Consider the following 288,358-nt stretch of genomic DNA (forward strand, 5'->3'; position numbering starts at 1 on the left):
TCTCGTGCAGGCCCGACGGCTCCGGGAAGAACTTGTAGGGCACTACGGGTGTGCATGGGAGGGGGAGCAACGAGGGTGGGGTCGTGAGGGATCGCGCTCAGCCCGCTGTGTCCTGCCCCTGAGGGGGTCGCTCAGCGTCCCCCGCCCCTGGCCTAGACCCTCAGCTCCGTCCTCTCAGTCTCGCATTCAGCGTTCTCTTTTTCGTTCGCTAGAGCCGGCGGGGGTGAAGGTGGACAGGGCGCAGGAAGACCCAAAAGCAGCAGCGAAGGAACCAAAATCTGATCTTCTTGTCAAGGCCGCTGACCGGTTGTTGGCTCTCTCGGTGTCCCCTCCGCCTCCCGCAGTCCACCCGCCCCTCCGGCCCTCATCAGCGTGTCTCTCCCTCAGTCAGTCTGCTCGCTTGACTTCAGGTCCTGCAGAGTCCACCCTAGCCTTGCCTGGCTGTCATGTCTCATCAGCAAGCAGCCCAGCACCTCTGCTAAACGATTGAGACCTCCTAGACCCCTTTCTCCCGACCTCGCTCTGATTCATTAATCTCCGCCACGGGCTTCAGGGGTACTGATCTGCCCCACCCCATCTCGCTGATTCTTTTCTTCCTCTCAGGCCTCGTTTCCTCAGCCCCATCTCACATCCCATTCTCCTCCAGGTGTCCCCTTCTCTTCATCATCTCTCTTTATCCCTGTCTCGCTTCAACTTTCTCCTTATTTGTGCCCATTGGGAAGGGTCCTTATTTCTCCCGACCCAGGTTCCTCTGTCTTATCTTTCCCCTTCTTTCTCCCAGGCACCCCTCTGGGTGTTTCAACTCCCCTGAACCTGGCTCCACCCCTTCCTGTCATTCTCTTCCCTTCCATCTTCATCTACCCCTTCCCAGTTCCCACTGCCCCACAGAGAGTGTTTCTGACACTAACTCCCCATCCCTCTCTCCAAACCCTATTTAGGTCTCCATATTTTCCAGGGGTCCCCAATATCCTTCATCTTTGTTCTATCTCTCTAGTTCTCTATCTCTCCCAATCTTTGTCGCCAACACCCCATTCTTATCCCCATCTTCCTCACTGTTTTCAATCTTCCTTGGTCCCCATCTCCCATACTTCTGTTTCCATCACCTGATTCTTATCTCCATCTCCCCAAACCTGAGTCCCCATTTCTCCCAGAGTCCCCAATAGTCCTATCTCTGCTCACCTCTCTCTGTACCTGTCCCTATTTCCCCATCTCATAACTCCATCTCTCTGGGGCCCATCTCCCTATTTCCTTTCTCCAGCTCCCCAATCCCCATTCGCATCGGGTCCAATGTCTCCATCCCTGTTCCAGTTTCTGGCTCCACCTCTCTGGTTCTCATGTCTCCAGATCCAGGTCTTTAACTCACCATCCCTCCCCACCCCCGGCCCCAGGCCCCAATCTTCTACTTGGGTTCCCCTGGTCTTCCCAGGAAGGAACAAGATAAGGAGATTGGGTGGGGCAGCCTGGACTCCAGTCAGAATGACAGGGATGGCTGAGAGGCTCCATGAGGCTGAGAGTTTAGCCGGGGACTTGGATCAAGGGGCTTGGGTGTCCTAGGGGCTGCTTCTGGGTTCTGCAGGACTCCAGCTGGTAGAGTCTCCAGGGGGCTAGGGAAATGAAAATGGCTTAATGACCTTGGCACCTTTTTCTTCGGGTCATTGAACAGGTTTCAGTGGTGCAAGGGGGTTTGGGCACAGGTGGGACGGGCAAAACTGGGCACAGGGGAACCTGATATTTCTGGGGCTCTAAGAAGGTTTCCATATGGGAAGCTCAGCTGCTGTAGGGGTCTTTGCTGGGGGTTGAGCATGAAGTGGGTGGGGATGATAAGGATGAGGGTCTGTTTAAACTGAGCCGGAAGCGGCTTCCAAGGGGATGGATGATCAGTCTTTCAGGTGAGGAGGAGAGGGCCTGGCGAGGGGCCTGGGCTTGGAGCGGCGATCTGTTTCCTTGACCCGAAGAGCGTGGGATAAGAATGTGGCAGCAAAAGAGGAACGGGAAGAATGAGAGGGTGGGACTCAACTCTACCTAGGGTCACCCCGTCTTACAAAGGGAACTGGGGGTCCTGCGGGACACTGGGGGGTCTGGCCAGGCTAGGGATGGTGGCAGCTGTTGGGGACAGTCGCGGTCACTTGCCGACTAGGGAAGCGGATGGAGGTTCCTCAGGATTTGGAGAGAGGATTGGGACGGGGCTGGGCTCACCTGCCGAGTAGGGCGCGGGCTGGTGGTCGCGTAGAGCGCCAAGCGCGCAGTTGGAGGAGCCGAGCGCCGGGCAGGGCGGCCCGGCCGCGGGGAAGGCGGGCCGCAGGGGGCTGTATTGGAAGCCGCCGGGCTGGCTGCAGGCGCCGAAGTCGCCGTAGGCGGACGCCTCCATGGCCGCCACGCACGAGTCGTACGAATTGAGGTAGGAGTAGTCCATCGGCCCGGGAGGCGAGGGCGGGGGCCTGGCCGGGCCGGGTCGGGGTTGAGGTGCCGGGCTGGGTGCGGGTCGGAATGGGGGTTCGAGCGCCAGGCACCGAGGACCCAAGGCTGGCTCTGAGCGCCCGCAAGTCCGCCCGCCCCGTCGTGGCCGCGCTCCGCCCGGGTGCGACGCAAGAGCAGCTTGGCTCGGCCCGCGCGCCTTTTAACGCGCAGGACCCCGTGGAGGGGGTGGGGCGGGGCGAGCTCCTCGAGGCGGGGCCTGAGCAGCCCCAGACCCCGCCTCCATCTATCCCCGACCCCTCCACCCCAAAGGGTCCCCGCGACCTTCTGAGGGCTCCGGAGGTGCAGGGCGGGGCTGCGCGAGACCCTATTCTTAGAGTCCCCATCCCGCCTCAATCCAGACCAGACCTTTGGTCTCTACGCATCGTGCCAGGCCTGAGGGTCCCGACCCCTTTCCCTGGCTTCCCCACCTGCGGCCCGACAGAAGGGAGGGGAGACGGGCCTGAGAGCGCTCGTGTGAAGTTAATTCAATTCGTCCTGATAACCGAGTTATTCCGATCCAGCCCCTAGGCCCCGCCCCCAGAGAGGTCCCATCCCGGCGGACCACGGAGGCGGCCCAGGAGGGGGGATGGAGACACGAACGAGGAAGAGACGGAGCCTGGGGTAGGGGCTTGGATGAAGAGAAGAGACAGAGACACATGCAGAGAGAGCAAGAGACAAGAGAGATACAGGTACACAGATGGAGACAGGAGTCGACATGGACGAGAGAGGGAAATTGGAGACGGGAGCAAGAGGAGGCCAGGGACAGAGATGGAAACAAAGGTAAAACCTGGACTAGAGGAATGCAGAGGTGGAGATGAGGACGAGGCAGAGACAGGAGACGGGAGACAGGATAAGAGACAGAGAGGGGAACGGAGAAAGGGAGGCGGCATCGAGACAGAGAAGGCAAAGAGATGAGACATGGACGGAAAAAGGATTGCGATGGAGATCAGGAGAGAGATGAGACAAAACAGCGCAGTGATAGACAGACACACACGGAGGGACAGTCTCAGAAAGACAAGGCCAGGGACAGACAGCGGAGGAACCGAAGCTGAGAGGCGGAGAGAAAGAGCCTTTGGAGAGCTGAGACCCAAGACGCAGCGCTAAGGGCGCGGGAAGATTGTGGTGCAGGCGCTGAGCGCTGCTACAGAGGAGGAGGGTCGCAGAAACCGAGACCCCTCTATCCTCCTGACTTGTCCTGAAGGCCACACTACCTTGCCTTGCACCTTCAGGGCCCGGCCTGCTTCTCCCCTCTCCCGGTTCCCCCAGCTCAGTCCTCTTGCCCGCGGCCACCGGTGTGACTCTCTGGTTCCCAGCACCCTAGGCACAGTGTGATGAGTGTCAGGACAGGGAGTAATGGAGTGATCCCTTCTCTTTCCCTCAGCCTCTCATCCCCCTTCTCTAGAGAATCTTTTCTTCTCCAGGAAAATCATCTAGAGTCAGTCTGGACCTGACCACAGACATGGCCCTTGGTGGATTCAGCCACTGGCATCCACACTGTGGGAGGACCAGGACACAGAATTCCTTCCAGGAGAACAGAACAGAGAACTCTTCTGCCCCAGCAGCTCACCTGAGGTGAATTGGGCAGCTTTCCCACCCAGCCCCCAGCCTCCTCTACTCAAATCTCAGCAGGTCCAGCAGGTAGGGGAGTGGAGACCCAGCAAGAAGCCAGGGAAGGGGGCGCCCTTATTAACAGTCAAAGTCCTTGGGGGATGAGAGAAGGGCTTCCGGAATATCCATCTCCCCAGTTTACTAGCACAGTGGGGAGCATGCATACCCCTCAGGTCGTACACTTCCCAGGCCAAATTCTTTTTGTTTACAAAGGTTCACTCATCCCCCCACCCCTCTAACTCCTTCATGCAGGTGGTAGGGTAGGGGGGTGGGGGAGTTTTTTGAGGTGTTTAATAACTTTTTAAGGTCTAAACTTCTAAAACTTACAGTAAAACTGCTTCAAAAATTTCTCCCCACTGATGTGTGAGGTGTACCTCTCTCCCTGGTCACATCCTCTACAGGGAGGCCAAGGGATCTCAGAATTGAGACGTCAGACAGTGCCATGGCTCTCTATTGCCCCCAGGATCAAATCCAAGCCCTCACTCTGAATAGTGCCTGGCATATAGCAAACATTAAATAAATTAGCTACCACCATCACCACTACTACCCCTTCTTTCTCTTACCAAGCGATTTAATCCTCTGTGACTAGACCCAGACCACATTCTGGTCAGGCTCCACTGATCTATTACACCTGATACCTGGATATATAATCTGGACATGGACCCCTATCTTTGCACCACAGCATCACATCTGCCCTCAGGATTTCAGATGATATTAAGCCCTACAGAGTTACCCGGTCTGACCCCTTAGTTTTTGCAGATGAAGAGATCGAGGCCCCGAGAGGAGTCCCTTGGGTACAGTGGGGACTGTCCTTTTTCTTCTGCTCTGATTCCAGCTCGGACACTAACTTACGCTGTGATCCTGGACAGTACAAGCGCCATGAGAATGGATGAGGAAAGATCATGCCCTGGAGAACTCTTTCTGCCTGTGGTCTTTGGAGAATGGTAGCCTGGGAATTCCCAGATACCACCACCTTATCCCTACTTCTATGAGCAGCCACTGATCTTAGCCTCCCTTAAGAACTCTGAGCAAGGATCTCCTGGTTTCAGGGCGTGGCTACCATGTTGATTTATCAATTCAGTACACTCCTCGTCAGTCCTTCTTTTCTATGGGGCAGAGCATGGAGCAGCTCCTCCCTACCACTGAAATGCATCCTCTCACACTCTGAAGCAGTGTCCTCAGTGTCATCATTGTACAACTATGATTGGAAGCCGAGCTGATCAGACAGCTGATTCATGTTTAACTTCTAAATAAGGGATGGAGCTTATCTATCAGTGAGAAGTTAACATATTGTCTGGTTCTACTTAAGGACACTAGTAGTTCTCTCACCCCCATTTATCTACCAGCTCCATAGCGGCCTTTCCCCAAATCCCCATTCTCTCCTATTAGGATTCTCTGGTTCAGGGAAGGCTGGAGGCAAACACATGAACTTTATGTTCTCCCAACTTGTCTATCAGAACTTATAATCTTTTGTTCTTCTTTTTTATGGGAACAACACTTGTTGACCCTTTTCTTCTTCCCGCTAGTAACTTAGGCTATCCAGTCTGCCACTAATTCCTATTTTTGTTTTTAGTTTCTAGCTTTAGGCCTCCCCAGGGCCCCAAATGTTCAGCCCTCGGGGATCCCTGAAGAATGAGGAAAGATCTTAATCCAGTTCTACAAATATTTTTGAATGTCTGATCTATGATGGAACTTCATGGGGCTCTAGATACCTAGGGTAAATTAATCCTGGACGCTTTCTTTAAGGATCTCCTAGTCTGTTTGGCACATGGGCACTTATCTATGGGGAGGTTCTGCCAAGAATGTTTTAGTTGTCTGGGCAAGAGAATGGCACATAGGAGGTGAGGTGAGTTGACTTGTTAGGTGATAATGAAGAAGCTGGGAAACTATTGTATGTTGTCTCATAGAACTTGACCTCAACTTTCCTCCTGCCCTGCGGTTGCAACTTCAGAGGATTAAATAGAGAAATGGTAAAATATTGTACTATACTGCCTACATTTGGTGACCTCAGGAAGGTGCTTCAAGAGGGGATGAGCAGATGAAGAGCAGCATGATAATTTGTAACTCCAGTAAGGAAGTCTCTGCCTGTGGCCGGCAATCTGAGGCTGCAGCAAGAGGATAATCATGTGCTTTGCAGATTGTCAAGCTCTCTGTCACACCCAAAAGTGAATGCATTGATTAGGAAATAGTGAATGTCTGAAAGGTGAAATGAAATTTGGGAAGACCTAGAGGAATTCGGGAAATGTGATTCTCCTAGTATTTCTTGGCACTCTGGCTCAACAGCAGGAAAGAGTTGACATTCATTATTCTTTTGCTGGAATCTGGCGTGTGAAACCACTTTGTAAGTTAGAAGAATTCCCCACCTGATATATGCCAGATACTTGCTTTAGAACTTTCCTCACAACCAGGGTACAGATGCCTGACCTAGCGCCAGCCAATCAGGTACACTGATCACAGACTAAGCTAAGGAATCTTTAGCCAAGGAAGCGAAGACTCAGGGACCATAAGAATTCTCTCCAGGGCAATGGGATTGTAGCAATATCTAGTTCCAGGTGCCGCAGAGCTTGCTCTTGGCAGTGTTGGGGATTCAGTGCCAAACACATCAGCTGGGCAAGGGGTAGGGCTGTCCTCATGGAGACAACAATGCAGGTTAACTTAGGGCATTATTTCTAGTTGTGTGGCTCTGTATCTGGTCTTCCAGTTGTTCCAGCAATTCTCTGAGATATCTAATATCTTTTATAAATGTAATATATTTAATAAAAACTTTTTTTTTTTGCTTTTTTTAAACTAAGAGTTAGTATCTGTTCCTTATACCTCATGACTCTAATTAGAAATTGGTACTAGACTGGCTGAGTGCATCAGACTCTCAGAGAATTGGTTGGAATGTGGGAATAATTGTATAGCTTGGTTGGGACTAAAGACAGTGAAAATGCAGAGATGGAGTGGCATTCAGTGCGAAAAGAAGTTTATCTACTTATTACCAGTGGTCACCTGGAATGAAGCATCCATTGGAAGCATAGTCTTAGGGCACTGTCAGAGATCAGTGCAAAGGGAATGAGGGACGCAAGGATTGTGAGGAGGTATAGAAAGCTTAGAGAAAAAGTGAAAGGGTTAAACATCTAAATCAAAGTTTGCTCCCACGTGGGTTATACTGTTTGGAAGAGGGACATGTTGGGATGGTGATAAATGAGGATTTGGATGTCTAAGAGAGCCCTGGGCCCTCTACGAGTTAGCGTCAGGTTGGGTGCACAGATGGAAAAATCCAAAATAACAATAGTAAACAATAAATCTCATGATTTCTGTGGGTCAGGAATCTGGGCATGGCTTACCTGAATCTTCTGCTTCAGAGCCTCTCACAAGACTGCAGTCAAGGTGCTGGATCTAAAGTCTCAGGTGAAGCCTTGACTAAGAAAAGATGGATTCCAAGATCACTCACATGGTTATTGCCAGGACTCAGTTTCTCCAGGGCTGTTGGACTAAAGGTTTCAGTCCCTACCAGATGTTGGTCATAGGTTGCCCTCAGTTCCTTGCCAAATGGGCCTCTCCATCAGGGCAAGAACATAAGAGCAAGAGAGAATGCCAACAAGACAGAAGGCAGTCTTTTATAACCTGATCTTGGAAATGACATTCTATCACTTTTGCCATATTCTGTTGCTTAGAAATAAGTTTCTAGGTCCTGCCCACACTCAAGGAGAGGGGATTACACAAGGGTATGAACATCAGGAGGCAGGTAATCACTGAGAGTTATGTCAAGAGCTATCTACTACAGCTGGCAACTAATGATCATTGTCACACCTCAACCACCTACTGAAAATAGCCAGGGACTATACCACCCTCTTCCCTGTCTAATGGGATCACTTTTCTCTTTGTTTGAAGACCATGTAAAGCCTACTCCATGGGGGTTTATCAAGTAAGAGGAAGCCAAGTCTCCTCATTCTCCATCCCATTGACTTCATTGTCTCCACATTCATAACCAGAATCAGACCCCAATTTTCTTCAGGGTCAAATAGTAGGTCAAACTCCAAGAAGCCTTTCCTACTAAAATAATTAAAAGATTTTTTCAAACTTATATCAATGAAATCTAGTAAATACATGTGGGAATGGATTCTGAGGGTGTTGGACCAGGGAAGAGGAACATAATTTAAAATTAGGCTGAATTGATCAGTATGACTGCACTTACAAGAGAGCCTGGATTCCATGTGCCAGTTCTAATAGCTGGGAGTTATAATTTTTTTTCTAAGATAAATTTATTTTTTCCTAGAGTCTATAACATCTTATTATATTCACTTTATCACATATTTATTGATCTATTCATTCTTCTATCCATCTGTCAATCTATTGTATTTTCCGATGCATTCACATTAAGTTGCAGACATCCATACATTTGGCCCCTACCACTTCAGTGTGCATATCATTAAGTAGAGAATAATATTATTTGTTAATTTTTTAAGTAAAAATTTTATATGAAATGCATAAATCTTAAGTGTACCATTCAGTGAGTTTGACACATGCATACACTTGTGTAACTCAATCCCGTCTCATCATTCCAGAAAGTTATTTCATACCTTTTCCCAATTCCTACTCCCTCAGAGGTAACCACTTTTTCGATTTTTTTCCACTATAATGTAGCCTGTTCTTGAGATCCTTTGAGCACTCTTTTTGTGAGCCTTCTTTTACTCAGCATAATGTTTCTGCCTCCATGCCACAATTTAGTCCACAGGAACTTTTGATCATTTTAGCATTCCATAAAACATCACACTGGTCCACTATGATTATGATAAAACTTAAATAGCAGGAAGTATCAAGTATCCTGGATGTCTTAGTGAGTTGGTGTTGTGTTTGAGACTTTAGTCATTCTAGTACGTGTGCAGTGGTATCTCATTGTTTTAGTTCACAATTCCCTGATTACATATGATGTGGAGCATCTTTTCATATGCTTATTTGCCATCTGTATATCTTTTTTGGTAAGGGGTCTGTTCAGATCTTTTGCCTATTTTGTTGTATTTTATTATGTTTTTTAGGTGAGGTGATCCTTGGTTGACCTCACAGATTGCAAAGACCTTGTCATCTTATAATCAGAAGCTAAGCAGGGGTGGGCCTGGTTAGTACTTGGATTGGAGACCACCTAGGAAGACCAGGTGCTGTAGGCATAAAAAATAAAAAACTGACAAGGTCCTTGCAATCTGTGAGGTCAACCAAGGGTTGCCTTGCTTAAAAAAAAAAAGAAAAAGAAAAATTTTAGCTAACATTTATTGAGTGCTTACAATGTGTCAGGCTCTGTCCTAAGTGCTGTGTATGTATTGTTTAATCCTTATAATTACCTTATATTGCAGGTACTATTTCTAGTCCCATTTTAGAGATGAGAAAAATTGAGTCACGGGGCAGGGCTAGGTAATTACGTAAGGTCACATGGTTAGTAAATGGCAGAGCTGAGATTTAATTCTAGGCAGCATGTTTTTTCTGTGTAATGTTTACTCTGTGATTTCTTGATTTATCGATTTAGACTACTGACTTTCTAGTATAAATATTTATCTCACTCCATGCAAGGCCCTAGTATGTCTCCCTATATAATGCATATGTGCCATATTTCACTGAATCTAAGACATCACTGATTGTAAGACACTTTATATACCACTAAAAAGAAAAAAAATATCAAAATGACCACAATACTTTCTTATCATTTAGAATTTTTATATTCATTAAGAGATTCTTTTAACTTTATACATATACTTTACTACATACTTCTGTGTAAGCATGCAATAAAAAGAAAAATATAAGCAAATAAATTGGTTAAAGTATTTTTAAAACTTCTTTGCATTTAGAGTCCCATTCTTTTGAATCATTTTTTTGCTTCAAACATGTCAAGGCCTGTTGACACTGGCATTTTCATTATTTTTTCTAGAAGGCATATATAAATGAAAAACTTCTTAGAAAAAATCTGGACTTATATATTCTTTCCTCAAATGGTCCTTAAATGGTTTGTGGACTGAAATGTCTGGGAGTGACAGTTATTCAATCATGCCACTAGGACAAATAATCATGTTCGCACATGGCAATGGCTGGGAGAATATTGCTATCAGAAGAGGAGTGCTGAGCAGAGTGTCACCTAGGGGTCTGTCATTACTAAATCTTCTAATACTTTAACAGAGACTTCCTTGAAGGGGTAACATTTCAGGTGCCATCATCGAAAGAAATTCCAAGCCCTTAGTGAAGGTTTTATAATAAACATGTCAAAGTTTCCTTGGGTCACATAGAAGAGACCCAACCCAAAGATGTCTTTACTAGTATGGAGCCCGCCAGCACACTCTTCTCTGGGCCTCCAAAGCTGTGTGATCCTTCCAAGCAAAAGTGGATAGAAGTAGGCATTATTGTTAATACAAAAACAGGACTTGCCTAAAGGAAGTGGTAGCTCTGAGTCTTCATTTTGACCATTTATGGAGATCTACATGTCTTTATGTAGATCCAAGTGTCTCTCTGATACATACTCCATCTTCCTGAAGAGCTTCCTTTAACATTTCTTGTAATGAAGTTCTGATGATAACAAATTCTCTCAGCTTGTATTCATTTGAAAAAGTATTTCACTTTCATTTTTGAAATATTTTCACTGGGTATAGAATGCTGAGTTGACAATTTCTTCCTTCAGTACTTTAGATGTCACTGTTGTCTTGCAGTTTCTGGTGAAAAGTGTCCTTTGTTCCTCTGTATAATGTCTTTTTACTCTGGCTGCTTTCAAGATTTTCTCTTTAGCTTTGGTTTTTGGAATTCTGAATATGATGTGTCCAGGCATATGTAATAGTTTAAAAATATGTATACAAATTCTTTGACACTTTAAAAGGTGGAGCTTAATTCTTCTCAAGTTAAGGATGGACTTAGAGACTTAATTCTTACCCCGCCTTGTCCAGGTACAAGGTAGTGTTTTCATTTTTACTTAAAAGTTTTTGCAGAGATGTAATTGACATATTAACATTAGTTTCAGGTGTGCAAAATAATTCGATATTTGTGTATATTGCAAAATTATCACAAGTCTAACATCCATCACCATCCATACATTTTTTTTTTTTTACATTACATCCAGTTTATTATATCCATTTATTTATAACTGGAAGTTTATACCCTTTTGACTCCCTTTACTCATTTCATTCACCACCCCCAACCCTCATCTCTAGCAACCACCAAACTGTTCTTTGTATCTATAAGCTTGGTTTTGTTTGTTAATTTTAGATTCCACATATGAGATCATACAGTATTTGTCTTCCCCTTACTTCACTTAAAATAATGCCCTCAAGGTCTATCCATGTTGTTACAAATGGTGAGATTTCATCCTTTTTGATGGAATATTATTGTTTTATATATATGTATCACATTTTCTTTACCCACTCATCCATCAATGAACACTTGTTTCCATATCTTGGCTATTGTAAATAATGCCACAGTAAACATGGGGGTGCATATATCTTTTTGAGTTAGTGTTCTCATTTTCTTTGGATAAGTACCCAAAAGAGGAATTGGTGGATATAGTAGTTCTATTTTAATTTTCTGAGGAAACTCTATGTATACTGTTTTCCATAGGAGACTCGCTTCTAATGAACAGCGTATGGTGGGGATAATGGTCTGCTACTTCCGAGATCTAGATCATACATGACAGTGTTGCTCTGATGAACTCTTAGATTGCTCTGGGGATGGGATGTGTTAGCTACGTTGTGAGGACTTTAAGCTGGTATGCTCTACCCTTCGGGAAATTATAATTATTTTACATATTTAATTGCCAGAAAAAGTCAGCTGGAGGAAAAGTTACTGTAATGGGGAAGAAACTATCAAAGATAAAAGCCCAAATCATAAAATGATGCCACAGGAAGCTTACTGAGTGATTTTGCTCTTCCAGCAAGCACTTGATAAGCATCTATTCTAGAGTATATCTAGATAAGCCAGTTTTATAATTTTAACCCGTTAAAATATGAATCTTGACTTCTTTGATACAGCTCTATTAGAATGTAGTTTAACTTTGTTAAATTAATAGACCTTATTTTCTAGAGCAGCTTTAGGTTCACAGCAAAATCGAATGGAAAGCAGAGTTCCCATATACTGTCCCACATCCCCTGAAAGCCCCCCCGCTATCAACGTCGGCATTTGCTGATGAACCAATATTGACCATCATTATCAACCAAAGTCCATGGTTTACATTAGGGTTCTCTCTTTGTGTTGTAATTCCATGGATTTCAACAAATGTATGACATGTACCCACCATTACTTATTATACAGAATAGTTTCACTGCCCAAGAAATCCTCTGCGTTCTATTCATCCGCACCGCCCTCCCCCACCCAAGATCCTGGCAACCACTGACATTTACTGTCTTCATAGTTTTGCCTTTCCCAGAATCACATAGTTGGAATCATGTAGTATGTAGCCTTTTCAGATTGGCTTCTTGCACTTAGTAACACAAACTTATGGTTTCTCCATGTATTTTCATGGTTTAATAGCCCATTTCTTTTTAGCACTGAATAATATTCTATTGTCTGGATGTATCACAGATTGCTTATCCATTTGCCCATTGAAGAATATCTTGGTTGTTTCCGAGTTTTGGCTATTATGAATAAAGCTGTTATAAATATTCGTGTGCAGGTTTTGTGTAGACATGTTTTTAGCACATTTGGGTAAATACCAAGGAGCATGATTACAGGAACATATGGGAAAAGTATGGTTAGTTTTCTAAGAAACTGTTGAACTGTCTTCCAAAATGGCTGTATCATTCTGCATTCCTAACAGCAATGAGTTTTTTTTTTTGTTTCACATCCTTATCAGCATTTGTGTTGTCAGTGTTTTGGGTTTTGGCCTAATAGGTGCGTAGCGGTATCTCGTTTTAAGTTGCAATTCCCTAATGACATATAATGTTGAACATCTTTTCATACGCTTACTTACCAGCTATATCTCTTCTTTGGAGAGGTGTCTGTTCAGATCTTTTTCTCATTTTGTAATCTGGCTGTTCATTTTCTTATCATTGACTTTTAAGAGTTCTTTGTATATTTTGGATACTGATCCTTTATCAGACCTGTGTTTTGCAAATATTTTCTCCCAGTCTGTGGCTTGTCTCCTCATTCTCTTGACATTTAAGTTTGATACATTAAAAATCTACTTTCTAAAGATTTTTTTTCTTTGAGGTATAATTTTTTGATATAAAAATTGAGACAATTCATGTCACAAAATTCATCCTTTAATGTGTACAATTTTTCAACCTCCATCTTTCTCTGTCCAGTCTAGTATCCAGAGTAAATAAAGAAATTTTAAAACTCAACAAGAAAAAGACAACCTAATTTAAAAATGGGAAAAGAGTCTGAACAGACACTTCTCCAAAGAAGATATATAAAATGCCAATAAGCCATCAATTAGTCACCAGGGAAATACAAATAGAAATCACAATATCACTACACACCCACTAGAATGGCTGTAATCAAAGAGATAATAACAAGTGTTGGTGAAGATGTGGAGAAATTGGGAATTCTCACATTTTAGTTTCAAGCCTAGTTGTGTGTGTTGAGTTTTTTTTTGTTGCTGTTGTTACATATTCAGTATTTCTATATTTGAGGTAAGAAGGGAGTGTACCTGGAACTACTCCATTGTTGCACATTGGTCAGAAGTCACCCTAAACCATTCTGCATAATGCAACCAAGGGTCTTTTTAAAACACAAATATGGTCATTTCACTCCCTTATTATACCATTTAAGGCACTATGAAATCAGAAAACTTGCCTCTTTCGCTTAATTTTCCACTTTCTCTTCTTCTCTACACCCAGAGTCATAGTCTCTATACACCAGACAATAACTTTTTTCTTTCCTTTCTCTCATAATTGTATGTAGGGTGTATATTGATGGGAGCTGAATTTACTTATTTTCTAGTTTGCATACTATTAAGATCGGATTGTAGTAACCGTATCTCCTGAGAGCCTAGATCCAGAAAACAATAGCTCCATATAGCTTCACCTCTGGATGCTCTAGTATAATATGACTTCAATTTTATTAAATTAGAAATGCTGTTGAGTCTAAGTAAGCTTGCATTGAATTATATATAAATTTAAGACTTGACATTTTAATGATGTTATGAAGTCATCCTATCCAAGAACCTGGTATGTCTTTTTGCTAGATCTTGTTTTATGTTCTTTGATATCATTTTTTTCTTGTTAAGTGTATTAAGTATTAAATAATTTTGAATAGGTAACATTAATTCAAGATTTAATTTAAAAGTGTAAAAAATACAGTGAATTTTCCCTTCCATTGCTATCCCTTTACCCAATTCCCCTCATCCAGAGGTATTTTATGTATAGATTAACAAATATATACACCTATTTGTTGCAATTATGAATGAAATACATTCCCTTTGTTTCTAGTTGATTATTGTTAGAATAGAAAAAAAGGTACTGATTTTTGTACATTTGTCTTTTATTTAGATACTTACCAGATTTCTTTATTAGTGCTAATAGGTGTTATTACAGCCTCTTGGATTTCCTAAATACAGTCTCATATATCAGCAAAACGAGATAATTTATTTTCCAATATTTATATCATTTACTTTTCTTGCCTAATTGCTTTCACCTGAATTTTCAAAGCAATGTTGAATTTTGTCATTTCAGACTTTACTAGAAATAGCTTTAGTATCTACAATTAAAAATGATGTTTGCTATTGGTTTGCTATTGGTTTTTGATGCATAATTTCTTTTCCATTTACTTAAATGTGATTTTATCAAATCACATTTAAAGCTGTAACATTTTACCAAATGCTTTTTCAGCATATACTGATAAAATGTTTTATCTCCTTTCATTTAAAGAAGTTTATTTTGAAATAAATTTACTTGCAGAAAAGTTGCAAAAACGATACAAAGAGTTATTGTACACCCTTTCCTGAGATTTCCCAAATGTTACTATTTTACTTTTACCATTCTGTGTGTATATATGTATGTGAATGCATACATATATGTATGTGTATATATATACACTTAGTTTCCTGAGACATTTGCAAATTGTCTTTACCTTTAACTTCTAAATATGTCAATGTATATTTCTGAAAAACGAGAAATTGTCTTTACCTTTAACTTCTAAATACGTCAATGTATATTTCTGAAAAACGAGAACATTCTTACATAAGAATTAGCAAAATAAGAAAATTAACATGAATAATAATCCAGAAACATTTAAATAATCTTCAAATTCTTGACATAGTGGATTATATTAATTTCCTGACACTAAGGCTTGTATTGCTGAAATAAATCTTATGTGATCACATTGTACAATTCAACTTTATTTATTTGGAGTTTTTGCATCTATAGTCATAGGTGAGGTTAGGGTATGGCATTCTTTTTGGTACTTTATCAGGTCTGAGTATTAATCTTACACTGGCCTTTAAAATCAGTGGAGCATCTCCTCATGGTCTGAAGCAGTTTATATAATTAAAAATTACAACTCATTTATTTTTTGGGCTGAGTGATAGCTATAGTGGTGTTCACTTTGTGATAATTTATTGAACTGTGTACATGTGATTTGTGTACTTTTCCATACATAGATCAATAAAAAATTTAAATAAAAGAACAGAATCTTACAAAAAAATAAATTTTTAATCACCTTTCCAATTTCTTCTTTGGTAATTTATTTTTCTATTCAAATTATATCTTGGGTAAGTGTTTGCTAGGAAATAATCTATTTGCTGTTTTCAAATTTATTTATTTTAAATTCTTCCATATATATATGGTATGTCTGATTTCTTATTCCTAATATGGTTTTATTTTTTTGCCCTTTTTCTCTTTATCAGGCTGAGAAGATTTTATCTATTTTATTGGTGTTTTCAAAGAATCATTTTTTAATATATTCTCCTTCCCCTTTTTTTTGGTTTCCTACTTTAACTTCAGGTTTTATCTTTATTAGTCCACTTCCTATTTTCTTATGATTTAAATGTTTTTTTTAAAGTTTCTAAAATAATCACTATGCATCTTTGAGTTTTTCTTTTTGAACAATAAAGGTGTTACATTTGCATTTCTAAGTCCAGTCTTATATATCCCAGGATACTTAACAAAGTATCTAGGTCTTACTTTGCCCCATTTGCTCAAGTTCTACAACCTAGTTATAACCATGTGACAAATAAATATGTGCTCAGCAAACAAATAGTACTGCTTTGTCCTGGGACCTATTGTGAAGACCTGTGCTTGCTGCAGAGCCCAGCATTCATCCAAATATCTGGAGCATCCATCATGTGCTTGCACTGTGCCAGATTCTATGAATAAGATAGTGAGCTGAACAATTGGGTATGTACCCTCTTGGAGCTTACAGTCTAGTGACAAAGTAAGACATATAACAAGTAATACAAGTGAGCTGAGTATTGCCTAGGATGCTAAGGAGATATGATAGGGGTTTAACATCATCTAGGAGGTCTAGCTAAGGATCCCTACAAGAAGTGATACTTAAGTTCCTTAGAATCTTAGGGTCTGCTCTGTTCATACCCTCCTTTTCTTGTATAGAAGTTATCTGGTTTTGAGTTATATGCCTGATGCTTTTGGCCACATTTAATTGAACCAAGGTATTGGCAGCCAGGAAAACTTTATCCAATAGGCATGTTCCATATGGGATGGTTACTGACTGACTTAATTAGAGCCTCTAAGAGAAATCTGAACACCAGAGTCAAAGGAGAAGAAACAGAGATAGAAGGAGAGAAAAAACAGAATAGTAAAGTCATGATAGTGGTAGTCACAAACCCAGTGGTATTAGATTAGAACTGTAGGTATCGATATGAACTCAAGGTTTTTAATAACGTATAGATGGAGAGACACAATAATAAATTCAGATGTGTGTGTGTTAACATATATACATATATTTCCTAGCGCTGTGTGCTGAAAGGGCCTAGAAGCAATGACAGTCCAGTAGCAATGGACACCCTAGTGCTCAGATCTTGTTTTCTAAGTACTATTCTCGAATAAAAGGAACCACACGCTGTTTGGACAAATGGCTGATGTCAGGGCTGGGACAGGAAAAACATAAGTGAGCTTGGAACATCTTGTGGTGCCAGAAAGTAAGGCAGTGTTAAAAAAATGATGGGGGCAATGGTGAAACAAAAAAGGAGCCAATTTGAGAGTTCCGAATGGCCAAATCTAGGCCAAAAAGAACAACAAAATAAACTACTAGTAGTATTAGATTATAACCCATAGAAGAAAACAAATACCCATTAGTTTATATTCATATAAATTATTGAATAAATAAATGGAGGAAAAGAGACAGCTCTTCCTTACAGAATACCAATTAATAAATATAAATAGAATAAGGAAACAAAGTCATCATTAGGCAAAAAGAACATTAATACTTGCTTAAGCAAGAACTATTGATGAATGCTAAAATCAATGGGCAAAATTCTAAGGGTAAAAAAAACCCATCTGCACAGCTTCAAAGTATCTTCTCACAAGATTCTTATTAATTTCAAAGGAGAAATTTGTAAGTTGATAGCAGAGAAACTTGGCACACAGTACCTTATCCATGTGATCAAAGTTAACCTGATCCCCTGCTATGAGGCCCTGAGAAGGGCACAACATCACTTCTGGGGTACCCTCAATCTAATCCTGTGAAAACATAGAGAAACCCGATTGAGGGACAATGCAAAAAATAACCAGTTGGACATTTCGGGAGTGTCAAGGTCATGAAAGGCAAAGAAAGACAGAGGAACGAACTGTCAGAGGCTGAAGGAGATGAAGGAAACATGACAACAAATGCAATGTGGGATCCTAGGTTGGATCCCAGACCAGAGAAAAAACATCAGTGGGACAAGTGGCACAATTTGAATGTCTACCTATTAGTCAGTAGGACTGTACCAATGTTAATTTCATGATTTGAATAATTATGGTTTTATAAGATGTAAATATTAGAAGCTAGGAGAATGGGTATATAGGAACTCTACTATTTTTGCAACTTTCTTTAAGTCTAAAATTACCTCAAGACAAGATGAGAAAAAAAACAAGAGCAGTCACTGAGGCAGGGAGCAGCAGACACAGCAATTTGAGAGCTGGATGGTGATTGCTGGAGCCCAGGCCCCTGGCCTTATACCCACCATATTGTTATGACTTTCTCCTATCACCCAAGGGACTTGGATTCCTGCCCCCATTTTCTGCTTCCTCAAAGAGAGGAGCTGACACCAAAGGAGGGTTCCAAAATGGCCCTGCAGAGGGAGAATGATGAGGTGATCACCAATGGGGGCTACTGCAGATGATGCCCAAGGATGCACTGAGCCTTGCTGTGCCTTACTAAGCTGAGGTTAAAACGTGGCTGATCTGTGAATGTCTTTGGGGGATGGTGTATGTCTAGATCTTCTGCTTAGTAACTAACATGGAGACAGCATGGGGGAGCTGTTTATTCCAGGCTAACTTAGCTGTGACAGCAGTATAGACAGGGCTGAGGCAGGGTCCATGGCCATCTAGGCAGAGCCTGACCCCATGACCTCTATCTCTCCCCCTATAATTCCCCAATATCTATAGCATTAGTCTCCTGAAGGAGGCCCCAAAGAGCTGAGCTTGCTTGGTCATTTGGTACTATTGTCCAGTACTGGAGTAGGCGAGGGTAGTGACCCAGTCAGCCTTCCTCCCATGTTGGCCCAGTTCCAAGGCCGGAGAAACCTGGTCTGGCCTGACCCCAGAACATGCGGAGGAGGAACAGTAGCTATGATATGGCAGAGGATGGGGGAAGAGTTGTATAGGTCCCTTCTTCTTGAGATTTTAGGGCATGGGAAAGAAGTAGCTACAGCCTAAACTGCTAAACCTCTGTGCCTGGGCCTATGCACTTTCTTTACTTTCTGTGGAGACATTCGAGGTCTCAGTTACATGAGGGCAGGTCACAGTCTGTCCCTGTCTTCTTCTGGCCAGATCTGTTCTTAGTTGCCATACTTCTGAGCTTCCAGGCAACATGATAAAGTTCCAGAGGCTATGGGGCATGGGGATCACTCTGAAAGACAATGGTAAGAGACCTCCCTCTCCTGGAGACTTTTTAGCAAGTTTTGGGCCCACAATGGAAAGGCCAGGGAAGGGCAAAATTCCTGCTTCGGACTTTGGGGCTGGGGAGGGGTCTTGAAGGAGCTGTAAGGAGGTAAGTGGCCTTAGGCTGGGTGGAAAGGAGCGAGAGGTAGGAGGGGAAGGCAGGTCAGTTGCCATGCCACAGCCGAGGGGCCTTTATTGGACGTTGAGGGCACGTATAGCAGGTAGATAGATGTTAGAGGGTGTGGCACACCTTCTCAGGGTGTAGTGGTGCCCGGATGTCCAGTTTGTGGGTTTTGCTGTCCTTATCAATGATCTCCAGTCGCAGCTTGGGTGGACGCTTCTCAGCCTGGGGTGAGGGCAGCTCAGGGCTCTTGAGTAGCTGTTTGTCTGAGTCCTCCACAGTGATGCGCAGAGTACAGCCCCCTGGCAGTAGGTCCTGCTCGTAGGCAGCCGCTAGCTGGTTAACCACACGGCGCTCGACCTGAAGGTGGCAAGTGAAGAGGTCATCACTGCCGAGGCCTAAGCCAGCCTGTGCCCTGAGCCTGGAGGCCAGGTTCTATCTCGTACTGCTAGGACAAGTACATACTTTAGGCTTCAGTTTTCTCATCTGCAAATGGCTAATAACACACAGCTTACAGGACTGTGCTAAAGACTTGATGATGTTAGTATCTGAGGTTCCTAAGTGAATTCCTCATTTGGTAGGGGTTCACACTTGGTTACGCTCCAGGACAGGGGTTTGACTTGATCATTTTGTGTTTTTGGTTCTGAAGGGGAATCTACTCTGGGTATGAAAAATTCCAGGCTGGGAGCCCAGGAGTTGGATGTGGGGGCGCTGGGGAGGGAGGTGTAGGGGCACCTTTCTTCTCTCAGGCTCTATGCTCACCTCATGCTTGATGGAGCGGGCACCATAGTGCACATTGTAGCCATCAACCAACACGTCTGCCACTTCGCGGTCCCAGAGCAGTGTGATGTTGTGCCTTTGCTTGGCCTGAGAAAGGTCAGATAGGAGTGTGCCTGCATGTGGCCGAGAGCTTTCCATCTCTCACCACGATGCCTGAGGCCTTGGCCTATGAGAGACTGTGCCCCAAGGCCACTGGCCCCATACCACTGAGCTCCACCTTTTGGGAACTAGTGCTCCCACCCATGGCCAGTCCCCACTCTTACTCTCTTGGCCCAGAAGTTCAGTTCCTTGTTGACTAGCTGGATAAGCTCCGAGTGGCAGAAGGGGAGGAAGTAGACGATCTCATTGATTCGCCCCAGAAACTCATCCCTCCGGAAGTGAGCCTGCAGGGCCAAGTAAGGGGTGGGGTAAGCTCAGTGACCCAGATGAGGGTAAAGGCAATTACTGGACTCCAATGGGGAAGATATGGGGGATCCTGCAGTTTTAGGATGGCTAAGGGGATCACCTACACCTGAGGCTCTAGCAGGAAGGACAAAGACTTCTTACTTTCAGGATGGGGCGGATCACATTCTCCCTGAAGTTCTTTGAGATGGTGATCTTGTCACTAATCTGGACATCACCTGTGGAGACAGAATCATAAACTGAATATTCCTCACACCCAGGGGACTTTGGGAAATGTGCCTGCCCCTTGGCTCATCCATGAAAAGAGCTCCCCTGATGGGTCTGTGTGACCCTGGTCAACACCTCAGGCTCTCTGGGCCTTGGCCTGGTCTTACCTGAACAGAGAGGACTGGACTGGGTACTTTCTGAGGCTCTTTTAGCAATCATATGCTACAAAGCCTAGGGTTCCTTAAGGTGGAAACTGTACGAGGGAGGGGAGAGGAAAGTCAGGACCAAGAATTGAGTTCTGAAGGGAGCTGGAGGGTTCCATTCCAAATAGAAAGATAACAGATGTGGCCTTCTGCGTGATGTGCTCTCCTTTCCAGCACTCTCCAGCCCACCTACAGAAGAAGGCTCATTGGCTACAAAAGGCTGTATCCATTTCTCTATAGTTTCTGATCTGCTGTCCCCTCATTGCACCAAAGCATCTCTATCTGTTGAGTATGCATCTCTTCAGTTCCCTAAGACTCTGGCCTCTTCCTGGCCCCTCACCCTGGGGTAGCTCTGTCCACTCCTCCGTCTGGAATCTTCTTGTCACCCAAGAGACTGGGGGCTTTCTTGAGGAAGAGGGGGCACTGTCGCTATCAAGCACTATTTGGTCTGGTGCTTGGTGTCTGATCATTGCCAGCTATGGACAAAACTGCCTACCAGGACCCTCACCAAAGCCTGGGACCTCAATGCCATCCTTAACCCCAGGAGATGTGCTAGTGGCCTGGGCACTTGCCCAGTTGCCCAGACAGCTCAGGCCACGTGCCATACCAAGGTTCTCAGCGATACGGTTATGGTTCATCTCCAAAGCTTCTTGCCTCAGCTGCAGTGCATGCTGTGCGATCTCATCACTGGCCACATTGGAGGTCATGATGAAGATGGCATCCTTGCAGTCGATGGTCTTCCCTTTTCCGTCTGTCAGCCGGCCCTGGGAAAGAACAGTGACTGCACAGTCAGGGAGGTATAAGGCTAAGCACCTCTTCCAGGAGGTCTCTTCAGAACCCCTGTGCCTCTACCTCTGCCACCCCTGGCAGAGTTAGCTGCTTGCTTCTCTGAGCACTGTAATTACACCTCGATGGCAGTTCACGTTGCCCTAAGCTGCAGCTACTCCACCTATTAAGAGTGCCTGTGGGCAAGACTGCATCTGCTGTGTGTCATCAATCAGGGCACCCAAATCACCCCTGGCGCTCAGCAGTCAGCCTGATTTCATATGCATCCATCCAACACACTTTCTTGGAAGCCCACTTTGGTCCAGGCTTTGTGTTGGGGTTCTGGAGACTCAGAGCCTTTAACTTGCTCTGAGTGACACTCAGGAAACCAGCAATGACAATTCAGTGGGTTAAGTGTTATGGTAAGGGGAAGCCCAAGTTGCTGTAGGAGTTAAGAGGAGGGTATTTTACCGGGCCATTGTGAAGACTAGATATGGTCATGCTGAAGAAAAACCCTTAGTAAACCAAGCTGTGTAAATGTTCTGAACTGTTATTACAGTAGCAAACACATATATTTGTGAGATTAAAAAGAATGAAATGAATTGAAACAGGTATAATCTCTGCATCTTTGGAGCCATCCTCTGGCTTGACGGAAAGGGATAGAAAATACGGCTCCTCCTTTAACCAACTTGGGAAATTTCCTTGAAATCTTTAGCTCTCTCTAGAAATGACACAGAAGAAAGTATAACTGAGACAGATGCACTAAGGAAAGAGAAAAGGAGCAACAGCAGAAGGAAGAGACAGAAGAATGGGAAAAGTATAGGTATTAAAGGGCAAGGAGCTCAGCAAACCTCAAGGCTATAACTGTATGACAGCACTTTGCAGTCATTTAGAACAGTGGTCTCCAGCTTTTCTGACACCAGCAACCGGTGCTCCTATGAGAATCTAATGCCTGATGATCTGAGGTGGAGCTGAGGCGGTGATGCTAGAGCTGGAGAGCAGCTGCAAACACAGATGAAGCTTCGCTTGCTCGCCTACTGTTCACCTCCTGCTGTGCAGCCTGGTTCCTAACAAGCCATGGACTGGTACCGGTCTGCGACCTGGGGGTTGGGACCCCTGATTCAGAAAAAAGCCATGATCAGAGCCTCACTGAAAGGAACTGAAGGAGTAACAACAGTGGACACTAATGAGCACTTCCACTGTAGTGTCTTGCTTAGTGCTTTCCTATGTACTATTGTACTCTGCCCACTAGAAGCTCCAAAAAGGCAGAGGCTGGATCTTGTTCTCAGTGGGTCCTAGAACAGTGTCTGGCACATAGTAGATGTTCAGTACTTGCTTGCTGAATGCCTGAATCCTTGCAACCCCTACAGAGAAACTGAGTCCCAGAATGGTTAAGTAACTCATTCAAGGTCTCATAGCTAGCAAATAGTGGAGCTGAGGCTCAAACTGTTTACCCTTCTCTCTATACCAGGCTATCGAGGTTATACCAGTGGTACTGGGTAAATGAGGCTCCATGCAATTTTCTTTCTCTAAATAAAATTTTCTCAGAATCCTGCCAAATTTAGTTTTCATTCTTTGATCCTTGATGAAGAGAAGCAACTGGGACAGGTGTGGGAGGGGGGAGACCTGCCTGGGATTTCCTCCGGGTTGCAGACTAAGCATAGTTCTTAACAGGCCAGAGAACATGGCTCTGAGGGGATAGGTCATTGGCCTCAGCCAGTTGGCTCCTGCCTGCCCCAGACTCAGCCAGTAACCAGCCCTCCTCAAAAGTTTCCCTTTCTGTTGGCATGGCCTGACTCAAGTTGGTCCTTATTTCCAAAGCCAATGCAATGGCAGACCAGCCCTGGCTCTCAGAGGCAACAGGAGAAGGAATGTACATTACTTGAGCACCTACTCTGTGTTAGGCATGGTACCGGGTGCTTTTCAGCCTTACTTTATACTGGACCTTGGCAGAGGCCTCTCAGAAAGTGTTATCTCCAAGGGAGTCTATTCAAAAGGGTGATCTAGGTGTTGGTCACTCTCCTGTCCCTGCCTTGGGGTGGGACAAGGGGAAGGCAAGGGCACAAATGGATGTTCTTGAGCTTTTGCCATTAGCTTTCTTGCTTATGGGTTACAACAGAATCCACTCCTTAGTGGGGACCAGGTCTGCATGAGTGTGTGACATGCCCAAGCATGTGCATATGACACTGTTTGCAGAGCTCATCCCTGAAGGATGAGCACACACGCTGCTATACTAGCCAGAGCAATAACCAGTGGCAATTTCATTCCAAGAGATCAAAGCTCTGCTTATAACTGGGCCTGAGGATGGGTCCCAGTGGGTGAAGGGAGCAGGTGCACTGTATGACTGACCCAAGGGTGACTTCATGTCTCCTTGTCCTCAGGGTCTTTGGCAATAAAGACGTGTCCCAAAGAGGGAGCTGTCAGTGTCTCACCTCCCAGCAATGACGAGTGCAGAAATCCTGAGTGGGATGTGAATGCTCACTCCAGGGCTCCAGGGGCTGCTTTTCCACTGTTCTTACCCTTGAAAGGAGGAGTGGAGGGTGGGCTCCCTGGGGTCTCGTCTATTCCTGGGACTTCGACCCTGTGCTATAGGCTGAGATCACCCAGGAAGTGACCAGCATTAGTCCTGCTTGGTGATTTGGTGAGCGCATTAGGGCTCTTGCTTTTCTGGGCCCAGGCTTGGGAGAACTGGCTAGGTAGGAATGGCGGGGCTTCTCTCATGCCCCTAGGCTAGATTAGGTGCCCTTACAATTCCTGGCCCTTGCTGCTTCTCCAAGCGCAGCACTCACCACAGTGGGCTGAACTGCTTTTTGCTGTCTCCCTCCCTCATTCATTCCTGAACACTAAGGCAGGAACTGTGTTCTGTCCGTGCCCGCTCTGCCCCACACTGGACCACAATCTCCTGCTTTCCCTCCTACCTCTCTGCCAAGTCCCCCTTTAACTCTTTCTGGATAGGTCACAAGGCTCTGTTTTAGCGCTCTCTTCTTCTCTGCACACTATACTCTCCCTTGTTGAGAGACATCATCCCTTTCCATGGCTTTCGTTACCCTCTTTGTGCTGGAGCATTGCTGAATCTCTACTTTCAGTCCAGACTTTCCTATGCTCCAGACCTCTCCAACTGATGAATGGCCTCTTGGATATGGCCATCTGACTGTCCCTTAGGCATCTTCTTTCAACAATTCTAAACCTCAGCTCCTCATCTTCTTTGCCAATCTGTTGTTCATCCTCCTGAGTACTCTGCCTCAGCTGATAGCAGCAGCAGCCATCCAGTCGCCCAGGCCAGAAATCCTGCTGCTTGTCATCCTTGGCCTCTCCCTTTCTCTTTCCATCCAATCACTGAGCCCTGCACAGCCAACGTCCTGGTAGTTCTCATTCCACTGCCCTACTTTAGAGCAGCCTTCTCCGGCTCTAGTCTGGACTTTTCAATAGTCTCCTCACTGCCCTCTTTTTCCTTCCATTCTCACGGTTGCCTACAGGACCTTTATAAAGAAAAAACCTGACCATGTTTTTCTCTTGCTTAAAGTCTTTAAAGGCTCCTTGCAATCCACCAAATACATCTATGCTCCTTTGCCTGGCATTTTAACTGGCCCCAGTCTACCTTACCCACCTCATCTCCACCATTCTGTTCTCACTTCCCTGTGCAGCTGAGCAGTACTGAACAGCTATAGTTCCCTTAATACACCAGGCTGCATCATGCCCCTGTGCTTCTGCACATGAGGTGTCTGCTGTCGGCCCTTCTCTGCTCTGTTTATTTGGCAAATACTTATTCATCTTTGGAAGATTTGCTGAATTACCACTGAATTAAGTCAAAAAAGCATTTCCCCTGATGTTGTGGGCTCTGGGAGTGGTTGGAGTAGGCATGATCCGTCCTCAAGGAGCATATATGCATAAATCTGGCTAAGTAAACTAGGATGGCAGCTTTGGTCAAGGGAACCCAGGGCATAAGCATCAGAAACTATAGTAGGCTTGTGGAGGCTACAGGAAGGAATTATTATCAACTCCCAAAAGGTAGTCATGGAGTGACGGCAGCAGGAGAGAAGTGAACAGGGTCTCCCCGTGGGGTGGAAGCATCTTCCAGGTGGGCCCGGTTGTATGTCAGTCATCAGTTGTCTTCCCTCCTTCTGGGCCAAGGAGGCCATCGGTGGTACCTCTCTAGGGAGTCAGAGGCCAAACAGGCTGTTGGACTCTTCCTTCTTGTGAATGTTTTACTGAAGATCTACCTCTCTCTTTTGGCTCTAGCTGCATGGTAGTTATTTAATGCTGCAGGATCTGGAACTGGATGCCTGGGTTCGAACCTGGACTCCCTCTTTCCAGTTGTGTGACCATGGGTGAATAAGTTACCTCACTTTACTTCTGTGTCCATATCTATTCATGGACGCAATAATAATAACTATCTTCATAGGTTGTTGGGAGACTTAAAGGAGTTGGTCCATGTTAAGTTTTTCAGAACAGTGCCTGACACATGAAGTACAAAAATGTCAACTATTATCACATCTCCTTTTTGCCTGTTTACTAGGCAGGCAGCTTCCCAAGGGCAGGTTTCAGTCTGGTGCATAGCTGTGTATCTGAATTCCATCAAGAGGCTGGAATGGAGCAGGAGGTCTCAGAGCACAGATGTGAGTAACTGAATATGTGACTTTAGAAGAACTGGCTTTCATTCCTCAGTGGGGGGCCCAGGAACAGGGAGTAGCTGAAGGGCTAAGAAGAGAGCAACAAAACTGGGGCAGGGGCAAGGATGCTGGGCTAGGTGGGGAAGGCGGTGGGAAGCTATGGGGACATTTGGTTCTGGGTCTTCCTGGCTTGGTAACTGGTGTGCTATTTGGTCCAGGGGGAGTCCCTTCCTGCACCTCGTTTAGTGTACTTGTGACATGGGAAGCAAAACCCCTTCCTATTTTCCCAGGGCTGGAGGGGCTAAGTGAAAAGGTGGGCAGGACTCCATCTGGCCACATGCTGGCTAACATATACCCTGCCTAGGAGCAGAAGAGAAGCCTCATTCTGGTTCTGCAGACTCCTGTCAAGGGTGGAGGTCGACTCCTCCATGATCATAAGCTTTCCCTCTCAGCTCAAGGGAAGGAGTGGTACAGAGGGGAGAACTGGGGCTCTGGGATCAGATTTATTTTGTAGCCCAATCCTGGTTCCTCCACAGAGTAGCTCCGTGGCCTTGGGCAAGTCATTTATAACCTCTCTGAACCTCAGTTTCTTCATTTGTGAAAAATGAGATCATTTCTACCTTGCCAGGCTATTGTGATGATTAGTGATAACATCTGTAAAGTCTTTAGCATAAGCCTAGTACACAGAATGTGTTGCATAAAAGAGGGTTCTTCTTATTTAGAACTCACTCCACCAGTAGGGGGGACTGTCTCGTTTGTGACAAGCCTGGAGTTCCTCAGAAGAAAAGGGCTCCACGAGCCAGAAAGATTCTTCGAGCTTATCTTGGATCTAGACACCTTGTTTGTCACATGAGATCCCCGATGCCTAGAAATGAAGCAGAGCTAGAACTAAAAGTTCAGGTCTCCCTCGCTCTCTTGGCATCTTTGTCCCACTCCGTCTCTCTGGAAGGTAGCCTGGGCAGTGACGAAATTTCAACACTTGGACAGTACTGGTCTTCCCTCAAATGCCCAGACTGAGCTGTGGTCCAGAGAGGAGGTAAAATCACATGGACTAAGGGCCCGAATGTACACACAGAGCAAGCTGAGGAATGATCAGACCTCTGGGTCCTTGGTTCCTATTATCCAAAGCTCCCCACACCTCCAGGTGTCCCCATCTCTGTTCTGGCCCAGGCTGACTTTCACCTCATCAAACAACTGCAGCATGATAGTAAGCACGTCTGGATGAGCCTTGTCCACTTCATCAAAGAGCACCACAGCGTTGGGACACTGCTTTAGCTTCTTGGTCAGCTGGCCACCTTCCTCATGGCCAATATAACCTGGTGGGGACCCGATAAACTTGGCCACCTGGGGGAAGGAAGGTAACATGTCAGGAAGGCCTTTCCATGCTTTAAACTTCCAATATGGGGAATGTACAGGGAGATGACTTTGTAAACACTGTCAAGACTGCCTGTCTCAACAAGGAGTGTCAGGCTGTCTCCCAGGGTGGCAGGAACGCTACCATAATGGGACAGCAGATAGATCTTCTCTATGTTTATTCTTCAGAGCAAACCCTATGCAAAACGGATCAGTGACCCTGCTGCACACATATACCCACAAAGGACAAATCCAGGCTGCTGGAATTATCTCAGGCCCAAATCACAAGCCACATCAAAATACCCAGGCCATGTTGATAAGCCCTCCAAATCACGCTTCGCCTAGGACTCTTACCTCATGACGCTCCTGGAACTCAGACATGTCGAGCCTGATGAAGCCCTGTGTGGAAACAAGCAAGAGTCCAATTGGAAACATGAAAGCAGAGGGAAGGGGTTAAGAAGGAGAGCGTCTCAAATATCCCCTAGGCTTTCAGACCACACCAACCCAAGATCTGGCTACTTGCCATCTTTTCTATCCACTCATTCCCTATATGATTCTATTCCCTACCTTAACAAACCCAAGTCAAGTCCCTGCCCTTCTAAATCTGGCTCAGAATGTTTCTTTTTTCAAGCAGGCTTCTACTAGTTTGATTACCATATCATCTACCCATCCTCCCACCCTCTCGTTTATTCCATATTTTCTGAGAATATCTGTGTGTGCTGGGCACTGGAGCTACAATGGTGAACAAGGCTTGGTCTCTGCCCTCGAGGAGCACCCATTGAGTGGGGCGGGCAGCCATGGACATAGTCATAATCAGCGTGGATCGGGATGACATAGAGGGGAGCAACAAACCTTTGCAAGTCTGTGTGGGCACATACCCCTTGGTTTTAGTTTACTTTTCTTTTAAATTAATAAACCTTTTTATTTAGATTTCTTCATCTCATCAAAAATCCACCCATAATGTAGCTTGCAGCCTTTTTCTCCCCACTGGTGGGCCTAGTGGTGGCTTCCAAAGAAGTGGTTCCCTGGTGTTAGGTCTGACCACGATTAGCCCCAAGGGAAGAGAACAGTGGGTAGTATGGGATTTGTGAGTCAACACAGGTAGAGTACCCACTTTTTGTGAAAAATTTAGGGATTTAGGCAGTTATAAGGGCATTCACAAGTGCCCTGTCGCTCCACCCAGACCAGGGCTCCCTAGGCTCCTCTCCTGCTGGTACGTGCTTCCATCTGAGAGAGCACACTCACTGACTACACTTTTCCTGAGAGCTGGGGGTGACAGGGAGCCAAGACCCCGAGGGAGGTAGCTATGTCTGAAATGTAGGCCTATTCTAGCTGATCCGAAATTCACTCAGTGATATACTTTTAGTTTATTCTCTGTTCTGTTGTTCTGTACCTGAGGTACAGGGTGGCAGAAAGAGCCCGGGGCTGGTAGCCAAGAGCTTGGCTTCCAGTTCCAGTTTTACTATCTGTGTGGCCTTGGGCATGCTGCTCCTCTTTTTGAGCTGTAGTTTCTTTTTGTATAACACAGGCCCTTATTTCTTCTCCTAGTTTCACCAGGGGCCTGAGGAAAGGATCTACTCCAAGAGGTGAGAAAGGGTTAGGGGAAGTCAATAAGGTCACATGGGGGTGATCCCTGCTATCAGACATAGGGCATTAGCCAGCAAGCATCTTCTGAGGGCCCCAGGCAGCTTAGCCAAGAGAAACACAGGATTCAGGAAGGATGGACCGTGGAGAAACTGGGAGTGCTGCCCAGAGGGTGCAATGGGCTGAATGCCACAAGGTGGGTATCTGGTAATAGCTGATGGTCACTGGGTGCTTACTGTGTACCTGGCAATGTTCTAATCAAACTATAAAGGGCTTAGAATATGTACAAGTCTATGAGGTAAGCACTATAATCATCCCCACCTAACGGATGAGAAAACTAAGTCACAGATTAAAGTAACTTGCCCGAGGTCATTTAAACTTCATAATCTGGTCATTATACTCTACAGCCTTATATTTCTTGTTCTGTTAATCGGTCGGGCTCTTGGCAGTCTCCATCTGAGTTTTGTGTTTTGTGCTCAGATGTCAGTCAATGTCCCAGGAAACAGGGAGTATAGACTAGGGCTTACTTACTATCAAGTGATCTGGGTTTTTACCCTAGTTGTTCTACTGATCTGCTTGTTCAAATAAATTTGAACAAGTCTCAGGGCTTGATTTTCTTGGCTGGATTAATTTTGGATTCATATGATCTTAGCTTAGGGTTATCTAGAAGTGAGACAACATAATGACAGTAATATCTAACATGTATCAATTGCTTATTATGTGCCAAGAATGGTGTTTAGCATTTTACATCATTATCTCATTAACCTTAATGATAATCCAATAAGATAGGTACCATTATTGAACCTATCTTATAGATGAGAAAATTGATATAAGCAGAGATCCCAGCCACCTCCACAGAGTAGTTTAGAGTTGGGATTTGGACCTAGGCAGTTAGACTCAGATCCTTGCTCTGATCTCTTTGTTATAATGCCTCTATAACCGCAAGTCTTTAGGGCTCCACCACCTATATCAGGATGAGATCGCAGAATACCATTAAGGTTCTTTCTCGAGGATTATTAACCCTAATAATGGAAGTTAATAAAGCTGCTCAATTTGGGAGGAATAGTAGAGGCTATTAAGAGAAAAAAAAATAAGCACACAGATCTGATAAAGAAATTATAAAAATGTGCATACAATGCCTTGTGAGAGAGCCAGGTCCAGAGATATAGTGCCTCTTTACAAATGACGCAACTAAGGATCAGAGAGCCAGAACGCGAATCCAAGTCACCGACTCCCAGGCCAATGCTCATTTCATTTTAGTCAGCTCTACATTCCACTGGGACCTGTACACAACACTTCCTACACATCACTCCATAGGTCCTGGCAGCGTCAGATATCTTGGTTAGATAGCTTATAGTCTAGTACTTTCGGATTTTGAAGGCAGGTCTCAAACATGCCTGTTACATGGCCAGAAAACATCTATGCTAAACACATATTCTATAATGAGCTGGCCCACAGTGCTGATACAGGTAGGAATTCTGTAGAAGCACTACCTATGATTTAAAAATCATACATGCGTGTTTATATTGGGCTTCTCATGCCTCTCATCTCCCTATGTGACATGGGGACAAATTGACAAGTTTACAATCTAGCCTCTTATTGCACCTGAGAACAATAATATTCAGAGAAGAGTTGAGACTGGATTCTGATTTTACTTCTTCACCATACAAGTGACCTTGGAAGGCCCCTTCATGCTGTAGGGTTAGTTTTCTCATCTGAAAAGTGGGTCCGATTTAGTATCTATGATATTTTCCTCATAGGATCGAATAAGACAGTCAATGGGGTACTGCTGAGGAAAGTACGCAGTGATGAATAAACACGAGACAAGGGAGCAGGCACTTACTGCGTGCTAGAGCCTGAGCGAGCTGGGATTCATATTATCTCACTTGATGCTCATGACTATCTTAGATACAGGGCTGTATAGCTTCACTTTGAGACAAGAGAGCTGAGTTGAAATGTGGAGGGGTAAAGCAACCTGCCTAGGCCTAGTAGAAAGTAGAAATGGAACCAGTGTAAGGAATGACTGGCTCCAGAACCTGGACCACCCAACCCACTGCCTTCAAAGGGTGATGGTGTTACATCTTTCTCCTAGGTGAGGCATGTATTGAAAGATGCCATCAGGACACCCTATACTGGTATAAATGTGCCTCCAACTAAATATATGCTTCAATTGAAAAATGACTTGCATCATCAATCTTTTAATAAGCCCCCTCTCCTTTCTACACTAGCAAGTCAACAGATAATTTTTCTACTTCCACTGTGTATGAAGACATATTAAGACAGCTTGGATAAGGAGATTATAATTTGTAATTAAATATTAACCTTTCTGACAGTATTAAAATTAAAATGCTCAGAATTCTTCATCCCTAATCAGGTGGTTCCTGCCCGTAACTGCATCTTCCCTAATAGTCTTGCTAGTTTATGGCCCTTTCCAGAGTGCTAATTGTTTCAATCGCTGCCAACCTGATGAATTGTCTTAAAAATGTTATTTCGGTTAGAGCACATAAGCATGTCATAAGCTGCTTTTTGCCTGCCTGCCTGTCAGGTGGGTCTGCTCTGGGTTTGGTTGAGGCAAAGCATAGCTGGCAGAGCCAGGGAGGCTCAGGAGACTTCAGCTAGTTATTAAGCAGAAGGAGGCCATAGATGTGGCTCAGGAGGACACAGCCTGAGATATCTTGTTTTTTGTGGCTGCCAGGACCTCAGGAAGGTGGCAAAGGGGCAGGCAGCTAGGTCAGAAGCAGGACATGAGGTACATAGGGCTCTGCTGCTGGGGCAGTTTGGCTGGCAGAGACCTGAGCAAATCCTCAGTGCCTCAGGTAGGGAGGCTTTCCAGAGAAATGAGGCAAGGGCATCTGGAGTTGTGGCTCTGGTGATGGACAAGGGGACCTTAGCTTCCACAATGGGAAGGCTGGTAGAAAGAAGAATGTTTGGCCTTTGTTGAAATGTTTCTGCAGTCTCCAAGGACTGCTCTCTCTGACATTTCTCTCTGCATGAAAGCACTGCCTAGAAAGTCAAACTAAGCCAGAGTCAGAACAAATAAGGGATGAGGACAGCCCTCTCCTATGGAGGGTCAGGGCTTCGAGTCATGGGGGAAATGGGATTGTGACCGCCCCACAGAGCTTAGACATAAAAAATCCTGTTTAAAAGCTCATGTGGGATGGAGAGAAGCAAAAGGGCATCTTCTTGTTCCTCCTTGTTTTCTCTTACAGGCCCCAAGACTCCTTCTAACATGGCCTTGATGGCACTGAATAGTAATAGTATGTTTCTAAAGCTGTCTCCCTCTCCAGACTGAGTTTCTCAGGGTAGGGAGAGTGTCACAATAAATACTGTATTATCAGGAATTAGTATAATACCTGACACAGAGTAGATGTTTGAAAATGTTGTATGGATGAATCTCACTGGGCTCTCCCAAGTACCCCAAGAGTCAAACGGGGCAAAGAATATTCTTCTTATTTCATAAATGAAGAAACTGAGGTACAAAGAGGTTGGATAACTTGCCCAAATTCCTGGAGCAATTGGTGGTCAAGTTGGGGCCAGAGCTGAGCCTACTACTCCTGGGCTAAAGCCCATCTTTTTGACTGGCTATTGCCAGATTCAGGGAGCCTAGAGTTTTTGGTCTAGCAGGAGTGGCAAGGTCTCCTTGGCCTGCAGATCAGGCCTAGGCCCCAGTTCTTACCTTTTTGGCATCTTTGTGCATATACTTGGCTGTCTGTTTGGCCAATTCTGTTTTTCCTAGTACGAGAGAAGGGAGAGAAATTAGGTTAGAACCGGATGACTATCTCCTGGAATGAAAGAACATTAGAAATGCATGGACACTGAAAATAATATATTTTATGGATGGGAATGTTGAGGCCTGGAGAAGGTCAGTGACTCTCTCAAAGTCACCAAGGTAATTAAGGGTAAAGCTGGGACAGAATCAAAGTCTGCACTGCATCTTGATTTTTTTCTGTAGATGGGATTGAGGTTTTTTTCTCTATAGCAGCATCCTAAGATTAGGAGGTTGACTCTTATAATCCAGAGCCAACTTGTCCTTTGAAGCCCAGCACAGACCTTGCCTCTCCTAAGAGCACCCTGACTTCCTGGCTCACTGCACTGTATCTCTCTAGACACCCATGATCTTGTTACCCAGCCATACCTGGAGTCATAGCTCAATCAGAGGTAGGGAGGGCACCTTTCCTTGGCTTCAAAGCCTTTCTTTGTAACATAAAGAGGAATGACAACATCAGAGTGGTGGCTCTGAAGGACTATTTGGTATGCTGGTCAAGCCTTTGGAAGTTACTGTCCAGTATAGGAAGTCAAGTTCTACAGTATCATGGTGAGGTGGTGTTAATCTTTTTGGACCCTGTATCTGAGGGAGAGCTAAGCTCATAAAAGTGCTGAGAAGGGAAGAGGAAGCAACCAAATGCATGAAATTCCTCATCAAGACAATGGTGGGAGGTAGTGGTAGAGGTGTGTGTGTGTGGTCTGTGAGGGTAGAGAGCAAGGGGGTAAGAATGCCTCAGATAATCCAGTCCAACTGGCCAGAAAAATACCCAACTCAATTTACTGCAACCAATTTTGTTATGCACCTAGCACTGTGCTGGCCATCAGGGGCTTTCTTTAGCTTCCTAGTGGGTTATGTTACAGGCTGTACTGAATAAGGCTGATGTGCTGGGCAGTGGAGGTGGTTCAGTTGTACCCAAAGGGCAGCCTTGGGGGATGCAGTATGGCTGGAGCAGGGGTACAGGCTCCAAAGGGCCTGGCCCACCAGGTGAATTAGGCCCTGTATCCCAGCTTCCAGGGGAGGGGCATACTTCCAGCTATGCCTAATGTGACAGATGATCCCCTTGCTGACTCTGTAATTTGGAGGCAGTTGTATTGGGAGCTGGAGTTGAACTAGAGGTGGGTGGCCTGACCCTGGCCATAGCAGCTGGGGCTCCCCCATCTCTTCTTTCCTACTGGCTGATCTGTTCCCATTACCTATTCCAGATGATCCCAAGAAGAGGAAGACCAGAGGGTGTTCTTCATCGTACCAGCCATTCTCCTTCCTCCGGATCGCTATGGCCAAACACACAAGACAGGGGACAGGGAGGGAGGCAGATAAATCAATGACACAAAAGGCAGGATAATTATCACTAAGTATACAATATGTTTTACTGCTCTGCGCCCACTCAAAGTCCTCACTACCATTAGTGCTGCCTAATCTGATTAGCTGGCAAGGCCCCTAGAGATACCTAATCAAGTTAGCATGGATTTGGAAAGCTGCCCAGAGCAGATTTCGGATAAAGTTTTCCAGGATGAGCACTCAGTGTTGCCAGGGAAACTGAAAGGCGGGTGGATGGTGAATGGAGGTGAAGCGGGTGGGGGTTGTTGAGGGAGAATTCAAGAGGAACTTTAGCTCTCGCTGGTTACCCATCTACTTACCACTGGTGAGAGGCTGAGCCTACCTCCTATGAAAATGGGAGAGGCAGAAGCCCATAGCAGACCCCTGGGGATCTGGGGTGTGAGCGCTGGACTCTCCTACTTGGGGAAACCAAGGTCTGGTCTGCTGTCTGGAAATACAGTCAAGCACACTTTCTGGAAGCCAGTCAAGGGTGGTATGGAGCTCAGGACATAGAAGGGTGAGCCACTTGGTTAGCACCTCTACTAAACATAGCCTTTGGGGGCTGGGGTAGACAGAGGTGTTGGGAGCAGGATAAATCTTAACCAGGTTCCTTGGGGGTGCAGCTCTGCTAGAACAAAACGAGACCTCTCCTCTTCAGGTGGAAGTACCTAATCAAAGGCTGTGCATTCGAAGTGAAGAAATTACATGCCCAACTACAGAGTGAGAGAATCAGACTCAGAAGCATCACTCAAGTATAACAGCAGGAGGCAGAATGAGGCAGAACCATCAGAAGATGAACCATTTATTGAACATGCTATCTGCTAGACACAGTTGGAAAAATCACTACCATTTTATTACTTAAGACCTATACAAAAACCCTGAGAGGAAACCACTATTCTCAGCTCCATTATACTGAACAGGAAACTGAGGCAAGAGATAAACAGACTTGAAGTCACATACTAGATTACTAGTTGACTGGTAGAGATGGTAGCGTCGCTTTCCCTCTAAACCAGTCTTCTTTTTCTGTCACATATGGCTGCTTACAAAAAGTAAGTATTGATTTGGGTTGCATTAATGGTAACCTGGCAGTCAGAAGCAGGAGAAGGACAGAGTGCTGTTCAATGTCACGGTCGGTTTGCAGATGGAATAGCATGTATGGTCTGGTCCCCAGAATGTTAGGGGAAGATTAGCAAAGGGATATATGTCAGAAAACAATGTCTGCCAGTACTGAGGTGAGAAGATCCTAAATGTTATACTGTGTAGTACGATCTATGTGGTTGGGTTTCAAAGAAGAGGCTGCAGAGGTCAAGGAAGGCTTTTTGGAAGAAGAGGGACTGATGATGGATCACGGAGCCTGGGCAGGATCTGAAGAGGTAAAGGTGGCCAGTATGACAGAAGTGAGAGATAAGAATGGACATAAGCAGTGGTGGGTGGGATCAGATTATGAAGGTCTTGAACACCTGTCCTAAGAGTTCAGGTCCATGCCGTGGTCTTTCTCACCTCGATCTCTATTATGGCTACCGTAAGTACTTTCTAGTTCTGGCCTTACAGAAACAGACGGAAACTGCGCCACCTCATGAACATCAGACTAGACACTATGCTTGCCTGGGAGATGCTCCCAGAGAATACTGAGAGGGGCCTGAGAAAACACTCAGTCCAACTTCTCCCCTGGGCTAGGTCCCAGGTGTCTCTAAACTAACTGGCCCAGTCCTCTGGAAGGCCTGGCGCTATAGAGAACCCATAGGCCTTACAGGTACCTGAAGCCTGGGAATGAAGGGGAGAAGTCCAAGTCTGGCTGAGAGGAAGTCTCCAGTGTTCTGAGAGAAACAAGAACCCAGGGGAGGGGTAGCTGGGGGGTGGAAATATTAATTATAAAATGGCAAAGGCTAGACTTTTGAGAATACTACATGTAGATGTATACTGGGGTGGTGGTGAGAGAGGGATCATCTGAAAGGAGTCAAATTATTTCAAAAGTTGACTGAATTGAGGTTTCTAGGATATCTGGGGAGGCAGAAGTGACCCGGTATCACTTAGGTGGCCTGGAGGGAAGTTCCCCAGGTGTCCCCAGGTGTCATGTACCTGAGGTTCTGATCTGGACTTCTCTTTCAGGAAAGCTTCCCAGCCCACTGAGAGCTGCACACTGCTAGGCGATGCAGTTCAAACAGACATGGAGAACGTGGAATTGGATTATTCCTGGGGCCATCTTTTCCACCTTTCTTTTCTAATAATGTACCTGGGAGAGAGCTCTTTATAATGCCAGGCAGACCCTACTGCACAGCTGTCCCTGGTCAATTCTGCCAGACCCAGGGCATGTGTCTGGGGTGGGCTTGATCTAGGGCTCCTGTGAAACAGGTGAAAGCCAACCATTAAACAATTACAGCTCTGGATATTTCTAATAATATCTGAAGAGAGAAACAGCCAAGCAGATGGAGTCCGACAGAATGAAAAATAGAAGCAGCTAGGAAGGACTGGGGAAGGCGGACCCCAGGGGTTGTGGTTGGCAGAGTGGCTGAGGACCAAGGCTGGGATCCTTGAGGGTCCTGTCAAGCCAGGGCAGAGGCTGGGACAGACAGAGACCTGGATGGGCCCATGTGGGATGTGGTCATTGGTACCAGTGCTCTCACTGTGGACCAGCAAAGGCAGCATCTTACTCTGTTAGCACTAAAGAATGTCCTCTGTAGTCTCTAAAGAATGTCCACAGACATAACTTCATTTGAGTCGATTTATGAACCTATGAGGCAGGCAGGGAACTTGATTCCCACTCTACAGATGAGGAAGTATGTACACAGAAGTTAGGTAACCTGCTCAAGGTTCAGAGGTAAATAAATGAAGACCCTGGGCTTTACCCCCAGCTCTTGCTGGCTCTTGACCCTGAATTAGGATTTGAGGGAAAGGAATCAGCTTGCTGCAGCTGCAGTACCTCCTCATATCCTTGCCTCACCTGGAAAATTATCTGGCTCAAGCAGCCATTCAACACAGTGCCTCAGACTGAGCTCTGCTCTTTGAGCTCTATCGAGTTGGTGCCAGGGTCTCCTTCACTGGCTGGTTTCATCCCTATAAGCTCTAAGCAGGCTTGGCTGCCTCTCCACATGTAGGGCCAGTAACAGTGCCTCTTTGTGGGTTCTTCCCCTTACCAGAGACATGTCTATTACTACCAGACCATCTTAAAACTCACCTGCAACAACTCTTTTTGATGAACTCTACTACCTCACATCAGCCCCATTACTCCTGGGAGTCTGTATTCTTTGGTCCATGTTCATCTATGAGGTGGTAGGCTGGGGAGGGCAGGAGTTACAGGATCTAGTTTAGAGCCCTGGCTCTGCCACTTACTAGCTGATTGAGTAAAACACTTATTCCTTTAGAGCCTTGGTTTCCTCATCTATAAAATGGGAATATGATACATGCTAAGTCAGCCCCACAAGAAGATTAAATGAGTTATTGGTTATAAAAGCATTCTGTAAGTTGCAAGAAGTGGAATAATAAGAGTAAAAATAATGGCAGTCATCGTGGCAGCAATGGCAGCAGCCATCAGCTTTGGTACTTTATAGATAACTCATTCATCTTTATAATAATCTTGAGAAGTAGGCATTATCTCCATTTTACAGAAGAGGAGACCGAGGTTCAGAGAGGGGCGGTGTAAGGGGTTTCATCTACCTGTGCCTTCATATCCAGCAAGAGGGTGTGCCCCAATCTGACTGTGTATTCTGAGAGTTCTATTTCCTGAGGGACCCTTGGGAATAGCCCAATAGTATATAATGCTTGCTGACTAAATGAATTAATTCTTGGTCTTTCTAGAATCACAAGAGGGAAAGAACAGATACTTCAACTCTCATTTTACAGAGAAGACGACTGAGGCTTGGACCTAGGAGTCTCCTAGGCTCTAAGTGGTTACTACTACCCTTAGGTGAATAAGGCTTCCACTCTCTTTTTAACCTCTCTCCAAGGGGCTTATTCATTTGTTCAGCAAATAAGCTCTGCGCCAGGTGCCGGGACACCTACAAAGAAGCCTAAAATATAGTTTGTGCCTTTTAGGTAAACGTTGCTATGAAAACTGTGGGCTCCAAATGAGATGGGAGCACTTGGAAAAGTAGGGAAAAGTCATTTGTGTCTGCCTGACCTTTGTGCCTGAAGGATGCAGAGGAGATTGTTAGGCAGCCTAGGTATAATGGGACATTCCAGAAAGAAAAACCCAGTGTGGGCAAAACCAAAGTGAGGGGAAAAGAACTACCAACGCTTTCCATCCTAGGCCTTTGCCTCCGTTAGCTCAAAATTCTGGGGCAGTCTGAGTGGGCTGGCTCATCCTTCCTGATAAGTTCTAATGATCTAGTGTGGGAGATTTTTTTAACCTAACCTGGAACATATTTGTTCTCTCCGAAGGACCATGAGAGTCCTTCAGAGGGACTCTCATGATTGACAGTCACCTGAATGTCTATTAGCAATTTCCTGTCTACAGCTTGTAGGTTCAAGGAGTATAGCAAGAGCTCATGAAGTGCCTGCTGACTGAGTGAATACTGGGGCCTTGGGTTCTCGCTCCTTTAGGATTAGTCTTTCTAAAGGCAAACTATTGCTATTGAGTGGTTAATATATTAAAAATGCAAAGAGAAGCTCTTGCTGAGCTCATTCGTTGCGTGTGCATACACACTGCAAGCAGGCATCACTGGAGGGAAGACTGACACTTCCAGAAAGAGGCTGAGATGAGAATCTGCATTGAGGAGAGGTGGAGTGTCGAGATGGGCTCAGATTTTGTTCACTAGAGTTCAATAACCTTTTACACACTTATGTGCCCATCCCTGGGGAAACGGCTAAATGAGAGTTAATTCCTGACCTAAGACACAAATCGATGCTCTGTGGTAAGCGCAGTGACAAAAGGTGTCCATGGGAAGCCTAGAGAAAGGACTCTCCATCCAGGTGGAGGGCCAAAGAAGGCTTCCTGGAGAAGGCCTGGGTCTTGAATGTCTCAGCAGGCCAGTGGAAGGGCAGGGCAGTTCAGGCAGCGAGACCAGCAGGGCGCAGGCGAGACGCCCAAAGTGGTAAAGTGTGGAGGTGGAACTACAAGCAGTTTCTAAATTAATCGCTGCCACTCCACAATTCACAAGTGATCTAATGTATTTCTCAGATTGGAAATAGGACTCCGAGGGAAGGTCCAGAAAGGCACAGGGCTTGAGAAGCTTAGTTAAAGAGGGAAGTGAAGCACAAGATAGGATGGAACTCCTGCTGTGTGCCACATGGCTGATGCCGAGATTCTGGATTTGGGCCTAACACTGGCATGGAGGTGCAGTTGAGGTGGTAGATCTTCTCTGAGGGAGTTCATGGGCTTCAGAGTCAAACGGGACCAGGCACGATGGGTGGTAGGGAGAGGGAGACACAGGGAAGCTTCCAGATGTGCAGGGTGACCTGCTGCCCAGAGGAGGCTTTGCAGAGCAGGTCTGAGGAATGGCCTGTCCACCCAAGGGGTCAAAAGTCAAGTAGTATGGGTGTTGTAACGAAGTATTTTGCTACTGTCACATTCCCTGGATGCTTGTAAACTACTAGAGAGCAGGCTTAGAGCACATCTTCTTTCCTCAGAGCACATCACAGAGACAGACAAGGGGCCATATCAAATTAATTCAGCAAACTGCACTAAGCATCTACTTTGAGCAGAGTGCTGTGCCAGGAACTGGAAAAACAAAACAAAAACAATTCAGTCATGATCTCTGCCCTCAGAAGTCTACAGTCTATTGCTCCTGAATGGAGTTAGGCGAAGTAAAAGCCAGCCAGAATGGGGGAGACAGGCAGAGCTGAGGTGCAGAAAGGGCTAGAGAAAAGGAATTCCATGCAGAGGGCAGCATCAGCAAATGCAGGCAGGAGATCGACACAGCATGTGCAGGGAATCAGAAGCAGCTGGTGTGGCTGGTGGTGTCATGGTGTCGTTGGTGAGTGAAATACAAAGCGGGGGGCAGCAGGGTTGGGCCTTGTGTGCTGGGCTAGGGCAGCGAGGGCCACTCAGGGATTTTAAAAGGGGAATTTTTACATTTTACAAAGCTCACTCCAGGTCGGGGGAAGTGATTATAGTGAAGGGAAAGGAGGCAGGGAGACCAGTGAGGAGGCTACCGTGTGGTTTAGATGGGAGATGCTGAGGGCCTAAGCTTTTAAGAGGGAGAATGGTAGAACTTGATACTTGATGGGCTGAAAAAGGAGAGCGGGGAGGGAAGGGGTAAGGAAACATCTAAGTTTCTGTTTAGACAGTGAATGGTCATGCCTTTACTGAGAAAGGAACACAGTGGGTAGGCAGGGTGGGGGAGAGGGGCAGAGTCTAGTGCTGAATGTACTGAATAGGTACATCCTCTGAGGAGGATGGTGGGGCACAGAGGCTCTGAGCTCCTAGGAGGTCTGCCCAACAGGGCAGACAATCCCCTCTACCCCATGACAAAAAACAGCTTCAGATTCTCGAAGGAAAGCCTCACTTCCAATGCCAAGAATCTGGCTTGTGGTATGTAGGTTGGCTCTACTTTGGCTCCAGTAACCCTAGAAGACCAGAAAGGCCTTGAGGCCTGGGCTGTGGGGTTGGTGCGTTATCGCCTCCATTTGTAAGGCGGTAACTGTGCGCCAGCCTTGCTAGAAGCCCTGCAGCTGGGGATCACACTGATAAATTCACTGTATTACTTTGCACAAATCAATATCCCAGCACTTACCAGGGGTTGATGTGACCGAAATTGGTTTCAGCCAATTCGAGAGGGTAATAAATGGCCATTTATCAAATCAATTCATTCTGCGGCACTTCTCTGGCTGCCCATCCTCATGGTACCCCTGGGGTGCCAGGCTCTACCCAGCCAAGTACCTAACACACATCTGAAACTAGCCTGGAGGACCCAGGGAGGCCCGGCCTACCCTCTAGATTTGCCTTCTTCTCTTGCATCCGCTTCAGTCTTGAGGTCCTGAGGCACTGGCTGCTGCTTGCCTACTACAAACTGTGACCCAGAGAGTGCCTCAGGCATTACCTGGGCAGGTAGCTGAACATTATCAGACCATTATCAATGTGATCTCTAGCTGCAGAGCTTCTAGTAAAGCAGGCACACAGTTACCACCTTACCAATGAAGGTGATAATGCAACAACTCCACAGCCCAGGCCCCAACAGTCTGTCTTCTCTGGGGCCACTGGAGCAACAGCAGGGTCAACCTACATACCACAGGACAAGGAGCAGGGTCTTCCTGATCTGAGGCAGAATTTAGGTGACAGAATGGAGCTTTGGGTAGAACAAAGCACTCTGGGTAGATATTGTGACAGCTCCTGAGAGGTGGGTTGCTGAACCATCTACTCCTGCTCTGGGCCAATGGCAAAGAGAGAGAGGTGGGTGGGGCAGCAGAGATTGGTAGGGGGAAGAGGCCAGCCCGGGGCTGGGTCTAAGGATCAGCCCCAGCTTGAAGGAAATAGTTGTGAGCCCGACCTAAAGAGCACAGTATCCAACCTAGATGGTAAACATCTTAAGGACAGGAACTAGGTTTTATTCAGTGGTGTCTAGCAAACACTGGAAAGAACATGTGCTTTATAGCAGGGGTCCTCAACCCCCAGGCCACGGACAGTCTGTGGCCTGTTAGAAATTGGGCCACACAGCAGGAGGTGAGCAGCAGGCAAGCTATTGAAGCTTCAACTATATTTGCAGCCACTCCCCCGCTCTAGTCTTACTGCCTCAGCCCCACCTCAGATCATCAGGCATTAGATTCTCATTAAGAGCTCTAGTCCCTGGTGCCGAAAAGGTTGGGGACCACTGCTTTGTAGTCAGACAGTCTGGATCTAGCTCCCCAGTACACAGGTGAGGAAACTGATGCTCAAAGAAGCTAAGTGACTAGCCTGAGATATACAGCTTGTTAAATGCTGACCTACTATTTGAGCCCAGGCTGGTCGAATTCTTTCCATGTCATTGTCCTCCTCCCCCTCTCCCAACTCCTACTTCTGGAAGTGTCACATCATACGGGCTTAAGAAGCTGGTTAGAAGCAGGAGGTCAGAGGAGCACACAGCTTGCTGAAAAAGGGCCATGTAAGAAGTGGAGGAAGAACACTTAATGGCAGCTGTGGTTTTGGCCCAAATGGACAGGAGACTCCAGCAGAAGATGCTTTCTTAGATCTCTGCCCAGGTAATCTATCTCTTCCATGGGCTACTCCTTCTCTGTTCAACCCCTGAGAGCTCCCAAAATCTTCATCCGTCCACTTCACACATGACCTTGGCAAAGTGGGGGGTTGCCATCTCCAAGATGGTGACTGAGGGTAGATGTCTGTATCTAGACCCAAAAGGGCAGCTTGGTGTGGTTTGGGCCTGAGAAGTGGGGCTTGTATATTTAAAAAAGCGTTCCCTGGCTCCTGTATGTGCCTGCAGGCACCCTTCTGACCTCTAGCTAGTGAGGCAGCTCTGTTGATGAGGTCAGGCCCCTGATGAGAAGCTCACAACTGCCACATGAGTCCCACTGGTGTATGTAAGGATGATGGAGTTCAGGCTGGGCTCAGTGTGTCACAGGGGCGACCACCTTCATTTTTCAATTACTTCTCTAATTGGTTTCCTAGGGCTGACAATTCCACCCCAGAATATCCCAAAGGGGCACCACAATTTTAGCTGGACGTCTCCTTTATCAGTGAGCAGAATTTGGTGCTGTCCTTGGCAGTCACTGGACTGCATCTGGTGGGACTAGATACTTAGAGAAAAGAGGTAAGCAACATGTGAGTGGGAGATACTGCAGAGCAGAGATATTAAAAATTGAGCTGAGCATCAGAATCGCCCGCAGGGCCTATTAAAACATGGATTGCTGGGCCTCACCCTCTGGTTTCTTATTCCATAGGTCTGGGGTGAGCCCTGACATCTGCATTTCTGAAAAGATCCCAGGGGATGCTGATGATGCTAATCCAGAGGCCATGCTTGGAGAACCACTGCCTTGGGGGTTACCACCTTGTCTAAGATAGCTATGGGTTCCTCTGCCATTGCTAGATCTGTCTGAGGTCACCCTCAGGGAGTCATGCACCTGAATTAGCGAACAACGGTGAGGCCACCATCTTGAGCAGAACTCAAGTTTTACATTTTTCTCCAGTGGGGCTGGCAAGGGCAGTAGGGCCATTAGATTAGGGATTACATCAGCAGTTAGCCTGGCACTCTGGGGTCAAAGTATGGAACATAAGAGCTTCTGAGGTGAAGAAGAAGGCACTCAAGACTTGTTCAGGATGTTTTCCCTAAAACTGAGCCAGTGGCAGAATACAGAAGTTCTAGTTCTGGCTTAGCTGCTACGTTACTAGTGATGAATAAGCTTCTATTCCTTTCTGGATCTGTTTCCCCACCTGAAAAGGGGGGAGGGTGCATGGGGCAGTGGACTAGATGAAGGTCAGAGTTAAATTATAAGCATAGGAGAAGCAGCCTTGAGCAATTATTTAAGTGCTCTGTGTCTCAGCTTCCTCATCTGTAAAATGGGAATTTAATGGTACCAACCTCAGGACTGCTGTAAGGATTAAATTACATAACATATGCAAAGAGCTTATCATGATGCTTAGCACATAGACAATATTCAACAAATGTTAAATAGTAGTGTTATTAGCCACCTCTTCACAGTATGGTAACAGCAAGATATACACGTCATTGCAGAAGACCATGAGCTACCCCTGCCCTTTTTGGCGCTGGCTAGTATCTTACATACTCACCTGCACCCACTGTGGCGATGGCGCTCTCCTGGCCAATGATGTGTTCCTTCAGCCGCTGCTCCAGTGGAAAGCGGCGCCGCTCCTCTGCCTCACGCTTCCGCTGCTTCTCCTGGAACTATGGGGAGAGAGTACAGGTGGATCAAGAGTGCAGGGCGCAGTAAGACCCTGATTTCATTCTATTCCCCCCAGGGGATAAAACACAGGTCTGGCTCTCCGGAGGTCAGGATGCATAGCTCTGGCTCATGACCGCTGGCGGTCCAGTCCTTCTCCTTGCCCCCTTGTCCTATCAGGTAAGCTCAGGTAAGCTCAGGTGGCCACTGTCCAGGTGTCCTGGCTCACCCTGCTAGTAAAATAAGTACTACTAGTAAATTAATCCTTGACTCTGAAGTCTGACAGAAGACCTAGGTTTGAATCCCAGCTTTATCACTTACAAAATGTGCTTTTTACCTGGAGCAAGTTACTTCAGTTTTATCTGTAAATCAGGGATTAAATATGATGATGTACGTAATGTACCTAGCATCGTGGCTGCCATGTAGTTGTCCTTAACAAATATAAGTTCCTTTCCTTTTCTACTTATCCTCTTGAAAATATTTTTGGTTTTCAAACCAATTGTTAAACATAATTATTCAGCAATTGCTAAGTGCCCAGTAAGGTGAACACCATGATGGAAAGGTGGGGCAGGGAGGAGAACTGTACTCTGCCCCCTGGGAGGTTCTAGTTGATGCTTAGTGCCTGGCATGCGTTGACCTGGGTCTTGGTCCATTTCAGAAAAGGCAGAGGCTCCTGAGCTTGGTCAAGCTGTGAAGGAGGAGAGAAGAGGAGAGGAGAGCCAGGCCTTGCCCTCGGGGAGCTCAAAGTTGGGCAAGGGAGGTGAGGCAGGGTCTGTACGTAAATATTTCTCAGGCAGAATCGAACATTTCCTCATGGTTCCAAAGCATGCGTGCCCATTTCTAGCCCTGTACCCATCGCTAACTCCCAAAACCCCAAACTACATGCAAATAAGTTTGTTGCATGTTTGTTAATCTGTTCTCTAAATCAATTATGAGTTCCCTGAGGGCAGGCCCTGTTTTTTACTCACTGCTATTACTCGCACAAGACCTGGCACAGTGGAGGAGGCATCTAGTGAATGTCTGCAAAAATGAATTTGATGATAGCTATAAAGAAGAATTAACAGCTATACTGGGTGGTGTAAGAGAAGGGAAGGATATATAAAGTGTGGAACAGTTTTAGGAGAGCTTTCTGGGAGATGGAAAACTTTGAAGAAGCTACAGTACTGGGCTAGGTGGGAGCTATGGGACGATCTGGACACCAGCTGGGGAGGAATGAGTGTGTGAGTCTCACGAGAAAGGTCTTGTGGAAGCCAGGGGATGGAGGAAGGAAGCAAGTCTTGGAATAGAGTCTTCAGGAGGCTCCTTTCCCCTAAGACTGCTGTAACACTGACGGCTTTCTAAAAAGTGAGCTGCCAAGGTAAGGCCTTGTCACAAAAGTCGTGGCTGCAGATTGCTCTTGAAGGCAGAGTCGATGAAAAATACCTGCTACTTGGGCAGTGTTTTCCTGTTATGGTAGTGACCTTGACAGAAGTTAAAAAAAAATAAATAGCAAACAATCCAATTTTGGTTGTTGCTATCAGTCTGTAACTGAAAGCTCCCATCAGTCCTGGGGTTTCATATGGAGCAATAATTCGGCGCCGATCCCAGTGGAGCGACGCTTGCCGGTTGGAATCCAGAGTGTCACTGTGCAGCTCCCTCAGGCGCCACATACATCACCTGGCTCTGACGACTCCAGTCATATATCTGCCTCCTCCTCTTCCCTAACCACCCAGCCCCTCTCAGCACTTGGGTCCACTAGGCTGGAAGGCCCTGATGGTGAGAGGGGCACAGACTAGCTGGTATAGCCCTGGCTATCGAGCTGGCCGGCTTGCAGTCAGGTGGGCTGCACAAGGAGCTTGAAGCTTAGAAGCTGGCCCCTGAGGGTTTGTTGGGTCTGTTTCATTTCCCCTCAGTGATGGGTATTCCTGCCTCTGGGCCTTTTGCTCACACTGCCCTCTCATCACAAATGTCTCCTCCATTCCCACCTACCTCTAAGCGCCCTGGTGATCTCAGCTGTAATACCATAATGTTTAAGAAGGCTGCTGTAAGACTTGTACCTGCCCCTGGTTCTGGGACCTCTGGAGCACTTATTTAACTGCCAGTTTATCTTTCCTTTCTTGACCATGAGGGCCTTAGTGACAAAGACCATGTTTTATTCATCTCTATAGCTCCAGCACCTAGCACAGAAGGAGTCAATACATGTTGCCAGCTGAATGAGGTAATTACCATTTGTGGACTAGCCGCTGTGTGCCATGCACTGTACTTAGCATTTTATACATAGCGTCATATTTAATTCTTACAGTTGCCTCCATCTGAAGTTTGGCCCCTCTTTTGGCTCATCAGTGGAACAAGTGGTATGGCACAAAAAAGAAACTTTTCTCCAGACAGACCTGAATTCAAACCTCACCTCATCTACCTACTAACTAGCTGACCTTGGGGAATTTATTTCATCTCATTGAATTTTAATTTCATCTCTAACACAGGGATGGTACTTGTGCCTACCGTGCAGGACCCTTGTGGGATGCTGGTGAGGATTAGGTGAGATAATGTATACAAAACATTTGGCAGAATCTCTGGCACACAGTGAGTGTGTATGTAGAAGTAGTATGTGAGAGACTCAGGTGGAGAGCACAGTGCCTGGTCCCTTGGGAGGCCTTTGATAAATGCTACTTCCCTTCTCCTTCACTGCATTTTGATAACTGATTATCTAACCTAGTGCCTTTTTTTGTACTGGAACTCTTTTAGCTAATTTAACCTTCATGGAGCTCCACAGATAAAGAGAAGAGTTGCTCTGGCTCAAGCAGAAGCCGGGAGCTAGGTCCACTTGGGTGCCCCCACTGCACTGGAAGTGACCCCTGATGCTCTTTCCCCTAGGAAACCAAGGTCTGCAGGATACGGTTCCAACATGACCAGGGTTCTGGGGATACCTCTACAATAGCTTATCTCTGCCTGTTAGTTTTCCTTATGTGGTAGAGAAGTACCTGCCTCTAGGTACTTTCCATCCATTGATCTGTAGGGCCTCATGGAACACGTTTTTCCTTTGCTAAAGGCCAAGCCTAACATGACTTTACCTGCCACTTTGATTTGGGTATCATTATTGTGGCTTCCTTAAGTCTTCACCAGGGAAACATTTCTTCTACTTCCTGTAACTCTTCTTCAGTGTCATGATTTTAGGTTGTCCTAGAATTCCTGTTATTTTCTTGGGCAAGGGGAAAGGGTCTTTGACTTCTATGGGGGTGAGCATGGGAGAAAGCTTACACTGTGATCTGGCTGGTTTCTCAAGAGCTTTCTAAATGGTCCTGGGAAAGATTTGACCTATGGCCTAAATCTGAGCACACTCTGATTCTCCACCAGCCTGGAGTCCTAAATATCCATTTAGAAAAACTTCTGAAAATGCATCAGAATTTTGGATAAAAATGTAGAGGACACTGGGATTAAACCAGGTAGAAGGTTATGCTTCATGCTCTTTTCCTAATACTTAGCACAGACTTTGTACTAAAAAAAAAGTTTTCAATAAATGACTTTTTAAGGCATGAGCTATGAGCCCAGGCTTGTGAAAAGCTAGCTCATGGAAGAATTTAGACAAGGAAAATACTTGGCCTGTATATATTCTTCTTGGGAAAGAGGAAGAGGTGAATGGGAGAAGGGACTTGGTAAGGGCTCAATAAATGTGGGCTACTATTCTTTCTGTTTTTTTGAGGAGATGAGGAGGAAGGCTACAGGGACTTAGGTCAAGGCCGTACTTTGATAGAGCTCCACTACAGAAGACAGGCAGGTGGTCTAGTAGAGGGCACTGGGCTGAGAGGCACTATGAAGAAGCCACCCAAGAAAGCAGGAGTGGAGGAGTGATCATCTTAATAAAAGCCATATGCAATTAGCTTCAGAAGCCCTCACCTGGAGCCAGCAGCAACCAGCTCCCTATGCTGCATCTTGGCTGGAAAATTGTGGCCACTGGTTTCTATCATTCTTGATTTAATATGGCACCCCTCCTGGCTATGAGTGCATTTACAGGAAAGGGCTGGGAGACCGAGGCAAAGCCTAGTTGGGCTTGATCGGAGGTGGGTGGCTGGGCTGAATGGCTCTGTGGGGGAGGGTTACAAGGAGAAGGGGTATGTCAGGCACCTCTACTACTGGGTATCCCTCAGGAAATAGGTCTGATAAAGAACCTGGTAGTGTGTTTACTGAGAGGGTAGCTGGGGCAGGGATGGTAGGCATAATGAGACCTTAGGCAAGAATGAAATAGGTATGAAGGAGGGAAGAGAAAAGAGGTCAAACTGCAGTTTACCTCTTACGGTTGTTCAGGGCCACAAAGCACACTGGCTGCTCAAAAACTCAGATATGCCCCATCCTCCCGACTCTCCGACTGCAATCCCAATTCACGTTAGTCAGGGCTTCTACCATGCCTCAAATCCGGGGATGTCAGAGAGGGCTGGGTAGGGAGGCCCACAAAGGGAACCAGGAGGCAAGGGGCACCAGATGAAACTTGGGGGTGATGGAAAGAACCCTGAGTGGGGGGAATGATGACAAGAGGAGCCCAGGGGATCCAACAAAGGAGTCTGGGGGATGCAAAGCAGATCAGAGAGGAGATTGGGGGATGACAGAGGCACCCAAGGGACTTGAAAGTCTCTTGAACTAGCTTATAAGGTACACATCTCCATAGAGGAAAGCTGGGCACAGAGCAGGCATCAGTCCCATCAGACTTGGTGAACACTATGTCAGCACCCCAGATTCCACTCTCCTCTCTTTCAGACCATTCTCCTTTTGCTACCAGAGTGATATTTTTAAGGTGTAAATCGGATCATGTCACTCCTCTGAAAATAACGGGGTTGATCCAGAGACAAGACTGGTGAGAGATGTTTAAGAGGGGGAAGCAGCGGCTAAAGTGAGAAAATGAGTTGTGTTCTTCTCAGTGTATCATATCAGGAGGCAGATGCTGCTGCTGTATCCTATAACTGGTGATAGTAATTCTGACCACTTGGTTAAGGTGGTCTGTGCTAGGTTTCTTCACTATCATTTTTCTCTTCATAATTAATAAGTATTTTGTGAAGTGAGACTCTGAGACGATACGTAAATATCCTATTACTCTTCAAACTTCCATTCACTAGGTTTTTAGTATCTATTGATGAATCTTGCCTGATTTGAGATCAGCTGTTTTAATCCTCACAGCCCTATGAAGTTCAGAGTATCTCCTCCCTCACCGTATGGAGATAAAGTAAATTAAAGGAAGGTTCCACTAGTAACAAGTAATAAAGACAGAACACTAACTAACCTCTGTAGTCTGACTCCAGTGCCTGTACTTTCCACCCTGGAGATAAGAGAAAACCTGTTCCCTGCCTTCAGGGAGTTCAGAGTCTATTTAGGGAGAAGAGACTTAAAACAGAAATTTCATATCTCTACTTTTAGCAGAGGGCTACCTAATGAATTTACTGAAAATAAACAACAGAGGGTGTTCTTGCCATTAATAGAGGATCTGAGTTCAATTATAAGGAAACATTAGACAAACCCAGATTGAAGGACAGTCTATCTACAAAATAACCAGTTTGTACCCATTAGAATGTCAAGGTCATGAAGACTGAAGAATTGTTCTAGATTACAGGAGACTAAAGAGACATGAAAACTGAATTTAACTTGTGATCCAGAATTTTCTTTTCATGAGAAGGGAAAACTGGTAAAATCTGAATCACATCTATAGATTAGTTAGCATCAATATTAATGCTCCGATTCTAAGGATTGTACTGAGGTTATGTAAGAAATGTTATTTTTTAGGAAATTCATACAAGCATTTAGGAGTAAAGGGCATCATATATATAACTTACTCTCAAAAGATTCAGAAAAGAATATCTTTCTCTCTATATATATATTATTTATGCATATGTAAGTAATAAAGCAAGTGTGATAAAGTGTTAAACATCAGTAATCTGGGTGAAGGGTTTATAGGAATTCACTGAACTATTTTTGAAATTATATAAAAATAAAAGTAAAATAACTCAAGATAATGCTTACCTTTGGGGGATGGGGAGTGACTGAAAGGGAGTATAAGGTGGGCTTCTGAGTGCCTGTAATAGTCTATTTCTTGATCGGGCGTGTTTAGTTTATGAAGATACAGTGATTTGTATATTTATGATATGTGCACTTTATACAAATGTATTTCAATAAAAAGTTTTTAAGAAGTTAAAAATAAAGAGAAAGCAAAAGCCTGTCTCTATAAAGCATGGAGTGCTGTGTCTGGCCCATAGTAAAGCTGTAAAGAAGGTCAAATGGTACTGTCATCCTCACAGGGCCAAGCATAGGGCCAGGCAAATGGCTCACTGGCACTTGAAGTGAGATGTGCAGCAGGGAGCAGACTAAGCAAGGTAGAGAAGGGGTCTCTTCATCCTAAGCCAGGAGCAACATAACCTTCTTACCCTCCCCTGCGTACCTTACCCCTTCCCTCTCGGAAAGATTCCCTCAGCTCTGATGGGAGCACCCAGGCTTGCAGCCTTGAATGCAGGCCCAGGGGAGTACTGCATCCCCAGCTACCCCTGAAGCAAATGAAAAAATATAGAGATAGGAAATGTGCTTGTGATTCTGTCACTGGGATATGCAAATAAAATATATATGATAGGTCTATCTGCCTAATATTCCTGCCAATTCATTCTCTGGGTGTGATTAAAATGAGCAATAAATTCCTCGTGAGTCTCGGTGGAGTGAGGATCTGGAGTAGAGACGCGGGCTGGCACCAGCACGTCCCCCTCAGCTGAATATTCATCATGGAATAGCTCCCCATATTTTTGTTTTATCTGCCATCATATGCACAGAGATATATTTCTAGCTCTCCTTCGTCTCTTAGTTAAGATGTGAAAATGGTCTAAGCTTTAAGTATTAAACTTTCCATCTAGAGAAATCTTTCAAAGTGAGAACACAGTCTACTTTCTCTATGAAGCCTGCCCCTGTTCTTTCTTCCTGGAGGAGATTCATGCTTTCTTGGAGCCCCCACAAACTCTGTGTGTACCACTCCTAAGGCACAAGTCAGTCTGTGGGTATTAGAGCTAGGAGTGCCTGTCTCCTGCCACCCTCCTCTCCCAGACGGCCAGCTCAGGGGCCAGGGGCTGGGTTTCATTTACCTCTAGATTCTCTCAGGGGCCCCAAAGAGGCTTCCATATGCAGAGAATACTGAGAGAACTGAGGAAACCAGCAGTGAGGAGAAACTCATTTAGGCCACTTAAGGTGATGGAGATTCTTAGACAAGCAATGAATTTTAAAAGGTGAAATAAAATTAAAATTACGCTTATGGATAATTTTAAAATAGGAAAATCATCAAGAAATAATATTAAGTAAAAAAAGCAGATTCTAAATATGAAACTAGGATCATAACTCAAACACCTTCGGGGCCACACAGAAAATATAAATGTCTGACAGGTAAATACATAATACAATAAGGAATGGGAGGGCCTGTGGCTGGAGAGTCCACATTCCAATCTCTAAGGCATTACATTCACATTTTAAAAAAATCTGGGTTGGCAAAATAAAACATGGCTCCCAGTTTGAGACCCCTGGTATATACAGTAAGCTGTCATCCAGGTTAAAAAAAAAGGGCTATCTACATAAATACATAAGGTATGTCCGGAAAAGGTAAGTGTAGTACCATAAGAGTAGATCTCTGATTCATATCCCAATAGTTACTTATAACTTGATTTTTTGTAAGCCACCTGCTTTCTTTCAGCTTCAGTTTTCCAATCTGTAAAATGGTGATAATAAGAACTGCTTTATGAATATGTTACAGGATTAGAAAAAATATAGAGTATCTGGCATAGTGCCTAGATAAATTCAATAAATGGTACATACTATTATTATAAATAATTACAAATATTAATAGTGGTTATATAGAGCTGGTAGGGCAAGAATGTTTTTGATTGAGATTCAGTTCAGTTGATGTCTCCTCCAGGAAGTTTTCCTTGATCTCCCATAGGATTAGAAGCCGCATCTGGGTTTTCACAGTCCCTGGGTTTCCTGGGACTGATGACTCAGTAGTGTCAGGGGTCACATGCTTATCTCCTTGTCAGACTGTGAGCTCCTTGAGTGTTTCGCCATCTGTCTTCTTCCCACATAACCCAGAACCTCGCGTATAGATATCATTTGTGAATATGTCCTGAATTATTTACTTCTCTTCATTTTACTTTCTTCTACTTTCAAAATTTTCTGTAATGGGACAGATGACTTTTATAATTACAGATTTTCAATAATGAGCACATATTTGACTACGGAGTATTGGGTGAAGGTGGAAGAGGCTGAGCTGGGTGGCAGGGGATACTAGATGGATAGAAAAGCCTTAAGATAAGATCAGAGTGGCAGTAACCCATGTCTAGACAAAGAGATGAGGTCTCAGACTGGAGCCTTAGCACCCTCCAGGCCTGAGTCATTACATTACAGACATAGGGCCTAAACTCAGGAGCAGCTGCTGCTTACTAGGGAAAGGGACACAGAACCCAATTCTAAAGCAGTGTTCTTCCCTAGAAACTCTGCCTCACAATTTTGAAGAGCTCGTTTTTGTAGCTTGGAGGAAAAAAGCAGAGCAGATAGAATGGGTGACTACGCAGATGCTAAGCAACTGAGGGAAAGACAGTGTTGTGGAGATGCAGTTCACCTGGGCAGAATCTAATGTGATGGCAGAACAATCAGGTGGAGATGCTCAGTGGACAGCTGGACATTCCAGATAGAGGAAGTCCAGACTGGCTGAAGGGATCAAGTATAGAGAGCTGATGACAGAAAAACAGTCTTCCAGCTGAGAGGCTACAGAAGCCCTGGGCTGGCTCTAAGTGGTCATCTAGCCTCTACGAGCTGCCCCTTGCACAATGCAACAGCTCTGTTAAAGAGATCCTCCTTGCAGCTGCCCCCTCTAAGCTTGGCTCTGTCCTAACTTTGCTGCTGAATCAATCTCTTCCCCTCCTATTCACAGCTGTTCCTGTGCCTACGTGCAGTCTCTCCTCTCCGGGCCAGATGCCCCTGCTGCTTTCAGCCTTTTCTTAGGGCACAGTTCCTCTTGCACTCTTACTGCCCTCCTCTGTACAATCTAAGAGCTCAGTCTACTCAGAAAGTAGTGTCTGCAATTGCCCTCCATGGTCTAGAAGGGTCTGATCAGCACAAAGGAACACAAGCCTGTACTAATATGACCAACATCAAGCCATTTCTTGGGCAGCCAAATTTTGTTAAGGGTCCCTTAGCAGCTCTAACCCCTCCATCTGTGCTGGCACCAAGAGGCTGTTCTCTTGCTTTACATGACCAGATCAGCGCCTACCCTATGTCATATCACCTGACATACCATGAGTACTCTCGGCCAAGGGAAGCACTTGCTTTCATGGGAGAGTAATTAGGCCTGAAAAGGGAGATAATGACTGGAGTGCAGTCCCTGAGGTTATCTGAAACATGTTTAGGGATTTCCTTAAGGCACCTGGGGTAGCTGATCTTACTTTCAAGGCTGCTCCTATGGGTAGGGAGTCTGAACAAAGGGAGGGAAGTGCTTGCTCTCTGGAATTTTTGCTCTTCTTGCTTCCAAGTGCCCCTCTGAATGTGCTGTTAAAGCCAGTCCTCCTTCCTAACTCCTTCCCTTCTCTGGAGGGAACTACTGCAAGACAGTTATTAAGGATCCCAAGGAGACAAACTGTGGTTAATGCCTGTTGCCAAATATTTCCAATTCTTCCCCTTCTAGGCACATGGTAGGATCATTCTTCTTTGTCTCCTTGTGATTGGGTGGAAACATGGATTAGTATCTCCAATGAGTTATACAAGGAAGTAGAGGGTCCTACTTCCAGGCTGAGCATTAAACTGCAGATTCAAGATCTTCTAGAAAATTCTTTTCCCTCTGGCAAGTAAAGAACAACATTCCAGAGGGAGGATGTTCTGCCACTTGGGTACCTGAATGCCTATGATGAGCAGAGACCTCCCTGCCGACCCACGATGGATATACAGCATGAAGCAAAAATAAATCTTTGTTGTTTTAAACAACTGAAATTTAAAGTTGTTATAATAGCATAATCTAGTTCATTCTGACTGATACACAATCATATAGTGAATGGAAACTTAAAAACCATTTAGTCCAATGTTTTCATTTCACAGAGGTAAACTGAGCTTCAATGAAGGGAAGTGTTAGCCCAAGGTTACCTAGCCGGTGAGTAGCAGAGCTGGGATCACAACCCACATCCTGTCTGTCTCAGTCCAGTGACCTGTGCTCTAACTCAAGACACAGAGAATATTTGCCACTAGGTGGGACCTGCTACACTGAATCATCCTAGGGCACTTTAGCCAATTTGCCAACAAGAGACTCCATGATGCTAAGAAGAGCATAAGAAAGAGTCAGAAACCAGCTGTTCCAGTTCCAGTCCTGCCAGTGAACCTACTTTGCTCAAGTCTATTAATTTTCAGTTTTGATGCTAACTTACTCTGGGACCAAAGGCAAGCCACATCACACCCTGGGCTCCAATATTCCTAGAAGTAAAACGAATCTGATTTAGGTTTCAGAAATTAAAAATGTTTGACCCATAGCAGAGCCTCCATAGAGGCTGCCCAGGAGGGAAGGGATAGGTCAGGGAAGGAAGAGGTTCACCTCTCCTTCAACCAGAAAAGCTCTACTTTCCTCTGATTTATTTGTTTGGGCTTTGATAAAATTTCTGATCATTGGACTTGATGATTTCTGAGATCTCTGCCAGCTCTGAGATTTGTGATTCTAGTTCTTGGATTCTGCCACGTAGTTCCTGAGTTACAGCTTGGTGGCTAGGAGGAGCAGAAGGCAGCCCTGGTTTTAGGGAGTTCAAAAGTTTGGTTGAGAAGATTAAGTTAAGATGATGTTTTTTTGACTCAGACTATACCAAGTTCTCTGAAGTGTGTGTGGAGAGGAGGGGTTAGGGAATGGTTCTAGAAGAGTGATGACAGGAAAAGATTGCTTAATGAGGCTACAGAATGCATGAGGCCTCCAGAAATAGTACTTGGTCTAAAGATTTTATCTCACTAGCCCTCCTCCTAGGAAAAGAAGTTGGAAGGTCCATCACCTCAAAAACTGAATTTGAAAGTAAATCCTCAGAAGCCAGAAGTGGTCCAGGCCTCTTCCTGGTCTGACAGGGACAGTTTCCTATTCTTGATGAGATTGGGGGTTGGATTTATATTTAAACAGACAATAATCACCTGAGGAAAAGTGGCCTTTGGTGTGGGGCCTGACATAATTTAATGAGTGAAAGATTCAGTGTGTCACAGAGTGCCCATAGGCCTTCTCCTTTATCTAAGACTTACCTTGACCTCAGAAGTCCTTAGAAGCTTCATCACTTCCCCTTCTCTGGCATAATCCAAGGGTGTGTGTCCCATTTCATTCCTCTGTAGGGGGTTGGCTCCTGGCAGGAGGAGAAAGAGAAATTGTCAGAGGCTCTATGAGCGATCAGTGGGACCTTAGCCTTTTCTCAGAGGTGACTTGGGCCCTGATTTTAGTGTTAGGAACGCCCTTGGAAATATGGAGCAACAAAAACCTAAGAGATTTTAGAATGGAGGGAAAAACATGCCAAGCTACTCTGAGAGGAAGGTTCTTAGTCTTCTCTGAAACAGAGGTCTGAGTATTGGGGCCCCCACATGTGCAGAAACATACTACCCATACTACCACACACAGATGTGTTGCACATACAAATACACACAGCTGGACATGCTAACAAATATACCAAACACATAGATTAATATACCCCAATACTAATGTATTAGTCGTTAAAATACTATTATCCAACTCATTTGCATACAGATAAATATTCATTTATAAAAAATCATATAAAAGGGTTCTTTCCTAAAGCACAGAATGTCTCAAGCAACAATGAAAAGGCCCCCTTTTTTCTACTCGGTTCTTCTCTCTCCTTTAATGGTCTTTTGCCTCTGGCATTTCCTGACTGCCAGTCAGCTGAGTCCTCTGGAAGGGAGTGGCATCCAGTGACTTGGATGCTCTTACCAATGCTGGCTGTTGGTGACTGTGTGCCTGTGGGCAGGCTTTCTTCCAGGCATTATTAGCTCCTGTGATTGGATGGCAAAGAATTTTAACTATAACAGAAAGAAGGAGCTTGCCAGGGGCCATGTACCTATCTTCTTTTAAGTGCTGGCAGCTAATGAGCCTCTATAAAGTGTTTACAGTGTGCAAAGGCCAGGCAGGTATGGAGGAAAGGCTACTCTGACCCCCATGCTGTCAGAATTTCCTTTCCAAAGCCCAGGTCTGAGCACCTCATTACCCTCTTCAAAAACTGTCCGTTTCATTCAATTTGGCAAACCTTGAATGAGTGGGGCTTGGGTACACAGAAGAATCAGATCCGGCCCTGTTCTAAAGGTATTCTTCTCAAGGCAGGAGGAGAGAAACTTAAGCAAGCTGTGCCTGAACACGGCAGATGCTCAAGAACTACGTGTTAAATGGAACACTTCTTGATCTTTCTTGCTAGGAAAGTGTTCTCTAGAAATATAGAAAGGTTAAGACTTAGTCCCTGCCATAAGGATGTAATGGATGTGATCGGGACACTAAATACATAGGCAAGGTCATGTCAGTATGGGGCCTGGCTCTGTGTGTGTATGTGTGTTTGTGTCTAGCCACCATTTGTTGATGAACAGTAAAAATCAGCATTTTTCAATCCCAGACTGTGGAAACATTTATATCATGATATAAAATCATTCATATCGAAGCTCTCTGCTTCTTAAAGGCCTATAAACTTATCAGCAATAGCAAACATTTATTAAGACTTTACATGTGGCTGTCTGCCAGGGCTGCAGTGGAAGAGGGGTGGGAGGAGGATGGGAAAGGTGCAGAGAGTGAGAAGTATGATCCGGGACAAGGAAACTTATTATCGGTAAGAAAAAACTGATATTTTTATATATTCTATTTATATATATACATATATAAATATAAATATATAATTATAATAATAAATATATTATTTAATTATAATAATAAATATATAATAATAAATATAGTATATATTTATATATAAATATATAATATTTATATATTTATATATTATATATATAAATATATAATATTTATATATTATATATCCTATTAGAAAATTCTATTTTCTAATAGGAATTTGCTATAAAATATTAGTATACATAATTAATAATATATATAATTTTTAATTGAGATAATTCACATACCTTTTAAAGTATACGATTTAGTGATTTTACATATATTTATAAGGTCATACAACCATCACCACTATCTAATTCTAGATTATTTTCATCATCTCAAAAAGAGACCCCATAACCACTATCAGAGACAATCCCCCCATTCACTCCAACCCCAGCAACCATTGTCTACTTTTTGTCTCTATAAATTTGCCTTTATTTGACATTTCGTATAAATGGAAACATACAATATGTGGCTTTTTGTGTCTGGGTTCTTTCATTTAGCAAGCTAACATAAATGTAGCTTGTACTTCATTCCTTTTTATGGCTGAATAATATCCCACGGTGTGGATACACACTTTTTGTTTATCCATTCATCAGCTGATGAACATTTGGGTTGTTTCTCCCATATGGCCATTATGAATAATGCTGCTATGAATATCTGTATACAAATCTTTACGTGAATATATGTTTTCATGTCTCTTGGATATATAAATAGTGACAATAATAGCTGCTGGTATTTATTAAACACTTACTGTATGCCAGCCTCTGTATTCTGTACTTTATATACATTATATCATTTAATCTTTATGATTATCCTAAGGAGTAAGAATTAAAATTCCCATGCTACAGACATGGAAACTGGGCTTTGAGCAGTGAAATAATGCCTTTTAAAGCAGTGCTGTCTCCAGCCCAAGGTCACAAAGCTGGTGATACTTCCTTGGACCAGGAATCAAATCCATCCCAGGTTTTAACTCCAATTCTCTACACTCCCACCAGGGTGGCCATGACACATTCCCACTAAAAAATCCTTCAGTAGCTTTTCACTGCTTACATGAGAAAGTATAACCTTCCTAGTAAGGAGGGTGTCTGTGCTCTTCCTAACTAGTAGGCAAGTCCTCAGAGAGTTGGAGCCTCTTTCTTTCATTTCTGTTGGTACTTACTAGGAACGTTGTATCTGCATGGGCCTGTAAGCAGGATGACTGGCAAAGTCAAGGAATCGTTTTTTTATATTTCTTGACCACTCTGTAGCAACTGAAATCTTGGCCACTCTCCTTAGAGTGCTATAAAATCACTTTTTCAGGTTTTCCTCACACCCCTGTGACCATTCCTTCTCTGTCCCTTCTGCAGGCTCTTCAAGATTAGGTGCTGCCTATAGTTCACATCTAGGCACAACTCCAGCTCTTCAGAAACTGACAGGAATGAGAGATGGCCACACAACTATAACTCAGGTTGAGTGTGATCAGTGTGCTGAAGGCAGGACGGACAGACAGTACTGTGGGGGCTCAGGGAGTATTAAGGGGCTTGTTTGCCTGGCCTTCCCAGCCCACTCCTGTTCTCTCTGGTGCTCAGCACTGAGGGGCTTTGCAAGGGCTGGGGCCAGTGGTAGACAGCATCCTCTCCTTCCCTCAAAGCTCCTAGACCACAGCCAGGGCAGAAAGGGAACTACAATTAAGCAGTGGAAAGGCCTCTCCTTTCTTTGGCAGCCTCCATGGGAGCTCTGACACTAGATATGGGCTGGAGCGGGAGGGAGACCAGGGAGAGACCTCTAGAAGGCAAAGAAAAAAGGAGCAAAGAGAAGAGAAATGGATAAGGAACAGAGAAAAAAAAAGGGAGAGGGGAGGGGAGGGGGAAGAGAAAGACAAGGTGAGAGAAGACAGTGGGAGAACAGAGCGTGAGATTAACCGCTTCAAACAAGTGCTGTCAGTGATCTATATTTGCTTACAGAATGAAAAATGTGTGCCATAAACATTGGCCACTGAGTAATTTCTAGTAAGAGTCATGTCACTTCTCATAAAGGATTGGATGGGGACAGGTAGGACATCTCTGCACCTGGGCCAGCCAGTACAGGGATACCTTTTAAAGCAGTGCTGGACCTGTCTCCAGCCCAAGAGGCTATCAGTCAGGCTCCACCCCAGCCACTTCTGAGGGGGGAAGCCAGCCAGGTTCCCCAAGGTTCTGGAGCCTCAGGGTAGCATGTATGTTCGCACTTTAGGAAGGCTGAGGTGGGGGCACCATAGATAATGTCCATCTAATATTACCCCCCAGCCCCCACACCCTTGCTCTGATGCTCTGAATTGACTAATTGCTATAATAATTGATAGAACCTGACTTCTAAAACTGATCGATTTCACCTCCAGGACCAACGGCCACAAACCATTACACTCCAATAAATAACCACGTTGGGCCTCACCCGCCTGCCCTCTCAGGGGGCATCGGGATGGCTCGTGCCCTGGCCTGACCTCCCCTTGCCTCCCACCCAGGGCCCCTCCAGGCCGAGCAGCTGGTCTAGAGGGTCAGGCCTCTGGGAGCAAGTGAGAAGGCTGGACAGAGGTGGGGAGTTCTAATCGCAGGCCATCCGTCACCTCCCACTGGCTGTCTGGGGCTGGGGCCAACACCTGGAGCACCCCAGGCAGTATAGTGCAGGACCCCTCCCCTCCTATCCCTGCTCCAGATTAGTGTGTCCCAGCTTATAATATTTGATAAATAGCAGACTGGCTTCCTGGCAGCACTGCTGCGGCTGCGCCTACCCGCTACAGCTGTGGAAGGTCACTCATTGGGGAAATATGTTTCTGTCAGTGGTATTGAAAAAAGTTTAGTAGAGTGACAGGCCTCAATTTTTCAAATTTTATTAACTCCATCCTCTTAACCATTTGTCTTGAATTCTTTCAGATTCTGGGGAATTTTTCAATAGGGCTTGGGCCAGGAAAGTAGGGTAGGGGGTGGGTGGTCATGGGCTGGTCTTGGTTGGTGCTAGTGGCTGGCTTGGTCTCATCACCCAAGGCAGAGTATGGCAGTGGAAATGGTGTTGGTGAGAGAGAAAGCCTGGCCTACGGGGGCCCAGGAAGCCCACTGCTCTTCTCCGGCTTGCCTTTGGTTTGACACAATCATAAACTTTCCAAGAAGAAAAAGTCCTTAATAGTGAGCTCTGCCAATTCCCTAAGAAGTGACTTCTCTCTACTACATCCAAAGCAGGTGGTCACCCTGGCTTCCCTGAATATGCTTAGAACGCAGCCCCAAGCTCATGGCCCTGAAGAGGTTTCTCCCACTAAACTGAGGGCAGATCCTTTTCATATGCGCCCCAACTTCTCTCTCCAACTCCACTCTCACCTTGGTCTTCCTGAAAATACCAGTTCATCTTTGAAGACCCAGTTCTCTAGGAAAGTTTGTCTTCTCGCACCCCCTAGGTATGGTACCATCCTCCGTGCTTCCACTGGTCCTTCTTCTATCTTACTGCACTGATCACTCTACATTAAAAGTCTGTCTCCAACCAAGACTGAGAGCTCTTAGAAGTCAGGGACCATGTCTGATCCACTGCTATATCCTTGCTACCCAGCAAAGGGCCTAGCATACAACAAGTGTTCAGTAAGATTTACTAAACCAAGGACTTTTTATAGGTGCTATCTTCTGAGGCCACCCACAACATGGCCATTCTTTCTGCCTCAGAAGAGCCTTCTGACAGCAAGTGTGTGACCATGTCCCTACAGTTCTTATAGGCCAAAGTCCCTAGTCTCTTTGTTGGTCCTAGATATTTCTCTGCTTAGGTCACCTCAGGCCTTAACACTGTCTATGCTCTGTAGGTGGGAAGTGGAGAGGAAGTGGTTGGAGAGAGAGGCCCATGTGCCCTTCCTGGGGAGAGTGCTGAAATCAGAGTGGAGGGCGGGATTCAGATCTTCTCAGTGCTTGTAGGAACAGCTTACAAGCTGGGGTTGGGGTGCGAGAGGAGGCTTGTTACTCCCCGCTCCCTTGACATTACCCTGTCCAAGCTCTCTGCCTACCTCAGTGAATATCAAAGGAGATAATGTGTATTAAGAGGGCTTTAAAAAAAACAATAATAACTGCCCTATACAAATAAATTAGGCTTTTATTATTGACATGGTTACCCCCTATAGTTGTCATACCCACCAAGGTTCTATCAGCCACACTACCTTCCAGTGATCCAGATCTCCCACCACTGCAGTTTCCGTGACCCTCCGCTTACAAGCAGCTGGCTCCTAGCCCTGTAAAAGAGCACTGGACTGGGAGCCAGTGGGGGTGGGGGTTACCGTTCCCTGGGTGTGTGATCCAGGCACTTGCTTTGCGTCTCTGGTGGTAATGATTGCTGCCCTACCTATCTTTAGGAGTTTTGTTTGGACAGAATAAGATAAAAAGTTCAAAAATGATTGAAAAAAGGATTGTACAGGCTGTACAATGTTCTTTGTAATAACTTTTACATTCACTCTCTCTTTCCATTTTGACTGCTTGCTTCTTTACCACCTCATCCTGATTTTCACTATTTCAACAGTCTGCTTACTATCTTCAATTAGAAGTTGTTGTTAAATATAAGGGAAATCTTTCCCATGATCAGAGATGTGCAATGAGCTAGACTTTTTGGTTGTGAACTCCCATCAAGAAGCAGAGAGAGAGAGAGAGAGAGAGACAGACAGACAGACAGACAGATAGACAGACAATGACCCACATCAGAGAAGCCATGCACCTGCCCTGTCTCCACAGGCATTCCCACAGTTGTTTGGGCCACTCCTCAGTCCTGCAACCCCGCCCCTTGTCTACCTTATTACTTATTCTTCCAGGCCTCTTCTCTGGGAAGCTTTTCCTACCCCTGCAGCTCTCGGTATTCCCCCTATCCCTAGGCTCCTGTTGTCCTCCGTATTCTCTCCCTTTCCTGGGAGTCCATCCCCATTCGCGGTCAGTCTGTACGTAGTTCCTCAGGTCTGAGATGGACCAATTCCCCTGTGTATTCCTAAGGGTTGAAGGTGAGAGAGGAGAGCCCTGTCCAGAATGCCGCAGGAAGCACAGCAGAACTAGGAACAGAAACTGGTGTCCTGACAGCTTATTCTGAGCTTCTCCCATAGACCATGCCACTGAGCAGTCTCAACATATGTATACATAAGTACATGTTCACCTGCAGATATGCCTCCTCTGTAACAAGAACCTTTACTGAGCATTTTAGGTGCCATACCTTGTGCCAACTACTTCCACGTATTTAGTTCTTAATAATTTGGTGAATAAAGCAGGAGGGGTATTATTTTTTCATTTACAGATGATTTAACTGAGTCTGGCAGAAAAGCAAGGTGAAAGGAAATGGGCTAACATTTGCTGGGGATGAGGCCTTTATATAGTTTGAATTATTCACTATACAAAGACTCTGAGGAAGCAGAGGTTCAGAGAGCTGAAATAATTTCCCACGGTCACACAGCAGATGAACAGTAAAGCTGGGATTTAATGCAGGGATTTATTATATTATTCTCTCTTTTGTAGATATTTGGAATCTTACATAATAAAAGTTGTTTTTGTTTTTGAGAAGAACCCAGGTCTGGGTTTCCACCACATAATGCTACCTTCCAAAGGCTTAATGACTCAAAAAGAGAGAAAAATCATTTTTTCTTTTCCCTTCCAGTGTGCTCAGATGGTCCAAAGCCAAGATAGGGGACTTTCCAGAGGTAGATTTGGGGTAGACGGCTTTGTAGAAAGGGGCTCCTTTTCCTCCTATGCAGGGCTTTCCTGTCTGGGGGCCAGGGGAATGGTGATCTACACATACTGACCTCCCAGAAGGTCATATAGAAGTCCTAACTCCCTGATGGTGGGATCTCTTGCCTTCAGAGAGGTGGATTTCTCAAGTTCATAAAACAGATAGCTATTGCTTCACGGCTGGAGTTGGTCATTCTATTAAAATCCATTGAGCACTAAAGCTGGGCCAGGGACTGGGCAGAGTGGAATCAGACTGGTTCTTGTTCTTGGGCAAAACCCAGACTGGTGGGAGACACACAGGGACAGAAACAATGACAGTACAATGTGGCGTAGGGGAACAAGGATATGAAGATGATGACCTCTCTCCCCACCACACAAGGGAGCCACACTATGTAGCTAGGGAGATGGGAAACCACAGCATCAGCTAGAGGAGAGCAGAAGGTTCTGCACTGAGTTAAGCACTAAGAACAAAAAGACTGAGAAGCCTGGGAAAGATAAGGGTAGAGCCCATGGTCATGGAGACTGTGAATGGGAGAACATAAGCTAGAAACCTTCTAGTCCAGGGATCTTTCCATAAGCCTGCACTGTCCTGGGCCCCACTCCTGAGCTTTCAGTTCCAGCAATGACCCGAAGGACTGGACTACATTGTGCTGTCACTGTTCTCTTCAGTGGTGTCAAAATCTCCTGTGCCTACCATGCAGACCCTACATTCTGCAAAGCTTGGTTCCATTTCCCTGCCCTGAAGCTTTCACAGACCATTCCTGCCTACATGGGTCACTTCTTTCTTTGGACCTCTAATGCAATTATCTGATCACACATTTTTCATATATATGTCTTGTCTTCAGAATCAGAGTGTTACTAAAGGGATGCTTGTGAATGCCTAGAGAAGGAAATGGTGATGATCATTAAGCATCAGGATGTATTCACCAAACCAAGTTATGCCAGAATAACCTCATTTCTTTTCTTCATCAGGATTACCTATTCACTCAATCAGATGCAGTTAGGGCAAATGTAGACTTCATCAGATATTTGATGGGATGCCTCAGGACAACCCTGAGGACATGATGGAGAAAAGTGGGCTAAATCCACAGTTAAGTGTGAAGGGTTAGTAAATGACTGGGGGCTAACCAGACAAAGTGGGAGGGCACAGTGACTGACAGACCAGAGATGACTTGGAAGAAAGTTTCCAGTGGCAGTAAACAGGCCTGGTCCTGTTTAGCATGTTTATTCATGACACGAACATCACAGTGATGGCCTGTTCATCAAATCTGCAGGTGTCATATTAGGGTGGGAAGGGTACCAAATACACCTGGTGGAAGACTGACACTAAGAGCCAAAACAGATGAGGTAAAAGTAATGAAGATAAATGGGAAGTCCTGGGTTTCAGAAGAAAGACTAAGCGAAGATTGCTCTGGGAAGAGTGATCAAAATATGAAAGAGTTTAGAGCCATGTAAGAATAACAGTTTAAGGAACTGGAGGTTTGGGCTAGAGAAAAGATAGCTCAGAGAACATGCCTGCATTTTCAGGTACCAGAAGGGTCATCATGTAAAGTAGGGATTAGATTCATTCTACGTAAGCCCAATGATAACATTAAGACTCTTGGAAGCATATTTTGGCTGAATATAAGAAATTTCTAACCATCAGAACATCTAAAGATAGACTCTGAGCAGCTTCAGGAGCAAATGAAAAGGAAGTGTTCAGGCACTGAGTGGACGATCACTCAGTAGGTTGACTTACTACATACACATCAGTTTACAGGTTTTCAAGACTATTAATTTGTGTTCATTCACTCAAAGATACTTTTTGAGAGCCTCCTATGTGTCTGGCACCTTGCTAGGTATACAAAGGCGAAAAAGAAGACACTCACTGTCCTGGCTCTCAAGGAGCTCCTGATCCTGCTGGGAGGAGATGGACAAGTTTATTTTAATAGTATCTCATGTCTTGACTACAGGCCTCAGCACCGGGAAGGTTGGCTTCAGCTTAGTGTAAATCAAAGAGTTCCTGTGGAAATTCAAACACATATTTGGCTACTAAAGGCCACAAAGAATCTAATCAAAGCCAAATCACTTGCTTAAACCAACAACTGGCTGTGGAAATAGAAGTGTGCACTGAAACACAATTTGTGATTTTTTTTTTGTGCATGATATTTTGCTCTTACAGTCTGAATTTGGTCTTTGGCCGAGACTTGTTTATGTACCTACAGATTGTCTTACAAGTGGCTGTGGTGTCAGGGTGAAGTGATTTAGCCAGCAGGGCTACCCAACTCTCCATTTCTTACCCACCCTATAGGGACTGCTTCAGCACAGACATAAACATGCTCCTGCCGTTACCTTATTGCACTCATCACATGGGGAGGCTAGAAGGCTTGATTCAGGGATATGATTGGATTTTAAATCCCAGTCTCACAGGATTTTAATTACTGGTCTGGGGCAGCAGGGATAGGCGCTGGCTGCCTTTGGATGGAGGAGGTCGATACGCCACTCCACAACATATTGAGCCACAATGCCTGCAGACTCTATTGCTCTATTTAATCATCTTTTGCAAAATTTACAGTGGAACAGGAGAGATCAATACGAAATTTATCACATTCTCTTGTAAATATGAGCCAGGAAAGAGTTCCAGGCAGTTTGTTACTGAGTGGGAAGGAACATGTCTGTGTACAACCGGGCATTAGGAGATGAGACAAAATCCATACTTTTTGGCATAATCTACAGATGCTTTAGCTAGTTGCTCTTAAGCCTGAAGGCAAGTTCAGTGGAAGAACACTTGATTCATTCATCCATCCATCCATCCATCCATCAATCCATCCATCCATCCATCCGTCCATCCATTCATCAAATAACCGAAATTCCAGAGCACCTACTTTATGCCAGTCCCTGTATAGGCTCTGGGGACACGAACTGGAATTCAGCTCTTGAGATTATAATTACAGATATTCCAACAATGGCTCTGCTACTTACCAGTAGTAGAATTTGGTTAGGCTACTTAATAGCCTAGTGAATCTGTTTATGTAGATAATAATAATATCAAACTCAGAGTTATTTTAAATTTTAAAAGAGATAAAAGCTTTAGTGCAGGGCCTGATACACAGTAAGGACTCAAATGATACCTATTGTTATTTTTACTATAGTTACTATTATTAAGCATTCCTTCCTACAAAACATCTCATCAATGGTACATGTGCAGAAATGTGGTATTGAGCAGAGAGCCAGCCGCCGCATCTAGCAGACAGAAGGGAGACTGGGGAGGCCTTCTACAGGTTAGAGACCTGGCCAGGGCTACTGGCAGCAGAATCCAAGGAGCTGGGGGTAGACGGTGTGTAAGGAGGAGATACATGTTAAGCTCTGTTTTTTGAAGCTTTAACTGTAATCTTTAAAACAATAAAATAGCCTCCCCAAATTGTTGTGGGGTTACAGAGTAAGAAGTGATTCTTTATGTAAGCAAACCAGGGAAAGCTACACGGAAAAATATAAATGAGCTGGCTCTTGAAGACTATGTAAGCTTGATAGGTGTGTAAGTGGGGAAAGGGCATCCCAGGAAGAGAAAGGTAAAAGAGCAAAGGTTTGGAGGAAGAAAAGAGGGAGTGAGCATTGAGTGGGCCTATGGCAATGACTGTTCCTAACTCCCCAGGCCCACTTGTAGAAACGGTTACAGAATATTCATGATAGGCTTCAGAGAATTGCATGCTGGGTTAGACATCTGAGCTCAGTTTACAGGCACTGGGAACTGCTGAAGGTTTTCAAACAAGGGAGTCACACGGTTTTGTTGTCTGAGCTACAGGATGATATGAAGGGAGCCTGGAGACAGGGAGACTAACAAAAAGGCTGTTACACTAGTCCAGACGTGAGTGATGAAATCTGAACTAGTATAGTGGGGACAGAGGAGAGAAGATGGACCTGAGAAAAAATTCTAAGAAAGATGGGCTTTGTGGAAAGTGAGTGCAAAGTCATCAGACTTTCTTATAATACACTCTTGTTTGGGTGAGAGGTAGATGACGATGCCATTCACAAAACAGGGAATACGGAAGACAGTTTGAGGAGGGCTGGGTTTGGATACATTGAACATGAGATGTCTACAGAATATTAAGCATCAGCAGAGAATTAGAGGTAGGAAAATGCCTGATTTGTTCTAAGACAAATATGCAGGCTAGTCTGGGTAGAAAAGAGGTGGTACAAAAGCATGCAAATGCATGTTCAAAAATACTTCATATACAGACTTAGGTGAGGAAAGGGCAAAAGCAAAAATTCCTGCCAAGGATTTCTGTTCAATGCAAACCTAAGGCAGGGGTTTTTTAGATGAGGAATAATAGTATGAGACATATGCACTGCAAGTCTGGGGACGGTCAGTTCATTTTCATTTTGGGCAAGTTCCTGGAAGTTGTGGGCTTTTAGGAGGCCAGCCCTATTTCTCCCTCTCCCCACAATCCAGCACTGACTACCCCCAGAGGTGGCAGCAGGCTCTGTGACCAGAAAGCAGCTGGGAGCAATTGTCAGTGGGGAGGGAAAGGCTCTGGATAAAGCAGAGTTCAAAGTGGACTATAATAAGAGCCTGAGTCCCTGGGCTTCTGTACCCCACCTCCCCCTCCTGCAAATGACAGCTGAGACCAAGGCACCCGAGCCTGGGGTCTGGGCTGAATTTAGCAGTCATAATTATACTGCTGACGTCTGGGGAAGAGCCACAGTCTCTGCAGTAGGCGACAGCCTTTGTTCATGCACTAAAACACATCATCTTCAAACATGCTAATCGCATGTCTGCTTCCATCTAACAACATTGAAGGGAGGCTGAGGAAAGGGCACACAATGCCCACACATCTGGCTAATTCAGTTACAAGGCCAATCAATCTTGATGGGTTGTCTATAAAACACCAACCACCCCAAAGGACTGAGCTGACCAGATGTTTAAGCTTCTGTTGACCAATCTTAGCCTAATGTCCATAGCAGGAAAGAGGGGTTATCAAGAAATGGCTTATGCTCCCAGTCACATGTTTATTCCCAAAGCTACGGAAAGCCTTCTGCTTGCACGAGAAGTACAATAAAGTAGTGGTTGCGCCAGGCTCACTGAAATAAAGTATACTCAAATAGACACACTTTCACTTGAACCTTAAGGAGGACTGGAGACATTATTTAGAGTTGGCTTTGAGAACACTTGCAACCGAAACCAATGAAATATTTTTGCTAATTGCCCTTCCCGGGTTAACAAGAATCAGGAGTAGAGAGGGAGTATTTTTAACTACTTTTAACTATGATATTAAACGCCACAGGCCACAGTTCTAGGCACAGGACCCGTTCACCTGCTGATGTTTTCTTTTCAACTCCCATCAAGGCTGAAGGAATTACTCATCTCCCTCATAAAATTGTTGCTTTTTTAAAAAAAACAGAGGCCATTACCAAGAAGGACTCTTCCAATTTATGCTTTTTCCTTTATGCCCAACCATTGCTATCAGGCCACACTCACCAAAAACAAAAGTGGAAGGGTGGTAGGGAGAATAGGAAAGAGGTGAGGACAGGGGTAGACTTGTAGTCTATACCAAGAGGCCCACTTTTCACCCAGACTTTCTTGCTGGTGCTAATGAATACATTTTTCTCAAGAGCGCTTTCCCCTAATTCTAAGGACTTTACCATGTTTGTCTGGGAGTTATGGCTGCATCACAAACTAGATAAATGGACTTGGGTAAAGGAAAACTCCAACACTGTAGAAAGTGGTAAGAGAGAAACACAGATTAAAAATGAGGTCTCTGGTAATCCTGTGCCTAATACCTGGCACTCAGTAGGAGTTTAATAAATATTTGCTGGCTGAATAATTATGCCCCAGTTATGATGCAGCTGGGCTATGTTCCTTCAATTTGTTTGTCAGGAGAGGCCTCTTACTGTCCCTGGCAATACTGCCAGACAAAATCATTCATAGAGATCAGGAAAATCTTCTCTCAGTCTGAATGAGCAGGGAGAAAGTGGTGCTGGAAGGTAAGGGTATGGATCTCATTACCACACTCAGCAACCTCTTCTTCCCTCTCCTCATGGCTGCAGTAATCAACGCTGCTCACCAATCCTGCCTCCTTTTGATTCCTTTCTACCTTGATTTCCATTATACACAATACCTATGACTTTGTCTCCTTTGCAGGTTTCTGTTACAGATTCTTCTGTCCCAAATTATGGGTGACTCCCAAAACTGAGTCCTCTGCCCCATCCCTTTCTCTGTGTATGTGTTCTCCTTTAAAAACAGTTCCAATTTGCACAGTTTAAACTACCCCAGTGGTTCTCAATCTTGATTTTGTATTAGGATTATATGGGAAGTATTAAAAATTGTTATCAATCCAAAGTAGGAGAAAATGTTTACAATTTTTGTCACAGAGGGCTAATATTCTTAACACAAAAAAAACCTTTTAACAATTTAAGAGAAAACGAAGACCAAAAGTCCCAGAAAAATAGGAAAAAGATATGCATAAATAATTCACAAAAGGAGATATAAAATGGCTCTTAAACATGTGAAATGATGTTCAATTTCACACATAATAAGAGAATAAAACTAAAATTACAGTGAGATAACTACATCTCACCTATTAGACTACAAAAATCCAAAAGTTTTACAAGGAGAGGATGTGATAAAACAGGCACTTTGTTAGTGGGAATGCAAGATGAAACAACTTCTATGAAGAAATTTATAACATCTAATCAAAGAACATATGCATTTACCCTTTGGCCCAGCAATGCCACTTCTAGGGCTTTATGGTAAAGACACACCTCCAACAATCCCAAAATATACATATTAGAGGTTATTCACTGTACCATGATTGCAATTGCAAAATATTCGAAACCTCAATGTCTAAGCATAGCGTTTATAGCGCATCAACACAGTGGAGTACCATGTGGCTGTAAAAAAAGAATGAGGAAGATCTCTGTGAATTGATATTGAGTGATTTCCAAGAAATATGGTTAAGTAAAAAAGGTAAACTACAAAAGAGCATACAAAGTAGGCTATTTTTTGTGTAGGAAGAAAGGGTAAACACGAAAACATACATATATTTGTTTACACAAAGACACACAGGGAGGATAAACCAGAAAATATTAAAACTGGTTATCATAAAGGATCAGGGCTCCCTGAGGGGAGCAGAAAAAACTTGAAAGGGATACAGAAGAAAGTCTTACTCCTCTGAGTAGATCTTTCTGTAGCTTTTAGTAAAAATTAATATTCTACATATCCAAACAACAAAATTAAAACAAGGAAAGTTAGGGGAGGAAAATTCTAAAACTGAAAGCAAGTTGAAAAAATTAACTGTATTTCAAATGAATAAAATAAAGACACTGAAGTGGGGAAAAACACCCAAGGAACTTATGAACCTAATATTTGAGTATATACCTTTAGCCTTGGAGTAAAGATGAGTACTGCAAACAAATCCTGACCTGAACTCTTTTTAGAAGTTTTGTTTTCTATAGTGGTATGGGTGAAGCAAGTCTGAATGTATTATGGAATTAAGCAAATGAGTAAATACATTAGTGTTGTCTGCGGCCAGCATTCTCACTATGGAAGAAAGGGCATAATATGGAATGTGTGAAGACAAGAAAGAATCCTGTAGGGATGAACTGGAGTGGGAGGTACTAGTGTTCGGGATTTCTAAAATATCTATGTGCATATGCATGTGTGTGTATATATATATCCATGTATGTGTATCTTGTGATGGATGTGTATGCATATGTGTATATGCCTATATATATTTCTTGGCTCTGTCAACAGAAGGGGTAATGAGCACACCTGGTACTCAGGTTTCAGTCTCATACAACTGCCCACTAAAAAGTCTTAGGGCTCCGAAGAGAAATGCCTGATTCCAGGGCAGCAGCAAGGTGGATACAAGATAACACTGAAGCATCTTGGTATATGGGAAAATAAAGAAATGTTAAAAAAAAAAAGAAAGAAAAAATAGAAAAAAGGAAAAAAAAAAAGGATGAGGGGTATGCTACACTGGCCAAATAGGAGGCAGTTTTAGTATCAACATAATAAAGGACAGTAATGACAGAACAGTAAAGCAAGAGTATTCATGAGCACATACTGACAATAGACAGGGAAGAAGGGGTTCTTACTGCAGAATGCCAGGTGCTAACTGATCATTGTGGAGTGAGTACTAGAGTTGGAAAAGACATAAAATATTCATTTTCTAACCATCATATAAAGATCGGTTCAGGAAAGAATCATCAATGGATGCTGAGTCCAGGGGGAAATTTTGATGAGGAGCAGGATATTTATATGACCTTAAAAGTGCCTCCCCACAGGCTGTTTATTAATTTCAAGGGAAAAGGTAATAACAATACAGTGGAGAAACTGGACAATATTTGAGTCAGAGTTGGGGGTGAGAGTAAGACTTTTCACTGAAAATATTTTTGAATTTTGTGCTGTGTGCAAATACTAACTATTCAAAAACAGAAAAGAAAATAAAACATTTGTAAAATATCTGAGTGTGGTAGGTAGAATAATGGTCCCCCCAATGCTATCCACATTCTAATTCCTGGAACTTGTGAATATGTTCAATTACCCGGCAAAGGGGAATTAAGGTTGCAGAGAGAATTAAGGTTGCTCATCAGCTGAATTTGAGATGGGAAGATAACCTTGGATTATCCAGGAGGGCTCAATGTAATCACGAGTCCTAAGAAGTGAAAGAGGGAAACAGAAGAGTCAGTGTCAGAGTGATGAAATGTGATAAAGACTCGATTGACTGTTGTTGGCTTGAATATGGACAGGGGCTATGAGACAAGAAAGTGGGCAGCCTCTGGAAACTGGAAACAAGAAAACAGATTCTCTCTGAGCCTCCAAAAGGGGATGCAACTCTGTAGACACCTTGATTTTAGTCTAGTGAGACCCATTTCAGACTTATCTCCAGAACTGTAAGATACCAAATTTGAGTTGTTTTAAGCCACTAAGTCTGTGATAATCTGACAGCAGCAATAGGGAGGAGGACCAGGGATATGGAAGGGCAACTACTATTCCACCATATATCCTCTGTATTGCTTGAAATTTTTATCTAGTACATTTTTAAAAGTAAAAATCACTAAAGTCACTAAACAAACAACAAGCAGTCATCTCAGGAGCTCTCTACTGACTTCAAAGTCCAAGTCCTCTTGTTCACCCCCAAGGCCCTCTACATTCAAGATTCCCTACCCACAATCCAGCAGGTGGCCAGTTTCTTCCAGTTCTCTAATGTGCAAAGCTCATTTTCATTGCTGCCTCACCTGAAAAGCTTTCCTCCTTCTCCCTGCCTGTTTGGATTTTTCTTGTCCTTGATGGTCTGCCTTTAGTCCCCCTCCTCCACGAAGCAGACTTCTACAATGTCAACACTGATCTTTCTCTTCCTCCTTCATTATACTTGCTTATTCTGGCCTTTGCTTACATTTAATTTAGAGTCCTATTACCTGCTATCCAGCACTGTTCTCAGTGTGTTTTGTGCACAGGCCTTTTCACCAAACTAGTACACTATAGGATGCAATCTGAAGGAAGGGCCTGTACTCTTTCCTTTTTTTTTTTATTTTTTATTTCCTGTAATGCCTACTGCCCATTTATAAATTAACTTATTCAACAAATATTCACTGAGCACCTATCATGTACTAAGGATAGTGCAAGGTAATGAGAATATAAGCACTGAAGATCCAGACTCTGTCTTCAGGGAACACATTGTGTAGTGAAGGAGAGATCTATTAATCAAATAGCCAAATAACTACATGTTGTGTTAAATGCTATAAAGAAGTTATAAAAGATGCTTTAAGAACATACATCAGGAACCTAGAAGAGGAATGCTGATAGTCAGTTGCAGAAAAATAACAGTCGCTGAATAAATATGAATACTTAGATTTGTAATTAGATAAATCAGAGGGCAATTATTCAGTCAGAATCACGAAATATGAAAATGAAAGGGAGCTTTGAGATTGCAGTCCAAATATCTAAATTTACAGACGGGGAAAATGAGGCTCAGTAAGGAGGAAGGGACTTGCTCAAGGTCCCACAGTAAGGCTGAGTTCGTGTCAGGTCGCCTGACTCCCAGTCAGCACTTCTCACCACACAGAACTCATTATTTCGAGGGAGTCTCTGAAGGAGTCTTGAAATGGCAAGCTCCCTTTGGCTATGCTAAAAAAAAAATTCATTTCTAAAATGGTGTTCAGGAAGGAGTCTGTGGTATAAACCTACAGAAAGCATCGCTGCTGTGTTTCTGTCGGGACATGGCCAGGCCTCTGTGTGGAGGAAGAGAGCACATGAATGCTAGAAACAAATTCCTTTTGAGAGGGGAACCTGTGTTCTGGCTCATCCGACCCTGGGATGGGCCTTTGCTGCTATTTGTAGACTGTGGCCTTTAGATCAACGTTCTCCTTCTTAAAGGGCAGTGCTGCCCTTTCTCTGTGCATTATGCCCAATAACACATGCTCTGGAGGGACACGAGTGGGCTAGCAAAGGGCAGCTGGCCCTGCCTTGGGAAATCTGATTCCTACTCAGCTCCATGTCCAGGCCCTGTGCAGGTGGAGGAGAGCAGAGGACGTAGAACAGACCTGGCCCAGCTGATGCTGACCTCTCTCTTACCCAGGGGAGCCTTGGCCTCCAGCTGCTACTGTTGGCGGTGATGAGGTCATGCCGGATACCAGCCAGGCTCATCTGAGGACTGCTTGGAGCCGATTAAAGCCTTGATGAAATGCGGGTGCCTGGATGGCAGGTGGCTCTGGAGAGCTTGGGCTCTGGTGACCAGGCACTCATCTCTAGCTCAATCATGCAATGATTCCTCTGTGTCCACAGGATCTAGGATACGGAATTACTTTTTCCCTGGGGGTTAGCAAAAATAAGTCTTTATTCTGCACTGAGCAAGGGGCTGACTAGACCAAGGGCAGAGGATCGGATTCAGGATCACTGAGGGCCCCTTTTAGCCCTAACCTACCACATGGACTGCAATTAAAACATCACAGAACTTCCATTGCCCACGGTGCCCCGAGTGGACTGCTGGGTCCCTTTGGATGACTAATGATCATCCTTCTCCACAGGATTTTCTCAAGTGACAGGGTAACATCTATAGGTCTAGATTAGGTCAGACTAGATTAGGTCCCCATTACGCCCTCATGGTACACTTTACTCTTTTTCAGAAATACTTGCCTCAATGGTAATTACCTAATAATCTTGTAATTATTTGCCTAATGTCTATACTCTGCCAGACTTTAAGCTTCACGAGGACGAGGAGTGCATTAAACACTTGTTAAAGTAATAACAGAAAATCAATAAAAAGACCAGTATGGGCAAGAGAAAGTCTTACAGGTAAGTTTTTAAATAGTACTCTTTTTTTTTGAAGCTGAAGTATTCTTTATTCAAAGTTGAAAAATGTACCATACTACATTATTGTAAAAATTCACTGGCACAAAACACTTTGTAGTTGGTGAGAAGGCAATAAAAAGCTGATTTTTAAACTCATTACTATAAATTATTCTTACAGTACTTTGCAAATTCAGAAGTGGAAACTTTTATATACAACAGAGGTGTTCCTTTTAGCTGCCACCTTAGCTATGGGGCCAGTCAGGTACTCCTGGCTTTCTGGCCTGAACCAGTCACCCTCCCAAGCCAATCTTTTCTGGTTTCGAGTGGTGAGGAGGATTGTCTTTTCTTTTTAAACAGCTTTACTGAGATATTATTTACATACCACAAAGCTCACCCATTTAATGGATTTTTTTTTAAGTATACTTACAGAATTATACAACCATCTTCATAATCTAATTTTAGAATATTTTCATCACCCCCAAAAGAAATCTGTGCCCATGAGTAGTCACTCTGTACCTTTCTAATAGACAACTACTGGCATGGAGAGTTTTTAGCTGTGTATCCAAACAATAGGAGGAGACCCTGAATGTCTGATTATCTGACACGATCTCTTCATCATATAGATGAAAAAAGGGATGCCAGAGAGGGCTGTGATCTGCCAAAGGTCCTACGGGGTGAGACGGTGGCAGAGCTGGGACAGATCATGGTCCCTAATGCTTGCCTCCTAATGGCAGTGCTTTGACCTCTCTGCCTTGCAGTATGACTGTGTGTCCCAAACTGTCTACTCCACTGGACTTTAAGCTACTTGAGGGCAGAGGCTATATTCGGCTCATTTGTCTTCCCTCCCTGCCTGGGAGTACCATTAGAGCAGAGATGCTTAAAGTGTGGTCCACGTACTAGTGCCAGTCTGTGAGTTTTGTTACCAGTCCTCGATGAGAAAAGTACAGTAGGTAAGTAGAAACTTTTCTAAAGACTTAATTTTATATCTGTTGAAGCTAATGGCAAATTTGGGGCTGTATTTTGTATGCCTTTTTAAAATATAACTTTTCGAATAATTCATTTTTATTAGATTTTATAAAAGTATCGGTTCATGACAGATTGCAAATTCAAACAACAGTAAAAAGAGACAGGTCTTTCATAGACTGTTTAAGAAGCACTGCCTTAAAGCAACCCATTCCTCACTCTCTTCTGTTCCCTGTTTCTCTTGCACTGGTTCCCTGTCGTCTTATGATCCCATCTGAAATGTAGGTTCTCTCACTGTTCCTAGGTTGCTTTAGTTCTACAACTTTCTGTGAATGACTCTCAGACTCAGCCAGCTTCCATTACCAAGAGACTGACAATTCTTGAATCTTGGTATGTCCAGTTTAGAGTCCCTTCTCTCCTGGGCTTCAGACACATTTATCCAACTGCCTGTTAAACACAGCTCTACATGAGTGTCCCACAGGTTCCTCGGCTGGTCAACAGCTATTTATTAGTTGCCTACCATATACGAGCTGTGAATTTTTTTCTAGGAGCTGGGAATATAGCAGTGAAATAAAAGGACAAGGTCTTTGTGATCACAAAGCTTACATCCTAGTAGGAGAGAGAAAGAGATGATAAACATGTAAACAAATAAACATGATCATTTTAGGGGCTGATCAGTGCCATGAAAAAGACAGATTAGGGCAATATGATATAAAGCAACTGGGCCAGCTAATTTTACTAGCATGGTCAGGGACGGCCTCTCTGAGCAGGGGACACATGAGTCAAGACCTGAATTCCCAATGGGGAAAGTGTTCCCATCAATGGGAGAGGTAGCTACAAAGGCCCTAGGATGGGAAAGAGCTCGTTGTGTCTGAGGGACAAGAGAAGGCCAGTGTCACTGGAGAATAGAGGACAAGGGGGAGAGTGATCAGGGCAGTGAGGTTGTGGAGAGCCTGGAAGGCTTTGGCAAGGAATTTGGATTTCATTTTAGTTTCAGTGGGAAGCCAATGGAAGTAGGAAAATGACAGGATCTATGTTTTAAAAAGATCCTTCTAGGGGGTGACTCCATAGTGTAGTGGTTAGCACATCTGCTTTACGTGCAGAAGGTCCTGGGTATGTGTCCCAAGTGGAGCCACGGACCCTTCCCCAAGTGCGCCAGAGTCCCCGAGTGTGCCAGGTGCACGCTGAAAGTACGCGGGAGGAGATGCTCCACCTTCAGAGATCCAGTTCTTAAGGGGAAACGGCAACATCCATAGGTCAGGGGTGGGAGTGGGGTGGGGGGAATTAAAGAGGGGCAAAAAAAAGAAAAAGTTAAAAAGATCCTTCTAGCTGTTATTTGGAGGATGAACTGAAGAAGATAAGAGTAGAGATGATGAGACTAATTAGGAGGCTCGGGTGATCATCCAGGAGAACTGGATTGTTCATCTTGAACTGGACTAGAGTTATGCCAATGGAAACACCAAAAAGGGCACAGGTTCAACACATACCTTAGAGGTATAAGTGACAAGACTCACTGAAGGTCTTAATTGGGCATGAAAGGGAAAAAGAGAATTTAAAGATGACTCTAAGATTTGTAGCCTGAAAAACTAGGTAGATGATGGTATCATTGATTGAGATGGAGAAGACTTGGGGAATGCCACTTTTGGGAGAAAAACAGGAGTATATTTTGGCTATGTTTATAATGAGATTGAGGAAAGAATCGGGAGCTGGGGAAGTGGATTAAGTGGATAACGATCATTCTTTTTTGAGGACTTCTACCATGAAGGGATGCAGAGAAATGAGGTAGCAGATGGAGGTAGATATGGGGTCAAAGGAAGTTTTTAGTTTGCTTTGTTGTTTAAGGTGAGTGATATTAAGGCATGTTTTTGTGCTGATGAGAATGAGCTGCAGAGGGGAAAAGAGACAGTGCAGTAGAGATAGGGACTAACTAGATGAGCAAAGTCCCCAAGAAGCGAGAGAAAATACTAGCCAAGGCTCAAATGCAGTGTTGGTCTTAGGAACTTCTTCCACTGTGGAAGAAGGAAGGCAGAATACAGTGAAGATGCAGGTAGGCTGGTAGCAATGATGGTGGGAAGATAAGGCAATTCCTTTTTGATTGCAATCTATTTTCTCTATGAGGTGTGAGGTGATAGCATTAGCTTGGAGTTGGGAAAGGAGGATGCTGGAGATCTGAGGAGAGAGAAGAAGGCATAAACAAATTGTCTTGGTCTAGAAGAAGACAGTGATTTTACTCACAAAGTATAGTGCTGTGGTTGCAGTACTGACAGATGCATAGACATAAATGCAAAGTGAGTCCAGTTAGCATGGTTATGTGATTTTTCCCCCAGCAGTATTCAGCTTTTCAGATACAGACATGAAGTAAAAAGAAATTGAGTTTAACTAGGGTTAGCATTACATCAGTTAAGTACAAAGGAGAGATTAAGAAGCAAAGTAGTAGTTAGAATGCTGGACCACGGAATCTAAAAGAGGGAGGGAGAGAGAGAGGAAAGGAAGAAGGGAAAGAATTCAATACAGAATTGGTCATTCCCCTGTACCTCCTTTCCACCCACACCTCCTTCCAATATTCTTACCTCAGTACAGGTACAGACCATCTACTCAGCCATTCAATCCAGAACCTGGATCTCATCTTGACTTCTATTCTCTGACCATCTGACACTACTGTTGAGTCTATGCTTAAATTTTTCTAGGACCATTCCTCTTCTTTCCCACTGTCTTATTTTAGGCCTCACTTAGACTATTATAATAGCTTTCAAATGAAATATTTTCCCTTCCTCCAATCATGCCCCTTAAAATCCATTTTTCTTTTATTTTCTTTTGAGTATAACATATACACAGAAAAGTATAAAGTGTACATAAGGGACAGCCCAATGAATTTTCACAGGGTAGACACATCCACATAATCAACACCTAGGTAAAGAAACAGAACATTAGAGCACCTCAGAAGGCCTCTCTGAGTCACTACCTGCCCGCTTGAGGTAGTGTCTACTGTCTAACCTCTACTGTCACTTCCTATACTACTGGTTAGTTTTGTCTATTTTGATTTTTACATATAAATGCAGTCATACTCCCATGTCTGGCTTGTGTCCAGAATATCAGGTTTGTGATAGTCATCCATGTTGTACAGAGCAAGAGTTCATTCATTCATTCAATTTATTATCCATTGTGTGAACATTCCATAATTTATTATCTATTCAATTACTGATAAACAATTTTGAAACTTCTAAACCATCTTTCTCATTAAATATAAATCAAAGCCTTCTCTCTCCTAAATTTTAATGATTTCCCATTAAAGTCCAATTTCCTTAGCAGACCTTATGTTACAGGCCTTCATTATTGGTTCCTGCTTTCCATTTTTGCCGACACTTCCATCCAAACCCTATAAATCCAGCTTTTCTGAACTGCCTGTAATGTACTGAATAAAGTGTGCTGCTTCATACTCCAAGCCTCTGAACATGCTCTTCCCACTGTCTTTCTCCCTCACCTACCTGGTAAACTCATGTTCATTCTTCAACACCTAGTGCAAACACCATATCCTACATCATACTCTCCCTGCCCCAGAGATTTAAAAGGGATTTCTTTGTGATCCCTCAGCTCCTTCTATATATCTCCATTAACATACCAGATAGCAATTCTTTGATAAAATGTCTGATTTCCTCTCTGAACTATGAGTTCCTTAAGGGCAAAGACCACCTCTGTATCATCTTTATTTCCCTGGAGCCTAGGGTGGGGCCTATGACAGTAGAGATGCTCAGTGCTTGAAAAATGAATGAAAAGACTTGCCCAGGGGCTACATAGGATGCTGAAGCTGGAAGGGGTTCTTGGGATCAGCTACCCTAACTTCTCTATTTTACTGGTGGCAGAGCCAGAACTCCTGATTTTTCAGCCCAGTGCTCATTTCTCTTCTCTGCACTGCTGACAAAAATCAGAGGATGAAGTTTCCACAGAGGACAGCTGGAAGCAAAGCCAACCCCCTCAACATCTGGCAGTGCAGCCAGATGGACAGACAGTGAAGTGGAACAAGAAATGGAACTCTTAAGTTTTGAGCCCAGACAACAAACTAATAGGCTGTTAAAGGGAGGATGTCAGCACTGGAAAGGCTCTTTGCCTCAGGCAGGGATAGTGGGGAATTTAAGGACTCATTTGACCATGGCTGGTTAACACTGACAATTGAGCCGTGTACTTGGACAGAGGGGAAAGGAAGAACCATGAAAGTAGGCAGGAAAGAGGCTAAGGGAAGCCCTAGGGAAAGTGCTATTAGGTTTCATAAATCTCAATTGTTTCTGAGGTGATGAGCACTGGTGGCTGAAAAGGCATCATCACTTTGACTATACGGAGAAGGAAGATAGCTACGTAGAGGTAAAGCTCTTAAAAAGCCAGAAACACTGACACTAAGAGCAAGTGGGCTAGGAAGCAAAGACACCACATCACCAGTGGTATCGAACTCTCCAGTGGCTACGGAGATTTATCAGTGCATCCAAACACATGCTAAACTATGTGCAGGGCACTGTGGCAAAGGAGGCAGAAACAAATAAGACACATTCTTGGCCCTCAATCTACCTCAGTCTAGTAGGGGTGACTGAACCCAAATCCAACAGAACAGGGAAGACTTCAGAAGGGAGGTTGCATCAGAGCTGGAAACTGACTGGCGGAAAGAATTCCACCAGGCTGATAAAGTCTTAAAGAGAAATGAGAAGCAGAAAGACCTGCAAGAGTAAAGACACTAAGGTGGGAACACTGAATTGACATTATAATGTGGCAGGAGTATTAGGGGAGCAGTGGGGAAAAAGTCAGGTAAGGGTTAGACTAGGACAACTCTAAAACCAGGTTAAAAAGTTAAGATGTGTAGGATTATTTTTAAATTTTTTTAACAAGTGAACACTGAGTGTTTCTCAAGTTAATAACAGATACTATACATAAAGTGCCTACTCTGTAAAACCTAAACATGTTCTAATCCTGACAAAACCTGTCATATGGGGACTATTGGTCAGAGGGCAAGAACGGCTGGCCCCTCTAGCTCTAACCCTCTAAGATGTGGGGACCCTAAATCTCCTGTGGATTAAGTAATTTCAAGAACAAGGGTTCTGTGTGGACCTTATGAGCATAGGCTGGCCCCTTGGGTCTCACTTAGAACACTTCCCTCTAAGTTGTTGCAGCAAAGCCGATGGCAAATACAGGCTAAGAAAGCTGGATGGTCAGGAAGGCAGGCTCTCCTGCCCTCCCTCAAACTCTTGGAGAAGGTCAACTGAGGTCAGAAGACATTGGAAATGTTACTAGCAACAGCCCCCAGGACAAGAGAGCAGGATCTTGCCTCTCGGTTGGCTGGTCACACACATAGGCCGACCAAAAGAGGTCAAGGGGGGAGGGAGGTCAGAAGTTGGCAGGCCTGCAGGCCCTGAGTGACAGTCACTTGTTCAAATCAGGAAGGGAGAAATAACTGCGTTAATGGTTTTGGCCCTTGAGGCTGGGAGGCTAGGGCAGGGGGTATAAATGGATGCTGGGTAAAAGGGCAGGTGGGCGAACTGTAAAAGTGAGGGCCACCGGCATCTGTTCCAAGTCAACAGGCAGGAACCATGCCCCTGGAATAGCTCGAAGGGCCAGCCTTGGCCTGGGGTGTGGGAGGGTGGGGGGCACTTCATAAAAGGCCCATGCCTCTTCATTTCAAAGGTGTTCGATCTGGAAGGCTGGAGAGAGGGTCTCTTTTTAAAGTAAATTCCCTGCCTGTTTGGGGACTAGGGGGAAGCAGGGAATGTAAACTACTGGACAATGGCTGGGGCTATTGATTGATTTTAAGCATGGCAGAGAGAAGCCCCATGGTGAATGCTCCAATTCTTAGCTATGAATGTCTCGTCAAAGAGCTTTCTAAAGGACAAAATGAGTAGCATCCTGCTTGGGGACGTTTTCTATAAGTCTCTGTTTCTGAGAGCAGTGAGTTCTTGTTCTGAAAGCATCAATCGACCCAGACACTGTCACCATATCCACAAACAGTCCTGCCTTTATAATGTATGTGCCCCAGACCAAGGAACACTCTGGGGCAGGTCCCTTGTAGGCTGGGGGTATGGGCCCGGTCTGGGTCTTAAGACAGTGTGGCTGAATTTGGGAGTTATTAGGAAATACCTCCAACCCAATCATATGACAAGGTCTAGAAGATGATCTGGGGATGTTGAACCATGGAGGCAAAGGCTCTGGGATAGAAAGAACTTTATTTGAAGACTAGATTTTGAAAAAGTGATTGGGCTGCAAAGGACAGTTAGCAGAAGTTACTGAGAAGAAAATCACATCTCATTTAAAAGAAGATATTTCAACTAGTCAAAGAAGAAACAGACTAAATGGACACCTAAAATGGAATGGACTCCTAGAGAAAAAGTAGGGTCCCTCAGTCCCTGACAGAATCCAAAGAAATGCCAGCCAGCCAGCGAGCTGTTGGAGAGGTTTCTGCCGGGAAGAGAGTGGGTAGCCCCAAGGACCTCTGAGGACCCTTGCAGCTCTCAGGTTCTATGAAGAGTGACCCCAGACAAGTAGGACCCTGGTGTCTAGCCCCAAAAGAGGGTCTCTAGCCCCTCACAAAATAGCAATGAAGGCCTAAAGCGGCAGTCATGTAACATACTCAGGGGCCTGGGCAACACACATCTGGGCAAGATGCTTTTTTCCCTATCCCAAAGAGAAGCTAGAGGAAGATAAAAGAAAGTGACTGAGAGTTATCAAGCAGGGTGGAGGATAACTCTGCACCAAACTTGGATAAGACCAGCCCAGCCCAGCCTGAATCTAGAGATGGCACATACTGTCCCTCAATTTAAACTGATGCTCTCCAAAGGGAGGGTATTCAATTGTTCAGTAAATAGTTATTGAATGCTGACTGTGTGCTGAGTACTATGCTAGGTGCTGGTGATGAGTCAGTCAAGGTTCTGGACTTCAGGGAGCTCAGAGTCACGTTAGGGAGAAGGCTACCGAACACTTAAAAACAATTTCAGATTGTGACAAGTGTGACCTTAGACTGGGGTGGGGGTGGGATCAAGGAGGATGTCTTTGAGACCTAGGTTAGTTGAAGAGCCTCCCCCTCATTCCACTAGGTCTGCTCTGGAGGTCAGAGGGGAGAAGAGAGGACACTTTTGGGGAGTGCAACAAACAAGGCTCTTAGAGAATGTGCAGACAGGTAGGACGGCACGGTATGTAACACAAGGATAGGCAAAGAACCAATTCCAGGCACATGAGGGCAAATCACACGTGCATACTGCCAGTCTCATTAAGTATAGTCACCTTCGAGACATTTCCAGCTCTAGGAGGGTAACAGGGCTCTGGGGGAGCATGGCATTTCCAGAGTACAGAAGTTGTCAAGTCTCTCTCCCTGCCAACCCCCCGCCCGATTTACCCATGCTCTCACCTCCATCAAGCAGCTCCTTGACGGTGCGGTAGTCATCGGCAAGGACTGCGTAGTGCAGGGCTGTGCAGCCCTTGAAGCTGGCGCGGTTGTTCAGCCGGTTGTTGAAGTCATCCTCTCGTGTGACCAGGACTGGGGGAAGAGTAACACAAACCATTCCGTTAACAACAAATGCCATGAGCCACAAATCTCACCTTCTTTATCTTCGCATTTTAATTTGTTCACTCACTCATCTATCTACTTGCTAAACATAAAATGGTACCTACTATGTGCCTGGCCACCTGTGCTGGGCAAGAAAAGGTAAAACAGAGGACGGTTAATTCCACTAATGTTTACTGACATTTATTATGTATTAGGATTCACTTGGTGACAGAGAAGTGAATCAGAGATTAGGCCTCTGACCTAATCTCAAGGAGGCAGACAATGAACAGATTTTTATAGTATTATTTGAGATAAATGCTATGTTAGAGGTATAACAGGATGATACAGAAAGCCAGAGGGCAGCTTAGCTTAATTTGGGGATGAAGAGAAGATCCCAGAAGCCCAGAGTCTGGAAAGGTGAAGAGGAGTTATCCAGGTGGAGAAAGAAGGTGGGGGTGAGACAGGGGATAAATAGGGCGGGAGACAAAGGCTTTTCTTAGCAGAACAGTAACATACCCCTCTGCTCTGAAGATGTTTACAATTGAGAATTTAATATTATTTTGATAAGACCTTTTCTTAATTTATAAAAGCCATTCAAATTTTAAAACTACAGAAAATTACAAAGAAGGGATCAATATCTTAACAACTTGAGAAACTGCACTTAATATTCTGGTATGTCTATATATATATATATATATATGTGCACATGCATATATATCCTACGAAATTGGAATTTACTAAATTGCAATTTTGTAATATGCTTTTTTTACCCTTAATAAATGCACTGTAAACGTTTCTTTTGAAGGTAAGAACAACGGCATTCCATGTGGTCAAAGAACCAAAACCCCCAGGCTCACTGTAGTGCTAATATGCATGACTCTTCCTCTCCAATTTCATATAAAAGGACCTAAAACCAGTTCTCTCACTTTTATAGGACTCTCTGGGTTGGGTGACCACACACGTCCCTGTTCACTCAGGACAAACCTGGTTTTTGCCTGTTGTCCTGCACAGTCCCAGTCTAGACAATAAATTGAAAGGGTACCCTACCTCTGAGGTTTCCCTTGGGAACTGAGACCCTACAGAATAGCTATCCTGCTCAGGTGATGGGTTTCTTTCTGCCTCATGTAGAAATGATCAAAGTAACTGTCTTATGTTATCTTTATGTATGTTATCTCCTAAACCGAGTTCACTCAAAGTGGTATTTGGGTCCTGTCTACCTGAATCCTCTTATACCCTAGCCCATGGCACAGGGCCTGCAAAGGTTACTCTTCTCTCACACCGGGTAGTGGGTATAATTCAGTCAAGAGGTAACCTTGCCTAAGTATTCAAAAACACCAGACAATTCCTCAACCATTCTTTTCCAAGTGGTCTTGGAATGGAGTCTATGCACTGTCCCCTCCAGCAAAACTAGACCTCCTATTTAAAGTTCCAAAAGCCAGAAGACTGCCATGTCTCCTCCTAATACTAACAGACTTCATTTACTGACCTTCTTCTACTCTGTGCCTGGCATGGTCACTTCACATAATCCATTTAATTCTCGTAACTACCTTATATAGTAGGTAGTTATCACTCCCATTTTATTGATGAGGAAACTGAAGCACACAGGTCACACAGCTAATACGCGGCTGAGTGATGATTAGAACTCAGGTCTAATTGAGTCTTTACTCTTTCTCCCCATCATATTATGCTGTCACCCTCATCTTGCAAATGAGCATATCAGACCCAGAGAAAAGAGCTCAGAGCCTAGATGTCTGGTCCCAGTCTTGGCTCTTACTCCCCCTTCCTTCCCTGCTTAGGTAAAGGTGCAGCTATACTCTCTGTGGAACTTGCCTTAATAGGGAATGGTCAGAGGTTTGTAGCCAGCATCCAGATAAGGTAGTTTAGGTAGAAGCATTTCAAATGTTTGGCCAAAATGAAGTTGGTGGAGTAGGTAGCTGAGAACAAACCACTTTCTGTGGTCTATGGAATGAAGTTGATAACCTCTTCTCCACCAGACAGAGGGTCTCCAAACTGATGACTCTCCGCCCCCTGAGTGTTATCTGACCTTTTCTGGAGCAGGGAGAACAGGAAAAAGGTCTCTGAGTAGCTAACACACAAGTCCCATATGCAATGGCATCTGCATTTTTCCCATAAGAGAGCCCTTTAGGACCTAACTCAGAGATTATTAACTCTTAGTAGCAAACAGTCTTATCAAATCATGGTAAGTGATCTTGTTTCCAGCCCACTGCAGATTAAGAAAAGGAAAAGAATCAAGCAGATTGATTACAATCAAGTGTTGGCCAGGCAGGGAAGGAAAAGAACACAATAAAGAGTGAAGAAGGAATTCACAGAATACAGCACCTCAAAAGCCCCTAAGGGCATCACTGAATTGCCACATAGGACATTAACTGCTGGATATAATGATGAACCTGAGGAAAAGTGATAGTTGGCTCAAGTAAGTAGGAAGGGTGCAATCCATTTTACAAAGAAAACACATCATTCATTCAACAAACAACATTTAATGAGCTCCAATGCATGGTGGTAGCTGCTGGAGATACACTAATGAACAAGAGTCTAATGCAAGATTCAGACCACTGAACAAATTATGTTTCACAAATGCAATGATAAGAGCTATATGCAGGGTGCTTACCATAAAATGAACTCCAGGAACACAGCTGGGGCTGTTCCGTTCAGGGACAAATGTTACCAGAGTGCCAGCACCACAGCCCAGCTAATAAGGAATGTCCATGAGGAAGGCCTCTGCTCACCTCTGAGGTCTCATCTTTCACCATCCCCTTTCTAGTGCTCTTGTTTGCCTCTGAGCTTTTGCAAATGGTATTCCACTGCCTGGAACATTTCCCCTCTCCTGTGCCTTCAGCTTGCTAACTCTAATTCATTTTTAGGCCTGAAGTCACTTCCTCCAGTGATTCTTTCTAAGTGTGAGGCAGTTACTGCTCCTAAGAGCTCCCCAGCACCTCATTCATCCTCCAATTACAGTATTTATTACATTCTATTGCAATCACCTATTTAGTTGACTATGCTCTCCACTAGACCAAAAGCTCAATGAGGACAGGAAGTGTGACTATCTTCTCCACAGTGTATCTCCAGAGCCTACTACTGTGTCTGACCATAAATGTGCTTCACAAAACTTGCTGAATTAGCAAATAAACACATAATTCATAAACAAGGCCTTGATATTGCCTTGACATTATTATTTTTGGAATAATAATGTCAGTCAACAAGGATTTAGTAGAGGCAGCAGAGTGTGGCTGTTAAATAAGTGAGCTCTGGAGCCAGACCACTTGCACTGGGATCCTAGTTCTGAACTGACTGTGTAATCTTACCTAACCTCTCTGTGCCAAGTTTCTTTATCTGTAAATGAAGATGATAACAGTACTCTCTCAGGGATATAGTAAGGATTAAATTAGACACTATGAGTAAAGAGGCTTGGAACAGTGCCTGGCATACAGTACCTCTCAGTAAATTTCAGCTGTTATCCTTACTGTCTAGGCTTGTGCTTCCAAAAGTGTAGTCTCTCTGTGAAAAGAGGTCCATTTGGGAAATCCTGCATACACTTTTCCCCTCAGAAAGGCATAGCTCTGAGTTAAGAACCATCTGTTTAATTTGGTGTTTTGGTGTTAGTAGTCTCTTATTTGACAGGTTCCTTCCACCTAACTCCTCTTAAAATCCTGAAGTACTGGTGTTCCACAGACCACTCTTTGGAATTGAGCAGAGTATTATAATCTGTAAAATATTTTTAGTTACTTATTTCAGAATAATCCCTGTGAGGTGTAAGTTTACTCTCCCCATTTTATAGATGAAGATAGATAGAAGGATGCCACAATCAGTCAGTTAGGCCTGTTTCGTGCTCCTAACAATAACCTCTTTCCCCCATCACCCAGTTTTAGAAGCTCTGTCCCAGATCATCTTGCTGAAGTTCCCAGCTCATTGGATCTCATACTCTTTTCCATTCTCCAAAAAGTGGCTAAAGGTGGAAAGGTATAGCATGCACCCTCATACACTTACCCCTCACCACCACTGAAGATGAGTATGCAAATCTATGGAAGCTAAAGTGACTCATCCAAGACTGGCTCACCAACCAGCTGGCCATTATGGTAATCTTTTGAGGCCCCATGTTTACAGCTGGTCCTCCTCTCAATAAAGACATCTACCAACTTGATTCCACCACTGGGTGAGATGGGCTCAGGCTCCTGCTTCCCCTCCAAGTCAGCCATTTCTGTTTCTTCAGTAGGTGACTTCCTACAGCATCACTATGTCACGGGGAGGGTGACAAAGCATCCTTCTGTCATCCTTCTGCTCTCGCCTCTGCCTTCTGATGTTGCAAAACCTATGCCTGGGTACTGTGGCAGGTATGTGCCTGATACATACTCTGCAGGATTCCTGGCCTCCGCAGTGCCAAGGAGTCAGCAGAAGTGAAAGAAGTCCCTGAAGCCCTTCATATAGCCCTGGCCACTCATCAGCACTGCTGAAACTGCAAAAGACAAAAACAAAACCCACTGCCTCCCACAATGAGAAATAGTGATTTAAAGTAAGAGTCATACAGTCCTAAATCTTAGTTGTGCCACTTACTAAGTTCTTCTATCTGTAAAATGGGTATGATAAACAATAATCTGAAGAATGCTAAATATTTAAATATTATGAGTTCAAATCTGATTAGAAGTTTTTAAAAACATTACCATGAACATACATTTACTAAAGTTGCTTCCTTCCTTGGGTTAGACGCTGGGGACATAGAGATGAATCAGAAATGAACCCTATCCTCATCCTGCTAAGTCTATTGGGGGAGGTTTTGAAAAAAGGTATATGAGACAAGACAGGTGGTGTCCAAATAACAAAAGCTCTATCACTGCTGCCTTGCGCAGAGGACAGGCAACCCTAACTATAAGCTCCTCTCCCTCGGGCTTGGCTTCTACCCGCCAATCCCAGGTGCTGTGCCATCTAATGTCATGGAGTGTCTAGCAGTGTGAACGTGTCTCCTTGAGAGGGAACCTCTACGACTAGTATGACAAACATGAGAATAACCCCTTAAAGGTGTGAACGTGTCTCCTTGAGAGGGAACCTCTACGACTAGTATGACAAACATGAGAATAACCCCTTATATTCGTGCAGCCTTTTACAGTTTAGAGAGCACTTCCATGCGATCATTCCCTTACCTTCATGACAGCCTAGGGCAGACAGGTCAAGTATGATTCTCTCTACTAAACAACAGACAGAGGTAAAGAGGTTAGGTTGCCTGCTCAACTGGCACTGCTTGTCGGTGGTGGACTAGGACTAGACCCTGAGCCTGCCTGGCTCCATCCTCCATACTGCATACATAGCTTTTGCCCAATGCCCACAGGCTCAAGCCTCACATAACCCAGGGTCAGCACACCTGGCTTGAAGCTCAGAGACCAAGCTAAATTCTTATTAAGAGTCTCTGGGAAGAAGCCTCTGGGTTTTCACTTCCTCCCACCCAAGGTGTTTTGTATCTACAACCACATGAAATCTACAGGACAACCTAAGAGACAGTCATCTTACTGCCAGCATCAAAGGCTGCTTCTTGAACCTCTGTGGTGCTGTTGGCTCTACCTGTTGCGTTTGTCTTCAGCCATGGGATGGGGCAAGAGGGAGACTCCCTGTGCTGGGTCACATGAGACCATCCCAGGAGAGGACAAGGCTCTTCATTTCCTTCTACAACCTGGAAAATCAGCCTTCCTCTCCAAATCCTACCTGTTCTTTAAAGACCAATTCAAGGCCTCCTTTTCCAGAAAGTCCTCTCCCCCCAGCTCTGCCCTGGATACCTACCTGTCATGTGGATTGTGTGTACCCATTTACCAGTTATTTATTGTCTTACATCTCTTGTAATATCTTCTTATGTTAAAACTTTCACTGCTGTTCTGACTCCCTAGTTAGATCCTAGGTTCTTCATGGATGATAGTAACTAGTTATAATATTTTCTATATGTACCTCCCATAGCATCATTTCAGTTTTCCATGCAGCTTCAGCAATGAGTGCACCAGAGCCTTCATCTTTTCATCTGCCCATGAGCACACCACCACTGAGCACCTCAGGAATGGAAGTACTATGAGAGGCATGCATGCACGGGGTCTGATGGCTGCAAAGATGGGGCACGTGTCATGTGTCTTGGGAAGGAATCTCCCAGAACTGTCTTGAGGATGAGGGGGAGCTTGCCAGGTAGAGAGGGGGAAAAGGGCATTCCAGGACAGGAAGTGGCATTTGCAAAGGCTAGAGGGTAAAGACCACATTACCTGTCCACTCAAGAAACTAGGAGACCTTCAGTGAGCCTCAAGTGAAGGTGGGTGGAGCAGTGAGCAGATATGAGGTTGCCCAGATAGGCAGAAGCCTGATCCCGAGAGGGGTTTGGGCTCTATCTTGAAAGCTATGGGCACACAATGTTATTTGTTAATGAATGAAGCAGCATGGGGAACAGCAAGAACAACAGACCAGGAGACAAGAGAACTGGGTTTAAAAATAGCTCTTTCATTAACTTGATATGTATCTCTATCCCTCTATGCCCCAGATTCTCTATTTTTAAAAAAGAGAAGTTTTTCTATATCAGGAGTTCTCAAACTTTAGTGGGAACAGAATCACCTGGGTAACTTATAAAAAAACTTTGATTCTTGGGCTCCCACTTTGGCAATTCGGCAGGCAGGGGCTGGCAATGTACATTTTAAAAAGCCCCTTGTGTTGTTCTTCCAAGAAGATTCTGAGAAGCACTGCACTAGATGATCTTTTGTGTTCTTGTGAAGAACACAAAAAAGATGTAAGGCTAGCCAAACCCACTCCACCTCTACCCACCTGGTTCTGCTCCAAGAAAGCAAAGGATGTCTGGGTACTAGAACACTCTTCCCAAGCCCCATGTTTAGAAAGTTAGAGCTCCTAGGATATGGCATCTAGGAAATGGCAATTTTCAAATTAACATGTCTTCCCCTGTCCTGGAACATGTAATATAGCTACATTCTTCTGTTTGACTTTTAGAGGCCTCTCCTATTGGACTGGTCCCAGTTAATTTCTCCAAACGGGAAGCACTGTATATTAGAAAGAGCAGAGCAGTCAGAGTCAGTCAGATTGGGAAGCAAAACTCACTAACTGTGTGACTTTGATCAAAATACTTAACATCTCTGAGAATGTTTCCTCACCTGCGAAATAAATATCACCTATCTAAGAAGATAAAGTGACAAACTCAATTAAAAAACACATAGAGGATCTGAGTAGATATTTCTCCAAAGAAGCTATACAAATGGCCAAGAATGCACAGAAAGAAGCTCAATCAATATCATTAGCCATCAGGGAAATGCAAATTAAAACCACAAGATACCACTTTACACATACTAGGATGGCTAAAGTAAAAGACAGGCAATATCAAGTGCTAGTAAGGATGCAGAGAAACTGGATCCCTCATACACAGGTGGTAGAAATGCAAAATGGTGCAGCTTCTTTGGATAACAATCTGTCAGTTCCTCAAAAGGTTAGACACAGACTTACTATACGACCCAGCAATTTTACTTCTAGATATAAACCCAAGAAAATAGAAAACATTATGTCCACACAAAAACTTGTACACAAACATCCATAGCAGCATTATTCATAACAGCCAAAAGCAGAAACAATCCAAAAGTCCCTCAAGTGATGAACAGATAAATAAATGTGGCATATCTATGAAATATTATTTGACCATGAAAAAGGAATAAAGTACTGATACATGCTACAATGTGGATGGACCTTGAAAACACGCTAAGTGAAAGAAGCCAGTCACAAAAAGAACATGTTATATATGGTTCCATTTATGTGACATGTCCAGAATAGGCAAATCTATGAAGACAGAAAGTGGATTAGTGGTTGTCTAAGGCTAGTGGAAGTTGAGAGGTAAAATAGAGAATGACTGATAATGGCTATGGGGTTTCTTTATGGGGTAATGAAAATATTCTAAAATTAACTGTGGTGATGGCTGCACAACTCTTGTGAATATACGATAAACCATTGAATTATGCACTCCAAATGACTGAATTGTACAGCATATGAATTAAATTTCAATAAAGCTGTTATATTTTTTAAAAAAAGTACGTAGGAGCTGAATGCATTGCCTGGCATATAGTAAGGACTCAGTAAAAGGTAATAAGTTTATTATTGTGCCCTTATCTCTTCCTGATGCCACGCTAACCCTGGCTAGAATTACCACTAATACTGTAGAATATGTCAGGCTCATTGCTGGGAGCTGACTTTACACTCAGTGGAGGGTCACAGGTGAGTCCTGAAGGCTAATATTCCAGAACTAAGAATCTTCCTCCAATACTCAGGTAAATATATGACTCTTAGAAAAATAATGGCCTCCATTTATTGAACACTAATTATGTGCCCGGTATTGTGCTAGGAACTTTACAACTGTTTTCCTCATAAGAACCATACTAATGAAGAAACCAGAACTTAGGTTATGTAGCTTGTTTCAGGTCATATCAATAGTCAATGACAGAGCTGGTCTGTTCAACCTCAAGGCTTGTACTCATTTCCCTATACGCCTCACTATTCTTTCCTTTTACTTATCAATGTTTTACCTATCCTTTACAAATTAAGCAGTCTGATTTTTATGGATTGCCCCTTTCCTCTATACATTCTAGTAATGTCTAGTTTAATCAAATTAATATCTTTTACATAGTCTTGTGTGTTCTCAGATTGCTTCAAGTGTATACTCTTGAACATGGCAGGTGCTCAATAAATACTTCTTTAGTGAATGGTTGTTAAAATGTTTCCCCAAGCAGGTTCTTAAAGGATAGCTAGTGTGTCTTGTAGATCTCTTGATCCATCACACAGAGAAGGCTGGCCTATAGCTGGAGGACCAGACCTTGTCTGAAAATGGTTCTCAGATACACCATGCTCTTTGCCCAAGGACTAGAAGATTTCTCCTTAAAAAGAAGATCATGCTCATCTCATTATTACCTTATCAGAGTGTAGCATGGGAGCTGCCACATAGCTGGAGTTCAGAAAAGATTTGATGAGTTAAAGAGAAGACTGAGTCAGCACTCACTTTACTGGAGACACAGTAAGTACAGTCTTTCACAAGAAGGAACCCCAAGCCCATCTTCTCACGTTCCCATGAAAGTGAAGGGGGAGAGCAGGAAAGCTGACCTAGAACTTTAAGACAAGCTGTTGACCCTGCCTGTGGCTCTGGACTGCTAGTGTGGCACCCTCTCTGACCCAGGATCCCTCCTTTGACCACGCACCCAGGTGGAGCTTTCCAAAGCCCATGTTTCACCTTCATGCCATCAAAGATATGCAAATTTCCAATTGTCTTATAAATGTCAATTTTATAATTTGTTTGAATCAGGATCTAAATTAGATCCACACATTGCTATTGATATGTCTCAGAGATGGTAAAAATAATACGGGAGGTGGGGGGAGGAAGTAGATGGGGAGTATAGATAAAACGACATTGACCATGTTATTAAATATTGAAGGTAGCTGATGGTACATGGTAGTTCATTATACCATTTTGACTACTTTAAAAAAAATTCAAAGATAAGGCAAACTCTTAAGAATCTGTTACTATTACCTACAGACCCTTCAATACCCTATTTGAACCTCCCCTACTCTCCCCCTCTTGTAACTCTCAGAGAAGTAACATGCTCACAGGTATCTAGGTTCCCTCTGATTTGTTCTATACCTTGAGTTTGCCCTCTCCCCGTCACCCCCACCTATCCTCATCCTAACCAAAGCAGTATTCTTACAGCTCCAGAAATCCTCTAGGCAGGGCTGGCAACAAGAGGAAGGAGACTGCTCTCTCTGCCTCTCAGCCGGCTATGCTACTTGGTTGACCAAACTTGGTCCCTCTGTGCTCCCATCTCTACACCTGCTTGTCTCTCCTCTGCTTTTTCTTCAAGATGTTAAAAACTTCCAATAAAAAACAAATACAAAATGCTGTAATTAATAGCCAATTCCAAGCCAACCCAGCATCTCTACTAATAAACCTCAACACTTGCAAAAAGAACAATAAATTCTGCCCCTCTCTGGTTCTGAGGTGGTCTCTTTTATACACTCCGTGTGTGTGTATGTATGTGGGTAAGTGTGTCTACATATATATTTATTTTCCTTTATTTCCCATCCAGGGAGGGGCAGAATAATGAACTGCGTGCGTCAGGGAAGATGAATCTGAGATACTAGGGAGCAGTGCAGTAAAAAGATTAAAGTGTTATTATTGTTGGTTTTTTTCCCCCATGGTCCATTGTGACAGCTCGACCGTCATCTGTAAAAAATGTCTCAGCGAGAGATAATCATCGGAAACTCAATAAAGCGTCAGGGGGAGCCTCAGCCCCCATCAATCACTGGGTGCCTGGAAAATTTCAGCCCTCTGTCTCCCTTCCTGCTATCCATATAAATGTCTCTAATATATTTTGTGTGGTGTGTGGGACCTATCCCTGATTTGGAACTTTTGATGAAAAAATATTTATACACGAAATATGTAAATCAGTTAAAAATCATACTAGTTCTTTGCCAGCCCATCCCACATTTTCTTATTTTTATAAATGCATCAAATTTATTCTTTTAAATAAAACATGTCAACTAGTCTATCTCCCTCTCCTAGTCAAATATATATATACAGGTTTGTAGGGGGAGAAGGATGGACACAATTAACCTAACTGGCTGATGCACTTAATCTTGAAGTTAGCAAAAAGCCCTGATGGACTGACAGTGTGTTGTCCATCCTGGTGACTCTATAGTGGCCAGCACTGCTGAGAAATTACATGCAGAACCACTGGCCCTGGAGGTGCGACAAGGCTCTGACAATGATGAGGAAGAGTCAGGGACATTATGAAAAATAATAACTTACCCAAACAGCTTTTGGCTTGGCAGATTCCCAAGCCTTCCAAGACTCTGAACAAGCAAGAGGTTCTGAGCTGGCTACGTGTGGGGCACACACAGGCTGATATGGTTGCTGGGTTCTCTACAAGAGAGATGTTCTGCTGGTATTTGGCATTATCTCTCTGTCTCAGTGTCTTTAATGCCTACATCATAAGGTTGCTGTGAGCACACAGCAAGTATCAATAAATGTTGCCTATTGCTGCTACAGCTATCACCATCATTGTCATCTTATTATCACCTCTTCCTGCTTCTCCAGTCTGGAAGGAATCAGGTCCTGCAGCGCCCTCTTCTCTAGGACCCTCAAGGCTCCTCTTTGTCTAAAGGATATAAAGTCTCAGCATTTGCTCTGGATCCAGTTTATGGTGTCTTTACTGCTCATTATTCTCTAAAACAAATCCTGCTGTGTGGATGCTTCATCCTAACAAGTTCACTTGCTGGCCTGAAACATTTTTTTTTGTTTCCCATCTCTGAATGTTTTGGACATAAACATACCTCTTCTTGGCTCATACCCAACTGCACCCACCGACAGGCCCTCCATAAAACCTTCTTATACTTCAAGGCTCAAATATCACTTTATTTCCTTGACTGAGTTCTGATAGTCCTTGTTATCCGTATCTCTGACTGGATCCTTGCTGAATATTATCTTGGTCATGTCTTCAATTTTAATGATTATTAATTACTGTTCTTGCTAGTATCTTATATTTGCATGATGCCTTGTATTTTCTCAAGTTCTTTCATAAGTAGTTCAATTTGATCTTTATAATAAACCTATGATATAGGAAACATTCTCTATAGATGAGAAAATCAAAACTCAGACAGATAAAGAGATCTGTCCAAGGTCATGCAGTCAGGTGATAGCCATTCCTTGGACTTTAAATAATGTTTGGTTCTTTGAAGGTAATAGTTTGCTACCACTGAAAAGCATTTGGAAGGCTGTGTCAAAGACTTCATGACGTTCTCATGAAGTTCCATGAGAGTATGATGAAGACGATGATATAAAAACAGAAATTTACATTAATAGAATTCCTTCTATGTTCTATGTTTTAGGCTAGAGATAAATATACTATCTCTAACTCTTTATTTTACAAATAAGGAGACAGAGCCTCTGAGGTACAGAAAATTGCTCTGTACACTCATAATACCATGGCATAAGCACACAGCCTCTCTGGGAGTAAAGCTTAAAGTGGCAAAATGAGGTCTCTTCCAGGGAGAAGAAGGTCCAGATGAATTTTTTAAAGCAGTTCAAGCTCAAGGCCACAACTAACACCTGTAGTCTAGATCATGCTACTCAAGAAATGGGGGCCTGTTAGAAATACAAAATCTCAGGTCCCATCCCAAGACCTACTGGATCAGCATTTCTGGGAGTGCAGCCCAGGATTCTGTTTTAACAAGTTCTCTAGGTGATTTTTATTTCCTTGCAAGCCTTATTACTCCCATCTAAGTCTGTGCCCTCCCAGGGCACACATCCTCTCTGCCACACCTGGGTTGGGCTGGGCATGCAGTGGGTGCTGGATGGTTAACTTATACTATATAGATGAGCTAGGATGAGACCACTCCTTGGCACGTCCCAGGGATGGGGAGAAGTATCATAGCAGTTCCATTACCGCCAGTGGGGACTCTTAGCCATCTCCTGAACTCCAGGGCATTTGTCCACTGGTTTGTGATGCGCCAGCTTGCACCGTCCTGTCCCCCATCTGAAGACACAGAGATGGGGAGGTCAGCTGCAGCAGGACAGGACCTGTAGCTCCTGGAGCTGTAGGAAGGGGTCACCTGGGCAGGTGGGGTTGACTATGGCAGGTCCAGCCTAGAAAGCCAGGCCCACTACCCTCTCTCTCCAGAAGGGCCTATGCCAACCCAGTTTCTATACAACTCATCTTTATTCAGCTGCCACTTGGAGCTGAGAAGAGAAGCTGATTTATAGTATGCTCCAGCCACGTTTCTGCCATGTTTTATTGTTTTAATTGTACATATGAGAGGCGTTCAGAGTGCTCGCTTGCATTTCTGACAGCACCAGACACCCAATGTTCATAACAGTTACTTACAAGCAGCCAGAGGCATCCCCGGCTGGGCAACTTGTTTTCTGTTACCACTAATTTACTGCCTCCTCCACCTGAGGATTGGGGCCCACCACCCATCAGCCAGCCACAAGTGGAACTCTCCTGGAGTGGGCATGGGTGGGGCTCAAGGCATTGAATGGAATGTGGTCAAGACCAGAGGATGAGTTGGTAGAGAAGTAGCTGTGATCTTCATGTTTTCCTCCACATGTGTCCCCTCTGTATGCCTTTGCTCAAGCTGTGTCCCCTGCTTATAATATCTTTTTATCTCCCTCCCCGCCAAAGCCCAGTTCAAATCCCACTTCTTCTAAGTACATTACCTGCTCTGATGGTAAGCTTAGTTTCTAGAACCTTAAATATCACACAGCTGACAGGGACCTTGGAGGCCATATAATCCAATGTCCCAGGGCAAGAATACCCTTTATAGACTCCCTGGTGGGCAGACATCTAGCCTCTCTCAGTGCCCCTTGAGTGGTTTGTCGCTCAGTACCTCCAAGGCAGGCACTGAGCCTTATACTGAGCCAAAACCTACCTCTGTAAAGAAATTCTTCATCAAAGGTCACTATGTTTTATATATGGTTATCTCTAGTCATCCTAACAACCCTATAAGATGGGTGTTGTTATCCCTACAAATGAGAAAACTGAAATTCCAGAACCTAAAGCCGCTTCATGAAGATCGCACAGCTAGTAAGTGACCGAATTTTGATGACTCATGACTGCCTGCCGCCAAAGCCTAACCTTTTTTTCAAGGACACCGTCATGCTTCTGAAGATGCCATGGACAGAGGAGTCAGGCCAACAAGGTTTCCATGCCAAACATTCCTGCATCACCCACATGAGCAGACCTGCCCTCTACCCAGATACATGAACACTGACAAGAGTAGAAGATACTGTGATGTGCCCAGCTGAGCAGGCTTCTTGCTAAGGAGCAATGGCCATATGTAAAATAGGAAAAGTATTTCTCTAGGAATGGAGCAATTAATTATAAAGTCTCGGCAAGGAGGGCACAAAAGTTTCTTTCCTCTCCAGCCTGTGCCTGTTCCGAGTAGGCAGAAAAGATATAGAGCCTCTCTGAGAGAAAACAAGGCAATTTCTCCAATGTTCTTTGGTCTCCATGTCTGGATCCTCTTTCCTCTTCATATCTTAAATGCTGGTACCCTGAGTGAGGGACTTGTCCTCTCACCCCCTCACTTTAACTCATTTCCTTAGGCAGTTTCAGTCCCATCCATTTTTTTTTTTAACTATCAAGCAAATACCAGTGACTCCTAAATCCCTATCTCCTGCCAGACTTCTTCTTTGAACTCCAGACCCACATATCCAATTGTTCACCCAAATCAGAAATTGAGGTGTCACCATGGGCACCTTCTTCCATCAACTCCCACATTCCACTGAGAACTCGACTTCCTCCTAGTATTTTTCTAACATCTATTTTCTCGTTCCCAAAGATCACTTTTAGAAATCCTCAGAAATCATAAGTGCATTCTGGCAGAGAAGAGCATAGCTTCTCATCCAATTCTCAATTCTTTAACATCCCCTAAAAGTCAAGAGTCATTGCTAATCTCTTCCCTCCAATTCCTTCCCTGACACTCTGTCAGAATGGTCCATTTAAAATGTGAATGTAAGGTGAGCATTACACCGCTTAAAATCTTTTGATGGCTTTCAGAAAACACTGCGAGCTCCCTAGAACTGCTTTACAAGTTCCCTTCCACGTGGAATCCTACTTCCTTCTTTACTCTTACGTCTTGCTGTTCCTCTCAGAGCACTGTGACAGATGATTCTGCCTGCTGTCACCCAACCACCCCATGTCTTTGCATATGTTGCTCCTTCTGCTTGGTATATCCTTCTCTCAGTTGGCCTGGCAATTTCTGACTCATCTTTAAGACCCAATTCAAAGTCACTTACTTACCCTGTGACACTTTCCAGACACCAGCCTGCCCTGAGGTAGAGCTCATCACTACCTGTATTAGCGCTATCTACATCTTTGTACATCTACCTTTGTATTTACTATTCTGTACTATGATGCCTTGTTCATAGTTCTGTCTTCTTACTTGACTAGGAGCACTGTTGAGGGGCTACACCATACATATTCACTTTTGTATTTCCAGGATCTGGCAGAGTGCCTGATACCTAGTAAGCACATGCTGAATTATAAACAAATTAACAAGCAATTACAACTATAGAGCACTTTACAATTCACACGTCACTGACATACTTTATCTCTCGATCTTTACAACAACACTGAAAAGGTAGACAAGGGATATATTACTGGAGTTTGGGGGGTCTTGCCAAGGTCACAAACTATAACTTGCCACTATCCTTCAGTACTGAGCACAGGCTGAGACCCAAAGAAATATCAATTAGATATTTAGTGAACTCAACAGACTCCGGCATTGACTCTATGCTTCAATAGTGAAGGACTGTCCAACTTTCTTGAGCTTGTGACTTTCCTGTGAATTTGCACAGACATACTCTAGGCAAGGGGCTTGCATCTCTTGTTCTACCCTATCTTTCTCACACATTCCATAAGTCAGGTAACTTCCTGTGAAAAAGTCAATCCAATCCAAAGAAAGGAGAACCACAGGATCCTTTTGTTTCTGTCTACATCAATGAGAATGACAGAGAGCTGGGTTATAGTGCCTTGCATACAGTAGGCAATCAATAAATACTGGTTGAATGGATGAAAGAATGAGATATCTTTAAATGGAAAAAGAAAAGAAAACTATGGCTCAGTAGGAGCTAAAGCTGTAGTCTGCTAAGCAGGGAGGAGAGCCCTGAGATGATACTAAAGGACTGTCCCTCTCTAGCCATAGATTTCATGAATTTGGAGAGCAGAACACATCCAAACTGATACACCAGAGAAACTCGAATGAGCTGCCAGAAAACTGTGGCAGGCAAAGTTAGCTTGGAATTAAAAAAAAAAAGTGCAAGCTGCAGAACAGTGAGTTTTATCAATGATCCTTGACAAAATTTCATGCAAGCTGCAGAACAGTGAGTTTTATTTCATGCAAGCTGCAGAACAGTGAGTTTTATCAATGATCCTTTGACAAAATTTCTAGAATGTATTTTTTAAAACAGTTCTTAAACACTTAGGCACCCAGTATGGGTTTCCTAAGGGACAAGACCAGACCATGTAGAGTAACCTAAAATCCTTTTGGGAAGGGGTTCCTGGGCAAGAAAATATGACAAATATTAAACATTTTTATTTTAGCAAGAAATCTGAGAAAATCTCTCAAAATTTTATGGACATGATAATGATGGCTAGAAAAGAATAAAGTTTGGTGGATTTACAGTTGTGAATATTGAATAATACTTCAAAATTGTCCTGACCATGTGCTCTAGGGCTCTTAATAAGAGTCCTTATAAACATTTTAAGCAAAGACTAGCACATAAAGTACATTATGACAGGGTTCTTGTCTAACTCAACAGTGCCTAAAACAGTGCCTGCTATATAGAAATGTGACCAATAAAATTTTTAACATTTATTTTTAAATTAATAAATGAATCTATAAAAAGCCTATTCAATAAATTTGCAGGTCATACAAAATGAGAAGAGACACTTAATATATTTATCTTTATTTCATGATGGATAAAACAGTCTTTTCCAATATTTTTGTTGTATATCTACCTACCTATCTAGAATATAGGTTGGTTAGCATGAGTTAAAAAAATTCAGAGGTGGCTGACCAAAATCAAAAAGAAAAGAGGAAGAAAAGAAGAAAGGAAGAAAGGAAGGAAGGAAGCAGGCATTGTTCCAGGCATTGCTGAGTTAGACTAGATCCCTGCCATGTATTTTATGTACTAGTCTTTGATTACAATGGAAAGAAGGAAGGAAGGAAGGAAGGAAGGAAAGGAAGGAAGGAAGGAAGGAAGAAGGAAGGAAAGGTTGAGAAGGAGGGAAAGAGGAGACGGAGGGAGGAAGGAAGGAGAAAATATTTAGAACACATAAACTACATACAGCCCATGGGTCAAATCCAGCCTGTTGCTTATTTTTGTAAATAAAGTTTTATTGGAACATATTCATGCATATTTGTTTGTTGTTGTCCATAGCTGCTTCCACACTATGACAGCCAAATAGTTGAGTAGTCACAACCAAGGCCGAAGGGGTCACAAAGCTTAAAATGTTTACTATCTGGCTTTTTCCAGAAAAAGTTTGTTGACCACTGATCTAGAAGATTGAATATAAGCATCAACCTGTAGGGAACCATTAGTACATAAAGATACAAAACTTGAATGCAGGAGGTGAAAACTGGTGCAATAGCAGAAGCTAGACTAGATGGCTTCACACTCTGAGATTCTATGAATTCAAAAATGTTTACTGAGCCCTGCTGGGATCCTGAGAGCAGGTGAGAAGGCACTCAATTAATTAATCCTCTCCCTTCTTCCTGGCCCTGCCCTCTCAGCAAACACTCTTCCCTTTTTTTTTGGTGAGAGCATCTGAATAGAAGACAGCCGAAGGCAGCAAAGCTGTGGCTGAGTAAGGAGAGGACAGCCCACAAGCTGAATCTCCTCATATCAGGCTGCAAACATAGGGCAATTTTGGTACTCATGAAATTTTCCTCTGTTTGAGATGTAAAGCAAATATAATTTCTCCAGTTCAGTGGGGAATCCAAGGAGGTATAGGTCATGGCCTGCAAAAGAAACTGTCAGTGAAGGAGGAAAGAAAGGATATGGGCAGATGAGAGTTCAAATAACCATACAAAAGGCCAAGATTTAGAGAACATTCAAAAGAGCAGTTGAGGGCAAGTTGCAATTATTGCCAAGTACAGGGAAGGCTTTGTGGAGGAACCAGTGGCAGCAAAGGAGCTTGAAAGAAGGAACGGTTTTAGAGAGATGGAGAAGCCAGGAAGGGCAACTTCACATCTCATCTAGGCAGCAATGCTCTGATGCTCTTGACATACCCCTCGTGCTGCCAATCTGAGAACCTTGCTAGGGCAGCAACAACACCACTACTCTCTGGGCTACCACACTCACAATAGTATGGCAGCCTCCCTGACAGCTCTGATGGCTGAGCACACTGTTCCCCTTGCGTGAACCTCCCTCTAGGTCAATGTTCTGACCTCAGGCAGTCCGCATGGCTGGCTGTCCCCCTAGCTTCACTGCAGTCCTGCTAAGCTGCTCTGTTGCTGGAAACTGAGAAGAATCTCTGTCTCTATGAGTGATCCAGGGTAATGGGCAGGCAGGGAGGCCAGTCTGGACAGGCAAAAGCTCAACTATAAAGCAGTCATTTCTGTCTGCCACCAAAGCAACCTGCCCTTTTCTTGACCCCACTTTCGAAGAACTACTCACCAGAGGCAACAGGGACTGACTTGCCCACATACCCTCCAATGGACACAGGACCAAGCCCTGGTAAGAAAGAGGCACACTGCCTCTTTCTTCTTCTGAAGACCAAATAACCAGCCACAAAGCACCCTGGGGTGAGCACGGATGATCACTCCATTTTATAAGCAGACAGAATTGTATTTTACATATAGGAGGAGATAAAAAGCAGTATTCAGAGTAGGGCTGAGAGACTTCTGAGGCTGAGGAAACCAGTGAGGCTACCTTCTAATTCTGGGACAGGGTAAGTTTGCTGGAAGTAGAAGAGGAATTAATCCACATTCCATGCAGCTGCCTTAATTATTTTGTGGAAACCTGTTCCATCTTGAGGCTCCACCGGCTGAGGTGTTTTTGGGAGAATACCAGTTGCAAGGTTCCCCCATTCTCAAATTCATAAAGTCAGGCCTCTAATTTTATTCCCCAAGACTTCTGAAGTGACATAAATTATAGAACTCAAAGGGACTGTGAAAGGTATCTGTTCCAAGCCCTTTGGGTTATTCATGAGTTCCTAGAGGATAAGAGACTTGCAGACCCTCACTCTTGAGCTGCTGGTAGAACAGGAACAGAACAAGGCTACCTGGAAACCACAGGGAAAAGAGTGCTCAGAACAGCAAGGGAGCCCACACTTACCTTCCAAAGAATGAATTCCCTGTTCCTTGGCAGTTTTGTAAACACTGCTGAAATCATCTCCAAGGTTTGGGTCAGCACCAGCAGCAAGAAGGACCTGCACCACACTGAAAGAAATCAGAAAGACAGAAATGTCAAAAGCAGGAAAGGCCCAGGAAATAGAGACCCAGATTCTGAAGCATGTTTGGGAATTGGATTTGTCTGTGCTCGTGAGTGGTACAATGGAAAGAACATGAACTCTGTGAGTGTCAAAGACAGGGGTAGGAAAGCAGGCTCTGAAACTTACTGGCTCGGAGGCTCTGGAATTGCCAAAAGACATATGAAAAGATGCTCAACGTCACTAAATCATGGGAGAAATGCAAATTAAAACCACAATGAGATACCATCTCATGCCTGTCAGAACGGCTATCATCAATAAATCGACAAATAAATGTTGGCGAGGATGTGGAGAAAAGGGAACCCTCACGCACTATTGGTGGGATTGCAAATTGGTGCAGACACTATGGAAAACGGATGGAGGATCCTCAAAAAATTAAAAACAGAACTACCTTATGACCCCACAATTCTACTTCTGAGTATCTGAAAAAAATCCAAAACACTAATTTGGAAAGATATATGCACTTCTATGTTCATTGCAACATTATTTACAATAGCCAAGAGATGGAATCAACCTAAGTGCCCATCAACAGATGAATGGATAAAGAAAACATGGTATATACATACAATGGAACATAACTTAGCCATAAAAAAGAATGGAATCTTACCACTTGTGACAACATGGATAAACCTAGAGGATATTATGCTAAGTGAAACGTTAAAAAAAAGAGGATATTATGCTAAGTCAGAGAAAGACAAATATATGATTTCACTTATACGTGGAATTTAAAGAACAAAGTAAATGAACAAAAAAACCAGAAACATACTCATACAGAGAACACATTGATGGATGCCAGATGGGAGGGAAGTTAGAGGCCTGGGTGAAAAAGGTGAAGGGATTAAGAAGTACAAACTGGTAGTTACAGAACAGTCACAGGTATGTAAAGTACAGCATAGAGAATATAGTCAATAAAAAAAAAGAGGCTCTGGACAAGTTATTTGACACCTAAGGCTTGGTTTCCACAACTATAAAAGAGAAAGTGTTTATTCAACAATTACTTATCAAATGTGTAATTACTATATTCTAGTCACCGTTCCAGGCGCTAGGGTCTGTGCCCTCGCAGAGCTTACAATCTTCTGGGAAGGACAACAATTTAGTGTAAACTTATAGCAAGGTGTGATAATGGCTATGATGGAAGAAGTACCATTCGCAATGAAAAACCAAGAGAAAGGATCAAGAAAGGCCTCCCAGAGCACATGGTATTTAAGGCATGGAAGAAATGAAGGCTGAATAGCCAGATCTGGGATGGTGAAGTGGGAGGAAACAATGCATTTACGAATCCTGGAGGCAAGAGCACAGTGCTGCACCTGAAGAAAGTAGAATTGGAGTAGAGAATATAAGGAGAAGAACAGTGGGAAATGAAGTAAGCCACCGAAGGGCTTAAAGAAGAAGTGACATGACAACATATGTTTTTCCTTCTCACCTCAAAAGATATACATACTTTAAAAAGTGCAAACTATATTGAAATATTAAATTAAAAAATGAAAGTTTCCCCTTATAGCCATCTCCTTAATCTAAGTTCCAATGGCAACTACTATTTATAATTTGGAATGTTTCTTTCCAAATCTTTGCTATTGGAAGAATCACTCCAGTGGCTGTGTGAGAATGGACCGGAGGGAGAAGGACAAGAGGCAGGAGCCTCCACAGTGTCGGTGTGAGGTTGAATCAGGTAAATTTATACAGCACCAAGCATAGTGTTTGACCCAGGAAGTACTCTGTATATGTTAGCTTCCTTTCTATTATGTAATGTTCCAGCTTACGCTTTCCTTTTTTCCTAATATAAAAAAGGCTTATGTTCACTATAGAAAATTCAGAAAATGTACATAATCAAAAAGAAGAAAATGTTTTAGAATATATAACATCCAGCTTTTCAATATATGGTTTTTTTTTTTCCTACAAAAATGGGATCATACATAAACTCTCTCTAAACACACACATACACATACACTTTCCATGTTTTAAATATTGGTCTACCATACTGTTTTTCAATGACTGCATAGTATTACACTCTAAGACTATTCTATACTTTAGCCTATTATAAAACAATTATTTTTAATATCGCGATAACACAATATCTCCAATTATTTCCTTGGATAAATTCCTAGAAGATGAAGTTCTAGGTCAAAAGTATAAGCATTTTTAAGAGTTTTGATAAATTTTACTAAATTACCTTTCAGAAAGACTGTGCCAATTTTTATTCTCAGTAGCAAAGGAAGGAGGAGAATAAGTATTGTGCTTTTCTTTCACCAAAATAGGGTGTTTTTTTCTTTTTAATAACGTTGTAAGCTGGTAAACAGAAAATTAAATCACATTGCTGTTTTAACTTGCATTTCTTTGATTACTAGTGAGGATGGAATTTCAAAAAATATGTTTAACAGTCAGATGTGGTTTTTTTCCCCCCACGAATCCCTTATTCATGTCCTTTGTCCATTTTTTCTCTGAGTATGTTAATCTTTTGCTTACTGACCTTCAAACCTGCTAATGCTTTTGAAGGAATAAATGGCAAGAATTTTAAAAAATTACTCTAATTATCCTAATTTTTAAAAGGCCCAAGTATAGTTTTAATTTTCTTCTTTCTTGTTAGTTTTTCAATACCTGTAACTGAAAGTGTTGATGATTTTCCCTGTACCACCTGGTTTGAATTTCATTTCCTTCAACACGGGACCTGGCTCAATTATTTCCCAAATGGATGAATGAATTTCAATAATTCCCATACATACAAACACACAGTTCTCACAGGTAAGTCAAAGAAGCAGAATCCACCTCCCATGTAGCTGAAGTTCTTCCACATCTGATCTAACATGGTCAGGTGAGGCTCCTGTGTCTATTCACCTTACCTAAAAGGATCTTAAGAATTACCTGCTCACAGGTAATTTATCCAGGATATGGATTAAGATCCCAAAGAAAAATGAGAAGGGTCTCTAAGCAGCTAAAATCCAAGTCAGAGCAGAGTCTGTCAGGTTCTTACTTGGAGACTATTTACTCTTATTTACATACAATTTGGATAAGATTGGTACTATTCTTTCTGATTTCCAGAAGATTAAAAGCCAAGAGGGGACAAAAAGGCTATTAAAGATAGGCAAACTAACTGAAAGTAGTGAGGAATAATAATTGATAAACAGTCAGTGTGGTACAGAGGTTAAGAACATTGGCTTTAAAATCTGGGACAATCTGAGCATCAAACATGAATAATGACAGCAGTGAATTATATAACCTATTGAGTAAAATACGATTACACGAGTCCATATTGAAAATAAAAAGTCAGTGGGGCAGGAGAAAGGAAAGCTCTTCTTTACTGTAGTATGACAAGTAATAAATGTACAAGGAAGGATGAAATTAGAAAATCGTAATTTTGCCATGTCATAATTATCAGGGATAACAAGTTACCTAGCTCATATGGCTGTTAATGTATGTAAAGTATGTAATGTATGTAGAGTGCTTAGAATAGTGCCTGACATATAATAAGTGCTCAATAAACATTAGTTATTATTACTATATATCCGACGCTATGGTTGGGCTGTGGAGAAGTCAAGAGAAGTATGAACTAAGACACTTAAATTAGGAAGACAGCATGCCATTTTACAACAAGTACAGAGAAACCTGGGTTCAAATCAAAGCTCTATCATTTACTGACTGTAATCTTACCAGAATAATGGAGACAATGATGCCTCCCTTTGGTTATGCGATAAGCAAGTAAAACTCCACAGTTCCTAGTACGTAGAAGAAGCTCCCAAAATATGAGCTCTCAGCTCTTTGTCCATATAATCCTAGTGATAACAACATGAATCTGGGCCAAAGTGCACACTAGACCACCTCCAGGATTCATGCTAGCACAGCCCTGTATTAAGAAGGCAGCTCTTCTAAATTCTGCACAAGTTGGCTTGTTTCAAAATCCAAATGAGAAAGGTTTGTTGATCTAAACTCAAAGGGACATAATTTGGTTAATCCTCAGCTGCTCTGTCCAATCACCATTCAATCACACCACTTCCCATGGCAGGCTGTCCCTCCAGGCAGCTAGTGTCACTAACTGTGCTACCTTGGCCTCTCCAGGTTCATGAGTATTGATTCCATCTGTCCAATTTGCAGGCTGCAAAATGTGTCCAAGCAACCAAGTATGTTGCCCTTGGCCCCAGAGGGCAGACAGCGGTCTGGCAGGATGGGGAGAGGAGAGTGATTGGGCTTGGCCCTGGGACTGCTAACCCAATCTAAGGGAATGGGCAATTCACTTCACAAACTTGGAGGCCAAAGAGGGTAAGCATCCAAGCTAGTGACTCATTCTACAACCTCAGTCAGAGAAGGTTCCCTTCTTTTCATAAAACTCAAAAGGCAGCAGCCCCACTGTGGAGTATAGCTATGACTAAATAAGCCATTGCATTTCAGTGGCCAAGAGTGGCACCAAATACATTGCAAAATGGCTAGTAGACTTTTTATCTAACAGTTATCACATACTTAATAAAGCATCTAATCCAGAGCTCCATGAGAATCAGGCCCTTCTTGAGGAAGCCATCCCAGATCAGGTGAGAGGGCTACATGACTATGGTTAGCTTTGGCAAACAAAGCTAGCTTTGATGCCCTGTGGGCTACAGCAGGGCAGAAGGGGGTAAGAGACTAGCTAGCTTAGAGAAAGCTAAGGCAAAACTGGCGAGAACAGGCCAAGCCCAGGGAGTGCCAAGAAGTTCAGTCAAAACAGAACCAAGGGCCGGAGACAAGGCAGCAGAGATGTGAGGCAGAGTCAGAAGCCAGATGAGATGGCAAGGACTAGAGGCTGAGGCAGAACAGCAGACCACAAACTTAGTAAGAAGCCAGAAACCAAGGAATACACTGGTACCAGAGGTCAAGGCAAGGCAAAAGAAGCAAAAACCAAGAGTAGCAGTCAGGAGACTGGAAACGAAGTGATTTCTGCCTCTTTGATGTTTTCTGCTGAAGCAGAAACAAATCCCCAAATTCAGAACAGCATTTGGGAGGTGACTTCCATGAGGAGTTGGTGTGTTGTCCCACCTGGCTGACGAGGGGAATACAGCGTCAGCTATAAAATCAGAATCTGACGGGACAAAGGGAAGCGGGCACTGCTACTTGAGGTGATCCGCCAGAGGACAACTGCAGCCTCCCCTCTGTTCCGGTGCTGGCATGCTGGCTGCCATTTTGTAGGTTCAAGTATTATTGTCTTAAATGTAAGTAGCTGGTGCCAAATGGGCTCTGTTGTACAGGCTAGAACTTCATAGGTCTTAATAGCTGGATTAAAGGGAGCAGAGGATACTGTGGAAACATCTGTACTCAAAGGAACTACACTGACTACTCCACAGGTACTCACTGGGCAAAAGCTTAAGAGTATCAGCAACTTTCCCAGCCAGCTCAAGATATGGCCTCTGGTGCTCTGTGGAAAGATATGCCTATCAATGCCAACATCAGCTTCAAAGGCTCAGAGATAATCTCCAGATGCCCTCGTTCCCTTACTAATTTGGGAGTCAGAAAATGTTTGTAGCCCAAGAGAATGGGGGTTTGTCTTTTAGTGACTTAGCTGTAGTAGCAGTACTTGCCTTCCTGTGTGCCCATCAGAATCTATTCTGTTCTTATTTCCCCTCAAGTGAACTGACCAAAAAGAATGGGCCTTGTAAATACTGAAGGAGATGGTTGTGAGGGATAGCACTAACCTGACAGGCTGGCAGAGGATCAGCGATAGGATAGGGCTAGGCAACTGTCTCAGCCTTGCCCAGCCCTCTCCTACATGTGGGTCCAAACTAGGCCACAAGTAGTTTAGCTGAGGAAAACCTCCATCTTCCTTTCCTGAGCACCAGCCCCTTTCTGGGCTACAGGCAGTTCCCAGACAAAGCTGAGAAAGTGAAGAGGATGGTGGTCCCTATATGGCAGTTCTTGGGACTCATGGAACTCTTTTTTGGAGCCACAGGCCCCATGAGGCCTGTTTTAATTTGCTGATCAGGTTGTAATTAGATTAGGGGTGGGAGCACATGTAGGAAGGTTGGCTCACACTGACCCTGATGAGCTCCCGCTTTCAGGAAAGTGGGGGAGTCACAATGCATGGGAGGACAGTTCCATCGATCGATGTTAAGGCTTTCTGCTCTCAGTGGCTGGAGGGGCTTGGGGTCATCACATTGTTTAGGAAAGAGCGAGGAAACCTGTGGTGTGAGCTGAGGCCTATGCTGGGCCAGGCGTGTGTCAAAGACGGCTGGTGAGCAGCTGGAGTTGGTGAAGCAAGAAGGGCAGTGATCCCAGCTCCATGTCATCCCCACACAATGTTAAGCTTTAGGAGAAGCTCCGCCAACTCCTCCTTCCCCCCGCCTCCCATCTCCAAAGCACAGAGTCACTGTGATGAGTGTCACGGGTCCCAAGGAGAAGACAAAGAATTGACCTATTCTCAGTCCAATGCACACCTCGATGAGGGCAGGAAGCAAAGAGGTCACAGCTCAGGAGGTTTGCTGGAAAGTCAAATGAGCTGTGTCTCATCCAGTCTACTGGTCAGGAAAGCAGGGTGGCCGGACCAAAGGCAACAGCGTGTATTACGTTTAGAGGTCCTGTGGCATGGGGGATGAGCTGGAGGTAGAGAGGGTAGAGAGAGCAGTTTTCTTTTCAAAACCAGCTTCCTTAGTGAACAAACTCAAGATTAGGTTGGAAGCAAGGTACCTGTGGAGAAAACATGACCCAATTTCTTTAAGTGAGGATGATAATCTTTCGTTTACTTCCTTCAAAAGGTAAAGATCAGTAATCATAATAAAGCAGTCATAGTGTGTTAAGCACTATACATTCACTATTTCAGATCCACATAAGCACTTGCAGTGAGGTACTAGTTCCATTTTGTAAATGAATACACTGAGGCTCAGAAAGATAATATGAATTGCCCATGTGTACACATTAAATAAGCACACGAATCAAGAATCAAATACATGTCTGTCTAGGGCCAAATCTGGTATACATTCCCCTAAACCACACTGGTTCTCACTTAGTCAACCATCCATGGATCTGTTGTGCCACCTCATATTTACTGAGCCCCTGCTACGTACCAGGCACAGGGATATTTTCAGATGGTCATTAAAGTAAAGCAGGTCATAGCAGCTAGCTAGGATAAGAGTAAGTCCAACTCAGATGGAAAAGGGTCAAAATTAATTGTGGGCCCAGTCAAGTTGAGATAATTTGGGGCAAGGCTCAAGAAAGGCACAGCACATTAAGCAGAGGGCCACGGAATCATGATTACCCATCACAGAGTTTCTAGGACAACCTCAATTTCACACTCTCAGTCTAGTTTTAAATATCCTTCCATGTCTTTAAATCTGTGGTTCATAACATATGGTCACCAAATCTACAGGCCAATATTGTTAAGCCCTGGTTGTTAGGGATTCTTACCACAGTACTGGCCCAGACTAGGCTCTCTCTATGCAAATGATCCATAAAGGTACGATGGGGCTGGTTCATTTCTTAGACTTTGGATAAAATTAACAATAAGAAAACCAAAAATATTAATAACAGCAGCAGATACCTACTGTGTACTATGTGCTAGGCACCGCACTAAGCAGTTTTATATGCATTAATCTTTACAACCACTCTATGTTGGGGTAAGTGCTATTATTATTCTCATCGTGCAGATGAGAAAACAGAGCTAGTAAGAGGTGGAGCTAGGTTTTAAACTCAACCAGTTTCCTTCCAGAGCCCTTACTTCTCATCACTATGTCACACAACTAGACTGTGCTCCCCAAAGCAGGGGCTGTGTCTGACCATCTGTTTCCTTGCACACAAGGTCTGGTACAGGCCAGTAAATATTTGTTGAATCAATTCACTTATGGGGCCTTAACACTGCACTGTTGATACATACCTTGAGTTTTCAGTCAGCTCCTGCGCTTTACTTGCTAGTATTGCTAAGATAAGTCCCCCTTCCCGAATTTTACACTTAGTTTGGGGGTTTAATTATAAACCGAAACACTCATCTCTATTCTTTATCACCACATGTTTAATCATTGCTCTAGCTCACTGAGTTCTTTATGTCTCAGATTCTTTCACTCAACATATTCACTACCTCTTAAAACTTCATTTAATCTGCCAATTGAATTGGAATTTATCCATGGTCTCAATGGAGTCAGTGATATAACTACTGAATAGGACAGAGCCCCGTGGCTCTGATGTCTCTAACAAAGAGGTGAAGGAGTGGACCATCTCACAGTCCCTAGAAATGGAACACCCTTTCCCCAAGCAGCTGGACTGGATGCTTTCCTGGCCCCAACTGAACACAGAACCCTAGGACAGGATATAGTGCTGGAGAAGGGGGCGGGGGCACCCTGAGACTGTCATGTTAGGCAAATGAGCTGGCACAGCTTTTCAGGGAGCAGTGTCTTGGGTTGCCTGAGGTCAAAGCATGCGTCTGCCAAACTAGAATTGGGTGCATGTTGGAATTGGAATATCATTACTACAAAACAGGATTATCTTGAGCAACGATTCCAAATGGGATTAGAAATGACTCTTTGTTACTCAGAGATAATCAGCAACAGCAGCAGTGGTGGAAGAAACGTCAAGCTCGGCACACTTTTCTGGGAGCATGGTGTTGGCATTCCGGGCACCTGGCCAGCACTCTCACCCACCCTTCCTTGCTGGGAAATACTGGGCACTGTCCTGCATTGGGCAGGTGGCCACCTGGGACAAGAGCCAGAGCCAATCAAAGCGCTCTGCTCTGGGGTCCCATGTTCTAGGCCCAGCTTCTCAGATAAAAAGGACTAGTAAAAAAATCTCCAAAGCCCTCCTGTAGCAATAATAACGATTAAGGCACTCCCACTACTACTATACTACCACTAACTAAAGTAGCAAACCGTTATCAATTGATTACTATATGGTAGGCATTGCTCTAAACACTTTACATATATTTACACATTTAAACCTCAAAACAGCCTTTTGAGGTAGATCTACTTATTCTCTCTATTTTATGGCTGAGTAAATAATCACAGGTAAGTGAAAGACATTGCTAAGGTATGTAACTAGTAAGAGAAAGAGCTTGACATTGAACTCAGGTAATTTGGCTCTAGAGCTCACAGCTGTACCACACATACTAGACTCTCACAGCCTGAGTGAATCACAGTCAATGTTGGATAAGGTCTTTTCCTTCATACTCTCTGGTTTTCAGACCCTGCCAGTTCTTCCTATTAGCTCTGGCACATTCTTTCTTCTCACCTGTGTGAACTTACGCTCGTAATGGTCCTTCTTCCAGAAGTGGTGTCCTTCTATTCTCCACCTTTATGAATCAAAATCCTGTCCATCTTTCAAGGCCCACCATGTGAAAAGGCCTCCTTTCACAATTTCCCCCTAGCATTCTAGGTATGGCCTTCTCTGGGGCACTGACCCATTCTGCCTCCTTCTCCAGTTAAAGTGAGACTCGTTTTATCCCTTTTCTGTCAGCTTTCTCAGACCAGGCAAGTGATTTATCTGTTTTCAGATTTCTCATAATCATCCAGTACATAGTTTTTCATTAAGAAACCCTGACTGAGCAAACTTGACTCCTGGTCACGGCACCCGTTGGTCCATCCCATAGCCTTGCTCCCTGCCCCTTCCCTCCACAGGCAGTACAGTTCAGTGTAAAGAATCAGAGCTCGGAGTTCAGAGACCTAGCTTCAAATCCTGGCTCCCTCGTTTGCTTACTGGACAACCTTGGGCATCTCTGAGCTTCATTTTCCCTATCTGTAAAATTGGGATGATAATCCCTCCCTTTTAGGGTTGTAGTGAGAATTAGAGCCAACATGGGAAGTACTCAAAATAGGCCAGGCACGCCGATGGTACCAGGTCAACCACAGCCATCATCACTACCTTCAGATCAGATAGCACAAAACCCAGCCTTCTCAGGCTGAAGTGAGCAATACCCAGCAGCAAGCAGCCAAGCCACAACTAGGCCGGGGACCCTGGGAAGAGACTGTAGGCCTCTAAAGCATGAGATACCTCCACGTGATCAGGCACCCTAAAGATCTGCATTGAAGCACAGGTGCAGGACTTCTCTACCTACTCTGTCTCTGGTCAGCCAGCAAGGAAGGAGAGTCTTCCAGGGAAGCTGTCCCTGGTCCAGCTGCAAGAACAGCATTGGCTCTTTGCTCTAAGAACACCTGTGGAACTGTCAGCCCCACAAAGAAAGGCCTCTAAATCCCCTCCTGCAGGACAGCAATCTGGCTTGGGCTGCTGGTTTCTTAAAGATAGAGTTTAATGCCCTCCCTCTCCCTTAGTAAGGTGTAGGGAAAATAAGCAAATGCTAAAAATAAATGACTGCTGTAAGAGGGAATTAAATGGTCTTTAGCTAAGGATGGCGGCATTTTAAAATTAACAAAGCCCAGGTACCACATCCAGGAAGGCCTTGGCAAATGCGTGTTATCTACTCATTAGCTCAGCTCCTCAGGGACCCTGGCCAAGCAGGGAAGGCATTGCCGGGAAGCAGTCCTTCCGATGCTGATGAAATGTACTCAGGGAGCAAACGCAGGAGGAGGGAGGGAGACTCTTGTGGGGAATTTCAAACAGTTCTGCTGTAGCTCTGCCTCACGGTCTCACCTTCTCTGAGGCAGGGGCTTTCAAAGCAACCAGCAAGCCCAGTAGTCTACTGCATGGATGTACCAAATTTGTCTGTTCACCAGATGATAGACATTTGAGTACTTTCTAGTTTGGGGCAATTATGAATAATAAAGCTACTATAAGTATTTGCATACAGGTCTTTTTGCAGATGTGTTTTTATTTTTCATGGACACATACCTAGGAGTTGGTAATACTGGGTGCATAGTAAATATGTTTTACCTTTATAAGAAACTGCCAAAGTGTTTTCCAAAGTGGCTATACAGTTATGCACTCCGATCGGCGATGATGACAGCTGTTTTGCAACTTTGTCAACACTTGGTATTGTCAGTTTTTCTAAATTTTAGCCACTGTAGGTGTGTAGTGTTATCATGATTTTAATTTGCATTTCCCTAAATGACTAATGCGAGTATCTTTTTATGTGCTTATCTGCCACCTATCTACCTCTTCTTTGATGAAGTGTCTGATTAAATCTTTTGCTCATTAAAAAAAAATCGGATTGTCTTTTTTAAATTGATTTATAAGAGTTCTGTATATCTTCTGGATACTATTTCTTTAGCAGGCATATATTTTGACAGCTTCTTTTCTGAGGAATTATAAAGTATAAGGATATAAATCAAACCATTTTTCTTCCAAACCACTGTCCTCTGCACATACACACTGATGAAGGGAACAGGAAAGACTTAAACTTTCAACCGATAAATACCTTAGTGCCATCGGACAGAGGGTCAAGCAGTACTTGGTACCTGTTAAAACTCATGAGACTATTTTTACCTCCACTATAAGCACCCAATCAACACTGTAGGCTTTAAGGAAAGCTACATCTGGAGGAATGTCTGTCCTATGAAATCTTTTGGCCTCCCAGGTTCTGCACCTCCCAAAGCCCTGTTCTGGTCCACCAGGCTCCTGGAATGGTCAACAGTCGTCACACTCCATTGCTGGCCATTGTCTACTGGGAAAGGTAGGAGGCTCCCAAACCATCCCTCAGTGAAAGAGCAAACAGTGGGGCCTGTGGCTGCTTGGACATCAAAGTTGAGCAAACAGGCCTGGCAGGCCCTGCCTCTCCGCCTACACATCCTGCAAATGCCATCTGAAGGAGCTTCCCTGAGGGGGGTCATGACTTTCAGCATGTCATGGCACACATCAAAGTTTGCACCACACACGAACTGGGTGCATGGGTTCGAATCAAGTAGCCCAAGAGCGGATACTCAGCCATTGTGTCCAATTTTAATCCTGTGTTTTCTCAAGTAATTAAGCCTTCTTGCTTATGAACTTGTGACTAAGTAAAGCATCACTGAGAGGTTGTAACATCAAAGTGCCTTCCACCGTCTGTCCATGTTTGGTAAAATTGGATTTCTTTCTCTTCTTAAAGAAAAACTAATTGAATTTAGCTGAAGGCTGGGTATATTTGCACGAGCCGGTGAAGGCTAGGCTAAGTCAGAGTGATCATCCTGGGACCCTGTGGCTTAGCCTTTAGCTGGGCTGGGTCAGAGTGCAACACAGAATGAGGCACCCAGACTCAGGCTAAAACCGTGCCTGTAGCAAGAGGCTTATTGGAGGACTTACTGTGAGAGGGGTCCAGTCCCCCAGTGACTGGTCCTCAAGTCAACAGTACACCCAAGCTGTTACTAGGGCTGGCAAAAGGATTGTCCTAGCAGAATGTTGGCAAATCTTTGGCAGAATGGCTACTGAACACAATGGCCATCACATTACTTAAGTCCTTGATGTCAGCAGTCCAAGTAAGCTTCTTAAGGCAAAGACTGTGATGCTTATTATCTGAATCCCCCCATAGCATAGCACATAAACGCCTGACACAGTATAGTCTGAAAAAATGTTTGCCAGATGCATGAAATGATAATATAAAGAGATGTCAAAATAAAGTTCTTCGCTCCTGAAGAACCAACTCTGTATCCCTTGTTTGGTATGCTGATCCGGAAACTTCAATCTAAATTAATACTTGATTCAACTAATTACCTGGTTTACAGTGAATGCAACATGGTCCCATTTATGTAAAATCACACACACATATGTACACACACAAAGTTCAATCTCTAAATAGAGGAAATTCAGTTGACGGCTACTTTCTTCTCTATATTATTTTTACAAAAATAATAAACCTATTTTTGGAAAAGAAAATCTCTGGTTCGATCCTGATACAATTATCTTTCCTTTTACCAATATGATTTCTGATCTTGATCCAGTTTTAACTCTCCTGTGTACATTTATATCTGCATTTTAATTTATGTCACCTCAAACTCTTTTTGGAAATAAATAAAGGAGGAAATTATAAATTAAGTTCTTATACACACTTTTAAAATTCTGTTTCATAGCACTGTTTTTTCTATTCAAAATTAAATAGTACTATCTTTACTATTCAAAATTAAGTAAATAATAAATACATATATAAATAAAAGTTCACAAGAAGATAATCTCCTTAAGAATAGAGACTATTGTGTTCTATATCCCTAAGGACTAAACACATTAAGCAGGCGCTCACTAAAGGCAGTTGAGGGTAAAATGATTGGGCTACTCTAAGGATCTCTCCCTTGAGCTTGTGGGCTGCCAGCATACTAAAGGAGGTGAAGGTTCTCCGCTTTCAGAAGAGAAATCTGATGAAAGGGGTGCTGCCCCTCTACTTTCCCTTCATCCAAATCCAATCAAAGGTGGTAGCATTTCAGGCCTGGCCAACACAATTCCAGAGGGTTTGGTATCTGATTAGATGAGAATCAGTGCACTTCTAACAGGGAGAAACTTTCTGGCAGACTGTGTTCATATGATGTGATAATCCTTCAGGACTACTCCTATGGCACCTTACCAATGGGGCCCATTCACTCTGACTAATGTACTCTTGAGATTTCCTTTTACCAGATTCTACTTTTTCTTTTTTCCACAGCACTCCTTACTTTCTAATATATTATGTGGTTTACTCATATATTACATTTGTTTATTGTCTATCCCTGCCTCTCTCTACTCAGAGACCACTATCTATATAGAAATAAGCTCTATGGGGGCAGAAATCTTTGTCAAGAACAGTGCCTGGGAAACAGTAGGTGCCCCCCCCCCAAATTTGTGATATGAATAAATAAATCTAATCTGAGAGTATGCTATTTTCACTAAAAGAGGAGGGCACAAAATGGATGCTTAAAACACCAATAATTAGTCTTAGGAACCAAAGCAAATAAATACAAGCTAAAACTCACTTTGCTTAAGGAGCATCACTACTTTGCGAATGGCCCTGGACAAAGACAATCAGTTAAACCAACAACTCATTAGATTCAGAAAGAAATGTCCCCAAAGCACATCCACTAGCTATCTGCTCACTGACTGACAGTACTCTTAAGTATAGTGTTACTTCCAATTCTGTCTCAACACTGAAAATACTACACATAAGGGCATCCCCCTTCATTTACTCCACCACTGGCTGTCTCTTGCAAATGGAGACACCTGCAAGCTGGGAAAGACCGGTGGGTGGAGTGGAAGTGGTGGTAGGTAGAGTATCAGTGGTAGAATAAACAAATGTGTTTGTGTGTAGAGGGGTCTAATGTGGGCAGCAGAGAATAACAACTCACCATTTGTAACCTATAGCACATACATTATCTCATTTGATTCTCACAAGCCCATAGCGAAAATCTACTCTGCTGCCAAATTCAGTCCTCTCACACCCTCTGCTTTAATAACATCCTGTCTGCACTGCTCTGACATCATTGATTACGCTACACTCTGTCTTTCTACCTGCCCTCTTTTCCACATTAGGCTGCAAGCTCTCAAGGTCTCTGATTCCCCAATGATTAGCAGAGAGCCTGGCTCAGAGTAAATATTTACCAAATGTTTGTAGACATGATTTCAGGTGGATAAATAGGGTGTCCACAGAATTCTGAAATTCAACTAAAGGTCAGAACCAGAACTGGATTCCAGGTCTCTAAACCTCAAAGTCGATTTACATCAATTTTTCTTTTAAAGACTAAGTGATAGAAGCTGAAGAGGCAAATAAGGAAATGGAATGCTGAGAATAAGTTCATGATAGAGAAGCAGAGAAGAGAGACCTATCTTAAGTACAGCTAAGTCTCAAGGGCTGTCTGAGGCAGTGCCACGCTTATATTTTAAAACTCTTGTTTTGTTGGTTTCCACCACATTTATGACTCTTCTAAAGGTGATCAGGACTGGCAGATTTAAAGCCTTAAAGATCTGGTTGAAGGAAAAATTTAAATTGGTACCTGTAACTATCTACTTAAGTGCCCAGTTTGTTTTCTTAGAAAGTATTTTTTTTTTTTTTGCTCTTATTTAATCAGTTCTTTTGCACAATTTATCCCACAGCTAAAGAGTGGGATAAAAATATAGCATCTTGCACTAGCCTGGGATCTGGCAGAGGGAGGCAGCAGTGAGGTATAGTAAGACATACAAACTCTGCCAGGCAGCCAGCCAGACCAGGTTCTAAACCGTGTCTGTGTGATCTTAGACAAATCACTTAATCTTTTTGGGCTTCGGTTTTCTCAGCTGCAAAATAATAATAATAACAACAACAACAACAACAACAACAACAACAATAATAAAATATGTTGTGGGGTGGTTGTGAGAATTAACAACAACAACAACAATAATAATAATAAAATAAAATATGTTGTGGGGTGGTTGTGAGAATTAACAACAACAACAATAATAATAATAAAATAAAATATGTTGTGGGGTGGTTGTGAGAATTAGCAATAATTATACAAAGTGGACTATTTTGATCTTTATAAAATAGCTACACTCTGAAGGAATTGGGGGAGCAGTTAGAAAAATTGCAGGGCTTCCAATGGGAGGGCAAGAATGCCCCCATCTTCCCTAATTTCCATCAGAACCTTCAAAAGAAAAGCCCAGAGGATCCCTTGCTGGGGACAGTGACTGTAGACTTCTCAACACAGACAGATGGTGAGTAACAAAAACATGATGCTAACTTGCGCATGTACACTTACAATAGTCTTTCAAACATTTTGTTGCTTCAATAATGCAAAAGACTCACCTAAGGTCACAAAGCCACTGAATGACGGAGCTAGGATCCACAGCTACATCTTCCCTCTCTACATCTCCTATACCCTCCATTACATCAGGTGTAGACCAGTCCATCGCCCTGCCTCTGAAGAAGAGAGCAGGGGGACAGGCAAGGGCGGGAGAGGGTTTAGGAATATGGTCTGCAGAGATCTGGCTAAGGGAGCCTTATGTGGAAGATCTCTCACCTGTCGTTTCGGCTAATGGCGGCCACCATGAGTGCTGTCCAGCCAAGTTTGTGCCTTGCATTGACATCTGCACCTTCTGACAACAGCCTAGAAAGAGAAAGAGACATATTTTCAGTATATGGCTCATCATGGACCTAAGAACGGAATAAATGACAGTTAACAAACAGGGAGGCTGAATGAAACCAAAAAACAGGCCTCTGAGAACTAAATACCCATCCCAGCTCCTCTGACAACTCTCCCCAATCCCAAGCTTCCCATACCTCTCCCTCTTCCCTGAAATGAGTCTGCCCTATGCTGTTATCATCCCAGTCTCATGAGGAAAGAATGTGCCTTCCCTACATTAATACCCTGACATTCCCACTCCCGCAGTCCAGAATGCTCTTTTCCTGCTTCTTTGCCTATTCTAATCCTACTTTTATACTATGAGATACAATCCTGGCCTGAGGACACTCCCTGAGAAGGCTTCCTATGCTCATCCAATCCACAGATGTCTCCTCCTTCCTTAGAATTTCCCTGTCCTTAGCACCAAATGCCCAGTGATGCTCCTTATCTAGATAGTTCCCAGTTTACACAAGGATCACACTCAAATTTATCTGTATGGTGGCTGATTGGAAATTGAAAATCTTTAAACCCAAGGAGTGTCAGAAACGCTAAATTAGGTTTCTAAGAGAGTCCACATGAGCCTATTTGACTCTATATGCCAGCGCCTAACATGTAATAGGAACTCAGTAGTTGTTGGATAAATTAACAAACAGGGTTTTGAGTATACCACTAAAAGCCTGAATTCTGGGTCCCACGAACAGGGGGCCCTACAATGTAGGGGTGGATAGAGAGAAAGCGGGTAAATAGAATCAACTCTTACTGAGCACCTACTACAAGTAGGAACTGCCCTTGGAACGTTACATACATCCTCTCATTCCTTCTTCATACAAGCTTAAGGAGCTGATACTAATCTCCTCTTTTCACGGATGAGGTAACAGGTTCAGTGAGGTGAAATGACTCACTGAAGGTCACAAAGCTAGTAAAGGGGCAATTCAGTGACTGGAACCTAGGTCGATAATGGCTCTTGGGCCTGAACCCTTCTCACCTCACCATCCTTCCTCTAGACTGAATCTGGCTGCATGTCACGTGGAAGACAAAAGATGAAACTGACATCAACAAATCCACATGATATGTGCTTGGTCCTGTGCTAGACTCTAGGATGGGGGTGAGGAGAAGACATGGGGTCTTGCCTGGGGAAGTGTACAATTTGGTTGTGAGGGAGGACTCAGGACAGAAGGAAACTAAAGCCTGCAGTGTGTGGTTTCCCACCAGAGGTGCTACAGGAGGTCAGAAAAAGGGGAGACCAAAAGTCAAGAGTGATTCACCAACAAGACAGGATCTGCTTATGAGGATTGGTGGGGACAGTGTTTGGGGGACCTGGGGAGCTGTCTACTCTTTAGTGGGTTCTAGATGAAAGCGGACTGGCAGAGACTTCAGAGGCCTGGGGTTGAGTCCTAGCACCATTCTTGTCTACAATCGTAGTAAATGCTCCTCTGGAACAAGCCAAATAAAACCTCTGTTCTGTTGAAGTAAGTGGGTGACTAAGGCTAGAGCGAATGAGGCGACACAAAGCCTGAGGGGGAGGGGGATGACAGACCAGCAAGCACATACCTGTATGTCGGACATGTGCTATGAATAAGGACCACAGGTTACAAGTGTACAACCAGAAACCTAACCCAGTCTTAGTGACCCGGGGGCCTCTCTTGAGGAGGTTGTGATAGAGTTAGACAAAAGGCAGTGAGGGAGAAGGAGTGTTACAGGCAGAGGTAAATCCTCTCACTCGGGGGAGAAGGCAGTGTTGGGATGTGAGGCCCTGAAAGGGGTTTGGCATAACTAGGGCACAAAATGTGAGAGTATCAAGAGAGAGGAGGCTGGGAAACCCTCATCTCTTGCCTCTAATTTGAGAATTTCTTTTGGTAAAAATCCTGGGCCTCTTACCGCATACACTGTTAAGCTCGTTTTATGCAGGAACAATTTTCTATGGCTGAGAATGTTAAAGAGGCTAACAACCCTGGGGATGAATTTTCTGTGAGACGAAAATCGCTTTTTGAACAAAACCATCTTTCTAATTTACAAACCTTTCCTAATTTAACAGGCCAAGTGGTGCTGTGGAGAGCACAGGGTTCTGAGAGTTAAGAGGCTGGAGTTCTGATCTAAACCATGATTCCGATCAGAAGGGGTTATGTCTCTGGTCTTTAGTCCAGAAGACTGGAATATCAGGACCAGCTGAAGCAAACTGAAGAGGTTTATCATGGGAAAGACCGGAACTGTGCCTTGAAGAACGGGAAAAGTTGAGAAATAAGGGAGGAAATGCATGGCAGTCAGGACAAAAGGAATTGGATACTTATTCAGAAGCAGGGAATAATAGGAAGGTACATTCAGAGACCATCAAGCAGATCCATCTGGGTGACAGTTCACAGCAGAGAAACAGAGAGGTGCCGAAGTATGCAGGGCCTACAACAGGGTCTCGAGGGCCAAGCTAGGAGTGGCCATAACCTTTTTTGAGCCATGTACTTCTTTATGATCAAAACTGACAATTCTCCAGAAATGTGCACAGGAGCACATACCCACCCACCTGCCCCAATTTTTTTTTTTCTTACAGTGTCCAAGGGTTTTACAGGTACTGGTGAAATCAATAGTGGACCCTAGATTAAAAACCCAATCTAAAGAGTTGACAAATGCCTGGCAGGCATGCTGTTCTACGCACTTGCATCTCAGTCAGAAATGACGAAATCTCTCTAAGCAGCTTTTTCCTGTGGAGCCTTTGAAAGAGGATCAGAATCCTCCTCAACACTGGTTCCAATCAGCCACCATCAATCAACTTAAGTTGGCAACAGAGACGAATCCCATTTGCCATTCCTTAGATTCTCACCATAGGTAGTGGGGTTGTCATTGAAGGTTTTGGGGCAAAAGAAATTATAAAATTAACCTAATGGCTTAAGCAGGCTGAATTTAAAAGGGGAGAGGGTAGACAATGGGGACAAGTCTCAGTTTGGAAACTGCTGTAATATAGACCAAGGGAGATGAGCTAGGGCAGGGAAATGAGAAAGTAGGCGTGGCTAGGAGAAACAGCATAGCCAGAATCTTTCATGACTTTAGTGGCTCAATGACCCATATTCCCCTGTCTGGACATAGAGAATTCTGGAAGCTGCTCTGCTCTGGAGACAGGGCTAAAGGAAGAAGATTGAGATGCCTCCTTCACCTCCTACCCCTTGAGGGCTGAGTGTAGGATAACAAAAAGAAAAGGATGAGTGAAGGGGTTTGGAGTAAGTTAGACTCAAATTTAAATTCTGGTTCAGCTGGATAACTCTGAGCAAATCAATTCTCTGAATCTCAGTTTTTCTCATCTATCAAGTAGGAATGATAATCTCCAATTTGCAGGGATCCCAGCCCAATGCCTGGCATATAGCAGGTATTCAATACAGTTGGTTTCTGCCTGCCATCCTACCCTACTTCTATCCCTTTGATGGAACACAGTGCTCTGGTCTCAAGCTGGTAAGTGGCAGGTTGGCCAATACCCAAAGATTCTAAGACAGGGTCACACAGGATGACCTGGGGAAATTCAGCCAGGCTAGATCTAGGCACTCCTTTGTTCATTTATTCAACAAACATGTGCACATACTCACTGTGCCCAACCACCTGCTGGCTACTTACAAGGAGATAAGAAAAAGGTTCTTGCTTTCTAGGACCTGAGTAAAGTAGGGTTTTATACATGTGTGTGTGCGCGCATGTGTGCGTGTGTGTGTTTTCACAAATAATTGTTTTAAGATATGCTCATACTGCTAAGTATACATTAGTTCCATTTTTAAAATTCCACCAGCAGGACGGGTGTGCTTGTGTACCACTCTCCCAGCCAACACCTGCCAGTAGCCAGCTTCCTAATCACTGCAGATCCAATAGGTATAAAGGGATCTCGCATTATTGTTTTAATTTGCATGTCGCTGATTACCAACAATTTTGAGCTACTTGTTATCTGTGTGTTAGCATTTTGGGGTTTCTTTTAAGAGGAAATACTGCTGAGAGAGAGGGCTTCTCCAAACTTGCTAATCCTCTTCATTAATAGGCAGAGTCAGGAGACCTGGATTCTAGTTCCAGTTCTGCTACCTCCTACTCTAACACCCTAGGGAATCATATCATTTTTCTTAGCTTCAGTCTCTTCACAGGCCCACTAGGGCAGGAAAGGGCTCTATAAACCTGAGGGGTCATTTGTAGGAGGCAAATCTTAGTGTTAGGTGAGACTCCAGCTTTTAACTGCCCAGCTTCCTGACCGAGCATCATTTTTTGCAGCCTCTTGGGGGCTGAGGTGTAATGGAAAGAGCAATGACCCTGGATCCAAGGCTGGAATTCAGATTCTGTGAAATGGGGAATATTAATCCCTATTGTTCAAGGTGGTTGTAAGGATTAAAAGAGAGAGACGTGTTGTAACTCCATAAGAAGTGGTGGCACCTGGTACATCAAGGAAGGACCAAAACAAACGTAAATACCACTACAAGTTAGTCAAACCACAAACAACTTTTCCTCTTTCAGAGCTGGGTGGGTCCCTCCCCCTCTTCCCCTTTGTGTGCACATCAGCCCCCGAAAGTTGGGATTTCACAAACCCAGGTCTCCTCCATTTCATTTTGTCGCTTTGCAAGTGAATGCCCAGTGAGCAGTCATTTCAAAGTCCTGGGCCAGCTCTGCGGGTGACTGCTTGCTGAGAGTGGCTGAAAGGGCCTCTGAGGCCTGAGAAAGCCACCCTTGCTCTCCCCTGTGATTTTCACCAACGAACAAAATGCGGCAAGTGAATTAATCTCTTTTAAAAAGAGCAATGCTTGTGACAGAGCACGGTGTCTCTGAAAAGGTTAGGATTCCATCATCCCTGAGATGATGAGTGGAATGCTTAATGCAGGTTGCCACTCAGGGCAGAGCAGCCTGCGTCCAGGGGCTGGGAGTGGGGGTGGGCACTGCAGGCCTTTCTGGGCTCACTCCAGACTTGTGGAAGGCCCTTCCCTAATGAACTAGGTCAAGAGCTTGGCAGGGCAGTGGTGGGTGACACTAATTGGGGATGACCCAGGGTAGTAGATAGAGAGCAGACCACACTAGCAATCCAGAGCTGAATCCCAGCTCTGGTACAACTTGCAGGAAATAGAGTGGGGCAGGAAAATGAGCAGAAGGCCTCAGTTCAAATGTCGGCTTTGGCACGTACTGGGTGGGAAGCTGTGGATAAGTGAGTGATTTAGCTTCTCTGACTCTCACTTAGTCCCCTCATCTAAGTGACAGCTCCTGCTCTCTGAGCCTGTTTCCATGTCAAAAAAGTACAGGACTCTGCCAGCCCTTCTCCATATGTCACACAGGGGTACCATGATAAGACAATGAGACAAAACATGTAAAAATAATTGATATGCAATAAAGCAATGTACAGAGAGAAAGCCTATGCTATTGTCATTATCAATTTCCAATTAGTGTCCATCCCATTTTAAGTATGTAACAGAGTATACTAGGATGATAGCTGAAAGATATATGTAGAACTTGGAATGTAAGTCCACAGAATTTTCTGTGCATTGATAAATGAATGATCTCAAATCCTCAGGCAAGGGCAGCAGTAGAATAAGGGTTCCCTAGCATCCCAAGAGCTGAGGATTTTCTCAGGAGAGTAACAGATGGGGTGGGGAGGAAAAGAGCTGCTCTGATGTCTCCAGTATTCAAGAGAGTTCTGAAGGCTATGGACCAAACAGGCAACGGTGATTAACTGATGGGGAGGGGATGAGGAGTCATACTTCTACTCCTGCTGTGAACACTATATGTTCAAAGTTTTGTTTTTGTAACAATGACCATACTCTTAAAAAAAAAAAAAAAAAACAACTTTCTTAGGGAAAAATAAAACATCCTTTCTTCCTCCGAGAAGCCTTCCCTTAGACAGATTTGATGCTGCCACAGCGCCCTGTGCTAACCTGTAGCAACAGTTATCATAGTTTTCATGTCTCACTTCCTCAGTAGTCGGCCTGGTCCTCTAGAAATGAGGACGTGCCTTGTCTCTTCATTCCTAGTGCTGGCACAGAGGCCAGCACATTGGAGGGCCCAGAGGCTGAACCAGTGAATGTCTGCAGCACTTCCCTACACAAATCTCCAATACATCTGCCTTGTGTTAGAAGTTACCTGTTGTATACCTGCATGTCTGACTAGAGTGAGGCCATGGATTCCAGTCACAGCTTTCTCAGTAACTAGTATGATCCTGGATAACTCTGTTTCTCTGAACCTCACTTTTCTTTGCAGTAAAATAAGGGAACAAAATTAAATGATTTCTCAAGTGCCTGCCAGTTCTAAAATCTTACATTCTAAACATGTATACCATCAAAATTGAGAAGTGGATTCCTAGCAGACATAAGGCATGGGCAAGACTTCCAAAGAAGAGACAGCTTCTTAGGCTTGTTGTTTGTAGGAGGGAGGGAAAGAGTCCCACACAGGGATATAGGGCAGTTTTGAGTTATTCTGGTTAAACAGCTCGCCGGCTCAGGGGAGGGAGGTACCACTTGATTTTTCTTCCTCCTTCTTTATGACCAATCAATACAAAGCGGCCACTGGACTTCAATCGCGCATTGTTCCAACTGATTTCCGGATCCTTTGCATGAACTGGCCCTCAGCTGCAGCTGAGGGAGCGCTGTCCCACCTGCATCAGAGGCCTGGAAGCAGTGAGCCATGCAGACTCAATCATGATCACTATCTGGGCAACAGGGCCCAGGCTGGAGCCTCGCAGAAGGTCCTGTTTACAGTAATAACAGCACCAGGCCCTGCTGTCAGAGAAGAGGCAAGGCGCCTGGGGCTAGAATCCACACACAGCCTCCATCTGTGCCTTATCTACCCAGTCAGCCTGGGCTGGGAGGGGCGCATAGGGAGGAAAAGGCTGCTTCAGACCCTAGCCAGGTGCTTCACAGACACAAGGGCTCTCTGGCATCTTTTACATTCACTACTTGAATTAAGCACTTTCTTTCAAGGCCCAGCTCAAGATCCTTCCTCTAGGAAGCTCTCCAGATGCTCTAACTCCCAGTTAGTCGGCACTTCCCAGCACTGCCATGCCCAGGCTACTAGAAAGGGAAGTGAGTGGGTAATGAGAGAGGAAAGTCTGGAATTATGCAGCACCTACAAAACACAGGCACACTGTGTAATATGCCTGCATGCTCCATAACTAGTTATTATCTATCATATAAAGTTTTATAATTTCCGGGCATGAAGAACAATCTGCAGAGATTGATCAATCAGTCCAATCCTCCCTTTTATACATACAGATATGGAGGAAATTCAAAAACCATCAGCCTTGGAAAAGACTGATCTGGATGTGAGCCTGCATCTGTCTCTTCCAGGCTGTGTGACTGTGGGCAGGTCATGTTAACCTCTCTGAACCTCAGTCATCTTACCTTATCAGCCTGCCAAATCTACCTAACAAGGGTGCTGAGATGACCAAAGGAAATAATGTATATGAAAGCACTTACATTTTCCAAATGTTGGTAGTCATTATTAGAATTGTTCTATTTGTTGAAGGTACACAGCAAAGGAGCTGTATCAGAACCTCAATGAATACTTGCTGAATTAAACAGAATAAAGTCCAAAGCTGGGGTAACCATTCTTTCCTCCCATCTCTCTTACAGTTTCTAGCAGGAACTTGGCACACATTAAAGTGTATAGATTATTATTTTTTTAAATATATCTTGATTTCAAACTTACAGAGCAGTCACAAAAATAGGACAAAAAAACCTCAGATACATCCTTCACTCAAATTATCGTTACATTTCACCTCACATGCTTTACCACTCATTTTCTCTCTATTTTTCCTGGATCACGGGAGAGTTCATTTCAGACATTATGCCCCTTTCCTCCCAAATCATTCTGCACCTATTTCCTAGTACAAGGACATTCTCTTACATAAACACTAACCAATAATGATCAAATTCAGACCATTAAACATTGATACAATATTTTTATCTAATATACAGCCTATATTCAAATTTCTTCAATTATCCCAATAATATCCTTTACAGCACACACATATACACACATACGCATGCGCACACCCTGTGATCCGGATGTAAGCCAGGATCATTACCAGAATCAAGGATTGCAAGTGTCTTCAGTTAACCTTCATTTAGAATAGTTCCTCAGCCCTTCTTTGATTTTCATGATACTGATATTTTTGCAGAGTAAGACTACTTTGTTTGTAGAATGTCCTTCAATTAGAATAACAATTTTGGGGGGGAACTGCTTCCCATTATTATTCATTAATTCATCCCATAAACTTTTCATGAGACTGGTTATTACAGGACTCTGAGCAGGATACTGGGGACACTTTGATGAATTCTCCAGTGTCCTTAACTTCAGCATGTTCACTGGACAGCTACACATCTGGCAAACAGCTAAAATATAAGCAAGGACGTTGGAGGAAAGTACCATATGAGTGTAGGTCAGAGCAACAGAGCCACAGGGATGATTTCCTGGAGGCAGAGGCGTGAGCTGTGCCAGAAAGGATGGCCAGAGCCAATTTCCCTAATGATATCCTGGGGTCCTCCTGGGAAATATCTCCACTTTCCCCAGGAGTGTGTGCCATAGCTGGGACTCAATAAAAAGGAAAGCCAATAATACAATGCCAGAAAAGGGAAGGGATGGCTCAGAGTACCCTCATCTGGGTACCTCTTCCCAAGGCTATATGCTATGTCCCAGTCAGCAGCTGCCTTAGTGACTTAGTCGACAAGGCCTGTCTAAGCAGCTGAAGTGTGGGAAAGGGCCATGGGCGCCACCTACTGGCGCCACAGTAGGACTCTAGGCTGCCATAGGGGCAGCTGGGCAGCTGGCTGGTTGCCAAGAAGCTTGTCACACTATAGCAGTGAGATACAGAGTGGCTCAAACTTCTCAAATAGAGTTGCCACTTGTGCCACCACTGCCAAGCACCAGAACCTCATGAGATTTTCAGTAAAGAATAGACTGTCTAAAGCCAACCGCAATACCTGGCCCCCTAGACAGGTTCATTTCAATAACAACTTAAGCAGCCTTTTCTCCAAGCCAGGCTCTGTGCTGAGCACTGAAGTTACAGAGATTAATCAGACATACCCACAAGGAGCTCTCAGTCTGAACTGGGTGGGGTGGGGGGTGGAAAAATGGAACAAGTAAATATACAAATAAGGGCTTTTAAGTATCACAGGTGCTCTGAAAGCTGTACAGGGTCAGTGTAGCACACAGCATGCTTGGCTCTTCATGTTTTGCAAAACTCTTAAATAGTGGAGTTTAAAAAAGCTCACATTTCTTGAACAGCCCACTATGCATCAGGCACTTGACATATATGAGATTATCAGATCCTGTGATTAGAGAAGGTGCCTGAGTCTTACAGTCGGTAACTGACTTGCTTAAGATTACATGGCCAGTAAGTGCCAGCTTGGGATGGGAGTCCATGCTGTCTCTATTGAACCATACTGCCTTGCAGGGCACATATCTCATTTTCTTGTTCCCTTCTTTCCTATATTAGCCTGGGGCTGGCATATGACAGGTATCTAATGAACTCACAAAACATGATAAAGATGGAAAGCCTTAAGTGGTAAGGAGGTTATCTGAGGGATGGAGATACTCTTTGAGTAATTCTGCTTTCTAGAACCTTCTCTGTGTGGAAGAGACACTCTTTTCCTAGACTCAAGATGAGAAAGGTCCAATCCATCCCTTCTTCTTCATGGCTGTCTCCACACTACCACAACTTTCCTAGTAACATGGCAAAACAATGCTTTAAAGTGGTCTTGGCTTTAGGTTGAAACAAGCTTGGCAAACAAATCCAATCAAAGGTAATAGAAGTACAGGAAGCCCTGGTTTTCAGCAGGCTGAGCTGACTGCAAGCTTAACAAAATCCAGGAGTACAACGCAGCTGCTAAGAAAGCTAATGCAAGCTGAGGCCATATTAACAGAATCATAAAATCTCTAACAAAGGGGATCGCTGCCCTCTGTTCCTCACAACAATGGTTGTGCCACACCAGAATTCAGAAGGAACACGAAAAACTCTGTAGCCGTTTCATTATAAAATTACTAGGACAGGAAGAAGGCTTGAAACCACAGTTTAGGAAACAAAGGCTTATCTGGCTCAGAGCTCTGTCTCCTAATATCTAAAGGTCTGGAACAGGAAAAGGGAGCAGTGTAGTCCTAGAGGACATAGCAGGGACCGAAGAAGGAACTGTGTAGAGGGAACTAACTACATAACAGCAGCCTACCACGTGTTAAATGTTATACCAGGTGCTTTTACACATATTACTTCAGAATTCATCAAAAGATAAAATATTTTTTAATTACAAAGTGCCTTTGCTTATATTACTCCAATTGCTCAGAATGTATTTCCATCAAGCTCCTTATATCCAAATACTACCTACCTCCAGGCCCAGATTAAATGCTACCCTGTCTATGAAACCTTAACTTTTCATATGCAGTAATTACAATAAATGAATGAATGAATGAATGAATGAATGCTTGATAATCAGAGTTTCCTTACCTTTTAGGAGGCAAAAAGTGTCTTATACCTAGAGGTGCCCAACTGAAGGCTGAATGTTGCCCATCAGAGAACCTAAAGAGGGGACTTGAATACTGAAGAGGAAGTGAGGCCAGAGACAAAAGTGCCTTGGATCCTGTTTGATCCATGTGGGGGCTGTGACTGTGCCCTTATGGGCCTTGGGAAGGATTCTGCCCTGCCTGCTGGACTCTGAACCCCTGGGAATTCCAGGGGCCTCCCCCAATTGTTTGTGCTTTGCATCCTGTCCCTGCAAGGCTGTCCATCTTCAAGGCTGGTCAAACACACAGACTTCCCAGGAGGCCTGGGTGCTATCCCTCCAAACAAAAGGGCATTGAGATGGAAGCCTCAGCTTAGCCTCAGAGAGGATTCTTATGCAGCCTTACTGGGCCTCCCATCCACATGAATGGAGGATCCTGCAAGCCAATCAGCCTGCCCAGATGCTGTATTCTCCTGCTGGGTAGCCTCTGGAGAATAAACAGGGTTTCACTCAACCAATCAATCAACCAGCCAGACTCTATCTGAACTGTGTGCTTTCTGAGTGCCCAGTCAACCTTGTGTGACTAGCTATGGTAGAGGCACAATGAGGTTCCATCCACTTTGCTGCGATGACACAGTCTGGATAAGGAGACATAGGCATGAAGCAAATGAGGAATGGCAAGGAGGTGAAAACTAAACTCAGACTTAAATTAAGGCTGTGAGAATTTTGATAAGAAAGAGCAACATGGGCTAGAACAAGCAGTGAACTGCAGTGAGGAAAGCACATACTTTGGATTTGTGTGGGTCTCAGTTTAAATCACAACTCTACTAACTAGCTGTAAGGTAGTAAGCACTAAATCTATCTGAGCCTCAACTTGTCTCATCTGGAAAATGGACATAACTCAATCTATTTTGCAATACTGTAGCAATGAATGATGATAAATACAGTATCTAGTACTCTGCCCCACTTAAAGTGGGTATTTAATAAATGAGTTATCACTAGTGATGGTGAGCTTTCTGGAAGAAGAAGGGCTGGAGGTGGGCAATAAAGCATTAATAGGATCTAGAAAGAATGAAGGACAGGGGTGGAGCTAGAAGCGGTGTAAAGGCTCACAGGTAGGAATAAGTAAGCTGCATGTTTGGAACAGTAAGAAGTCCAGTCTGACAGGAATCAGGGTTCTTGGGACGAAGGGAAAGAACAAGCGTGGCTGGCAAATGTGGGCGTAGGGGTGACAGTGAAGAGGAGAGTTGGGGAAGGACAGATAAGGGATCTGGATTTGGCAGTTTATCTTCAGGAACCTTGTGGACTCCCAGTAAGGTAGACAGAAGTGGTTCTCCCTTTAGCTAGAAAACACCTCCCTGGGCCCTGAAATGATGAGAGGAAACTGTGACTTGGGCAATCCTCTGTCTGCTTCTGGCCACTTCCAAGTGGGCAACTTTGGGAAAATTACTTAAGCAAGCAGAATTTCTGTTTCATCATCTCTGAAATGGGGCTCTAATACTTGCACAGTTGTGACGATTTAGTGATTAAAGCCTCATGTAATGCCTGGCATAAAAAAGACATTCAATAAACATCAGCCACTATTAGTAATATTTAACAATTTTATTAAAACATTACTTTATATTTTATAACATACAAATATATAAAATATACCAAAAAAATTAAGTTATCAGAGAAATATACTATAAACGTTAAACAAAAATCTGAATATATGTGAGTTCTTAAAAAACAGTAGTAAAACTAACCATAACAAGCTGTGTTTTTTTGCCCCACTTTAATATATGTTTACCTTGTATTCATCAGTCTGGGGGTGGGGAGAGGTGTCTTTGAATGCCCACACTAAGAGTTTAAGAAAAATGTGGAGGGTGAAAATTGAATATCCAGAAAATTCTCTCCATTATCTTAGTTTGCTAATTAGGGGGCAAAAACTTCGTGTAATTAACAACACTCAGTAACAATACCTACAATGTACTGAGCATTTGGTGTGTATCAGATACAACACTAAGTGGTTTTTCTCATTTAATATTCTAATTTAATACAGCAATGGTGTGAGGTAGGTCATCCCACTTTGCAAATGGAGACTCTAAGGCTAGAGAGATTAGGTAACTTTCCTAATGTCATAGAGCTAATAAATGGCACAGCTGGAATTCAGACCTTGTTTTCTCAGATGCCAAAGTCCTTACCACAGACACTCCTGCCAGTGATATGAAAGCCTCTTGGGCAGACCCAGACAGAGTCACAGGAGAGAACAACTTATTGCCTTAGGAGGACTCTGGGGCTTGGGACTCATGCTGAGAAGAGAGTACAGGAAAGGAAGCAGGACACAGAAGGGCCTCAAACTTCAAAAGTGAGATTTTCTGAGAAGGCTTTCTAAATAGGACAGCGCATGAACTGTGAGGCAAGCAGCTAAAGTGAATGCTGTAAGCCCACTAACACATTTGCTTGACTTTTTCATTATTCTTGGATTTCTCGGTTTCTGTTTCCAGGAAAATTCTTTGGAAAAAACCGAACTGGTTCCAGCCATACTGATAGGATTTGCATCATGGCCATGACTGAGCTGGGATTTTCTAGAAGTAGCAATGGTAGTGAGAAGACAGACAGTTGCCCCTACTGTGGGGCTCTGGGGGACTGTAGCTTTGTGGCCTATATTGCCTTGGGATCAGTGTTCAAGAAGATCCTGGCACATACAGGCTGGAAGGCATTCTGACTGGTTCCTAATGTTTTTCTGCAAGCAGAATGGTTGCTGATCATTATATCAATCCCCTCCCAACCTCTGACTCAGCTAACACTGCTGTTTTAATAAAGACGAAGCCCCTTACTATGGTCTCTAATTTCCTGCTCCTTCTGCTTATTCTCTAGGATCCTGGCATCACCCTTTTTCAGTTCTTCACACTTGCCACTGTTCCTCCTTCCACAGGGTCTTTGTCAATAAAAATTCCTTCTGTCAAGAAAGCTCTTTTCATTTTCTTCACCTACATTAACTGCTCCACTTGTTCACTTCAGAACTCAAGCTTCCTTTGGGAAGCTTTCCCTGACAAGAGGAAATCTATTCGAGGCACTGATTCTCTTCATCGCCCCTCTGAAGCATTTGTCAAAGGTGTAATTTCACATTTGCACAATTAATGTCTGACTACGCTTCAAACTCCATGAGGTGAGGCCCGTATGTATTTTTCACTTACCACTAATCCATTAGGACTTAGCACAGTGTCAGCACATAGTAGGCACTATTTGTTGAATGAATAAAACATTGAACCGATTCTGCATTTTTATTTTTCCTATTCACAGTTTTTTTATGACTATAAATAACTATTAACATCTGCCTCTTACCATTTACAAAACACATACAATATTCAGTAAGTATTTGTTAACGATTTACATGAGCAGCAATGAACAACAGAGCAATAGTATGCCACCTCCAAAACTCACTGTATAGTCAGAGCAAGAGACCAGGAAACAGATGATCCATTTCAATAGAAGGTGATAAGTGCTATCTCAGAGGAAGCGTAGGGTGCTATGGGAACCTGCAGGTACTTGAAGGGTTAGGGAAGGCTTCTTGGAAGATGTGACCCTGATGACCCAAAGGATGAGTAACTTTCCAGACAATAAGGTTCACCAGCCTGGAATACTCTCACAAGATTCTAGGAGGGTGGTCTGACAGATACATCAAATATACTTCACAGCCAAGGTCATTGAGGTAGTTAAGGGGCCACTAGCCCAAGGCCATATAGTCAAAGCTCAATCCCAGGGCTGGGCTCCCCTTCAGGGACATGCCTCCTCCCTACAAGCCACCTGGTAGGCCCCGCTATTCTCTGCTCCTAGATTTGGCCAACCGTCTGACTCTGATGGGCTTCTGGGTAGTTGATGGGTTGCTTCCACAACTCACCTACTCATGAAGTTCAAAAAAGGATGCTACTACTACAAATGAACAGGACTAACAAACAGAGACTCATGGACATGAACTATAGACGAGTGGTTACCAGAGGGTAAAGGGTGGGGGGGGGGGGGGGGTCAAATATGTGGTGACAGAAAGAAATCTATGGGAAGTGAACACACAGCGTAAATATATATATGTATGTATGTATGTATGTATGTATGTATGTATGTGTGTGTATGCGCCTTACTGTTAAAGTGTATAGATGAAACTTATTGGATTTAGTTAACCAATGTCACCATAACAAACAAACAAACAAACAAATAAATAAATAAATAAATAAATAAGATGCTACTCTCATCTTTCCCAATTGCCTTCCATCATCAGGGAGCAAGCGAGCAGGGACTTAACCAGTCACACACCCCAGAAAAGGTGCCAGGCCCTGGGCCACCCTGCAGAACTAACGGTCTGGTGAAGGCACACTTGAACAAGCCCTGGCGTTTCAGTGAGTAATCTCAATCCTTTGGAAGGATCTTAACTCAGAACTGTATTTCAGAGTTCTCAGTGGGAAACCCATTAACAAGATTTGGGAACTAAGAATCAAAAAAGGAGGTTCTATGACTTAAACGTCAAAGAGCTAGTCAATGACTTTGTGAGAAGAGGAACCCAGATCTTCTAATCCTAAAAATCTTGTATTCTTTCTGTAATATTATGCTGCCTTCCAACATCCCAGCATTTGAAAAACCTGTGTGGGTTACACCTTAGCATTCAAAAACTGGTGTGATAATCTTAGGGAATTCTCAAGACAAGTGTCAAATTATAAAAGTGATGCCAGTTAGACCTTGACATTTGGTCTAGGATAAAAATTTGTTTAAGTCACAAAGACATTTACATATTTACTGGTTAAAAGAGCTGAATGTTTTGGCTGCTCTGATGTCATCATTAATATCTTCCCACTCAGCCAAAATGATACAACAATCGATAAACAGACAGCCCCGAGACAGCCAAATGTATTTACCAGCCAAGGTTTTTGTTAATTAGATAAAAGCCCTGGATCAATGTGCAGAACATTTACCTATGCTGTAGCTAAGCACATTCTGGACACCTTAATCCTAGCACATGGACAGCAAGTGCCTCAAGCCCCAAGCTAGGGCATCTGGAAACAACAACCAACCCAAGCCATCAAAGCAAATCTAAAATAAATGTGTTTAGCTCTCAACAAAACCCAACCTTTTCTTCTTCCTTGAACTGCAAACTAAACCAAACCTTTTCCAAAGGCATCTAGTAAACAAGTTTGGGCTGATATGAAGTCCTTTATTTTCTAAAACTATCAAACCAGAAATCTAAACACTCTCTAAACTGATGGAGATTTTGAGAGGCAGCATGGTACGTATAGTAGGAAGAGTCAAAAAGATCCACACATTCACCTGCCCAGTTGACATCTCCACTTGAATATCTCACTGACATGTTAAATTCAGCATGTTCAAAACTAAACTCATAATCTTCTTCCCCCTACTCAGTCCTCCTCCAGTATCTTCATCTCAGTGAATGGCAATAGCAACTAGACAGCTGATAAAACGGGAAAACTGAAATCCATTCTTAACATCTTCTTCCTAGTCAACCATATTCAATTCTACTCATTCAGTCAACATTCACTTACTGAGGCACTAATAGTGTTCTATCCATCACCAAGTCCTGTCTAGCTTACTTCCTCCATCTCTGCTACTGACTTCTTAGTCTAAGTCACCATCTGCTGTCATCCTCTCTTCTGAACTACTCCAGTCATTTTCAACCAGTCTTCCTGCATCCACCATGGCTATCAATCTTTTCTCCACAAAGCACCACAGTGATTTTTTTTAAATTACAGCTCTAGATCATATCACCACCTCCCCCCACTCTCTCTCTCCTCTCTCTCCCTCTCTCCCCTCTTCCCTCTTCCTCTCTCTCTTTCTCTCTTCTTTCTCACACGCAGACGACATTACACACACACACACACACACACACACACAGGCTTAAAATTCTTCAGTGGCTGCCCGATGTTCTTAATAAAAATGAAAATCATTAACATAGCCTACAGAACCAGTATGATATGGTCCTTGCTCAACTCTCCAACTTCATTTCATACCACTCTCCCTCTTGCTCTCCAGAGTCCAGTCATATTGGCCTTCTTTCAATTCCTTGATTTCATCACATCTTTTCTTGACTTTGAGACTTCCACCTACCGTTCCCACTAACTGAACATTCTTCCACCTTTCTCTTCATCCTTCAGAGTCCACTCCAATTTCAAGTACTTAGATGCTTTCCCTTACTGATACATACCCCTATCACTCCCCGTCTTATACTCAAGATTAGATTCGCAAGTGTCTTGTACTTCACTTTTTAAAAGTTTTACTAAGATATAATTTACACACCATACAATCCATCCATTGAAAGAGTATGACTCGGTTTTAGAATACACAGAGTTGTGCAACCCTGACCACTAACTCCAGGACATTTCATCATCCCCAAAAGAAACTGTGGACCCATTAGCAGTTCCTCCCAACTCCAACCTTTCTAATCCTTATCAATCACTAATCCACTCTGTCTCTATGGTTTATCTATCTTGATATTTTATATAAATCGAATCATACAATGTGTGGTCTTCTGTGTCTGGCTTTTCATTCAGCATAATGCTTTCAAGGTTCATTCATGTTATAGCATATATCAATACTTCATTCCTTTGTATTGATGAATAATATTCCACTGAATAGCTATATCATATTATTTATCCATTCATCAGTTAATGGACTTTGAGGCTGTTTCCCTCTTTGGGCTACTATGAATAATGCTGCTATGAACATTCATGGTCAAGTAAATTTATGTACATGTTTTCATTTCTGTGGAATATATACCTAGGAGACTTGCTGGGTCATAAGGTAACTCTTAACATCTTGAGGGAAAGCCAACTGATTTCACACTCCCACCAGCAATATATGTGGGTTCCAATTTCTCTACATCCTCACTACCCTTGCTATTACCTCTTTTTGATTATAGCTATCCTAATGGGTGTAAAGTGGTATCTCATTGTGGTTTTGATTAGTATTTCCCTAATGACTAACGATGCTGAACATCTTTTCATGTGCTATTGGTCATCTGAATATCTCCTTTGAAGAAATGTCTATTCAGATCCTTTGACTATTTTTAAATTGGGTTATCTTTTTCATTGCTGAGTTTTAAGAATTCTTTATATATTCCAGATACAAATCTCTTATCAGATATGATTTCCAGATATTTTCTCCCATTCTATAGGAGAATCTTTTCGCTTTCTTGAAAGTGTCCTTTGAACATAAAAGTTTTAAATTTTGAAAAAGTCCATTTATCTACTTTTTCCTTTGGTACTGTGTGCTTTTGGTGCCATCTCTAAGGAGGTCACTAAGATTTACTCATGTGTTTTTATCGTTTTAGCTCTTAACACGTAGGTCTCTGATCCATTCTGAGTTAGCTTTTGTGTATGGGTGAGGTAGAGCTCCAACTGTATTTTTTTCACATGGATATCCAGTTGTCCCAGCACCATTTGTTGAAAAACTGCATTCGTTTTGAAGTACATAGTTATAATGGCACAGTCATCTGGCTCCCAGTAAGACTGTAAGTGCCAAAAGGGCAGGGACTGTGCCAATCTTGTTCACTACTGTTCTCTCCAGCACTTGGTCCAATGCCTAACAATAAACACTCTACGATTCTGTGCATTATAGGTATTATCATCCTCCATGTTACTTAGGCTCATAGAAGTTAGGCAAAGTGTGCCTTGTTTTGCTGATTCTCAATTTTTGACTCATGTGCTCCCTCCTCACCTGGGAAGGGGATTAGTGAGCTCCTCCAAAGCAGGGACTGCTTCTCCTTCCTCACGGTGTAGCCACCAACACAAATTCAGCTCAAGGCTAGGCACAGAGGACAGGCTGCGCAGATGAGTGATTGTGAGACAAACGGACAATTCCCTCCATGACCTGGTCCCTACCTATCTTCAGTCCCTCTAGTCTCATAATGTAATCCAGAAACACTGAACAGTATGTAATTTCCCCCTCCCCACCACGCCCTAGGCTGTTTCTTACCTTGATGCTACCAATCATGCTATCTTTTTTGCCTGGAATGCCTTCTCCTTCTATTTGCTAAGTCCAACTGATATTTTAAGACTAATTAGGTGCCATGTCCTCTAGGACACTTTCTCTGGTCCCTCATGTTCTGGACTCCTGTCTCTCAGCACTGACCTTTCTGTGTTGCCACAGTCTTCCCCAGATTCCCTCAATGAGGGCAGGATTCATGCCTGGTCAGGTGGCCCCTGTGCCAAGCATAGAACCCAGCATTACAGGTGCTTAGTAAATTTTGTCAAATTTTTGACAAAAAATTGTCTGAAGTCCAGGTTTTATACCATCAGGCTTCCTTCATTAGAGAATGTTTGGGCTAATGAACAACTGAGTTAGGCACTCAACAGAGAGGCCCAGCTCCCTGCTGAGAGAAGGGAAGTGGGTAGGGGTGTTGTCTTTCACTCAAGTTTGTTCTGAAGGAAATGTGATCTCCACTGAGAGAACAGGCCTCACTTCTCCCAGCCCTGACAGCTCCTAGTGTGGCTCAGCCCGAGCCTGGACAGATGTGCCTCAGTCTGCCCTGTGCCCTCGTTTCAAGTGAATGGTTCCTGAGTCCAGAAGCCAGGCTAGGGTTTGGGCTGAGCCCAGGAGCAGGGCACCTGCTTATGTTGCTGACAGGTGAGACAGGGGATCTTGGACCAGGTGTCCACTTCTGAAGAGCTGAACACACTAATAAGGTTTAAGTGCCCTGGGGGAGAAGGAAGGAAATAGTTGCCGCAGAGTGAGAAAGGAGGAGAGAAAGGGAAGAGGAAGGGACTCAGCTTCTCTCTGATACAGCTAGTGGGTGTACGGAAATAAGACCCTGGACTGCCTACTTCGGGTTTGCTGAAAAGTCAGTAAAAAGCAACCTTCCCCAAGTTGTTGTGCTGGAGAACAGAGTAAGAGATGTAGGGTACCACACCTTGTCCCTGCCCTGAAGAGGCACACACTCTAAAGATTTAAGATGACGTCTTGCCCAAAGCCTCCTTGATATAAAGAACAATGTGTGGCGAGTGGCAGATCCTACTCTGCCCCTTTAGCCAGGTGGGCCCAAACCACACAGTTACCCAGCTCCACATAAAGCAAGTCAATGGTACCTACACGACAGGGCAGCTGTCCAGAGCTCTTGGCTTGATCTCATACTCTGTGGGGGTTCCTATCTGCTCCTGAATCGGTCAGCATATGAACCTTGCTGGTTTTTCTGTTCGTGGACTAAGTGCCTCCTCAGTCCTGATGTTCAGCCCCGCTTCTCTCACCTGACCTCCAACTTCGCTTCTAGATAAGGATTTCTCTCCTTCCGCAGGCTGGCATGGCCCTTCCTAGAGGACTCGCATATCCTTCCAGACCAGAAGGGAAGAGCAAGGCAAAGAAAGGGGAGATCACACCCAGCTGTGAGGAGTCAAAGAAGGCTTCATGAGAGATGCAGCACTTGAGTTGAGCCTGGAAGACTGGGAGGATTTAAGTGGAGGGTGAGAAGCAGAGGGTACAGAGGGCGGTCTGTGTAGAGGGCCCACGACCAGGATCCAGGACCTGCAGATTCCTGAGTGCCCTTAAAGAGGAGAATGAAGCACCTCCCCTCTGAGCAGAAGAGCCTCAGGCTGCTGCCCTTTGCTACCCAGTGCTCTCCCAAGGCTCTAGGACTGGGGAGGGTAGGAAGACATCAAGACAGAGACACACACAGCACAGAGCCCCAGAGAGGGCAGGGGAAAGAAGGGTAGTAGGCAATATCATTCACCAGGTCTGAGTTTTATTTCAAATACTGATATCACTGACCATACTAATGATATACATGGTGATCCGACCATGTATAAACTATGCACAAGTTTATTTTAATTGAGAATAGGACTCTATCCTGCTATACGCAGGTCTGCTGGGCAGAGCTAAGGGCCCGGATATGCAAAGGAAGAAATTGAAGGTAGCGTGAAGCACCTATGTAGCATCTAGGGCATAGAAAGGCTGAATAAGGACCTGCTGTAGGAATTCGAGAAAGCTGCCTTCTTGTAAGAATGGTCAGACTTGCCCCACCTCTAGGCCTAGCTGTTAGTAAGAACTATAATTGGTAGATTACCTGTCTGTTTCCTTGAAACCAGAGCCTGGGTCACATACTCCTCCATCTCCAGTGCCTAGCGGAGGCCCACTCATTCATTCATAAACAGGAACTGTTTTTGGGTGGGAAGGAGGGAAAGGTGTACTTATCCAGGCCTTCATTACCTTGAATGTGTCTTATTGAAACAGCCTCTCAACAGATCTCCTTTTAGCCTTTCCCCAATTCAGTTCATCCTTCACCCTTCTGAATGACCCTAACAAGGCAATTTCCCTGCTCAAAACCCTCCTATGTCTTCCTTTAAGAATTCAAAACTCCTTATTGTGGGCATTCTAGAACCTGCATATTCCAGCTTCTCTCAAATCACTTATGTCTTTCCCCATACTCCACAATTCTGTATAGCATCAACATGACACTGGGCCTAGCAGCCAGCCAACCAGCACCTTCTGCCCCCTACCTTTGCTCAGCTTGTTTCCTGCTCTTTGGCTCTGGGGGAAAGCAGTGGGGAGACTGCCATGCTGAAGGGTAGAGTCAGCTCCTCACTCATCTCTGACTCCCTCACAAGGGGTGAAGAGAGACTGAGTCATCACGACCAAGAGAGATAGGACAAGAGGAGGCAGGAAAAAAAGCAGTCTAGAAACGGGACATACATGAAAGGCCTCTACAGACCCACACAGACAAGAATGAATGTGGAAAGTCACACACACAATTCAATCCTCTCTATTCTTTGGGAAGGTATTTAACTGCTATTAGAAAAACATGTATTTGAAAGGGCTACAATAATCAACACATGGGAACTCAATGGAACAGGATAAACTCAGCCGGATAATGGAAATGGCTGCTCTGCAAATGCACTGCCTACACAGGAAAGCAGCAGCCTAGACCTTAGCAGTTACCAACAGGTGATTCCAGGGTCAGGAAAGGCCTGAGAAAAGGAGTCCCAGCCAGTCTCACCTCCTCACTCCCTTGTACTGCAGAAGGAAGCAAGGCTCATCTGTTTCTGGGGGGATGAAGATGCCATGCACAGCCTGCAGTTATGAATGGCTCTTATAACAACAAGCTGACATCTGTGCTTGGTTTTTAAGATGCATCATCGCATGTTTATTAAACTATTGCTCTATCATATTTATTAGGCTACGAAACAACTCCCAGCCCATACTTCCAAAAGTGGTTTATTAAAAACTAAGCCTTGAACATTAATACTCAAAAGCACCCTGGAGAATCAATAATAATGCTGCAGATAAAATGAAAAGGAATCAAAGCAGTAAGTCTTGGTGGGGGCTGTAGCTGCCTTTCAACATTTTCTTGTATGTTCAGGCAGCTGGAGTAGGGAAGAGCACCAAAGATGTGTGGGTGGCTGCAGGCCAGCCACCCCAAACACAAGACTTCTTGTCTAAAATGTGGACATGGTAACAGGGAAGACGGAGTGTCCTATGGCCATCAAGTTCTATACAAAAAAACAAAAGGGGCCATGATTAGGCCCAATGCGGGCCACTAGTTTCACTGAGAATAAAACCTCTGCCCCTAACCAACAGTCCCATATTGATACCCTATACTGGCCCCAGTCTGAGCATCCATCCTGGACAGACTCTGCCCTGCCCCTGACACTAGGCTGAGTCTCAGGTTGCGTTCTGCCCCTGTTCAAGAACAAGCCTCAGATCTAACCAGCCAGCGGTCGCAAGGGGCCCAGCTGAGCCAAGGAGAATGGAGGAGTACAGTCAGCCCCTGGGCAGGAGCCCAGCATGTGTGCCCCAGCCCTACAGGCAGGCCTTTCTAGCCCCAGAAGACCCAGCAGAAAGGTCTCTTTCAGTTCCCTCCCAAATCCTCAAACCTCTCCACAGGCGCCCACTTGTACTCCATCCGGACAATAAGCAGTAACACATATTTCCACAAAGAAAAAAGAACAAATTGGAAGATTCAGTGAAGAATCCACAGGATTTGGACAGGACTCCAAGCCATGCCCTGTGAAGAACAAAACAATGGAAGGATCCAGGGGTGTCTGGGGTCAGAAAGGAGACACGAGGCCCAGTGAGGGAGTCCAGGTGACTCTGTGACTACAGGGTTCAGTCCCCGGCTTAGTGTGAGGATTTTCTCCAAGGCAGTAATCACCAGAGAAAGGGGCTCACCCCACCTAGCCCCTCCTGTTGGGGAGAGCAAGGCCTCTCCCTGTTAACTTACCTGCTGACTTCTTGGACATTGTTGGCACGTGCAGCTTCCATCAGGGCTGCATCTGAAGAGAGAGGGGCACTGGTCATATCCCTGGCCAGGACCTACCCCTCAGGGCAGCTTAGAGGGCCCAGTAAGACAGCAGAAGTGGAAGCACTTCAGAAACATGGGCATTAACAAGGGAAAGGATGCCAAGCCACAGGCACACCTCGGAGATAGTGCGGGTTCAGGTCCAGACCACCACAGTAAAGCATGTCTTGCAATAAAGTGAACAGTTAGTTATCTTTTTGCTGGTGGAGGGTCTTGCCTTTAATTTGTTAAAACAAGCAAACAAGCCCCTCCCCACCCCCGCATCTGTAAAGCACATAAAGTGCAATAAAACGAGGTATACCCGTAAGAGAAGGCTAATCATCCCCTGCCCACACGGTATCCACTGTTAACTTATCTTCCCCATCTTTCTATTACAGAGCCCAAAGTCTTAACTCCTCTCATCATGTAGGTGATCCCGGTAAAACGCTAGCATCATGCGTTGCTAATGGTAAATGCTCAGTGTGTGAATTCCTTCACTCTCCATTAGCTATAAAGCTCTGTATGATTTACATGACTATCACTGTTATTAGTCATTCCTCTATCTTGCCCCCACTTTCTTCACCAACTCGTTTCCAAGCCTTGTTTTGAATCCTGCTGCCACAGGTCACAAACCCAGAGGGAGAGAAAGGACAGAGAGGAGCAGGCAGGACTGTGTACTCTCACAGTAGAGAGAGTCATGACCAGGAGTCAGGTTTGACTCCAAAACACTCTGCCCCCTATTCACCGTGTGCTGTAATGGCCCCTTTCCCTCTCAATCCTAGCTTCTATGATGTAGTGGTAACAATCCTTGCCCTAACAGTCCATAAAAATGCTAAGGAGATGAAATGATGGTTGAAAAAATCTGCAAACTCCTTGATGCCAAGTCCAGTGAAGGGAGACCCAAAGCAGAGGGTTCCAGTCCCTTAGGAATTACCCAGCAGAAAAGCTAAGCCTGGCCTACCCTAGGCAGCCTACAGGCTGTTGGCACCACCTTGTGGCCACAAAGAAAAACTGCCTGATTCAGATACATCTCAAAAGGCAACAGCAGAAGCACTTTTTTTTTTTCAAATAGTTAATACCAAATGCTCCTAGAGCACTCTGTGCCCAGCCTCGTTCTGAGCTCCACTGCTGAACACTGGACAGACTCATGCCCAGCCTTGCATCAGGGAGTTCTCAGTTCAGTCAAGAGACTCATCCAGGGAAACATGAGACTTTGGAGCAAGGTAGAAAGAGAGGATATGGAGATGGACCCTGAACTCCCATCCCAACTCTGCCACTTACTTGCTGTTATGACCTGGCCAACTCACCTAACCTCCTGAGCCTCTGTTTCCTTATCCATACAGTCGGGATAAGATTGCTACCTTACCAAGAATGTGCAAACCAGTTCTGTAGTTCAGACATTAGTGGCCCCACTCCACTTTCCAGCTAGGACCAGGTCTTTCCTGGTTATCTTCCTCTGACTGTTCTCCAAGCAACACCAAGGCAGCCCCCAGCTGGAAGGGGAACAAGCCTTCCTGAGAGATTGCTGTACCCACTATTCCCTCATTCAGAAAGAAATGGCTTCTACGAGGTCAGAGAGGGAGGGAGGAACGAGTTTAGAACCTGGGCCAACTGGCTCCTAAAGAATACAATTTCTACCACACTGCACTGACGGCCTGAGCTTACAACTCCAAGTCAGTAGACAGGGTAGCTAGCCAGTCAGAAGGGTTGGAAATGATCATGGTTTCAGTTATTATCTACTTTGGTAAACAGACTCTGGTCTCCTTGCTGGGGTTCGCATGCCAAAGAGTCCATTCCGGAGCCCCCAAGAACCTCTAAGGTAAGACCCTGGTCACCCCCAATCCATCTAAACATACCGGCTCAGGACATTCCCTCAGCTCATGAACTTTCCATGGCTCTTCAATAACCTACAGGAGAAATTCTAAACCCTCCTGTCTGACATCCAGGCCCCACTCCATCTGCTCTCGTCTCATCTTAGAGATCCCTGCTCTTCAACCAGACTGGTCACTCTGCTAGCTAGCCCTTGCACACATCATGCTGGCCTGTATATCCCATATCTTTGTTCACTGAAGCCTTTGCTCCTAAGTTCCCGACACTATGGTGGACAAACAATACGAAGGTATAAAGGAGCTGGTATCAACCTGAAGAAAAAGATAAGATGCATTCCCTGTTCTCACAGAAGTCATGAGAACTTTTCATCTCTTGCCTCATCCCTTAGAACTCAAGTTCAAATTTCCCATCTTCCAGGAGTCTCCAATATTCCAGATAGCTTTCCTGACCATGTAGGCCCTCCTATCCCCCAACTACACATAGACCACTCATCACACCCACAGGCCTAACTGCCTACACTGTCCCCTTAACTTTGTGTTTAGTTAGGAGTTTCAAAACTAGGCACACAGAGGGTATTTGAAACATGCTGAAAGTTACAGAATCATAGTATGCCTAAGCTAGAGTCTCTGTTTCAATATCTTCATTTTGTAGATGAGGAAAAGGAGGGCTAGTGAAGAGAAGAGTCCAAAGTCACAGTGGGAATTAGAGGTAGAACCAAAACAAGATCTCATTTGTCCTTACTCCCAGCCCAAGGCCCTTTCTTTACAGCTGCTGAATAAACAAATGTAAAAGCAGTACCCCTCTTGCTCCAAAGTCTCAGAGCTTGGGATGCATAGCATCTATGATCACCATGCCTCAGTTTCCCCCCCTGAGGAACAACGGAGAACCTGAATGGTTGGACTCATGTTGGCCAGAAGTCTGGCTCTTTGCCTGCTCTCCCAGTCACTGCTCAGCTCCATGCACCCAGGTGAGATGCCAAAATGGGTCAGCCAGCCTCCATGGTTGCTTTGAGTCTCTACAGAGACAACTTCCTCGTCTTCCTTCTCCTGCCAACTGTCTCACACAGCAAGATCACCTCACCTGCACAGCAAAACCCAGGGAGTCTGATGGACAGACCCAGGATGCTGATCTCCATGAGGAGTCAAATAACAGCACTATAAAGGTAGTGAGAAATCATCCTTTACTGTATAAGTGGGGAAACGGAAGCCAGACAGTAAGGAGGGGTGAGCAGCAGCAAAGCCGGAATTGAAACCAAGTCTCTTTTTCCTGTCTTAGACCACCTTAGGGGAAAACTTCTTTAAGCCATCTAGCGGCTGCCCTTACAACACACCGCAGTTTCATAGAGATCTCTTAAAAGAGGAATTGGACCAAGCAGAATATTAAAGCATAAAAGGACCATGCTCTAATTTTAGATATTTAGTCCAATGCTCCCACTGTACAGATGGACAAAGTGATGCCCAAAGGGAGGCTGAACTATGATGAGAAATTATACAACTCAGAGGCACCGAGCTCTCCAATGCAAACCCTACCCCTGTGACCAGATGTTGTTTGGCTCCCTCCAGGACTCTGCTGTTCTAAATCTATAAGCAATTCCCACCCTCTAAAGATACAGAGTCAAGACACTCCTCCCGCCTCTGAAGCCTCTCCCACCTCTCCCTTCTTCAAACCCAGACTATCCCGATAATCACCCTTGTTGGACGGGCTCTTGCTGTAACAGTGAACGACCAGCGCAGTGGCAAGGGCCCACATGCCCAGTCCTGCCCTGTTGGGGACCCGGTTCCAGCTGTCCTGTCCCGGGAGTGTTTCTTCAGGGCAAGGAAGGCATCCCCATGCGGCAGCTGCGAGGCACTGGGTCTTGGTGAGGCCTCCCTGGCGCCCCCTGGTGGTTGCCCCTCCTTGGGTGAGCAAGGCCAGCGGTGTTCCAGGGCGCCCCCCGATGGCCGCCCTCAGCCACTGCGGCTCCCCCAATCCCCCGGTGGTCACACTCCGGCCGGAGGGACCTCTGTGGCTCCGAAGCGATGGGGACCTAAGAAGCCGGAGGAGGAGCCGCGGCGCCAGCGCTGTTCTCCACAACACCAGGGATCCCAGCATCGTGACAGCTGCTTCGATAATCCCCTGGTGCCGGCCCCTGTGCTGGCCACGTCCAACATGGCTGCCGCGGCGCGTTCGAAGACGCCGCAAACGGGGTGGAATTACGCACTACCTCACGGGAGTGGTAGTCCACAGCCGTAGAGCTTTCCGCAGCTGGAGAACGAATAAACTACAATTCCCAGAAAGCTGTCAAAATCGTGTCACAATGACTGCCGATTTACAGGAGCGCGGGGCATGTTGGGAAACGGAGTTCGTGGGAGGCGTGGTCAGAAGGCAAATGTCAAGGTGGGGCGTGGCGATTAAGATGCGAATCACAGAGTTAAAACGCGCGACTCAGTTTCTGGGTAGTGTGTAAGTTAAACAGAGATCTCCTGCAGAGGGCTATTATAAAACGTATACTTACTTCTTGTAGTCTATATCTCTTTTAAGCCTAGGCCAGCTTTTCAAAAAGATGCCTAGGGTAATCAGTACACCTGAAATAGGAATTCCTTTTATTTTCCTATACAGACTTCCTTTTGGTTGAAAAACTGACTCCTGGTCTGGCTTTCTCACTTGTGTTATTTTCAAATGGCTTTCACGTGAGCTATTTTATCTTACCCTCGTGGCAACTGCGTGCGGGGAGCTGGGCAAAGACTATTATTTCCAACTTCAGGGAAGGGAATTGAGGTATGTAAGTATGTATAGATTGAGATATTTCATATATTACCCATTTCTGTCCCCTGAGAGGGTCTAGAAGCAAAGACACCCTAAACACTGAATAAAACTAGCGCTCAGATCTAAACACCATTCTCCAATGAAAGAAACAAGTTCTCCTTGGAGAAATGGTTGTTTTCAAGACTGAAGCAGGGAAAATACAAGACAGAAATCGTGCTCTCTTTGGCAGCACATATACCAAGATGAGCCAGTAATATCTTGCATGCAGAAAAAGAAAGACTCAAAACCAGATGCAGGCTCGTCAAAGAACATAGAAACCAATGTGAAGGAGTTCCTAACGATCGAAGCTGGAACAATTAAGCAAAAAATAATGATAGTTATGGGGATTTTACCCATGAGGCCATACTGGCATAAATAACCAAGTAATCAAATGAATGAATAAATAAATAAATGTGGAAGGAATAGGGAAAGAGACAGCTCTTCCTGACAGTAAGACTTGAATTAATACATGTAGAAGAAAGTAGAAAATAGAGATCACCATTAGGCAAATACCACAGTAATAAATATTTCAGACAAGATCCATAGATGTTGCTAAAATTAATGAGTAAAAGTTTGAGGACAAACAGGATTTGTACAGTCTCAAAGTATCTCCTGCAAGACACTTATCAACTACGAAAACTACAGTAAAGAAACCAGGTGGACATCAACTTAATCAAGTGATCAAGATAAATGTTACCAGTAATAAGAGATGTAGATGTCATGACTCCTTTAATCCAGGGGTCCCCAATCCCCAGGGTTCCAGACCAGTACCCAGCCATGGCCTGTTAGGACCTGGGCTGCACAGCAGGAGGTGAACCCCGTGTGAGTGAGCGAAGCCTCATCTGTATTTGCAGCTGCTCCCCAGCGCTAGCATCACCACCTTGGCTTCACCTCAGATCATCGGGCATTAGATTCTCATAGGAGCATCAGTCCCTGGTGCCAAAAAGGTTGGGGACTACTGCCTTAATCCATTCTTGTTAAACCTCATGAGTTAAAGGTCTTTTAAAATGTATTTAGCACTGTACCTAGTAGTTAATGCATAGGGTCTGAAGATAGAGAATTTACTTTCTGTGGATCCTACTGATTACTGCCACACCACTATCTCCAAGCCCACTTTCCCACAGAGATGAACTAATTTTATTAGTAATACTAGCAGCTAAATTTTATTGTTTACTATTTTCCAGCCACTGTGCTGCATAACCTATCTGCATCTATTATTTATGTAAATGCTCAGATAATTTTCTCTCAGGTTTGCTGGGTGTGTTTTTTCATGTGATTTCTCTAGTCAATGAAGGCACAATACCCCAACAATATAGCATATGAACCACATCTGAGAAACCTTGGAGAAACTTATCTAAGCATTTTACACAAATAGAAGTTAGTAGCTACTGAATATTGAGTATTTATTCTGTCAGGCACTTTATATGAACAAATTCACTATGTTCCTACATTAACCTTATGAGTTAGATACTATTAGTATTCTCAGTTTTGTCTGACTCAGAGCCCAAACTCTTTTAGCCATTACACAGTTTGCTTTCCGGAAGAAGAGTGTGTGTGTGTGTGTGTGTGTGCGCGCGCATGTACGCATGCATTTGTGTTGTGTCTATGTGTGTGAAAATTCTGCATTATTTTTTCTCAAATACATTGCACACTTTCCTGTACAACAAATGGAAGATAGTGAATATAACTTAATCTTTTCCTGATTATCAAGGTTATTGCTATAGATTTTTTGTACAGATTTTTTGTACCATTTGTAAATGTGGAAATATTGCTCACTAACCCAAATCATACTCAGAAAATATTTTGCTAAATAAATCTCTTACATCACCTCCTTTTCTTGTCATCTATCTCTTTCCCATAGACTCAAAGTGTAGCATGTGGCCTCTGGACAGAGTAACATACCTACTTTTTACACTAAGAATAATAATTACATTTATGATAAATCTAACATTTTATGTAAGTGGGGAAAAGATTAATTATTTAGTAAATGGTGTTGGGACAACTGAGTAGCCAACTAGAAAAAAAAAGAATAATTGAATTTCTATTTACCCCTTCCACAAAATAAGTGTCTACTGAATAAAAAAAAATTAAATGTGAAAAAAGAAATTATAAAAATGCTACAAGAAAACATAAAGTAATTTAAGAAAATAACTGGAGTAGGGAAGCTTTCTAGGTGTGACACAAAACTCAGAACCCAGAGAAAAGAAAAGATTGATTTGACTCTACAAAAAATAATTCTGATGGGAGAATAGCATAAACAGTGAAAAATACAATGACAATCTGGGAAAAAATACATTTGTATCACAGTGATGAAGGGCTAAATAATACTGAGAACTCCTATAAAATATGAGAAAGACCTACAATAAAAGGGACAAATATACAACAGCAATGATTCCATGCACAGTAGAGATCAGGTCTTCCAGGGCATGAATTAGAAAAGGGGGCCTTCCTGCAGTGTGCATGGCTAGGAGAATAGTGAGGCCAAATTTCGATTTCCATTTCCATGAACTGCACATCAAAACTTAGCAGCCCTGAACAAAAGACTTGACCAAAGAGCTTATGAGAAAAAAAATACAAATTTTACTTAAACATATGAAAATATGCTCAACTACACCCATGATAAGAAACATACAAATTAAAACTATACTGATCCATATCTTGCACCATATACAAAATGACCTCAAGATGGATTATAGACCTAAATATAAAAACTAAACTTTTAGAAGAAAACATAGAGATGATCTTTGTGACTCTGAGTAAGGCAAAGATTTCTTAGATACAACACCAAAAACATGACTATTAAAGAAAAATAGTCAAATTGCACTTTGTCAAAATTAAGAACTTTTGCCTCTCGAAAGCTGCTGTTAAGAGAATAGACAAGCCACTGAAGGGGTTACTCTGAGATATTTTAAATAGAAGAAAAATCAAGAAATAGAACACTTGTATATAATCATCGATGTTACCTTAACACACACACATATGTATTAATATTTATGTGGTTATATATACTTAGGAATCTCTGGAAGGATAATAGAAATAGTTGCCCTTCTGGTGGACAAAATGGGGCTGAGAGATAAGGGGAAGAAGTAAAGAGGGAGGGAGGGTTTACTTTCCTCTGAATATATTTTTGAATTTTGTACCATGTATGCATATTACCTACTCAATTAAATCAACTAATATCTATTATTTCTATATTAAATTCACTTTAAATTAATTTCTGACATCAGATAGTGGAGTCCTTTTTATCACAGATCACCGCATTATTTTTTCTCATGCAGAAACATTGACATCTTGTGGACTTTTAAGATAATGCTGCTTTTTTTTTATGGCAACATTGGTTAATGAAATCCAGTAAGTTTCAGCCGTACACTTTAACAGTAAGGCATATATATATTTACACTTAGTGTTCACCTCCCATAGTTAGATTTCTTTCTGTCACCATATATTTGACCCTTTTACCCCATCTACCTCCCCCCTCCCCTCTGGTAATCACTACTCTATTGTCCATGTCCACGAGTCTCTGTTTGTCCCGTTCATTTGTTGCTTTTAGGTTTATATCCCACATATAAGTGATATCATGTGATTGTCAACTTTTTCTGTCTAGCTTATTTCGCTTAGCATGATTATTTCGAGGTCCATCCATGTTATCGCAGATGGCAGTATTTCATCTCTTCTTATTGGTGAATAATATTCCATTGTATATATGTACCACAGCTTCTTTAGCCAATCGTCTATTGTAGGACACTTCGGTTGCTTCCATGTCCTGGCCACTGTGAATAATGCTGCTATGAACATTGGTGTGCAAATATCTTTTTGGATGTGAGTTTTCAAGTCTTTGGGGTAAATACCCAGTAGAGGGATTGCTGGATCATAAGGTAGATCAATTCTTAGTTTTTTGAAGAACCTCCATACTGTTTTCCATAGTGACTGTACCAATTTGCAGTCCCACCAGTAGTGTATGAGGGTTCCTTTTTCTCCACATCTTCTCCAAGATTTATTATTACTTGTCCTATTGATTATAGCTATTCTACCAGGTGTGAGATGGTATCTCCTTGTGGTTTTGATTTGCATTTTCCTAATAGCTAGCGATATTGAGTATCTTTTCATATATTTCTTGGCCATTTGTATGTCTTCTAAGGAAAAGTGTCTGTTCAGGTACTTCACCCATTTTTTGATTAGATCGTTTGTTTTTTCATTGTTGTTATTGAGTTGTATGAGTTCTTTGTATGTTTTGAATGATAATGCTATTTTAAAAAATTAATTTAATTTCTAATTTCAGTTGACATACAATATTATATTAGTTTCAGTTTACAACATAGTGATTAGACATTTATATACCTTACAAAGTGATCACCCTGATAACTCCAGTACCCATCTGACACCATACATAGGTATTATAATATTATTGACTATATTACCTATTCTATACTTTGTCTACTCTAGTCATATTGATAGATAAAGCTAATAGGTGAGAACGACTCTTGCATTAGTGCCTCTCTCTGTCTGTCCATCTTAGTGGGGCCAGGGTGGTACCCAGGGCAGGGTGAGATGAGCCTTGGCATTGAAAGCTGTGTCTCTTAGTGGTGGCCCTATGCCTGTTCATGTGCAAATGAATGTGTCTATGTGTTTATTGAATGTTACTATGAGCAAGACTCTATTTTTAGTGTTCATGATATGTTTTCTTGTTAACTCCAAGAACAATCCTATGAACACAATATTATCTCTATTTTACAGATAAGAAAACCAAAGTGTGGAAAGGTTAAGTAATTTGACCAGTGTCACCCAGGATGTAAATGACAAAATTGGGGCTCTAATGATCTGAATCCAAACCCTAGACTCTTAATCACTATAAAATCCCACTGGCAGGAAAAAACAGAAGCTCTACATGGAATAGACACTTGTGAAGTTTGCCTGAAGACTGGAGAAAAATAACCAAAAGGATCTGTTAACACAGTGCTGAGTCAATACCACACATTCTAAGCTGGGGTGTGAGGGTACACTCCCACATGACTGAACCAAAGTTGAAAACAAATGAAAGTGAGGAGGGAAAACTCCTGGCAGGAAAGAATTCCCAGATGCTTGGCTGCATGGCTAGCTCTTCCTTGAGAGCTGGTGGGATGACTACCACCACTGCCTCTCTAAGCTCGAAGGGGTCTCTGGTCTCTCTAACTGGATAGGCACAATGCAAACCTCTTTTTCCTTTCATTGATCTGAGATCTTCGACATTCTTCAAATATAATTTTACTAAAAAAGCTGACAGAAAAAAATCTTTAGAAAGCAAAGAAACAAATGAAATTCTAGAGCCCCTATTTATGATAGCAAGGAGGGTGAACTCTGGCCATGATTTGCATGGCTGGCCCCTCTCCCTGCACACTTAAACTCCTATTCCTTTTCCCTAACCTCATCTCTGTTTTGCTCAGATGGTGGAGCAAGCTACTTTGTCTCCTGTCGCAGGATGGGTTCTTTCTAGAAGCAGAAGCTGAGATGGAGTTTTGTGTGCAAGATGATGATTAGGGATTATTAAAAACAGGACAACAGGTCCCAGAATGGAGTCACTTATACTAAAGCCCATGTCAACAAACTGAGTTTAGACAATTCAAGTTCCAGCTCTCCCAGAAATGGAATCTTTAACCAGCCAATCAGGAATTGCCTGATCGGTATTAGTTAGGTAATCTTCCTGATATACCCCTGCCATCCACTATAGAGAAAGTAACCTTGCAATTACCAATCCGCTTTTTTGCCTAGTATAATTTTCTTGTTCCTGCTCCTTAGTTTAATGAGGAAAACAGACAAGAGACAAGTTTGTAATTTTTTGTGATAAATTTTTGAATGGAAGTAAGCTCAGGGTGCTGTGGAAGGCCAGAGGGGAAAGCAACTGCCTGGAAGACATAGGCAATCTTAGTGTCTTGTGTTCATGTCTACCAGAGAGCATCTACCACAGAGAAGACAGACCACAACTAGGTGGATAGGAGGAATCATTCAATAAAAGTCAGCTGGCTCTGTCTTATGTCACCCAGTATTTTCGCAATGGGCCCATGAACAGAATAGCCACAGTGGCAAGGATAGAAGTTATATATGAGCCCAACAGAGGATGCTCATTTTAACCAGACTGATCTGGCTATTACTATTAATGAATGCCTGACTTGTCTGCAGGAGAGACTGATGCTGAGCCACTAATATGGTATCATCCCATTAGGACAGCAGCCAGCCACTTAGTGGCAAGATTATTACAAAGGACCCCTTCTGTGGTAGAGGGGAAGTGACTCCCCTTTTTCAAAATTGACGCCTGTTCAGGAAACGTTTGCCTTTCGGGCTCTAAGTGTTTTTACCAGCACCACTATTCCAAGTTGGGACTCAGAGAATGTCTGATCAACTGGCATGGATCCTATATGATGTTGCCTCAGACCAACAGATCCATTTTATGACAAAGAAGGTGCATGACAATGATCACAACATCCACTGGTCCTAACATATATTGTATTACGGGAAAGCAGCTGGCAAAACAGAATGGCAAAATGGCCTACGGAAGGTTTAGATAAAGTGCCAACTTGAGGACAATACTCTGTGGGGTCCTGTCCTCTAAAAGGAAGTATATTCCCTAAACCGATAGCCAGTATTCAAGGATAGAAGTAGGACTGGTCCTTCTACTCATCACTCCCAGTAACCAACCCCTCAATATTTGCTCATCCCCTCAAACTTAGACTGCTGTATTTGGAGTCCTAGTTCCCTGGGAGGAGGCCTTTTCCATTAGGGGACACAATAAAGTTTCTATTAAACCTGAATCTACAACTGGGAGATATGGTGGCCAGGTCACTTTAAGCTCCTTATGCCTGTGGGCCAGCAGGCATTGAAAACATTACTATACTGGCAGGAGTGATTGCTCCTAATTATTGTAATAAACTAGAGTTGCTGCCACAAATTGAGGACAGTGAGAATATCTGGAATGCTGGGGTTCAATGGTGTCTCTCAGTGCTTCCACACCTGGTAATAACTGTGAACGAGCAATTGCAGCAACGACAGCCTGACAAGGGCAAGACGACCAAGAGCTCAGACCCCTGAAGGATGAAAGTCTGAGTCATCCTACCCGGCAGACAAACTAGACAGGGTGAAGTGCTAGAATAGGGAGTGGATAGAGGAGAAAGATAAGATTAATTACCATTTTAGGACTTGCAACTAGTGAAATTGTAGCTTGTTTCAATAATCCTTGTCTATTAAATCTTTTATAGAGGTTGCACTGGCTACTCTCTTTAACAGAACGGATTTAATGTGGGAGGCAAGGGGATCTCAGTGGTACAAGGAGTGACTGTACCAGAGCCCATGGTGCTGGGTGTCACATCTTCTTAGCTTACCTCTGATATTAGCCATTACTGTGGTTGACAGTTCTTTGTGATTGCGAACTCACCTTGTGCTGACAGCGTCCCACCTCGAGCAGGAGCCTGCTTATGTCATCACTTAATGTTTTATTTTTTGATATTTAATTTCTACCAGAACCCAGTGGCAACTTAAGATTTGCTTTTCAAATGAAAGATAGTCAGCAGAAAGGGAGTAGTTTTACTTCATACCCCTAAGGGTCTGTACTGTGATTCTTCTATTGGGAATTTTTGGCAGAGGCCTCCCGAACATTTCTCTTTTGTTACAGATGCTCCCCATACCACTGAGTCTGCTGGTTCTCAAGACCCAAGCAGCAGAGCAGCTTGAACAACTTTGACCTGCTGCAGACCCTTTTCTGGCTCTGGGCTCTACTCAAAACTGGCAGCCTTGGGACTACTTGGTAATTGGGTTTTAGCAACATGCTCCAATGTAGTATATGTTAAAATCCAAACAGGCCTACCAAGATTTGTGCCTCTTTATTCATGATGGTCAATGAAAGATAGAGCAATCTACCTCTCATTTTGAAAGCTATATTTCAACATGCCCTAGGCAATCAGAGCCCTAGAAACTTCATCTATGTGTCAGGTCTCTGAATTTTCACAGGGTTTATCTCCCATACTCTAGAATGCATGGGTTTTACCAAGGTATTTAGGACACTTGCTACTTCCTGCTCAGCAGGTCCAATTAGCATAATGTCATCAATGTAATGGTCCAGCATAATGTTCTATTGGCTATCAAGATAATCAAGACCCCCTCTTGCTATTATGCCACAGAGCAGAAGGTTGACAAAGCCCTGAGGAAAAATAGTGAAGTAATAGAGCTGCCATGCCATGCAAAAGCAGACTGCTTTTGGGCTGAAAAGAAAACATGTTCCAGATGCCAGGGGCTATATTGATTTGCTCCAATAAAGATACCACATCCAGGTTGCAGCTGTAATTGAATTCACTACCTGATTATATTCATAATAATCGATAGTCATTCTCCAAAATCCACCAAACTTCTGCACCTGCCAAAAGGACAAATTAAATAGGGTCGTGGTAAGAATAACTACTCTGTATCTTTCAAGCTCTGTTGGTGGTACTAATCTTTGAAATTCCCTCAGAAATGCATTAACTATCATGATGCTGGGGAAAAGAATGGTTTTGTTTCCTCAATAGCTAGAATACATAAGTCTGGGCAACTATAAGGTGGTAGAAGTAGGATTGTCTCTGATCACCTTTACTCCCAATGACCCACATGTACGATTCATATTTCCTATCCCATAATCTTAGGTCTTAACAAGTTCCTATTCGTGTGCATGCCTGCATATGTGTGTGTCAGTGGTTTTCTACAAGGGAACTGGAGGCTGTGGCCATGGTTTGGCCAACCTGGGCTCCTCCTGCCAGCAGACAAAAAGACATTTCTGTCCTGGCAAGACAGTTGACCCTGATTCAAAAGAATAGCAAGGATTGCCATTTCATAATGAGTAAGGAAAGGGTACATCTGGAATTCAGGAGATTCACTGGAGCATCTCTTGGTGCTTCTCTGCCCCGTGATAACTCTGAATGGGCAACTGCAGCAACCATGGCCTGACAAGAGCAAGGCAAGTGGGCTGAAGGTCTGGATCACCCTACCGGGCAAGTAACCCAATCGGCCAAAGTGCCAACTGAGAAAGAGGGAAACTTAGAATGGTTGGTATATCAGGGAGATGATGAATATCCAGCTGTAAAAAGGGATGAAACTTGAGTTTATAGCCCCTTTGTAAAAATATGCAACTAACCATCAGCTTGAATGAAGAATTGAATTTAAACTTCTCCTCTTGGGGAATAAGTGAGAACATCATCTTCTCTCACACAAGATCCAGATATAAATCGGTATGAATAGATCTAAGTGGTGTAATGAATAGATGTACAAGATCCAATTAATTTTACCCCAGATTTTTTCAGCCTGACTTGCCCACTTCTCTTTTAGGCCCCTAAGCCACCTGCCCTATTTTCAGTGGTCATAGTCCCGGCCACCATATCTCCCTGCTCTGGTCACCTCAGCCTCTCCTCGAGGGTCAGGACCAGGCATCAGCACAGGTTCTATCACGTCCACTGCCATAGGAGCCACAGCAGCTCCAGCATCAGGTCTGACCCGACTGGACCCTTGGGGGCCCTGGCTTCCCTGATGACTTCCCAAAGTGGCCAATTATACAACCTGCATGCAGGTCATAAGAAATTACTATCCCAGGAGGAGGATTTTGGCCAATAAGAGACAGAACATAGGAAGGTACCCACAGAAAAATGGCTTCCTTTTCTTTCTCCCAGTGGATTGTTTTTAGATGCAGTGGTTCCATATGGTTTCTCTGCAAGTGTCCTCTGATCAATCCTGTTGAATATTCCTGAATCTGGTATGGTGCCAGCTGCCAGCTCCATAAAGCACCACCTTGTAGGCGTTCTCCAGACCTCCCTGCCTAACTACCCCTTTTCCCTCACTCTGGCTTTTTTCCCCAGAAAAGCATCAGCACATATGCTTTGCCTTAGGCTGGCTCTGTGTTCCAGAAATTCTGGGTTAGGAAAGAGGTGTGGTCAGAGAATGGAATATTTGAAACTAACATTGTGGTAAGATTGAATTTACTGTAATGATAAGGTCTTGAATTTAACCATAGAAAGGCATGGCTTAGATAGAATGGACAAGTTCATGGAGACAAGAAGGGCACTAGAATAATCAGTGTGGCTAAGGAAATCCCCAAGAATGATATTGGAATGTTGGAGAGAGAGATCCAGGAGCTAAAGTCTTCAAAGCTTCAGGAGGAGGGTAAAAGTGCTCAAGTCAAAAGGGGTTGTGGATAGTATAGTCTCTTCATTTTATGGAAGAGGGAGCATTTGGGATTAGCATGAGGAAGAAGGAGAACATGGAGCTCCCCTCCAGGCCCATTGATACCAAGGCTGTAGGAGAGCAAGCAATTATCTTTTGAGAGGATTGCAAAGAAAGCAGTATCCTCAGATGAGAATTCTGTTGCAGAGCAAGAAGATGAAGAGAACATTTGGGAAAGTGGGTGAGGATGCAGAATATTCTAGATGAATGACCTCGAGATCCAAGGGCACAGTGGAGAGTTTTCAGGGGATGAGGAGTTGCAGCAGATGGGGTCAGAAAAGGTGAGGTACAAGCTGAATGGGGATTAGAGCTGGGGAATGAGGATGACTTGGGTGGCTGCATGCACAGGGCTAAAGGGCCCAGTAAGATTCAGCCTAATGGGCCCAAGGCAGAGAGTCACGGAGCAGCTACAAGTGTTCAGAAGAGGAGGAGTGTGACCTCTTGCCCAGAGCATGACACCTGGGCTTCCCACTCGGCCCTGCTGAAGGTGGCGTGGAGTCCTGCAGGCATTGGGGCTGGGTCCTGCTCTGAATGCAAAAGCTCCCCATTCATGACTTCTGTGGACAGAAAGGTCTTTTGGAGAGCAGAGTGTCCTCTTACTCAGGCTGAGTGGGCACACTAGCCCCTGCCAGTCACAACACTAGGAGCACGAGATGTTCTCTTCCTGTGAGATCTTGCCGCTGCTGACTGTTAGGCCGACCCGTCTGCTCTTCATTGTCCTTCGGTTCTGCATTCTGGCAGCTGTTTTCTTTGCTTGCATTTGGCGTGTGTCTACTTGTTTCTAAGACACCACTAAACTGAGACAAACCTTCATACCCTTTTACTTTTCTTTTCATTCCCGTACTTATTTTACATAACTCTTTGATTCTTTATCTTCTTTTGAAAAGGAGTCTATTTTTAATTTCCTGACATATCTCTCATAACTTACCATTCTCTTTTTCTGTCACTCTGACTCCTTCTTTTACCTTAACTGACTTCGTACTTTTTTTTTGAGCTCGCTCAGCCAACACGGCTAGCCCAGGCTGTTTCCCACTTTTTCCAGGCAGTGTACAACCTTCTCTTCTCCTTATGACTCTTCAGAAGTACTTGGTGACCTGTACACAGTAACTTGAGCTTATTGACATTATGCATTTTATTTCTATTAATTGACCTTGATAGCTTCCCTTTTTCTAATATAGTAGATTTCCTCTCTGCTCAGTAGTGCCCATCTACTATTTCTTCAGCTTTCACTTACATTTTTCCATCTTCCACAGCTCTTCATCTTCAACAAAATTACCCTCACTTTCTACAAATATTTCCCACCTTCCACAAGCATCCCCCTCCCTTTTATAAATATTTCCCAATTTGACCTGTGTCTTTCCAGGATTTCTTTTCTCCCCGCCTATTCCTATAGCTTGTATTTTGGGGTTTGGCTAAAATACTAATGTGTGACTCACATAGTTTGAGCCAATCCATACAAAACTTTAATCAAGAATGTTGCAGACTGGTGTGCACCTTACCACCACCTTTTAGTTCCATTTGTGAAATCTTCCCCCCAAGTTAGAATTAATAACAGAGCTCACAGTCCTTTGAACAGACTCAACTAGTTCTGACTCACTGGGGTCACTGTTTCCCTCTCTGGGGTTCATGTATGTGTCACTCTGTGGCCACTCAAAGCCTTGTTTTTAGGCTGGCCTTTCTGACCTTGTAAGTTCTGCTCAGGTATCTCTGAATGCATTTTTGCTTTCTTGATGAATGATTGGATATTCAGGATCAGTCTGAAATGCTTCCTACTTCAAGAGATGGAATCTGTTTCTTTCCCAGAATCTTAGTTCTTCCAGGAGAAAAGTATTAGGGTCAAAATATGGGGGCCTGAGGTGTACACTAGCTGGTACCCTCATCAGCCAGAGGAAGGTAGGCGATGCCACTCCCCTATTTTGTAATGAATTATGTGTATATAACATCATGTCTCCAAGTTACCTCAGCCTTTACCAGGGTTCTCATTACTTTTCTCTACTGTGAGATGCTATTAATTAACTTCTCCCCTTTCCTCAGCTGATAATTTTTCCATTTTACCACCAACACTTGTGTACAAAATTGTCAAACCAAACTACATGATTTAATTATGGTTTTGTCTTTCCAATTTACAAGTCTCAATTTTTTTTCTCTTTTAACCCCCAGCTCAAGCATCACTGGGCTCCAAAGTGTGCATGTCCAGACAACCTGACTCATAAGTATCACTAACAAACCGATTATCCAAAAAGAAAAATAAATCTCAACCTTTTTAGAGTAACTTTCACCTCAAAGAGAGTACCACATACTTCATAAAAGTAGAGTGGAGACAAATATTATTTCTCCAGGTTTCATTTAAACTTCTTTAATTTTCTCCATCTGAGCCTTACATTTTAACTCTATTTTCTTTTCCCTTTATATTTTCCCTTTTCCTTGATACTTAAAATTTTTTGTTGTTGTTGTCAGTAGCTTTAGAACTGATTTGCATTTTCTTATATATCCTAGGATACATATCTTTTACATTCCTTCTTAATCCTCCCAATATGCTTAACATTGTCTTTGGTTCTTTTATTTATTACATTGATAACTTCAAATGCTAACTTACCACTTTATGTCCGGTTTCATCACCTATAGACTGTATCTCTTGACCCCAACTTTTACAGAAATTGTGCCCTTATTCTTCATTTTCCTTTGCTTCCACATTCTATCTCTATCATCTGTCCTTTTATTTTTAAATTGTCAAAGTTAAAATTATTTATATTTTCCACTGCTGCCATAATATATTCTGTTCAATCAGAAAGTTAAACATCAATATGCAAATATATAAAGTCTATGTCAAGTAAGAATATTTCCGTTTCATGTAAGACAAAAGTATAAAAGGACCCCAACCATTCAGTGCCACCTGGCTTCATAGAGGGAAACCCTGTGCATACTTCCCTTCACGATGATGTGACTCACCATGGACTTGCTGGTAACGGCTACTCTGGGCCATGGCTCAGCCCTGCAGGTCTCCATTTTACCTGTTCTGGGGAAACCCCCAGGAAACAGTATGATGAAAGGATCTTCCTAATGAGATGGAGGCAATATAAATCACATTGGCCCGAGAATGACCAGGGTTCAGATATTTCACAGGATCCTCTCTATTCCACTCCGTGCCACTGTTCCATCCCACCTCTACCACCCCTGAACATTCCACTTGAATCTACTTCTCACTGGGCTCTCTCTTCCAAAGCTTTCCCATTAGAAGAGGGGAAATTATTCACTGGCTTATTTCTTTTAAGATTTAGTTATGGTCTGATATTCATCTGCCTCAATGATTTAATTTTCTTAGGGACACAAGTTTAGTAAATTAGAATATGCTTCCGATTACATCATGTTAACCAATACAAAATGACTCTTCATTCTTGATACATTCTGAGCCAAACATACGCATTATTTAGATTCTGGACATTGTCTCTATATTAGGGAAGAGTAAAACTATCTGAAGAAAAGATTCCTATAAAGAGGATAAAAATGGCTTTGTCTTTTTAAATGTGAGCCCTCAAGTTCAGATGACCACAGACAGAACCTTAAAATATTCTTACCCTACGTAAAGTGGATATTTGTCACAAAGAGCTAATTCCACCATTCCCTGTCACATTGTGGGTGCTTGATTGATTGTTTGTGGATCAATGCATGTTAGGCTAGAGCTGTTCAAATGCCTTTCGCTCAGGGCAGGATTCATTCTAGAGACTAGAAGGGCCTCATTGTGCAGGTAGCATTAAGTCTGTCAGCTTCAGGGAAACAGGGGTCGAGGAGGCAGAAAAATAAGGAAATCTGTTGTGGAATATTTGTAAAAGAGGAAGGAGCAATCATTAGTTTACATACTTTTCAGTTCTATTTGAAGCTGATTCTGGTTCTGAACTCATTTGAAAGGTCACTGTATATAGGATGTTTATAGACCATTATAAACAGACTCCTCTTAGTGCCCTGCCTATAGCTTCCTCAGACAACCATCTCTGTATCTGATGGATCTCTGTATCTGAGGGCTGTTCCGCAACCACGGAAAGCTGTCTCATTCACCCACACTCACCAGGCTGGAAGTGCTGGGGGATGATCACTTCCTGGGTCAGCCCTGAGCTAACGACTGATAAGACTTGGTGTAAAATACCCCGGCTCCCCTATCTCTCTAGTGAGATGAGTCTGAGGTATGCTTCCCACCCCTTTTCAGAATTTTCCTGTGGAATTAAGCTCTAGTTGGCCTCTGTGGCAGTTGACTTAGTAACATCCTTTTCTGGCTGCCTTCCCTTCCCTATGTCATTTCCCTAACTCCCCTGCAGGTGGCCCCTGCATCTCTCAAATAAACTACCTGCACTGGAATCTCCGTCAGCTTCGGAGGGACCCCACTCGAAGATGCTGTTTGCCTGACTGGTACAGACACTGGTCTGGGACTGAGGGGAAAGTGGACATGACACACGGGTGGGTCAAGGGGCGATTTGTTTAAGAACTCAGAGGCCAGACTGAGACTTTAGACTTGACTTAGGAAACCATTCATGTGCTAGATGATATTTGAGTATTTTTTTTACAATTTACTGTTTTCACAATTGATGCATTAATTCCTAGGTTTCTACAAATCCTGCATTTTTCATTGAGTTCTGGCTAATAAAATCTTGCCGAAGTCAGAGACTGCAGCCTTCTTATCTATTAGTTACTTGTAAAAAGAAACTCTAGAGAGAGAAGTATTGTTAAGGTATAAGACAGAGATGAAATTCAGAGCTATGAAGCCATTCTCAAGACCTTGTTAGAGAAAGATGAAGGCTGAGAATATAGCTCTCATGACAGAATTTTTATTAGTAGCTATCCTGTTCAATATTTTATAGTTTTTTAAGGTTATCTGAAAAGTCTCTTTAAAAACATTGGGTCTTCAGAAATTTAATATTATTTCCTATGGTAGGAAACCTCGACTCTCAAAGCATTGCATAATAATTGGTTGTCATGGGAAACTGCATAACTATCTTAAGGGTATATAAATAGCCTAAATCCCTTTGTTGTGCAGAGCAATCTCAAAATACCATATCTGACTCTTTTCATGTAGTCCCAGAATAAAATAAAGTCAGTGACTCTTTGTCCTAAGACAACACATTTGAGAGATTTAAATTAGAAATTTGGCAAATCTATCATATTCTCTCTGCCTTGCGGGTTTAGAAATCTGGATCAATCTTTTATAGAGATATTTCTCTCTGCTACAAAAGTTCAGAAACCTAGAATCATCTTTTATATGAGGACTCTTATTAATTAATTTCACAGAGAATGCTGGATTAAAAAAACAACAACAGAATATCAAGTTTATTAATTCAGTTGAAACTCTTTCTGCAAAGGGGACTAGATATTTATTTTCTCTGGTCAGAGCACTTTTGCCTCATAGGCAGTCTACCCAGAGAGTCAAATTACAATTAGAAGTTTGTCTGATATACCTGATATCAAAACAAAGGGAATTTGATCATTTGAGTAGTTAATGGCTTCAGCCTAAGTTAAGATGACACTCTCTCATCCTGCTCCCAGGACCAGAACATTTGATGGATTTTTTGGTTCAGAGTCCTGTCACCCCTGGATGATACATGGATGGATGCTGATAGACATACTCATGTCTAACGAACAAATCCCCTCCCGATGGACACTTTCTTTCTATAGACATTTCTAATACATTTACCAATCCAGAAAGGTAGGGATTCTTAGCTATGGGTTTATGAATAGGATAACGAGATTCTCGGGCACCTAAAAATGGAATGGATATTTCGTGTCTATGGAAATTTTCTCTAAAGAGGATTCATAGCTTTTACCCTCCAGACAGCTACTCTCTCCTTTCATATCTCATGGAATATGGATCTTAAATAGGAAGACTTTTTAAAATCATAAAGCTAAATAAAAGCCATACAATGTAATTTGTCATAGGGAAGTTAGTGTGGATTCACTATTCATGAGCTCTGTGGCAAGAATGCACGAAATTTCATTCTGAGCAAGAAGCCCATGTTGTGGGTTCTGTGCATAGACACAGCTGACAACATGTTTGGTGACTGGTATGTCTACTGCACTGAAGAAATGGATGAAAAGTCACCCCAGTTGTTGAAAGAAGAACTGGAAGCAAATGAAAAATTTTAAACTGAGTGTAAGAGGGCAGAGGAAAAATGGAACAAAAAAACCCAAAAACTGAATAAGCCATTCAATGATTTCCATATCACATCCCTAGTGGTGTATACTGGGCACATTACAACAGAATTTAGCAGAGCCGTAGGAGAATGTCATCAAAATTCACATAACTTTCCGTTCAAAGCCTTCCACTGCTATTTGACAAGAGCTCCTCAGCTTCTCAATCCAGGGAAGTATTATACAATTCATAGAGGCTCTCCCACCAGGTGCCTGAATATTCATTGCGGTGGAGGAGGAAATAAATATTTTGGGCAATTTACCTCATATTTTTTTCTTAACAAATAGCTACTCAGCCACCTGTTAACGGAGAGGGCTCATTCTTTGACATCAGAACCTTTTTAAGAATTTCTATTAAAGAATATGCTTTTCATCCATGTGAATACAAAGTGTGGATTCCAGGCTGTGAGTTTTGGAGTGTCGACATTTTTAAAAGATGAAGAAAAATACTATTAAACATTAACTTTAAAAAATATTAACTAAAAATATTAACCTTGAAAATTATTTTTAAATCACAGTAATTTAATCTGCTTTTCCAGTAGCTAAGTCTGGGTCTATGGTCCAGGTGGGAGTGGTGGGGCCATTATGAAATGGAAAAGGGGGTTCTCTGCTACCAGAAGCCAACAGGGCAGAGAACAATGGGCTCTTCTACCAACTGCTGAAAAGTGTTAAAAAAAAAAAAGGTCAAAAAAAAGGGCTGATATCCTGGAATAGAAAGCAGCTCAGGTAGTTTTTAGTCCAACTAAACTCTCAAACCCCCTGTTATGCAGAAACATCAGAAAGATCTGCTAGGCATCAAGAAACATGAATCATGGAAAATACTAGAATGTGTGGCAATGGGAAGTGTCAGGGTAGTCAGGAGACCTGGTTTCAGGCAGAATGGTGCGGCTACTGCAATAATCCAGGCAGATATCCAGGTGCCTGAACTGAGGCTGTGACTATGGTGATCAAGGGAGGTTGGGGAACTGGTGTTCTCCATGAGGTGTTCTAGGAGGAAGACCCAAAAAGCTGGGTGGACTGGGAAGTATGGTCAGAAAACAGGATGATGGACCTCAAGATTTCAAAGGTGGAGTAATTTCAAATTTTGATTAGATTCTAGGATATTTCCATTGAAGTGTGCTCTGAAATTTCTCTAGAAAATGAAAGCATTCTAAAGACAGAAAACAGAAACACAAAGAATTTTTAGTTTCAAAACTGTTTTCAGTTCTAGGGCAACTTTGAGCTTTCACAAACTTAAAAAAAAAAATTCATATCAGGATTTAATGGAAACAGGAAAATAGGCCAGAAGAGGAAAGATGCTACTCAATATTTGAATCAAATGATTACCAGCAGATACTGATAAAGAAGCTAGATTCTATCAAGAGTCAGAAAAACAATTAACAGGTGAGTAGGACAAATATTTCACAAAATTTTTGGTCAGAGAAAGAATTTGTTGCAAATAATAGGATTTCTGTGAGGTCAAAGCCAGAGATACCTTCAGGGGTGTAGAGAGACAAGCACAGAGGGGCCTCCACAATGGTGATTCAGGTCCCTTATAGGAAAGTCCTCTCTCACAGGTAGCTGCACTCAGGACACCAAGTCACTCAGAGCTGAGGACCTGCAGCCTAAAGCGCCAAGACTTAGAAGTGGGAGAGACTAAGTCAACCATCAGGCTTGCCAGCATAACTATCCGAGACTCTCGGGCTGGAATTTCCATTAGAGAAGACAAGAACTGTAGGCTAATATCCTTGGGATCTTCTTGGGGATGTTACAGGAATTCCTGGTAGGTGAGAGGTGATTCTAGCTGAGAGTCCAGAGGAGAGGACCCGAGATGCCCCGTGCCTGGATTATGGATTGCAGTGTGTTGCTGAAACATTTCTTCCCTTCCCAGGCACATGAGAAGGTCCTGCCTTCCTGGCCTCCTGGTCCTGCTGCTTCCTGCTGAGGGGTAGTCCACACCTGCTTCCTGATTTTACATTTTCTTCAGTGCAAAGCTGATATAAAAGGAAAGGGCGGGAGTCCAACTGCTTCCTTCGTTACAGCAAATATTAGGAGGCATAAATGGAAACTTTTCCTTGGTTCAGTTACTGCTTTTTTTCCCCTACATAAAAACCCAAAGGATCTCCTAGTTGCACTGTGAGATTATGTGACTTGTTTTGAGAATTTCTATCTAATATGACATATATTCTATGTTTAATTCCGTCAGTGTGATTCATAACTATATGCCATCAGCAACAGTATTAAAGATATATATGTACGTTGTGATTATAAATATTATACATTGAAGAAATAAATGATCTACAATAACATTTCCCCTTCCGTGACTTTAGAGAATCCTGTAGGCTGTGTTAGTTTCTGGGTATGGTTTTCCACAGACTTATTTGAATAGCTCATGTGGCAGACTTTTCACAGCTTTTCTTCATGCCCTGAAAGCCCAGGTAAAATGCTGAAAATCATCCCAGACCAGGGTGTTTTGATCTCTGTGCTATTGACATTTTGGGTTGGGTAATTATTTATTTGTGGTGGGAGGAGCTGTCTTGCACAGTGTAGGATATTTGGCAGCATCCCTGGTCTCTATTCATTAGATGCCAGTAGACCAGCAACCCAGTTGTCTCCAGATATTGCCAAATGTCCTGTTGGGCAAAATTGCCCATCAGGCTTGCCAGCACAACAATCCAGAGTTGTTGAAAACCACCTGGTTGAGAACCACTGTCTTAGACAAATCCATCTCCCTTCCCCACTGGACACCTAATTGGTCATAAAGTCCTGTCACATATACCTTCTTGAATTATTTCTCAAATCTTTTCCCTCTGTTCTGTCTCTACTGTCCCTGGTCTCCTAAGCAAATGCACAGATGTGTTCTAATGTTTGGATGGAACCAGGAAAGCTAATCCGAGAGCACCGTGTGATCTAAGGCTGAGGCTGTAGTAGCTGATGGCAGCCATGGGTTGGTGTCCAGTCAACACCAACTCTGGAACCTAGGCATGCACCCAGCACAAGGACTTGGCTTTAGGAGGAACTGGGCAGGACTTGACTGAGGCCAAGTCAATAACACTAGGTACTACCTACCTAGGAGTACCTACTGTGCACCAGGCACTGCAGAAAGTACTTTACCTGTAACAATAACAATCAAAGTTAACCTTGATTGAGCCTTTAGTCTATTTCAGACACTGAGTTCAGTGTATTGTGTAGATTACTTTCTTGAATTCTCATGATAATCCCATAAAATATTCATGTATTTATTATCTTATATCATAGATTAGAAAACAGAGTCATAGAAAAGTTAAAAATTTGAAAATACTCACATTTAATTCTTCCCCAAATGCTCAATTCACTTAACTATTGAGTACCTACTATGTGTCTGGCACTCTTATAGGAATGAGGTAGTATTATCAACCCAATATTATAGATGAGAAAGCCGATATCAGAATGTAAGGGTTGTAGTCCAAGTTTGCACAGCCTGCCAAGTCAAGGCTATCTGTCTGATTCCAACACCGTCCACTGTATCCACATTAGAACACAGAGAGAGGAACCCCCGGGCGGTGCCTCCTTCTGACCTGTCTACTTTGCTGGTCTGCTACACGATAAGACCCTCTCATTCATCTGCTGTGGTTCAGGCTTCGTTCTGGGCATCAGAAGGTGAACAAGACATTCCCAGATCTGGCTTTCATGGAGCCTACACCAGAGGAAACGAGGGGTGACAGGAAAGACAGCTGTTTAAAAAACTCATTCCAGAAATCGTTAAGTACAATTGTGCTCAGTGCTGGAAAAAAGAAGCACAGACAGGAAGTTTTGAAATCATTATGGAGGAAGCCAGCCTTGTATAGGAACTCAGGGGTGGCTTCATGTGAAGGAACATTTAGGCTGACAGTTAAAGACTAAATAGCAGTTAATTGAGCAGTGAGTCAGGGAGGAACTGTCTATTGGAATGAAAAGGCCTGGAGGCTGGGAAAGAACTTGTCCTTAATGGTCAGAGGCTGTGAGTTAGGATAAATAACAAAATCCTAACTCATGAAGGTAACCGGAAAGTTTTCATGTGTCTTGTCCTCTTTTTGGTTATAAGCATGGACTCTGGAACCAGACATCCTGGGTTCGAATTCTAACTCCCTTATGTATTGACTGTGTGACATTGGGAAAGTCCCACCTTCTCTGTGCCTGTTTTGTCATCTGTAAAATTAGAGCAAAAATTTCTCCTATGCTGTTATGAGGATTAAATGAGCTAATACACATAAAGCACTTAGAAAAGCATCTGGTACATGACAAGTGCTATTGATGATGATGATGATGATGATGATGATGATGCAGTTTGGTACATAAAAATTTATATCCGACTCTCTTCATTTTATAAGTAAGTATCTCCCTATGTTATGAAAATTTCTTTGTAAATTCACACTGTGTACGAGCACACATGCTTGTAAGAGCGTGTGTTATTAGTTCAAGGTTCATGTGCCCGATGCTTCAAAATGCTAATATTTAATAGATCAGAGTTTGGAGTAAGGAAAGGTTTATTGATGAAGAAGTCACAGACCGAGAAGATGGGAGCTCTCAATGGTTCATCGAATCCGTCTTAAGAGCTCCTCAAATTCAAGCTTCTTATAGGTCCAGGGAAGAGAGAAGGGGTGGGGCCAGAGGTGGGTGAGGGCTCTAGACAGCCAGGCGCCAAGGAAGAGCGCAAAATCTCCAAATCTGTGATTCCAGTCGGTCTGTTGACCTCAGCTGATCCGAGTCCATCCGGCACTGAGGCTCCTGTAAATTTTTGATAAACAGTCATTGTTCTGTACACACTTCCTCAGGAGAGGCCCCTCTGACACAGGGCTGTTCCATGAAAATACTCAAGCCTCAAGAATTCCTCTAGTAATTAGCATATCTATAGGAGCTAATAGGCTGAATCAAAGAGAGAGAGCATTTCACTGGTATACATGGAGGAACTTCTGTCAGCCGACCAAATTAGCAGACCAAAACAATATTTCCCTTTGTGATTTGGAAACATGAAATATAATTTAACTTTATTCTTAAAATGAAGTTGGGGAAGGAGAGGAAGAGGTCAGAAGAAATGTCATCTACCCACAGTTCAGAGCATGCAGCCAAACCTCAGATGAGCTCAAAACCCTGCTTGTGGTTTCCCGCTGCTCTTTTGTAGTTTAGGTTTGCCGGCCATCTATGTGTCATAAACTTTGTATAAGTTTGGGAAAAAGATAAAAGTTAAGCTTTCAGTATTTATAATAGCACCAGCTTAGAACATCATAAAGAAAATTTCATTTTTTAAGGCCAAGCATGCCAACCCTGAAACTATTTTATTTCCTCATATTTCTTTATAGTATTTATATATAAATATTATATATTTACATATTTTTTGTGTAGATCATTTCATCATCATTTTAGCCACTAACTATTCTTCTAGCTTTAGACATTCATGCCTTTTCTGATTTTTTTCATTGTTATAAATAACGGTCTATAAACATTTTATGCAGTTACTTTCTTTATCATTACCAGGGTCAGAGAGAATGAGAAATACACAAGGTTTCTAGTAACTGTCTTTTCTTTCTTCCGAATCTTCAGTGAGAGGTTCTACCTATTTCTCAACCTCTGTAGATGTAATCTCTCTGTTGTTTACTTAATGTTATCTGTATAAATCCAACTCCAGTTTCTAGAATGAATTCTGGCCATTAAGATGGCTCATGTAAGCCCAAATAGTCATGGATAAAGCAAATATTTATTGAATAGCAACCATGTGACAAGCAAAATATTGAAGAGGACCCCTCCTAGGCAAATCTATGAATTACTTAAGGTAGAGAATATTTCCTACACTTTTATCTGTGATTATGTGCATTAACATGACAGACTCTTATCTATAAAACTAAATATTGGTAGAAATAAACCAAAGACTAATAATAAGCCTCTCTTTTCTGATGGAATAGCTTTGATAGAGCAAGACCAGAGATAAAGATTCTTCTTCAGTGGATAAGAGTAGTGGGAGTGAAGGGTGGTGCAATGGATCCCCCAAAACACCTGAGCCTGGGTCACACATGGGCCCAATGTGATTGATGTTACATATATGCCATTTGAAGAAGTCACACTTTGACCTAATTTTTTTCCTCTAGCTCTCTCTAGGAAAGAGAATTTGAGTCCCATGCAGCTGAGGCAGGACCAGGAATAGCCATTAACTTGTAATGACCCTAGTGAAAAGATGTCTGCATTTGGCCACATCAAGGTAAAGTGCAAGTAAATAAGCCTGGTGCATATACCCAAAGCTTCCAAGTCAGGTCTTCATGGCCTTATTCTCAAATATAAACAGATGACAAAGATTACCAGACATTTGAAGAAAGCCTGCAAGATAAAAGAGAATAATCAAGACAAAATAATAACATGTTATAAAAGAAAAAGAAACAATCAGCACCAACAATGAGCTCTCAGATATTAAACTACTTGCCGAATTTTGAGTTCAATAGACTAGAAGATAAATGCACGTGAATCTCCCAGGTGGTAGAACACAGACAAAGAATCATAAAATATGAGAGAATGATAGAAACAGCAGATTAATCTAGGAGGTACAACTTCTAATAAAAAGATCCTCTTAAAAGAGAACACCAAGGGCAAGAAATCATCAAAGAATAAAGATAAGAAGTTTTCCCGGATGTTAAAGACCAAGTCTCCAGATTAAAATGGTCCATCAATTTCTCAGTGTAAAGAATTAAGAGACACACATCTAGACATATTATTGTGAGATTTCAGAAACCTAAGGATAGAGAAGATTCTTAAAGCTTCTAGAGGGGAGGGAGAATAGGGGAAACAGATGCCTTCCAAAGGATGTAAATCAGACTGGCTTCAGATTTAGATTTTCCATTAAGAGTACTGGAAATGAAAAAAACAAACAAACAAAAAAAAAACCCAAAAAACTATATAGTTCCTTCACAATTCTGAGGAGAAAATACTTTTAATCCATACTTTTACATCCATCCAAACAAAATCAAGTGTGGCGTAGATAGAAACATTTTCAGATATGCAAGGAATTGTATCTCTCATACTTTCATTTTTAGACAATTACTCGAGAATATACTTAAGTCAAATATGAATTGTCTAGCCTGGGTTCCCTGAAAGCAAAGCCAAGATAAATAGTCCTCTGCAAAATGTAGAACTGAAATTACGAGGTCAGGGGGAAATCAGATAGATGAGATACACCCTAAAGTAATATCTGCAATGTAAAATTGGGATATTCTCATCTAGCTCCTTCTAGTGTTGACCACAGAAACATAACACATATACAGTTATTTAAAACCTTTCACCAGAGGAGTATAATGTTGTCTAGGCCACCAAATTATAGCCTACATTATAATGACAGGATAATAGAAGGGTCTGAATGACAAACCTAATACAGTCTAGGTATGGGCCACACTGTAAGACGATCCAGGGCAAGAGCTCAGGTGGAACCAAGAAAAAAGACAAAGAAATAAAAATTATCAATTATGTGTACATGGATAATTTTAGGTTTGTGGGCTTAAGAAACTCTTATGTATGGGCATGCCTGCCTTTTCTCTCATGATACAAAACTGACGGTGCCAATAAACCAATGTAAGTAAATTTTCAGTACCTGGACTCTTCTCCATGTCAGCATTACTTCATGGACAGGCCCATGACCCAGAAGATAGAAGACCTCATTCTCTCAAAATATCTCTGAACTGAATTCAGAATATAACGTTTATGAAAGTATCTCCCTGCTTCTTAGTTCTACCAAGAAGAGTGAGAAGAATTGTAAAGATTAGCCGTGGTTAAGTAGAGATTTGTAACTAAAACCAGCCCAGTCTTCTTATTATATCCTCCTTAACACAGTAATTTGTTCTTAAGAACACATGTCCAAAGAAATAGTCACTGTTCTTCCATGGATACATTACTTGCAAATTGTGTGAGCAGAACTCTTTTCTACTTGGGATACCAAGTGGTGTCAATGTCATCTGGAGGGGCTGCTGTTCATGTTCTAAGATAGCTTGGGAAAAGCTCTTTTGCACTAGGAGAAAATCAAACCAATATGGAAAATGAAGCAAAACCAAGAGATAGCAAGAAAGGACTGATGGTGATTTTCATGTTCCTGGATCCAGACATGCCTGAAGCTAAATGACCAATAATCAATGAGATACAAATTAAAACAACAATACTTCATTTAAACCCAGATTTTCTAAATTTAAAAATATCAGCAATATCCAGGACTGGCAAAATGTAAGAGAACGCACACCATGAGGGGGTAGATTGCAACAACTTTTGTAGAAGGCGATTTAATAATATATCAACATTTTAAATACAAAATAACTTGACCTATCATTTACACTCCTTTGAATTAATCTCACAGGGAAAAAATTCTCATAAATGCAAATATACAAGGATTTTCATTGGGATACTGTCTACAAAAGGAGAATCAGAGGCATAAGAATAAACACTACTGTTTACAGTAGTGTAGAAACAAAAGATTCCATGCCATAAATTGCATGGATTAAAAAAGTCTCTTTTGTCCTTTTCCTTTTCTATACTATACATTTTAAGATTCTTAAGCCTGCCCTCTTCTTGGGGAGCTAACTTGCAATTCTAATGCTTAGTTCTTGAAAAGGCTGGCTTTTCTATTAACAATTACTGGTAAAACAAACCTCAGAAAAGGAGAAAATGTTCCTTCTCCCCTATAGCTACAGAAGTTGTTCTGCATCATGAAGCCAGTTTTGATAAGGTTGGAAGCATTCATAAAACTATCTGTAGTACTCTCTTGTTCTGTGAAGATATTTGTTTTTCAATATTAAATGAAACCATTGTCTTCTGTTTACGCTTTAGCAAATGGGTTTTTTGAAGACTTCAATTTCAGAGTGACAATAATTTCTATGAAACATAATTTTTTATCTTAAAAGCTTTGATCCTAACTGCATGTCTTCATGAGTCCATTTAAAATAATCAATATCTCATAAGGCATGTGCACTGGACAGTTAAAACAGACTGCTACTGAACAGCAGGTAGCACTATAGTGGTGCACAGAGGCTGAGGACTAGCTTTGCAGTTGCTTATTAAATTTATGGCCCTCTTATTGAATTGGAAATCAATGTGTCTCTAGAAATAAAATATCTGTGAAGGTCTTTGTTAAGTCATAGAAGGAGGATGGACTTTCCTTCCCCCTCATCCATTCATGAAACAATAATGTACACTTATGACTCTGATACATTTCTGATACAAACTATGAGTCTGAATAAGTCTGTCTCACATGAATCAAAAACATTTTTTAAAAGACTTAAATTTTGATAGCAGTTTAAAATTCACAGCAAAGTTAAGAGGAAAACACAGAGATTTTCATATACCCTCCTGCCCCTACACATGCATAGCCTTCCTTATTGTCACCATCCCCCACTAGAGTGGTACATTTGTTACACTTGACAAACCTACACTGATACATCATTATCACCCAAAGTCCATAGTTTACATTAGGGTTTACTCTTGGTGTTCTACATTCTATGGATTTTGACATATATCTATACATATGTATATATATATATATATATATATATATATATATATATATATAATGACATGTATCTATTATTATAATGGATACATTATTATATTATAGTTTCACTGGCCTAAAAATCTTCTGTGTTCTGTCTATTCATCTCTCCTCCCACAACCTCCTCCCCCACCACCAATCCCTAGCAACCATCTTGATCTTTTTACTGTCTCCATAGTTTTGCTTTTTACAGAATGTCTTACAGTATGGAACATTTTCATATCGGCTTCTTTCACTCAGTAATTTTCATTTTAGGTTCCTCTATGTCTTTTCATTTTTTTTTTTTTTTTTTTTTTTTTTTTTTTTTTTAGTGCTGAATAGTATTCCATTGTCTAGATCTACCACAGCTTATTTATTCATTCATCTACAGAAGGATATCTTGGTTGCTTCCAAGATTTGACAATTATGAATAAAGCTGTAACAAACATCTGTGTGCAGGTTTTTGTGGGAATAGTTTATAAAATATCCACTTTCTCTTTCAAACCTTATCTAAAACTGAAAGCACATCTCTCCCCAAAATAAAAAGGCCAGAGCACTGTCTTCTCAGGTGCTACTGTCAGAGACGGACCAACCGAATCACAAGGGATCTGCAGGAAATCAGGTACTTGATAACTCTGAATTCTGTTTTCCGAAAGGGAAGGGTCTCTGAATGTGCGGAAACTAGAAAGGCCCACTGAGGATAGACTGGTGTTTGGATGGGGCTGGGAGAAGATCTGAAGATTGGGGTGATTGCAATAGTGGGGATTATGTCAGAAGCCAAAGCCACGAAGCCAGTTCGGTGTAAGAAATAGTCCAGGTAGGGAGGTGAGGTCAGACCTGGCAAAAAGGAAAACATATTGAAGGACAGAGATGCACTCTATCCATCCCTCTTAAATTTAAAACTTAATCTTAGATTGTGCAATTTATAACCCAGGATCCTCGGGCAGTACTGTTAGTGCCTGTGTCTCATTCCGACCCTGTGCAAAAAGCCCTCCTCCTTCCTACAGTTAGTGAGGCCTATATCCTCATGCCAGCACAGGAATATACTTAATTTCCTCACTTCCCACCCAACTTCATGCACACACCAACTCCTACCTCTCCTTCCAACCAAGAAACCCAAAAGCTTCCATGCGTATTAGCTCTCCCTGACATGGTGAGAGTTGACAAAGTCGAAAGATATTCAGAATATTAACTTAAGTTTGAGCCCCAGGTTAACAAAACTTTGAGAAGAATTGATATTTTTAAATATGTCAAAGGACTCTCAGTATTCTCTAAGGGGAAGAAAAATGTCAGGGCCTGTGAACGATCTGCTAAAACGTGATCTGTTTTTCTCACTGGCCATCTGCGTGACATGTAGACATGCCTGTGACCAGGATCAGTTGTTCATTTACCAGCCCCTTCCTCAAGGCCAGAGGTCAGATTTACCTTCTCCCTATGGGTAGGACCCAGGCAGAGCTGTTTACAGAAAATCCTGGTTAGCCGTGCAGGAAGCAATGTAAATAGGAGCCTGGACTTCTAGCTTTAAAGTAGGGATCCATTAACACAGAATTCACTCATCGGCATACTCACAATGCAACTAATGTTCATACCTCACTTTCATTATCTTATATTTATTTGCAGTTATTTTTGAACTTGGAGATGAGCTCTCTTCTAGCTATAGCAGTTCACTTGTTAATCCTCACTCAGTGGCTAACACAACAGGTAATATACACCACCTATTTCCACCCCACATCCTGCTGACCTCGCTTTCCCCTTTTAAACTATAGAGTTCCCATGGTTGAGTCTATGGCTAAGACCCATTAGAGAGCATGAATCTGAAAAGATTTTATAAAATATTAGGAAACGAAACAGTAACAAGGCCTAGCTTTTTCTTTTTGCACTACACATAGTATAAGACTGTCTTCATATGTGTACCATACATGAGTCCTATGACAGGAACACGTCAAATTTCATGCTGAGCAAGAAGTCTATGCTGTGGGCTCTGGGAAGCATCCAGTACATACCGGTTCCTCAGTGACTGGGTCAAGGAACACTGCCTCTTCTTTACAGGTGACTGGCCTGGCATGGCTAGCCAAGTCATGTCAGCTAGGCATGGCCAAGAATGCATTTGATGATCAGTGTGAGGGCCGTACTGAAGAAATGGAAAGAAAAGCACCCCAGTTGTTAAAAGAAGAACTGAAAGTGGATAGAAATTTAAAAATTGAATGGGAAATGGCAGAGACAAAATGGAAGTAAATAAAGAACAGAATAAAGTATTCAAATCAATTCAATGATTTCCATGGAACAGCTCTAGTGGCCTATACTGGGAGAATTGCAACAGAATTTAACAAAGCTGTAAGAGAATTCCATCAAAATTCACATAAATTTCAGTTCAAATCCTTCCATTATTATTTGACAAGAGCTCTTCAGATTCTTGCTACAGGGAACTGTTACACAGTTTATAGAGGTTGTGGCACCAAGTTTTATTATAGTGGGAGAGGAAATGTACATTTTGGCCAATTTACTTCATCATCTCCGGATGAATTTATAGCTACTTCAAAGTATTTAAAAGAAGGAGGGACACTATTTATCATTAAAAACTGCTTGAGTGTTAATATCACAGCATTTTCTATGAATCCAAATGAAATGGAAGTGCTAATTCCAGGCTGTGAGGTGTATCAGGAAGTCACTGTACAAAACACAGATTAAAAAAATACAATAAAATTTTTCTTCAAAGTCCCCCCAAATTTAAGAGTAACATCAATTGCTTCTGTAGTTCCACTGACAATCCAAGAATACAAGACAGCAATTTCAACAGCTCAGGTAAGTCTGGGTCTGTGTTTCAGGTGGGAGTGGTGGGGCCATCATGAAATTGAAGAGGGGGCGCTTTGCCACCAGAAGCCACCAGGGTGAAGAAAATAGGGCATTGAACCCACTGCTGAAGAATATCCTAAAAAGACAGGGCTGATGTCCTAGAATATAGAGCAGCTCAGGGAGTTTCTAGTCCAGCCATGCTCTTAAATTCCTTGCTGTGCAGAAAGGTCAGAAAGATCTGCTGAGCACCAGGGAACATGAGTTATGGAAACTACTTATGTCAGGGGGTATAGGAAAGGTTTAGGGGAGTTGGGAGACCTGGTTCCAGGCAGGACGGTGTGGTGACTATAGGCATCCCGCCAGGAGGTGAAGGTGCCTAAACTGAGCAGGTAGCCATGGTGAGCAAAGAAGGTTGAGCAACTGGTGTTCTCTAGGTGTTCTAGGAGAAAGAGAGTGAAAGCTGAGTAGGGGGAGAGTATGGTCAGAAAACAGGATGGTGGACCTTGAAATTTCCAGTGTGGGTAGTTTACAGATTCTGAGTTGATTGGAGGACATTTTCATCGAAGCGACTGGCTAGACTGAAGAGCAGGCAAATAGTGTTGGAGCTGAGGAAATCAAAGAACTGAAAGGCTTTGCACAAATGGGCCATACAGTAGTAGACCACATGCATGGGATGATGCCCAGTCTGATAAAGGTTAGAGATGGTAAAACCAGAGCACACAGACCCCAGTGAAGGCATATCGGTAATGGATAGAGATAAAAATAGAAAAAGGCTATTAACTGTCCAGCCCTGAGAGGAGTGAGAAAGTGCCATCAGAAGCTGCCTCCACTTTACCCAACCTTTCCCAAGGTGTCCTGGCTCTCAGGTTTGAATATGTTTATACCTATCGCTCCTTCTGGCTTGAAGTCTCTTTGACCTCATGCCATATTTCATTCAATCTAAAACACTATTAATTTAGTACAGTAATTATCTTTTGAGATTTACCTCAAATATCATTTCCAGTGGTAAGCCTTCATTGATACTTTCAGGCAAAATTAAATATCGTGCTATGCTCCGTGTCACAGATTTTGAGTCAGAAGACCTCAGTGATAATCTAGGCTCAACCCCCACTAGCTCCGTGACTTTGGGCAAGTTACCTGAGCAACTTGTGTCTCAAATGCCTCACTTGGACAATGAGGATACAAATGAATACCTCAGTAGTCTATCTGTGAGAATTAAAAACGTTCTTAACTTATTACCTGACACATAGCCATGGCTTAACACACACTGTCTTTTTTTTTTTTTTTTTCTCATGGAGAACCTTGTTTGCATTGCAGCCATACACCCACTGTCTTTATGATAATAATTTGCTTACAGTCTGGTGATCTCTTTAATGACGGAGACTTTGTTTTCCTGTTCCCTCTTCACCCAGGGCCTATCATTAATGCCTGGCTTGAATCAGGGCTCCAGTACATGTTGTTGAAGTAAGTTAAGTTTTGTTAAGATGCCACGGTCCAGCCAGAAGTAGATCTGAGCTAGAGAGGAAACCAACAAGTTTTAACCAATTTAGTCTTTATGCTATGACGGGCTGCTGAGAAATGTTTGGTGTAGGAATAGGACCACAGAGAGTGATTACTGGGGGACTCTGAGCTTTTACATGTAGGAATTTTGAATTTAGGTCAAGCTTATTGCAACGAGATAGCCAGGTAAACTATCCAGCAGAGGAAAGCTGCTGCCCACCATCTCATGCCCAGCATTTGCTGTTCATTCAGAGTGAGGAAGGCTGAGCTGAAAACCCCAAGAGAGGAAGCCAGATTCCACTCAGAGGCAGAACTCCAGTTAACACTGGTTAGTGGAAAAAGGGGTATACATGCTGCTGCAAAAGATGAACTTCAAAGAGGTCCAGACCCAGAAACATCGTCCTGAGTAGACAAGAACAAACATGGAAGGGCTCCCGCAGTGGCCAGGGAGTTGCAGGCCTCAAGTAGGGAAGGCCTTTTTTATGGAGACTCCTGTAGCCGTGAGCACAGGGGCCTGGGAAGTGGTGATGGATGGGAGGAGCTGAGGGGCCCATTCGACCTGAAAGCTCAGTCCACTCGAGGTGACCTTAAATTCAGAGAACCAAAAGGATGTATCCTCATAATTCATTCTCTCTCTCTGGTATTCCTGAGTACTCCAGGAATCCCTGAAAGGCAAGAGGACAGTCTAATTGCTGGCCAAGTATAGGGAACACTAGAGCCCACTCTCTTGGTTTTTTGAGCCTAGAGTGAAGCTGGAAAAGACGGGAGGCCCCCGTCTTGAGAAATCCCATAGAGAAACCTTTCCTTCTCTTCCTCCCACTGCAGGAATGAGAGAAAGCCTTGCATTCCTCCTGCTGCTGCCTGGCCTCCTCACCCTGCTGTTCCTTCATGCTGAGCTGTAACCCTCCCCAGCCTAGTGCCTGATTCCACGTGGGGGTATTGGGAAGGGTGGGACACAGGATTGTTTTGTAGCCTGCATTAATGCTCATGTCCCCCAAGAAATCTAAGGAATCTACTGGGTCTGACTGCAAAAGTGTGCTGTCTGTCTTGCGATTTACTACTTGAGATAAGTCCCTAGTCTCTTGACACTTAGCTATGATTAAAAAGCAATGTTTTTATGCACTGTCAGCAGTAACAGTCTTTAAAATGCAATTTAATTGTGTCAAATATTATAATCTAAAGAAATAAACCATTTATAATCACACTTTGCTTTTCCGTGACTAGATATTTTTATAGACTGTATTATTTGCCCAAGAAATTCTCCCAAGGCATTAGATGTGAGGATGGCATTTTCATAGTTGAGAAGGTTCACGTTTTATATGTCTCACAAATATCCTTGCAGCTCTGATTGCCTGAACCAGAAATATAAGAGCTGTGTTAGATAAATCCTTCTCCCTATATCACTTCACCAGAAATCCAAGCACTTAACAAGCCCTGTCAATTCACTTGAATAATAGCTCCCTATTCATTGGGGGAGTATTTCTGAGATAAGGACAAAAGCACAAACTGTAAAGAAAAAGATTCTGACATAGTAATCACAATATAATTCAAATGTATTGGGTACTTACTGTGTATCAGGAACTCATTGTTCTAAGCACTTTACATGCTTAGTCATTTCGCCCTCATAATAACCCTATGAGATAAGTTCTATTATTTTCCAATTTTACAATCCAGGCACTGAGGTTATGTAATTGACTGTCAAAGAATAAAACAGAAGTAACAAACAAGGGAAGGGAATGTACCAGGGAGTTAATTGTTAGGAGGGGTTATGCTAATTAAGCAGTGAAAACTAGCACTACTGGTAGGATAGAGTCCATAAGTCTGCACACAATTGGCTACAATAAATGCTATTGTTCTTCGTCAGTTAGAATCTGGCTGGCATACAGGGATCATTAAAAGTTCATGATTGCTGATCAATTTCAGCAGAAAAGAACCACTTGTGATGAAATAGAGCATTCTGTTTTGATACATGCTGGGGAAGTGTTTGTGCAAATCAAAGTTTTCCTTTTACTCAGCAAGTATAGGAAGTTAGGATCAAACATTTGAATTTCTAAATGACAAAAGACACTACAAACTTAAGATGTAGAAGCAGAATGGGAAAGGATCTTTGCAAGATTTATAACATGTAAAGAATATATACAAACCAATAAAAAGACAGACAATGGAAAAAACATATGAAGCAGGCAATTCACCAGTGAGAAAAACAAACATTTTAAAGTACTCATTTTAAGGCAGATTGAAACATTTACTTCATCTATAAGACTGGCCACTAGACCTTATCAAGCTGTTGCTATTTAAGCAACACCTTATTCTAGCTTTGAATCTGCATGAGATTCCATATCTCATGTTCTTATATCTTCCTTTTCAGTGGACATTGTTTATTTAACATCCAGGGAAGAGAGTTTTGATGCATCAAGACTCTAGTTTATGGAACATTTTATAAGCAATGCCATAATGTAAACTTTTATTTTCATACCAGTGCAACATTTTATACAATTTTTTGTTCAAGAATGCACAAGCTCAAGAAGTATGTGATGCCTCTTTCCTTTTCTACCTTCTGCTTCCAAACATCCATGACCTTTCCATTTTCACCTTGCATTTATCAGACCTCATTTTTGTGGGTTTCATCAGAAGTCTCTTTCCCCTTCTCTGCTTTTCCCTTTCCATGACCACGACACTTCTTCAAACTCCTTTTTTGTTTAAGTCTTTGCACATCTACTCCCTCAGACATTAATTTGTTGCATAGAGCTGTATTTTATTCATTTTCATTGTTCTAATATATTCCATTGCATGGATATGTGACAATTTATTTGCCCATTCCATCATTGATAATATTTTGTTCTTTCCAAATTTTAGATATTAGGAATAATGCCGCTATGAACATTATTGTATTGTACATGTTGTATGCATGTGTACATATTGTTGTGCACATCATTTCTGTCGTATATATACTTAAGAGTGGCATTGCTGGGATATACGATATTTATATGTCCCATGAAGTGGTGGTCAACTTTAGTAGATACTGCCAAACTATTTTCCAAAATGGTTCTGTTAGTCAGCATTACCACCAGTACCACCAGAAGTCAAGTTTCTATTGCTCCATTTTGTCATCAGTACTTGCCATGCTGATCTTTTTATTTTTTATATTTTAGTTTTTATTTTATTTATTATTCTTTTACTATGCTGATCTTTTTAATTTGGCCATTCCGGTGGGTATCTCGTTGTGTCTTTATTTGCATCTCCCTGATGTTCATGGAGGTTGATCATTTTCTCATGTGCCTGTGGGTCATTTGAATACCACCCTTTGTGACTTGCCATCATATCTCTTGCCCAATTTTCTATTGGGTTCTCTGTGTTTCTCTTATCACAATGAGGGAGTTCTGTACATATTCTTTAAACAAACCCTTTACTGGCTATATGTGTTGCAATTATTATCTATGCTGTGGCTTACTTTTCTACTCTCTTAATGGTATTTTTTAAAATAGAAATTATTCATTTTAATATAGTCCAATTTATTTAGTCATTTCTTTTACGATTGATGTTTACTGTGCCCAGTTTAAGAAAATTTTCTCTGCTTCAAGGTCAAAAAATTTCTCCAATACTATCTTCTAGAAGTCTTGTTGTTTTGTCACATATGGGTCACCAACCCATTTGAAATTGATTTCAGAGTATAGTAACAAGAGGAGTCAAATTTCATTGTTTTCCATATAGAAATCTAATTAACTGCAGGTTAGGGGTAAAGTAGAGGCTCAGCCTGCTGCTCTGTAACATGGCCAGGAGCTTTCTGGAATTTATAAAATATTCGTTCATTAAAAAAATTAAATACTCTTAAATAATATTTAGTGTAAGTAACAATAGTGTAAGTAACAATAATCAGAAAATTTGAAATTTCCACTTAATTCAGCTTTTGGAGAGAGATTAAAAAATTAAATTTGAAGTCTTGCAGGAACTGAAATACCACATATTTTTATTTCCCACGGTGGTAAAAGGACAAGACCTATAGTCATCTTTTAACTAAAATTCACAACATAATTTATTTGATGAAAAGGTTTGCTTTGACTGAGACTATTAAGGACACAGGCATTAGCATTTAATTTCCTTGTATTTATTTACTTTTCTATTTTATGTCTGTTTATTTGAGAGCTTTGCCTGTAAAACTCCTAGTTGATAAAGGCACATTGTTGCAAAATACCTGAGGAGTAGGTAAAGCATAACTCCATCTGATAAAGGATGAATACAGGCAAGATTAGATGGCTGTAACATCTTCTTTTTTCTTCCTCCTCCAAGTCACAAACAGCAGCTGATTTCAAAGCCTCATCTACTCCATCCAGCCCCACTCTGGCGGTGAGGGCTTCTATTACACTTGTTACGATTAATTCCACAACTGCGAGGGATCATAGAAAATGCACATTCATACCCAGAACACGTTCTTCCCCCTGAATATGAGGATTCTCAGAGACCCGCACAGATCAAGAGTCCACGATTCAGAATTCTGGCAAGCTTCTTGGTCAAACAAAACCAACATTCAGAGGACACTCCACAAGGGTGAGGGTGTGAGTTGTTGGAACAGAATCAGTAGTTGGTCCACACCGTTGAGTTGGGCAGTGAAAGTCTTTCCTTCCTTGGAAAACACACTCTGCAGGAGAAGCTGAGCTAACTAAAATACTACATACTGACTCAGTGGAAATCGACATTTTTCTCTTAGAATTCAAACAACCAATTGTTCCAGATATTTCATTAGAAAATGACAAAATGAGAAACATTCAGGAGATACCCTGGCTGAAGTGTTTGCTTACAGGAGAGGATAGAAGCGTTCCCACCCACAGAGCTGCTTTATGTGCAGGTTGGAAAATGTTAGAGTGTTCATTTAATTGAGGAGAGTGAGGGCTGTAGCCATCATTCACGTAGGAGCTCCTCCAGGAAGTGCCAGTAACTGAGTTTGCTCATTAGCCTGTCACCATCAGCTCAGCCACCAGGGGGCGCGGTGTACACTTTCACCTTCGGAATTCCCAGAGCATCAGTCTTTTCAAGGTGGATCTGGAACTCTCAGGTAGGCCAACAGCTTGTTCCCTTGACTTGGTTTCCCAAGGTGAGTCATCAACTAAAATTGGGGAAAACACCCTTGAAGAGACTAAAACTAAGCTGAAGAGCAATGTCAGTGATTTGTGTATACATTATCATTTACTGGTAATAGTTTTCATGTAAACAAGGGACAAATTGCTTTAGAAAAACGTGAACTCTAGAGGAGAAATGAGAGAGCATGGGGGTTGCTAACAGGAGAATTCAAATGAAGACTATGCTGAATCTCTGTCTCTGGTGAAATATAAGCTGGATGGTGGTGTCATGTATGTGAGAGCAGCCGAAGGAAGTCCCATAACTCACAGACCCTGGAAGGAAGCACCTGGGCCATGTCTCCACACAGGCCACTTGGCAGAGAGGATCAAGGGCTTCCTTAAATTTGTTTTATGGAGTAATGGAATTCTCTAAACCTTAGCACTGAAGGGTTTCTTAAAATCTTCGTGACTAATTAACGATTTTTGGCCTAATGTTAATTTGCATATCATTGGGCCTGATCTGCATGTTTAATTTGTAACTCGGCAGGAACCTTGAAGCCATTATACCAAAGTTAGATTTTCCTGTTTCCTATCCAACAACATTTTGAATTAAAAGCTTAGATTTGAAAGCAGGAATAGAGTTTAAATTTGTAATAACAACCCAGTTTTACTTTTTTCCCATTGTTATTTACACATTGTTTTGTTCTTATAAGAAGGTAAAATTTACCTTTTACCAAAAGGGTTTAATACTCAATTGAGTTATTTCATTTTTTTCACTTGGAAGCTATTTTTTCCTAAGTAAAAAACTGTTAAAAGACTCATCTTTTTGAAGACTAATTTTTAAAATCTATTTCAATGTATTAACATAAATTACAGAGTGCAATTTACAACTCAAGTCTCCTTGTAAACATAGTGTCCTGTGATTTGGAAGGTCTTATTTTCCTCTCAGCCTGGAGGGCTTTTCATAAAAGGCTAGTACATTTAAAGTATTGTAGGTGTGACTTGATTTCTTAATATTTTCCCCCTGGAAATATTGAATCCCTTAATCTTAGATTATATAAGCATTCAGTGGTCTCCTGACACCAGTATAAATAAGAAGTCCACTGAGGTTGACAGACATTATGGAAGTATTTTATACAAACCTACAGAGGAAGCCTAAATAATTCAAAAGTTTCTTTGATGTCAAACTCATTTCTGTGCCATTCATAGTATGTCCAGACCAATCCTCCAGAAACAAGGAAGCCGAAAAATCTATTGGAACTTCAATTCCTTGGATTCCCCACTTCCAATCCCTCCGTTCATACCAATTCAAACACAATGCAGCTGGGCTTTCACATGGGGAGCAAATCTCTCACTCAAGCAACAGAAGAAACAATAATTTAATTATTGGACAATCTCAAGACTAAGCAGGAGCACTTTTTCTCTAAGGAGAAGAAAACGTGCATGCATTTAGAAAGCACACCCCTGCCCTGAACCATTATGCACACAGTTATCCTCTAGGGGGCGGTAGTTCTCTGTTGTCGGGGAAAACAACCTTCTCTGGTCCAGAGTTTTGCCTTTTGGAGCCTCCAGGGAAAATTCACTTAGCTGTACCTTAATTCGAAAAGAAAGAAAACACTTCAGCTTCGAATCAGATAAAATTCTAATCCAGAAACTGGAAACATTCATTTCAGGAGACAGAAACACAAGAGCTCTTTTGTCTGCTCTGATTGCTGGCAGGCTCACAGATAAGACTCTACCTGTATTATCTAGATTCATAGCCATGAACATCTGGCAAAAGCCATAAGACAACAATCCACAACAACAGAAACAGCCACTACAATTTTTCACTTCCTGGTGCTCTATAGATGTTCTTAGCCGGTTGCAACTTGATGTCCTTATATCGAACTGATTAGAAACATCTCAGAAACAGGCATGTACCCCAATGAGACCTGAATGGATTATCATTGCCTGGGTTCTCTCCGAAAACAGAGCCTAAGACAAAGACTTGCCTGAAGGGGATTTATTTGCGAGGTGACCCCAGGGTGCAGGAGTGAGAAACAGGTGGGGTAACCAGCCATCCCTGTCTGCTGGGGACTGAGGGGTTCCCCAAGATGTGAGACTTTCAGTGCTAAAATCAGAGAAGTCCAAAGTAAAACGGAATGAGTTGGTCACTACAAGAACTGAGGAACTAGCCCCAGGGAAGGAGAGAAAGCCAGCGCAAGGCTGAGTCGGTAAGTTGGTTTGCTCTCATAGCACCTTCTGAAGTGCGTCTCAGAATTGGGGAGCATTTATCCACCAGTTCTCATATCCTATTAGTCAAGGGTTGCCCCTTGGGATGTTAATTCTTCCCACATTCAGGGCTCACATGCATGAGTGCCAGTGAGTTCCCATAGGCATTTCCCACTGTGGCTTCGGAGAAGCCCTAAGCAGGAAGTGAGAGAAACACAATGCAGCTGAGGCCCAGTGCTGTTCCGTTACGCCTACACAGATCTGGTTGCTGCAACAATGGCTAAAGTCAAAACCCGACTGACGATGTGAGGCTGGGCACAAGAAGTGTCCAGTACATGAAGGTTAATTTTGCTTCCATTTGGTTGGCTCATATTTGAGCTCCACCTGGAGTCACCAACCTCTGCTCTTAGCTCCCCTTTAGTTTATTAATTTAGATGAGGTGAAACTCTGAACCTCTGTTTAAGCGAGAAATGCTGCAGAGCGGTTTTATTCTCCCATGTAAATTGAAAAAGATGCCACGCCAGTGATCTCCTCCTAGCAAAAAAGAGAAAGTTTATAGGGATTTGGGCCTCCTTCAAAAACCGAGTTGTCCATTTAAATGTCATCACCAGTGTAAAACATTAAGACAATCAATCAAAATCACAGACTTCTTAGAAGTTAAAGTGTCCTGTCACAAGACATAGCAACACATTTTAAAGTTCAGATGTCTTGCAAAACTTTTTGGAAATCATATTTGCAAGGATGATTTATATGTATTTTTCACTTCCATAGTTCTTTTAAACTTTTGATTACAGAAAATGTTCAGAATCCTCTTAAACCATCAACAACCATCAACCTTTGGCCATGCTTTTTGTGTCTCCCTCTATTAAGAAAGCATGAAGCAACAAGCAAGAGAAAATCTAATTACATGATCTTAAACAAATAAAAGCTCTATTTGTCTCAGATAACATACAGTCTAGATATAGGCAGTCCAGGATGGTGTAGAATTGAGTGATGTCTTCAAAATAATCTCTTTCTAATGCTTTGGTCCTCCATCTTTAGGATATGGTTGCAAGATGGCTACTAAGTCCCCAGAAATCACTTATTCTAGGAAAGAAGAATGAGAAAGGGTGAAAAGGACCCAAGAGTATGCCAACTGCCTTAGGTTTCCTTTGTAAACCTTCCAAGAAGCTCTATTAAGCAACTTTTACTTAATCGCTAGCTGGGGCAGGTCACATGGTCTCTACTTGCTGCAAGGGAGTATGGGAGGTGAACAATTTTAGCTGTGGACATAGCCACCCTGAACCAGATCAGGGTCCTGTTAATCAGGAAGAAGGGGGCTCTGACCTTTTGCCTATGATAATTTTCTCTCTGCTTTCAATTCCCTCTCCTCCCTGGACCACCCAGGTTATTCCTTTATTTAACAAATATTTATTTAACACTCCCTTCCTGCCAGTACCAAAGCCAGGTCCCAGGGCTCTAAAGAGAAATAAAGAGTAGTGTTTACTCTTGAAGAGGTTCTAGTCTAATCTATAGCAGGAAGCTAATACACAATATCTCAACCTGATAACTGCGGAGTCACACAAACACATTACTTAAAGACATAGAAGAAACTTCTCGAAGATATAAAATCAGAAATGACTTAAAGGGGTTGCCTCTGGAGACCAGACTGGGACAGAAAGGTGTGGAGCTGGGGACTGTTGATACCATTATAAGCTCTTCCATATGGCTCGGCTTTTTTTTTTAAACCATGTGCTTACATAACTGATAAAATATAAAAAAAAAAAAAGAACTCTGAAAAATAATACTGCAGTAAGCATCTTCGTGCATAAAGAATGGTTGCCATTTTTGGTTATGTTTTCGTGATATATTCTTAGAATTTCTGTGTTAAAGATTGCAGATACAAATTTGTTTCCAGAAAGTGTGCAGGGGGGTTGAAGGGTTTAAACGGAGTGACATATATAAACTACCAAGCACATAGCAGGCATTCAGTACACATTAGTCAGAAACAAATAAATCATCCAGCATTTTGTCTGGATTCCAACCCCTTCCCAAGAGCTACCACAAAGAAGTATAACTCTCTTGACAATGTCCCTCTGGGTCTTTTGCTAACACAGACAGTACTGCAGTGAGCAGTTGTGTGCCAGTGTCAATTCAGGTTGTTGCCCGTGTATACTTGGAATAGGTTCCTAGAAATGGGTAAACGCCTATGTCGTTTTGCTAGACATTGCATATCCTCTCCATAGGGGCTGTACCGTTTTGCACTCCCCCAAGTGATGTGTGAGTGTGTCTTTTTCTCACAGCTTCACCAAGAAAATTCGTTGTCTGTAGGATGTATACTCATCTGATGGGTGAGAAATGGTCTCTCGGTGTAGTTTGAATTTGCACTTCTAACTGGTACTTGTCATTTCCTTCTGCTACTGCCCCGACTAAATTTCTCTTGCCCTTAGCCAGCATTTCAGTTGTTCCAACTACTTGCCAAGGATGACCCAGACCTTTGTCCCTGAGGGGTTTGAGCCCTTGGTGGCCTTGCCTTTGTCAGGCCATGAAGGCCTCAGTTGCCCTTGCAGTGTTATTACTGAGCACAGAAGCGCCACGATGCAGCGTAGGGGGATCCCCCGAGCTCTAGATAGTCTCCTTTCTGCCCCACTAAGTGTCAGCAACCCTGCTTCTTCATGAAAATCAGGGCTGATCATACCCTGCCACCATCATAATCCATTTTGCTTTCGGAACCATTGGAATGGGAATCCAAAGTGACCAGGTAATGGTTGTAGCTTCAGATTAAGTGGAACTCCGCTGTGTCCCTTGGTGGAACAGCTCACCTCTCCCTAAGAACCAGGACTTCTTTCCAGCAGAGACTAAAGTTGTAGGAACACAAAGCAAGGCTTCTACAAGTGAGTCACTGGAAATGATGGTAAGACAGGCCTCACTTCCCTCTACCCTTTGGTTCCTGAACCTCTGTATTCCCACTGATGGAGACAGAGCACTGCAAAACAGCCATTGGTTCAACACAAATTGCACACCCTCCAGGGCAGCACTTGACCCCACAAGTGTCATTCCCAGGCTAGCACCCTCGCTAAGCCTTTCAGGCCAGGTACTTCTAGGTGACACGGTCTATAGGAGGACCAGTGGATCCTGTGAAAGAATGACTTCCCCCTCCAGGTTGGAAGGGATCTGACGTAATCAATTTGTTCGATCTTCTTGAGGGATGGAGCCACACTGCGTACTCTGCGGTTGGCAAGTTAGGTAATCAGCACAGAAAGTAGTTAGATCAGCCTTGGTGAGTAGGAGCCCATGCTGCTGGGCCAGTGCACAGTCTCCACCCCTGCCACTGTGACTACTCCATTCATGAGTCTAGAGCCCCAGCACTGAAATGGCTAAGGACAGAAGCTAGCTGGCATCCACCAGAGTATCCTTCCTGTCCACCTGGCTGTTGAATGCTTCCTCCGAGGTGGATGTTTCTGTGTGAACATTGATGTCAGACACAAACATCTTCACACTTGGTGCCTACCCCTTGCAGGTCCATCCACTTGCCTCTTCCCTTGTCGTCTAATGGTGCTTCTTTCAAGGCCCTGACCAATCAGCCATTGATTCACTGCAGCTCAGAAATGTGTATCTCTACCTTAGGCCACTTCTTTCTCCATAAATGCTAACAATCAAAAGTACTACTTGAATCTCTGCCCACTAGGAGGATTTTCCTTCTATACTGCCTTTTAGGGCCACCCCTGCCTGGGGCTGCCATGCGTTAAGTCCATTTTCGGCTCACACCAACCTGGAGGTGATCCTCTCCCCCAATGAACCAGGCCTGGATGTTTTCTCCCTCCATCATCTGGCCATAGAGAAGCCGCTATGAAGCCATAAGTGTGAGCTACAGAAGCATCAGTGCAACAGATAACATGACACAGGGCTCTGAGCCATCTGCTGGTATAACTAATTTATGTCTTCTAGACCTCTTGAAGCCTGAATGTACCATTTCCATCACACAGTGGAAATGCATTGCTAGCGTGCCTGCCTGACCTTATTATGACTTGATGGATCTAATAACACCCAACTCATGACAGGCAGCTCCTGTCTCACAATCACTTGGAATCCATGCTGGTCAGACTCTACTAGGGCTCAGTAGTCCATCAGGAGCTGCTTTTCAAATATAGAGTACTCTGATGCAGAAGACATGGCCTAGCTAGAGGGTCTGTGCCATGGATTTTCTATTGGGGCTTGCCAGAGACTCTGTCCAGCATCCCCACCTTCATGGGATGCCTCTAACTCTATAGCCAAGAGGCAGAGCAGCTTGTACTGCAACCCGGTCCTAATGCAAAGTCTTCTCTTCCTCTGAGCCTCACCTGAAATTGTCAGACTTTTGGCTACCTGACAAATTAATTGGGATAGTATTCTCAAAGTGGCATATACTGTCTCCAAAATCCAAAGGACCCACCAAACATGTATGTGATGCTTAGCGATAAGGAGTATAAAGTACGATAACCTGTTCTTTACCTCAGAAGAGAAGTCCCAGCGTGCCCCAGACCTAAAACCCCTAACACCTTCATCTGTATAGCAGGCTCTGGAATGTTTGTAGAGTTTATCTTTCATCCTCTGGCACATCCAGAGTAATACCACAGTCCTGTTTACCAGGTCCCATTAGCATGACGTCATTGATATAGTAGGCAGAGTGATGTTCCGCAGCAAGTGAAGGTGACCAAGGTTTTTGCAGACTATATGGTGACAAAGAGCAGGGGAGTCATCGCAGCCTTGGAGCACAATCGTGAAAGAGTGCTGCTCCTCTTTCCGTACACACGTGAACTGCTTTCGGTTCTCCTTACTAATGAGGATTGAAAAGAACACAGTGACAGAATTAAAGACAAGTGCCAGAGGCTGTGTTGATCTATCCCAGTAAAGATACTACCTCCAGCGTGAGAGCTGCATTTGAGGCTACCACGAGTTTCTGCAGACACTAATATCAGTGGATTAAACGAGGGATATAACGGGAGCCACCACCCCTGAATCCTTTCAGTCTTTAAGGGAGACATTAATTTCTGAGTCCAAACAAATTGCCAACCTACAGATTCATGAACTAAATAATGGTTCTAGTTTTAAACTACTAGATTTTGGGCATGGTTGTCATGTAGCAAAAGCTGCACCGTAGATGCAGGTTGGGAATATGGAAGAGAGATCTGAATGGAGCATGTAGATTTAGGAGTCATAAGATGGTAACTGAAGTCAAGAGAGTAGATGAGACTGTCCAGGAAAATCGCGTAGAATAAGAACAGCTTGAGACCCCCAAAGCCAACATTACCATACTAAGTTCAAAGACTCCTATCTCAGAAAATGGCACCGCCGTCTACACCAGCACGCAAGCTGGAGGCCTGAGCCCTTAGCAGCACACATCATGCATTTTATGATCTGGCTCTACCAGTCTCACCTCTCCTTCAGGCACTCTATACTCCAACAAAATGGAACTTTCTGATGTTCTCTGAAGGTGCTATGCTCTCTCCTTACCATTGCTCAAACATTTTCTTCTATCTGCCATGCCCTTCCCAATCCTTTCTTTATATATTTAACTGCCATTTCAACCTCCTATGTCAGCACTTCTGGGCAGCTTTCCCTGACCACCCCCAACCAGAAGTTACATTCTCCTCCTCCCTATCTTTCAGTGCACAGTCCATAGCACACATTCACTGAGAAGATTGTTTTATCTCTGCCAGCCCTTCACATCCTCCCTACCTGTGTGTGTCGCCCTGAAGGGCTCAGACTGTGCCTTTTATGTCTGTAGGTATCTGTATTTATGTATAAATCAAGAACTTAGAGTGTCTCTCTGGGAATAAATAAATCTAAGCAGGGTCCTGCTTGGGATGGGGAGATTTCAGAATGGCCAGTCTGAGTGAATGACAAGACTGATTATTGTTTTCTCTCTTTCTTCGATAGATAGATAGTTACCACTGTTGATGGGTGAATACAATACTCATTCTCAAACCACTTTTCCTTGGTTCCCTTATCTATAAAGGCTGGAAAACCTAAATAGTTGTGTTTTTTTTAGGCTTCCTTATATTTAGTGTGGCCACTAAGGCAAGGTAGAAGTCTGCTAGAGGCTTCTGCGAAAGCTTTGCTTTTCTGATCCAAAGGACACTTGGACTGGCCTCACCCCTTCCTTCCATCTTCCTACCTAGAATACAGATGTGAAACCTGAAACTCCATCAGGTATCTTGTACCATGAGGCAACAAGCCAGCATGCCAATAGTGGCAGAGCAGAAAGCCACCAGGAGCCTGAGCCTCTGACAGCATCTTAGAAGCACTGCCCCAGCCTTGGGCTGCCTGCCTCCATGCCTCTCCTTGTGTGAGATAATTACATGACCTGACTGTTTCAGACACTGCTTTTCAGGTGTTCTGTCTCAGGGCAGAAAGCTTTCCTGAGACCAACTACACAGAGCAGCAGAAACTAACTACCAGAACAGTGCTCTGAGTCAAGATCGTGGTAGGATCAGTGTTAAAGATAAAACTACCAATTAGTGACTACATAGGAGAGTGTTGTTGTTGTTTTCAGTTCAGCTCTCGCTGCTGTGGGGGAGACTTGGAAACAGAGATGTAGCTTCTGTTCTTCAAGTGTTTGCAGTCAAGTGGGAGGTGGTCTGATGAAATACCACACTGCGCAGAGTGCAGCTAAGAGCTGGATTTTGTAAAGCTTGGAGGAGAGGAGGCTCCGTGAAGGGGAAGTAGCTCAAATGGGGAAAGTGTCCTGATGGATGAGAGGTTTGAACATCAATGAATAGGATTTGGATTAGTCCATCCATGATCTCTGCAGAGAGGTGAGTGAGCATAAGTAGGTAACATGCTGGCAAGCCGCCAGCACGCAGTAGAGGCTCGTTAAGTATTAAATGCCCTTCTGGTCCTCCATACAAGGTGGTTTAGAAAAATATTTCTCTCCCTCTCAGATTCATTTATTCAGCACATAATTTTGAGCCTTTACTGTGGATAAGGATCTGCTTTGGACACAACTGTGGGCAGAACACACGCAGTACCACAAAAAGCTTCTGTTCCAGTGAGGGAGACAGATGACAAGCGAAAGAAAAACGCGAGGCTGGAGGAAGCAGGTTAACAAACTCAGGGCTGGGCAGCTTCTTTCCCTTCTTTTAGGTCTCTGCCTTCCCAGATTGGTTGCACATCCGGTTCCTGTTGCCCAAGCTACTCAAAGGGCAACCCTGCTCCCTGCAGCACGTAGAGAGTAGTGGCCTCAACGGACACATGCTGCAGGTGCTGTGGGTGGCCTCCGCGCCCAGGCTACCCGCCATGTCTCCGCAGCCTGCAAGCCTCTGCCATTCCTTTCTGTCCACCCAAACTAATCACCCGGTACCACCACCCCCATCTTCCTTTTGGCATCACACATACACCATGTGCCACAACATCACTTTATACTGCCCTCATTCTTGTGATGTGTGGTAGTGTTGCCCCAGCCCACACACTCTGGCCACACTCCGGCTCCATTTCCAGGGACAATCACTGTTCCCTCATCCTAAAGGGCCCCTCACTTTCTCCTCTCTCCTGGAAGCCCTCTTCCTCCTTGTGCAGAGCTGAGTCATTGCAAAGTCGATCACCCCAAATTCGGGCACTCTGAAGAGGGAAAAGGAACACTATTACTAATGACATCAGACAACAGGCAAGCGAAGGCGTGCGGTCCCCTATCCAGAGCCTAATGCTGAGGTCTCATGCTTCAGCCTCTTCATTTGTTACCTCACCGTTTCCCAAACTGTGTTCCGTGGAACATCTGGGAGATATCGATAGGGCTTCACAAAAACAAAACAAAACTAGATTCCACGTTGAAATTCTTTTTTTTTTTTTTTTAAACGCCTACAACACCTGGTATTCTAAGGTGGTCTCCCACCCAAGTGCTAACCAGGCCCAATCTTGCTTAGCTTCTGAGATCAGACAAGATCGGACACATTCAGGGTGGCATGGCCATAGACATCACGCTGAAATTCTTTTGAGAAATTCTGAGTGAACCCAAGATAAACAGATTTCCTAACTGCGGGACTTCCCCAAATACATATGTATCGATGAGAGGAGAGCCATGGGATCTTTGTGCATGCTGTTCCCTTCACTCTACCTAGTTAATTCTTACCCATCTCAAGTCTTAGCCCAGGCAGCTCTTCTTGTGGTAAGACCCTATGACCTGCATGATCAGGTCAGACCCCGCTGTCAGAGGCTCCTGTAGCATTATCCATTTTTCCTTAATGGCCCAGTTAGCATAATTGCAGTTTTACAATCACTCGTGAGTCTGTTCGGTTGGTGTCCCTCCATCAACCAGTCTATAAGCTTGATGTCTGGTTTTGTTGATCTCTCTGCAGCCTTTCCAAGCCCTGCCAGGAACAGCACATAGTATGTTTTCAATAAATGTATGCTTAATTAATAAACTAACTAGTTGGTTAATCTATTAATTAACACTTTACCCAGGCTACTGTAAGCTCCCGTGGTGTGGGGCCCTGCCTTAATGCTTCTAACTACCACCATCCCCAGCAGCTATCACAAGGTTGGGCCTGGGGAAGTATGCAACGAACAATCTGAGTGACTGGTGGGAGGTGACCACGTGGTTGATAGGGATGGGCATACTAGTCAGAAACAACCTGTAAGGGAGTGAGGCAAGCAGGCGAGGAAAAGGGAAAGAGCTGAGGATGGATATGATCTAAGGTAACTCTAGCCTTGGCCTAGTTCGCACTGAGGAGTCACTCCACCTTGAGGCAAGGGGGCCAGACTTTTTGTGTGTATGTCCCAGATGGTCTTCAGTGATTAGGCCACCCTGCCAACTGGACCCAAGACACCAGACAACAGAGCTGGAAAATGACGGTCAACCATGTCCCCGCCTCCCTCCAATCCATCTGTCTCCGTGACCTGAGGGACTGCTCTCCTGCCTTGCCCACTGTGGTAGTTTCCTTGGGCTGCCCTAACAAGTACCACAAACAGGAGGCTTTGAAACAACAGAAATGTATTGCCTCATAGTTCTGGAGGCCAGAAATCTGAAATCACAGTATTGGCAGGGCCACGCTCTCCCTGAAGGCATGAAAGAGGATCTTTCCAAGACTCCCTCCTAGCTTCTGGTGGTTGCCGGCAATCCTTAGCATCACCTGGCTTGCGGCAGCATCATTCCAACCTCTGTCTCTGTCTTCACGTGATCTTCTTCCTATGTGTCTCTATGTTCAAATTTCCCTCTTCTTATAAGAACCTCATCTTAACTTACTCACATCTACAAAGATCCTATTTCCAAAAATAGTCAATTCACAGATTCCGGGGTTAGGACTTGAACGTGTGTTTTTGAAGTACACAATTTTCTATTGGTGATATTTTAAGATTGATTTGATGATGATATAATATAAATCCGGTTATTTTTCTCTGTCCTACTGTTATATGCCCCACTCGCAGTGAATATTGTTTTGCATCCTGGAGCCTGCTGGTCAGTGTTCTGGAAGCCAGTTGGTTTCGAATGTTGTTCGGCGCTGGTCACGCAACCATGGTTGCACTGTGAACATGATTTCCTCTGATGGAGGCCTGACCGTTTGTCATGCAGGCATGGTTTTACTGAGCAGGCTATTTTCTTCAGTTGAATAAGGTGACTCCTGCATGTCCATGATCTCTACTGAAATACTCCTCAAGATGTGTAGGCCAGCCCTAGACTCCCTAGAGAATGCAGTCACTCGGATTGGATTTATACTGCAATGACTAACGTTTAATTTAGCAGTCAATAAATTTTTGCTTAGTGCCTTCTCTGTCTTAGGCTCTGTGCTAAGTATTAAGGATATAAAAGTAAGCTAGACTTAGTCCCTCCCCTCAAAGAGTTCACATTTTAGATCTAAACAAAGGAGTCGGGCAATTACAAGCAATGGAATCAGTGTTTCAAGAGAACTGTCAGTTGAGATTCTTAGTTGTACAAGCCACAATCCATGCAGTTTAAGTAGAAGGAAAAGAGAATCAGGCTAAGTGCCACACAGCTAAAGGTCTGGAACAATGCAGCCAGCCAAAACACTCAACGACACCAGGAGAATTTTCTAATGAAAACATCACCATCCTGCCATCTGCTGCTTGGCACCTACGTGTGGGTCTGGCTATTAGAAATTCCATCAGGGGTACCCTTAGAACACCCAGACACCTCCATCACAGCTGCTTTCCAGGTGATCTTATCCACCTTCTGCACTCATCACGCCCATTACAAACTTCCACCTCCATGTCTTATCAAGGATGCCTCCTATATGGAATCCAGATTACATGAAACCTAAGCTGTAGTGGAGGATGGGAAATGTTACTTTAGTTTTCCAGTCTCTGTTTCACAGGGAGGCAATCTAGAAGGGCAGTTGGGCAATTGGATATTTGTATCCAGAATTCAGAAAAGATATATGAGCCAGTGAGCTGGGCCAGGTCACAGAGGGTTTGCCCAGATATTGGTGAGAATGGTAACCCAGTCCAGACACAAGGGTGCTTCCACTTTAGTTCACCAGTGAAACAGCAAATGCTCTGGTAGAAATAGAGATACAAGTGTGAAGGTCACTCCCTGATACCTCCTAAAGTGCACTTGAAGCCAAATGCTCAAAGCAAAAAGTAAGCAATCCACCAGGGCAGGGGAACCCTTGCTGTCCACTGGCTATTCTTTATCCCATTTGGTTAGAACTCAGCACTCAGAGATCTACTTACTATCATGAAGAGAATTCCTTCAATGGTAAACAAAAAATCCTATTCCGATATGGAGAGGATCTAAACAATGAAATCCTGAACTGTTCTGCATTAAAACGTAGGTGTTTACTAAGAGACAAAATGTAAACCACAGAGACAAAGAAAAAGTAGATTTTCCTTCTCATCAGTCACCAGACAGAGGGTGGGAAGTGTTGATTCCAGGTAGAGACATCTGATCAGAGACTGATCCTTGGGGCTAAAGAGAGTGACTGCCATTGGTAACCCTTATCTTCTGAGAAGGGATATGAGTTTGAACCCCAAGGATGAGAATCTAGTGATTGATTTAAAATATTTTCCCCATCTCCTCATCACTATTTCTCTCCTGTTATCACAGGATTTCAGCAAAATTTTGTAGTACTTTCTTAGCATGCTTTGGGAATATGGGAAGTGTACTTGACTACACTTAATGAAGACTGAATCAAGGAAAGGGAAAATCTCATAGCTTCAAGACACATTATGAATCTCAAGCAGATAAACACTAAGAAAATCATACATAAGCACATGCGATAAAACTGCTTAAAACCAAACACAGAGATAAAATCTCAAAAGCAGCCACAGAAAGAGATGCATTTCTTTTAAAGGAGCACTAACATGACTGATAGCTGACTTCTCATCAGAAACCATGGAAGTCAAAAGAGGATAGAATGTTATCTTTAAAGTGCTAAAATAAAATACTTCCTAACCTAGAATTCAATCACTGCAAAAATATCCTGCAAGAATAAGGGAGAAAGGAAAATCAATCAATTGATCAATTTTTAAAAATCAAAAAGAAGAAAGGAGAAACAAATACATTTTCAAACTAATAAAAATCAGGAGAATTCATCAGCAGCAGACCTGCACTAAGGGAAATAATGAAAGAGTGTTTTCAGGTAGAAAAGAATGGTCCCAAATGGAAGCTTGAAGACATACATCAACGATAGAAATAAAGATACTCATACAATGAAATACTCAAAATACATATATATACAAGAATATTCATGGGATCATTCTTTCTAATAGCCAAACTATTAAAATTCAAATGTCTATCAACATTCATACATGAAGTACTATACTGCAATAAAAGTTAATAAAATAAACTTACACTTCCAACCAAGACAGAGTAATAAGGACTAAATTTACTCTTCTAAAATAGTAACAAAACAAGAACAAAATGTATGAAATACAGATTTTCAAGGCATTGTATATCAAGCAATGAATAGCATCCTAAGAGGCGGTGAACACATGTGGTAAGCCTTTCAATTACCCATACTGACTGGGGAGAGTTTCCAGGCCCCAGCCAGGGAGGCGGCCCAGGTGAAGCCTGGAAGTCTCCCTGAGTTGAGGAGATGAAGTTGTGAGTCTGTAGAGGCTAGTTAACTAGAATTGACAGGGCAGAGTGCCAGAGATGAAAGAGCTGCATAGAGAGAGAATTTTCAGAGATTTTCCGAGGTGCTCCTTCAACTGTTCAGTCAAGTTTTGATCAATGCATGCCTTGGAGTCCTGGCTCTACCACTTTCTATCAATCAACATATCTGTTTTAAGCACCTACTATGTGCCAAACTCTGAGTAGGGACATGGGCAACCAAAGCTGAGGCAGGACCAAGCCTTAAAGTGCCCTCGCCTAGTTATTTCATGCCGGGGAGAGGGGCTCTGCCCGAACCTGATCACAAAGCTGGTCCTGCCTTCCCAGGAATCCTTCTGCAGAGGGAGGCCACTCAGCAGGGAGACACCCCCATGGGACATAGGGTCTCACTCAGGTAAAATTAATGAACCTCAGTCCTGTAAAGAGAGAAGCTAAAGGGGCTGGAGGCCCCTGAGAAACATTTTCCATTTTCCCTGTAGAGTCTGTATAGAGTATCCTGCATAGGCTGTGCAGAGCCTGCATGAAGAGTGTGTCTGCGTGTAAAACAGAACGAGCGTGTGTGTCTGTGTGAGAATGCCTCTGTGATTGTGAGTATGAGAGGGGCGTGTATGAGTGGACAGGAGTGAGGTGAGCCCCACAACACACACCCCACAGACCTTTCTCTGATCTCTGGGGAAGTGAGGACAGGAGTTGGGCGCCACCTAGTGGACAAGAACTGCACTACAAGCCCCACCCTCTTCACCCCTTACTTCCCCCCGCCCCCACTCGCTCCAAGGCACGCACAGAACCGACCTCAGATCCTTCTCTGGGGCCCCCTCTTGCTCACTACCCCTACCCCCCATGGCAGTCCTGCAGAGACAGAGACAGAGAGACAGAGACCTTGTCTTGAATCTCCTTCTATCCGAGAAAAAGAGCCCTTAGAGGGGAATCAGGCAGGAGGGGTTCACACTCCAATCCCGGCAGATTACTTAATCTCCCTGAACCTCAAGCTACTTGGCTACAGAATGATATGACAGTACCCACTCCACAGAATCATTGTGAGAGTTCATGTAAAATGAAACCATTAAGTTGGGCGGGCAGGGCAGCTACAAGAAGCCCTGAGGCCAAGCCTGGTGTTCCCTGACTTGTTGAGAAGCCTGCAGGCGCTGTGGACAGGTACAACCCTCCCGCCGTCCGCCGTCAGTTCCGCTGTCGGTCTCACCTGCTCACGCGTGCGCATCCGTCCTTCACCACCGCCACCCTGCCCCGACTCCCCTCGCAGCGCCAGATAGCTACCTTGCCCATTTGCCCAGGAAACTCACCTCTTGCTAGAGGCTCCACCCAACACCTGCTTGCAGGCGAGGGTGGCGCTGAGCAGCCAGCCCCTCAGGGTTCATGGGGCCACATGGACCCCACCTTCTGGTGCACCTCCCCGTCCTCCTTCTGCCCTCACCCCCATCCAGCTGGTCACCAAGTTTTGCCAGTCCAAAGTGTCTCGATTTCCTCTTTCTCTTGCCCAGACCGGGGCACAGAGAGCAGCCCTGACCAAGCTCTCATCTTGCAGTGCTTTCTCTGCTCTCCAGCAAGATCTTTCTCAGATGATGTCTGAGCCACTCCTCTGACAATCTTTCCCTGGCTCCCCACAGCTCACGAAGTAAAACCAAACCCCGCAGCCTGCCATTCAAGACCCTCCCTGATCTGGCCTTATCTCCCCCTCCATCTCTCCATCCCCTTCCCTTCCAGTCACGCCTCTCCTCTGAGCCTTTGTATGAGCAGTTTCTGCTACCAAGAGTGCCTGTCCCCTTTCACTCTCAGGAAAGCAACACCTGCTCATCTTCCAAACCTTACTGTGGTTCTTCTCAGGGTTATGATCCTACCTGGAGCCCCATGGCCAGGCATCCCATAGGGTTGTCATGGCCTGTGGGCTCTGAGTTTGTGTCTGTCTTCTCCACCAGGATGCTAGACCCTCCAGATCAAGAGAAAGGACAAAGTTAGCTCTGGGCCTCAGCCCAGGGTCCTGTATGTATGATAAAATATTTGTGAGTTGTTCATTTGATCTGGTGGCAAGAGATGTGTGACAGCATGGGCCTGGATGAGATTAAATAGGCTTCAAGGGAAGTTTGGGCTGGGGACAACCATCACATGCAGGAGGGAGAGTAAGGCCCCAGGGTCTGTACCCTGCTTGTGCTTCCCCTTTGCCCAAAGGCTTGTGGAAGAGGGACATGCACACATATTCTGGGTTGGGAGTCACAGTCAGAGGAGTACTTACATTACTGGTATTAGCTAGGCACCGTCAGAATAGCCCTCTCCTGTCAGTCTTGGGCCAGGAACTGACTACCACACCCACCTGGGGCCCACTGGTCAGACTGGGTCCTGAGCTGTAAGAGGACAGACAGACTGGGGGAGCCCGAAGTGGGGCCTGGGCAAGAGAGGGGCCTGGAACCCAAGCCCACAAGAGAAGGCTAGAGGCCTTGAGACCATTCAGCCCAGAGGAGCATATTCCAAACCATAACAAGTTGTGGGGCAGGAGAAGCAGACAGGCTCTGAGGCCCAAAGGCAAGGCTGACACCCCAGTGGTTTCAGGCAGGATGTCCCTGTTTCCTCCTAGCCTTCCCCTTCCTCCCTCCCCCAGGAAAGGAGACCCCAGTGGCCAGCCCTTAACATGTCAACCTTTACCGATCAGGGAGAGATGAACAGGGAGAAAAGATGAGAGGGATGCAGGCAAGTGAGGGGATGGCATCTAGAGACTTTTCCAGGCAGAGCCTCCTCATGGCCCCCAGTCTGGACTCTGCCCCTCTGTCTATGCAGAGGCAAACACTTTCGCAGCCCAGAGAGTGCGGGTGATGACTCCACAGACACACCCCAGGGCTGCATCTGGTGTAGAGTCAGACTCAGGGGTATCCCTGAGGGCAGGACTTATGTGGACACATCCCTGTGGCTAGAAGGCAGTTCACAGGCCCAGGCCCTAGCTGTATGGGTGCTCATGACCAGAGTAGGTCAGCAGGCAGAGGGTCTAGGAGGAGCAGAAGATCACCTTCTCCAGGCAACCTCCTTGATTGTTTCGGGCCCTCAGTTCTCCTTTTTCAGTCCACAATCTCTGCCAGCCAACATGACCTCTCGCTGCTCCATGCCCAGGCCTCCTTATCTGCTGTCTACTCCTAAGCCCCCACAATTTGGCATAGGACTGACTGACCCAGGGGTGCCCCAATAGGTCTACGACTCCCCCAGAAGAGGGACTAGGCAGCAGGGGTGGGGGCTCCGGTAGCCAGAGAGTTGCAATGGACATGTGCCTCCCCCAATTCTGTTTTCTCCCAACCATATGCACAAAGTCTGCAAACAGCCCCACGGGGGAGAGTTGGTAGAAAGAAATAGATTTATTCTCATGTACAAAGCGGTCAGCTCACGGGACCATATACAACAGTTGCACAGAATCCTAGAAAAACTCATCTCTCTAAAGGCAACTCCGAATAGGTAAGGCAGGTGGCCCCCCTCCCCCCACCCCACAACAAGTACAGAACAAAAGAGAAGGAAGAAGCTGCCAGGCTCACTGGAGAGACCCTGCCCTATGGGGTCTCCCAAGCCCTGGGGCATGGGTGGATATGGCCTTGAAGAGGGGAGAGACACCCTGCCCGGGCTGAGGCCAGGTTCTTCTCTGGCTGTAGGAATGGGGGAGGGGCTCAGGCTAAGGGAGTACACTCAGGGGGCCTCTGAGGGACTCAGGGTGGCAGGGGCATTCCACAGCCTCTCCTGGAACTCCACGGAGCTATGGAGACTTTGATCTAAAAGGGGTCTCAGAGAACCGATTGTCTCACCCTCCTGTTTTGCCCATAGGGGAAGGGGCTTGCCCAGGCTCGCAGAGTCAGGAAGAAGCATTGACTCAACAGGGGCTGGTCTCCCAGCCCAGGGATCCTTCCTGCCCATCGTTCCCATCCTGCTTTCTTCCTGAGCCCCCTCTCCCCAGAGCACTGAGTGTCCCTCTGGCAGCTTCCTCGTGAGGTCCCTGTATCAATCACCCCAGGTCCTCGTCCCCACCAGAAGTTAGTGGTGGTCCTTAGGTCTCTCTCAACCTATGGCCCCATGGCTATTTCCCATCCTCTCACAGAGCCAATGACTATTTCTAAGACCCAACCTCTATTCACTGAGATGTCCCACCTTCTCCTGGCATGAGGACCCTGGAGAGGAGAAAAGGGCACAGATCTGGTGGGGCAGGATTGGGGCCCAGGAGAAACCACCCAGGCTGCCACAGAGGAGTGGCTTGGAGAGGACTTGCCAAGGTGTGGTCAGAGGTACAGAGCAGGGCCCACTGCTCATGGGTCACTCCTATGTTCTCAGAGGACAAATAAAGTCTTGGTGAGGCTAGAAGTCTTGCTTCCATTATACAAAGAACACTGAAGCCCAGAAGGTCAGTACTTGCCCAGGTTACACAGAAAGTTCTGGTCTAGAACCCAGGACCCATTGCTCTGTTCCCGGGGCATCTGGTCAGGCCAGTGGAGGGTTTTGGGAGGAGGCCTGGGCAAAGAAAGGTCCCGGGAAAGGCTTACTCAGCGTCAAGGCTGCAACAGCCATTGACAGGGCCCCTAGTGCCATCCAGCTCAGGGACCTCGTATTCCTCATCCAGGAAGTCCAGCGAGTTGTTGCTTGGGAGGCCGCGGATGGTGAACTTGTGGGACACCTTGGTCCAGTGCTCACGGTTAGAGGCCACACGTTCATACAGCTCTGCTGCTTTAGGGAACAGGTCCTGCAGCAACCTGGGGGTGCATGGGGGCAGGGATAGAGGTCAGAAGTCAGATTGTGAGCAGCAAGAAAGGTTAGGGCTATACCACAGGTAGAACTTCTATAAGAGTGTGAGGCATAGGACTGGACACTCGAGGAGAGCATGATGGTTTCTTTCTAGAGGGGATCAAGGATGAAGTGTTCATTTAGGGGCAAAGCAGGACACAGCATTGCCCAGAGGTAGAGGTATAAATCACTGGAGCTGGCCTGGACCAAGCCAGCACCTCTGTCTGCTGCGATGGCCATGGTCAGCCCTGACCCATCCCACCCTCTCTGTGCAGAGTCCCCAGAAGTCCCCGTGAGCCCCCTCACTTGTAGATGGGCATTGCGATGTGCTCCATGAAGCTGATCTGCAGCTCAGGAATGTAGGCCTTCTCACGGTCCATCATCTCCATTGGCCTGTTGCCCATGGCTTTCTCCTATGGGCATGAAGTCATCAGGCCTGGCCCTCTTTCTCTACTTGGTACCAAGGTCAGGCTAACTCAGCCCCTCCCAGGTCCAAGCCAGGAACCCACCCCCCAACGTGAACACCCTGAGATTAGTCCCTACATACCAAGTCTCCCTGGGAGAAGAACTCTTTGTAGATCAGCTCCTGAAAGGCCAACACTCTCATCAAATCCTGTGAGTGGGATCCACCTACCCAAGCTCCTCAACAGCCCCCTCCCAAGGGGGCAAACTGAGGCCTCCCTCAGCCCCACCTCAGGGTCCATCCTCACCATCCCCAGCCTGGCAAAGGGATAGCCCCAGATGGGGAAAGTGTGGCTGGATTGCCCACCTCTGACCAGCCACTGACTTGCTGTGTGACCCTTGGTGAGTCTATGCCCCTTTCTGAAACTCCCCGTCTGTCTCCCTGGGGTGGTCTAGATATGTCTCCCCAAAATATAGCCAAGATGGGGCAGCCCTTACTGCAATCTTCCTCGTGGTCTTCCAGCCCTTGGTCTGATCAGAGAGGTCACAGGAGGTCATAAGGAGGCAAAGGAGGAGACTATGGTGCTGCTTGTTGGTTCGGTCATAGCCCACTGTTGGGGAGAAGATGGGGTCAAGGAGTGGGGCTCAGCCTCCTAGCATCCTCTCTCTGAGGACAAGGCCCCCAGGGCCCACCCCAAAGTGGTCTGGGGAATTCGGCACCCTGGATAGGAGCCGAGGGGCCAGGCTGGGTCTTCACAGTAGGTTGATGCTGGAGGGGGTGGGTCTAAACTCCTGGGGATGCTCTCCAGGCAAATCCCCCTCTTGGCAGTCCCACCCAACTCCAAGGCCCAGGGCTAAAGGCAGGCACCATCAGCCATCTTCTGGAGATCCTTGAAGATGCGAAGGTGGTGGGCCAGGTCGGTGGCCAAGATGATGTCCCGCATCAGGTCCAACATGCGCTGATAGTCCTGAGTGGGGGTGGGGAGATGTCGCACCCTCCTGTCAGACACCCTTTCCCACTCCCCGGCTCTGAGGAACCTCTACCCATCAGCCCTTCTCCTGTCTTGAGCCATCTCCCAGCTTCCATCCCCTCACCCCGACCCTGGCCCTATCACCTTTCGGGAGAAGTGGTCGAAGATGTTGCAACCGTGGGTGTTGAGGATGGCGATGGCTTGAGCGAAGTGGTGCCTCTGGGGGAAAAGGAGTGATGGGGCCCAGCCGGGGTGGCGGGCTCCCCTCACAATTGACCCCAAGAGAGGGAGCAGGCCTGGCCCAGCCCCGATCCCCAAGATGAGCAGAGCAGGCAGAAGTGGGGAGTCAGGGTGCTAGTGCCCTTTCTGGGCTCTATTCCCATCTTTGGTGTGACCTGTACAAGGCCCTAGCCAGCTCTGAGCCCTAGATTCCTCAGCTGTCATATGGAGGGACACGACAAGGTAAACTCTAAGGGTCTTTCAAGTTGGAATGATTCTGAAATGATTCCTCAGAGTCCTTAGACACTAATTAATGCAGCTAAGATTTGTTTGCTGACAAGGAAAGGCATTGATGAGGTGAGGGCAGAGCCCCTGTCTCCTGATGTTGAAGGGCTGTCACTAGGAGGAGGAGCTGGCTCAGCCCAGGGTGCAGAGGGCAGAAGCAGGGCTGCCACCAGGCATCCCAGGAGGGAGCGAGTCCCTCATCTCTGGGAGTGTACAAGCAGAACCAGTCTCTAGAGGTGGGGGGCAGTATGGGGCAAGGTGACATTGGAATTTTGGCTCTCGCACTGTGCCGAGACCTGTGCCAAGTGCAGGGAACTCAGAGGGGTCTCAGATTTTGTCCCTGCCCCAAGAAGCCCCCCATTTGGGTGTGGGTAGACCCAAACTAAAGAATCTAAGGCAAAATTGAGTGGGATAAGAGTGGATCCTGTCCAGGCTTGGCAGAGAAGGGTTGCACGGTGCATTCCCAGACTTACAGAGAGAATCATACTAAATACAAGTCCTCCCTTTGCAAACTTGGGCTCCAGCATAACCTCAGCCTGACTCATACTCCCATCTGCACCTGCATCCTCCAAGCCCATCTAGGAAAATGAGCCAGACATGCTCTAGGGGTGGCTGCAGCTCTCTCGAAGAGCAGGGTTCGGGAACAGGAGGAGCTGGGTCACAGTTTAAGTTTGTAAGTCATCTGCATCAAGGGAATGAGGAGGACAGGAGGATATAGGGGGAGTGGGTGGAAAGTGGGGGGCTGGGGCAGAGTGGTGGTACCTCCATGACAGAGCCTTCGGAGCTATAGAGTGCGGCCAGTACAGATTTCTGGAAAATCCAGGAAAACTTGATCATTCATCACACCCAGATCCAAGCAACCACCATATTAAGCTAAGCATTCCCCTGCTCCTCCCACCGCTACCCCCATCTCAGAGTCCAGCACAAAACCTGGGAGAGCCTCAAGCTCCTGGTCTCACCAGCTCCCACCTCTCCTTAGGCTGGAGAAGTGACACTCCCAGACACCCCGAGGAGGATTCCCACTGTAAGGAGGACAGGGTCTCACCGAGGCCACTTGGAAAGAATTGTTTGTGCCTCTGTGGTCCAGGTCATGACACATGCAGGAAACAAACAAGGCAAATATCTCGATGTCCCTGGTTGAGAGACAGAGAGGAGAGAGGTCCAGCCAGGGCTCCCTTCCCAGGCCCCCAGAGGAGAAACAGCAGGATGAGATGCCCAGCACCCAGACAGGAGCTCGGGACACCTAGTTCCCCTTTCTGGAAAGAAGCCCTGGTTTGGAGTGTGGCAGGCCTATCACTCCCTAGGTATGTGACTGTGAGCGAGTCTGACCCAGGAAATGGGGCTATGCAATCTTCCTCACTGGGCTATTAAGATGGTCCCATGGGGCAATGCATGTAAAGTGCCTGCCATACAGGAGGTGCTTCCTTGTCCCGGAGAAGGGGACCCCAGCAGCAGACAGGGTAAACACAGCCACTCACTCGAGGTAGTTGGTGAGCTCTAGGTTCTTGTAGAGCAGGTAGCAGAAGTGGGAGACAGAGAAGGCATGCATCCAGTTGTGATAAGGGGGATCCCGGTAGCCCTTCTTCACCATCAGACAGAACCTGGAGGAGGGGAGAGGGCAGGAGAGGGGCCTCAGGCTCTCCTCCTTCAGGCAGCCCTGCAGGCTCTGCCCTGCCCCATTCCTTTCCTTTCCTCATGGTCCCAGTGTCCAGGAATTGCCTCTCATGCATGGATCCTCCCCACTCCCACAAGACTTGAGTCTTCCTTAGTTGTCCCAGAGAGACCACTTCCCAGAAGGCTGGAGGCTGTGGACGTGAGAGTAAAGGACAGAAGTGGGCAGAGACAGAGCTGCCTGCCCTAGAGGGGAGGGCCGAGAGCACACACCGGGCCAGTGTTGGGCAGTCGATTTTGTAGTTGTTGATGAAATTCATGTCTTGCAGCATGCTCAGGATGGCCTAGGGAAGGTGGAAGGGAGAGGTCAGACGGACTGTCGGTTTCAAGAAGGGGCCTTTGCTTTGGCCCTTCTTGAAGCCTCCAAAATTTTGGAGTCTTAGATCTTTAGATCTATACTAGAGAACCACAAAATGGTAGCACGAAGCATTCTCGGAGCCAAGAACTTTTATAAATATAGGATCTAAGAACACTTGGAACCAAATTCACACAAAATCTTAGAAAAAGTGGGAAGCAAGGTGCCAACCCTGAGGCTCCATGCCCTGGGCATTGTTGGTTCTGGAGCAGCCCTCGGCAATCATTCAGCCAGCCCCTTGCCTGTGGGCAGGCCCTGTGGCCTGCGCTGGCAGACCACATGCCCACTCCATCTCTAAGGGAGATGCTATAGCCTTCCTTGATGACTCTGGTTTGCCAGGAAGTTCCTGTACACATCTAACTTAAATCTCTGCCTGCACACCCTCTGCCTCCATAGTCCAGTGGGTGGCAAGAAGGGGAAGCTCACCATGGAAGTGTCATCCTCTGGTAGAGAGCGAGGGGTATAGGTAAAATTGGCAAAGTTGGAGTCAATGGCAGCCACAGGCTGAATCCCGTCATGGAGGAGTTTGGTGTATTCATCATCAGAAACCTACAGGGGACCAGCCAGGGATTAGAAGATGACCTCCATCCATTTAATTCCCACAGCAGGGGGACCCTTAACCCAGAGTGCATGCTAGTTGGGCCATCTACTCCATGATTGACACTGGGCAGGAGATCGCTACCCTCCCCTTACAGCCTGTGGCCTACCTACTGTGCCTCTTTATTGAAGACCACCCTCATCTGTAAACAGCTTACCCTCAGCAAAGACAGAAGACACCCCTTTGTGATACCCCCAAACCATGGTAGGCTTTCATAGACACTAACTTGAAGATTCTTTATTTGGAGGTATTGTTTCAGAGTCCAACCTCAATCCTTCCTACTACAGCTTTGACCCTATCCACACAGTCTGGGACACTTTGGTTTAGACACAGGTAAGAGGAAATGTTCAAATCAGCAATGACCACCACATAGCCTGACACAGAGTCTGGAAATGGGATAGAATATCATAATTAGGACTTCCCAGGACTCAGGATCATTGTCCCCAGGGGAGCTGTGGGAGAGGCCCTGAGTGGGCCTCTCAGCCTTCAGTCATTCCTCAAATGGGAATTATCCCTCGACATGGGAAGCAACTGGCCAACCTAGGTTCTTCTCTGGGCTAGTCCTGCCGCCAGCCTTGGGGCTGAACCAGAAAGTGCCTGGAATAGGCTGTCCTGAAAGAGCTAGAGGCCAGGCATTGCACTGGGCCTATCTTCTTATCTTCAGGAGAGGGTGATCAGAAAGCTCAGGCCCGTCCTAGGCCCATGAGGATTAGGGAAGAAAAGGAAGGAGCAGGTGGGCTGCAGGGGACCTTCGGACTCTGGGGAGACGTACAGAAGCTCCTTGCAAGCCTCACCTTCATGTGGTACATCATCATCTCGTTGGCGAGGTGGCTGCGGTACTGGGCCTCATTCACTTTCTTGTAAAGGAGGGACTGAGGGAGAAGGGAGAGAGGGAAAGATGAGGCTCAAGCAAGGTGGCCGTGATACCTCAGAAGGCCCAGGAATGGGACAAAGGGGTCAGATAGAATCTCCCTTCTTGTCCTGGGCTGGGCCTTTGAGCTTCAGCCCAGAGTAGGGAGCCCCCGCCAACTTTTATCAGAACGCCCCCTTTCTCCTCCTCCCAAGGCCTCTTAGCATTCCATTTGGCACTTTGCATCCCCTCTGGAGCCTGCCCCAAGGCCCACAGCAGAGAAAAAGAAGCAAGATGAGGGATAGTGTTGGGGACCAATGGGTTAGAGTCCCAGGCCAGAGCTGCCAGCTCTGGACAATGAGACCCAACATTTCCCAAAAAGAAGCTGACCAGGGGCTTGGGTGACGGTTGCTGCCAGAGGAAGGGCGGTGGCGGGGTTGGGTGAATAATAACTGGGATCTCCCATGGTCCTGGGAGGCTAATGGAACAGGACGGGAAATAGTAAATTTTCGGAGGGGAAATTGAGGCCAGAAGTGACCAGCAGACACGGAAGGTGGCATAGCAATCCAGTGGCCGGGCTCTGACTCCCAGGTCGGGCACAAACGGGTCTGGATAGAGCAAGGGCAACCAATTACTCACATGGGCGATGCTGATGCCGCAGTAGATGGAGAAGGCAGTGGCCAGGTCCTCATCGAACTTGCTGAACCATGGTCCGTTGATCTTGTTCACCAGCTCTGCCACACCGATGACCTCTGGGAGCCGGAGAGGGGCTAGGACCGGCCGGTGGATGTGTCTGGCGGGGATCTGCCCTCCCAGGGTGTCCTCAAGGGATGTCCCATGCCTGGGAAACCCTGTCCCTTCTGCTCAGGGACGCTAGAGCGGTGGGGTGGGGTAGGGTTGCGGACCCTCTTGCTCGGCTCTGCCCTACCCTGCTCAGGTCCCGCCCCTCAGGCCCCGCCCCGCCCGCCCTTCCGCCGGGAGCTCGCACCCTGGTTCTCATTCTTAATCGGAAAGCAAAGGATGTTGCGCGTGCGGAAGCCAGTGCTGTCGTCCACGCCACGGTAGAAAAGCGGGTGTGCGTACGCATCCGGAATGTTCAGGATCTGGCCCGTGGTCGCCACGTGGCCCGCGATGCCCTGGTCGGCTGGGATGCGGATCTCATAGCTCTGCCGGGGCAGGCATGGGTAGGGAGGAAGAAGTTAGTGGCCGGACACAGAGCAGACCATCGACTGTCCTGCCTGCTCCCCAGTCCCCCCTGCGGACACCCGGACCCTGGGACCATGGCCACACACTCCCTGCTCGCGGGCCTGCCTCACCTCGTCCTCCACCACGCCCCCGTCGAACACCTTGGCCACCAGCTCATTCTGATCCAGCAGGAACACTGAACAGCTGTGGGGAGACGGCTTTGGTCCACAGGACCCTGACATCCCTCTCTGACTACCCCCCACTTCTCACGACTTGAGGCAAAGCCTGGGTTTCCGAGGCCTGGAAGGAGTGCTCACTAGTGAGAAATTTCTCAGCATGGGCTGACTCCAGACATTAGTCCAGACCAATGATTTTTTTTGTAGCGCCTACTCTATGCCACACACTGTATTAGGAGCTGAGGACCCATGGCTAGCAAAGAGAGCCCCACCCTTGCTGTAACTGGATGTTACAGTCTAGTGAAGGACACTGGCATGAAATAAAGGATCACACAAAAGGTGACAGGGTCCCACAAGAAGGCAGTGGAGAGGGAAAAATGGGGAGACAAGGAGAGCATTAGATTGAGGCCTGGGGCCTCTCTTGCCCCTCTCGGGGTAGATTCACTCACATCTCAGCATTGCTGAGGTTTCTGGCCTCTGTGATGATCTCCTGGAGCAGGACAGAGACGTCATCTGTGAGAGGAAGAAGCGTCCAGGGCAGTGGTGAGAACAGGCTGTAGTACTGAGGCCAAGCTCTCCCACCTCTCCTCCCCAAAACTCCAGCCCCCAACTCCCACCCCACAGCTAGGTATGGAGGAGGACAATGCGCTCACCCAGGTGAGTGAAGAGGTTCTTTGCCACTTGGAGAAGAGCCTGGAATGGAGAAAATGGAGATCACATGGGTTCACAGGGGGCAACCCTCTTCAGCCCCCTGCCTCCAACAGCCCCAGGGTCTTCTCATTCATCTCCTAGGGGTCTCAGGACACTCTCTGGAGCCTGGCAGAGTCTAATTATATCATTTGGCTACTAAGTGAAGGAGCGGGAGGATAGCCTCAGTGAAGATGGATAGAAATATTGAGTCTCAGATATGCATTCACCTGCGACTCCAACCACCCAGATGTTGCTGTAGTACCCAACTTGAACACTAGAGGGATACAGTGCCTGCAGCCTTTGGCGCTGTTCTAAGAAACTACTGACCTCCCTCTGAAAGAGGCCTCTAGGGCACTAGGTAATCTCTCTGCGGTGGAGACATGGGTTTTTCCCTTGTAGATGACTCTCTGGGGCTGAAAGCTGGGCGACATTGTCCCCAAGAGAGGCGTAAGGCAGCTCACTCACCTGGCACTCACACTTGAGCTTCTGCTCCTTCTGAAAGGCCAGGGTGCTGGTGAGCACCGTGCTGGTGTAGTGGAAGCAGTGCTGGACGACGTGTTCATCCTGGTCCGTGAACCTGGGGGAGGAGGGCAGGGGTCACTGGAAAGGAGAGAATGACAGACTTCTCTCCCCATTTCTCCTTACTTCCATTCCTCCAGGAAGCCCTCTCAGAGATCTACCAGCTAACCATCCCTCTCCTCTACTGGGGCTGCTCGCTGTACAGGCATCTTGGGGCAGCTTCCCTCTCAGACTAGGGGCTCCCTGAGGGAAGAAGTCTCATTCTCCTAGCCCAAAATATGTCTTCCTCCTCAGACTATTGTTTCTTGAAGCCAGAGCCATGTCTCCCTCCTCTGACTTCAGATTTACCCACAGTGAGGTTTGATCTCCTCCCTCAAACTGGAGACTTGCCCTGGCCAGAGCTGGGTCTTCTGGTCCTCCCAAGGAGCTCTTTCATTCTCAAGGAGAAGCAGTGGCACTGCACTATCTTGTCCAGCTCCTGTCACTATCCTACTCTCCCCAGCTCTCCCTGAATCTCTGGGCATCTCTCAGCTTGAGCCGCACTAAAATCCTCATCATTCTGAGAAAACCTCAGGCTCCTTCACACTTTCATGCTTTTCTCCACAGTTTGCTCTGCCTGGAATGCTTTTCCCACTCTCTTCCCTCTATGTCCTGAAAATAAATTTCAGCTTTGAAGGCAGGGACTATAACTGTATCACCCCATGCCCAAGGCAGAGTCTTGTACAGGAAAGATATTTGGGAAGGGTTTGCTAAATGTCTTATCTGTACTCTACCTCTGCCCTTGCTAGCAGCCCCTCAACACTCCCAGCTATAGGGATTCTGGAGTCTCTGTTCTGTGAGTTCCAAATAGCTTCTCTACAGTCACTGCTTTGAGCTGAACCCCATGTTGGCTGATGAAATCATTCAGCATTCACTCCCTGAAATATGTGGGACCCAGAGATGGCCTTGCCCCAGCCCTGGGCCTCAGGGCTGTCACCAAAGCCCCACCTCATTTCCCTTCTAGTACCATCTCTCCTCCAGGTCTAGGGCTAAGAACCCAGTCCCACAACCAGCAGTGAGAGGTCACAGCCCCTGCTAGATCCCCGCTCACTCTGCACTCCTCTCCCCAAAGGCCTTTCTAAGGCCCTCTGGTCAGCGCACAGTTGAACACAGTAGGTGCTCCAATGTGTTCACCAAATGGCAGACATTCTCCCACCACTAGGATGACTCCCAGTACCAAATGACACTGATCCCATCCATATCCTCCCTGCCTCAGCAGGTTCTGCTTTATGCCTGTCTTCATTTCCCCAGGTCTATCCAACTGCATATACAGCTCTGTGTTGGCAGGTCCTGCTGCACAGACCTATGACTGCCAGATCTCTACCTCACCCCTGCAGACCCCATCTTTGGGCTTCTGATACCTTTCTAGTCCCAATATCTCCCATCTCTACTTCCTGCAGGGGCTCCAGGCCCTCAAACCTAGCCTGCTTGCTCAGGCCCCAGGGGCTAAGCATCTTGTCAGCATCTCTCTACATCTCTCAACTCCTCACCTGCTTGCTCCTCCCTGACTTGGCCCAAACTGCTAGATCTGCTGGACCAAGTTTCTCAGCATTCACATCCTGAACTCCCAGGACAGACATGGCTAATCAGTAGAGGGGCTCCTGGGTAGGAGCAGAAGAACACCCAACTCTGGCCTGGGCAAGTCTCCAGTCTGAAGGAGGAGACCACAATTCTAAGATCCAGTCTCAACACAATGCTTCAGGCAGCTACTGCCAATTAGTGAGTTGGTATAGGACATGAAATCTATTTATGATACCACTCCTAGGCCCCAAACCTGACCTCTGCTCTTGAGATATGCTTCCTGACTAAACCTGTTTGCCTGACTCTGTGCCCTACCCACCACTCTGTTTTGAATAATTCATATAGCTGCCCTTTTAATGCCTCTAAAGACTCTCAGCTTAGCCCAGTCCCCAAGCCTGGATTCCCCTTAGCCATTACTAACTATGTCAATGATGCTCTGTGGGTCCCAGAGAGTTTACCCATCCATCAGGGAGTTCCCAGCAGAAATGTCAAACAAGCAAGTAGGGGGAAGACTAAGGGGGAAGACTCAGACCCTAATAGTAGATAATCTCAAGTGCAGGAAGTGGGCAAAGATAAGGGGGGACTAACTCACTTGGACCTCAATATGATTTTGAATTAGCCAAAATGAGTGATGGAGCGTCAACAATTACCTGTGCCTCAGTTGTAGCAGCTGCAAGGGCCAAGCATCCTCATAATCCCATAGTCTCTTGTACCAACAAACCATTCAGTCCACAACTACTGGAATAGTACCCCCTGCCTAGTACTCCTTCTGCACTGTTACCCTAGTAGGGCCCTGCCCAGCCTCTCAGCTCCATCTCTTGATCACGTCATCCCACCCAGACTCACAAGTCTCCTTCAAGCTTGTTGAAAGCGCAGGCCAAGGCCACCACCTGGTCAGTGGCCCGGCTGATGACAGGGACACAGAGCATGGCCTGAAGCTCGCAGCCCAACATGCTTTGCAGTTGTTGCACATCCTCCTGCAAAGGGGAGGTGAGTCAGGGCAGGGGAGGAGAGAGAGAGTATGCTTTCTTCTCCCAGCCCTCTACCCTACTCTGTGACAGGCAGTTCTAAGGGACCCATGCAAGGTGGGAAGTGCTATGACATGGGGGTGATTGGGAGAAAGTGCCTGGGTTTTGTTTCCCACATTCCTAGGCTGCCCTGTCCTACAAACCTAGCCCTGGGCTCCCCTTTGCCTCCTCCCCTGGTCCAGCCAGGCCATGGCTTACAGAAGTGAGATCTTTCAGCTGGATAGACTTCTTATCTTCTACCACTTGGCCCAGGCGTCCCATCGTCAACTGGAGAGTGAAGAGAGACTGAGTCAAGGCCCAGCTCTCCCCGAGGTCAGGCGATCTCAGACTCTGCCCCACCCCCAAGTCTGGAAGTTTCAAGGACCTCTTTGGTCAATCCGAATAGTGGAGTCAACACTGGGGGGCGGGGAGGGGCAGTCTGCTCCTGACCAGAATCCTCTATGCAGGACTTTAGGGTTTTCCCTAACCAGGAGAGAAAAGCAGACTCTAAGGATTCTTGTTGATCTTAAAAGATTCTAAGAGAGTCCAATCTGAAAATGTTCCAACAGAAGTGAACTGGTCTCAAGTAAGCCTCTCTGTAGATTGTAAGCGATTTCTCTCATAACATTTCTAAGTAGATCATAAGATCCAGATAATTCCACCAGAGTCCAAGAGAGTCTAGCAGATCCCGGTCCCTCTGGGCAGATCCCAGGAGTGCCTAGCTTGCCTCACATGCTCCTGCAGACTCCAACATGAGGAACAGATGCGTGACTCACCGGGAAGCTGATCTCTTCCTCCAGTACTTTATCTCCCATGACCTGAGGAACAGAGCAGTGAAGACTCGTTAAAGGATGGGCAAGGTTTTTCCCCTCAGAGACCCGGGTCCCTCGCCCAGTCTCACAGTAGACCTGGGCCCTCACCTTACAGGAGAGCTGTAGATTGTCCTCGGACACCAGCAGAAGGCAGCAGCGGGATGCCTGGGTCTCCTGTTGCAGCTGAGAGGAAGGGACAGAGCCAGGGGCTGACTGCGGATCTGGGCCACCCCCACTCCCCACCCTCTCACCTCTCAGAGGCTCCTTAGGTAGGTGGAGGAGAGAGGAGGGGCAGGACGTCGGAATCTGAACTGAGATGGAGGGCTCACGGGGACATGAGCACAGATGGAGGGGACTAGGGACTCACGTATTGGAGGACTTTGAGCTGCAGGGAAGAGGCATCCAGGTCATAGAGTTCCCCTGCAACCGCGGGGCGCATGTCAGAGAGAGGGCCCGTAGACTCCCCCAAGGCCGCGTCGCCTCGGGATCCATCTGCCGGCCCAGCCCGTAGAGGTCCCTTCCAATTGCTGCCCGGCCCACCCAGCCGCTCCACCTCTCAGGCCCGGTCCACCCAAACAAGGCCCTGCCCACAAATAGGCCCCTCCCCTCCATATTCGCCCCTGCCCCGCCCCCAGGACCGGTCCCAGCCGGGTCCTCACCGCACAGTTGCAGGATCTTTCGGTCCTGGTCAGTGTATGCGACACCGCCCTTCTGGTCTCCTGCCGCCCCCGCTGGAGGGTTCTGGACCGCTTCGGGGGCCGCGCCAGATCCGCGCTGCTGCAGGGCCTGCACCCTTCGCAGGGCTACCAGGGTCTGGGACGGCCCGAGCGTCAGCGAGCCACTCGCCCCATCTTTACCGCGCTCGCCGCCTCAGGAACCCCTTGCCTTTGCTCAAGCCATTCCTTCTGCCTGCGGTGCCTACTGCTCCACCCCCGTTCCAAACAACTCATCCCTCAGCGCTCCATCTTCCTGTGGGATCCCATGGCTCTTGGAGCATCCCTCTGTCCATGAACAGATATGTATAGAGTTTGTCTCCACCCCTAGCCCCAGATTCTTCCAAGACAAGGCAGGGTCAGAGTTCTCTGTCTCGAGCACCCATGGGGAGACCTAGGTCCATATTAAAGTCACAGCATTATAAAATATCAGGAAAGAGCCTCAGTATCATTATGTGGATAATCCTTCCTACACAGTGACAAGATGTTTGACTCATCTCACCAGTACCCTAAGTAGGTCAGCGCTATCCTTATCCTCATTTTCAAATGTAAAACTGATGCTCAGAGAGGTTAAGTGACTTGCTCAAGGTCACACAGCCCAAAGGCGGTGGACTGGAACCCAGGTCTGTCCAGCTCCCTGGCCAGATCATCTTCCCACCAGTTGTGATGAGAGTCTTTAGCAGTCCCCATCCTATGCTAACCCTACCCAAACTCACATGCTTCTCCACGGCTTGAAGGCTCCACTCTTCACTGTCACTCAGCTGGCCACAGTGCACCTGGAAGGATGTGGGAGAGGGACCAGCTGTGACCTCCCCTAGCCTCTTGCCTCTGCCAGAGTGCCCTCCCCACGCCTGACACATACCTGTCCCCACCAACACATATACACTCCAGTCTGTGGGCTTCAAAAATAAGCCCGTCCTTCTGACCAAGCACATGGCTCCAGGAAAATGCCCTCCTCCAGGAAGCCTACAGCTAATCCAAAGAAGTGGAAATTTTCTGATCTCCTTTTCAGTCACTGTTTCATTAAGAGCACAATCCAGGTGTATAGTGAGGGAAGGGGGAGGTGAGCTGGGACCCCTCACAATCTCCCAGCCCATGGAGCACTTCAGGCCCTGATAAGGGAATCAGTGGGATTAGCCTCAGACTCCCAGCTCCCTCCTTTCTAAGTTGGGGTTTGAGCCATGTCTAGGTTTGGGATAAGGGAAGACATTTATGAGGCATCCGCTGTACCTTAAGAACTTGGGAAGATGGCTGAATAAATGCGTGAATGAATAAATTAATGCAGTGATAAAGTACATTGCCTTACATATGATTCTCACCACTCAGTGAGGCAGGCATCCACCTCGCAGATGAACCAAGGTCCAGAACAGCTGAGCAATTTGCCCAGGATCACACAGCAGAAAGTGGCAGAGTTGGGACAGTACCAACCACTCCCTCACCTTCTTTGCCCACTTTCATCACCACTAGTCTCATCACCACTCCCATCATCCTGTCCCTCTCCAACGTCCCTGTGTCATTCACCAGGAATCCCCTCAGTCCATCTTTCATACTCTGTGAAGTCCCTTCCTCCACCCCTGCTTGGGTGCTTGATACAGAAAATGAGAGAGAAAGAGAGGGGCCGTCTGGGGACCCACTGCAGGCCCTGCCAGCAAAGCACCTCGCTTGCGTCACCAGCTTCCGGTGCCTACTCAGAGCTGCTCAGCACCTTGGGGCACCCTGTGGTGATTGCACTGGGGCTCCCTCCTTAATCCTCTCTCTACTCTCAGCAGCCCCCTACCCCCTGCCCTAGGTCCCCTGCAAGGAGCAGATGGAGAGGAGGAGACCAGCGGGTTATCAGGAAGCTCACATCTTATTAGGGCAGGATGGAGTAGGGGATGCATTGGGGAGGGGTGCAGGGCCTCATACCTGAGAAAGAAGGAGAAGGCAGACTGGGGGGGTGGGAACTTAAAGACTGTGAGAGCTCAGAGGGGGAGGGCATCTGGGAGGCTTCCAGAACTGGCACTGAAGCATGGGGAACACAAGCAGAACCTGAAGAGAGGGGACGCTGCAGGCAGGAGCTGTCCCGGCAGTGCTGGGTAATAAGTGGTACAAGGAGATGAGGATCTGGCCAGGAGTGGGGTTCATGGTGCCACAAGGGGAAGGACCTTGTGTGCTAGGCTAAGGAATTGGATTTTAGCTTGAGGGTCGTGGCCTATGGCATGTAGGCGAATTGGAGGGAGCAACACTGCAGGAAGACCTGGACGAGGCCTGGGCAGCCAAGGGTGGTGTTGAAGGTTAAGCTCTGGGTAAGGCTCCATATATGACTCCCATAGGACAGGGAGTCAAAAGAGGGGTATAGTTCACTCACACGTGGTTTTTGTGAACATGTTGGCATTTTGCTGTTAGTAGATGGGGGAGGACACCCTTCTTGTTCCTTCCATCTGGACCCGCCTCTCAGGAAGAAGGAAGGTTAGGACCACTTTATAGATACGGAAGTAACCAGTTCCTGGGCTGCCAAAACAGCTTGGTCCCAGTACAGAGCTGGGAAACTGAATGAGAGCTTCAGAAGGCCAAGGGAAAGAAAGGAATCATGGAGCCCTCCTGGACCCCCTGGACCTCCCCCGACCCCACCACACACTCCTGGGCTGCCTCAGCCCATCCCCACACAGCATGTGCATACAACACATATGCACTCTCATGAGGATCCTCAGTGCCCCCAGCACACACTCATACTCACACTCACTCTCCCATGGAGACACTCAGGTGTGTGCTCATGTGTGCACACACAGGCACAGACACAGACACAACAGAGTGCAGTCACAGACTCAAAGACATCCACACACCCACACTCATAGTGTCTATATGTGCAAATTCATACATGTACAGAGGACACTTGAGTTCACATACCCAAAAGCCATGCACACACTTCTGCCCTCCCCCATATGTAAACACACCACCACCAACAGTCACACATAGCTTTTTGCTCACCAACAGAAATATACACTTGCACCTACTATTGCTAATCAAGGGTTTGTCTGGGACCCACTGGCAATACTCAGTGGTGGGCACTGGAGCTGTAGAGAAGGTCGAGAGCCCAGCACAGCCCCCACGCCCCTCACCCTCACCTAGTTCAACATGGCTAGTTGCCTGAACACTCCATCCCCATGTAAGGAGCTGGTGTGGCTGGCACAGCTGGGGGGAAGCGTGGGCAGAAATCACGCATCAAATGCCAGAGACCAAGGGCCGCCTACTCCTCAAAGGGACTTATTATCCCAGAACTGAAGAACAGAGCCAAAGACTCCTTCCACACAAAGAGTCTGCAATCAAGATGCCTGGATCTGTGAGCTACAGAGAGGCCCAGAACTCAGCCAGGCAGCCCTGCACCTGGACTGCATTTTCCTCAGAGAGCCCTCCCTCCATCCACTGCATTTCCATCAGGCCCCAACATTCCTAGCAGGGCTCCCTGGTTTCCTTGCTTGCATTTAGCATCATCTGCAGTTCTATTCTTATTTTGCCTTCTCGTTTGTCTGTCTCCCCCACTCCTCCAGACTGTATGGTCTGTGAAAGCAGGTCCTCTTTGGTCTGTGTGTTTGCAGCGCCTAGCACACAGTGCCTGGCAGTGCTTGAGAAACAGTCTTCAACTGATGGATGGGTGGATGGGTAGATGGATAAATAGATAGATGGATAAATAGATCAATACCAACAGCAGAGACTCAGAGATGGGAATGAGGCTTGAAGAAGGAGCTGGTGAGTTAGCCCTCCCAAAAGATCTGCCCTGTGGCACCCCCTGTACCCTCTGCACCCTCTGCTCTTGAGGTCTGGCAGCAGCTGGGAGGTCCAGGCCTGTCTGCGCTGCCTCTCAGAGGATGTGAGATCCTGTGGCCCCGGGAGCACAAGGAAGCAGGATAGGAACTGTCAGATACAAGTATGCATTGGGAAGAGGGGTGTCCTAGAGAAGTGCATTTCCGCTGGGGTAGGAGGGCATGGGCTTGGAGGCGAGGCAGACCATGAATAATCTAAATACCTTTCAAGAGCTCTTCACTGCCCAGAGTGTTTGAGGAGGTGTGGAAACAGTTGTCGGGAACTTCTCCCGGCAGCCAAAGCCCTGGGTAGCACCTTACTCAACAGCATGCACCCCACACCTCAGCCTCACCAGGATCACACTCTTCCCCCAAGACTCCACCACCCTTTTCCCTCCCTGCCTTTGCTCATCCTCTTCTTTCTGCCTAGAATATCTTTTCCCTTCTTCTCTGCCTGTTGACCTCCTACTCATGCCCCTCGACCCCCCTAAAATGCTGTCTCTACTGTGAGGCACCCCTTGCTGCTCCATCCTCTGTCACTAGAGCACCCGCTAGCAGCATTTATTTCTTTTGACCAGCGGTGGTCTCAGAGTGTCTCCGCCTTCCTCAAAGTTGAGAGTTTCTAGAAGGCAGAAATGAGTCTGGTTCCCTTCTCTACTCCAGCACTCAGCCTGGAGGAGAGTCCAGAGCAGAGTTTTCTTAGGGTGAGTTAAATTCAAGTGATCTGACTCCATCTCCCTCCCCAATGCACAACATACACATACACACAGGCTCTTCTCCCCACAGGAGGAGGTTGAAGCCTGGACTTCTGGCATAATCTGAGCCAAAGTGGATGGTGGTCATGGCAATCATCCTCCTGCCCACAAGATGAGCAACCTTCCAGATATCTTCCCCTTGGGGGAGTTGCTTCTCTTCTGACTCAGCCCTCACAGCCCCAGGAAGTCTTTCTCAAGAACCTGACAACCCAGACTCTTTTTCCTCAGCAAAGGTGGGCAACCAAGCCTCTGCCTCCAACCTTGACCTCTGTGCTGGCCCTGGTCCTCTTCAAAGAGACCAGCTCCTACACAGATTGGGATCAAAGGAGGGAGGGAAGCAGTGCTGAGAACTCTGTGCCAATAGCAGATCTGTTCCCTGTGGGAACAGAAGCTGGGGGGCGGGAGAAACCAAGGAGGACGCTTCTCCCTCGCTCAGGCAGATGGGGTGCTGAGGAGGAGACCAAGCCAAGTACCCCTTCCTTCCCCTCCTCTCCCTTCCTCTTCCCATGGTGCCCCTCCACTCCACCCCACCGCCCCACCTCCAGCAGTGCTGGAAAGGTCAGGTGCCTCAGAAACCTTTAATTCTGTTTTAATGAGCTCAGAGGAGTCCCTGGGTGCACCAAGAACAGCTCATTTATCTGTCCGTACCCCAAGTCTGCCCCATATTCAGGTAATGGTGATTCGGGAAAGCTAACCTCTGTTCCTAGGACAGGAAAAAGATTTTGAACACCCTTCCACACACACACACCCATAAAAGAGAAGAGCCTGAAGAGCAGCAGATCCCGCCCCAAAAGCCTGCCTGGGCCAGCAATTTTGTCCTGCCCATTCAAGGTGGGGCAGAGGGGTGGGTTGTGGAGGAATTCCGAGACTTCTCCCAGATGCCTATTTCCTCCAGCTCCAGCCCAGCTTGCTGTTCTCAACACACACACACACACACACACACACACACACACACACACACACACACACACAGGGCTCCATCCACTGCTCCCTCCCCTGCTCTCCTCTCCACCCATATCACCCCACAAGGGCTCTTACCAAGATGACGGCTGCCACAGCCCCAGCCTCCTTGTCCACCAGCGGTATGACCAGCACTGAGGGGGAGAGGGCAATGAGGTGGTCCTTTGGGGCCAGTGAGGCTCAGAGATACTGAGCCGGGACCCAGGGAGGGAGACAAAGACATAGACAGAGGCTGGGACAGAGACAGAGAGAGACCCAGAGACCCAGAGAGACAGACAGGGGTGTCCTGAGGCAGCAACAAAAACAGCCACAGCAACGACCCCTGCATGGAAGGAAACCCTCACTTGATAGCTTTGTTGTGATCCTCCCAGCAACCCTGAGAGGGAGGGAGGCAGGTAAGGCTGAGCACCCCTGTTTTACAGATCGGGAAACTGAGGTTCAGAAAGGGGAAGTGACTTGCCCAAGATCACACAGCAAGTCAGGTCTCCTGACTCCCAGTCTTGTGCACTTTCCACATCGAGACAGAGGACAGAGACCTAGAGAGACTGAGACACGAGGCAGAGAGACATGGCGGACAGGGGGCATGGAGAAGAAGAGAAAGAAAAAGAGAGACAGTGACAGAGAGAGCATGATAACAGCTACAGCCCATCTAGCAACAGGCACATCATCATCACTGTGGCCACTGGCCACCAAGCCCTAGTACGTGCCAAGCCCTTAACATGCATTGTTTGCTCCTCCTTGCAACATCCCCTCAAGGTAGGTTCTATTTTCCCCATTTTACAAATCAGGAAATGGAGGCTCAGAGAGGTTAGTAGCACAATAGAGAGAGAATTAGATGGAGGGATTGCTACAGACACAGAGCAAAAGAAAGGAGATTGAAAGATGAAAACAGGGGTAGAAGACAGATGTGATTTGGGGAGCAGGGGCACAGTCCCTTCCTGCTCCTGCCCAGCTCCCAGCCCCTACCTTGGGTGTCAGGAGCCAGCGGGGCTACCAGCTTGGCCAAAGTTTTCTCCTGTAGGTCTGAAGGACCCAGTCCATTGCAGCCCAGCCGCTTCTGGGAGATCACGGCCTCTCTGAAAAAAAAAAAGACATGATCTTACCTCTCAACCCCTGGATCAAAGAGGACAGGCCCTAGCCCAGGGACATACAGCAGGTTGGATTCTGCACATCTGCAAGGATCTGGACAAGTTGACCTGTTACAGGGCGGACACAAGGTGGGCAAATACAAGAGTCGGGGACCCTGATTTCCCCATAGAGGCGCAGACAGCCACAATTTGGCCTCCGGTGCCTCTTGCTGGTAGGTATGTGAAAGGTAACTTAGGGCCCAGCACAAATCCCCAGAGCAAGAAAAGCAAGGGCGACTCTGCCGCAGGCAAGTGATCTGACCTCTCTGAGCCTCCCAGGGAGAACTAGGATGGAGGAGAGTAGAATCTTAACTAACACCTTCCTCAGAAAACCATTCTAGAGCCACTTTTGGTGCTAAGCAGGGGGAATCTAGAGATAGTCGTCATACCTAAAGTTTATCAGACATTCCCTTTGTGCCATGCATAATCCAAGCAACTTATATAGATAAACTCAGAATTCCCAGCAATGCTCTGAATTAAATATTATCATCATCATCTCCATTTTCAGGTGGAGGAACTAAGGCACTAAGAAGTTAAGTAAACTGTCCAATGTCACATGGCTAATAAGTGGTAGGGCCAGCATTTGAACCCAGGTAGCTGGCACCAGAGCCCACACTCCTAACCAGTATGCTTAAAGCTTCCTAAAGACCCGAGGGGGTGTGAGTCTCCAACAAGGGGTTAGCATGAATGTTGAGGAGGCAAGGGCGTAGGTGTGATGGAGGGAAGGGGAGGTGGATGTGGGGAGAATGTGTTTCTCTCTGCCCTCACCACACATGCCATCTTCTGCCACCATCACCCCGCCTCCCCCCACCCCCACCCCCGACCTTGCCTCTGGCTCTTCCTGCTTAATTAAGTGCTTGATTTTTCACCAAATGTCACTTCTTGATGAATAATTGTCCTGGGTTCCTCATCCCTCATGCTACCTCCACTGAATTGTGTTTACAGAAGATGCCTGGCCTAAAGAGAAGAGAAACTTGGGGGCGGGGAGTTGGAACTCCATTGTGTGCATGTGGGGTCACTAAGGGGAGCCCAGCAAAGGTCAAATGAGGAAAAGAGGGACAGCCTGTAAGTCTTCAGATCATGAGATCATAGCTACTAGAGAAATCGAGGTTGAGTATCTTGGTCAAGGTCATACAGGCTTCTGAATCAGACCTGTTTGCTCCTGGCCTCTGGTTTTGAATCTATAAGAACTATCAGTGTCTCCCACCTTCCAGCCATCACTCCCTGGATCTTCAGGCTCCTGGCATGCTGGGCTCTAGTTATGGGCTCTCTGATTGTGCCAAAACCCCCAGGAACGAATAGGAGTTTAGGTTGGCAGAAAGGCAACAGCAGCCACTTTTCCTGATGACTAAACTGATAAAGGCTGGGGCTTCATGGAGGCAGGGGGCTAGCCTTGATGACTCTAAGCCAAAATCCCTCTTACGGATCCCACTCAGGCACTTGGCCTGGGACTATCTGGTTATTGGGCAGCCACAAGGTGGCGCTGGTCCCTGCATTGCTCATCAGTGAGAGTGGCAGCTTTATCCCATGACCCCTAACTCTGCACTTCCAAACCCCTAGGACCCAGGGCTGCCTTGGCCACTCCCCCTCCTCCACCTCCCAACCCCCTAAAGACACCCCGATGAAGAAATCTGCCTTGCTCTCAGCCTTTCTTCTCTTCTGCACAAAACTTCCTCTGTGCTCATGGCCTCGTGACTCTCCAGTTCCCCATCTCATAAGCTCCATACCCCAGATACCCAAGGGCCTCCTGGAGACTTACCCTAGATGTCCCTGAGGTTGTCAAAGGCACCCAGTCCCAATCTGAACTTACCCTCACCACCACTACCCCCAAGGTGGCACAGCCATCCGCCGGTCCCTAGTAGCATACCCACAAACTGTTCTAGCTGCCTCCTTCTTTCTCACCTTCCCCAGCCAGCGGGTGAGTCACCTCCCAACTGTCACCTACTTTTTCCATTCTCAAGCCACAGCCAAGCTGAAACAGAATTACCTTTCCCCCGACCCTGAAGCAGACGCTCCCCTTGCCTCCTGCCTCCTATGGGGTCCCTTAAATCCATCCTCTATATGAGACCTCTAAAGTACTTATGGGATCATTCTACTTGAAGTCTTTAATTCCACAGAGTATTTATTCGGGGTCCTTCTGGGTCAAGTTTGGTACTGAGGACTGAGATGGGAAGAGGAGGCAGACATATACCTGACTCCAGGAGCTCCAACGTTGTGTGGGGACTGACATGCAGACCCCAGCTTGAGTGCAGGAGTGAGGGCTCTGACAAAGGGAGGAAGAGTGAGACCAGCCTACCTTGGTGCAGGATGGAAGTGGGGTCAGAAGGCTTCCTAGAGGGAAAGATGCCTGATTTGAGTCCTAAAGGACATTCAGAGGTTATGAAGGCAGACAGGAAAAGATGTGCAGGCAGAGGGAACTGTCTATGCAAAGGCGTGGAGGAGAGAAAGAATGTGTGTCTGCCAGGTGGTCCAACTGCAAGGAGGTTGATGTGGCTCGACATCAGGGAGCAAGGCTGGAGAGGGGCCAGGACCTTGAGGAGCTAGGCTTGATCCTGAGGGCAATGGGAGCCCCAGGATGAACTTAAGCAGGGGAAAGTAAAGGTCAGGTTTGACTGTTGGCTGCTGGGTAAAACGCTCACCTAGAGAGGAAGAGTCGGAGAGACTGGGAACCCAGCCTCAGTGAGTACTCCACAGTCTCAGAGATCCCTGGATAGCAGAGGAGAGGCTGGGCTGGGGCAGGTCAACCTTGACTGAACCCAGATCTCCCACCGAGTGCTGGGGTCTCCAAAGATCTTCAACCCTCAGGAGTCCTGCAGCTTTGCACCTTGCTCTGCAATCTGCTCTTCCTGGCCCAGTCATATCCCATGGCCCCGGGCAGGGCTGTGCCAGGCCATGCTCACCTCAGACTACCCACATATAAGCTCTTTTCCTCTGCTGCACCCTTCCCAGAACTTCCGCACCCCCATCCCCCAGCAGATGAGGGTGGGGACTTCATCTACTGCTCACATCCCCAATGGCTCTCTCCTCAACTCAGAACCCCCTGCCTCGACTCCTCTCCCCTCCTGACTCTCCTCTTCCCACCTCCCCTCCTCCCACTGACAGGCCGATGGTGGGGGTGAGGGCACTCCACACCCCAGAGCCAGCTGTCCAGGTTGAAGGCTAATGACTCAGCCCTGGGCACCTGGGAGGTCATGATCTGCCCTGCTGAAGATAAAGACAGATGGGCACAGAGTGGAGAGAAATGGGTGTGAATTTTATGATGGTTCCATCCATTTAACAACTATTTGTTTAGTGGAGAGAGTAGAGGGAAAGGCTTTCTGTTGGTGAGGTCAATGGCCTGGAAAGAGCTGGGTGCCCAGGCCCCTTTCTTTGGTATGGTCCATCCCTTTTACTAAACCCCTCCCCAACCACCCTCAGCCTTGATCTGACCTTTTATTTCTTGAAGACAAATTGTGATTCAGGCCAGGACCTGGACCCTCCTTTACCTCTCTCTTTCCCAGAGTGTGAGACTCCAGAGATGGGAACACACTATTCCCTGTGTCCCTTGTGACAAATCAGAGGGACAGAGAGATTTTGCAGTGAAAGGGGACCAGGTCAGCTCTGAGGAAGAAATTTCTTAAGGTTGGGTTGTGAGACCCCCAAGTGGCAGCGGAGGGAGACAACCAGCTGGGGATGGTGTGGGCGGCGTCTCCATTGCAGCTGAAAGGCCCCGGGTTTCACTGTGCTCAGCAGTGGGTAATCAGAAGCTTTCAGATGGCAAGAGACACAGTAAGAAGAGGAAAGCAGCAAGGCTGGAGACTGAAATAGGCTGGGAGGTAGAGGCGGAGCACCGAGAAGAGGGAGGTGAAGCTTTCCAGGAAGCCCCTTGCCCAGGCAGCCCTCCAGGATTCTCTTGCCTCCAGCCCTGAGGCCCCTTGCAACCCTTGAAATCCAGAGCTGGACCAGCCCTCAGACGTCAGCGTCCAACCCTGTCATCTCATAGAAGTGTAGGCTGAGGCTCAGAGAGGTTGCATGAGATTGTAATTGCAGCCATGTTGTTGTCCTGGATCCCAGATCTCCTGACTGCCAGCCCAGGGTTCTGCTTGCGGACAGACCCAGCCCTGGGGGATGCCGCGACGGCTCCTAAACCTTTTCTGAAAATTAGATCTTCCTTAGTGACAGGGGACTATGGAACAGGCGTCCTAGAGGGTCCCTGGCTGGGCCATGGAAGATAAGTGAAATGTGGGCTGGTGAAGATGGAGATGGCAGGGAAGGAGACAGCACAGCAAGCTCAGGGAGGCAGGAAACCTAAAACACACTAGGAGGATGTAACTGGCCTCTGTGAGCCTGAGGAATAGTAGGGGCACTGGCAGGAGGGGCTGCATAGCTGGTGGCCTGCTGTCCCCATGGCCCGTTTCCACCATGCCTCCCCATACCGCCCTTAGCCCAGTCTCTGCCCTTCCTCTTGGCCCTTATCTGTCTTTATGATTCACCTCCACCTCACATCTGCTGCTGTTTGCCAGCCCTCCAGGGTTCCTGGAGGAGCAGCCCCTGCACTGGGCACTGCCAGAGCCTCAGGCTCCACCTCAGTCTGGGGCAGGTGCCTCGGCCTCCTGACAGGGCCGGAGTCACAGAGGTCACCACTGGAAGGACCCTGTACCCAACCCCACTCATTTTCTAGAAAAAGAGACTGAGGCCAGAAAGGAGGTAATTTTTTCTCAAGGTCATCCACTGAGTAAATGTGTCGGGACTTGGGGCTGGAGGGCCACCAGCAGTCTCTGAGCTCATACTGTGTGCTGGGCACTGCGCTAGGCACATCATCTATTAACTCATCAGCCAATGGATCCTGTTATCTGTAGTCTCCATTCTATAAGAAAACAAGTTTGGAGCGGGTCACGGTGAGGCAGGGATGAGGCTGGGCTACAATACAGGCCTATCTGACTCCCATTCCAGTGCTCTTCCTTCCTCCATATCTATGTCTCAGCCCTAGTGGAGGTTGTGGGCTCTTTGTCAGATGTGGAGAGAGGAAAGCGGGGCACAGATTTCACCCCCAAACCTTGCCAGCCTAAATAAACTTTGTCTCTGTGTCTGGGATGCCCCTGCTGCATCATCCCTCACCCACCTCACCTCTGGGCCTCCTAGGATTTCTGAACCCTGTCTCTAGCAGGCACTTACCTTCCCATTTCCACCAATCTCTGGGCTCATTGCATTGGAACATTCACTCTTAATTGTCTTTTGTTGTTGTTGTTGTTGTACCTTTTCCAAAGACTTCACTGAATTTTAAGTGGTCGAGACTTGGGGGATTCAGAAAGGGCTGCTGATCTAGAAGTTCAGAGGCCCCTCCAAGATGCCCGGATCCCAGACCCACTCTCCAGCAGTAGAAAGCCTGAGGTGGGTGTTCGAGGGCTCAGAAGGGGCAGAGGATGCTTCCTCTACCCTCTGAGCTCATTTTCCTGCATCCCTCTCCCAGGAGAGGCTTCCCGGCCACTTTGAGGAAACTTCCCGATGGGGCAAGTTCATACTAAGCAAAGTTCTTGAGAATTAGGAGTGGAGGTGCTGGCTTAGAGGAGACAAGAGGACATTATAGCATTGTTTTTCCTTAAAGTTCCAAAGACCTTCCAGCCTTATCTTTCCATCTTACAGATGGGACAGTAGAGGCCAGAGCGGGACACGGCTGGCTTGGTTCACACAGTCCTTAAGGAGAGGAGTTGTTAGGAGATGCTGAAGGAGAAAATGTCACCTACCACTCACCCCATGGGAAATCGAATGGGAGAATAGAAGATGGGAAAGCTCTGGGCTATTGGAGAGGCGCCAGCCCCTTCCATGAGTAAGGGTTGGGGGAGAGACCAGCATCCAGGATTCCAGGATTCCAAGTCCCAGGAGAGGCCTCAGGACCACCAGCATCCCCAGAATCTTGACCTCCGGCATCCCCTAACAGCGGTTCTTTGCATGGCCTCTGTGAAGGGTGAGTGTCATGCCAGCCTCAGCTGCTACCTGAAAGAGCCAGGTAGTTGGAAAAGCTCTCCCCCAGGGAGTGAAGCGCTGCCTTCTAGTAACAACCCCCTGGTGCCCACTCAGCTTTCAGCTTCTGACCCAGTGCTCCCTGGCCCTCCATGGAGCTTAGAAAGCTTTGTGGTGCTTAGAAAGCAGTGAGCACGTCCTCCGTGCCCTGCGCTCCTGGGGACCAGCACTCCTGCCCATCTATACTTTCTCATCTGACAAGTTCAACTTCCCCTCCTTGTCTCCTGAATAGCCAGGAGCCAAGAGACTGTGTCCAGGCCTGGCTCTGCGTCATGCCAGGTATGTGGCATTGGAAACATCTCCTGATATTTGCCCACCTGAAAAATAAGGAGGCTGAATTCGATAGGCTCAGAGGTGTCAGGGGACCATAGGGCACCGAGCCCAATATTCTATCATAATGAAAACAAAACCAGACATTTAGTATTCATTACGGGTAGTTTTAAATGCTTTACATGTGTTAAACTCATTTAATCCTTCCAACAACTCTATAGTACCATTATTATCACCGTTTTATAAATAAGAAAACCTAGGCACAGAGAGAGGTTGGGTCCCTTGCCCTGGGTTATACAGCTAGTAAACGAGAAAGTGGGATTTGAATCCAGGCAGTTGGGCTCCAGAACTCACAGCAGGACACTCTGCCTCTGAGCAACCCGTCCTCAGATGTGGTGAGCTCCTCCAGGTCCAACATTCAGGGATTCCAAATTCTGTGATTCTGTGAGAACCTTCCAGGCAGTTCTCATAGCTTTCTGGGGTTCTAACTGATAAACTGTAGCCCTGAACTTCTGAGACTCAACTCTGAGGAGGCTGCAGCAATTTAGAAAAACTCTCTCAAAGAAAACCTGCCAGTTGGCACTTTCCCTGTGCCGTCCACTCCCCTAACCCAGACATTGTTTCTCCGCTCTGTGCTGGAGTCAATGACCTGGCCGAGGAACCGGGTGAATGAAGTCAAGGTTGGATGGGGAGGATGAAGTCAAGTTTGGATGGGGAGGATGAAGTCAAGGTTGGATGGGGAGGGTCACACCAGATGACCTTGGAAGGTATCGCAGGCCTGAGATCCTTGACCATGCGAGAGGGCAATAATGTGGAGAATGACTCACCGGACCTTCCCCTCCTGGGGCAGCTCGTGAGGAGGGTCCTCACACACCAGCCGGGACTCCTTGTCCAGCAGGTAAGTGTAGACAGTCTCCTAGGACAGAAAGCACTTGTGAGACCCTGTGGAGCATCCCTTCCTACTGCCCAATTCCAACCTATACACAGGTCTGGGTGATAAGATCACAGGCCCTCTGGGAGTGGGCTCAGGTATCTGTTTATTTATTCTCTCCAGGTGATTCTAATGTGCAGTTAGGGTGGAAAAACTCATGAACTTAGCATCTCGCCTTCTCCTCTTAGAGGGGGGTTCTGGGCAGGCAGTGATCCATGATCCTGCCGGCTTTTTTTACCTATCACTCCAAATTCAAGGCACCAGGGAAAGGGTCTGAAGGGCTAAAGGTGCAGACAAATCCCCTACGTGCACCCCGGGGTGTTTCCTTGCCATGATTCCAGCCTCAGCAAACAATAACTGAGTGTCCACTCAGGGTCCTACTGCAGGAGGGGCTCAGAAGGCCCCCGGAAGCTTCCCTCCTATCTTGGAGACACAAAAATACTCTACAAGAAACCGTACACCATGACCAAAGCTGAAACGGCTTCCTGGAGGAAGTGACATTAAAGCTGTAACTGGAGTGGGAATTAGACACATTCAGGGAGTGGTTGAGGCACAGAAGAATGGCTTCTGGGTTGAGTAGCAGGTATGTAGGTGTGAGAGCACTGAACATTTATGGAACTGGCAGTGAGGGTAGGGGCAGGAGGTGGGCTTGGAGTCAGCAGGAGCCGAGCTAGAAGGGCCTATAAACCAAGCTGGGGGAGGATGTCAGGGGCTGCTGCCGGGTGGAAGGGGGTGCAGTGAGCCCTGGGAGACAAGAACAGGTTTATATTTTGGAATGATCATTCCCCAAAGTGAGATCAAAGCTCTGCTCAAAGCTTATCAAGTCTTCGGCTTGTCATTCTGCCCTCCCCAAGGGTCCAGAGCAGGTTCAACTTTGGCACCAGGCTGTGTCTTGGAAGAAGCAGTTGCCCTCACTGACCCACAGGCAAAAATCCACATTCCCTCCAGGCAGGACCGGCTGTCCTTAGGGATCCACAACCAGCTCCGTTCAGCACTGTCTTGCAGAGACTCCACTTCCCACACTGTGCGTGATGAGTGAGACCCAGATGCCAGTGCTGTCCAGCAGAACTGGCGCCCCAGTGATGGGGCACCCACATGCTCAGCTAAGTATCCTGAGGGATGCTGTTCTCTCAGTGGGTGAATGAGGACTCTCTTCTCTGCTGATGATATCAGGGAAGGCTTCTGGAGGTGGTAACATTGGAGCTAGGTGTTGAAGGCCCACTCTCAGTAAGGGTGGAATCCTCAGCTGAAGCAGTTGTCTTTTGCTGTTGTGACAGTCCACAAGCCTGCCAGCCACTCTTGCTTCCAGCCAGTCCCCATCCTCCCCCAAGCCCCAGGAGGTGGCCCAGTCTTCCTTCCAGGGAACCTGAGCAAGACACAGCGGTGGTGTGGGCTGGGGATAACAGGGCCTGAGGGGAGTGAGAAGGATAGACACAGGCCTGGAGCCCACTTGTCCCCCTGGGTGAGAGTCTAAGTGGTGAGTTTAGGGATAAAGAAATCAGTGGGAAGGAGGCCATCCCTCCTCACCTATATCTAGCCTTCTTCTTGTCATCTGGCCCTTTCAGCAGCCTGGGAGGGACCTGTGGGATTTTTCCCAAAGAGGTTGAGAGACCCCACAGTACCCCGGGTCATACAGAGAGTCCTGCCTTGTCAGAGAGAGGGGTGGATGATCTAGGGGTGGGGAGGCAGGGAGGACAGCTCTTCACTTCACTTCCGGATGTCCATCTGCCTCCCACCCCCTCACTCTCAGCACTCTGGGTTAAAATTAGCTGAGTTTATTGGAAAGAAGGAGGGAACCATTTCAGATACATCAGCACCATCTGCATTTGGGGCTGCCTGCCACAATGGGTGCTGATGAGGGAGCCAGATGCCAATGGTTGTCCTCACTGGGGAGGGATTTGGGGTGGGGAGGGTTTAGGGAGACCCCCTTCCCTACCTCTCCCCTTCTCTGAGGGTAGAGCAGATCTCTCATTTCCTCACATAGGAACTGAGCCTCCCATGCATCCAGGCAAAGTCAGGGTTTCCCTAGCCCATACAGGTCTCTCAAATGGGCCAAAGTAGATATTACCCACTGTCCCAGGAACTTAGTCACCTGGACCACAGCTGCCTCCAGCTTTGGGGATACAATTAATCTAGTGCAAGCATCTGTGCTGGCACAACCGAGCGCACTGCCTGTGAAGACCTGGCCAGTCACCTCCTCTCCCCGTCCCACCCAGGACAGCCTCAATGGCCACTGAGGGGCCCAGAGAAGCCTTGCAAATGCTGACCTGCCAACGTCTCCACCCCCTCCTTTCAAGATGTTTCTCCACCTCAGGCCAGATGTTGCCTAGGTCCCATCCTCTCTGGGAGGATTTATTTTTGGGTGCCAACACACCTACTTCCTGCCAAATTCATGCTCAATAAAGCCCACTCATTAGCCTTCCTCCTGGGCTCTGACCTTCTAGGTTTTGAGAAGGTAGAGCTGAGAAGAGGAAATGGGAGTGCTTAGGTGCCAAGCTCTACTTGTCCCTGCCATGCTGTGTGATGTTGGGGGAAGAACTCATCCTCTCTGGGCCTCAGGGAGTTCATTCATCAAGTAGATTCAGACACAATGGGCCCTAGAGGGGGAATCATCTTCTGAATTACTCTTATTTCCTAGAGCAGAGGTTACCCTTAGCTAGTATCTAGAGTAGAGTCCCTATTCCAGGCTATGGGAACTCAGTTTAGGCATCTCCTCCTCCTCCAGGAAGTCTTCCATGCCCCTTAGGTTGGGTCAGACTCCCTCCTCAAGACTAATAGTTTCCTGCTTCCCTTTATCTGGCACGACTGAGACACTGCTGCTTTGGGTATTGAGGGCTAGTTTATCCATTCTACTATCTAAAGGATGAACAGTGGCCATTGGATCCAGGCTGGGGAGTGGCTTGGGGTAGCTGAAGAAGGGTATAGTTTCCTCACCAAGACATTCTGGGCCAGGCAACCATACTAACCAGGTGACCATGGGCCCAGGTAACCACTCTCTACCTACCCCACTTCAACCTCACCCATGGTGTTGGAATGGGCTAGAGAGAACCTTAAAGTTAAAGGTTTCTAGATGTCAGGAGGCTTGTTTAGCCTCCTGTCTCCAGGCAGGACACTTTAACTTGGCACAGATCCATTCATCCAGGCTGAGCCCCATTTCCATTTCAGCACCTCCCAGACCTGGCATCAAGGAAGTTCTTTTGCATGTCTGCTCTCAACCCCTCCTATTGTACATACTCCAAAGCTCACCTGATGCCATTATGTCCTAATTGTCATCCTAGGTGAATCCATTCTATTATCTGAGACATGTTAGCTCAAAGTCTCCTTCTGTCTCAGACATTTCAGGATTCCTATGTAAGCTCATTCTTTGGGGCTCAGCTTCAGCTCTCTTCTTCCAGAAAGCCCTCTCCAAACACTCAACTAAACCCTCCACTTTGCCATGAGAGTCCTCCGAGCAGGGACCCTGCTTCTTCATTCCTTGTTGACCCTGTGTGAGGTACAGCCAGGAGTGGGCAAAGGTCTGGGGAGCAGGGGAAATGTGGAGCCAGGCACCTACCACTCTGGGAAGCACGGCTGAGAGGGCCTCCTTGACAGCCCGGTGCAAGCCCGCAATATTGATGACGGAGCCAAGGCTCAGCAAAGCATCCTGGAAGAGAGAAAAGGGCAGTGAGGGCCTTTGCCAGACAGGCCAGAGGCAGCCCCTTCTGAGTACAAACTCCCAGTCTAAACCAGACCCCAAGGCTCTAAGATACTAGAATCTCAAGATCTGAGTATCTCAGACTCCAACAGGTCGTAAGGCCCTAGAATGTATGTCCGAGTCCCCTCATCTCACAAATAGGGAAACTAGGACTCAGAGAAGGGCCAGGGACCTGGGAAAAAACTCACAGTGAGTCAAGTGGTCAAGTCTAGACTAAATCTCAGGTCTCCTGTCCTTTAGCCAAGCACAACTCTGGCATGGTAGGGAAAGTACAAGCTTCCACATTAAAACAAAGCAAAGTAAGCAAACCAAAAATACCCCAAATTTGAATCCTGGATCCACTATTTATTAGCAGTACATGCCTTGGTCAGGTCACTGAGTCACAGTCTTCTACCCATAAATTGGGGGCAACTATAGCTATAGATATAGGCTGATATGAAGATAAATAAAACTGAACCCTAAAAGTGCCTCCCAGATTACTCACAGAGAGTAGGTGCACAGCTAAATATCTGCTGAATCTGGGTCCTACTCACTTTCCCCGGGAGGGAGGTGGTCTCCTCCAGTCTCATTTTTCAGCCTAGTGAGGGGCTAGGTTAGGAGTAGCATGAGTCCAAGCGGGGCATGACCCCACAAGGTGGGAGGAACACAGCTGAGCCAGCCCCTGGCAAGATGGGAGGGGAAGGAGAAGTCAGCCTTGACTGCTTCACAGCCTTCCATCCCAGGAAGAGGCCTCGTGTCGTCCTTGGAGAGCCGGAACAAGAACAAGAATGGTCCCTGCTTCTTGCTCTATTAGCTTGGCCAGAGCCACAGTGATCAAAGAGAAAGGTAATGGAACAGGGGATCCAAGGCCAAGGCAGGACCATGACTCATACCGTCCACTCAGCCATGCTCTCCCTGCTAGCCTGCTAGCCCTTAGAATTTCTTTCTGATGTCTTCCCTGTGGATGGCTGGGTCTGTGTTCAAAAAGCAAAGTGATTATCTATTGGATGAAATAGACATGGCTTGGCTCCCATCCATGTGAAAGTGATATGAGATTGAGGGTCTTAGAGGGCCACAAGCTCATCATAAGCCCATAGTGTAAGTTTGGCTGATAACAAATTAAAATGCTAAAACTGCAATCCGTATTAATTAAGATATGTTAACCTGAATAGAGAAGGCAACAGTTTCCCTGCCTATAGGCTGATCAGACCATCCCTAGGGTATTGTGTCCCAGGTGAGGACAAGATGAGACTCAAGAGTAAGGAGGGAATTGGAAACTAAGTCCTGCATGTGACTAAGACTGGAGAACCCGGGGGAGCCTAGCCTAAAGCAGGGGTCTCGGTTTTAAACTTCAATCTCTCAGGCTCTCCTAAGCAGGGGGACTGGACCTGTGGCCCCAGCAACAGCCTGGAGACCCATAAGGTTTCACAGAAGGCTGCCCTTGGCCTGGTGGAATGAAGGACCTTCTTCCAGGCAAAGCCACGCTACATAGGCAGAGGCCACGAGGAGAGAGATAAGAAGTGAGCTCCCCATCCCTGAAAGTATGCAAGAATGGGCTAAATGCACATTTTTCAGAGAGGCTACAGAGAAGGAGACCTGCATTGGAGTCCAGACCAGCTCCAGATTTCACCCTTGCATCTTCTTCGCTTCAGTTTCCTCTCTACCCCACTCCTTTCCAGTCCTGTGTTTCCAGGAGTTGGGGGCAGTGAGCTTTCTCCTAGTGTGTGCTCACTTGGCATTGCTTTCCCCAACCCCCAGCCTCCCTTTGATCCTTCCCAATGCTCAAGGATGAAGACACATTTTGATCTCAGAGATAGGACTCTGCCCTTGGACAACAGAAGCTGAGGCTTCAAAACAGTACCACCCCCAAATTGGATCAATTGTCCTTAGGCGCTCCTCTTCACAGTGCACACACCCTCAGCACCACACACACCCAGCCGCACAGCCACAGGGCTTCACGCCCTTGTGGAAACACCCCAGCATGCCTTCAGACACCCTCCCAGTACACACACAGACTCACACGAGTGCAGCTATTTCCTTACGGATTCACAGGGCCAGGGCTCAGAAACACCTGCTGGTATCATATACACATAGGTCTTTTGAGGTCAATTCTGTAGATTAAAGAGGGGAGGAAAAGCTGATGTCTCATATAACCCTGAAATGAAGTCTGCCAACCCAGGCTTCTAAGACTAAGGCTCCCAAGGCAGGGCCTTGGAAGATGGTGCTGGTTTAGTCTGCTCCTGGTTGGATGCAGGGTGGGTAGACAAGCTGAGCACAGAGCGGCCCTGCCCCGCAGTGGAGTTTGATATGTGTGTGCTGTGGAAACTGGAGAAGAAGGGCCAAGGTGATGGAGTGAGCCCTGATGTAGGGCGAGAAATTTTTCAAAGCCGCAGGCTTGGGACAGCTAAGTTTCTTCATTTGACAGATGAGGAAACGGAGGCTCAAAGAGATGCAATATCCCATCTGTGGTCAGCCAGCCAGGCAGGGCAGAGCCAGGTCTGGAACCCAAGCCTCTGGATCTCCAGGCCCAGTCTGGTTCCTGCTCTGCTCCCTACCGATCGCCAGTTCCCTCCCCAGGTAGCTTAGAGAGAATAGTCTGTCCTTTGTTCCGATTGGTGGGCTCTTCAACCTGTCCTTTACTTGGATTGGGGGATGTCTTGACCTGTCCTTTCCTGGAATTGGTGAGTGCCTCTCTGGCCTTTGTTTCGATTGGTCAGTTTTCTGTGACTCTTCAGGTTAAGGGCAGGATAATAGCAATGAGGGGCGAATGGGACAGGAAATTTGGGAAGAGTTGGAGCAGCAGCAGGAAGGGGGATTCGCATCCTTAGTCAGAGTGGGCTGGATGCAGATATGGCCAAAGAAGCCCAGGGCTCTCTGTGTGGCATACGTCTGTCCATTCACTTCTTGGCCCTGCCCTGCCCCCACACCAGGGGTGGGGGGGTTGTGTGCACGAATCGCGGCTGGGAAGGACCACTTCATACCTGGCCCTCAAAATGCTCTTTAAGGCTTTCTCAAATGCCACCTTCTCCCTGAACTTTCCCAGATCTCAAAGCAACCTCGCCTCCACTGCATCAGCTCAGGAAGGAAATCTTTCAAATTCCAAAGCCCATGAGGTAGGCGCTCAGAGAGCAGAATGGCTGCCCCAGTGAAGGGAGGAGAGAATCAGTGAGGAGCAGCCTGGAATGACAAGTGGGGATATTCCCAGATGGGATGCACAGGTGGGGAACTAACGAGGCTCCGGTCAAAAGCTAGAGCCCCAGGAAACTTAAAAAGAAGAGGAAAGGGAAAGTTCAGATAGAGCTACACCCACTCTCATGCACATCTACACATGTCACACACATATCGCTATGCACACACCACTGCCCAACATATATGTACACACCCTTACGTAAACATGCACACACACCAATAAAAATGCAACCATATATACAATGTACACACAAATATACACCTAGGCATGTACACACACATACACACGTACACACACAGAGTCCAGGCTCAGGGTGGAGTGAAGGAGGTCACATTTCCTGTCCTCAAAGCTTTTTTTAACAAACATCAGTATAAATGTCAGCATAACAACCAATTTCCCAGACCCCAGGGGAGAATTTATGGTGTGTAGAAAATAGCAGCAATTTCTAGTTCTGTCCCAGATGGACTACAGAAGCTCTGTGTGGCCTTACCAATCCCCTTTCCTCTATGAGCTTCGGTTTCCTCAGTAAAAATGGGTCCTTCCAATGTTACAACATATAGTTCTATGGTTTTGTGTTTTAATTCAGTGAAGATGGGTGGATGGCTATGTGGATGGTTGGAAGGATGGATGAGTGGATGGATGGATGGATAGAACCTTCCTGCTTTCCCCGACTCACTACCTATAGCTCTGTAGTTGAAGGTAGGATCTCTCGGCCATAGACAGTGCCATTCTCCATGCACTAGTCTTTCAACCCAGGTACCAAGAAAGGGGAGCTTGTTCTGTTCCAGAGGGGTCAGGAGCCAGCACTGGGACTGGATCAATATTTCTGTACTCATTTGTGCAGGGGAGAGGGTCCAAACTAGATTATTTCTAACTCCTTAATGCCTAGGATTGTACAAAGCCAGAGACCGTGGCCTTATTCTTTCTGGTGCCACCAGGATAGGGACTAATGTCCTTCTTGAGGGTCAGTGTCGCTGTCACAACCTGCTCTCCTGTCTTGTCTCCATGAGTTTCTATGTCTTTTCCCACCTCCAAAACCCCACCTATTGCTCTCCTCATTGCCTGGAACTTAGAGTCCATCCCTCCCTCTCTGGAGGGAAGCCTTACAGTGCCCCTCATGGTAATAACATCAAACCCAATGGTCCAGTACCTCCCAAGACTCAAGTTGTGTTACTGGGACAGGACATACATACTGATTCTTCCAGCTCTGCTTATGTTAGATCCCTATGTGGCCTGGCGGGGGGCCCTCCTCTTTCTCCAGGCTTTGGTATCCTCTTCTCTAAATGGATGGGGGTCCTTCGAGATCCTCCAGGACCTTGGAACCCCTCTCCCTCTCTATTCCTCTTTCCTTCCCTCTGGGGCTATGTCTCTCTCTCAGGCTTTGTCTCTCCAATCTCTCTGAGTGGATCTCTCTCCTCTTCTTCAGTCAACGTCCACCTCTTTCACAGGTTACTCTCTTGTCTCACCTCCAAAAGTCTCTCCTCTCCCACAGCTTCTGCCATTTTATTCCTGTCTGCCCCACGCATTCCTGTCTCTCCTGCCCATCCCTTCCCTAAACCTCTAAATATTCACCTTGAGAACTTGGGGAGAAAGTATCTGACCCAAAATGAGTACCCATAGAATGGGGAAACTCAGAAAGGTGGCCCCGATGGGAGAAATCAAGGGTGCCAAGGCAGATGCCAACTATACTCTTTTGCTTCCTGCCGCTCATTCTGGTGAGTGATGTATACAGTCTCTTATCTTCCCATAGAACCAGAACTTCAAGGGCAAAGCAGCAAATGTGTCTCTGTGCCCAGCATGTGCCTGGCAGCCAGATGCTCCATTAGGGTGACTGCAGAATTTCACCAAAGGAAGCCTCCTGGGGACCCAGGCCAAAATAGCCCCCTTTGGCTGGGCCTTGGACCCAGTACCCCAAGCTTACACTGTGACTCTAATAGCCCTCACAGCATACCTAGCCTGATAGAGTCAGGAGACTCTAAAGGGAAGTGGGAGAAGCAGCCCTTCCTTCTCTCCTCCCACCACCCACACCTGCCACCTACCCAAGGAGCCACTGCTAACAGAAATGGTGCCTTACATACTCAGAGAAAAGCTGCTCAGGAGTGCTCAGATCTTATAGCTCTGGACCTCCCCTCGACAAGGCTGAACTGGACCATGGGCAGGAGAATAGAGGAGAGAGGCTTGGAGATCCTTGGAAGACTGGATCTGAAGGAACTGGAGGGAGAGAGACCCAGGCCACAGTTGGACAAGATCGAATGTCAGTGCCCTGCTTGTGTAGGTCATCAGACTTTGAGAAAGGGAATGTACCTTTCTCAAGCACCTACTATGTGCTAGAAGTGTCTCCAGTAGTTCTCAAACTTGACTGTGAATCCCCTGGAGGGTTTACTAACATGCAGATTGCCAGGCCCCATCCCCAGAGTTTCTGATACAGTAGGTCTTGGATGAGGCCAAAAATTTGCATTTCTGAAACATTTTTAAATGATGCTCCTGCTGGCCCTGAGACCATATGTTGAGGCCCAGGGACTGCACTGTCTCTAATCCTCCTACAAACCCTGGGAGGTACCTGTTTGACCATCCCATTTTATAAGTGAGGAGGCTAAGGATCCGAGAGGAGGGGCCTTGCTCAAGTGAGAATGCCCATCCTCTGGCAGCAAGTCCATTCCACTCCCACCACATGATGGGGCCTCCGCAGGGAAGGTCCCAAAGGAGGGTGCTGAAAAGAGAGAGTGAGGCGGGACAGTGGGGCCATTTGGGACCAGGGCACATGGAAAGGGTCACTTGGAGCTCAGGAGTCCAACCCTAAAGGAAAGGCCAACACCCCCCCCACCTCCCCTATCTTTCTCCTCCTCTCCTTCCTCCTTTATTCCCCTTTCCTCCTCCCCCACCCCACCTTCTCCCTCCTCCAGCCCTTTGCAGACTCCAGCTTCAGTTGTTACTCCAACAGGGCCGCGTCTCCAGCCTCTGAGCCACACTGGAGACACGTGCACTGTAGAATACACCTGAGCCCAGTCCTGGCGCCCTCCCCACCCCCACGAGCATCCACGTCCCTTATGAGCTCGTTCCCCTCCTGAGAGCTTATCCACTCCAGTATTCAGAAACAATTCCTCCTAGGTCCCTCACACTTTCTAAGCCAGTCTCAGCTTCTACTCTAGCTCCAGCCTCCTCCAAAAATGGCCTCCCGATTGTCCCAGACCCCCTTAAGGGTTAGGTTTGGGGGTAAAGGATGAAAAGGGGAAAGGAGTTGGGGAAAGGAGGTAGAAATTGTGTGAACGCTCAGATCTCCGAGGAGCTGACTCACTGGGATCCTTCAGTCTCTAGCATGGGGCTGTGGTCAGGAAAGGAGGAGATAAGGGAATAGCCAGAGTGAGCAGAGGGAGGGAGGGAGGGAGGCAAGAGCCAGATGTGGGGAGGGGCGAGATGGTCCTGGGAGGCAGACCTCAGGTCAGGGGTCCAAGACAGGCTCAGGGCTCCTTCTGTACTCTCTCCACCTTCGGCTGCCTCTCCACATTGCAGAGCCAATAGTATCTCCATCCCTACTGCCCACATTCTATTCCATGTCACTGCCCTCCTCCCAAGGCACATCACTAGCATCACTCTCATCTCTGCTGTCCCAGGCATCTTGGTCAACTGATGGCTCTACTACTGTTCTTGACTCCTGGCCAGGGGCCTGTGTGGGCAGAGTTAGGCACAGCAGGCAGTCACAAGGAGGCAGATATAAGCTTGCTGTGAGTCAGTCATACCACAAAAGGGAAGCCTGGGCAGGAGGGAGGGGCGAGCTCCCTGTCCCCAAGGGTGTGCAAGCGAGGATGGAGGGGTGAGGTGGGGTGGGGGCAGGTTGGTGGGGGATTGGAGGGGTTAGGCTGCCAGGCCAGGGAATCTTGCACTAGGGAAAGGGCTTGGTGAGCTTGGCTCACCCTAACTCTGTCCCAAGCTCTCCGTTTTTGTCTCAGTCTCCCTGGGTTCTCCATGTCTGTCCCTCTTGCTGTCTGTTCTTCTCTGGTATGCCTTCTCCCACAGCCTCGCTGCTTGGTCCCATGCCTGTATTTGGCTCTGTCTTCAGGGCCTGGGCCACCCCAGCTGTTCCCCAAATCTCAGAGGGAGGCGGAGTATGAGAAAGAGACTGGAACAAGACAACAGCCAAGAAGGGACCCTGGGGACAGGGGCTGGGGAGACCTCAGGAGTGGCCAGGGTTAGCCTCTCCAACCCTGAGGTGAGGACACTGAAGACAAAGTCAGAGCTAGAAGGAGTGGGGTACACTCTTTCCCTCTGCACTGACTCTTGGCCTTCCTCCTTCTCCCTGCCCCTGCAGGAATGTGCTAGCAATTTTTTGGTTCCTAAAAATAGCCCACTATATTTGGGGTTGGAGTGAGGAATATTCTGGACAGGGTTCATCTCAAGCATGCCTCTGCCTCTGGGCTCCTATGCTTTAGGTCTCCCAGAGTGGAAACCTCTCTGAGCTGTCCCCCACTCTCCAACCTTACCACCCCCGACCCTTCGTCCCTCCTTTCTCTAGGCCTTGGCTCCTCCATTTCTATCTCCTGTACTGGGATAGCCTCTCTTCTCCCTTCTTGTCCTTCCAGGCCTGGCCCTAGTCTGGCCCACTCTGGTGCCCTGCCCCTGCTGTGCTATTCTGCCCCCCTGGTCCTGTCCTCCAGTGTTCACTTTCCCTGCACTGTTCCTCTGGGCAGATCGGCAAGGGGCTGGGCTGCAGGGCCCCCAAGCAGAGGTTGGCACTGAGACACAGCCCTTCCCCAGGGAAGGGGACATTAGTAGAAAGATACTGCAGGCTCCGGGGCCTTGTACCCTGCCCTAAACCCTGGACCCTATTGGTATCTCCATTTCCTCTCCCCAACTTTAGTTTTCTCTTCTGCAGCCTAGGACAGAAGTTCTCTCAATTCCAGTCTCCAAGGGAAAGCCCATCTAGTCTCACCTCCTCCTTGCCTTCATTTTCCACATGGGAGAATCGAGCCCCAGAGAGAGGAGGTGATGGGCTCACGAGCCCACAGGAAGCTGGCCATGGACCTCGGTCATGCTTCATCATTACTGAGGGTCCCTGTCAGTGGAGCTCCAGAGGCAGGGGCAGGCTCCTCACACAACCTACCACCCCACCCACCCTGCCCAGGCAGGCAGCCTGGCATCCAAAGTTATTTGCCTTTGGAGGGCCCAGGAAGCCGAAGAACAAACATCCGGAGTCTCTGGAACTTCTCCTACTCTCTCTCCTCGCATCTCAAGGATCCTGAAGCCACCAAGGGTGCAAACACACACACACACACACATACACAGACACACAGACACACAGACACACAGACACACACACAGCTGGGTAAACATGTGAGCCCAGGAGATATTGTGCAATTCTTGTGCCTGTGAATCTGAGCAGATCCTTTAGAAGCCAGAAGAATAGGCTAAAAAGATGATTATGCTCCCTTACTAGACCCTATGTAAATTTTGCCTCAGAAATGAAAATTTAAATCACTTTCGTATGACCTTTTCTGATTGAAAAATTCTTGATACATTCATCAAAATTAACCCTTTCTCTCACTTTGTGGGAGCTTGCATTTTGCTGGTGACCTAAGTACTTGTATGGCCTGACCATTAGTTGCCCATAAGTCATGTCCCTATGGGCCATCATGTGACCACAGCAGAATATGTCCCTTGGGTTACTAGAAGAATGTCTGTGTGAAAGCACGTGATTCTGTGATTCTGTTGGAGAATGTGTGTGGGAGTGTAAATGTGTGAGCACTCCTCTGTCCACATCTGTGCATGAGCCATCTGCATATGCAGTGACCATCACGGCCTGTGTCCATACCTATGTGAGCTTGGGTATGTTCAGTGAGAGTGTAGCTGTGGGGGACTGTGAGTGCACCAGTGGCCGGTTTTGTCTCCAAATGAATGGATGAATGTATGGCTGAGAATGTTGGTGCCTGTGCATGCCGGGTATCTGATTCTCCTCCCCCATACACCCCTATCACCTCCTCTATCACCTCTGCAAGACCTGGGCTCATGTCCCTATTCTGCCACATGTCACCTGTGTGGCACTGGACAAGTCTTTTAACTTTCCTGGGCTCAGTTTCATCATCTATAAAATGGTGCCTTCTCCCAGCACTGCTGAGAAGACAACTAAAAGCATTCAAGTCCCACCTAAGCTGGCTCCCAGTAAAGAGCCAGGCCACTAATGTTCAAATTAGATAGAGATGACCCCAACCCTCTGGGCAAATGCAGTCCTGAAGAACAAGGACTGGTGGTGGGGGGAAATGAGCCGAGTGTCAGTGCCGCCCCACCTCTCTTGGAGCCCGTGGTGTAAGCTATAACCTGTGAGGTTAGAAGCAGTGTCCCCGCAGGTGACCAAGTAACAGCAGCTCCCTTTCTTCCTGTTCTCACTCCAGGTGTGCAGCCTGGGACTAGGGGGTCTCTGACATGGGACTGGGTGGACATATTCCATATGAGGCTCTAAAGACATCTACTCTTGGGGCTTCCCTTGGGGCTCTGTCCCCTCTGCCCACCCTCCACCCCTCCTTCCACAAAGCCCAAGAGATGGCCCTCCTGAAGCCATGAGGGGGACTGAGCAGACCTAGGATGCAAAGACCAGCTAGGCTGGCCTGGCCGAAGGCTCAGAGATCTCTTTCTCCCCCAGCCCAACTCCCATGGCAGACAGGGAGACTGAGACATCAAAAAACCAGAGACCCTCCCAGGGGAACAAGTGAACCCAGTCAGTCCAAGCTTCTCTCTCAAGTCTTCTGTAGCTGGAGCTGAGGAAATCCAAGCTGTAGACCCTGTTTGCTCCTAAATGGAGCCCAAGGGAATGGGTGGGGGTCTCAAGAGACAGGCACTTCTAGACCTGTGCCCTCAGCTGTTGGTACCCATCCCCACCCTCTCCACCCAGGCCAGATCCCCTACTGGTGTGATTAACTAAATTATGGGTTTTTTTTCTTGAGCAAATTGCATCGGCCTAATTGAATGAGGCTGCAGGAGCCTTGACTTGAGGCTGAAGGTGGGTGTGGACAGCCGGAGCCTGGGAGAAAAGGGTGTGGGAACAAGTTGCGGGGCTAGGGCACTGACAACACTGAGCGGGGGACAGAATGGGTGAGAGAGGGAGAGAGGAGGGCTGTGGGCATAGGAGAACATGACATCACTCGTTCAGTACATCCTTTCTGCACACCCACTAGTACTCCCATCACATTAGGTGCCTGGGCAGTGGGATGTGAGGATTGGTGCTCCCCACAAGACCACTGAGCATTTACTTAGTGCTACATATTTCGTTTGTTTAAAAGCACTGTTCCATGTAACCTTCCCAACAACCTCTTTTTCTACTTGAGGGCATTAAGGCTCAAAGGTAAAATGATTTGCTAAATGTCAGAGCTAGACAGGGCTGTCTGATACCAGTCTTTGCTTTTATCCGGTACTCACAGTATCCCATTGACGTGCTCTCATCCTGCCTCCAGGAAGCCTTCCTGGGGAGTTCAGAGGAAGAAGACCTCATGCCATCTCATACTTGGGCCCAAACACCATTTCTGTCCCTATCGGGCATTTCTCCTCATCTGCTCTGTGATGTCTGTCTTCCCTCTGTTGGCTAGCGGCTGAGGCTGGGGCTGATCCAACATGGATCACACACACCCTCGTCACCCACAGCACACTCCCAAACCCTCTCACTCCCACAGTGTGTCCCACTCATCAGCCCAGGATGATACACAAAGACATGATCACTGTTGCTTTCACGTGGCATGTTCCACATACTCAATGACACACAGTCATTTCATAGTGTCCACAGTGTCACACATCACTGGTGTCACAGGGCCACACACAATGAAACTATCGCTATCACCTCATTCAGGGTGCCCCATTTTCAGTATCACACACCACATTCCCAGTGTCCACAGTGTCACCTTCATACAGCATCATATACACCCTCATATACACAGTTCCAAGCTGGCTCTGTATTACACTGTCACATTTCAGCATCATTCAGGACCTTCTGTCCTTAATAAAATCCACCTTTGGTGAAATAATACGAAGTCTGGGATTTACTTTAAAATATTTCAATCAGCACAGCAACCTACAGAATGGGAGAAAATATTTGCAAATCACATGTGATAAAGCATTAATATCTAGAATATATATAAAAAGTCTTATAACTCAACCACAAAATAAACAAACAACCTGATTTAAACATGAGCAAAAGACTTGAATAGACATTTCTCAAAAGAAGAGATACAAATGACCGACAAGCAAATGAAAAAGATGCTCAACATCACTAATCATTAGGGAAATGCAAATCAAAACCACAATTAGTTACTACCTGACGCTCATTAGTATGGCTGCTACTAAATAAATAAATAAATAAACAAATAAACAGAAAACAACAGGCTTGCTGAGGTGTGGAGAAAATGGAACCCTGGTACACTACCGATGGGAATGTAAAGTGGTACTGCTGTTGTGGAAAACTGTATGGTGTTTCTCAAAAATTAAAAATCAAGTTACCATATGATCCAGCAATTCCACTTCTGGGTATATAGCTGAAAGAATTGAAGCAGAATCTGGAAGAGATATTTGTGCATCCATTTCATAGCAGCATTATAAACAAAGGCCAAAAAAATGAGAGCAACCCCAAGTGTCCATCAACAGATGAATATATAGACAAAATGAGATCTCTACGTATACGTGATAAATATATGATTCCACCACATATATGAGGTACCTAGAATAGTCAAATTCATAAAGACAGAAAACAGAATGGTGGTTGCCAAGGGCTGGGAGGAGGGGAAGTCGATTAATGGGCATACGTTTTGTTTTGCAAAATGAAAAAGTTCTGGAGATTGGTTGCATATCAGTGTTAACGTATTTAACACGACTGAACTATTCATTTAAAAATGGTTAAGATGGTAAACTTTATGTTATGTATATTTTACCACAATTAAATTTTGTAAAATAAATTAGTTAAGAAAAATGAAAAGAAAAAAGGCGGGGATTAGGAAGAGGGATAGATGAACTAAATGCAGCCAAATCTTGTTAACTGTTAGATTTGGGTGACGGACATATGGCAAATTTATTGTATTATACTCTCTACTATTGAGTGGGTTTAAAATACTCCATAATAAAAAAAAATTCTCCCTTGACCTCATGCTTCTTTCCAGTGCCCAAGCCCCTTCTCTGCATCCATTCACAGCCAAACATCTTCAAAGGGCTGATTATGCTCTGTCTTCTCCTCCCTCGTATCGCTCGCTCAGGCCATCTGGCTTCTGGCTCCACCCTGTCACTGACACAGTTTTTGTCAGGCAGACTCATGCACATGGCTCAGTCCAGCACAATCTCCCCATCCCTCCCTTACCTCGTGGTGCAGCAGCGTCCCTCCTCTGTTGAATCTCTCCCCTCTCACTCGGGCTTCACACTCCCGGTCTCCTTCACCTTTCTGGCTGCTCCTCCTCTATCTCTTCCGCTCCTCCTCAGCCTCTAGATGATGGAATATGTGGGGCTCCGAGCTTGGGCTCAGTGTTCACCTCTTCTTTCACTATACTCTCTCTCTAGGTCATCCTAGCCAGGTCCACAGTTTAAGAAACCAGCCATGCCTGCTGATTCCCAAATATATCCCCAGCCTGGCCTCTGCTGCCCACTGAACATCTTTACCTGGATGTTTGACTTCTGTTCAAAACAGGTCTCTTCATTTCTGCCTCCTCTTTCTCTCCCATCTCACTATCCTGACCTTCCCCCAGTCTTTACCCATCTCAGTAACATCTTCATCATCCATCACTCAGATCTGTCATTTCTACCTCCCAAATATCTCCAAAGTTCATTGATTTCTCTCAGACTCTTCTGCCATCCCCTTAGCCTGTGTACCACCATCTCCTGCCTGGGCTGCAGTAGCCTCCAACTTGTCTGCCTGTCTCCTCTCAGCCCCTCCAACTCATCTCCCACATACATTCTGCAGCCAGAGCAATATTTCAGAATCATAAATTGAATTACATCACTTCTTTGCCTGAACCCACTGGGGTCTTCCCATGATAACATCATACACAGTATTATGTGCTCACATTTCACATTGTCACAACCATTATACTCAACATCACATATTCAGTGTCAGGCTCAGGGTTACACAACATCACACACTAGTTTTCAGGAACTTTTGGTGTCACTCAGAGTCACACCCTTGGTTATACACTCAGCCTCACTGCATGACATGCTTGGGGCACAAACTCCGTTCCACAATTCAGTGTCAGACGCTTGTGCCACAAACTCAGGACACACCTATTATTGCAGTGCCATTCGTCCGTGTTTACGTAATTGATCCTCATGGTGTCACACCTTCAGTGTCACACACTTGGTATCAGTCAGCATCACACATCAATATACACAGTATCACAATGTCACACACTCCATGGCACATTCACTATCTCACACAGTCTTTGACAAGTGATGTTACATACTTGGTATCACTCAGAATCACACCCAGTGACTCACCCACTCTCCATTCAGTATCCCATGACTGAGGTCACATACTCGCTATCACATGTCACAGGCTCAGTGTCACACACTCAGAAGAACACCCACTGCCCCACAATAAGTGTCTCAGTGTCACCTCAACATCACCCTGGGTCCCACAAGCTCTTCTCTCCCCTATCCACAGGGCACAATTGCCAGAGCTACTGCCCCATGTCAAGGTTGTTTCCTGTTGTTGTGCTCAGAGTCCTCAGCCACTGCTTGTTCTTTCAAGGATTTCCTGTTGTCAGGGTCCCCATCAGGCCGAGCCCAGCCTGGGATACACAACCCAAAGCCCAAGGGCCAGCCAGCAGGAACCCAGGGCCCCTCCACCCCCCTCATTCTGGCTGGACCTGTACGATTTTCCCTTGTTCAGTCAACCGGGATCTTTGTGTGCCTGAACTTGTGCTGGCTCCACTGAAAGGGCCTCTGGGCCCTGCCCCACTCCCAGGGTGCCCAGGCCTGTGCTTCCCAGGAGAGGCACTCTTGGGCAGCCAGGAAGAAGCTGACTACATTGTCTGAACAGTGTGGGACAAGACCTTAGCTGGTCTAGGGGCTCAGTCTACAGCTGCTGGGAGCTAGAGGAGACGAATAGACAGTGGCTGGGGGTGGACAAAGGGTTGGAGGTTAGAGACTTAGGGAGGAATTCCCAGAGGAAACCAGCCGAGAGCAGGAAATAGGAGGAAGAGGAAGAAAAGACATAACAGGTCCAGGCACCACACAGGAGCAAAGGCTTGGAGGCAGGAACTCAAGAACAGGGCTGACAAGGATGAAGACAGGAACTTGAGAAGGAGAAGGTTATGTCGCGTGATTTGGAGAAAAACCAGTTTCTCTCCTATCAGCTTCCTCATTTTCCCAAAACCAGCATGCAGATTCTGGCTCCAAGCAGGAGAATCAGGGCACGCCCTTCCTGCTCTGCCTTGGGGGCCCTACAGATTGCCCACAACAGCTGCCAAGCCCCCTCACCTCCTGCCCCAAGCCAGCCCGCAGGAAGGACACGCTGAGGCCAGCACACGCTCCCCACACGGCCTGAGATAAATATTTCCCGGAAACGGAACTTGTTCTCTCTGTGTTTACAGCCAAGGACCAGGCAGTGTGGTGGGGGAGGGGCCAGTTAGAGGAACCTCGCCCTGGGCCTACATCTAGTTCAGCACTGCCTCGACCTGCTTGCTGTGCCCCTGAGCCAGTCCCGGCTTCTCTTTAAACCTCCATTCTAAGCCCTTAAGGGGGCAAGGCCTCACTGAGCCTTGGCCTGCCCACCAGCCTGGCCAAGCTTGTGTCTTCTTTGGGTGTAAATCCCTGGTATTTGATGTCTTCCCCTTTAGACTGGGCTTCTCTGATGTCAGGACCTGTGTCTGCCCATCTTTGTTTTGTCCTCAGTAAATCAGGGTTTGGGACAGATGGATGAACAGACAGGCTGGGGTGGCAGCTGAGACCGCCTCCCTGGCCGCAAGTCGCTGCACACCCCAGGCCTGTACAGCCCGACAGGTGGGTGCAGACAGATGGCAGGGCCTCAGGGCCCCTATGGATGCCAGATGCGATGGCCAAGTTGTTGGCAGCAGCTCCCTCTGGGCCATGGAGCATCATCGAGACCACTTGCTCCTGATGTGCAGAATCCAGGAGGAGGCTGGCACATCGGCCAATTAGGAGCATTCACTCAAGAATTTTAAACACAGGCTTGAAAAGTCCTGCCTGCAGCAGTCCCTCTAGCTGCACTCCAATGCTCTCGCCTGGTCACCTGAGCTCCACGGACATGTTGGCCCTTCTCCCAGAGAGATCTGGCATCATGCAGCTTGCATGCCCTTGCATGAGCTGTTCTTTTCACCTATGAAACCTTTCTCAACTCCCATGACAATCCTATCTTACATGACCGCCCTGGCACCTGGGTGCCAGGTGCACCTGCCTACCATTATCTTACCATGCTGGGCCCAGTTATTCACTATTGGTAGCCTCAGCCTCACCCCAGGCCCTGAGACCAAGCATTCCTTAGTCCGGGCGAAGAAACGGACTCAGGAATAGAGAGGTTTTTGGAGCTGGATTCTCAGTAACAAGCCGGCTGGGGCTGAGTCCTTGTTCCAGGCTCCTCTATTTGCTGTCCCCAGTTCTGTGCTGCTCCTCGTTGCCCTCAGGTGGTCTTCTCAGAAGCTGAGCACATGGACCGCTCTGACTATCCAGCTGATCTCTGGCCTCATCAGTCAGTGGCCTTGACCCTCCATATCTTTCAAAGTTCCAAGGCTTCCTCTTCCAGGAAGTCTCCAAGACTGACACCAATCCAGCAACTGCCCGCTTCTTAGAACTACTCCCAGCCCCTCACAGTCATTCTCATTTAATCCGAAAGCATTTATTGAGTACCTCCTATACACTAGGCTTATGCCAGGAGAAATAAGAGATGGCCTTGGTTCCTACCCTCCTGAGTGTTAACAATGACATTGGAAAGGATATATAACCATATAGGGTAATGTTACCCAACTGTAAGCTCAGGGAAGCATGGGAGCTGTAAGTACTCAAGAAAGAGGAGAGACTGACTTGACCTGGGGTGGAGGGAACAATCTGAGAAGATTTAGTAGAGGAGGTGACATCTAATCTGGGGCTTGAAAAGGGAGTAGGTGGAGAAAAAAGGGCAAGGCACTCCAGAGAGAGGGATCAGTACGAGCAATGGGCGGGGCGGGGGGGGGAGGCTGTAAAGAGCTGGGAAGAGCATTGCCATGGCTGGGGGCAAGGGGACGACATGAGGGGGCCCAGCAGGCAGGGCCGGCAATGCCACGCCAAAGGGTGTGGTCTTTACTTATTCCATCGGCAGCAATAGAGGAGCCAGTGCTGGGCAGCACATTCAGGTGCTCAGTGTGGGTACCTGTGCCCTTGTCTGTGTCTGCCTCTCCCCTATCCCGGCTAGGGCTGCCAGCACAGAGAGGGCACGGACTCAGTGTGCCCAGTTTACTACATTACTGCCACATCCAGAGGGAGTAATTGCCCTAGTCCCAAAGGAAGATTCCAGGCTGAGCCTAAAGAGCTCCTCCCCCAGGATGACTGGCTGGCACAGGGACCGGGGAGCCACCCCAGAGGGTGTGCTGAATAGACACCTGCTAGATGGGGAAGGGTGCTGACAGTCATGCTCTCCTGGCTGTTGTGCTGCTAGTGCCAGTAGAACGTGTCATGCCCATGGAACCTCCATGGACCCCAGCCCAGCCCTGCAGTGCGCCCTGCCTTACAGGGCACAGCCTAGTCCTGGCTCCAAGGAGCTCACCCTTGAGGGAAACAGGGAGGGTGCCAACTCCCTCCAAGGACCTACTGTGGGCCAGGCTTGGCCCAGGCACCTCACACATACTGTCCTGTGACTTCTCCTAGCAGCTCTGCTGTGATTATGTCCAATAATGGTGATTATACCCAATAATGATGGAATTTCTTGTCCTCCTGATAGGCAAAGAAATTGATGTTCAGACTGGTTAAGGAACTGGCTCAAGGTCACACACATAGAAAGTGATGAAGCTGAGACTTGAACTCATGTCCATCCTACCCCATGGTCTGTCCACTAGATGAGGCCATATCGTCGTCCCCACCTCTACCCTGACAGGAGGGCTCCTCATCATCTCCCCACTCCTCTTTCCTCTTCCCCTCCAGCTGTGCCTATAGTCTGAGCAATACCCTAGACTCCCTATTCTCTCTAATCCTGTCCTTTCTATGTTAGGGAGTCCCAAGGACAGCACCCATCTCTCCCAGAAGGGCTGAGCATGGACCTGGGATGGGGCGCTAACTGAAGCCAGAAATACAGCAGACTCTGCTAAGAGGCCAGGCAGTACCTGCCACCTTCTGGCTGGGTGTGTGGTGGGGACAGGACAGAGCCGAGCACTGAGGGGCTCATAGCCTAAGATCCCACTCTGAGGGAGAGAGCCGCAGGACCCAGATAAAGGAAACGTGGAAAGAGAACAGAGACAAAGGGAGCAAATGGAAATGATCCAAGGAGGTACCATAGCTAGGGTGAGGCTTGGTGGGGCTGGGAAGGAGGAGCAGAACTTGAACTTGCAGGGAACAGGGCCAAGGGTGTAGGCAAAGGGGGCTGCCCACAGAGGCACAAACAGGGAGCCTGAGCCTGACTCCTTCCCTCAGGGCCCAGCTCCCATCACTCAGGAAGGTCTCAGCTTCTCCAAAGCCTTCTACCCTCATGGCTTCCTGGGTGGATGACAAATACAGTCTTTCTTGGCGGGTGGCAGCGGCTGCTGAGACACGGTTGGCTCCCAGGAACACCATCTGTCCCAGCTCTGGGGGGAGCCCCCATCACTTTGGGAATGCCATGGCCATAAATAAATTAATAATGACTTTACAGCACCCCCTCCCTTCCTCAGCTCCCAGCTATAGAAACATTCTCAGGGCCTGGACCGACTTCCCAACAGTGAGCCCATGCTGACCCCTGTGTCCCAGGGCCTATGTGGGCATCTTCTTTCCCATCTTATTGGAGGGCAGGGAGAGAGCGAGGGTTGGACATGAGACACATCTGGGCTCCACTTGGCTCTGCCCCTGACTCACCGTGTGACCCTACTAGGCCTCTGTGGCCCCAAATGTGAAAAGAGAATAAGAGCTTCTGTCTCATAGAGAAGCTGTGAGGATTGAAAGGAAAGTGTCTAAAGCTCCTGGTATGGAGGAGGGGCTGATATAGCAGCAGCCTCCCCTTCCTCTCAGCCAGGACTGGGCACAAAAGTGGGCTCATGCTAGTCTTTCTGCTTGGTCCATATTACATGCACCCCTTCTCTGTGCCAACCTTCACTGTCCCCAGGCCACTCCATTTCTGCTGCTCAAGGACCCTCTGAGCACTGAAGATTCCTAAAAGGCACCCCAAGGCACAGTGAGGGTCTGGGAATGGCACCTTTCATCTCAAAGGAAATGCACTCACTGAGACTCAGAAATGAACAAAATCACCGTCTCCTCCCCCCACCCCCACCCCCACACACACCTCCCTGGCACAAGAAGCTCACAGTTCAGAGGGGGAAGTCATACAAAGTCACATAATGGAGAAAACAGAGCACTAATGGCACAGACAGCAGAATGCCCCAGCCTCTGACAGCCAGGGCAGGAGAGCTCAGAGGAAGGAATGCGAGGACGCAGAGGGCTTCCTGGAGGAGGAAAGGCTAGAGCTGAGCCCAGAAGGATTTGGGACGTTGAGGCAGGTAGAGGCCAGCAGGGATGGTTCTGGGGAAGCGGGGATGGTGCTGGGGAAGCAGGAATGGATGAAGGAGGGACTGTGGCCTGACTGGAGTGGCGGAAGGAGCAGGGAAATGGGTAACACGGAGAATTTTTGAGCAGAAAAGTGGGTAACATGGAGAATTTTTGAGCAGAAAAGTGACAAGCTCAAGTTTGTGTGTTAGAAAGATCCTTCTGACAGCCACATGGAGAATGGCAGCAACTGAAAGCAAACACCAGCCAGGTGTCCAGGGAGAAGACAGAGTCTCGACTGGGGCAGGCAATGAGAATGGAGAGGAGAGGAATTCGTGAAATACTTAGGGTAGAGAATCAACCGGGAATTGTTGGTTGAGGGTGGGGAGGATGAGGGAGGAGTCTGAAATGCTGAAATGACTCCCAGGTGACTTGAGATGGGAGCCAATCCTCAGTGGGAGGGAACCCCAGGCAGGAATAGAGTGAGGGAGGCGGTCTAGGTGTGGGGTGACCCTAGGCTGGAAGCAGTGGGGCTGGGGTTCAGCTCCAGCCTCCCGGTCCTCCCAGGGGTGGGGGCAATGATCAGACTGGCCCCTAGCCTGTGCCCCCACCCCCTCAAGCCCACCCACTCCTCCCTTCGCTGAGCTCTCACCTCCAGTCGGGCGTGTCTACTTCCTGGGGGCACTGGCTCCTGTGCAAGGAGGTCCTGGCTGGCTGCAGAGACAAGAAGGCCAGGGGCTCAGGCCTACCAGTCTTTCTCCCCTCTCCCCAGCCTGCCCCCTCCCAAGTCCCCAGCAGGTCCAGGGCCTCCTGTCCACAGGCGGCCTGGTCCAGGGAGTCTTGCCTCATTGCACCCTGCTCTCTTACCACACTTCCTTCCTGCTCCCTGCTTCCCTGGGCACTTCTACTCTGGCATAGTCCCTGCCCCTCGAATCTCAGAATAGGGCCAAGCTCTTTCTTTCAGCCTGGAGCCCCTCAGAAGTGGAATCTACCACATTTTTACCCTTTCCCAGGCTCCCTCCACTTTTGCTTCTCTCCAGGGAACTTCAATACCCCTCTCTAAGCCTGTTTTCCCATCTATAAAATGGGATTTGTAATGTCCAGTTGAGCTCTCAGCCAGGGTTGCTATGAGTCCTAAATGAATACAATCATGTGTCTGAGCCCCCAATCCCAGCCTGGTGCCCAGTTGTCTGGGCTCCAATTGGGTGCCCCAACCTGTGTCTCATTTTTAAAGCTCCTCAATCCTGGTAGACACACCAGGGACCTGCTCACATGATCTCTGGGACCCCACCACCCAGGTGGTGCCCAGAAACCTCAGCCTCTCCCAAGCGCTGCCCAAGGACTGGCTGCCCCTCCCCACCCCCACCCGACAAGCACATCCAGGCATGGGACAGGCACAGGCGGTGGGATATTCTGAGCCTGGCTCCGTTCCCGTCAGCTGCTGGCCACTGTGCCAGCCTGGCGCGGGCGCATGGGCTGATTTGATTTGGCAGCTTTGGAAGCATGTGGCGGGGATGAGAAAGGGGAGGGGGGATGAGACACCCATCCTTGCTAGGAAATAAACAGGCTCAGGCGCTCAGTGAGCTGAGGGGAGGGCACAGTTTGGTATGGGAGATGGTTCTGGGTTCCCTGCCTGGTGCCCCTCTCTTCTCGCCCAGACCCTGGATGCCTGCCCATGACTACTGGGATCCTTGGGTTACCACAGGGATGACAGCAGCTGCACCTGGTGTGTGGATGCTTGTGATGTGGCTGTGGCAGGGTGTCTGGTCGTCCCACATGTCCTTGTGTCCCGTGGGGTCTCCCTGCTCAGCCATGCCTGCAGCTGGGCCTGAGTGTTGCCCAGGATGACTGGGTCTGCATGCAGACTCTAGATGTGGCCATTTCCCACAGTGACTATGGCCACATGGCTGAGCCTCTGTGGAGGACTAAATGCGGCCAGGGCATGACAGGGCTGTCCATGCGCCTGAGTCCACTGTAGGGCCTGGTAAGCATTGGCTCTGGTTTGTTCCTTCCCTCTGTGCAATGACCCTGCTAACCCAGCCATGTCCGGCAGAGGAAATGACGAGGGCCGAGATAAGTGCCTGACCCCACGGCCCATCCCTTTTGTCCACAAGCCTGAGCCTTCTTTTCTATGTTGGCCTCTGATGGTCCACCCACTCCTCCTTAATCTCATCCTCCTGCCTACCCCTGCAGTCAGAGCAGGCCAGCTCACTCCTCCCAGAGGCCCTGGGTACCTACACCACTCCGTTAACATGCTGCTGGGGACCAGGCTTGACAGCCTCCAGTTAGAGAATGGAGGCCGTTGGGGTCAGGGGTTCTGATTCTTTGATCTCGGCACTGAGAGGTTAAAGGTGTGCGGTCAGACCAGGACCCTAGTCTTAAGGGGTCCACAGGCGAGAACTGTGCACCAGACACCAGCCGGGAGCTCAGGGTAGGGCTTAGCCTGCTTTGGGGAAGATGCAGTGTCTCATCTGTCACCGCCTCCCCATTGTCTCATTGTCCTCTGGGGACCTCAAGGCTCTCCCCACCCAGCCACAGGAAGCTGAGCTTCTCCTGGAGACAGAAGGAGGGAACACTGAAGGAAGGGCTCCAGCACTAGGGGGAGACTCAGCCATGCCCTGGGGGTCACTAAGGGGTAACCTAGGCCCATAGAACTCAGTTGTCACAAAGTAGCTAGTGGGATGAAGAGTCTGTAGAGAGGCCCTGGGGGGCTTCCTGGAGGAGGTGTGTGGTGCCTCAAAGGAAAATAACACTAGGTTCCAGGACAGCCTCCTAACTATGAGATACAGGTTTTCACCTGGGACTTGTATGTATTCATGTATGTACTTGAATGTGTCCATGAGCATGCATCCTAGTTATGGAGTCTTGAGCTCTGGTCTATGTCCCAAGGGCAAGATCTGCCCAAGGTAGGGGTCAGCTGAGCTGCAGACACAGTGACAGAGAAGAGAGTAGTCTGGACAAAGGAGAGGAAGGGAGAACAGCTCAGGGCTGTGGAGAGAAGCCTGTCAGGTTAGTCATAACGCAGTCAGTCTTCAAACTCAAGACACCTGATGCCAAGGACAGTGTGCTTCCATGACCTGGGCCCTGCCACAACCCACTGTGCAACTTCCCCTCTGGGGACCGTCTCATCTCTGAGGGGACCCTCCCCTCTCTGAGCTACTTTCCACATCTAAAGAATAAAAGAGTTGGACTTGATAATCTCCTAGGGCCCTTCCAAGTCTCACAATCTTTTGAGAGAGACTGATACACAAAGACAGCCAGAGATGAAGACTTTATGAGAGGAGAGTGAAGGACGGGACAGCAGGAAGAGGAGAGTGACCCAGTGAAAAGTGAGAAGAACCCCAGGAGGCCCACTGTGGCAGGGTTCCCTGCTGGAGACACTATTCTCAGGGCCAAGACAGGAGGTGTAGACAATAGAGCCTTGTGGATGACAAGGAGCAGCTGTTGCCACACCATCTGCCTTCTGGCCTGTGGAAGAGAAAGATGGAGGGGTGATAGACAAGGGCTCTGCCCTCCTAAACCGGAGTCCCGCCTCCACTCTTGTTCCACAGGTGTTTCAGGAGAAAGCGGGGAGCTGCAGGCAATGGGGAGCAGCAAGGACTGGGAATCAGGAAGCCGGGTTTTGGGCCTTGCTATGCTGTGTGACTTGGGCCCACTCCTAACCTCCGTCACCTGATCTATAAACCCACCAGGCTGGGAATCATGCAATGGGACTGGGTTTCTGAGGGACCCAGCCAGGGTAGGCTCTCTAGAGGGCTGAAATCTTTTTCTCCAGCCTGGATGTTTCTCCCCTGCCCCAACTCTGGCAGGGGGGTTAAAACATGTACACAACTTGAGGCAGCAAGCCACTGGACAGATGAACTGGCTTTGTGCCAGGCTGGGCTGTGGGCCCATGCCCAGGGATCACCCATGTCATCAGCCCTCCAGGCAGGATGCCTGAGACCCTTCCCTAAGCCTTCTCACAGCCACCTCCAGGGTCCTCCTCCCCTGGCCTGTGCATTCAAGGAGTGCCGATGGGTCATCAGCCAATGCCCACATTGCCCCTCTGGCTGCCCTGGCTTCTGTCGTAGTCTGAGGTTCTTGTACTTGGGGCCCTAACAGGCAGGGGCTTGTATGTTTCTGTGTCTGTGTCCAGGAAGTATTCATGTCCTGTTTTCCCCCTCAGACCGGGGCTGCTGGGGACCAGGGCAGGGGTTAGCAGGCCTCTCCTTCATCCACTATCAACATTTCTTCCCAGAGACTTTAGGGTCTGGGAGACAAGGGCACTCCTCTCTGCCATAGTCTGAAATGGTTGAGGAATAGAGGCAGGGGGATGAAGGAAATGACTCTTTACCCTGCAAGCTTAGAGACTGGCAGACCTCACATGTGTACACAGAAAAATTTTTCTGGCGCAGGAGAAACAGCCTGTGTGATCCAGGTCGAGAGGCCTGGCCCCTTCTTCTCTCCCTTACTGAGGGTGGGGTTAGCTCACCACTCCAAGAAGCTATCTGTCTCCATTGCTTCTTGTTCTGTTTTAATAACTGAACATCGACATTAACAAGACAGGTGGTTGCAGCTCTTCCCAGCAGCCCCATTTAGAATCATTGAATCATCAAATCCTAGAATCCTGGATTCACAGAATGTCCGCATCTTCGGCTCCTGGAATCTCAGCGTCTTAAAGTCACAGAATGTCGGAATCACACAACCACGCCTCCATACAGCCCTGGCTGAGAGCTGAGATTCGTGGACAGCTAGAACCCCATACACTGATAATGCTGAATTCTCAGTCATCTGTCCTTAGGGTTCGTACACTCCTGCCTTGGAGAAATGGACCCTGACTTCCTCCTGTTACAGGTGAAAAATGCAGCCTGGAAAATGGTCTGTGTAAGATTAGAAGAGTGGGAGCCAAGCAGGGCCCAACCCCAAGATAACAAGATGGGACCTCAACATTACAATGTTCTGAAAACTGAGCAATTTATTTGAAAGTTACCCTCTGCTCCTGCAACTCCCTCACCCTTCCCTCTCCCCTAGCAACCATGAGGGGAACTCGAGGGACCAACTCCCTCAAGATGGGGGACAGGAAAAGCAAAATGTCTGCCACCTGAAGCTACCAGCCAGAGGGTAGGCTCCCCAGAGGAGGTGCCTTGAACGCAAGACCGGAAGGTCCTGGAGTCTGCCAGGGTCTAACCACACCAGAGGCAGCAGCTTCTAGGAGGCCAGATCCGAAGTGGAGGGAAGCGGTTGAGGGTTACAAGTGATATTAGAACCACCACATATGTTCGGCATTTTTATAAATTTACATTTTAACTTGTTTTGGAATGTATTCATACATAGTTTGATTTGAATTTTATTAAGCATTGCATTTCACAGGTTGTTCTAATTTTTGAATTCTGAACACTCTCTGCCCAGGGCAGATTCGAGGCCCCATGGTCTCCTGGTCTCCATTTAGCCTCAATGCTCCTGTCCTGGGAGGCCTTCCTGAGACCTTTCGGTCCTTAGAGGGCCCTGACACAGGCCCAGGCATCTGCCCTCAAACTCTGTCTTCCCTCATGTGACACTGGGGGCCACACTCTCTCTATCCCTTCACCTCTGCTGATGACAGGCTCCTTCCTCCACTCCTCATTCCTCTGTCCCCTTCCCTCTATCCTTGACATTTCTGTGTCTCAGCCTCGTCACCCCTTGTCTGTACCACACTGCACCAGTCCCCACACAGGCAACCCAATCTCCTGCCCCCCTCCTATGCACGCTCCACCTCATGGCCCCGGGGGACTCCTTAGCACACGAGTCTGAGCCATCCCTGCTCTGCTTTCAACTCTTCCCTCAGTGCCCAGTTACCTTCAGAAAATGTCCAAATTCCTTGACATGGGTTATAAGCCCTGCAGAATTTGGTCCCTACCAGCTTCACCAGCCTCTCCTGATACTTTACCACCAACCCTCCAAACCCACCGATTCAGCCACCCTCGTAGTTCAGGATCCAGCTCCACGGGAATTGCAGAACCTCACTTTCCTCCCTGTCTGTCGCCAGCAAGCTTCACATTCACCATTCTTTCCTTCTCTGTCCAGAACTTTCTCTTGGCTCATCCCTTAGCTCTCAGCTTAGAGATGTTTCCTCCTGGAAGCTCCCCGACTTGCCCCTCTCTCTCACTCTGGGCTGAATCAAGGGGTCCCAGTTCTGTCCCACCATGGCTCCAGAGTTTCTGTCCAGCATTGCCCTCACTACACAATCTATTGACATCAGTCCTTGTCTGTGCTCCTCCCCGACCCCATCACTTGCCCATCGTCAGCCCTGATACCTAGGTCTGTCTCCCTGCCACAGAGCAGATATGCTGTTAATCAGACTTAGGGTAATGTGTGGCAGAACTTTAAGGTGCACACAATGCTCACCTCTACCTTCCCTCTCTATTAGGGACACATAGTAGGTGCTCACTTAATGTCCACCTACGAAAGCCTGGCAGTATACAGTGAGTGGCACGGACAGGCAGGGCTGAGTTGCTTGCAGGAAGTGAGAATCCCTGGCCTAAGCGGGGGACTTCCTGGAAGAAGCATCTGGGAAGATCCTCCACATGTCAGTTCTAAGATAGCAATTGAGGACAGGCCATAGAAAGTCCCCAGCCCAGCCTTAGGGGCTTCAGAGCAGATCATCAGAGGGGGACCAGAGTCTGCAATAGGGGAGATCCAGTGGCCCAAGCCCAGGACAGAGCCACTGGAGAGTTGGCAGTGCATTCAGGGAAGGCTTCCTGGAAAGGGGTTACTTCTGGCTGGTTTGGGGCAGGGAAGAAGGTGGAGATAAATCAGATTGGAGAAAGTGGAGAGAGGCAGAGATATAGAAGAGAAGGTTCTGTCCCTTCTTGTCCTTCACCCCTAAGAGAAAAGGGAGGTGGGAGGTGGATGAGCAGGAGAAGCAAAGAAGGCCAAGGCAAAGTGAAGATAACAGCAATGCCGACACCATGGCCAGGGCGGGTATGGATGGCTGGGGCTGGCAGGGAGCAGGTCCCCAGCTGTGGCTGGGAAACGTTTCCTGTCTTCTAGCCAGAGGGGTCATTAATAACCATTTACCCGCCACAGGCAGCACGGAGGCCAGCCAGGGAGCAGCATGTGCTGGGGCCAGAGCCCAGCCTGGTGTCCAGGAGAGCTGTATTCTGGGACCAGCCCTGCTGCCTTGCTGTGAAACCTGGACAAGTCGTCTGACCTTCCTTGGTCTCTGGTAATGCTGGTAAAAGGAGGGTCTAAAGAGGAGGCTTCCTAAGTCCTTCCCCCTACCCCAGTCTGGGTCTCAGTTTCCCTAGATGGCAGTTGAACTGCCAACACTACAGGGGGTTATGAACATCTGATGACTGATATGAGCATCTGGACTATGGCAAGTCCAGTTCAAGACACATGGGATGGGCAGACCTGACCCAGCTTCTGAAGAGTGAGCCTTATTGAACCAGGTGCATATCAGGCTGGGAAAACACAGAAATGAGAACATCTTTCCAGAGCCTGGGGGCTGACAGTGTGGCTGGGCCAGGAATATGAGGTTTCTCAGACACAGGAGGTGGGAGCCCCATAAGGCCTGTTTTGTCACTGATATGACCCTAGCAATTAAAATGTGCCTGCCTGGTGCGTAGCAGGTGCTCAATAAATGCTTTTAGACAACTGAATGATTTAATCTGTTAAATGAGACATCTGTGAAAGGAGCTTGGAATTTGGAAAGAGCTGCCTAAAAGATGATGATGATGATGATGATGATGATGATGATGATGATTCTAGCCAAAGACAGTGGGATGGGCAAAAACCTTGTATGTGAAAGCTTGAGAAGGCTGGAGGCCCAGGAATGGCAATCCAAAGTCCGATAGTATCGCTTGGCTGCCTTCAAGATCCCTTTTTCCAGTTGGGCCGGAATCTTCCTTAGCCCCAGGTCACATGTCTCTGTTCACCCAATACCCTCTTCGAGGCCCAGGCCAAGACTGCTCACTTCAGAGGACCTTCTGGAATGTGATGCATTGGCCCCCAGCCCCTTCCCCTGATGGACTCTGATAGTCTCTGTGTCTTCCAACAGTATAGAGTCCTGGCCTTTCATGCTCTCCAATACCTGTTGGCAGGCTGCCCAGTAAGGTTTCCTCATACTTTTCTTTTAAGAATATGACCTGGATCCTCCTACTGAAGGGATCTCCCCCATCAGACTAAAGGATCCCCAAAGGTATGACCAGGCCTCCTTTTTCAGATAAGGGTCTCTGTGAGGACAGGAACTATTTCCCCCATTAGAAGGGGAGTCAACAAAAGTGGAGACAGACTGAGGTCTTCTTGGTTGTCTCCCAGCCAAGGGACCCTAATTGAGGGTCATGCAGAAAAGAGAAGAAGACAGGTCAGCATGCAGAAAGGAGTACTTGGCTGCTCAGCACCCCAAAGATGATGTGAGGAAGGGCATTGGGCCACCCAGGAGACTAAGACTTCATGGTTGGCAGACTCGCCCAACTCCAAGCCTGGCCCAAGGTGCTCTTGCATCAAAGAGGTGCCACTGGGGATACCACCCAAGTCTTGCTGTCTGCGCCTGAATTCCTCCTCTCTGTGGAGCACTGTGAGATGGTAGTAAGCACGGTGACCTATGACACGTGCATCCTCTCTCCACCCCCCTCCAAAAAATCTCGGCTCAAAACACCAGACAGGCTAAGAGGAAAAGAACAAAGGTTCCCGGACTGTGACATCGCCCACCGCCTGCCTGTCCAGGGCCTGCTCAGCCGGAAACCCAAGACAAAGGCCTTGGTCAAAGCAAGGAGGATGAAGGGCAAAGGGTAGACGCAGCCTGGCCTGGGGGAGCCATTCGAGAACGTCACTGGGCATCTCTGGGGACCTAATTGGGAGGAAAGCAAGGACAGGATGGCAGCCAAGCTCTCCTTGTACACATACGTCACTCCACAAACATTTATAGGACACCTGCTGGATTCCTCATACCCCCAACATTACATACCTTGTTCCTCACCCCACACACCTTATGCACACATTGCCTTTTACCTCCACAGCACATTCCACAGCCTGCAACACCCCCTACACCTCTTATCTTCCTGGACACCCCTCACACACTCCTCACCACACACATAAACAGGTCACAAGGAGAAAAGATCACACAATCCACACGTCGCATCAAAAAGTCACATAGCTCACACACCCACACTTCACACTGCACTCACACTCACACTCAACCTCCCACCATGCACCTCACACCCCACACTCACCTACCTAACCAGAGACACGCATACAATTAAATTCAACACACCTCACCCAGACATAGAGATACATCCTGCATAGATAATGTGTACACCTAATGTCACACTAAATGCCACACGTTTGTGGACACAACCCTTCAGCGTAGACAATCCTGCCTGCACATGCCTCCCCCCAACGTGCACGTGGACACTCACATGGACACGCACGTGCACGCGCGCATGCGTGCGCGCACACACACACACACACACACAGAGTCAACCGGCTCCTTGCCTTGGACCCCTTCGCCCTGGCTGCTGCACTCTTTCTCATCCAGAGTTGCTCAAACAGCCACCACACAGACACATGACCCTTAAACACCAACACACAGGTCCTAATCAATTTCCCAAGCAAGCCCAGGTTGTATGCAGTGATTCTATGCCAGTCACTTAGGCTGCAAACACACTCAGGCACACACAGCTCCCCCTACCCTCACCCCCTCTGCTAAGTCATCCAATGAAAGCTTCCCTTAGGTCCCTATTCCTGGCTACACACAACACAATAACATACACAACCACACAATCAATCCCCCATGCAAGCTTCCCCTACAACTCCATCCCACGATGACAAACACACTACCACATACATAGACGTTTCCTACACACACCAGTCATATATATACAGCTGCCACTCCACACCCACAACACAGCCTCCCTAGCCACACATGTCATGCAACATCATACACTCACAATCCTTACACTCACCATAAGCCCCTGAGAATGCCCCCAAATAATCCCACGCACGATGATGCATGCAATGCTACATGAAACAACACACATGATCACACGAAAGGCACACCCAACACATGCAACCCAGCCTGCCCTACACAAACACACACCTCAGAGTCACCCAGCCCTGGACACCTCCCACCACAGGTGACTGACAACAGATTGCAGTTTATTCCTCTCCTCCCCCATCCCCAAATCCCAACTGCCCCCTGTCAAGACCAGGGCAGCAGGGATGAGGGGATTTATAAATTATGAACCCCAGTGCTCCAGTGTACCACCCCCACCTGCCTTAGATCCCTGGACACCACCCAAGGGCTGCGCATTCCATGTTTAGTCCCTTCCACCAGCGCCCACACGATGCCATGCCTGACAACATGGGAGGGAAGGAGACCTGGGGAACCGGCCCAGCATTCTGAGTCTGACCCCTCCTCACCCAAAAGCAGAGGCAGGTATATGGGGAAGGGATGACCACAGGGAGAGAGACCTAGAGAAATTGAGGGGGGGAATGACAGACAGACCAAGAGAGGCGGGCACATGGGCAAAAGAGGGCAAACAAGAGAAACAGAAGCAGAAAGAGAGGACATCCAGAAAGACTCAGAGAAGCCAGAGGAGAAACTGGAGAATAAAGTGGGACCACCACACCCAGAGAGAAACAGGAGGAGACAGTGTGACTGGGTGGAAAAGACTAGGTAGCTTCTATACAGTAAGGAAGGAGGGAAAGCAGGAACAAGGTTGGAGGTGGGTCCTGCAGAAGAAAGAGAAACCATAATGTAAGGTGTTTGGACCCCAGGGTAGGGGCCCAGGTGAGGACTGAAGTCCAGATGTTTGAGTGGGAATCCGTTTCGGGGAACAGATGAAGCTGCAGAGTGGAGGTTCAGAAGCTTAGGGTGAGGCCCAGCTCGGAGGTGGGGTCCTGGCTGAGAGCAAGGGGCTCGAGTGCTCTGGTGTGCCTGGAGTCTGATATACGTAGTGGCAGTTCAGGGGTCTGGCTGGGCAGGGGTCCTCCACTAACCGGGGAGGCAGGGGGTTACAGACTTGAACAGAGCTCTTGGTGTGGATTGGGAGTTCAGTGCTTGGGGTAGGGTCCTGGATCAGAGTCTGAGACGAGGTTTGGACTGTGAGCTGGGGCTTCATGGGCTCCCGGACTGGGCTGCAATCAGAACTAGGGGAGGGGTCCCCACTCTGAGGAGAGCACAGGGGCGGGGTGGACCATGAAGTCGGCGACTGCACGCTCCGCGGAGGACCCGGCTGGGCGCTGCCGGACACCCGCTTCTCCGCGTGCCCAGCGCGGGTGGGGGCCCCCCTACCTGCAGGCTGTCGGCGCATGGCGGCGGCGGCTGCTCGTCCGGCTTGAGGAAGACCTGCTGGCCCCGCCTGAGGAATTGGACAACAGCGATGAGGATATGGTGCAGCACCAGAACCATGCTCGCAGCCACCCGCCCGCCCGTCCGTCTGCCCCGCCGCTGCGCTGGGTCAGTGCGTCCGCGATAGCTTCCCTAGGTCCGCGCGACTGTCCTCCTGGGCCCCGCCCCGGACCGCCCACTCCCCGCCCCCTGGCCACCGAGCCCCGCCCACTTCCCCGCAACCCTGGACAGCACCTCTCAGCTAGTCCGATCTTCGGACCCCATCAGATCCCCCACCAGATCTCACCTCCCTCATCTCTCCGCTCTCAAGTCTTCCAGCTCGTCCGCTATTAGGATCCCCGCCAGGTAGCCGGCCCCCAGCCTCCGCTCCCTTCTCTTGCCTCTTTGTCACTCCTTTCACTATCTCGCAGGGGTGGCCTCTCAGAGCCCCTCTCCAGTCCTGGCATATCCTCTCCCCCCACCACTTAAAAAAGTCATGGAGCCAAGCCAGAGCCCAGCGCAGTGAAAGAGGGTGCGGGGGTGGAAAAGAGGGGAAGGTGCCGCTGACATAATACAAGGAGCTCTGGGATTTCTCCTCTTCCAGGAAAAAGGGGGGACGTCAGAGAGAATTTTAGAGGTCGATCCGAGACGGACAGGCCCTGGGAACAGTAGCAAATCTGTGAGGGAGGCACGTGCGCACAGACACGAGCGCAAACACGGATAGGCGCACCACTTCTGAGTAGTGGGTAGGAGCACTGGGACCCCAACACTGGGCAGGCAGGTCTGCGTTGGCGTCCTCGGAAGCCGGAGAGAGTGCAGGCCCCAGTGCCACACAATCCACAGTTTTGCGGTGGGACCCGCGCGTCCGGAGCGCAGTTCTCCGCAGAGCTGCCTCTGCGCTCAGGCGCCTGCTACAGCCGTGACGCTCCTGCGCCCTCTGCTGTCCCATCGCTGCGGCGCAGCCCGGCCCTATTTGCCGTCCGCCTGGGGGGCGGGGAGCGGGGAGGGTCACCCGCATCAGCTCACTGCCTGGATGCACCAGGTTCCTAGCCTCTTGGCATAAGATCAGTTGCCGCGGTGGGACGTGTCTGGAATGGAGGGTGCGCCTGGCCTTTGCCAGCGACTTGCTGCATGACCTTGGTCAGATCCCCTCCTCGGTTTCTGGGCCTCAGTTTTCCCATCTCTTTCACAAGACTGCCAGAAGAATCAATGCTGAAAGGCCCTTGCTGTGGTCTGATCTGAATCCCTCCCACTGCGCTGCAGACCCCTCTCTCTGCAACTCTCCTCTCCCCCTTTGAAGGGTGACTCAGTGAGCCCCCAGCCTCCCAGCCTCCCACCTCACTGGGCTGATTCATCTGGGCCCTTTCTCCCTGGGGAGTGATTTCCTCAATGTTGAGTCACTGAGCCCAGTTCTGGACACAGTCCAGGCACCTGGCACATAGGCTGTGCCACCAGCCCAGGAGGAGCTCTTTCATGACAGGATTTCTCCCACCTTTCTTTCTGAGGCCCAGCTCTGGACATGTGGCTTCTTCTCAAACACCTGCAGTGACTCTCTACCACCAGGACAATAAAGCCCAACACCTCAGCCCGACATGGCAGACTCTATAAGTTAGAACTGGCTTGTTTTTCCAGCCTTGACCCTCTCGCCACCATTCCTTAAATTTATACTTCCTGCTCTTCTCAGATGGGTGAATGACTCATTCTCACCTCCAGGCCTTACCCGTGCCATCCCCCCACCCACCTCAGTGCCCTCCACATCCTGTCAGTCTACTTATCATTCAGGGGCCAGGCAGAGGCACACCTCCTCCAGGAGGCTACCTTAGTCCTATGAGTTCCCCTTGATGTGTCTTTCCTGGGAGTCACGCCTGGAGGCATGGGGAGGGATGGAGAAGCATCTCTGTCGCTAAGTGATCCAGACCAAGTCAATGTATTTTACTGCAACTTCAAACTGGGGGCAATTTGTCCTACTTATTAACACTATAAAAAACATTACATGGGCTAAGATGTGTAAAGGTTCTAGCCCAGAGAACAGCCTCTCTTCCCTTTTATGGCCTCAGTTTCTTGCTCTATAGAGAGGGTGACCAATGTAAGGGCTTATTGTAAAGAGTGAGTCTGAGCCTAGTGCACAAATCTCTTGGTTAATCCCTAGCACCTGTCACCAGGTCAGTCCTAGGCTCGGGCGGCCTTGGTGGGACACAGGTAACCAGGAGGGTATTGGCAAGAGACATTGGTTCTCTTGACTGAGGGATCTGAGCCCATCTCAGATCCCTCAGTCAAGAGCCAACCCTGGCCAGGCACAGCTGCCATCTCCCGGGCTCCCAGCTCTAGGCAGAATCTCCACAGTACCCCTCTTGAGAAGTTACCTCTTAAGACTTACTTGGTCTTTCATACTACAGCTCAATAGCTGGGGCCCCAGGAACATGGTCTGTGACTCCCTCAACTCAGAGAGATTTGTTTTGTGTCACTCCTTCAGATTTAAGCACTCCTCGGAGGATGTGAAGCCTAACTTTGTCATAGACTTGCTGTGTGATTCTGGGCAGGCTACTGCACCTCTCTGGACCTCACTTGTCCCATTTGTGAAATGGTAACACAGATTCAATAAACAAATTTCTTTTCTTCCTCCTCCTCCTCCTCCTCCTCCTTTTTGTGATGCTCGGCAGAGTACAGAGCACTTTCACAAACATCCCCTCATGTAATCCTTCAAATTCTTCAATTAGTCCCCTCTCAGAAGAGGCAACCAGGCTCCTTGAGGTGGCAAGGTGACAGGCCTTGCCTGATTTCTCATGGCCGGAAAGTGACCCTTGCTCCAAGACTAGGACTTCTCCACTCCCCCAACTCTATATTCTGTGATTCTGAGCTGGATTCTCACCTTAGCTCATGCCTTGGACACCCCCCAAATCCCAGATATTTTTAAATGTTCCCAGGTGATTCTAATTTGCTGCCAGGTTTACAAACCCTTGATTATGCATCTTGTCCCTGGTTGATCTCAGTCCCATGGTATCGAGGATCAGGGATGGCTCCTAAGGACTGAGTGTATACATCTGGGGCTAGGGGTTCTATGAGGGGCTTTAACATTTATTAAGCACTTACGATGTGCCTCACATTTAATCTTAACAGCAGTATAAGGTAGGATCTATTGTTAGCCTCATTTTACAGATAAGGAAAACTGAGGCCCAGGGAGACTAAGTAACTTGCCTAGTCACACAGCTAGTAAGTAATGGAGCCAAAATTCAAACTTAGGCTGTCTGACTCCAATCTATGCCTTAAATTCATGTTCCATCTCTTGAAGAAAGGCATGTGAGAAAAATAGATTTTCCCACTTCTCTTCCGGTCCCTAACAATGCAGTGACTGAGGGTCCTCCATTCCCAGTCTCGGAACCCTCTGCTTATCTCCGCCACAGGAATGACTGGCCCAGCCCCTCCTGTCACCTCTTTTCTTCTCCCCACTTTATGGGTGACTCTAAGCTGCCCAGTGGCCCATCTACCTCAGAGTGGGTATTTTCGGAAAAGGTGACTCAGCTGAGAGCCTGGGTACTAGGCCCGCTTGCTCTCAGGCCCTGTCCAGGAATCGGCCCTCCCTCGTTCCTAATAATGACAACTCTGGGCCACTGCTTACAAAGCATGCCTTCACCCAGGACAGGTGTGCAGACTTTCCTGCTTGCCATCTCTCCATCTGAGAGTGTGGCATCAGCACACCCTCAGTAGAGCCCAGATCTGCTCCCATCCCCCATAACCACGTGTCCTTCCATGAGCCTGTCAGGTGCCTGACATGCATCTATCCTGTTGCTGTTAACCATGACCAGACTACTGGAAGCTCTCGTTCAAACCTCAGCCCTACCCTGACATGCTGGATGATTTCAGGCAAAGCTCTGGCCCTCTCTGGCCTCAGACTTCTCAGGAGCTGTGAAGGTTGGCCTGGATCTCTTTGAGGGCTCAGGGAGCTCATGTAGAGAGAGGCAGGATCCAGGTAGGCCTAGCTGGGCAGAAGGCAGCTCTCCTGAGCAGGCAAGCCTGCTCAGGCACGCTAGGCCCAAGGACTGAGCAAGGACCAGATTGTAGTATAGAAGGCTCCTCAGGAGAGAGTGTGTGTGACTCAGTCTCTCCATGACTTGGAGTGGAGCCCATGGTCTAAAAGAGGGCTCCACCATCCAAGGGGCCCTGAAAAGGGACAATCCAAGAAGCATCCTGGAGGAAGCTAACATCTCTGAGGGTTCTGGGTCCATTAGAGCCTGTCCTCAACACTTCAGCCCTGGAAAGGCCATGGGGTGTGAGTCACCCTTAGGTAGCTTATACATGTGTACATGTGTGTAAGTCCACAAGCATGATATGGATGAGGGAGGAAGAGGGTATGAGTACAGGTTTGTAAATTTGTATCTTTGTGAAGATATGTGATACTTCCATGGTATAGCTGAACAAGTGTGTGTACACATGTATCTACAGAATGTGCATATGTGTGTATGCAAACAGGTATGTGTCCATGTACAGATGTAAACGTGTGCACACATGCAGATATGTGTACAGTTGTGTGTGTGCATAAGTGTCCAAGTATGGCACATATATGCATTCATGTGTGAATGTGTATACATATGTGTGAGTTTGTGTGTATCCAAATTCACACCAAACAGAGGAGCTACCTGTAGCCACTAGCCCAGGTCAGCTCTATGTGTCTGTTGGCTGTGGCTCCAGATGTGGGGGTTTCCCTCACAGGGAAAGAATCTGGCCGCAGGCAGGTACTGGGGACAATATGGATTTGGGCTTTGGGTGGTCAGGGCCCACTCCGAGAGCCCCTGCAGCAGCTCTGAGTATGAAAGAGCACAGGCCCATGGGATGAGGGGGTTGGGGTGGGTCAGCCACAGGTCTCATTCATTTCCATATCATTTCCATGTTATTTCCATACACATTTGTCTTGTCTGCAGCAGCAGATGGCTGGCTCCATGACCCTGGAAGAGGAAGGGAACCTATGATTCTAGTCCAGGACTAATCCAGGACCCGCTGGCTCACTTTAGGTTTGAGGTTCAGGGGACTTGGCACACCTTTGGCCTTAGTATCTGCTTCTTATCATCCATAAACCCTAAGATCTTTCTGCCACACAAGGCTGCCCCAGGCCATACACAATCATACACTCACTGTCTTTCCACAGATACATATTACTCTCAGTCCTACACACAGAAACACATCTCTCCCTATATACATGCTTACATGGCTCCTACACAGAGAGGCACAGGTGGGCACGCCTGCCCCCATGCCTCCTTCAGGGACATCCATATCTGCTGGAGTCATCTTTTCTTCACCCAAGCCTGAGTCTGCCTCACCCCCATGGCTCCCCATTGCCTACAGGATAAAGTTAGAGCCCTGGTCCTGGACTTCAAAGGCTTTAACACACACCCACCACCACCCCGCCCCCCGAAAAACTTCCTTTCCTGCTACACCCGAACTCTGCCTTCTGGCCATACATCCCGCCCACCAGTCCTCTAGCCAGTGCTTCCCATTACTCCTCCACACTCCTGCCAGGTGCTCAGCCTTCTCACTATACTGTCTGCTCCAGGGGACAGTGCTCTCTGTTTTGCTCATTTCTGTGGCCCCAGCGTCTAGAACAAAGCTCGACCCAGAGGATTTGATCAAAAAGACATCTATCAGCCATACAAATCAGTGGGAAAATCTCCCTACCGGCCTGGTCTTTCCCCCTATGTAGGACTTGCCCAACTGTATTTGCCTCCCTGTGTGCCTCCCCCCATCAGACCTGATGCTCCTCAGGAAGATCCCAGGGCATTGGGACCCCTATAATGAGGCACAGGGATGTCTGGAAGGAGGGGCCACCTGGGCCAATCACACAAAGCCCACTTGTCCCAGAGAAGAGGCCTCCTGACCACCTTTCCCCATGGAAGCCCCCTTCTGAAGTCACCCTGACTGGTGATCCAGCCTTTGCTTGCACACTCCCAGAAACAGGGAGCTCACTTTCTTCAAAGCCAACCCCCTCCCTTGTGAGATGGCTCTGCCTGATGCTGACTCCTCCTACAGCACCATCCTGTCAAACTCTGATTATTCTGAGCCACAATTCCCATGGAAACCAGGAAGGAAGATGAGCAAAAGGAGGGGCAGATTCCAGCTTTCTCAGCAGCTCTACCAACCTTCTCAGCTTTGGGCAGAGGTAGGAAAAGGAGCTCTTGGCTCTTAGCCTACCCCAGGGACAGGTAAATGGGTTCAAGGTGCTTGGACTCCCCTAACCCCAACTATCATCCTTAGGAGCCTGGGGCAGAGCAGAAAGTACAGTATGAGAAACTCTTCAGCAACTTCACCCTGGCCCCATCCCTCATGACCCCATCCCTCACTGAGCCCACCCTCACTGGGCCCCATACTAAACCCCATCCCCTCACTGAGCCCCACCCCCTCACTGAGCCCACTCCTCATCCTCTATGCCTCTACCTATCCCATCTCTTCTCACTGTGCCTCCTGCCTTCCAGTCTGCAGGACCTTGTGGGGCTGGGGTCTGCCCCGATTCCAGCCCTAGGATACTTCCTCCTGAGCCCTGGCTGACAGGCTGGGTGGATGGAGGAGGGTAGGCTGGTTCCCAGCCAAGAGTGGCTGTCCAGAGTCCCACCCAGCCTTGCCTGGACAGCTGTAGCTCACAGGCTGCCCAGCTTTCCTTCACTGGCTATTCCTGGGCTGGCCCTCCTCCAGAGGTGCCTCAGGCTACAGTCAGTCACTGACCCCAGCACTCCCCCCATGCACACACCGTAAGGGCTATCAAAGCACAAAAAAGTGTAAGAAGAAAGAAACAAAGAGAAAGAAGGAAGGAAGGAAGGAAGGAAGGAAGAAGGAAGGAAGAAGGAAGGAAGGAAGGAAGGAAGGAAGGAAGGAAGAAGGAAGGAAGGAAGGAAGGAAAGAAAAAAGAAAAGAAAGAAAGAAAGAAAAGAAAGGAAAAGAAGAAGAAAGAAGAAAAGAAAGAAAGAAAGAAGAAGAAAAGAAAGAAAAGAAAAGAAAGAAAGAAAAGAAAGAGTCTCAAATTAACAAGGACCCAAGGAAGCTAATATAAAACTCACATAGCTAAGAGACATCTGTCTCATGACAGCCCAGTCATGTTACATGGTTGTGGAACAAGCAGAGCTTTGTGTTCTAAGAAAATCAGAGCCTCTATTGTAACGCCCCATTATTTGAAGAGTCTATGCTTCTTACATTCTATGAAAATAAGAACCTGGAGTCCTGAGATGTAGGCACCCAAGATCTTAACATTCTATTATTCTAACTGCCAGGGCTCCAGAACTCCAACACCAGGGTTCCTGCCCCTATGAACCCAGTGGTCTGTGGGCTCGAGCCTTCGCAAATACCAGGTAAGAGCAAACCCCAGTTAACTCCTGCACATGTGAGGTGCATTCCAGCCTCCATCTTTTTACTTACATCCTTGTCCATGGGGGGTTAGAAGAGAGGAGGATTCCATTGCCCTCCTCTCTGCTAATTAAAATTTAACTTTAAAAGGGAAGGGAGGGCATTGCCATCAGTAACTACCTGCTGAGCACCAGGCCTGCTCAGTTGATCCACTCATTTAATCCTGAGATTACTAGCCCAACTTTACAGTTGATAAAACTGAGGTCCCAGGACATGAGATATTTGTCTAAAGTCACATAGCTAGAAATAGTAGAGCAGCAACCCAAACCTTGCCCCTGGCAAACCTGTGCCTCCCAATAGCAGGCTGGCTCTCCAAAAGATCCTGCCCCAACCCTACTTCCAGGCCCCTCCTGTTTTAGGGCCACACTGGAGCAGCTCCTCCCACCCCAGTGGTCCCCCAGCTCCAGAAAGCAGAGACCTTGGTTCCCTCTTCTCTAGCCTCCCCAAGCTGGAGGCAGCCTGGAGCCTACCAATTTTCCTGTCCTGACTGATCAGGTGCTAGCTCAGTTCGCAAAGACTCCGTGGTGGGACTGGGAGATGTGGCATTTGTTTCTAAGCACCCGTCGCTATGGAAGCCAGGTGATGCCAGCCCAAAGCCTAGCAACAAGGTGCAGTGTGGTTCAGGGTGGAGGGCATTGTCAGGGGCTTCTGAGGAAGCTGGAAAAGGGGAAGGGTGGATTACTCCATTCTCCAGGCTGGAGGGCTGGACCTGCCACCTTGGTTGGGCTGGTGAGGGGGAGACAGGAGGGAGAGGGGGCAGGACCAGGCAGGTCCTGAAAGACTGAGACCCAGAGATAAGGACAGAGAGAGACTCACAGAGACAGACAGAGAGAGTCCAGAGACAGCAAAAGGCAGAGACACCATCAGAGAGAGGGAGATGCGGGAAGGAGGAAGAAGACAAGAACTGGTCAGAGTTGTAGAGACCACTTAGACAATTGGCAGGAGCGGCCTGACTCCCAGACAAGCCAACTTCCAGGGAGAGAGAAGGCATGCCGGAGAGCAGAAGGAAGCCCCAGGGGAATGACAAAGATGGATAGATGGCGACAGGAGGAGATAAGCCTGAGGCAGGAGACAACATAGAGGCAGATAATAAAAGAAGAGAGCACTAGGAATGGAGGGGCAGGCAGGGTAATGCAGACTGGGCAGCCGAGCAGACAGGAGCAGGGCAAGATGGTGGCAGTATGAGGACAAGGGCACCGAGGTCACAGGGATACTGAGCTGGCCCTAGTCCTGGTCCCTACTCCTGGGTCTGCCCTTCTGTGGCATGGGCGCTACCAGCCTTGTACCCCCACTCCAACCACCTGGCCTCTCCTGCAGAACACAGAATCATCCAGACACAGACCCTCAGAAGAGAGACTGGTCAGAGATCCTGATGTCTCTCTTACCCCCCAGACCAGGTCTTGCCTAAGATCATCCAGCAAGGCAGCTTCTGAAACAGGAAATCAGGCCTTGGGAACTGCAGTCCAGAGCTTCCTCCCCATCTTCACCTGAGTCTGACCACTCCTTGGTTACCCATGGAGGCACCTTCAGTACAGAAAGCACATTTGTCCCCTGACCAGAGTGAATGTGCCTAAGATGGACCCCATTCACTCCCTTCTTCCTCAACAACAGGCACTGTGTTGGGGCCCTGGGGACCCAAGAATGGAGCAGACAGCATCTGGTGGGGAGATGGTCCACAGTTGTCCCTCTTGGGGTTGTGACTGGGGAACCCAGTGTGGCCTGGCCCCTTGGCAGGCACTTGATTAATTGACACTCAATTAATCCTCACCATAACCTATTAAAAACAAAAGACTGAGGTCCTCGAAAGGAAAGTAACTTGCCCTAACCACCACCAGCAAATGAGGTACCTGAAGCAGGACTTGAACCCAGGTCTCTTGGGGCCAGTACAAATTGGAGAGCCTGGTGGAGGCTCCTCTGCCAGGGCAGAGGCAGCTGCTCCAGAAAGGGGCGGGGGCAATCCCAGCCTGCGCAGGGGCCCTTTCCAGAGAGAAAGTGGGGTTAGGCCCTAAGCTCTTCTCTGGCCACCAATCCTCCTAGCACCAGACTTCCCCGACACATGCCAGAATGGGTGACAGGGCTTGGCTAGACTGTCAGGTGTCAGGTATTAATCTCTGTCTCTCTCTCTTCCCCCTCTCCAACTCCCCCAATTGTAAACACTGTCAGCACCACCTGACAGCCACTCTGGGAGTTCATGTGCCCTCAGAGGCACCCCATCAGTCCCTAACAGCCTTGCTCTCTCCAGACTTTTGAGAGAACAATACAAAGACTCATTAAGTGCCTACTATGTGCCCCTGGTGGTGCGAAGTACTTTACATTCATTATCCCATTAAATTATCCAGAATAGGCTTAAGTAGGAGGGCAGCTCCTGACCTCTGGACTGCCTGCCCACCCCCGCAGCACCAGTAGGTCCAAATAGCTGCCTGGAACTCATAGTTTGATTCTCAGCAGTGCTCATGTTAGGGGAGGGTAGGGGAGTGAGGAAGCAGGGGGTGAGGAGGTGGCAAGGGTTGGCAGGTGGAAGGTGAGAGGAAGAGGGAAGGGAGAGCAACTGGGAGAGAAGGCAAGGATCAGCAGGCTGCTGCACATCAACCTCACTCCACAAGCACATACTCTGCATGCTGGGCTTGGGCTGTAGCCCGGAAGATTGACCCACAGCGCCATACTCCCCTGGGCCCCAGTTCCTGGAGGGCAGTGCTACAGGGAATATCGATTGATTGACTGCCTCCCAGCTGCCTCTTCCTGCTGCTTGGAAGGCTGCCTCCTCCGCACAGCTCCCCAGCTGATCAGTGTCACTGCCAGGATGAGAGTATGGGGGCAGCCTGGGGACAATGAGCAGTGACCCCTCATCTCTTCCTCAGTCTAGCACTTTCCTTACTCCTCAGAATCCTGGATCAGGTAAATGGACGGTGAGTGCAAAGGCTGACATGGAGGCTCACATTTGTGCATGCACGTGTGTGTGTGTGTGTGCATGTATACATGCTTAAATAAGTCAGTAGGGCAGGGGAATTGTAAATACAAGATGTGAGCCATACAACCTGGGTTCAAATCCTAGCTCCTCCATTTCCTGGATATAGGACCTTGTACAAATCACTGAACCTCTCTGAGCCTCAGTTTTCTTATCTGTACAGTGGGGTTACCAATAGTACCCAACTAAAAGAATGAATGAGATTATACACACAAAGCTCTGGCACAATACTTGTCATACAATACTTTCTGATATATAAACATTTTTATTACTGTTACTGCGAGCATTTGTGCGTGTGTGTGTGCACGTGCATGCGCATGTATGCATGTGTAAGTACTCTTGGAAAGTCCAGGAGGGATCTCTGGCCCTCCAGCAAGGGTTAGAGGCTGCTCTCTAACCCTCGACCCCCGCTAGAGTAGAGGCTGCAGACATACTCTCAGCTCAGCCTCAGAGAAGGAGGACATCCTGCATCCTCCCCTCCCCCCACCCCACACAAAACCCTGTGCTGGGTGAGGCTGTATGAGGGAGATGGATAGCTTCGTGGCCACCAGGCAGTACTGGTGATTAGGAGGCTAATAGCCCAGCATCTGAAAAGGAATGGGAGGAAGGCTAAACTGTGGGGCCATCCATCAAAGCTAGCAAGCCCAGTGGGATGGAAGAGAGGCAAGGGGACAGCTGCGAGGTGGGGGAAGTGTAGACAAGCTAAAGGCCAGGCAGCCAGGCTCAGCCCAGCACTGACCCATTCAGTAACCCTGAGTGAGTCACTGTAACCTTGGGACCTCAGTTTCTTCACCGGGACAAGGGGGGATAAATGTCTTTCTCTCTGCCTGGCTAAGTTCAGCTGCAGCAGACCCAATATCCAGGCTCCAGGCCCGGAGGGGCCCTGGGGAGGATGTGAGGGGTTCGGAGATGCTCTTAACCTCCTATAGGTGCCCAACTCAGCCAAAGATCTCTGAGGGTACAGAGTAAGGGTATGTGGCAATGTCTGGGCTAGGAACCTGAAGACCCTAGTTTGAATCAATTTATGACACTAATCCCTTGCCGACCTTAGCCAAGCCCCTGACTTCTCAGGTCCTTTGCTGAATGCCCTCCTCCGCTACACTACCGCACACGTGCCCAGTCAGAGGAACGAAGGGCCATAGCACAGACTTTGTCCATGTAAACCTCACTCAAACTGAGGGCAAAGCCACCCGTGGGCCCTCCCCAACTTTTGGAGGTAGTAGTTACCTGGAAAAATCCTGGCCAGAAAGTCTGGGGCAGGAGGTCCTGGCTGGGGTCTAGTAGGAACCTCGCAGGGTCCATAGTCTCAGTCTGTCTCTAATGACTTCTGTGAGTTTAATCAAGTCAATTACCTCTCTGGGCTTCAGTTCCCTTATCCTTAAAATCAAACAAGCAACAGTAAAAATCTTCAGGGGCTCCTCTTTCCATCTGGGACAAACTCACTGCATTCACTCCCTCCCAGTCCTTCCCCAGGCTCCCCGCTACACATCCTACACTCAGGCTGCTCTGGACTCTGTCAATCCCCCATCCCTCTTTATGTTTCACCTCTGGACTCATGCCTCATGGTTCACCAGTCCACCTCTCGACTGCTGCCTCTTTGAAAAATCTCCTCTTCATTCAAAAGGGCCAGAGGTATCACCTCCCTCTGCAAAGCCATTTGCATGTCTCCTGACAGAGCTAAGCCAGACCCCCTTCTCTGGAGTGGCCCCTACACACCTTCTCTGGAGTGTCTATATCCTTGTCTCATCAAGCTCCCAAGGGAGAGAGGCCAGGCTGGGCCTGATTCCCAGGGTCAGGGGAAAAAGCGAGCAGGTCAGAGCCTCCAACAGGGATGGAGCTTAAAGACAATGGAAGGATGAGAAAGAGAAGGAAGAGGAGGAGGAATGAAAAGAGATAAGAAAGGAGGGAGAGAGAGAAACAACTGTGCCCAAGGTCCATTTGGAATGAACTTTAGTTCACTCCAGATGGAGCCCCCTGCCCTGGTGCATGCCCCACCCCCACCCTCTTCTCTCCCCTTCCCCTTTGGGCCCCAGCCACTGTCATACACATCAATACAAATGCCCAGAGCCAAAGGGGTCTCTGGACTCTGCCACTGAACCCTGACTGGAGGCTAACAACACGCCTGGTCGTCATAGCAATGCTGCGATGCTGTCATCACTAATTCATCGCCCTGGCCCTGGGAGGCCAGTGAGGTGTGAGGAGAGATGGTCAGAGCTGATCAGAGCATCCACTGGGAGCAGGAGTCTTGGGGCTGTGGGCCTGGGGGAGGGTCAGGGATTAAACTTCACCACTCCATCCAGCTGTGTCCTCCCCTCAGTCTCCCAATGCCCTGAGAGGAAAGAGGAGCACGAACCTTCCCCTTGTCTGTCCTGTGTACCCACTGTGTGTCCCGCTCAGCCTAACCGCAGAGGTGGGGGGTCAGTGGATGTTAGGATAGGAAGCCACCTGCCCCAATGCCTGTGAGCAGGTATCCATGCCCTGCCATCGCCAATAGGGCAGGGTGATGTCCTTCCTAACGTCACAGGGGCTGAAAAGGAGTAGAGGGAATGGGGAGGAAAGGAGCCCATACTGTGCCCCCTCCAAGCAGGTATGTGCCAGACATTCCTAAAAATAGTAACGCATTCGATCCTCCCAGAAAACCTACAGTGTCGGGATTATTACTCCATTTTACAGATGTCTGCATGTTCTCCCTTCCTAAATCCTTCCAGCCAATCCCATCTCCTCCTCTGAGAAGCCTTTCAGGATTCCCCACCCTGCACCCATCCCCTCTCCTCTGCACTCCCAGTGATGGTGGGAGACGGTCTCGGTCTTTGAAGTCTGATTGGCCTGCTGGCTCCTCTTTCCCTCACCCAGAGTTGTGAAGGGCACACAGGGCGGATCCTCCCATGCCAGCTACCCTCTGGGAGACGGGAAGACCACGCCCATGAGCAAAGGGTGGAGCTGTCCGCGGTACTGAACCCACCCAAAACTTTCCCAGGAAGTCTGGTTTTTTTCCATTGGAATTCACCTGTTCCTCAGCCTGGGGGAGAAAGGTTAGACTCCTCTTGTGAGGCACCCCTGCCTTCCTCTGACCTAGTGCCTTTATTTCCAGAACCTCTGACAAGGAACCCATTTGGAGCAGGAGAATGGGCGTGAAACTAACATGCATTCACTCAACAAGCATTTACTGAACACCAACTATGTATATAGCCTATGAATGGAGTTTGAGATACAATAGTAAATAAAACGACTAATTTCTGCCCTTTTGGAGATTTTAGTCCCGTAAAGTCAGCACTAGGGTTTGCTGTACATACGTTAACCTACTTGATTCTTACAATATGTATGAAGGTGGATATTATGCCCATTTTACGGAGAAGAAAACTGAAGCTTGATGTGAAAGGAAACTGCCAAAGGCCACATAGCTGGTGACCAGAAAAGGCAGGATACACACCCAGATATGTCTGACCCCAGATTTCATTTTTGTTCCATTCCTGGGTGGGGTGGGGGGATCACAGACCAAGTTCTTGCCCTCAGAGTTTGTAATCTAGTTTACCTGTCCCAGGTCTCCAACAAGCACCACTGGAAAGTGTTGCTTGAGTCTAATCTGAATCCTTCCCACTGCTCTCACTTGGCCTGTGTTGGGACCTCGGCGGGGCAGAGGATCAGCTTTCCTCTCCTTGCAAACACCTGGGTGCTTCCATGAGCTCCCAGTTCTTTCTCCACCCCCACCTTGCACAGAGACCTCCCCCAACAGGAGGGCGTGAGGTGTGTGTTCTAAAAATACATTAATCCCTCCCTGCTTGTGCTCTAATTAAGCTGAGTGAGTCACTACTTTAAGTAATTTATTGCTAGTTATATAATTGCTTTAATATTTGGTTCTAGAACTGGGGAACAAAAGTGGCCCCCTTCTTTTCAGGGAATTGCTAATCCACAGAGGAGTTTATGGTCCCTGTGGGGAGTGATAGGGAGAGAAGAGGAGTCATCTTGGGCAGGCCCCTGCTCCAGTCTGGACCAACATATGGCCATGTCCCTCAAGGTCTCAGGGGATACCTGATTCTAGGAGGGACAGGTTTGTGGGAATACCAACCCTCTACTCTATTATCCATTCTGAAGTCACCATTCCCAGTTGACCAAGCCCTCAAACTGAAAACCTACATTGAGGAAACAGTGTCCTGAGCACCTTTTCCCCTCCTTGGCCTCACTGGCCCTGCCAGTCCACCGAAACCAAGGCCCAGAGAAGACAAGCAGTTCCTTGGCTTCTTCCAGCATTTCAGAGACAGCCTCACCCTGTGTGCCCAGTCTGTCAGCTCAAGGAAAACCCAACACCTTTCACAGCCCTATAAGAAGTCACCTCCCAAAGGGGATTGACTGCAAAGGGCACAAGAGAAGTTCAAGGGATGGTAAAATATTATTGTCTCGATTGAAATGGTTGTTATATGACTATATATTTACCAAAACTCACTGACTCATACACTTTAAATTGGCAATTTTATTGTATATAAATTATACCTCAATAAAGTAGATATAAAAAATAAAGATACATTTTAAAAAATAAGTCATGCCCCTACCTTATAGGCTTTCACAGCATAATAGCTGTGTGGAATCAGTAGTCATGTAGGAACTGAGGAGGGGAGGTGCAAAGAACCAGCTATAGAGGCACCTATAGGTGCCCACACAGCAGATGTTTGTTTCGCTCAGTTCCAATTATCAAGAACTCACTAGGCACCTCCTGGGGGCACCTGCACATCCTTGATCTCGTTAGCTTTCCCCCTGCTCAGAGAAGTAGCCAAAGTGCACACCATGTGCATTACACACTTTGTCTCATTTAATCCTCGCAGTAGCCCTAATGAGGTGGGCTCTATTATTGTCCCCCTTTTACAAATAAAGGAACACAGGTCCTGCAGCTAAGAATTGGAGGAGCTGAGATTTGAACCAGGAGACAGTTCCCAAGACTGATGTTCATTATCACTCACTTCTACTACTAAATGGCAGGGGTTAGGAAGCCACACACGGAAGACATGCCTCTGACCCTCGGCCTTGAATAATGAGGTTTTCACTAGGCTTAGAAGTAGAGGCAGGGTACATCCAAGTAGAGGACAATTGAACAGTGTGTAAGTTTAGAAAGGTGGCAAGAGGTAGGGCTGGCTTCAGGAAGGAGGGAACTAGGTCAGGCAGCAAGCCTGGAGGAAACACACAAGAAATCAGATAGTCTGAAAAAATGAGACAGAGGGCATCCGGCCATGACAGCCTGAGGGTTAAATGGCCACTCAGGCCCTGAGCAGCCAGGGCTTCTCACTGCTATTCCTGAGTCACTTCCCCCCAAATTTGTCTCTTCCTGGTTTCTTGGCCCTAATCGCCCACTCACAACCACAGTCACCACCTCAGTGGGCACAGGCCTTCATCTCAAAACTTGCCAAAGGCTGGCTGGGATACCGTCAATGGAAGGGAAACGAAGACAGGAAGAATGACAGAAGTTAGTCAGGTGAAGGGAGGGGGCATTGAATAAGCGTGTTCCAGGTAAAGGGAACAGCATATGCAACAGGCCAGCAGTGAGAGATGCTACACAGGTGGGGAACCAAAGGTAGCTTCCTGACTACCTGATAGACAGTCTGTGTCTGTGCTGAGTGTGAGTGTTTCCATGGATATGCACCCTGCGTGCACTGAATCACGTCTGTGTTGCACACCTGGGTGTGTATACCTGGGTTATGTGTACAGGTGTTACAGTTCATTCCATTTCTGTTGTTTCTAGATCAATTTTTAGATTCATCCTGTGTTGTTTCTCAGTGTGTACTGATGTCTGTGTTGTGTGTGTGTGTGTGTGTGTGTGTGTGTGTGTGTGTTGTGTGGGTCTCTCTATGTCTGTGTGCTGTTGTCTGCTTCTTTTGTGTGGGCTTCTATGTCTGTTGAATGTTTGTAGCTGGGACACTTGCAGCTCAGGTAGCTGGGGCTGGGGGAGAAGCCTGGGGTAAAGGGGGTGCCATAGATGGGTGCTCTGGATTGTGGAAACCACAGGCCAGATGAGGCAGGGAGGGATGCCCCTCAGAGGGGAATCGAAGTTGCCACACATCCCTGCACTGGTGGGTGGACACTGGGGAACTAGGGCCATAGCTCAGGTAGATGAGCTGGGGGGTGTGGGCCGTCACTCTTTTCCTGACCTGTCTACACAATTCACATGTCCCCCTCACGCAGCCTTCTTGCCTTTCACCTGGTTTTCTACAGTAGCCTCCCTTCTCGCTCCTCTAACTCACTTTTCACTTGGAGCTTCCTAAACTGAAAACTGACCATAGCCTGAATAAATTCTTCCACAGCCCCCGCCCCAGTGCTGCCCAGACAGGCAGCAGAGTAGTCATGGCAGGAAGTAGCTCCGGTCCAAGAGCAGATGACTAAGTACATATGGGTGTACTCAAGAAGCCCTGGTGGTGCCCAGGGACCCACCAGGCCTCAGTGAATGTGAAAAAGTGGGTGTTCAGAAGCAGGGCCTGGCTTCTGGCACCTGCTCTGAAACCGACCTTAAGGAAGTCAGCACCCTCTCTAGGCTTCAGTTTCCCGTCATCCATTTGTCTTTCCAGGTCTCTACCCCTTCTGCCTTACTCTGTGCCCTGAAGTCTTACTTCTAGCATTGCTTTACCTGCTCCCTTGCTCTCCGGCCTCCAGTCTTGTTCTGCCAATGAGGGTGGGAGAGTAGAGAGTGAGAAGTGAAAGGACTGGGGTATTTACACCCTCACCTACCCCACCTCCTCTGACAGCCCTTCTCAGACCTGGAGCATTCTCCTTGCCCCCTCGGGCCTCTCAGATGCTAGTCTTAAGTACCTCAACATGTTCTACTGGTTTCCTTATCCTGCCCCACCTTCATAATAGTTGCTCCATCAAACTGCCTTCAATTAAACGATTTGAGTATGTCATCTGTTTACCCTCGACAAAATAGTGCTACCTCCTTGAAGGATAGCTGAGGTGATTGAACAAGGCAATTTAAAAATACGCAGGGCACTCTGTAAGCCTCGGTGGTCTCCATGTAGCCCCCAAACCCCATCCCACATAAAGCTGTAAGATAACTCTGCGTTCTCTGGTGGGGACAGGGGGAGGCAATGCCAAACTACCTGCTTCCCTCCTCTCCTACCCAATCCCTGCCCAGCCCCCAGCACCAGGAAGCCTCTACTTGTTCCACTTAGAGCCCCAGCCGTGGGCTCACCGTAGAGCTCCCCACAACTCAGCACAAAGAAAGTTGTCTGCCTATCTGCTCCCACCCTGCCAATGCTAAATTGGCAAAGCCACTGCAGAGCAGCCCAGTTCTATCCATCGTGCATCAATCTCCTCCAGTGTCCTTGCATCCAGCCTCCTGCCTCCAATCCCAAACCTCCAGGAAGACACATTTCTCTCCAGTTCTTTAGGGAAGGGGATCTCTCTGCTTTCAGCTGGACCATCTAATCTCATACCTTCACACTGCCCAAGATGCCAGAGAGTACTCTGGGGCTCAAACCTCCCATGCTGAGTGGACTGTGGCCTGTCCTTCTCTGGCCCCTCCATGGTAGCTATAGCTTGAATGGACTTCAGAGAGCTTGCAACCAACTTCCCTGCTAGGGCAGGAGTCTCATCTGCAGCATTCCTAACCTGGCTGCCCAGCGCTGGCTCACATCTCCCCACCCCACAGAAAGGAAGCTCATTCCTCCTTCCCAAGGCAGCCCCTTCCTATGGAACTGCCCTGCCCTCCTTGCACTGAGCCAAATTGGACCTCCAGGACTCTCCCACAGCCCCAGTGCTGTCTCAGTACTAAGAGCCTAAGAAGAGATTATAGGAAAAACCTATAACAGTAGAAACCTAAAAAAAACATCTGATGCAAAGATGAGGAAATTGAGGCTTCCGGAGGAGGCTCCTCGCCTGGCCCCACCCCACAGCCAGGCTCCTCTCCATGGAGTCTCCATGCCCCATGGAATGACAGACTTCACAAGTTCCCTGGAGGAGTCTCACAGCAGGCAGAATCTCTGGTCCAAAAGTCAAAGGCAGCATCTGAGGCCTGGGAGGAGTAGAAAGGCCCAGGTAGGAGGTGGCCTCATGCCAAAGACTAGGATCTCTATTCTGAGCTCCCCACCTGCTCGAGAGCTTGGAGAGAGGGAGGGAGAGAGGTCAGACACACCCCTCTCCCGGCTCCAAGCCCCTGCCATCTAGCCCTGGATCCTACTGTGTGACATTGCGTTAATCACCACCCCTCTCCGGTCTTCAATATTTGCATCTATACAACAAAAGGACTGGGCTGGGAGTCTATGAAAGTCTCTAGTGGGGCACGGGTATGGCCATTAAGAGTTCCTAGTCGCCTCTCAGTCATGTCCAGCATCCCAACCTTATAGCCCTGGATACTGGCTGACCCAACCTGAGCCCGAACACAAAGACAACCTGTTCCTCCTAGGGCCATCATTAGGGAGGGGGGTCCCAGAGTTCCCTGAAGGAAGCCCATCTCCACACATGACAGCCATTCTGCCCAATCCACACATATCTTGTCTCTACCTTTAGACAGGTGGAACCCAGGAGAAAGTGTTGAGTAGCCAGAACTTGGGCATGGCCTTGCTGGGTCAGCAGAGCAGGTGATACACATTCACTTATTCATACCTTCATGTTCAAACATGGACATCCATATACACAGATATCCATACTCATACACAGTTTACTAGAACATAGGTACCTAACACTCCCCCACAGCCAGTTACACACACACACACACACACACACACATGCTTAATTTTGGGTGGAAGCTGTGCATAACCATGTACTAATAAATAAAAGTATATTAAAAATGGACAATAATACACATGAATCTGTCCACACTTTTATACAAACACTGGTCCATACACTCTCACCCTCTTAGACCTACATATACACACGCACAACTGGAAGCTCACAGTCAGGCATATACACACACACACTCAAGATACGAAAAAAAAAAAACACATATAAATCAACCAATCTTGCCTCCGTCTCTGTATCAAGCAATTCACAATCAAATAGAAATCCAGACCCCAACTACAATGTCATTCTAAATCCATGTTCAAATCTAAGCCTGTCCCAAAACTATGAGAAAATTTCTTGTCTGCTGGTTTAACTCCTCCAATGTGTCTGTCCCTGCTGTGTGGGGTAGAGCCTCTCCTCAGCCTTCCTTCCTCCCTATATTTTTTAACAGGGCCCTCCCAGGGTTGGCCCAGTGGAAGTGAAGAACAGTGGGCTGTCCTCTCTCCACTCTTCATCTCTGTTCCTTGTCCAGCCTCTTACCTCCCTCTCTCTGGTCTTTCAAGCGTAAGGAAGATCCAGGCTGGAATGGACAGTATGTGACAGCAACCCCTGCTGGAGACATGTGGCATTACAGCACAGCTCTATATTACAGTCATCACTCCCCAGGTTGGGGTGGAAGGGAGGGAATAGGGTAGAAGGGAGGAGAAGAAGAAGTTGAAGAAGAAGAAGAAGAAGAAGAAGAAGAAGAAGAAGAAGAAGAAGAAGAAGAAGAAGAAGAAGAAGTTGGGGTGGAAGGGAGAGAATAGGGAATAAGAAGTTGAGAGGAAGTGTAGAGGAGAAAAAGGAGCAAGATGCTGGGAGCACCAAGTGCGGAGTCTTGGATTTCTCCACTCCAATCCATTCAGCCCAGGTTGCAAGATCAATCCTCCTGAAGCCTGACTCTAATCAGGTTCTGCCCCTGCTCAAAACCCTTGGGTAGATTCCAGTGGGCCACAGCAAGAAGTTCAAACTCTCAGCCTGGACTCAGGTCTCGGAACTGGCTAGTCCACCTCTTAGCCTCATAGCCCAAGGAGCCCAGCCCTTGCCTTCTGTCCCCTGAGCTCAGCAGTTCCCGTGCTGAGATGTCCGATTGTTTTTTATCTTGCCTGCCCTTCCAGGCCCAGCCCTTGCCACCTGGAATAATAATCTTAGGAAAGAGCGGAGCTTTGGGAGCAGACAGACCTGTTCTCCAGGGCTTCATCAGTCACTGGCTGAATACTTCTGGGCAAGTTATTTCCCCTCTCAGAGCCTGTTTCTTCATCCAGAAAACAGCAGTCTCCTGGGTTTGCGGTGAGGATTAAATGAGATCATGGATGTGCAAACAGTGCTCTGGAAGCTGTAAATTTGTGTGTGAATGTGTGAAGAGTCATAATTATGGCTTAATCTTTTTATCCTTGCCCCTACCTGCACCCCATAGCAGTCTGAGGGATCCCTGAGGGAAGAGACCGAGGCTGCTTTACCTTTGGGCTCCATATCCCCCAGCACCAAGCAGGGCCTGCCCCCAGCCAGCCTCAGCAGCAGGGTGTGGATTTGGATCCAAGGAGGCAGTACTAAGGGTACTTATTGCAAATTCACCTTGGACTACAACTCCCAGAATGACTCACAAACTGCTGTGGGTGTGGCTACAGGCTTAAACCCTTTCTAATCTAGCCTTTTCCTCCATTGTATTCTCTGGGGATTGTTTTCTGACCAGACCCAGCAGCCTAGGGAGGTGGTCACATGTCTCTGAGGCCTCCTCTGCCCCTCCCACAGAACATCCATACTTCTCACCATTCCCACCACCACAGCTCCATTTCAGACCTCCTTGTCTCCCACACGATGACAGCTTCTGGGCTCCCAAGTCTGGTCTCTTTCCCTCTAGGCCCCACTGAATCTTTCTAAAAGTGTAGGTGAGAGTGGGTGGCTCATAATGGCAACAACTAACCTTTATAAGCACCTGCTACATGCCTGGCACTAAGCTCACCAGCTCAGTCATCCTGCCAGAAAGTATTATTATTCCCACTCCACATGGGGTTCAGAGAAGTGAAATAAGTTGAGTAAGAACCACACAGCTACAAAGTAATGGTGCTGAAACTTGAACCTAGGTCTGTCTGCCACCTTCTCTATTCTATTTTCAAAGCCTCCTTTGAAACCAGGGTGGCTATCCCAAGTGAGAACCCAGAAGCCCTAGGGTCCACATTTCTCAGCAACTACATTGTTGGAAGTCCTCCCAGATGTCTGATTTAAATCTCTTCTGCTACACCAAGCCCCAGTAGCCTTCTGTTTTTCAGGGAGGGCAGTGAGAAGAATGACTTCAGGGACTTCAAAAATTGGGTCACGTCACTGGGGACCTGGCCTTTCCCAGGGAGCGGGCAGCTGAACAATGGGAGATAAATGTGTTGAAACATTCCTGTTACTAAATATATCGACTTCCCAGAGGATGGGGGTGCTGACAGGGAGCCCGTAGCCCCCACCTTGGAGGCCACAATCTTGTGGCTCGGACAGGCTGGGGCACTCGGCAGCAAAAGAGGCTGGGGCAGAAGGGGTGGGAGGCCACATGAAAGGGGTGATGTCTCATCCTCCTTGCCAAGCCCAAGCCGCCTTATTTACATATTACTTTGCATTAATTTGCATGCCACTTTCTGGAAGAGGACCACATTCTTCAGCCATTGCCTTTCTCTCTCATTTCCAGGATCTCTGTTTCTTCACTGAACATCCCATTCTCAAACAATGAGCAGCCCCTCAGCAGAACTGCTGGGGGTACTAGGAGAGACCAAGAAGTTGAAAATTTAAGGCAATGCCTATGTGGCAAGGCTGTTGGGGGACACCTTGGCAGCAGAAAGGGCTTCCTGTAGTCTAACCTCAATTCCCCGCCTCTTCTCCTGCTCCATCTCTGCCCAGTCCTTCCCCAACCCTTGCACTTCATGCTTAGGTCACTTTGAACTCCTACTGTCCTCACATAAACAAAGTCATGCTTGTGCTCACCTCAAGGTCTTTGCACATGGCATTCCTTCTTTTTGGAGCTGGCGCTCAGTCTGGCCTAGAGAAGTGACGCTTTTTTCTAAGTCTACCCCAAAGCCCCTCCTCTTAAATGCCTTCCCCTGACACTGGCAAAAGTAAGAAAGACAATGGCTTCCCTCCACGTCGTCGTTGACTCTGGCCATCTTCCCACGGGGCTGCCTCGTTTAGATGGGCAGCAACCCAGTGAATGGCTGCTGAGTGAACCAAGAATGAATTCAAATCTCCCTCCCCTGACTCTCTGAGCCCCTCCAGTCCCCCTCTCCCTGGACGATGTCACTCACCTGCAGGAGGGGATAGATGAAGTGTGCCTCTGCCTTCAACTCTCCCTCCTGTTCTGGGAGACTTCTCCCTCATGCCCACAGCCCACTCTCGTGAAATCAGGAGATCTCACAGCCCCTCGGTTCTGGTAGAAAGTTCTTCCCGCTGTTCATTCCCGTTTCTAGCCAGGCTAACTTCTTTATTATTTTTGGTCAGGGTTAAGGGACTGCCCCATCTCAGCTTTACCATCCGCTCATCTCTCTCTGCCCAGGATACATTCATGCCACTCCTGAACCATTATGCCCCAGCCTGGCTCTGCTTTGAAGGAAGGACAGTGACTAGGAATAGAGAAATGACACAAGGTCAGGCCAGGTTGCCTGGAGTGGCCAAGCCCTGTAGAGGAGCCCAGGGCAGATATAACCACTTGAGGGAAGGGCTACTCAAGAGGGAAGGAATGAGCATCCTGTCCCTGGGAGTATGTAAGCTGGGCCATAGATCTGTGGGCATGCTGCAGAGAGGAGTGTGAAGCAGCAGCTAGAAGGTAGTGCAGATGCTCTTCACATCCTCTCCCACTCAGGGGCTGCATTGAGCCTGGGTGCCCAGCCCTGTGCCGTGAGTAGGGAAGCATGAGGAGGTGGCTCCTGCCTTTGAGGAACTCCTTGGCAGTATGGATAAGGCACTCACACACACAGGACATCATAAGGGAAGGCTGAGTGGGCCACAATTTTGATCCTGTAGCATGAGGAAGAGAGACTTCAGGGTAGGTCACAGGGTCAGAGGGAGAGAGAACCAAGGGGGGTGTCCTAGGGGAGACTTCCTATTCCCCAGCTCCTTAATCCTACGAGAAAAAGCCCAGGCCCCTTAGCCTGGCACTTGAGACCCTACAGAAAATCTAGCCCCTTCTGCCTTCTCTTTCTCTTCTCAATGCCCTTCTTACTCTTGCAAACTCAAACTCTTCCCCTTGAACATGCCATGATTTCTCCCATCTATCCGTACCTTTACACGCTATTCTCTCTACGCCTCCCTGCCTGGGGAATTCCTAGCCATCCTTCAAGATTCAGCTCAAAGGTCTCTTTCTCTGAAGCCCTGGCTTGGTGTGGCCCCCACAGTTCCCGGGGATTCCCTATGCAAACACTGTTTACACTGTAGGGTTGTAGATTTCCACTTCTGCTTTTCTCATCAGACTGGGCACTCCCTGAGAGCAGGGTCTAGGTTGGTGGCTTCTCTGTGTCCTCAGTGGCCAGCCCAGTGGGCACCGAGCAGGCACTGGGGAGTCTCTGTTGAATAAATGAATCAATAGATGAATGGATGTGTGCACGAATGGAAGCATGCTGAGAGGGTAGACTGTATAGGAAAGCAGCAGAAGTCTGAAGAATGCAGTCCTGACCTGACAGCAGCACAGCTGAGGGGGAGACTCTCAGTCCATTAAGAATGAAGGGGGTACTGCCAGGAGTTCTGCCTCCCCCATTTGGCTAGATCCCAGCCAAGCCATCAGTAGTCCCTAGGGACAGGAGGCTGGAGTGGGAAGCAGGAAGAGTGGTAGGAGCTGCTTGGTGGGTAGGGGGAACTGGGGGGGGAGGGGGCGGTGCAGGGAGCATAAAGGCAATTAACCCTCATTGAGCTGATTCATCTCAGGCAACCAAGAGGTCCCATGCAGGGACTGAAGGAGAAGGAGACTGAGGTTCAGGTTTGATGAAGAGCTTCAGCCTCAGCCTTGCAGCCAGAGGAGAGTGACAAAGCCACAGCCTCAGTTTTCCTGTCTGGAAAGAGATGGCTCTGTGATCTCCAACCCTCTGCACTCCGGTTAGGGGTCTCTCTACTACCTTAGTTGCCTGAGGTTTCCAAGAGCTTTTCCTTCCAGACATCCTGACCTCTGAGGTCTTGCCACTGTACCACCCCCATCCCAATCCAAGCCTGAGCCACCTTAGTGCTACCTTCCTCATCCTCTTCCCAACCCTCCAACCTCTCCCTTCAGAAAGCCCCTGGTCTCATCTACCCCTTGGCCCACTTGGCACCAGACCTCATGGCTTGCATTGGTCTGGCCTCCACACCTGCCTCCTGGCCCCCATCTCTCTCTTCCACTTCAACCCTGACATTGCCACTTAAGGCAGCCTTTCTAAAACCCAAATTTGATTATGTCCTTCCACTGCAGAATACCTTCCAGGATTGTCCAGAGCCCCCAGGATAAAGCCCAAGAGGCCTGGAGTTCAAAGTCCTGTAGGCTGTGGCACCTCCCTACCCTCCAGCCTCCTTGCTGTTCCAGGAACATGCCAGATCCCAACCTAAGGTTTTTGCACATGCTGTATCCACTCCACCTGTCAGCTTGATACTGGTCTTTACTGTTTAATTATTCTCAAGCTATTCTATGTCTAGGAAGCTTAGAAAGTCCCAGAGGGCAGAGCCATTCTTGCCTATTTCTTTTCCGCATCTCCCCAGAGTGAATTGTCCTGGGCTCATGGAGGAAGTCACATATTCAGCCACCCTTGCCCTGCCTAAGTGGGCCACACTCTCCCAGCTGTGTCCTCAACCATCAGGGAAAGAAAATAGCCACCCACTTACACTCAGATGAACACACACATATAAACACAACTCATATACCAGTCACACAAGCACCAATATACACACTCATGTACATTAGCACCATGATCACATACCCACACCAGGACACATACATGAATACAGTCATCCACATCCACAGACACACACACATACATATACACATGGTAACACTAACATGAACACATTAATAAATATATACACGAACACGAATGCACACGGAATCAAACAACACGCTCAATAAGTCATTCTATTTTGGAGAAACAGCACACATATTAACATGAATTCCAATATATATATTCAAACTAACACACATACTTACACACACACAGACCTACACACACATAACAACCTGCACTTAGACATGTGCCGATAAACTCTCATAGTCACACCAGGATGCTCAGATACCCAGAGAGGCTGCTGCACATCCAACCACCAAGGACCTCAGAACTCTATAGACCCCTCTATGCCCCACGTGTCCCCTTACACTCCATGCATATACACATATACACATACCCTCAGGTAGCCTGGCCATAGACCTGCATGCACCTCCACTGATTTGGAGACACATGTCACTTGCCTGCCACCTCAGCAACCCTCAGACAGTGGAGGGGCACCTCCATGGAACCCCATTCCGCTCACCTGCACATGCATCCCCCTGCATGTGGGCACACAGGAGGCGCACAGGGCCCTCATTTCAACACTGTGGCTCTCTCTGGGACAGGTGCTTTGGGGTAAAGTTGCCTAAACTGGTAGCTCTGAATCCCAATTCTAGTTCCACAGAGGGCAGTTGCCCCAGACCCTTTGTCGCTCCAGGTTGGTGTCTGTCTGTCTGTCTGTCTGTCTGTCTGTCTGTCTCTCTCTCTCTCTCTCTCTCTCTCTCTCTCTCTCACACACACACACACACACACACACACACACACACACACACACACGTCTCTATAGTCAGAGACATGTGCATGCACACAAGACCTGGTGGTCCGGACATTGTCCCACTCAGGTCCTGAATCCATCTATCTGTCAGCCCCGGACTCCTTAAAACAACCCCACACCACACATCTTTTCCAACCCCCAGCCCTGAAGGAATGATTCAGGTTTATTAACCCCTCCCCCCCTGTGCCACCAGCCCTTCTCTGAACTCTGACCCCATCACCCCTAGATTGATACCAAGCACCCCTACCCTGTTTAGACGCCCCCCCACCGCCGCTGTTCTACAGTCTGGCAACCAGGCACCCAGGAGGAGGATCGATCCTCCCACGTGGCTCAGCTCCACGCCAAACCCAGCTCCTTGGAGGGATTCTCAGGACCCTGTCCATGACACCGCTTGTAGCCACACACCCAGACCCCAACCCTGTGATAGTACTCACGGCTCAGCCGGTCGAGCTGCCGGGTACTGCTGGCTCCTGCAGAGGATGGAGTGGCCGCATGCCTGCCCCATCGCTCCTCATCGTCTGCCTCCCCAGCCGGACTAGGGTGGCACCTCACCCTGTCCACCCTGCCTGGGTTTCCAGGCAGGGTGCCTGGCTCAGCAGGCACAGAGACCAAGAGTAGCAGCCTGTCCCCTACTCAGCCTGGACTCTAATACCCCAATCCAGTCCTGCTGCCCTGGCTGCTCCCCACTCCCCAGCTGCTCTCGCCTCTCCTGCTGCCACTGCCTCTGCCGCTAGGCTGACTCTGGGAGGAGGTTGGAGCAGGTCTGATAATGCAGAAGGGGGAGGGGGAGGGAGGGAGGAGGAACAGAGAGGCCCAGACAGAGGGAGAAAGGGAGGGTGGGGTAGAGAGAGACTCTGACTGGAAGAGAGGAAAAGACTCACACACAGAGGGAGAGACTGAGAAAGAGAAACAGAAACAAGAAAGAGGAAACACATGAAGGAGAGGAGAGAGGGATCAGAGCCCCATAGAGATCGAGATGGAAATACAGAAATCAGAGAGGCATAGGAGAAAACACACACACAGAGGAACAAAGACAGAAAAGGCAGGGGGTTGGGAGAAGGGAAGCAGAGACAGAAATGGAGAGAGAGACAGAGAGAGATTGAGAAAGTAGCTGAGAGAGGAGTCCAGAGAGAGGTATAAGGATGAGATTTGCAATGTTCATGGGCTAGGATCACATCTGGGTGAGGGGCAGGTGGATGGGACTCAGACCCTCTGCTACCCCATCACAGAGGCCCTTGGACAGGGGAACATTCCTGTGCCCTCAAGTATGGAAGGGCCAGGCCTCCAGGCAGAACTCCTATGGGCTCCCTTACTATGTCTGCATCATGTCTTATCTGCATTTCCAGCATGGAGCTGGGAACACAGGAAGCTCAAGGGGCTTTGGTTGATAGTCTTTGAAGTTAGAGTCTTTGCTGGGACATTGTGGAAGTTGATGCTTGAGTATGGTCTTCTAATACGAGTTGTGGGCACCCAAGCGACAGCATCCTCACATAGCCTTCACTGTCAATAGGCTATAGCCATGGGGGAAGGCCTGCTGCACCTCTGCCCTGCCCCCAAAGAGAACTCTTCAGGAGGACACCTTAACCCAATGGAATGGGCGCAATTTAGACAATGGGACAGGTTCAGAGTTGTGCTCCAGTTGGACATAAGAGATAAAGCTCCATACCTTGAGGTAGGAGATTGGGGTTCGAGTCCTGGCTCCACAACTAACTTATTCATTTATTCATTCATTCATTCATTCATTCACTCACTCACTCACTCACTCACTCATTCATTCATTCGTAAACACCACTGGCCAACCTCATCTAATATGACTCAGACTGTTCCTCACCTTGGAGAAGCACCCAGGCAAGGGAAAGGGGGGACTTACAATGTGACATAGAGAAGCACGAGGTCTGTGGTGACTAGAGAGGGCTCTTGACCCAGTCAGGGGTTGGAAAGCATTTCTGGAAGAGAGGGTATTAACTAGGTCTTTAAAGGCAAGGAAGTGACCCCAGGAGAAGTGTATTCCAGGTTAGGGGAGCCACATGTAGCCCTTACCAGTAATCCTGCCTTGCTCAGCTGTGGGGGGAATAAACCCCCACTGTACACACCAGGCTCCAGACAGAAAACTCATGAGACTGAGTACAAACCTGACCCCTGCTGAAGGGTATGGGGGTATGCAGTGGTGGGGTAATGGACAGGAATGGCCAAACTTGTACAGGAGGCCTGTTCAGGCTGAGTGCTACAGAAAACAGTTGTCTCATGGCTCAGGAAGTATCGGGAAAGAAAATGTGAGGGAAACTTTGCTTTCCACTGTGGCCCCAGAAGGTAGAATTTTCTACCTCTGAAAGCCCTGAGCAAACTCTTTTCTCAGCCTAACCCATGTTGCTGCTCCATGCCTGCTAGCTGGGAAGGCATTCCATGGGCTCAGAAAGTGGAAGCCCTGGACCATGTTCAGGCATGGTCTTCACAGCTCCCATTCATGCCCTGAGGAGCCTGGCGGTAAGAAGCTGAGTCAGAAGAGTTCAAAGGAGGGTGCCTCCTGGGCATGGGGGAAGGAGGTGCTTTGAAGCCTCATCTGGCCCTCAGGCTCCTTTCTGCCCTCCCACTAGGAAACAATGGTGGAGGCCTGTCCTTGGAAATCTCCTAGGAATATACTCAAGCAAGTCAGGTGAGAGGGAGGCTCTCCTCCCCATCCCACTGTCCCATCAGACTCTACAGCTGCCCCAGAAATAAAGCATCTGCAAGAACAAGGTGTAAGATCCAGGACTACTGGATACTTCAGAACTTAAAGCCAGGCAAGTGGAAGTTCAAGTCCCAGCTCTGCCATGTGACCTGGGCAAGTTACTTAACTTCTCTGAACTTCAATTTAATTTTCTTATCTGTAACACAGGGTCACAAATTTCAAGCTCGAACAGTTGAGAGGTTTGGGGAATGTCTGTAAGGTTCCCAGTAAATAGCATGTTTCTCCCTTCCTGACCCTTCTCCTAAGAGGGTGAACTGATGATGCCGAGGTATTAACAGCCCCAAATGTTGGATAGGGGCTCTTTTAGGGTAGCGCCGAGATGGGGGAGGTGTAGAAAGGGGAGAAGACCAGAGACTGCCCAGGCCTCCTCTTCCCTCCTCCACCTGGAACCTACTGGCAAGATCACCGGGTACAGGAATCAAAGACCTTATGCCGCGGCGAAGCCCCGCCTTGCCGCAGGCAGGCCCCGCCTGCAACCGCTCTCCACGGTACTGATCAGTGCATTTCCCATTCACTTGCCCTGCTTTGCCCGCCCGCTCCGCTGTTGGTCATCGTTTTTTGACGGAGGTGGAAGGAAGGAGGATGCTACTGGGAGGCGGGTGGCTGCCCAAAGCAACGGGAGGATGCAGCCTCTGGAATCCAGCCGCCACTTTGAGCCCACCGCCTCGCGAGGACTGCAGGCTCCGCTGGTTCCAGCTACTCCTCATGGCCAAAGGCAGCTTCTTCTCAGCGCCCTGCTCTGCTCCCTCCTGCATGGCTGTTTCTCTCGCACCTTTCAGACGGCCCTTCCTGTCTTGCTCGGTGCCTCTTTTTTATCTTTGTCCCCTCAATATGGGCACTCCTCACAGGGGCACCAGGGCCCATCTCTCCTAATTCTCCACCCCACCCCCACAGAGCATATATTCTTCTGTCGACATACCAACAATTGCAAGCGCCCCTGTGGTCCACCCCTTTCTGGAGCTCCAGATGTCTGGTACAGGCTGCCTCTTGGACATCTCCTCTGGGGACATCCCAGAGGTCCCTCACACACTCAAAAATATTCAACATCCAACACATTTTTTGTCTCTATCAAAGACATCAGCAAACTTCTAATCCTCAGTCTGGAAACTTCAAAGCAGGTTTGCCTCTCTCTTCTCTGAACTTCAAATCTGTCGCAGAGGCCCGTCAATTCTCCCTCTGTAATTCTCACACATTTAGCCATTCCCTTCATCTCCTGAGCTTTCTTCCCCTCCCCTGGTCATTATCCAGGCCCCTAGCCCAGTTCAACCCCTCTATTCCACTTCCACCCTGCACCTAGTGCCGGCTTTCTAAGACATCTAGCTGGTCATGTGACTCCTCCTCAAAACCTTTGCATGACTTCCCAGTTCCCTCAGAATAAAGCCCAAGCTCTTCAGCCTGGCATTTGAGGTCCCTCGTGAGCAATCCTGACTGACCTCTCCATCTTCTGTTCCACATGGAGCAGAACTATTCCTAAGCACATCCCAATCCTTTCCTCCTCTCTGTTCTCCCTCCCAGGCTGACTTCCCTCTCCTCCTCCTTTCCTCTGCCGATCCCAAATGTTGGCACATTCTTCTTTGGCCAGTTCAGCACAAACCCTGCCCCCAC

At 46.3% G+C, this 288,358-nt stretch overlaps 4 protein-coding genes and 1 pseudogene across 7 annotated transcripts in view; 1 reads left to right on the forward strand and 4 right to left on the reverse strand.

The window, feature by feature from the left end:
* Positions 1-2,413, reverse strand: part of PHOX2A (paired like homeobox 2A) — a 4,207-nt gene extending 1,794 nt beyond the window's left edge. Inside the window, exons 1-2 of the mRNA XM_039847956.1 lie at positions 2,197-2,413; positions 1-42 (exon numbers count right to left, since the gene is read on the reverse strand). The exon at positions 1-42 is cut by the window's left edge and continues 146 nt beyond it. Of these exons, the coding sequence (XP_039703890.1) occupies positions 1-42; positions 2,197-2,413 (259 nt within the window). The remainder of the gene's footprint in view (positions 43-2,196) is intronic.
* Positions 2,414-14,885: 12,472 nt separating this feature from the next.
* Positions 14,886-143,793, reverse strand: CLPB (ClpB family mitochondrial disaggregase). 2 transcript variants are annotated; one of them, XM_039847957.1, is made up of 17 exons: positions 143,288-143,793; positions 139,713-139,764; positions 116,994-117,080; positions 101,085-101,188; positions 94,690-94,779; positions 82,094-82,222; positions 55,167-55,264; positions 43,819-43,933; positions 34,040-34,117; positions 32,757-32,812; positions 27,851-27,895; positions 27,326-27,487; positions 21,376-21,532; positions 20,503-20,576; positions 20,220-20,339; positions 19,939-20,043; positions 14,886-19,536 (listed from the first exon to the last, which is right to left on the reverse strand). In XM_039847957.1, exons 1-17 carry the CDS (start codon positions 143,688-143,690, stop codon positions 19,288-19,290), a joined length of 2,124 nt encoding a protein of 707 aa, XP_039703891.1. In that variant the 5' UTR covers positions 143,691-143,793; the 3' UTR covers positions 14,886-19,287. The 2 variants fall into 2 exon arrangements, with proteins under 2 accessions (XP_039703891.1, XP_039703892.1); XM_039847958.1 differs by lacking the exon at positions 94,690-94,779 and having other exon boundaries at positions 19,219-19,536; positions 143,288-143,744.
* Positions 143,794-171,891: 28,098 nt separating this feature from the next.
* Positions 171,892-175,930, forward strand: LOC120590522 (T-cell ecto-ADP-ribosyltransferase 2-like). The gene is given in 3 exon segments (XM_039848320.1): positions 171,892-171,954; positions 172,303-172,923; positions 175,287-175,930. Coding segments are annotated over 3 exon segments (846 nt in total). The 3' UTR covers positions 175,449-175,930.
* A 13,693-nt stretch (positions 175,931-189,623) lies between these two features.
* Positions 189,624-189,742, reverse strand: LOC120590647 (uncharacterized; annotated as a pseudogene).
* A 7,428-nt stretch (positions 189,743-197,170) lies between these two features.
* On the reverse strand, positions 197,171-284,777 carry PDE2A (phosphodiesterase 2A). Of its 3 annotated transcripts, XM_039847961.1 has the most exons (32): positions 284,460-284,775; positions 258,159-258,225; positions 247,557-247,618; positions 227,983-228,072; positions 224,326-224,414; positions 217,068-217,177; positions 216,180-216,235; positions 211,324-211,383; positions 210,554-210,707; positions 210,262-210,314; positions 210,003-210,077; positions 209,859-209,900; positions 209,302-209,370; positions 208,922-209,052; positions 206,462-206,573; positions 205,960-205,999; positions 205,756-205,819; positions 205,262-205,334; positions 204,934-205,111; positions 204,585-204,697; positions 203,890-203,967; positions 202,924-203,046; positions 202,356-202,426; positions 201,950-202,072; positions 201,517-201,604; positions 201,234-201,281; positions 200,112-200,186; positions 199,865-199,964; positions 199,495-199,607; positions 199,142-199,180; positions 198,901-199,007; positions 197,171-198,563 (listed from the first exon to the last, which is right to left on the reverse strand). In XM_039847961.1, exons 2-32 carry the CDS (start codon positions 258,175-258,177, stop codon positions 198,353-198,355), a joined length of 2,766 nt encoding a protein of 921 aa, XP_039703895.1. In that variant the 5' UTR covers positions 258,178-258,225; positions 284,460-284,775; the 3' UTR covers positions 197,171-198,352. The 3 variants fall into 3 exon arrangements, with proteins under 3 accessions (XP_039703895.1, XP_039703893.1, XP_039703894.1); XM_039847959.1 differs by lacking the exon at positions 247,557-247,618 and having other exon boundaries at positions 284,460-284,777; XM_039847960.1 differs by lacking the exon at positions 284,460-284,775 and having other exon boundaries at positions 258,159-258,341.
* Positions 284,778-288,358: the final 3,581 nt, after the last annotated feature.

The sequence above is a fragment of the Pteropus medius genome, unplaced genomic scaffold (genome assembly GCF_902729225.1).
Source record: "Pteropus medius unplaced genomic scaffold, Ma_sr-lr_union100, whole genome shotgun sequence".
NCBI classification, from domain to species: Eukaryota; Metazoa; Chordata; class Mammalia; order Chiroptera; family Pteropodidae; genus Pteropus; species Pteropus medius.

Coding starts and splice junctions, on each gene's coding strand:
- PDE2A (XM_039847959.1), bottom strand. CDS start 284,530: ATGGGGCAGGCATGCGGCCACTCCATCCTCTGCAGGAGCCAGCAGTAC. Junction 217,178..224,325: donor CCCCAGGAGGGGAAGGTCCG/GTGAGTCATTCT, acceptor TTTTTTTTTCAG/AGAGGCCGTGATCTCCCAGA. Junction 205,820..205,959: donor GAACCTCTTCACTCACCTGG/GTGAGCGCATTG, acceptor TTCCTCTCACAG/ATGACGTCTCTGTCCTGCTC.
- CLPB (XM_039847957.1), bottom strand. CDS start 143,690: ATGCTGGGATCCCTGGTGTTGTGGAGAACAGCGCTGGCGCCGCGGCTC. Junction 43,934..55,166: donor TAAGGACTTCTGAGGTCAAG/GTAAGTCTTAGA, acceptor CTCTCCCCATAG/TTCCAGGAGAAGCAGCGGAA. Junction 27,896..32,756: donor TGCACAAAGATGCCAAAAAG/GTAAGAACTGGG, acceptor GTTTCCACACAG/GGCTTCATCAGGCTCGACAT.